The sequence below is a fragment of the Scomber japonicus genome, chromosome 19 (genome assembly GCF_027409825.1).
Source record: "Scomber japonicus isolate fScoJap1 chromosome 19, fScoJap1.pri, whole genome shotgun sequence".
In the NCBI taxonomy this organism is placed as follows: Eukaryota; Metazoa; Chordata; class Actinopteri; order Scombriformes; family Scombridae; genus Scomber; species Scomber japonicus.
Window position 1 is genome coordinate 15,203,119 of NC_070596.1, and position 283,596 is coordinate 15,486,714.

Here is a 283,596-nt window from a genome sequence, read left to right on the forward strand (position 1 = left end):
TGTTGTGCTCTAAGATGAACCATAAGTAATAGTAGGCAGTTTATTTCACAAAAATGTGTCACCTAAAAATCAGAGGATATTTTACTCACACATTAGTCACTTGTCACTGAAAGCTCATTTGGCCCACTGGATTATCAACCTGTCAAAACAAAGCTTCTTGAAAAGATTGTTAGGATGGGCGGTTTTAATGACATAGTGATGTGCTCATGTGTTTATTTCCAATCAGCCATGGCTGTATGAGGGATGTGTTAATTCTTTTTATCTTAAACTGCTTAATTTCCACCCACTCCACTAATGGTTTCATCACCGTAAATGGAGGGCAGGTGCAGTTCAGTCAGTGTTACTGTTACCATACATAACAGGTATGTTTCATTATGAGATGATAAAGGGAGTGAGATAGACTTACTAATGAAAAAACACAATCAGTATATATAGGTAAGGTTACTAATTATTACTAAGATATATATAGAGAGAAAAGTTGTAAATGAATAAATTGGATTACCCTGAGCCAGTCGAAACAGTAACAATGGTGGAATTGCACCAACAATTGTGTAAATAATTATACTGTGAGTGCTGCAACAAAACATAGTAGCATTAGTGTATTGCATAAACTTTGTAGGAGTGTATATTTTTGGGATGATGCATCGTTTGTGAAATCATTGTGTAATCCAAATTGTCTAAAATAACCTCACATGTCCTTCCCCTGCTGTCCTTTTGTTACTCAGGGGTGACTTAGTTAGATGAAAATTGTTTTGATACTATTTATGCCTCAAGGGAGGGGGGTGTGATCACTCATATATCTACTAGCCTGTGACTGAATTGCAATGAATGCTAGCAATTATATAAAGCAAAAAATATGCATGAGGAACAAGACAAATGTCAGTTGGGAATCATGAATCATTAAAATGTTTCAAACTTTAAAAGAAGTAAAGGAAAAGGACAATGGCTGACAGATCAAGCTGTATAGGTGCAGTGCATGTATAGGAAAGTAAATTTGAGTGAATAGGGGCTGGCATGGGTGAATGGGGGAGTCGGTATGACGCAGAAAGGACAAAATAATGACTGTGCACTATTTATAGGAACACAACCTACAGTATAGTGCCCTCTCAAATTTTGCTCCTGCTCCTTCTGTGTGTCTCTGCATTTGATTGAGATTAATTCTCTTCATGATTAAAAACAAACTAAATTAAACAACTTCTTATGATTACACATCAAGTAGATATATATATATTTTTTTTTAAGATAACACGTGGCTTTGACACTGAGCTTGTGCAACATTAATTAACATACATGTGTTTTCTGGCTAAGCTTACTATTTATGGGTGTTGTAAAGGTCATTGGTTGCTCTTTAATATTCATGGTGTGAATTCAGCTATAACAGATTCACTTGGAGAGAAAAAGAAAGTATTTCTGTCTGAATGTCTTAGTGTGTAATCTAATTTTTATAATCTATTTACCAAACTAAGTCTGTCTGAATGACAATCCTGCAGGTGCCAAAAACACAAGAACTGATAGGTAGATGAAGATCTTTCATTGTTGGTCACAGGAGCATGGAGGTTTGTGTGAAAATACACACAGCGTCTCCCCCTTGTGTTTAAATTCCAACTGGCCATTAGCAGCACTGGACAGACTGTATTTAAATCATATCAATGTACTCTCCTACTGTATAACATCCTGCTGTAAATCATATCATGTCTTACAAAAGTGTATGCATCATGGATTTGCAACATACAGCATATGTATATACATAAGTGAGTCATTGTGTCGTCTGTTTTAAAACATATTCTCCTGAGGATGCAGTTTACAGTAAACAAATGAAGCTCAAGATGATGTGTGGGGTTACTATGAATGAGAGGAACAAAAACAGTTGACTCTCATGTCACTGGACTCGCACGGCTTGTCAGCGGAGGGTCAGCACCACAGACAGTGACAGTAGACACCAGCTTTGCCAGATCACATTCAGCTACTCGGTCAGCGACTACCACATTTGGCCAGGAGTGGCATATTGAGGGCACTTAAAGTATGGGAAGTCAAGTTGAACGCCTACAAAAACAACTTGGAGAGGACAGTGGTTTGGATTTGGGTGGGAGGGGGGTATGTAATCTACAATTTTGTGGTGAAAAAGTGGTGTCCTGAAACACCGTTAGAAAGCATTGTTCAGTAACATTTTTGACAAACTGGACTTTTCAATGAAGATATAGTAGCACCTACACAAGATCATTATCAGATGATATTGCCTACAGCCTAGCCATGTGTGATTGTATGTAATTAGCTGATGGATTAAGCAGATTGGTGTTCTTCTTTTCTGGCAGACCACATATAATAATCTGACTGAAATGCAGAATATGAGTGTTGAGTGTTTGGGGGTTGTATTGTAGCTTCTGTCATCACCAGACCCAAACTGAATCTGAAAATCTGCAGCATATTTTTTTTGCTTGTAATGTGATAAATAATATTAATAAAAAATAAGAAAGATTGTTGTCAGTAAATAGAGCTCAGCCACATTGTTCTGGGAGTGAAACAACGTTTTTGCCCACTGATATCGAAACACATCTCTTCCTGTCTTTGTCCATATTTCTCTGTTAGCTACTGTACTATGACTCACAAATAATGACATGCGGTTGTATATGTCCAGTGTGGCCAGCTACTTACACAAAGTCACATTTGATTGGGTGAACTTTTGTGAATGCCCCAGAGCACATTGTGAGCGAACATCTGAAACTATTTTACAGGAAAAGATGTAATAATGTAAAAATACTTATTTTATGACATACTAGGCATATAATAAGAGAAAAATAAGCAATTAACACAGGGACACAGGATTAAAAGTGAGAAAAAGTCATTCTCATTTCCAGTTAATATCCAGTTTTACAAGTAGCATCTTTATTGGTGGAAAATCTGTGGAAAAAATGTAATCAGAATTCTGAGGGCTCAGATTCCATGTGGGCCTGGTCATCACTTAGTCTGATACACTGCTAATGATTCATCTCCAGCTGCAGTAAAAATGGGCTGGGTTTGTCAAATCATCTTTTCAGGCTTCTGTGTGCTGAAAGACTCCAACTGTCAGCATTTTACCTCTTTTTTTTAACAGCTTCACTATCATAATTTACTTTAATAATTGATTGCTATAAAAATCATTACAGTATTCTGATGACTGTGAGGTTCATAACTAGTCCTGCGGTAATATGTCGTATTTTTTTTACAGTGTTCTTATTGTAATCTACATTAACAGTTTCTTACTGTAAATGTAAAGTTGTATTCTTATTCATACTAATAAAAAAACATATAAATTGCAGACATGTAAATAACAATAATAGAATGTAAATGACAATGGGTCTTCAATCTTAATGGTCCAGTAATGAGATCCACTCAGTTTTCTTTTTAACCCTTAACTTCTAGCACTAAGCACTAAATCTGTTAATTATATTATCCTGAAATGCCTGCAAAACTGTGTCTGAGTCTTCAGCCTAAACAGCAACTGCTTTGCAAACTACTTTTAAAAAAATCACAAAGGAACAGATTACATGACATACAGTTTATAATGTCTTCAAATGTTTTAGGTATAAATGGCAGAAGGTTGGCATCCAGGCTTCCAGCATCACAGCTCACTGATTGAGAAAGAATCAACAATGAAAATCAGGGATAGAGGGAGAGAAAAGAGAAATGAAACAACTGATGGAAGAAAATAAATATTTTAAACAAGAAGGACATTTCCCTTCATGAAGTTACATAAAATTCTTCAGAAGAGCAATTATTCACTGTGAACTTGTTTTTCTACTTAGGCATTGGTCATTTCCCACTAGCTGCCCCTCTCAGGGCTAATCAAATAGAAAGTAGCATTTGACAAATTGCCAGGTTTGAGTAGAACTACAGCATCTTTGCAGCAACCTAGTTACACCATACAAGTACACTTAGGATAAGCTAAGTTAACAAATATATCCACTCTGTATTTTGGGGCTCAACAGCAGACATATCTTAATGATCTTGGCTATATATTTGAATTGTTATATGCTTTAACTAGTAGGCTATTATTAATTATGAACTGCATATGATATAAACAAGGTGTAGACATAGACCAAGCCGGTCTAATGTCAGCATTGCATGTGGCTCCTGTCCCTACATTACTGTGGTAGTGAAAATGAAAATAGATTTTATCATCAAATCTTACAGTACCCTACTGTTAATGTCCATTCTTGGTTTTAATTTCAAAAAGCAACATTTTTTAGCGTATTTAGAAAGAGCAGTACCTCACTGTTAGAATTTGGCTGCATTTTTTTACAACAATTAAGCATAAAACATGTTTTAAATAGTATTATATAGTGTTTCTTCTATCTTATACCTTCATTATAAGGTATAATTACTGTACTACACAACAGTTCAGAATAGGAATGTCAGATATTATTATATAGAATTAAAAATACACACAATTACAGTTCATGTCCAGTGCTGCATAATGAAAATGAAATTTGTGCGGTTAAAATCTATATCTGATCAATCTATTTAATGGGAGGAAACATATTCAGGCTCTATATTACATGCTCAACTTAAAGCTGTGAGGGGCCGTTAGTAGTGTGTGTTAGGGCGTTTCATTAGTGTCTGTGAGAGCGTTTCACTTGTATGTGTGTGTGTGAATTTCTGTATGTGAGTATTTTTGGTTTCATGTGTATGTGAAAGAAAAAGTATGTGTATGCAAATGTTATTCTGTTATTCTGAATGATGTCCCTAACGGCCTCTCATAATATAATATGATCTCTAGAGGTTTATTTTATGAGTTACAGGTTCATTTATTTATGTAAGATGACAACATTCAAATTATAAATATTTGTATAGGTAAATGTATACATACAGCTGCGAATGTGGCCTCTGTTTGCAGGACATCTGTATGGCCTCAGTTAAAAGACCCCTGTCTCCACTGTGTCACTGACACTGAGTTCACATCCAGCAAAATGGTACACTGGGGAGCAGGCTGTTTTTCTTTTACTGTGGGTAATATTAGTGAGAAATGTTGAAGTGGCAGGGAAAGGACAAGAGGAAAAGCTTGCTGCTCAAGTGAAACTGATGATGACAGTATTCGCGAAGTCAATCTGGTCAATTTCTAAGGAATTTACCAAATTCCTGGAAGTGGTGAAGCATTGATTAGACACTCTTTGAAATTACGCCAAAGTAGCAACTTTTGGGAATAACCGTGACGTCACATGCTATTTAACTGTTTTTTTCGGGGGGATCGGAGGTAGGGGTTCACTTTCATTTCAGGAGGAGGAAAGGCGCCAGCTGATCAACGAGAGGAGGGGTAAACGCAGGTTTAAGATTTTAGGCAATTGGCTGAGCGTGTGTGAGCGCACTGAGCGGCAGCAGCAGCAGCAGGAGCAGCAACAACAGGAGCTTCTTCAGCACAAAGTTTCATCCAAACAAAGTTCTAATGGCGAAATATAAGCCCTGGCTGATGTGCTGCTTTATCTTTTTGGGTTTAGTTTGCGCGGTTGCTCTTGTGTGTCTGTGCGTCGCCTCACTGGTGGACCGTGGATGTTCCAGCGACACCTTCAAGCGTGCGGCTGTGGCTGCAGACTCGCAACTTTGCTCCGATATTGGCAGGTAAGTCACTTTCTGATGGAAAAATAATAAGAAATGGGCCAAGGGAATGGGAACGTTTTTATTCATTAGAAGAAATCAGTGCTGGATTTGACCACGTTTAACTTAACCCTCCTCAAGTTCATTGAGTTACTCCTTTGCGTTAATGCGCGCGCACACACACACGCGCACTCTCTCTCTCTCTCTCTCTCTCTCTCTCTCTCCCCCCATCTCTTTTAGTCACACTTTTTCTTTATTCACTGTTTTGAATGTGTTTACACGGACTTCAGTAAGCTATCAGGCCATACCTCCCTGTCCTGTTGGAGATATAAATCTGAACTGAGCATGGGATAAGCAGTTTAAGAGATTTGATAGGCTCTGTTTAAAGAATGGAGATAATACCCGCAGTGGGCATACAGGCCACTGACCTCCTATTGATCCACTTTTAAACTCTTATATCAGGTTTGATTGTAACAGAAAACTAGGTTTCTTAACCCACTAACTGATGTTACTCTTTCTAATCGTGTGCCCTGCAGTTTTAAATTCAGTGGTGAGCGAAAATGTGGAGTCCATCAGTCTATCACAGTATACTTCACTGGAATGTGTCTCTTCCGGCTTTTGTGTGCCCTTGTCGCACCGTCCAAGATTTGTGTCGGCTTGATTACCCAGGTCACGGCAGACAATCAATGTCTATGTGATGAGAGGAACTTTAAAGTAAAGGTGTTGACCCTTCCTGCTATTGAGGAGTAAAGAGGTGAAATGTAACAGAACGCATTTGATGTGTCTGCACAGTGAGTAGTGATAACAGATTATTAAGGGTGAAGCACACTGACAGAAACAGGTTGTGCTTCAGTGGAGTGCAAACTCCAAAATCCAATGAGCATTTTCTAAAAAATATGAATTGGTTGCACAAATTCCTAAATCAAGGAGAACAAAATATGATAATTTCACTTGTTTAATGGACTCACGTCAAAATAGGAACATGCATAATGCCTTTTGGCTCGTCAGAGTATTTTTATGCTTTAATGTGAGCCAAATAAATTGATATAAATAATGAAATGTTAATATGTTTTCCTCTTTGACTTGGATTATTAAGGGAGTTAGGGTAATGTGCAAAATACTGTACAGTCTGCTCTTTAAAACCTGATTAACCAAGTTTGAAAGCAAATCCTACTAAACCCAACTACTATTATTCACTCAGTAGTCAGGATAGAAAACTACAGTATAATTTGTTTCTCACAATTACAACGTAAACCTCAATGAAAATACTTATATGCACAATTACAACATTACAACAAACACACATCATCAAAGCCACGTAGAAACTTATTTTTCTAATGTGGGAACAAAAAGGAATCGGCATCTACTGTTTCTGTTGTTGAACTGTCTTATTGTAAATCTTCCTTTGTCCATCAAAATCAGCTGTTTACTGTTTAACTGTTTTATGTCGGACTATGTTATTTGTTGGACACAATAGATACAAATGATATTATAAGATCAAGCTCATAGATAGAAAATGTGCTCTTATTATTTGATTTTGTCTCACTGTTGATGGTGTCCCATTCAGATAGTACAGAAAATAGCATCAACAGTTGCCTTTTTTGCTCTGTCAACAAAGTTTAATGAGTTCTTCAGTCTGATTATTGTTTTGTTATTTCCCGCCCCCCGTGAGACTTTTTCCTCCATTAAACCCTTCAGGCTATGAGGCACTGAATAGACTTGACCTTCAGAGTTCCAAAGCATTCCCGACAGTGCCTTTTCTTCTCTCCCAACATTTCCCTTTTCCTTGCCAGCCTTTCAGTGAAAAGACCTATTCACTTTCAGAGATGACTCAGATTTAGAGTTTGCTCTGTTGTGTAGAATAATGAAGTTGGACAGGCCCAATTAAAAACAAATAAGATGTATTTTATAAGGACGGCAGTTTACCTCCTGAGCCAAGTGTTTGAAAAAAAAAAGCTCCACTGTTGCCAGTCAGTTCCTGGTATGTTGCCTGAAATTAGTCTAGAACATTGGTGCAAGGTTTAAACTTGCCTTTTGGCATCGCTCTGATACTTCGACACCCTGAAAAACGGAACCCCATGGTCTCCAATTTCATACATCTGTTAAGCAATACAAGTGCGTGTCTGTGGGTTGCAGGTATGTGGTGAGTAGTCAGAACATTTGTGACTGACTACTTGTTCACACATTTCACATAAATCCAAATCCAATACAATTACTGTTTTCCAGGAATATGCTCAAGCAAGGGGGCTCAGCAGTAGATGGCGCCATTGCAGCTCTTCTGTGCACCTCTGTGGTCAATCCTCAGAGCATGGGAATTGGAGGAGGGTCCATAATCACTATCAGAAATATAACAGGTGGGTCTCCTGACTCATTTGTGCATCTCAAATTTAATTTCTTCTCGAACAATGTAATCATTCTAAATGCTGATGTCTTCCCAGGCAACGTGAAAGTCTACAACTTCAGAGAGACCGTCCCTCAGTCGTTCAAAAAGAACCTGTTAAAAGACTGTCCCACTGCAGTCCCACCACTCACAACAGGTAGGCAGAGTTGTCCATCAATTGAGCTTTAGTTGGTTATACAGATTTATACAGTACCCCTTATTTCCACTGTTAGCCATTGCAGTGTCAGTCTATTTATTTGAACCATGTTACAAAAGTTTAAAGATCCCTTCCAGACATGCATTGACACATAATTACCACATTAAAATCTTTAAATTACATATTCTCTCTGGTGTCAAACTCCACTTTAAATCATTCTACACAGTGACATTAACATCAAACATCCAACTGTAGGAACAAGAAGCAAAACACATTTTTGAGTGTAGGCGGACTTTAATGCTTGATTGTCTCGCCTCGCTTGTCTGTCACTTTGCATAAAAGCGTTTAGCAAATGAAAAATTGTAAATGTTGATGTTTATTTTATTCAGTGATCATTTTAGGTAATTTTTACCTCAATCCATTTGATTTATGTCGTGTCCACTTGAAGTATTTTTTCAAATTTGCTTTGGAAGAGAGAGATGTTTTTTGTCACCTTAATATATCTAACAAAAGTAAGAGGTAGATTTATGGGAGTTTTAATACATTTGGAATCATACTGTGCAAAGAATCACCAATCTAACTCAAAGCATGGTTTTGCTCTCCTGTTCCTGTTTTTATTTTACATTTAGGCCTAGTCCACCTGACAGTTTAGTAATTTCTTTGATGCAGCTGAAGTGTTTTCTTCCTGTGCATCATAGGCAGCCAGTGGATCGGCATTCCCGGAGAGCTGCGGGGCTACGAAGTGATTCACAAACGGTATGGCAAACTGCCCTGGGCCAAGCTGTTTGAGCCAACAATTACACTGGCCAGGGAGGGCTTTCCTCTGCCGCCATATCTGGAAACACTCCTGAAATATGGAATTGTAAAGAGACGTGTGGAAAATTCATCCCTCTGGTACAACGCTGCATTAATCATGATCATTTTCAGCAAGAATATCTTCTTTGTAGCCACACTAATCAGAAGTGTTTGAAGTCAGTGATGCACTAAAAGGGTTTGTAAGCATTGCTGGAACCTTTTCTCATCTGTGTCAGAAATCCTGGAGCTATAAAGCACAGCCTTGGTTTGTTAATTTCCCCTGTTTAACCAAATTCATGCTAGATTTATGTAACCCCAGGGTTTAACTCTCAGGATTGCATAATAGTTTAGCCCAGGTGTCACACTCACTTGAACACTTTTTGGATTAGTGCAAGTGATTACTTCATAGCACCAGGGTTCCCAGGATTCATAGTGTAACATTTTAGGAGCAGGGTTCACTTACCCAGAAATAAAAGCAGAGCTGGCTTTAAAAAGTGTTTGTTAAACGTTGCTTTTCCTAAATGCAAGATTTAAAAAGGGGTTAGTCAGGGGGGTAAGTGTGGTGTGAAAAAGCCTCAAAGTAAGCATTACACTGCTCCTGCAACAGTGTGCATACAGGTGCAGAAACAAATTCCTGCAGAGCTTCTGAAAACTATAAAATTAATATGTTTTCAGATGATCAGTGTGATATGTTTTGAATTGCATGAAATGAATGTTACTTTTGTCAACAGAGCAACTCACAAAGGTCACAGATTATCCTAATAATAATGTGAATTATCTCTCTTCACTGTATTCTGTTTATAGTTTCTGTGTTATAATAATAATAATAATAATAATAATAATATGTGTAATTTTTAAAATATATTTTTCTCCAGTAAAGTTTTCTGCAACAAGAATAAGACAGTTCTGGGAAAAAGTGATGTCCTGAAGATGCCTAAGCTTGCAGAAACAATGGAAACCATTGCAGAGCGAGGGGCAGATGCCTTCTATACTGGCCAGATAGGACATGACTTGATCGAAGACATAAAAGCTGCAGGTTGGTGCAGTATCAATATAGGCTGGGAAAGTTTGGAGTATAAATGCTTGAACTGTAAAAGAAAAGTTCAAAAGTATGGTTGAAGATGAACAGGCTTTTTATATTCTACATATTAGGCGGGACGATAACAATGGAGGATCTGAGGTCCTTCAAGGTGCGGGTGGAAGATGCGTGGACGGTTCCTCTGGGAAATATTACGATGCACATCCCTCCACCACCTGCTGGGGGAGCTCTACTTGCCTTCATTCTCAAGCTGATGAAAGGTGTCATGTACTGTGTGATGACTCTTCCACGAGCCTTGTAGCAAATTAATTATATCCTAGCATATTCATCCTGTTCTCTGAATTATGAGGAACCAAAAACTCTGTTCCGTAACATCAGTTTTTACACTGGTTGTTGTTCTTTTTTCCTCCAGGGCTCCCCTTGACTCCAAAGTCCCTGAATGTTGACCAGAAGATTCAGATGTACCATCATTACATAGAAGCAGCTAAATTTGCTAATGGGCAGCGGTCGAGCATTCGTGATCCTCTCTTTTATACCAAGAAGGTTGGGATCTGAGATTTCAAATGATTATTGGGAAACAATGAAACAAACAACATCATTATTTTCAAAAGTCAAGAAAATGTCTGTTTTTATCATGGGCGACATAACAATAAAATGCTAGTGAAGGGAGTTTTTATAAAAGATACAAACAAGACACAAACCTATAGAGAATATCACCCGACTCTGCACTTCCTCTCAGCTCTATGGAGCTAAATACTCACCTGCTGGATAGAAATACAACTACAAATAAATGCTAAAGTCTTCTCTATGTGTAAATAGGCAACTGCTTGCTAACATCACTGTATCAACTTTATAAGGTGATAATGTGTCAGTGCTGTGTATACAGCTTGTTTCGCTCACCCCAAGTGGCCAAAAACTTTATGCAGGTATAAGTTAGAAACAAAAGTTTAACACAACATTTTTGTTTCCTGTCTGAAAAAAAATCTTGGACAGAGAAAAATTAAAGAAAAAAGAAAGAAATGAAATCTGAGATAGTTCACACATAGGAAACCACAGGATGTCATATTCTTTTACAATTTGCCTCATCGTGATGTTCTTCTTTCAGATTGCAGATCATTTGATCGATCCCTCCTTCATTAATCGCACCAGGGAGATGATTTCAAATAGAACTCATGACAACACCTACTACAACGTCAAGCCGTCCTCTGATAACATTGGGACAACACATGTGTCTGTCCTGGATGAAGACGGTCTGGCTGTGTCTGCCACCAGCACCATAAACCAATTGTGAGCAAGAAGACTCTTCATACAGGAGATATGTGTTTCTGTTATTATATGAAAATATTCTGATATAATAGTTATCCTCTCTACGTTGTGCTTCAGATTTGGAGGAGCCATTTACTCTTCACGAACAGGCATCATCCTCAACAACGAGCTGACTGACTTTTGTGGGAGAGCAGACACAGTGAGGGCAGGTAAAGTCACAGACATGAACCCAGCCTTTCTACAGCAGCCAATTGAATTAAAGACATTACTTAATTCAGTCATTAAGGCTCTTTTAGCTCTGATATTGAGTGTAATTGTTGTTGCAGGTGAACAGCCTCCCTCCTCAATGACTCCAGTCATACTGGAGACAAAGTCTGGAGGAATTCTTGTGATTGGTGGATCGGGAGGAAGTATGATTACCTCAGCAGTGGCCTTGGTAACTCAGTTGAACTCTGCTTGCATACTTGTTTGTCAGCTATCTTATTTGTTCGCTTACATGATTCTCTTTTATTCCTGCAGTCTATCATAAATCACCTGTGGCTGGGCATGAATCTGAAAGATGCCATTGCTGCTCCTATAGTGTTTGTTGATTCCAAGAACAATGTAAATTTTGAATCCCATTTTGACAAGGTAAAGTACTCATGTTCTCTCATCTATATTTCCCATTAATTCACTAGACTGTGTTATTTATTTATGTTAATGGATTCTGATGGAGATTACCAAAACATAATCCTGCAAAATCAGATTTAATTGACTTGCAATCAGTTTTGAAATCTGAAGTGTTATTAATATGTGTGTGTGTATGTGTGTGTGTGTGTACCCTCAGAAAGTGAAAGATGGCCTCGAAGCTCTTGGACACAAAATTGGAGGCTGGACATTCTTCTTAAACGTAGTAAATGCTGTGGAAAAGGAGAATGGCTGCATTGTGGCTGCGTCAGACAAGAGGAAGATGGGAATGTCAGCTGGATACTGACCATGTGGAAAAATCACCTTCCTACTAAAATATACCTTTAAAAACTGAACTGACTGAACCTGTTGCCTTAAGGAAAATGACTGTGCCACAATTCTGACAATAAGATGTGAGTGGCCTGGTATTCAGGTTCTTTCTTGATGGAACTAACGAACAACAAGGGAACTGCACCCAGACTAAACAATAGTTTTGGTTTATCACAGTGTGGGGTATTACTTTGAAAGTTTTGGCCATCATTTTTTCTATTAGTTTTATAACATTGTACTTAAACAAGAAATTGCTGGGATCTGCAAACACAGCAACTAAAAAGAGGTCAGACAGCAGTTTGTGAAATAGTCACAAACTGCTTGCAGGAATACTTTCTATTGAAATACATTAGTTTGAAAGTCATGCTGAGTAACACACTTTTTTTTTGAAAATTCATGTCCATGGACACAAATCAATAGATTAAATTTTATGAGTATTGCAAAAACTGCCTTCAGGGTTGGGCTAGATGATCAAACAGGTTGTAAACAAGCCAACAGTTTCAGCTAACTCAGTTTATTTGAAGATAAAAACCAAACGTGAGCTGACTCAAGGCACAAGAAAACTATACATGCAGAACAATGTTAGTACAACAGTTTGGGTAACATTTTTAATGTACACCTTTGGGGGGCAGGGGATTTCCAAATACAATTGAAAAAAATTGGGGTTTTGTTTGAAACCTGTTTCTTTCTTGTCCTGTCAGACTTTTTTTGTATGATTATTTTGCTGCTTTCTCAGATCCCTGAAATTAAGTTTGTGAAATTATAATGCACATTTTCAACCTAGCCAGTCATCACATACTATGATGTAATTCCACTTGAATGATGCAGACTATAGTACTTTACTTTTACTGTTGAGATCTATTTTTGTGTACTGTAGGATTACACACTCCTTGACTTTTTATTTTCTCACTGAAGTAACGACTGTTTGCTGTTGATGAGCCATGTTTAAAGTGACCCTGACTGACGTGAGTTGAAGGCTGATTTAGTCTCCCGAAAACAGGGATCTTTTACTGTGACCTTACAGCTTTCTTACTGTGTGTGAAACCATCTCTGAGCATATTGTTACTTACACGTAGAGTCACAATGAACACATTATCTCAAAAAGCGTACGTGTATTTTTACACCAACAAAATGTTGTTTTGTATTTACTGTCTTAATATGTCAGAATGTTTTGTAAAATAATTATACTTTTTTACAACTAACTGTGAATATCTGTGTCATTGAAATAAAACATAAAGATGAAATCACTTAGTCCCACAAATGCCTCAATCAGAAGCCCTATACTTCTCAACCCAAACACCTTCAATACACTCTTCTCTGTTAACTTCACTTCTTTAAAAAATGTATTTCTTGTTGTTAGTACATTATGATCAGCAATAATCTGCTCCATGTCTTCCTGTTTGCCTTGTTTCAGAGCAGCACTTTTGCAATGGGGATGAAAGGAAGCAGCAATGAAACACATCTTAGCAGAGAGACTCATGAATTAGTAATGATTTCTTAAGTGGATTCTGCTCCGTTTTCCTTTGAGGCACTAGATGTGAGTTATGAGATCATGCTAATTTTACTCCTTGTGAAGCACCACTGCCTTTGTTGTATGACAAATGAGTTAATCGTGGTAAGTTGTGACTTTATGGCTTCAGAGTCATGATATTGCCTTCTTTGTATAAATAACAGCCATTTAAAGTAAGCCTCATTCACTATAGAAAATGTCCCAGAGGCAGTTAAATAATCCTTAGATGACTCTGACTTTCAGTGTTAGTACAATTCCAATCACAAAGTGCCTTGATGAAGTAAATGATCTCAACAGTACTTGCTTAATGTTAATACACATGCATTTTGAATTTGTGTGTCTTTATTTGTAACTATCATAATGCAAAATCCAAGGCCATTTAGACTTTGATACACACAGAGTTGAGGTATTTTTTCATAGCTTAAGGGTGAGTAAATTGGCCTGTCTGAGTTACATAACTCTCAACTAAAGTTCATTATAACTTTGTGGAACTGAGGTTGTGCCTAATTGGGCCTTAAAGGGAAATTCCAGTCTGAATTTGGTTCTTGTTCATTTTTCTATTCTCCTAGTCGCCTTAGAAACCCACCAGGTACCACAAATAGAGATATTTTAAACAGAGTTTGGCAAGGCTTCATAGCATCCTCGGGAGTTCCTAGATGTAGCCTATACAGGGGTGCATTAACATCACTGGAGGCCAATGGGGCTACAGAACTTTATGAGCCCCGCCCCCCACCCCACCCCGCACCCCGTGCTTCTCTTTATGAGCCCCCCATCCCTAAGTGGTTCACACACTATATTTTGCCTATAAAACTCAATACAAGGTCATCTTTGGCTCTGCGCCATTTATTTGTACCATTGTATGTAACATTAACTATGTGCATTTCATTTTTGCAAATGAGCCAACATATACTCACCCACACACACAATTACATCAGCACAATATTTCACTTAGGCTAGTAAATAAACTGTTCCATAGGCTATGCATGGGGGCACCATCCCCATCACTTTTATCACCAGATGTCACTGTAGTGCAGCGTCATATGAGTTATGGTCGAGTGTTCATTAGCCTATATAATTATTCTCAATTTTTAGAGGCCCCCCCATGGTGGAGGCCCTGGGGCTGTAGCCCAGGTTAGCCCGTTCATTAATGCACCCCTGAGCCTATACCATGTAATATTTACACACCCACACTTTTATTGTGTGTTTCTTATAACATCTGCTATTTCGAGCAAAAATGCTAATAAAGTCACTATAATTTTACATATTTAGACATTCAGGTAATTATGTAACTCATTTACATTCCAGCTGAGAAAACGAAGGCCCTGAATCCCAGCAGTGACAGTGAGCTGCAACAGCTGTAATATTGCCTGGGGTCATTATAGGTCATTGCACTTTGGGTTGTGGTAAAATTACTGTAAGTCATTATGTGCTGTAGGACTGGATGTCCTAGAAGTGTTTTAGCCCTTTATATCAACAAAGGTGTCTGTCATGTTTAAGGCATGATTGAAAATGTATGTTATTAGTTCTCACTGTTTTGGTTGATTTGTTCTGTGAATATTCCCTTAATTTGAGTTTATTCAGTGATATTATAATAATTACCGTAGCCATCAAAATATATCTTTAATAGACAACAATAACAGGAAAAAGCTTTACATTGCTAATGATTTACAAAAGTGCTTCATAAATAGGTAAGAATTGTTTCTTTTACACATTTACAGCTACTTCTGTGTCCATATTTCAGTTTTGGCTTTTGAAAGAGTCCTCTAAAATGTGTACATTTCTTAATTACATGAAATGATGAGGTGACATAAATACAGCAGCTATATTCAGAATTAATTTCAGAATTTGGCACTTTGTTTTCAAGGTCATAAAGAGCAATAGATCAGTGTTCTGTTATCTCAGTTACATGAACATTGTTTGAACATAATGAGAGAATAATTGGTGCACAAGACAGCTGACAGTCTTTTATTAAGTCCCTAATCTCCCAACTTGTACCACTGGTATCAAGGTTCGCACTGCTACAGCCTCTCTACATAATGAGAGGTGTGTGTATGACCTCAGTACCCTGCAGCGTACGCCCACTTGCGAGGATCTGACTGAGCATGGAGTCCGTCATCGTGACGAACGACCGCTTGTATCACAGCTCCTGTTGATGTGAGCTCCGTTATCTCGTGGTTCTTCAATGCTAAACCATCCAGGACGTTCTGTAAATAGGAAAACATTTGAAAACAAAGGAAAACGGAGTAGGTGACATGGTCTGAATGTAAAAATGAAACAACACATTTAGAACTATATTGATGAATGTGAATATAGAAATGTGATCAGGCTTCTTTGATAAGGCTGAGTTTATCAGGGCTGTTGTGTCATGTGTTTTGATAAAGGGTCATAATGCCCATTTTAAGAGTTCATGTTGAGTTGTAAAAGCCTGTAAACAGTGAGTAATAATTCAGGGGAAACACTGCTCGACACACAATCAGCAGGATTATAACATCATAAAGATACGATTGTAGAACTCATTAAAGAGGGGGAAAGGACACTGACACTTTGAATTGAAGAGAAACCAGTTGAGAATGTGAAAGAGCAATAAAATCTCTGATAACTTTAAATAGGAGAATAACAAGTACTAGACCTTAGATCTGGCTCATTGGAGATTATGTTTGTTGCTGAAGCTAAAAGAAAAAAGGAAGTGATGGTCCAGTTTTACACATCAGCTGTATTTAGTTTGGCAGTCTGACTACTGACTACTGCTAAAATAAATGCATTAAAGAAAATAAATAGTTTCACATTTTATATATTTAGTTTGTGGCTTTCTTTATAATTATTTGTTGTGGAGTATTTTAATGTGTGTGCTGTCTACAGTGTCCTACAGACTTAGATATTATAATACAAATTGAGTTACATTATTACTGCATTATTAACAACCTACAGCATGTAAAATATATAGAGTGTGTACACTTGAGTCATCAGGACCAAGAAGAGTTCAACCTTTTCTCAATTATTGTTAATTTTTTTAATTTAACTTACATATTTGAGCTATTTAAATGAATTCTTCAACATGTAGCCTAAAAAAGATCTGGTTTAAGCTTCTTCATAGATTTACGAAATTTTAAGATCTTTATTTTCTTTGATCTTTATTTCATTGGTCAGTCTCATTGAGCTTAAGATGCATTTTCCAAGAGAGACCCGATAACAAGAAATATTCAGAGGAGAAGAATATAATCAGCAGGCAGAAACACCACAACTACATAATAAACAAGGAAATTAAACAAGAATCACACGAAAAACATCAGATAATAAAACTCTAAAATCTCCAAGAGGATTGTAAGACTCAAGTTCGAGGGCAGTTTGCAGTTCATTTCATTTAAAGGGTTGTGAGGTAGTTTGGAAGATGCAACAGTAGAGCTTTATAAATTCCATTTTATACAAGAGGTCTAGTTTGATTATTTATTTCTGAGTCAAATGTTGACTCAGAAATCAACAATCTTTTAGTTTGAGATTAATACTGTTCTGCTATTACATAAAACTTCTATTTTTATTCAGGTCACAAATTAGACTATTAGTATACAGAATATTTTCTCCTTATTGATATACTGTATTGATCCCTGAAGGTAAATATAATGTTCCCGGTGCCAGTCATGACTGAGGTATAAGGGTCTGGGGTTTGCTGAGCTTTTGGTTGAAGAATTGTTTCCCTTCACACCACACCACCCTGCCATTAGTCACACTTATCTTTCACCATTAGTCACACATTTTTTTGCCGTTTGTGACACTCACTTTGTCAAAGTCAGGTTCTGCCACAGTGGCGTTAGGAACCAGCTGATTGTGGAGCCTTGGCTCTGATACAGCTTTCTTCAAATCATAGCCGAAGAACAGTTCGTTCAGAATCACCTACAGTATAAAGAGCAAAAATAAGTCACCCAAAGATCATTTAAACTGAGGCACGACTGATACTGCTGATACTGATATTAGGGATTAAAAATATTGTGATATGGATATATTATCAATGATCTTACATATACAGAATTTATACAAACACACACATTTTTTGCAGTGATCCTTCAAATGTGGTTATAAAACACTTGTGACAAAGTTATGTAATAGAGGCATGACATTTTACAGCTTAGCAATAAAACTTATTGCATAAAATCAGTGCACTGAAACAGTAAACTTTACTGAGAATAAATTATCAGTATATTCAAAATTAACTATATTTAAAAAAAGAACAAAAAAACAGATGTATGTATATATTAAACTACTTACTTACTTAAAGGATATCATTGGTGATTCTCTATATTTTTCTTACTGTCAACAAATCTCCTGTGCAAAAACCAAACCAACAATGAACTGATCCCAAAGCTGTGCAGTAGACCTCCATTGCCTACAGCTCCCAAAAACTATTAAAAACACATCAATGAGCCACAGTGTTACCCTTGGTGACAAAAGGTTTTGGCTCAGTAGTTTGTTTAGAAATGTCATGTTTTCAATCTCCTGAGAGTGGTTCTGTGCATGGCAGGTGCCAATGTGGCTCTGTAACAGAGCTTCACTACTTTGTTTTGCTACATCACAACCTCTTGACTTTGAACAAATGTTTTTAGAAAACTGTACAAATGTACAATAGGGCAAAGCTAAGAGGTTGTGTTAGTGCGACAAGCTAATAAGTAGGATCAATTTATTGTTGTTTTGGCTTTGCACATGAGATTTGTTGACAATAAGAAACATATAGAAAATCACTTGCCTTATCTTTTAGCTGTAGTACACTACACAAAGTACTCTAAATGGTTACAACAGATGTATCAACTTTAGACTGACATGAATGACTAGCTTGTAGCTTACCTGAGCTATGGAGGTAGTGATTTTTGTTCCCCCTGAACCTCCGACCACCATCTTAATGTTGTTGCTTTTGTCAAAGAGGAGGGCTGGACTCATCGAAGACATTGGCCGTTTCCCTTTTAACAGAATACAATGGTGATGTAAGTTTAAAACAGTCAAACTAAACACGTGTTTGTCCTTTCACAGTTCAATCCAAAGACATAATGTACAGTATCAAGAGGTACAGGCCAACCTCTGCCAGATCTGTTCTGCAGCCCACAGTTGAACAGCCAATCTATATTTAATGTCAGTTTTACTAGATTTGAGAACCCTTATGTGTGTTTCATGTGAGTTGGCTGTAATCTAACCAGGCCTGATGAAGTTGTTGGGTGAAGGAGGCACTCCAAAGCCATTTGTGATGAATGGGGAGCTGAAGTCATCCATCTCATTGTTGAGGAGGATCCCTGTTGATCTTGACATGACTTTGGAGCCAAAACTGCAGGAAAATAATATATGATAATAATAATATATAATAACCATCAAGATATCAAGGGAGTTACGGAGACAAGATCAATCAGCTTATACAGTATTATTAATATATATATCATGACTAATAAGGACATCATACAAGTGGTTAATGGTGCTGGTGGCTGCCACAGCGCTTCCATCCTCTGCTACCACAGAGAGGTGTGCAGTCCCATGGTTATCAGGCAGGTAAAACTCTGGCTCGTAGTAGTTCATGTGATGCGTGGTGTCATCTGTAATCTTTGCATGGAGGTCTTCGGCATATGTCATTGAAGTCATATTCTGAATTAACTTTTGGAGAGAAAGTGAAATATATATTATATTATAACTATTGACTCATATTCTGGTGTTTACTGGATGTAACTATGAAAGTGAATACATGTGTGATTGAAACTTGTTCTTAATTCAATGTGTGATTGTTTGAACCTGAGGAAGACTTTACATACAAGAGCAGCTGCTACTGGTTCTGGATAAAGGCTTTCATTGTTAATTGTGTTTTAAGCAGAGACCATGACCTTACATCTGTAATGTTGAGGTATGCTGGATCTCCAAGCAGGGTCCTTTTTGCATAAGCAAAGCGAAAAGCCTCCACAATGCGATGGTAGGTTAGGATCTTTTTGTCAGTGCTTGCCACACTATCCGAGGTGAAGTGGTACCCTGTAGAAAATACACACAATCAGTAACTCGATTTAGACCACAGCCTCGTTCATCTGTCTTCATTCAGACAGCTGCTCAGGTAAGGAAAGGAGACAGCTAAAATGGACTATTCCCGTGTTTGTATTTAGTCTGGAAGCTGTGCTGAGTAGACCATGGGTATTCGCCTGAACTGACAGCCATAGAGAGCAAATGGAGGAAGATTGAGGGAACTGGAGAGTTTTGGTTTGATGGGTTTCAGCTGTCGGACAGAGACAGGAGTCACGGAAAATCAGCAGGATGAAAGTTTTGGGCAGTCACTGAAACGTGTGCCTCCACCATTCGACTGTGTCCAATTAGAGGTAAATTGGTGAGATTAGCGTGAGTGTGTGAGGCAGGGGGCCACAGTGAGTGGGTGGCCAGTCAGAGGAAGGGAAGGTTGAGAGAGATTAATTACTTCAGGAGGAAGTTTCTCATCTAATCCTCGGACACAGACTCTGTCACTGCACTGAAAAGTAGGTGACGCAAAGAAACAGTGTCTTCAACATGGACAATTTCTGTAAAAAGTCTATGACCAGCCAACAAAACAGAATGTTATATTACACAGATTATGGTGCACACAGAATGATTGTTCAATGAAAATGATGATGGACCGAGGTAGCTTTGAGCCTCATAGGTGTGAGGACTCAGGCAGCAATTATCTTTGGATCGTAATTACTGCAAATTTTCAAAAAGCCTTTCTGTCACAGTTAGACTGCAGATTCAGTAGCATTTCAGTTAGATCATTCTCTAAATTAGAAGAAGTTAGATTTCAGCTTGCTATTGTTTTAGTAGCTATTGCTTTAGGTCATTGTGAGGCACCATCTGTGCTGTCAGTATCAACAATTCAAGTCCTCATATGCTGTAATGAAACACCAAAACAAGTTGTTTGTCAGTGTCTTTAAAAACAACCCATGTGTTCCTTATAAAAGTGAGTTATATTAGCTTTTTACGATCTGTCATGTATGGTTTAAGACGGTTCAACTTCAGGAAATGTGAGCAGTCACATCATCAGATTACTCAGTAAGGTTGTATGATAACTGAGTTGGTCATATGTTAATTATCGTTTTACATTATCTGTATAATATATTTAAAAACTTACTTTGGCTGATGTGAGGTGTTTTCAAGCACCTCTGTATCATTAAGTGCTAAGCTAAGAAAAAGCTTTCTTAATACTTTTATTAGAGGTTGAGGTGAATGCATGCAATTACAGTAACTAATATGACTACTGCCACGCCAACAGCTTCTGTGAGGTCACACTTCACAGCCATGCTTTGAGCTAAATGTTAATGTTTAATGAATGCTAACAGCTTAAGATGACAATTTTACCATGGTGATGTTTAGCAGGAGTCACTGTTACCATGTTCACCATCAGTGTTTAGCATATTATTATGACATTTTCTGATTGGCACTAAACAAAGTGTAGCTTAGACCCATTTCTTTAGCAGATATCTGGGTAGAGAATAAAGTATTGGGCAAATTCGAATTTTAGATTTTATGGTAAACACTGAATTAAAAGGCCATGGATCATCAACAATATTACTGTGGTTTATCATCCTGGAGGAACTGAATGCCAAATTTCAAGGCAATTTATCCAGTAATTGCTGAGACTTTTCACTCTGAAACACAAAGTTCAACCTGCTGGCAGAACTTAATGAAAAAGCTATCATTCTGTCCCGAAGTCATTATGAGACCAAATACCAAATTAAGAAGTAATCTACCAAGTAAATTGAGATTTTTCACTGAATAATTTAATATTTAGGCTTGCTGGTGGTGGTACTCAAAGGAACTTTAAAATCATTAAAATGCAACTTATGGGGATCATGAATGTTTGTTGTTGAGATATTTAATTTAAGGGAAAGATTATGGTCATGGTTAAAAGACGTCAACATGACAGGAAGTTAGATAATAACATCACGCTCTGTCTTCTGTCTTTGGTTCTGAAGGTGAACAGTCATTAAGATCATCAACAGTCATTATTCTCATGCTCACAAGAGGTCACTTGTCAGTGAAACACAACATTTGTAGGTCACCTAAGCTTTTGATTAATGACAGAGGCTGTCATCCACCAATGTGAACATGACTTGTGCATTGTGTAAAAAAAATCTATCTAATGATATTGGTTACAGTCATGTGATAAAGCATTACAAATGCATATCTGTGTTTGGTTCAAACTACTCTTTAAGTAGGTTACTCTTTAGGTAACTTTAGGCCAGCAAATATTTTAAGAGTGGATTTCCAGCGAAGTAGCTAAACATGCTCCTCACAGTGGAGTGCTTTCTTTGAGAATGACTGGCAAAGTGGTGGCAGCTCACATTAAAGCACATTCTCTCCCACTCAGGGTGTTTTTGGACAAAGCATCAAGGCTTACCATTCAAGATGTTTAATATCAGTGAGAGCACAGGGCCGCTAGCGGGGGCATTGAGAACAGCCATGGTGTACTCCCCCACATCCACCCTTAAAGGGTTCTCATCCAAGACAGGCATATAATCCTTCAGATCCTCCATTGTGATGATACCGCCTATGCAGGGATTGACAAACACTGTGAATGCACACTTGGACAGAATTGGAAATATAAATCCTCCTTAACATGGAAATTAGATGTGCAGAGAGAGGTGCATTTTAGAATATTTTATTTTATGTCTTGAAGTCTTTTTCTAGAAAATGACTTGTAGTTAATCTGTAGCTTTTCTTCCATTTACCTTTTAAAGGGTTTTTTAGGGAGTGTTCCTTCATCGAATCGAGGGTCTAAGGACAGCAGATGATGTATTGCTGTACTGACTGTAAAGCTCCCTGAGGCAAATTCGTGATTTGTGATATTGGTCTATGCAAATAAAATTGACCTGACTTGACTTTGTAGTGGTAATAATGATGAAAATTATAATGTCCTTTACACAGAATGTGCCTTCATAAATAGCTGTAAAATAAAATGTCTAGATTAAAAAGATGACTCAATTTTAAACTTTTCCTTTATAAATCACAAAATTGGAAACTTGCTATTGCCACTATTTATAGAAGGATTTAAAAAAATATATTTTTGCTGGGAGTCTGAAGTGAGCTCAGTTTAACAAAATCAGTGAAAATGTTATGATATTCAGACCTGGATCAAGAATGGGGCAAACAAAGAAAACTGCTTTTCTAGAGACACAATAATACGTGACTGCAGATTTCCCTAACTCAAATGAATGTAAAGTAACAGCTTAAGAATCAGGTTATAAGAGGACTGCCTATAGCTATGAACAAAATTAACAGTTACTTTAAAAATACTACCTGCTGCTTGAATATCTGTCACAAGATTCTGAGCTAGTTGTCCTTTGTAGAAAGCATCAGGACCCTCTTCAGCTATTGTCCTATAGGACACTGCAAGCTTAGGAAATGTAATGGTTTCATTTTCCTTTAGGATTTGACCAGTTTTCCCACAAAACACCTCACTGAAAGAGAGGGAAGGATCATTTAAGAGGTTAATGAACAAGGTTTCAAGTGACTTTCCAATAATCAGACACTGATTTTATACACCCTCAGGTCGATGCCTCTCACCACAGGGCTGTGTCCCCCTCGATGGTTCTCCTGTTTCTGGACAGAGCAGTGGCAAGTGCCCTGCCCAAAGGGAAACCTTTTTCCGCGAGATCAATGCTTGGCTGGAACAAGTCTTTCCAAGGCAGTTTGCCATGTCGGTCGTGTGCCATTTGGTAGCCTCGAATCTCCCCTGGTACAGCAATCGACAACCCTCCTATCAACCGTGGAAACCAAGGACACAGAATTATAATATTACCTCATAGGTATTCAGGTATTTTTTATGGTGCAGCCTGTTACAGCTTTTATACAATATATTGTAATCTCTAATCTATATTTTATGTGTTGCTGTCACAAGGTCATCTACTCTTTTTATAATGTATTCAACAGCATTGTTACCATGTGTGATAGCACGCAGTTAAACATTACCTCTCCGGGATAAATCTGTGTTGTTGCCAAACATGTTCTCTGTTGCATTGCGTGGAGCCATCTCCCTGGCATTAATGGACTCAACTTTCCCTGTGTTGATGTCACACACCAGTAAAAAGCATTTAGTATCCAGATGGTCAGGATGTTGTATGTAATTTATAAAGGAAAGTAGAAAAGTGAACATTTTGTGGTGGAGATGTATGCTATTGCAAAAGTGTACCGGTTTTTGCATCATAGATGTTGAAGAAAAGCCCCCCTCCAATGCCCATACTGTGAGCATTCATCAGCCCAACACACAGCAAAGCAGCTATGGAGGCATCTACTGCAGACCCTCCTTTCTTCAATATGTCTCTGGAGCAAAATTAATTTTAACACACACAGGAAAGGAAAGATTGGAGGATTAGCTTTTTATATTCGAGATCTTAAATCCTGTGTAGGTACAACCAGTAAAATATATTTAAGCAGGTTCACATGGATTTGCATTTATGCTCAAATTGTATTTGTTCATGCAGATAATGTTAATGAATTTGTGATTTTTGTTTTAAATGTTTGCATACATATAAGAGCCTGTTTACAGTATCTGCAGTTGTGGAAAGCAGCAACATGTCTGTCATGAAGGATAGATTCAATGTGTGAGCTCTCACCTGCCAATCTCAGAGCAAGGCCCAGCATCTGCGGCCACAGCTGCCCTCGAGTATACTCCCTCATTGGAGGACTGCCTTCTCCCCACACCAAAGAAGACGCCCACAAAAGTGGCAACACAGGCCACCAGCAGCACTGCCAGTGCCACAATTATTGTTTTCTTGACCATTCTTACGTCAGGACCAATAAATACTTTATATAATGTCTGAAAAAACATTTAAAAAACAACATTTTTATTTATATTTAAACCCTTTGTTTTAAATTGTTTCATATTTTTTTACTCTGCTTTCTTTTGTGTTTATTTAAGTAATTTTATGTGTTTGTTGTGTTCATGTGCTTTGTTGTTTTACAGGATAAAATTTGCTGTACAACCAATTTCTCCTTGTGACATATACAATACAGTCATAAATACTGGATAAGATAAGACATCCTTTACTATACTGCGGGGAAATTTGTCTTTAGCTCCAAGCCACTACATCGCACAACATACTGGCACATGCATTCATAGTACATAGTACCGCATACATACATCCACTCATGCATAAACATGTTTAAATCCACATGTTGTGTGTGAGACAGTAGAATAGTTTAGAATAATAAAAGGTAAGGACAATACTGAATGAAACCAGATATAATAAAACCAGACAATAAATAATCAAATCAAATTATTTTATTCCCCAAATAAAACCATAGCAAACCTGATAACAACTTACTGTATCATCAAAAAGTTGCACGTGTGTATTCTGTTACAGCATGTCCACATGTACTTTTAGTGGTCAACAGACAGATTAAGGAAACAGATGATCAAGGACATCAAAGTCTCTTTAACTCATGCACTCACTGTTCTACAGTATGCTGCGAAAGAGAGTAAATAAGGATAGTAGTGCAGCCACTGAGCCTTTATACCACTTGTCTTTTTGAAAATATACCTCATTTAAATTTGGGGAGTCTTTTTTGTGAAATTGTGAATATAAAGGGAAATATTTTGAAATAAATGCATATACAATACAACAGTGCTTATCACAATATATATAATCCTGTTATTTCATTTAAAACTCAATCACATCAAGATCACATTCATCCAAACACCACCCTTACTAACCAGCCTTCTAAGTATTTCCCAGTAATGTATTCACTCTTTTTTGGGGTTCTTCTAAACGAAATAATTGTTGAGAATTGATCATTTTAACTTGCTGCCAATAAGTCAAAATTATATATGGAGATCCCATGGACAACGATAATGTCCGAACATCCGTCCAGTCTTCAGTCTGCATCAAGTTTAAAATGTGTCTACATTTTATTTTATAAATGTCCTGGCCAGAATGGCTTTTTTAAAAACTTCATTAATCTATCATCAATTCACATACATCATCACACCTGTAGTTAAAACAGATATGTTGAAATATACATTTAAAATAATTTAGACTACAAAATAACAGAGAAGGATCTTGAAATTGTGCATTGTGCTAAATCATTGTTCTACAGTAAGTGAAGGCGTCTGAATCATACATGACACCACTGTGCAGTTTTGTACATGTGACTGTGCATCCTCCTGGCTGTGCTTTCTGTTGCTGATAAGTACTTTTATTTTTCTTTTAGGCCTGGAGTATTTTAGCTTAATGACATGTCCCATTTGCCCCAACCCCTAAAGCCCACTGTCATGCAGATTATTTGTTCTGGCAAGCAAATGAAAAACTGATTATGTAACAGGCATAAGAGTCACTGTTGAACATTACCTTTCATAAACCATGTATTATTTGCCTGCCTTCGCATCTCAAAGCACAAAGTTACTTCAACAGTTAAAAGTTAAGAGGACAATTTCGTAGGTAAAACAAGGTGGAAAAATTTGACTGTAGACCTGTGATTTAGATTCAATTTTCTCTAGACATTATACCTCCTTGATGATTGAGATAAAAGCTCCCAGACATGAAACACAATTTTCTGTCTTACCTTGATTTTTCTCGGGGCCCCTGCAACAGGCTGCTCGATGTGTGTGCTTGCGATGATCTGCAGCAGGTGATAGGTAATAGACTTACTGCTGTTCTCAATCTGTAACTATTACAACGTCATTAAACTTTAACCCACCCCACCATAAAGCACCAAGGGGGGTGGACAAAATACAGACAGCGACAGAGGAAACAACTTGAGACTATATTCAAGTTATCACTAATAATTGGTCATCTGTATTCAATCTTCAAATACCTTTCTAAAATACCACAGAACAAATTACATGACCCTAAAACTGAGAGGAAACAACAATCCACTGGATGAAAGGCTCTTTATGTACAGTGACAGTTAAACTTATCTGTGACAAAGATTAACTAGCAGTAACCTCGGTTTGTTGGTGGTTCATTTCAAATAGATGATATATGACTCTAGACATTAGTTAGGGCCCTTTTTCACAGCTTTAATGCAACTCAGCTCTAGCTTAAATTTTGTTTTTTGCATGACTGCTCACAATGCTTTTGATATTTAAGTTTTAAATAAAGAGCCTCCTCACCAGGAAAATGAAGGCTTTCGGGGCTGCAGGGAGAAGATCACATCTGCCATGAGGGGAGGAAAGAACACTAAGAACTAACTGCAGGGGAACAGTGTGAAGGGGTGCAGAGCTGGATGAGAAGGGTCCTCTAAATAAGCAACCAGGCCAATAGGTGGAGGATCAGGGACAGGACACAAGATTTTCTCAACTTTGACACAGGAACTCTGCAAGCCATTCATCCCAGGTAATGAAAACCCCACCTCCACCAATTAAAGCCCTCTTTGAATTTGGTTTGTAACTAAACCTCCCAGACTGCACCGCTCCTGCAAAACTCCTCCAATCAGATGGTTCATGGAGAAAAAAACAAAGTGCTTAAAAATAAAATTTGTTTAAGATCCAGATGGCCTGAGGGTGCTCAAGGAGGAGTGGTTCCTTTGCAATTAGAGAAAAAGCCCTGAAGACTTGTAGCTGACAAGCAGCCTTGAATTTGATTCTCAATCAGCTTATGTTTGGGTTATAGGTTATTCAGGTTAGCAGTGTTTCTTAAGGAATGAAGCAATGGTGCTGCAATGTCATTCTCTATAGTAGTACCTTTCCACCTCCAAAATAGGGTTTAAATGTGTATTTTCATGTCAATTTAGCTCTAAATATACAGAAAATACTAGTAAAACATCTAAGAAGCCTCCTTTTTAGTCATTTGGTCCCTGCATTTTAGCTACAGCTGTGACAACACCAACGGTTAATGTTTGTGTTTTCACAGCTGTAGCCCTTTAGCTGTGCTAAATATCTATAGTTACATATTTTTATTGAGGTTTTCATATTGACTTTAAACATCAACATTTCAACAAATGAAGTGAATACATTATCCTCCAATCTGGCAAAGCATAAATAAATTAATAAAAATAATTTATTTATTAATTAAATACATATATACACACACAAAAGAAGAAATAAATAAATAAATAAAGATAAATGAATAAATAAACAAGATCAGAGCAGTGCAGACATTACAGAGAGTTTCAGATTAATCACAATTAAAAATCATGAATTTCCAGAAACTGCCTGTAAGGATTCCACAAGTGAGCAAAGTAATTTTCTTTCTTTTTTACAATGTATGTTAGTCTCTCCAGGGCTAGACAGGCCATCTCTTCCTTTGTCCACATTCCATTTGTATCCTTCTGGCTTGTAAAAGTCCAAAGTCAACGAGCAGTGACTGCTGCTGAGTCACAACAAAATCCTCTGGTTATATAGAGTTTGGCTCGCAAGGGAACTTCCCTACCAATTATGAGACCATTACATTCTTTTACACTCTTCAAGAATCGTTATATCCTTGTACACTCCCATAAACAATAAATGAATGTACCTTTTACCTCTCTGCATTTCACATTAGGGAATATGTGATTTAACCTATTAGGTGTAAGATAAGTATGCATCAACCATTTATATTGTAATAACTTAAATTTTGTGTTAATAGACTGGGTCAGACATTTAAAACAAGCCATTTCCCAATCAGCCTCAAGAATATCCTCCTTTATGTCAATTCCCCATGCCTCCAACTTTTTGGAAGATGACTCTTTTGAGTAGGTTAACATTATGGTCATAGAACAATACGAATTGTCCTCTCCCATTCATGTGGGATAGAGTTAAATCTTCAGTCTTAGACTATGGAGGTAAAGACAACAATTGTTTATGCGTGGATAAAATAAAATGTTTCAACTGCAAGTATTTAAAGAAATGTTTTCTTGGAATATCATATTTCTCACATAGCTGATTATAGGACATCAAGTTGCCCTCTGCATATAAGTCTGAAATGTTCACCTTAGTTAAACCACATCCTAAATCCACCATCTTCTCTCCCAGGTAGAAAACAATTATTGCCCCATATAGGGGAAAACTGTGTGATAATGCTGGTGTGTCTCCAACATGCTGATGTGCAGAGTACCACACTGAGATGGAATTTTGAAAAAAGGGATTCTTTGTCTGCTTAATTAGCTTTTTGAAACCTGTTGAGTATAAGTAAAGCTTGAGAGGAATCCCTGGTTTTGACTTCTGCTGGAAGGGGAGCCTCTGAAAAATAATACAGTGCTAACCTTAAGTAATGTAATATAATTTTAAATTGGGCAGCTGAAGCCTTCCTCTGTCATATGGTAAATATAATAGCCTTAGTTGTAGTCTGCCCTTCTTATTGTTTCAGATTAATTGATTCATCAAATCAATAATGTTATGAAAAAAGGTGTCAAGTAAAGGAAGTGGAAGTGACTGAAAAAGATACAGATAAGATTTTGGTAAAACTAACATTTTAATTAGGTTTATGCGACCAATCATAGATATAGGCATTTGGGTCCATCGATTTAGCATCTCCCTCACTCTGTCCACAAAGGGGTCATAATTCAAAGAAACTATTTGTTTCACATTAGGACTAATTTTAATCCCTAAGTATGTAAAACCTTCTTTTGTAGTTGTGAGACATTTTGTTCAAAAACATTAGTGCCGATTTGGAATGGTTTATTTTATACCTTGATATATTTCCAATGATATGTTTCAATTAAATTCACTAATTGGGGAATACTATCTTTTAAGTTTGTTAGAAAAGGAATGACGTCATCCGCATACAAAGCTATGTGATGTTCATAGCCACTGATAGTTATTCCTTTGATGTCTTCATGGGTTCTTATGGCCATAGCCAAAGGCTCAATGGCCAACACAAATAGCAAAGGCGATAGTGGGCACCCTTGTCTGGTTGATCGTTGGAGAGTAAATTGTTTCGAAACATTATTATTGGTCAATATTTCAGCAGTTGGGCTTGTATACAAGAGCTTTATCCATCTCAGAATATTTGCACCAATTCCTATATCTATAGTTAGTTACATTGCTCCATTTCAAGCAATAACATATACATAGCCATGGGATGCAGGACAAATCATGGTTTTGTTATTATGGCTTATCCTTTCAGGATTATCATCTTCTAATCCACAAATATGAGACTAGATATGAGCAGGCTGACACAGCTGTAGTTTCCTACTGAGGCTCCACCTGGCCTCATAAACATTAACAACAGAACTCTGATTTAATACTTTAATTAAAACAACATGAACACAGAATACTATATAAGATACATCTTGAACTGAACATCTAGTTCTATGTGGTGGACCTGTGAAGTTCTGTGGATCTTTCCTTTTGAGGAGTTTTCTTTTAGTTATGTCTGAAACTGCTTCTGTTTCCTGTGATGTGCCCCAGGGTTCTGTCTTGGGTCTTATACTATTTGCTCTGATACGCTTACTTTAATTCATATTACTATCAAATTTGAATATATCTGTTATCACATGCAATGATATTCAGCAGTATTGTTCTTTGATATGTTTTGCACAATTGTCTGACTGCCATAAAGGACTGGATGGCTGACAACTTTTTACAACTGAATACAGATAAGACTGAGGTCCTTATCATTGCTTCAGATAGCATAGCCTCCAAGGTTACTTTTTGTATTGGGTCCCTTTCTTCAGCTGTACAGATTAATCTTAGAATTCTCTGTGTTAAATTTGATCAGACTATGCACTTTGATCAACATATCAAATAATTAACCTGTCTGTCTGCTGTATCTCAATCTGAGCAATAATTTATTATCCATGCTTTTATATCATCCCAGCTGGACAACTGCAGTTGTAGACCATCTAACGGTCCAGAATGCTAGTACAAGGCGGTTGGCCAGAACCAGCAGGACAACTGGAATCACATGCCATCTTATTGTATTTACATTGGCTTCCCATCAAGTTTACAATTCATTTAAGGTTCTTATTTTAACATATAGAGCCCTGCATGGCCAGGCACCTGTATACATCTCTGACCTGCTCCATCTTTATATCACTAATAGGTCACTTAGGTCTTCTGAGCAGAGCTTACTGGTTGTCCTTCATGGTCTACTGAAAACAAAAGGTGATCAGGCCTTTGAAGTGGTCTCTACTGACACCTTTAAAAAAAACTAAAGACCATTTATTCACAATGACCTTGCTCACCTTATAGAGTCTACTGTTTGTATTGTTTATGCTTATTTTTTATGTTTGTATGTTTGATTGTGTTGTATATTGTCTTTTTTGGTCTTATTTCTTAACAATTTCAGTCTTGTGAACCACTTTGTGACCTGCAAAGTGAAAGGTGCTGTATTAAATAAACTCTCACTTAATTATTTACTTTCTGCTCAACCAGTAGCTGCACTTTGCATTTTACTCATAATTTCTTTCTTAGAATAGAAGATATCCACAGTTGTTTGTATAATGTGAAAAAGCTTTAACATATGTATTGCAATGTTTACCTTTCTCTCCCTCTTGCTGTTATTCTTTGCCTTCTCTTCACTACTTTGGACATATAAAGAATGCATAGCACTGTCTAATAATATAGGATACATCCATTTATGTTTCAACAATCAACAAGCTACGCTGGTCTATAAATCAATTCCTATGAATGTGTGACTACTGTAAGTGAACCACAACTATTCTCATTCCAGACCTTCGATTAATTGAATTTAGATGTTCAATAAAGTCAGAAACCACAGAGTTACACTGTGCAGAATAGAGGGAGAATGAGCAACATGGGAGATAACATTAAAGATCATGAAATATTCCTTCTCCACCATGCTGTGCGTCTGCTTCTGGAGTGTGCTTCTGGCTGTCAACTCTGACATCTCCTGTACGAAAATATCCAAGACTTCAGTGTATCTGTCAGTAAGGGAAGGGAGAGACTGCAGGTTAGATGTATGATATACTCTATAGAGGTTCTTAAACTTCTCAGACATCCTCTTGTGCCTCTCTGTTTACTGGACTTGATCTGAAGCACTCTTATGAATAAGATCAGTTAAGGCTGTTCTTCTGTGCTAAGTAAGTGATCATATCCAGCCTCCCCATGAAGCATCTCACATCCCGTTCAGACAGGGGTCCAGTTTAACCAAATTTGCAACATGAGCTCATTTTCTCTCACGTTAATTTTGATACATGTTAAGAAGCACCATACTTGTGACCCATGCATGAGCATTTAGGAGAGCTGTAGCGGACTCACACATTTGTGAGTGACAATCATTTCTGAAAATGGACACTAGCACCTTGTGATCTGCATGTATGGAGTGCAAACCCCTCGGTGTTATGTGAGCAGTCATTGCAGTAATTCTAGCATTCTGGTAGGACAAGGCAAATACCAGGACTGGTATAATCCAAAAGAAAATACAGAAAATTGCTACAAACCTTTATGTGTGCAGTATGCTGTTTTTTTTCTGTAGACTCTGGTAATAAGGGAATCGGCTACCTGTTCAAATCCATTCTGGAGAAAAACAAGAACCTAAACAATCCAAGAGATCAGCTGCCCTGAGAATGAAGTGGACAATGAAATCCTGAAATCCAGACAGAAGCCATATAAGTCAACAAGCTTTAGTAGCAGCATGATGGGGCTGTACCAGGCCCTGTGGGACAACTCTATTGCTTTTCTGTCAATACTGCCTCTATAGCTTTGCATTTAAGCTGGGAACCCAAAGGTTCACTCCATGTTTTGAGTGGGTTGACACAATACATCACTGACAGTAAATGTGGTCCAGCCCTCTACTGACATTTCTATGCCTCAAAGAACTTTTCCCAATACCTTTTGGTGTCATGAATTAATGTACAAATCAAGCTTAGGCAGGTTATGTTATACAGATTATGGCGGGATATCTATTATTAGTATGTCAAAGGCAATCAATCAATCAATCAATCAATCAATCTAGAGTTCATAGGCATCAGGATAGTCGAGGGATTATATTGCTATGGAATTTAAATATATGAATTATCAAGACTGAGTGCTGAAATGCTGTATTTGAAAGTCAAATTAAAGTATATGCATACTACAACCACCTCTAAAGTAGACAATAACTTCAGAAATAGACGACTTTGTATATCTGAAACCCTGAAAAACCCTGAAAATGATGAAAAATGCCACAACTTACACCTCGACAATAAAGCAACACAGACAGGAATCATAGGAGACAAAAAAAGTTGAATATGTCAGCCAGGTGCATAACTCATACCAGCTCTGATTGAAGTCTTTATGCTGGTCATTAATTTTTATGGGAGTTACTCTTTAAAATCTACAGGTGCTGGGCTCCCTCCTGCAGCTGGCTAACTTTGCTGCCAGATTCGAGGACAACCAGATGAGCAAGTCTGTCACAGTTGATCTCCCCCTGTTGTTCTGTCTCTTTCTCTCTGCCTGCCTCCACTTTCTTATTCTCACTAGTTTCTGATTTCATCTTGACACAGTAATTTGATGCTGAAACAATGCATTTTTATCATACTGCTAATGCACCAAAGGATACTGAATAACAGTTTTAAGTAATACAACCCAGGTGACATGTAACATGAAGTTTAGCTGCTGTTTAAGTTGCTCTTTAAATATGACTTTACTTAAATAGAGAAAGCCTCTCTACTACTCATATGTGAAGGTCATGTTTTTCAGTATTTGACTGAAGCTTTCTATCGGCCCATCTTTCTCAGTGTGATCAATACTGTTCCTGATTTAATGGACTTCCAAAAGTACAACTCACACAGTCCACACACAGCTGATGGATGTTTTTAGGTTCAGACTATTTCACAATTTCAGCTGTGTTGTGTTTGTGTTTTGTTAGGCTACTCAACAGCCAGCGCCTACAGCTCCTAACCTGTAAATGTTGCTTAAACTCTCCAAATATCAGCACCAAAAAAAAGGTCACACACTCAAATTTTTCGTTGGACAGCCTTTAGTTTTAATTACGGCACACATTCACTGTGGCATTGTTTCAATAAGCTTCTGAAATGCTCCCTGAACCACTCTTCCACAATTTAAGCCTGATGAATCATTGTCATCTTGGGATATGCCCATGCATGCCCGTATTAAACATAGCCCTGAGTTCTACTGTTGTTTTTCTACGATTTGATTTCACCAAACGTTTCACCAAACTCAAACATTTGGTGAAATCAAATTGTAGAAAAACAACAGTAGAACTCAGGGCTTTGTTTAATAGTGAAAGTAAGAGCATTTCCACAAGCACAATGTGAAGGGAACTCAAGGGATTGGGACTGAACAACTGTGCAGCTAATCGGAAAAAAAGGCTTCAATTTGCTAGGGAGCATAAAGATTGGACTCTGGAGCAATGGAAGAAGGTCATGTGGTCTGATGAGTCCAGATTGACCCTGTTCCAGAGTGATGGGCGAATCAGGGTAAGAAGAGAGGCAGATGAAGTGATGCACCCATCATGCCTGGTGCCTACTGTACAAGCCTGTGGGGGCAGTGCTATGATCTGGGGTTGCTGCAGTTGGTCAGGTCTAGGTTTAGCAACATTATGCGCCCAAAGAATGAGGTCAGCTGACTACCTGAATATACTGAATGACCAGGTTATTCCATCAATGGATTTTTTCTTCCCTGATGGTACGGGCATATTCCAAGATAACAATGCCAGGATTCATCGGGCTCAAATAGTGAAAGAGTGGTTCAGGGAGCATGAGACTTCATTTTCACACATGGATTGGCCACCGCAGAGTCCAGACCTTCACCCCATTGAGAATCTTTGAGATGTGCTGGTGAAGGCTTTGTGCAGTGGTTCGACTCTCCCATCATCAATATAAGATCTTGGTGAAAAATGAATGCAATAAATCTTGTGACATTGCAGAAGCTTATAGAAACAATGCCACAGTGAATGCGTGCCGTAATCAAAGTTAAAAGCGGTCCAACGGAATATTAGTGTGTGACCTTTTTTTTGGTCAGGCAGTGTAATTTCCTGGCTGTTATTTCCCTGGGCATCAAATAAGCAGCAGGTGTTCACATCACCTGGTCACATCTAAGCAATAGCACAGTGATCCACCTTCATTGTAGGTCTATCAAATTGCAGATGTCTTTTTGTTTGTAAGATTTTGTTGGCATAGACGGCTTTATTTAGCAGTAGACCGACAGGAAAGGGGGGGAGGGAGGGCTGACATGCAGCAAAGGACCTCCGATCGGGATTCGAACCAGGGTCAGCTGCATGGCATGCCTCTAACCACTCAACCACCTGCGCGCTGCAGATGTCTTTTTAAATATGTGTATCTTTCTTTAGTCTCAGCAGGAATCAGCAGCAGCCACCAGTGTCCAGACCCTATGGAGGGGATCTACCTTGCTGCTGCTCAGAAGTCTTTCAATTCAAAATCTCCCTGTAAAGTCCAAGCACAAACGATTATTAACACTTAATCATCATTTGTACAATAAACAAAATTATTTTTACTTCATTCACTTGTCTCTCCTGATACATTCACTTTAAAAAAAATAATAATTTCACCAACATATACAGTACTTGGCCATACATACATTTAAAATGACATTGAATCGAAATAAGGAGGAAGTGAACCTTTCAGTCCACTTCTCCCAAAACATCTTTAAAATGTAATCCAAATCAATGCAACACCTCTGAAATAAGTAGGCTACTACCCTTGTAAAAAAAAGAAGATAAAAAGGCCATAACACTAATTTTCTCTTCTATTTTCTTTTAATATATATCTATCTATCTATCTATCTATCTATCTATCTGTCTATCTATCTACTGTATCTATCTAGTGCATTACCAGATTACTAGAGTCTGAAATCGTTACGTAAGACCTCAGAAATACACAGGATTACACAAGTCAGTTTTTCTCTGACTTTTCTCTGACTGACAGTGAAAACGTGTCAAATAAACAAACTGGGTGTTGTGATGTGGAGTCAAGCTAGAGAACTGAGCTGAAACCTGCTTCTACATGGGTCTCGGTCTGTGCGGAGAATAGCGATGTGATTGGCTGAAGAGCGCAAGAGCTGTGAGTAAAGCAAAGGATGCCCGAGTGCTCAGACAGTGAGTGCATGGACTCATGAAAGCAGGGTACGACGGCGAGAGATGGGCGCAAATATACACCAGTGATGCTTTTACTGTCCTGAGTATCCTCGAAACTTTTAAAGAGCATTTTATTGGTTGTAGATTTATTTCGGCACATCTGGCTGCAAGTTATGTGTGATGTTTTGGCTGCATGTTATAAAATCCCTCTTACCACGACCATCACCAATCTCACCGACACATCCTCACAGGAGTGATGGGTTCTAAGTTGACCAGGCAGAGAAGTCTTGATTTTGACAGTAAATTGTCCAAGAGAAGACGCCAGAGAAATGACATGCCCGCAGAGAGCGAGAGAAGTGGCAGCAGAGGCGGCGGGGACTTCTTGTTTACCTCCTTGATGCTCAAGTCCGACAAGCTTCCAGGGATGCTGCGCAAAAACAACCCCAGCCCCTATGTCAGGCGGGTGGCTTGGATCCGGGAAATCCAGAGGCTTCTCCGGGAGCAGAAGATGGAGCAAGCAGCTGAAGTGCTCAAACTGCTGAGAAAGGTAGGTAGGAAATGATTCAAGTGATTTTGGCAGTTTGTGCTTAATTCACACTTGAAACTTTACTGTTAGAGGACAACACATGATTTCAAATGATGATTTTCATTGTTTTGTTTGTATGAGCAAAAAGTTTTATTTCCAAGGCTGCTCAAAAGATAAGCCTATCTGTAGGACAAACAACACTACAGCATCACTCAATACAATACATCTGTCATGCAATGTGCAAAGTCATGCCTACTGCAATAAAAACAGAACATTCATTTAATGATTTAGCAATACTAGCGATCATAGTCACCATTGACTGTATCAGGTGTCAGTGTGTTAATCATTATGAGAAATAAGTTAAAGTCCTTTAATCATCTACTATAACTTCTCATGAATGTGGCCTGTGAACTCTTGCTTTAAAGGTCATGCCAAAGACGCAGGACTCTGTTGCCTTCTTTTATTATTCCTGAGGAGAAAAGTATAGAGCATAATGAGGTTGAATCAGACGAGATGCTGGTCTGAATCAACCACCTGTTTTGTCTGAAAGGGAACGGTCATGGAGCCAGGGAGTTCATGTTCTGAATATTCAATCAGCTCCAAACAGCACAGAACACTGAACGCATTATATGGCACATCATAGCTATTTAAAACATACCAAAAACCATTCAAAAAGAAGTCTTTGTAAACTTGGCAATTGAATGACTAGAGCTGCAACAATAAGTGAAGCAGCAAGTATTTTGATTATCAATCTATCGTTTCAGCCATTTGTCAAGTGGTGAGAGGATTTTCAGCTTTTCTCCGGGTCTTTGGGTGTTGGGCTGTTGGTCAAACAATTACAGAGACAATTAAGATTAAATTGAATGTAAACTCAACAAACTGGCCTATAGTCAGTTAGACTCTTGCTAACAAATCCTTCCCTGGTTAAGGGTACAAAAGGGTTAAAAGAAAATCTTGAAACCTAAATTAATATCAAGCTACAGCTATTCTCTTTTTCTGCCTGTGCAGGAGGTTTCAAATATTCGTACATAAAAAAGAATATTGAATATATTGAATTCTTAACTCAGTGCTCGAATATGGCATAGTTAAATAGCTCTAATCTCTCCTTTTTTGCACAGAATTGCATAAACATCTCTTTGTTGTCAGCTTCATAGCTCCAAACTATATGTATGGTTTATGTCTTATCTGTTATATATTCTTGTGTAACGCTTTCCACAGTTTTACTCTCACTTTCTGAAGATTTATCTTAACATAAAGAAAAAAATAAGTAGTTTTTAGAGCTCAGTTTGAGCTTGCAGCTGCCTTCTGGTTGCTGCACATTGATCAAAGGAGAACAGTGTGGAAGTTCAGACAAAAGCAGTTCTGATCAAGAGAGCCCCCCTGTCATGAAAACTCCCTGCCCATCTGTACCATGCTGTAGAATAAATTATACAGATGTGTTTGGATTAAAGCAGGCAACAGTACTGAAGAGAAGCTACAGTATGGGTGCCTGAAAAGTCAGGTATCCCTTCTACTCTGCACTAGAAACCGAGGATATAATAGATGAAGGATGAATTTAAACATATTTGTAAAGCTTCTTATTCATATTTGCATGAAGGTGCAGGGATGTGACTCATGCACAGCTTCCTATGAGTGAGTCTGTACAGATTTATTAAAGCAGTTCAGTCCTAGCCTATCAGAAGAGAAAAGATTTTGAAGTTCAACATATACGTTTGTTAGTCATGAGCACAGGCAGATTTCTCCATAGCTCTGCATTTAAACTGCTCACGAAGCACGAACACTCTCTCCAGTACTCACTGAGGTGAAGCCAGATTGCTGTTGTATGTTGTTGGGGCTGAAGCCAAGTGCCTGACTAATAATACTTTAAGATTGGTTAAAAAAAAAAAAAAAAAAACTGGCAGCAGGTCTCCTGTTGTTGTTCTCCAGCAGTAAAGCAGCTTTTCCTCTCAGGGAAGGATGAATTTGGAGATAATCACCTTGAGATGATTGATGCTGGAACATGTTTCTTTCACATAGAGGAAGTCATTACAAAGAGGAACCAATAACACCAGCCCCCTCTCTGTATCTCTATTGCAGATCTGCCTTATGGGCCATTAAGTTAATTAGTTTGGGATCTTCTAGATATTCATTAGTAAACAAAGAATCAGCTGATACTCATATCAATTATGCTCGACAGCATGCACACTGAGTAACCAATGTGCAGTGATGGAGAAGACACTGATTTAAAGCAATCTGTGTTGTGTATGAAGTCTAAGGCTAGCTGTCATAACACACATTTTATTTGTTCTTTTTATTCCATTTTAAATCCCTTCTTATCAGATTTCGGTGCCTTTTACACATGTTTTGTTAGATCTAGGGATGGGGTTTAAAAGCAAAGGATTTATTATTTAAAGGATTTTTTTTATTTAAATTTCGTAATGCTGTCTAAACAGTAAGCTACATGTATAAATGCATGCATCCTCATACTGTTGTCTTTTAAATTCTCATAAATGCGTCCATTATTGCCAAGTGGGCTGGAGACTATTAGCCACCATTGTCACATTTCATCTCTTTCATTTCACTCTTTCTCCACATTTTCTCTCTCCCTCTCTGTCTGCTATCAAAAAATGATATTAAAATGAAAACTAAAATTAAATAATATTAAATGCCTTACACAGACCCAAACTTAATACTCTTACTAGTTTTCTTGTGAGGATGTGTCGGTGTGAGAGTCACATCTGCCTGTAGTGTGATCTACTCATCCGATTCCTGGCAACAAAGGAAAAAGCAAATGTTTATTCAAATAAGACAAGCTTTTGGCGTGATCATTTGAAAATGTGAGAATATTTTATTTATTTTATTATTGTAGAAGGTCAAGTTCTTTGCTCTAGGTGCATGTGCCCTGTAGCTGCAGTATAATATTAGATAAATATTATGAAAATGAATGTACTGGAGTTAAGTGTCCATTTGTAAATCTCAAAAAACATGGGGGACTAACTTTGTGGGTGGTGAATTATATTTGAATCGAATAAGGATTTATTTAGATTGGAAAGTTGGAGGGGAGTACAACGTGCACAGAACATTTGCCTTTGAGATTACTTATGAGACTGTAGCAAGATTAACAGACGTGAGCAAAATACAGTTTTCAAGTACACAATACTCAGTGTAAGCTGAATTTATCCTACTTTACTTCTGCATGTGACATCCATGCAGTTCTGACTTTATACATCAGATTTTGGTGTGATTACATAAAGGGTCACACCATCATATCAAAGAACTGACTGTGCTTCAGTTCAACAAAGTAAACAAAACAGGAGTTGGAAGGTCAATCATCTAAAACTGTGACGGTTTCTTACACTGAAGCAGAGGGGTGTCTTAAGGACTGGATTTGTCTCACTCTGCAATATATTTAATTGGATTCTAATGAACTGCATGTGTGGGATGATGCTCTGTGATTGGGAGCTCATTGCTTTATTCAGACGTCTTGTGACGAGGCAGACGTTAGATTAGATATGCAGCTTTCACAAGGACGTTTATAGTCAGATCTGAAGGCACATGTGAAACAGAGAGATCCTGTCAAGAACAAATAGGAAAACATTTCATGCTTTTATGAATAATCAGTCAAATTAATCCACAGGATCAGATCTATCTATGTGTATTTTTAAATAATATGGTTAGTTTTAGCTGTGAATCCCCCACAAAGCTGCACAAAAACACATCTGATGCTGCAGCTGCACCACATGATTAATACACACCATCAATATCATGAAATAAGCTTCCAATTCCTCTGTGCTTCCATTTATGGACACATGTGGTACCCACAGTCTGCACTAAGTGAGGTTTATTGAAGGGAGAGCTGGTCCAGAGGAGAGACCAGCATCAGGGAATCCCACAGAGCTCCACTGTAATAAATCAACTCAAAAGCTGGAGGAGGAGAAAATGCTGATAGGAGTTTTCCTTTTTGCTTCCTCTGAGCCCCCAAGTGTTAGGGCTGTCAGAGCGTATAGAGCATGTTTTACACAGTTTCAGCCTCCAGCCTGCTACTTGAAAATCTTTTCAGCCTATATAGAGCTGACAGTATTTAGTAATCAGCTCCACAACTTGGAGTCGTGCAGTTTTAAAACAGTGTCACCACTGTAAATAAGAGGATGAGTGAAACATGTTTTTGTAGCAGCAGTTTTAATTCATTTCCTTTTTCTCTCAACCTTTTATTTTTTGATCATTTTCTTCCGTCTGAGCAGTTTTTTTGCCTTTCCTGCCTTCTCTTGATGCGTTTCTTGTGTGTGTATGTGTTCAGGATCTATCACATACTGGTGGGGCTATTTGATGTATCTGAAAACAATAGGTCTCAACACTGGCTGCTAATGACATGTCAGCACTGGAAGCATTACCTGAAGATAAAGCTTTTTTGTATTTACATTGTCACTGCAAATCAAAACAGCCTGAAGATGATACAAATGTCATTTGTCACTGGGGATTGAAAATAAAATGAAGTGGTGTTTGGTTTGTCCATTCTGAGCTACTTTTTAGTTCAATGAATCATTAGAATCAGTTCTTTAAAAAGATTTGATCAAAAGATGAATTCACTGAATTGTTCAGAGCTCCAACTGCACATTCCCACTCACTGAACTGAAACAAGGACCAACGTTTATAGGCACACACACACATAACTGCAGTGTGTCCCTGTAGCAGTCCTCTATTCAAGCAATGTGTGTGCGCAGTAACGTTAAATGAAAACCTAAGCATATAATACATATAATCAATCAATCTAGATAATGTAATATTTCTGTATTGCAGTCCAAGACCAATGTTGTTGAATAATTGAAACTAAATGTTAGCAACCTGAATTAGCTGTATATTTGCTATCTTGAGCCCATCCGATTCCTTCTGCAAACGAATGACTTCAATCACTCTGTGAGTGTATCTTTCTGAAGAAATCACATTTGCTCGCAGAGCTTAACTGAACTGACTGAGAAATAAATGGATTGTTTCAGAAAATGAATGATGAAGACTGAAGTCAGAAAACAAAAGTGCATTTTACTAGAATCAAAAACGTACTTTCTTCAGATGGTTTCAATGTTTTGTGATAATGATATAAAGACTCCTGGGGCAATATGAGAACAGAAACCTACGAATGTGATAAGAGCAATGAGACATTCTTCAGTAATATTTGAATAAATGAGGCACTTCGAGAAAAGCCCACCTTACTTTTATCTTACTGTACTTAAACTTTACCCTCACCTTCCCTCACATACACACACACACATATATCTACACAGACACCACTGGACACACCCCTAATCAACTGCATTGAGTGTCACATAGCTCCGATGACAAAACCTTATCAGCTCTCAGCATGAAAAGAGGGCAAGATGAAAGGAAATGATGAACAAAGCTCATGAACATTGACAATCTATTTTCATTTAACTATCTATGAGATATCACTGGAATATTAAATTAAGTGTGTCTCAGACATGGCTGCTTTAATCAAGTTCATATCTGAATTTCTGCACAACATGTTAGCTTTAGTAAGAGTCACTTTCTTCTCTCTTCTTCCTTCTCAGGACTTGGGTCTCCAGGGAACATCGCTCAATGACATTTTGTACAAGAATGCAGCTTTTCTCAACCTGGTGGACCCCATTTCACATGAGCTGCTTCTCAGTCTGGCCCGGGACCTGCAGTGTCCAAAAAGGGTAAGAAAACAGAACAATAATAATCATTGAATTCATTTAACAGGTGCATTCATTTAGGAATAATGAAAAAGCAGCTTTATTGAAAACACAACAGACTTCACATTAATTAAAAACACAAGGAGTAGAACAGAGGCAAGCTGGAGCATGTCCGCATTTATTAGCCATGACTAAGTGCATGTGTCATATTCGTTGTCATGCTGTTGTGGCAACAATAAACTGTCAGTTTGTTTTGAAGAAGCACAACAACAGAAGCTATATAGGTGCATGGAGAATTATATTTTAGGTGTTTTAGCCATTAGTAAAATACTACACACATCCTGGTGTCTCTAAAATGTGTTTACCTGGATCATTTTTACAGAAAGTTGTTTTATTTAGATAGGCCAAAGTCACAAGGGATATTGAACGTCCTTAAAAAATCTCTTTAATGGAAATAAAAAAGGAGAAGACAAACATGTAATAGATGCCATATATATAAAGTTGGCAGGAATTACAGTATGTACAATTATAAATTGGAAAAACTGAATGACAATATTTAGTAATACTAAAGCAAAATAAAGAATTAAAGCACACGTGGTGCATGAATCACAGTGGACACCAAGGTGTTGCAAAGAGCAGGCTGGACCTTGACAACCAATGCTACAACATGCAAGCAATCTTCACTGTGTTAGAAATATAGTAATGATGACGTTTAATTAATCATTGCGAAACTTCAATATATCCATTGTTACCATAGTAATAACTATAAATTGCATTGAGTGAAGATGTTGCAACTGATGTGACTTTGTTGGGTGGGTGATCATTTTAAGATAAGTACTTACATTTGAACAGGTCTTTATGGGAACTAGTAGACATTTTCAGCCACAGTTTACAGTGCATTGTGTGCATGCTGGGAAGTGTCTCTCACCATTCATTAACATGTGGAAAAGCTCCATTAGAAGGTCAATTTGGATGGTTAAATAATAATTAGCCCACAGTCCCATCTACAAAGGGGATGCCTGCCTTATCTTTATGGGTGTTAGAGAGGTTATAGGCAGGCACTGGCTCAGTGTCTTCCCTGCTGCTCATGTGCTCTTTCAGCCCAGCAGCAAACGGACAGCAGCTGTGCTCCAGGACCTGCAGGTGTGTGAGATTATCAACTTTCTTCCTATTGGAAAGCGTGGGCAGACCTTTACACCTCAGTGGTCATCATACTGAGGTGAAAAGGTCTTGTGGCGTCAGTTAACAGAAGCTCATGGATCGGTTTGACTTTGGCACTTAAAGTGAGGGTACCTTTAGGGCTTTGACAGGTGGCACTGGCAGGTGGCCAAATGGATCAAACTGGAGGACCTGGTGCTGCCAGAGTCCACTACTGTGAAGTCTGCAGTCTCCCAGGTTACAGACACCCCTCACTGTCTGTAAAGATGCAGTCCAAAAACAAAAGTGTCAGAACAACTCCAGCTATTATTAAAAATTATTAATGTTAAACAGTTAGATGTAATATGTTAATGCTTTTTTTATACTATAAAAGCCTTTTGTTTCAATAACATCTGTAAATTCAGCAATATAGCAAGCTGTCATTTCCAGTGATGCTGTACATGCTGGTTTTTCCATCATTAAGAGAAACTCGTCAGTTATAAATGTGGATTAAGCTCAGATTTATCTTCTTGTGACATGGCATATAAATCAGAGATATTAGAATTCAAATTGCATTTCAAACTCTTGTATGAAAGCAAAGACACTGAAGAAGCAGCTCAGTGGCTGTAAAACACAGACCCCAGCAGACATTACAGTTATCTGAAGTCTTATCTGTTTTAAGCAAAGAGGGGTAGCCTTAAGATAAATTCACTGTGGTCTAGTTTTTTACTTACCAGAGTCCAGATGATAATCATCTTCAAGAAACTCTAATCTTATCGCTGTTTGCTTTGGCGAGGAAAGCCCAGGAGGAAGAAAAGGAAAGTGAGGAGGTGGCAGCGATGTTCTCCTAACTGACTGGTGACCCGTGGCAGAGTACTGTGTCAGACGTGACGAGGATTTAGAGAGGCAGTGTGCTGATTTTAAGGCCTGGCAGCTGCTTCTGTAGCCAATAATTTCCACCACACTGAGATTTATTTAGATTATATATTCAGGGACATATTGAAGACAAGAAAGATCATCAGTTGTAAGCTAAGTGCATATTTTGAATCGGTTTCAGTTAGTTTAATATATGTTTAGATCCAGTTTACAGGCCTTTTATTATAGAGTTAACAGTGTTGCTTATTTAGTGACCTTGTTGATTCTTCCAGGCCACAGATTCACATTTCCTGAGAATACATTCACATTATGAATCAGTATGCACCGCTGTAACGCCGTGTTCAGTCATCCGAGAGACTGAAACAGCAGCACTGAATGTTTTGAAGTATGAGGCATGTTTGTTTGTCACCCAAGAAAAGAAGTGGCAGCGGGAATGGTTAATCGCCTTAAGGTAAATTGCCCGTCTTTTTTTTCTCTCTCGCCACATTGCCTCTTTCTTGTTTTCGTGTTGTACCATTAATTAGATTTACTCTGCTCAGCACAACTCATTCCATTTAAAGTCTTTGACGGAGGACGGGAGAGAGAAAAGAGAAGGCAAAGAGGAGGAGGAAAGGCGTTGAAGAAGAGGGAGGCAAAAGGGAAACAAAATGAATGTTTCGATGCAGAAAATGTTTGAAGGAGATGTATTCAAAGGACAAGAAAGAAACGTTTTGTGACCGTGGGAAGATCAATACAAATGTAATTTCATTTGTGCAGGAATAAAGAAACAGAGATCAGAGATTGTGACTTTTATGTGAAGATAACTCTTCATTATCATTATTATTATTATTATTATTATTATTATGGTTTTGCTCCCAATGATTCTTTAAATGCATGATGGTTTAGTTGCAATTATTCATGAACAGCTACTGTGGGTTTTTAATTTGTTGTATGATGAGGATTTTCTTGCTGTCCATTTTTACCCTTATTTATACAGGAAAGCCCTGATGACATTGACACAGTTACACATTCATACCTGGAGGCTGCACAGTACAACCACAGTCTGAGCCACTGAACTGGAGCAGCTGGGGCTTGGGCCTTGCTCAATGGCACCTCAGTGGTGATAATTAAGGAGGGGGAGCAATATATCTTAATTTTCAGCCACCCACCCATTTGTCCTTTGTCTGTGCTGCAGGAGATTGATTCCGTCAAGTCCACCAACAAGATCTGCCGCCAGCTCATCTACCACCTGACCCCTCACTCCAAGTGGACGAGACAGAGCGTACCCAGGAGGAAGTCTCAGGCCTGGTGAGTGCATCCTCTATGCTGCTGCCATCACTCTTGAGAGACCATCCCTGCCACACTGAATACATACTCGCCAGTCATCATAAACACCAGTAAAACTTGCAAATCTGCTTAGAGCCTCTTTGAAATACTGTATCTAACCTACAGGAAGTTTAAGAAAAACGCTGCTAACAGGTCCTTGGAAGATTTCTGCTTCTGTGTGCTGCTCATTTCATGTCAGGGTTACAGTATGTTACAGCATATTCTGTGACAGTAGCACACTGCAGAGACAAATACAACACAATAATAGTGTAACAAGAACCACATATGACACAGAAAACAAATTAAGCTGCACCCTCATCTGTGAACTAAAGGTGAAATAAATGTTACCCCTGAGGAAAATACATTTTAAAAAGTGAACATTTTAAAATGAATTTAAAAAAGCAGTGACAGTAATTGATTAACTGATGTATGGTGTGTTATAGCAGTGCTTCCCATTCAATGAATTTCTGTTTTTCTATGTGAAAAGCAAAATGAGTGTTTCTTAATACACACATTGACTATAGACCAATTGCGGAAAACTACTCAAGTACACTTTGAGGTATTTGTACTTTACTTAACTCCTTAGAGGGAAAAAATACAAATTTTACTGTACTACATTTATCTAACAACTGAGTCACCTTCTGAATATCTTTTTAATATCCGTCTTCGTACTGCTTATCCGGGGTCGGGTCGCGGGGGCAGCAGCCTAAGCAGGTAAGACCAGACTTCCCTCTCCCCAGCCACTTCGTCCAGCTCTTCCCGGGGGATCCCGAGGCGTTCCCAGGCCAGCCGAGAGACATAGTCTCTCCAGTAGGTGCCTAAGGGAGAGCCCAGCCACCCTACGGAGGAAGCTCATTTCGGCTTGTACCTGCGATCTTGTTCTTTTGGTCACTACCCAAAGCTCATGACCATAGGTGAGGGTAGGAACAAAGATCGACTGGTAAATCGAGAGCTTTGCCTTTCGGCTCAGCTCACCACGATGGATCTGTGCAGAGCCCGCAATGCTGCAGATGCTGCACCGATCCGCCTGTCAATCTCCCGCTCCATCCTTCTGTCACTCGTGAACAAGACCCCAAGGTACTTGAACTCTTCCACTTGGGGCAGAATCTCATCCCCGACCCCCAGAGTGTGCATTCCACGCTTTCCCGCCTGAGGACCATGGACTCGGATTTGGAGGTGCTGATTCTCATCCCGGCCACTTCACACTTGTCGAACCGATCCAGTGAGAGTTGGAGGTCACGGTCTGATGAAGCCAACAGGACCACATCATCTACAAAAAGCAGTGACCCAATCCTGAGGTCACCAAACCGGAACCCCTCAACGCCCTGGCTGCGCCTAGAAATCCCATCCATAAAGATTATGAACAGGATCGGTGACAAAGGGCAGCCCTGGCGGAGTCCAACCCTCAATGGAAACAAGTCTGACTTATTACCAGCTATGCGGACCGAGCTCTGACACCGGTCATACAGGGAACGGATGGCCCATATCAGGGGGTCCGATACCCCGTACTCCCGGAGAACCCCCCACAGGACTCCCCGAGGAACACGGTCGAATGCCTTCTCCAAGTCCACAAAACACATGTGGACTGGTTGGGCAAACTCCCATGCACCCTCAAGGATCCTGCAGAGGGTGTAGAGCTGGTCCACAGTTCCACGATTCGGACGAAAACCACATTGCTCCTCCTGAATCCGAGGTTCTACTATCCGATGGACCCTCCTCTGCAGTACCCCCGAATAGACCTTACTAGGGGGGCTGAGGAGTGCCAGGGTCCCCACCTTCGGCTGCTGCCCAGCTCGCGTCGCACCCGACCCCTTTGGCCCCTCCTATGGGTGGTGGGTCCACTGGAAGGGGGTCCCATGTCCCCTCTTTGGGCAGTTTTAATCATATAAAATACATGCCACTGTAAAAAACAAACAAACAAACACAAAAATATCCATTTGTGTAGAACTAAATGTGTCAGGTTTTAAAGCTACTCTTACCTTTCTTGCATTTCACACAGCACATTGAAAAAACTTGAACAGCAACGACCCCTCCTCCCTCCTATGTCCCACCCCCTTCTCCCTCCGTGAACACGCACTACAATATTAATCACCAAGACAATGCACATGCACACACACATAATAACGTGAGTGGACGGGTTGTTACAGCAGAAAGTTAAAACGCGATCCGGTAACTGTAATGTTACAACAAATACAGTCAAACTTAACGTTATCACATATGATGTTGTTAAAAGGACTGAAGGCGGAACCTAAGTTTGTTGTTGCCATGGTTCCCTCCCTGCCCGGTTATTGTGTTACACGCTATTTTCCCTAATGTGCGTCCTTAAATGATAAGTACATTATGTCAATTGATGTTTCACTGATTGTTTGTTTGCCTATAACCTGTTTATTGATTTATGTAAATCTGACGGCATTTATATAATTCAAACGGCAGTTATAGCACTCGTTAGCATTATGCTAGCGCATTTCTAGAACGTTTATAACGGTTTTCTGTTATTAGTGCCATAAATAGCAACAACTTATTTTATCACCATTAACACATTAATATATTACTTTGAGAGAAATTGTAATGTTTATTGATGTCAATTCTTATGTTTATTGAATGTTTATGATTTACACGATAGACTGAGAGTGGTTCTTTTTGAAATGCTGAAAACAACTTTCCCAGTGGTTACCATATCTGGCAAAGCAGTATCACTAACAGACTTGTCCGGTATAGTAGCACAGCCATATGTCAGGCCTTACCTCCTGTTGCCGGTTGTAACAGGCACCCTCCAGCCCTTGATCTGGCTGAGCTCAGGGTCGGCCACATCAATGCGCAGGGGCAGATTGGGCATCCATACACTCATCTCCAGCTGGGTGCTCAGGAAACCATAGGTAAAGTTGAGCATCACCCTGCTCTTCCCTCTTGTCTCCTTCCCATTGACATACACGTAATCACAGCGTTCTGATACCTGAACATGACCAAGGAGAAAAAACAATAGAGGGGTTAAGGTAAATGAGGGGCTCATGAGTGATATCCTGGGTTTGATGGCATCCCTTGCTTTCTGCCAGTCTGTCACTCTATATGTATCTTCATTTTGACCAAAAAATCAAATCGTGCACGTACCCCCGGCTAGGGGTACGTGCACGATTACGTAATGCGGAAGGGGAAAACAGGCAGGTCGGAGTTTTCACTAAATATTATGAGAATGGAATAATGTTTTGTTTCTGTACCTGGTGGATCCCTCTAACATTTTAGAGTGCCATTACCTTATTAATAGCATTTTAACCTAAACAAAAAAAGTGTAAAAATGTAACAAAGGTAAGGGTAGCTTTAATTTAGGGGCATCAAATCATCAAATCTACATTATCTAGGATGATCTGTCCATTTTCACACTTGCCTTTCACCATCAAAAACTGTTTCCCGCCCAATACTACTGTGTCAAGAACAGCCTCACACCAGCTTATACGCCACGCATGTGGCCTTGGGGCGGCTGTGGGCAGGCGGTAGAGCGGTCGTCCTCCAATTGGAAGATTGGTGGTTCGATTCCTGGCTCCTCCAGTCCACATGTCGATGTGTCCTTGGGCAAGACACTTAACCCCAAATTTCTCCCGTTGCTGTGCCAACGGTGTGTGAATGTGAATGAATGGTTAGATCCCTCTGATGAGCAGGTTGGCACCCTGCGTGGTAGCCCCTGCCATCAGTGTATGAATGTGTGTGAAAGGGTAATATGACATGTCATGTAAAGCGCTTTGAGTGGTCGCACAGACTAGAAAGGCGCTATATAAGTACAGTCCATTTGCATGCCAAGTGTGATTTGTTTCTAGAGGTTCAGCCAGGAGTGTTATTTCCTGTTCCCCCTGTATCCCACAACATTAGTGTATGCTGCCAAACTGTCTTTCAGAAAGGCCGAGGGAGACTACTCAAACAAGAATAAGAGACTAAGATATGATGCATGACTGAACAGTCTGAGCTAGATTTGTACTTGGATGAACTTCCACCAAGCTGCAGGCCATTGGAGGTCAGATAGCGAAAAGTAACTAAAGACAGTGATTGCAGCAACTATACAAACAAGTAAACAAATAAAAATTCTCTCCATCTCAAATTAAGTAACAGGTACATTGGTGAGGATGTTATGAAAAAAAAATCTCTAATGATGATCATGAGGCTCCCTCTCCCTGAGCAATTAACCCAGATTGAAAGATTTTTTGACAGCTTGAGTTAACTTCCCGCCCCTGTCTCTCAGTTGCAATGTTTCGAAATAACACTCAACAAAACAACAAGGCAGAGTCTCCCAGTGTGCTCATTAGCAAGCTCTGTCTCTCTCACAGCCTCTACTGCAACCTTCCAGACAGCAGCAGTTTACTGTGAGACTCAAACCTGAGTATTTCCTTCCTCTGAAAACGTGAAGCTCAGTTAAATGTGCAAAAATGAGAATGTATGGATCAAACAAAATATCAGGACACAGTTTACATCATCTGAAATGCTTTACTGGTATTGGTCTTTTCATTACAGCTCAATTTCTGGTTCTCTATCCACTTTTAGCCAAATTCCATCCCAAATATAGTGAAATGTTTTCCTGAATTCCCATCCACTACTTCTATGTACAGTAGATACTTGTAATTGGTCTCATCAGTTAGTGGTGCTCCTTCTCCAGTACAGTGCCATAATGACATAATCGAATGAGTGCTGGTCAAACCTCAAACGATGGAAAACTGAGTGAAGTAAAAAACATGATGGAAATACCATTTGTGATTGCTTTTTCTTCCGCCATTTTTTGTCTCTTTAGTTGGGTGAAGGCTTGGGCGATTTTTAAGTGACATTCTTCATATCATGACATGTATTTCCTTTTTACTTTGTCATGTTCTTTTTTTAACATCTTTTCTTTGTCAGTCAAGCATACAAGTTTGTTCACGATATTATTGCTTTTTTCCAATTTAAAGTCTTTCCACTCATGTTTTTTTATGTGAAAATTGAAAATGTACATAAAAACAAGTCAGTGGAAACACTCACTGCCTATCTCCTCCTCCCTCTCCTTTCTGCTCTCCTTTTTCTTTTTTTCCAAGTCCTCAATATCTCCTATTTCGTAAAACAAAATCCCCTTCTTTGCATTGATTTTTCTTCTCTTCTTTTCCTGTGGGATTTATTCCTCCCTTCTTGTGAGAGTCCATTTTGCTCAACAGTTGCCACACAGAGCGGTTCTGCAGTTTGAGCTGAGGCTCTGGGGAAACACTCTGTCAAACGGAGAGAAAAAGGGGGGCGGTGAAATCACTGCAAGGCTGCTGATTAGGGCTTGTGTATTTCCCTCTTTTCCTCTTGTTTCTTGCCTCAAATCAATCAAGTGTTTGATCTCTTCATATTTAGGAATGAAAACGCATTACATATAATGTAACCTATATTTCATTCTCATATTCTTTTTTTCTACATGAAGTGATATTGAAAAGTCTATTTGATAAACATAGAAATGTGCTGCTGCCTACCTCCCAGCCGTGCCTCAAATCGAATTGTTTTCATGAAATACATCTTTCTGAAATAACACATAAATCATAATTCAAGCTTATTACTCCAGATTTGCTTTTATAATACTGTAACTGCAAACTGGTTGTGTCACATGTAATATATTATCAAGGCAACTTATTTTTTCTCTCCAGCTGCATATGTGCCAGGTTTCTGGGAAGTACAGTATTGCTGATATCCCAGAGGAGCTTTTAATGTTATTGTAATTGGTATTGAATGTCAGACTAATGAAGCTCATTTTTTTATTATGCTAAAATTGCCCTTCCAGCACATTTTGAAGAGACTGGACTCCAATTGCAGAAGCTATTTCATTACTTGTCTTTTCTGCTATGCTATAATTGATGCAAGGCTCTTACAGCAACTATTACAGACAACTTCAATACATTTAAAGAAATTACTGTGGTTCGAGTTGAAGACTTAATTCTGTTTGTCTACTTTAGTATTGAGTGGTAAGCTTCATAGAATAGCTTTGCTATATTTAAGTGAGCACAGAAAACATTGTTCACATTTTAGTTTGAGTGCCTGTATTTAGTATTGCAGGCCATGCCAACTGATGGTAAGAATGAAATGAGTTGTGGTCATGGCAGCTGTTTGGGCAGGTGTCATCAGCTGTGGGTGAGCGTTGATAGTCTGCCTGAGTCCTGATATTTGGCCCAGACCTCACACTGCTCAGACTAAAATGCCTTTCCACCCACAGCTCATACTGCAAAGCCTGTGTAAAAGTCATTTCATCCCTTCTTTTTTATGTCCACATTAATCATAATAGTTATTGAATAAAGGACTATTGTAGTAGTAATTAACCAGCTTGTTGTTTTGGTATCCCGCCCACATATTTACCGGACAAAAAAGTAGCCTCCACATACATCTGTGAATCAGCGTTCATGACAAAACTATCTTCAGAAAATAATCAGAAGCCAAAGCTCTCACTGTTCTGAAATGCCTTTTGCTACATTGTAAAATGGTGAGGACTGCTGAAAAGAAGATAGGCTCACAAAGAATCTTATCAATATTTATTTTAACTCATAACAATGAGTCATAATAACAAACCTTCTCTCAATGTACACAGATTGTTCTAACATGGCCACAAAGCATGATTGGTTGTCCCTATAGCGGATACGAGATTCCAAACTGAATCAGTTTTAGATCACTTGCAGCCCCTACTGATCACTTAAGAGGAGTGAAGAGTCAGCAGCCAATGGTGCTTAGAAAAAAGTTTTTTCAAAATTGTGAATCACCACAACCAAGTGGTCCTGGAGCATACTGTTATGAATGTGCACAGAAATTATTACACAGATGGGTCCAATATGTAAGATTAGCTGCACACACACACAATAAAATACATGATCTCTTCCAGGTTTATGCCTGGCAGAGACAATAACGGCATCTGGTTAGCTTTAACAATTGAAATGTTTTACAGTTTTGCAACTATGAATGTTTACACAGAAGATAAAACACTCGACCAAACATTTTAACATAACAGCTCTAGATTTGCCTAGCTATGATTAAAACATATTTATATTTTATGATGTAAACAATAACAATTAAAGCTGTTACAAAACCAGAAATATTACAAAAATGAAGTTCTTATCTTAATTCATGAAGTTGCTGTTCACTTTTGTGTTCAACTTCTCTTCAGACTTTGACTCAAACAAAGTCACAACATGACAAAAGACAAGTCTGTGCTACATCTTTTCTATCCTTCAGCAGTGACAGCTCCACATTGACCCCTCCTCAGTGTGCTTCAAACATAATCAAACAGCAACTGAAACACATTTCTGATGTCGCAATTTTTATCTTTCCGAAACCAACAATCCAATAATCACGCCCACTTACTGATTGAGTTTGCAAATAGTTACATTTTTTAACTACTAAACACCACTTTTTGTACAACCACAATTGTACAATTCATCCAGTCTAGCCCCTTCCTATAATGGCAGGCTTTCATTTCGCCTTTGAATGAGCCAATGTGAAATGGACGTAAATATTTTTGCCTTAAGATGTGTTTTGACAAGAAGAGAGTCCTGATGTGCCACAGCTGCAGCCTTCTCTTGCACGTCTGCACTCAATAACATTATAATCTCCTGTCTCAACTCCCGAAATCCTCCCTTCTCCTTTTCCTACATCAAATCATCCTGTGCTACTTCAAATAGACCCATTGTGGGGTTGAGGATACCTCACATACCCAACATGTTATGATGGTCTCATCTTGAACCGGAGTATCTGCAGATTATTTCCATACCCAGCATGTTGTGATTCACTAAAGTTAGGCAGGATATGAGATAAAATAATCCCTTCACCACCATCTAGACTGCACACACCAGTGAGAGCTTTGGCTTCTGACTATTATCTGAAGAGAGTGTTGTCATGAACGCTGATTCACAGATATGTGTGGAGGTTACTTTTTTTGTCTGGTAATTATGTGGACGGGATGCCAAAACAACAAGCTGGTTAATTACTACTACAATAGCCCTTTTTTCAATAGCTGTTATGATTTATGTGGACATAAAAAAGAAGGGATGAAATGACTTTTGCACAGGCTTTGCAGTATGAGCTGTGGGTGGAAAGGCATTTTAGTCTGAGCAGTGTGAGGTCTGGGCCAAATATCAGGACTCAGGTATCCTCAACCCCACATGTACAAGACTTTTCCTATTTTACGCTCCAATCTGTGACCTGCATTATGAGTCTTCTCATTGCTTACAGATTCAGCTCTTATTGGATCATTCATTCCACTTCAATGAGATCAGTATCTCCTGTTTTTGTTTATAGGCTAAAAAACCAATATCTTCAACAGACACCTCAATTCATCCTCTCACCACTGAATCAAACCCTAGCAATCATTAAAAAGCCATGTAGGCCTCAGGGTCTATATCTGGCTGAGCTGTTTCGACATGTGATATAGCTCTGATGCTTATGACCACTTTTTCTACTGCATTTCTACGACTACAGTCCCAGACCAGCTTCCTCAACATCTTTTCACCAGCTAATCACCAGAGAAGTGCTCAGTGGGATTCTCCCTGCTCTGCTGAGGCTAATTTGCTCTAATCTTTAAAGAAATCCCTTCTACCTCCCTTCCTATGTGTTATTTTGAGCCCTTCTCCCTTACGTGATCCTTCAAGGGCCACAGCAATATTATCAAGGCACTACACCTCTCACACTCTTTTGCAGTCCTTACTATTGTATGTGTTGAAGGCCAAGGAATTGAAGCTTATTCTACGTCAAATTTATTCATGGTCATGTCTACTCTACACAAATGTAATTTAAAATCCATCTTGTCACTTGTTTTTATAACCTCCCATTCACAACAAAATGCCATTTAACCTCTCAAAATTGATGATTTCAAAACACATGCAGCCTTTTTTAGACTAAAGGAAGGGAGTCATCCTTTCCTCATCAATCAGTTTTAGTTTCAAACATATGTGATAATATGGGAGCGGAAGAAAGTGTTAAAGGTGCTTGGATATATATGATTCACAGTTAAAATAATAATCATAAAAGAAGAAATTAAACTAAACATTTAATAAATGAGATTCTTAAGGTTCTTGACACAAGAAACCAATAACACTTCAAACCTGGCAAAGTGACCGTGTGTTCACAGCATTCAAATATAGCACAAAATAATATGACCTAAGAGGCATTAAAGAGCTTAAAGGGCCCCTGAAAAGAAGAATGGTCATATCCTGTCTTGCATTAGGAGCCAAGCTGCAAAGACTCTGAATCCTTAATTTACCAGTGTCTTGCTGCCAAAAAGTGGAAAGCCTTGGTTCTGAAATAATAAGGCCAACGCAGAAGTAACTTAAACCTGCATTCATTCTAATGGCCAGCAGGGGGCTGCTACACTGGTTGTGAAAAGAAGTCCGACTGTATGGAAACTAAAAAACTAAAGTGACTTGATATTACCTCAGTAAACAAATTCTTAATGAGTTTATGGTCTCAATCGCTTTACTTTCAATACATCACATTTTTTATTTTGTAAATTATGATCCAGTGTAAAGTAAAATAGACAATAAAGCAGGGTATGTTGTAGGGGGTAGCTGTTTCGCTACCATGACAACATTGGTTACATACTTTAAGTAACGTAACCAGATTAGAATAGGAGTATGGGCATAGCTGTTGCTATTTTAGTGTATTGAATTTAAGTTTAATGAAAGTTAATTGTAACTTTCATGAACCTAAAAAGTCTTGTTCAGCGTTTGGTTGTATAAAAATACCCTCTAAGGAGTCAGCTATTTTTCCAGAAAGTATATTTTGTTTTAAGCATTTATTTGCTAGTCATACAATAACAATATTGCATTAGCAATATCACAGGTAACCACAGAATAATGCTAACTAAGCTAACACCTGATACTAGCATTAGAGTCAATTCCACTCTCTCATCCAAATATGGGAGTCCACAAACCAATGGGTGACTTGACCATGGCTATGTTCATTATTTTACAGTCCATGGCTGCCATATTCCCCCAGTGGCCATTTGTGGTACTTTACTGGAAAAAAAGGGGGGAAAATCCTCTATTTTCCCAATAGACCCATAGAGACATCTGCGAACTGCAAAAAAGATAAACGTTTGCTTTCTATATATATCCATCACATTACCTCCATGGGTAAGGCCTGACTGACTCTTACCTGACTGCTGCGACCTGCAAGGTGAGGGTCAGACAGACAAAGCTGCCAGTTTTTCAGCAGTCTTGCTAGCTTTTCTATTTGTACTATAGCATAATGTAAAATAATGAAGAAGCTGTCCTTGAAAATGTATCAAACTTTCTAAAGCAAAGAGAAAAATGCAAAGCTGTTAAACAATCAGCCACACTTTCTTTATGTTTCATTCTTTTATTCTTTTACCTCTATCCTGTTTCGACAAATTGTGATTTGAATGACCACAAAATATTAGTAAAAAAACTACGACGATGTTAGAAATATTTGTAGCACTCCAACCTCCCTCCAAATTATGTTGCATCAATGTCAATGAATGTTCAATGTCTTACAATTGTATCATCACAGACTTTTCCTCAGTTTCTCTGTCGCCTCATTAAAAAGCTTCCAGCATTTCTTTTCAAAATGTCAAGAGAAATATTATGACTCACAATCACAATGTTAACATGCTGATGTTTAGCAGGCATAGTGTTTTGCTGTTGAGAACCAGTAACATCAGACAAATTACATTTTTACCTGATTGTGACAACAGAAGAAAAGTCAGGGATCACAAAAGTTATTGTTTGCATTGATTATTATTATTATTATCATCATCATCATCATCATCATCATCATCATCATTATTGTCATCATTATTAATATTGTTATTATTTGGTAGTAGTACTGGTAGTGGTAGTATTAGTAGTATTATTAGTAGTACTGTAATCACAGGCTGTGTAGTTGTGCCATGATTAACTGACCTGGTGGGGTGTACAGTTAACAGTAACATACAGTACTTTGGCCAGTAAGGTCAAATGGCTTTAAAGTTTTTACTACTGGCTCAGTTCAGGATATTTCTTGCAGTTCAGTGGGTTCTTATCTTGAGGTGAAGCCCCCTAAATAATAAGCTGTCACCTATATTCGTATTACACCTGCTGTGCTCTGTGTCTGTAAAAATGAATTAATCCTTAATGCTTTACTGTACATTTGGCATCTGCACACTGAGCCATGTGTCATCTTCCCTCAACACGTGTGTGACCTATTTCCAGAGCCAAGTCACCCCCCCGAAGGTGTGCACTGGAAGGCCAAACAGCCTCTGACTCAGTATGCTGACCTCTGATTAGGTCGACTCCTAATGTGGGGAAACAATCTGTCAACACAGTAAAAAGAAAATGTGAAAAATATGAATCTGTTTTTAAATACACAAGTTAGCTTTCTCTGGTCTTATTTCCATTAAGAGATGGAGTACTCCACTTGACTGCATGCTGCTCTTAGTCTGTTCAATCTGCTTTTCTATTTGACCTCCACTTTTAATTGAGACTTAAAGCTCTAGCCACCCTCCTCATCAATGAATAATTGAGGGCTTCCCGTGGTACAGACTGAGATCCACGAGGATGAGGGGGAGGACGAAGAAATGCTCAGAAACTATTGCTACACTTTTCAGGGCATGGGGCTATAATGGAATAAATAGAATGATGTGTTGATTGGTAAACACGGAGTTGGAGGTGTTTTTAATTTAACAGGAATTTTAAATGTGTGGAACATTGCTTTAAAAAACAGCATTTCAAGACTCCCTTGTTTTGCATTCAGGGATTGACCCTCTCTTAACCTCTTATTGATTAGATTTTAAACGTAAATCTGTGATGAGGCTGCAGGTGATGCTCGAGAATAACAGAAACAAGGATCATTGTGCTTCCGATGGTCTGTTGGTCTCGCCCCTTTAAGGCTGATACAGATCGCTCCCCACGATCAAGCCCCTTGGTGTGTGTTTGGAGCCCTGCATTTTAATGCTGGTTTCATAACTGTGCCTTGACATAGTGTAGCAGGCACAGGCACACTCTGTGATATACAGTTATGTAATGCAAACTGTTTTCTGTGTGTTCTGTCGCAGTATTCTTTTCTCCTAAGCCTCCAGTTTGTCACATCAAATCAAATCATCTGTGAATTTATAGCTCACCCGTGGAGTACATTTTACATTTCATACGCTGTACAGTTGCATTATGGTACAGTCTGTACCAAGAGGTTTTATAATCATTGGCACAACAGCGTGAATATGCTGTCATCGGTAGTCATATCCACGTTGGCCTGCCTCTGTTATTTTTGGGGTAAACTGATGGTAGTGGTAAAGTAGCAGGAAAAAAATCTTCTAAGAGATTTTAAAAATAAATAAGGACATTTGTTTTTTCAGTGTCTGTCATATTTTCCTTCTTTTTTCTTTTTTTTTCTTGCATTGAGAACAAATGTTACTCCTGTTTTTGCTGGTTGACATATTTGCTGCATTCATGTCCAAAGAGCCCATGAGAGTTGTGTGATAGAGAAGCTAGCTAAGTAAGTTTTGCTACACTCGACAGACCCTTGAGACACTTTTCCGTCTGTCTCTGTGTTCATTAAAACACCACCTTCACACCTGTACAAAAGACAGATGGGGACTAATGGTGTTACATCTTCAAGGATTTGACATAGCTGTTTGTAAGTTGGTGCATTTTGGGATTTGGCTCATGTTCTGAATGATTTGTGCCTTTTGGGGAATATACTCACTATTTCTTCTAAAGGGCACGTGTGCTTCATATCACTGCTGTCAGCTCATTCCATGTTTACATCAACATTGCTACTTTTCTCTCAAACTTTGAATATAAAGTTTCTGAGAACCAAGTGACTGATCTGAGATGTCAAAACACTGCACAGCCTGGAGCAGCACCATTGATGACATACAATGGAGAAAGCCTTAATCAGCCCATCCGCTAAATGTTTCACTGGAATTTAATCCAAATCCAAATGAGCTTTGGGGCTATTTTTTCCTTCCCGTAAAATGTGCCATTATCCCCATGAAAGTGGAGGACACTGAATAGTATATGCAATCACCACTTTCATGTTTCCCAGTGCATTTTTGTCAGAACCGTAGTATCAGTCTGACAGTTGCATAGTCGAGGAAATGGCAGTGACTGTTATGGATTCTCATTAACCCCGTTCAAACTGTCCTTAGGCATGAGACAAACATGTTTGATTCTAAAACTGAGTTGAGTAAAACAAGCTGGCTCAGAAAATGTTCAGCACTTTCCCCCACAATCACAGGCCTGAAGGCACATTCAGATAAAACAGAAGCAGGTAAATAAAGGAGTATTTATTTATTTGATATCACTTTTCAATGATGAGTTTGTACTTTAGGCCCTCGCAGGTTCTCCCACTACTGAGCCAGCCTGCCGCACATGTATTATACAGATGCCTGGAAGCAAAACAGCTCAGATCGATGGGAGGAATAAACAAGTCAAGACCAAAGCGTTGATGAAGCAGACATTGATCTGACCGATCCCACGGGTCTTTCGAAACCTGCATCCACATCCAGTGTTTCTCAAGTGCTTTTATTTCATTCCCCTGAAATGAGTCAAGTGCCTCTGTGCATGCTCAGCGGAAAATACATTTGAATTTGTGTTACAGAGTTTATTCTGCCAGCTGAGACAGCACTGGATATTATTTCCAATATTTTATATTTTCTAAGAGAGACATATATGAGATCTATGTTTAGTTTGCCCACCAGGTCTTTGCAGTTTTCAACACAAGATTTGCAATCTGACCAGCAAGAACAATACTTAAGTTATATTTATGTACAATGTTGAAATATAAGTTTACTGTTTATATGATGACTGTACATAATTATGTTTGAGTTTTGGACTGCTGATGAGACTGTACTTTAGACTCAAGAAACAGAGAAAGAGATTTTACTTTTCTTTTTTTTATGCTACATAGACCACAAAATATTCATGAAAATTATTAACAGATGAATCAATAATCAAAGTTTGCTGCAGCCTTAGTGGTATCAATCCTCTCAGCTCAGCTATTCCTTTAGTTCGTGCTTAGGAAGAAAATATGTTAAATAGTTCATTTATTTATTTTAGCAAACCAGTCAGTCATATAAAACCCTTGTTTATTAAATGCTTCAATGAATGAGAAAAACAATGAACACTTGCCCTCTGTCTCTTGATATATTACTGATTCATGAGAGTAAATGAAGGAGAACATGTATTCTATGTGGGTGGAAAGATTACAAGTTTCTCCTGCCATTGCTTTTAACTCTCACCCCGTTGGCAGAATATTGAAGGGTTGCATGAATCTCCTTGTAAAAATGTCAGTTTTTTAATCAAGGAGAATGGACATGTAGGCTCGACCCTTCAGCCCCTTTTTAAAGTTTTACCCCTGTAGAACCTCCATATATTTCAAGTTCAAAGCAGAGGGAAGCTGCAGACTAATGCCAATGATGAGCACTTAACTTTTGTAACATCAGGGCAATTGAGACATTCGACTGAGTGGAGACTAACCTGACACCAGACATAAAGGAGAGCGATAGAAAATGGGTGAACAGAGAAATCAATGGCTGTGTCATGACCTTTAATGGAGAAGCTTTTATCGCATGTAGAAGCACATAAGGATAAAATGTAACAATACCTGATTGCATGTGGTAAATATTAGGGAGAAAGTTAACATATAATCAGAATTAAAGCTGCAAATTGTTTTTAAAATGCATTTCTGATCCTCTTTCCATGTTGTATTGATTTGTGTGCAGCAGTAGATGCTGGGCAACTGAGCCTGTCTGAGTAAATCTTTGTATCGACAATGGCAGCAGCGAGAAAGCTCAGTCTCTGTAGGTTTGTTATCCAGTGCGAACTATCTGATGCAGTTAAATACAGATTGAATCATTGATTTTTCAGCAGCGTATCGTTCAATACACATTTTCTAAAATGCGTCATTTAAAGTCACATTCTCGGGTTTTGTACTGTAAGCTCGGTCCCTCTGCCTGCGATCTATTTCATCATCACACACCCCAGATGTTTTATTTCCTACCTCTGGGGTTTACATAACAGTTGAGAGTAACAGTATGGAGCAGCAAGGACCTTTGTTCAGTGCATAAAAGTTAACAACATCCCCGAGGAAAGACAGGCTATGAAAAGCAATTAGACAGTCTGCCTGAACCCACATTTAAGCTTGACACATGAAAGTCAGCTCTTATTAGATTCCTCCGCTGTTGTATCAGTTGCTCCTGAGGATGTCGATAGATGGATTTCTTTAGTTGTTTGCTTTTCATTGAGTCCCTGTGCAGGAGACACTTTTGCAGTTTCACATCATGTTTATGCGGAAGGGACTTTCCTTTGAAGTTGTTTGTGTCTGAGCTGGTCCGAGAGGAAATGCACCACTACCTATGAGCATAGCAGTCACATCAGAGGGAGAAAGATGAGACATTTAGTTGTTTATGTTGTTATCATTCCATGATGATGGATTGTAGTATATACTGTGGCTTTAGAAATGTTAACTGTGGCCTCGGGCCCACAGCCAGACCAACAGCCTGTGGGTGGAACTGTAACCACGATTTGGAAGGAAGTCTGAAGTCATATTTATTGTGTCTCATTAAAGGCACATTAGAGCTACTATACATACTCTGCCTGACTTGGTTTCATAGACGAGATCTGCAGTGCATGCACAAGAAGTTCTTCCTACACAGACACAGGCTCACAGGTGAGAGAGGAGGGCTCCTGCAGAGGTAGGAAAACACAGCTATAAATAAGTTCAAGAGAACAAAAGTCGATGCTCATAATCAGTTTCATTACAGTGAAGTGCACAGCGATACCATAAACCACCTGAAGTCACAGGGGCGAGTGAGAATGCCAAGAAGACTTCACCTGGCATTTTAAGAAGCTACAGTCATAGTCAATCATGTTTGAGTGCTGAAACCATTAGATTTGTAGAATTGAAAGAAAATGAATCAACATCAGTTTATTAATTGATGATTGATTTAAGGAACAACGATCAAACATTTACTGGTTTCAGCCTCTAAGTATGAGAATTTACTGCTCATCATTGTAAAGCTAAAAGTTTTTGGTTTTGGATCAACCAAACAAGACCAGTCAAACAATTTGAAGAGGTCATGAACATTTTTACACAATTGTATGACATCTGAAGGACTAAACCTGTGATTCCCAGTCTTTTTGGCTTATTCTTCTTTAACACAAAGTTATGTCTGCTAGCTGCTCCTCGTTACAAGCTACAAGCCACATATATTTACAGTTGGTGGCCAATTCAGCTAAAGAGGGAATTAAGTTTAATTTGAATACTTTTGGAGCCTGAAGATGTAAAATCATTTTAATTTTACATAATATGATTTTAGAATTGTATTTTTACAGACTACTTTAATTATTTTCATATGTAAAATTATCCAGTAATTTTCAAGCCAAAAGCAAAAATAAGAATACGTTATTTGTTGGGGGTGGGGTGGGGGTGGGGGTGGGGGGTGGGAGGTTGTATTGTGATAACCCAATTATATGCTTTTGTCCACGTAATTGGTAGTGAAAATAATCTTCTGTTGCAGCCTTATAATGTGTAATAATTTGCTAAAGGGAGCACACACTGAACTGGCAGCATTTTTACAGCAAGGATGATCTCAATATTTTAATCTGTAAATAATGATCAGAGTCTCAGGTGGCCAGATAAGAATTTTAATCAACTTACAAAACCAGTGAGACATTCAAAAAGGAAAATGAAAGAGGGAATACATGCGCTTCAGCAAATCAAAATCCGAGCTTTGCGGTTGTACAACAAAAAAGACAAGGACCAAGAAACAGAAAGAACAAGAAACTGAGAAGTAGTGAACAAGAGTGAGGATATGAAGGAGAGATAAATGAATTATGGCCTACTTCTGGAATCAATAATCTTATGAATCACCCCAGTGTGCTACAGATCTTATTCTTTTCCTTAACCGAGCAGAGAGGGTGACAGATGTAAAGTGCATAGCCTGCCAATTTATGAGGCTTGTAGAACCTGATAATGCAATAATTTCCCAATAATATAATAAAAAAAAACTCAAAATCATAAAAATGTAGTAAAATCTGATAATGTAATAACTTCCTGATAATGTAATAAAGTGCATTTTCCAAAAATGTAATAATCTATGTATGGATTATGTAATAAATTATTACCCCAAATAACAGGTGGCCTGCTACTACAGCATTAACTAAAGTTATTATAATATTGGAAAATTATTACTTATTATTAGGTTCTGCAAAAATAAGGTAAACTCAATATTGTAATAAACTCCTGTTAATGCTATAATTTATTTCATCATTGGTACAGAGATTATTCCATTATTGGGAAATGCACTTTATTACATTATCAGAAAGTTATTACATTATCAGGCTTTATTACATTTTTTTATGAGTTATGAGTTTTTTTAAAATTACATTATTGGGAAATTATTACATTATCAGGTTCAAGGCTCCCAGAGCAGACTGGGGAGCAGAAAGATGCAGGGATAATCCTCACAGTGCCCGAGGAGGCAGAGAGACAAGCAAAATGCAAACAGGACGAAGACATGGAGAGGATAAACCTTAGGCCAGTTAAACACAACGTTTTCCTCTCGCTTTTTTAAACAAAGTCTCCCACGCTTCCACCTCATTGTCATTTGTTTGGCAGATTTCTTCCCTCCAAATGCCAGCAGAAACAAAAGGATGCACTGCGGCAGGCTCAGTCTTACACTCCAGTGCTATCCTGACATGCATGTGGCTGCTTTCTAGCTCGCCTACAGTATGCATATTTAACCACACTCCAGTATAGAGAGAACATTTTGTTTCAGATTGCCCAGCGCTGGCAGAGGCAGTGAGGGATACAATGATCCAAACTGACAGGTGTGATAGTTATAGTAGTACTTTTCTTTAAGGTGGATTCACGTCACACCTGTTGTCTGAAGCCATCCAGACTGAAATAGACAATCATTTGCCTTCCTCACTCTTGCTTCTTGCCCATTTTTGTCCCTCCGTTGTGTGTTTGTACATGTATCATCTATCCATACCTTGCCTGCTTTTCTGCACAATATCACAGAAGATATTTATCTAGTTCTGGCAAAACCTGAGGGGGAAGAGTTAAGTTTGAAGTGACCTGATTTGAAAAATCCAACGATAAAGATGCATGTCTCTACTGAATCCCAGTTTTCAAAATGACACAACCCTTTTCCCAGAGGTGAAACTATAAACGCAACCAAACAAGATGACATACTTGTTACTAATTGGACCAGACGTTGCCTTACTTACTCTGTTTTCCAATCATGAATTTATGTATTTGGTTTCTACTTGGAAATTTAGAGAGGTGGTTTAGAAATGGCTTTACCGCAATAAAGTGAGATCCGAATCTGAAAACAGCTGGTGCGTGTTGGTGGATGACATTCAGCCCAGGAGAGAGAATTTGTTGCTTGAGGTACTCGCACCGACACATTAGAATGCAAATTCTCTCTTTACATTATTGATTATTACACTCTCTACACTCCATTGGTGGCTGCTGTTTCTTTATTGCATACTCTGCAGTTCCTCTGTACTTGTGGGATAGTGTGACACCTCATTACAGAACCTTCAAAAACCACTGTATCAATAAAGGTGCAGTGTGTAGGTAGGGCTGGGCGATAAACCGAAAATTTATCGATACCGAAATTTACGACGATTACCGACGTCATTTTGCCCATGTCGGTATATTCGATTTTTAACCTCTTAACGCACGCTGTTCCGTCGACGGGACGGGACGGATGTTAGGAGGTAGCCATACGTTCTTCTGAATATTTTAAACACCAACCCTTAAACATATACTCATGCCGTACATCGTTGGAAAGCTTAGATTGTCCTGATTCATTCAAGACCACTCACGACTTTTATGGTTGCTCACAGCCGTAATAGTATTAGCGATTAGCTTGGCTAGCCACTCAGCTAAGTGACAAAAGCTATAATGCCTACATACCTTCAAAGTCTTCCCTTTATCCACAACGATCATCTTATGACTCAGGACTTTCTGTACAGCTCGCCAAGTATCCATTCTTGTGAAATATGAAATCCGTTTCCATAAAACCGGAATACTTTCCTCAATATGTCCATGTATTTAGTCCAACACGTAACGTAATAACACAAATAACAAGCCATACGGTCCGTTTACGTCATTTCCTGACCTGCGCGTCCATCTCAGAGTACACGTGACTAGATGTTTACGACCGTGAGCCTCTCCTGCTTCGACACCACACACAAGCCAATCGGTGTTTAGGATTAGGCAGTACATGTCTCCAAAGCCAATGAGGACATGTGACCGACGACAACGTGGGTTTGATTGACAGCTGTTCCAGCCAATGGAAGTATTCGGTGAAATGAAGTTGATAACCTTTTAGCCAATAGTCGGAGGTTTCCGACGGTGTACGACACCAAGCTATCAAGTTTGGCTGTCCATAAACAAACTCCAAGCTTAACCAGCGTGCGCCCGGTGCGTAAAAGAGTTGAACCATATCATTATGCACTCGGCATTTTGGTACACGGTTGGTTCTTCTTCGACTTGTCATATGACTTATAGCAAAATAAACAGATAGATAGATAGATAGATGGAGGACAGTTCAAACGTCGAAGCGGCAGCTGCAGCGCCGGCGGCGGAGGTACACCTGGTGGAGGAGGAGGATGAGCAGCAGCTTGTTCCCAAGAAAAACGCGTCTTCAATCATGTGGCAACATTTTGGTTTCAAAAGGAAAGATACTGCTCAGAAAGATGTAAAATGTAAGTTCTGCAAAAAGACTGTTGTCACCAGCCAGGGCAATACATCTAACCTTGGAGTGGAGCAATTATCATCTAGTGGCCCATCTAGTGGCCAAACTTTTTTTTAGCGTACGGGGTGGTGGTAGTCACCAGTAGTAGTTATCGTCCATTTATCGTTATCGAGGTGAACTGCTCAATATATCGTGATATTGATTTTAGGCCATATCGCCCAGCCCTATGTGTAGGATTTAGTGGTGAAAAACACAAACGGCCCTATCTAGAACCAGTGTATGGTTTGTACATTCAGGGCCACTGTAGAAACATGGCAGTGCAACATGTTGGGCTCCATCAAAGAGCACCATGGATGTATTATAATTTTTACATTATAATTTTTTTTCTCCTTTTCCAAACAGTCTGAAGACCACCCTGAAGAAGAAACTGTCTGGTGATGTGGTCAATCTGTCGGGCATCCCGCTGTCTGGCCGAGACGTTCACCGTGTGGCCTTTTACCTCCAGGGCAGTAGTGAGGGAGTGTCTGCTGTGGACCTGAGCTTCACCGAGCTGCAGGACGAGAGCCTGCAGCTGCTGCTGCCCTTCCTCAGCTGCCTGCCGAAATTGACCACACTTGCCATCAATGGCAACCGCCTGACAGTGGCCATCTTGAAAGACCTGACAGACGCAGTGAAAGATCCCAAGAAGTTCTCCAGCCTGGCCTGGATCGATCTCGGCAACAATGTTGATATCTTCACCGTGCCGCAGCCACTGCTTGTGGCACTGCGGCGCCGCTTTGGTTTACGCAGCAGCCTGCCCACTATATATGAGTACACTGAAGCACAGGCTTTTGGGGGATACAACCCAAATATGGAGACCTCCGTGGAGGAGCCCAGTCTGTATGAGGAGGGAGATGGAGAAGAGGATGATAGAGAGGAGGAGGAGGAGGACAGGCTAGAGCTTCAAGCCTGGGGCTTTGGGGAAGAAAATGTGTCAAAAAATGTGCCACTGCACTTCTGTGGGAGGTGATCGCCCCGAGCTGGCAGCCCCTTATACCCCTCTGTATCAGTGCTCACTTCGCCCCTCTAGTCTAGCCTACTGTGTTAGCAAGTGTCATTGTGGCAGAAGATGCATACAGTGAACCACACATTTCTGAAAATAATTTTAAAATGTTACTGTGTTGTGTGTTCCTCTGGATGCTCTGACTACAGAAACTCAACAATGTGCTGCAGACAGTTCTATGGTTGCACATACAGTAAGACTTTATTTATGAACTGATTTAAGCTCAATTTATCCAGGAGCACTCAACACACTTGCTGTTTTCCAGTGCTTCATTTTCTTGACGTTTTGTGCTTTCACATACTGGCCACTGGAGTAGTTGGTGGTTAAGTGCCTTGCACAAGCGCAAATCGATGGTAGCTGTTGGCAGTATGGGAGGGTCATTTCTAATTCACATTCCCCAAGCACATTTACACAGCTGGACCAGATATTTGCCCCATTTCTGTGAAAAGTTTGAGTGAGTCAAAGTTAATAGACATCCTACTTAAGAGGTGGATTGATTTAATTTCAACTGACTTTTTAGCTATGAGTTGTGATTTTACCCTCACAGTCAGAGCTCAGCTGCAGTGAGATTATGCTCACGTAAAATATGCTTCCACTTTTCCCTGACAGGATGCAGCATTCATTCAGTTATTATTTTAAAATAAATGGTTATGGTAGACAAATGAAGCGTTCTGAATTAATATTAATTCTAATAGCCAGCACTGATGCTTCAGTACATGTTGATACACTGATGATGCAGCTGTATGGAGAAATGCTTCAGCCTGGCACCCATATGCAGACATGCAGACAACGCACACAGCGCCTGGGCGTGAGCTACTGATGAACTGATTACTGCCTCTAACAGGCCTCGTTAGGCCGCTTCAGTCACAGATGGTGAGCAGAGGATCTATTTTTTCTCATCAAATAGGACTAGCCCTAGATAATTTTGTCCACTGGTGGTTCATGAATGATACTATTTATGAATCAGACCATAAGCAACATGGAAGATTACCTTTTTTTTTTTTTTTACAGAATCCACAATGAAATTATTATTGTTACAGTTTTTCTTCTCTTCTGTGGAGCTACAGGGAACACATACATCTTTGTTATTGCATGAATAAACTGCAGCATTTCTTTTTCACTATTGCTTTTTAAATGTGTAGTTCTCATCTTTTTGTATTGTTTTTATAAAAAAATGTCATGACTGTTCACTGCAGTGCAACCCCAGACACAGAGAGCATGTTTACATGTACATTACTGTCATATTTCAATGATTTTGGAGATATTTTATTGGGATTTGATTATAGATTGTCTCATGTGAAAACAAACTTTATCCTGCATACAGTTGTTCATGTGGTCTGTTATCTTGCCATGCTATTCTTCAGAAAAATATCTTTATTTCTGTTTACAAGGATATTAATGAACAGGATGCTTGTGTGTGTGTGTGTGTCTATGAGAGCATAATTAGAGTGTGTGTGCCTGTGTGCATGAATGTGTTGTGGACATGCAGAGTAAATTACTACCTTTGATCGTAGAAATTAAATGTTTACTCATTTGCACTTTAAGGGCGATTCAGTCCCTGAATACACAAGCTTTGTTTTTATGGACTGTTGCTGACATAAAAACAACTTACTGAGTCACCCTAAAATAAATGTTTTATCTTGATAGACAAATAAATCATCCACCTTTGTAAAAATCACTGTCCTTGATTAAAAAAAAAAATAATAATTTTAAATTGACTTAATTTTGATTTAAAGTCTTCATGACTCATGGAATCACGGCTTGCTTTTAAAGTAAAGGTGATGTTTGCCTGCTTTTGCTTCTATAATAAAAATGATTTGAATAAAATGTGCCTGTTGTGGACTTAATGTTTTTGTAATTAATCATTTTGCTCAAATACTGATAGTGTATTGCAGTGTAGTGCATCAGTGACATGGATAGTAAACAAAATGACATATGAGTGATTGAAAAAAACACTGTTCCCTTTGACTTGTAATTTATTATTTCAAACATTTATCAATGCACTGATTGAGTTTTGTAGACAGTTAAAGGGACATTATTTGTTTTTTTTAATATATAATATTATAAGAAATAAGATAGTAAGATATTCCATACATTTATTTATGTAAGTAAAACCAAAGAAAGGTTGGACTTCATATTTCATTTAAAGTTTCCAAATATGGTTTTGTTCTATATATAAGTGCTCTTCCATCACACAAAGTTAGTAATTTCCTGTCACACTTTAGGGATACATAGAGAAACTGTGATGGCTACGGGGTTTTGCAGCTGCCGGTTTCCATGTCAGCATTTAATATTGTGTACGGAATGGCTCCCTGTATGGACCAGTCAGAGGCAGAATAATATCAACATCCTGCTGACATGTGACACCACTGCTAGCAAGGCATTTTCTTGTTCATAGGGGGGAGAGCATGAGGCCATCCATCTTCGATCCCCATTTGTCCTTCTAAAATAAACAGAGGAGTGTCAGATAGCAGAGAATCCTGTTCTGGTTTGTAGCCGACACTGAAAGCACCCTGCAGGCACTTAGAGGTACATGAGTATCTCGTACAGCAGTGAGCAGCAACAAAACACAACAAAGTACTGTCATTAAAGAAAAGACAGCTTTGGGGTACTTTTGGAAACTTTATACTTTAAATTCACAACATATTAGAGGGAAATTTGTACTTTTTACATGTAACTGGTCAAGATTTATAACCTATAATATAACCCTCAGATTGTTTTAGCATGATAACATAATTCATCTAGGACAGTTCCTGAACATGGTGAAGATAATCTTTTACTCCAAGTGAATTGGTTTCAAAGCATTAAGCGCCCCAAAAAGTAAAGTTTAAACTAACAAACATTGAAAAACAACTCTCAGTCCCACCTGCATCAGCAACAACATTAAAATGCTAGTTACACGTTAGTCCATTTATAATTAAACACCAACCTTTGAAATGAGCCGAGTCTTTGAATATACAACTCGTATTTGTACTGTAGAATTTTGTCCTTGTGACATTGATGAAGAGTTTCATTGACCTCGGTTCATGTTTCACGCATAATATCTGCACAACAAAGTACAATCAACATTTTTCTATCAGAAATACCAAGCTTCATCATCTCAGCATGTCTTCACTGATTCTTCAATAAGATTACACTCCTTGTTTAGTAAAACAACAGTCCAGCCAAGTTATTATTCACTGACCTGGTTATTTGCAGCCACTGGATGTGTGTGGTAACAGGTCACAAGCTAGTACACACTGTGCTGCAGTGATGTGGGAGGTAGAGACAATGTTTTCTCTCATCTATGGCTTGACCCCGGTACAAACTCTGTCACAACATCTTCCCTTTGATGACAATAACTCAGTTTTTAGGAGCCTGCAAATCATAAATGTAAAGTACTGTACAGTATATATGCTGTCTTAGCATGCATGAAAGCTTGGAAATTAGCCATGAATCAAATTTTCTATCAAATTTTAAGCCAACAGGTTGTGATAATAACACATAATTGTACTACATAATTGCTCTACAAGCATGCTGTGAGTAAGTAAGCAAACTTTTTGATATGGCACAATTAGTGGCTGAGTACTTTACAACAAAAGACAGAAAATGAGACATTAAAAATGCAAATATGCAACACATACGACGACGTTCACAGTTTGAGTTCAAGGACACATGTTCTAAACAGATCACGTGCAAAGTATTACAAATTAACTTATTATAATACAGTACATTACAATATTCAATTTTGGTTTAAATCACAGTCACTTGAAAATATAACCAAAAAACAGTAGAAAATAATTTAAACACTAATTTAAAAGGTCAGTGACATAGATCTTTTTTGACTGTTTCTTAAAGATGCTCATTGAGCTCTGTGGATGTTTCAGGAATGCTGTACTGCAAGTTAATTACAAACAGCTGCATCTCCAATTTTCTGTTGACTTGGTTTTAGAAAGTCATATAAGCCAGCTTTGGTGGTTCTTGTTGAGCATGAAGACACATAAAGAAAACAATAGCATGCAATGTGAATTATACCCAGACTGTTGAAAGGCTTATATATCAATAATAACAAAACTTCTTCTTCTGAATCAATTCGAAGACACTGGAGTTTGGTTATTTGAGTGATATGCTCTCTTTTTTTAGTTTTGGTCAGGAGTCTGTCTGTAGATATTTGAACATGTTGTTACTCTTAGACTTTGGGGGAAATTCCAGTAAAAAAATGCACTAATTTGATCTGAAATTAAAATTGCTCAACTCTTCTGGAGACTCTTGTGTTCTTTTGGAAAGCATACATACTCCATCTAGTGGCTTTTGTCGGCTGCACAGAGCAAGATGTCAGCTTCAGGTGGGGCTTGTCAGCACAAGAAGCAACTGGATGTTTTTGCAAACTGAAATCATATCCTCCTTTCATTAACACTCACTTGAGAACTTTGGCCTTATAGCACAAGCACAAGAGATCAATCATATGAAATATTTTGAGGAATTGACTGTGTTGGCTGGCATCATTGGGAAACACCAAGCTGCATGTTTTTTTAACCTTTATAAAAATGAACAAGTGCAAATCACTAGTCAGCAAAGAAGATTGCTTCAGTATTTATAGTTTGAAAGGAAGTCTAACATATCAAATGTTAATGAGGGAGTAATGACAGAAAAGAAGAAAAGTTTTTCTTGTGCATGTGTTTGACATCTTGTGTGCCAGTGTGTTTGTATATGTGTGTGTATAGTCTACATGGGAGGGAACGAGGGGGCCCTCTGAGGTGATTGAAGGGGTTATTAGTCTCAGTGTGTTCCTTATTGCTCATGTTTCACAATCGTGAAGAAAAATGACTGTTGGATTCTCTCCCAGAGTTCTTAGAGGATGCTCAAGCTTGAAGCCATTAATACTCACAGAGTTTGAACTTGTCATCTGGTTTTTATCCAAAGTTAGTTTGGGAAGTCAAATGAACAGCCCCCAGAAACACGTGGGAGATCCAAAAACCTTCACCAGAAAAGGAGGTATTGTAAAAGCGAAATCGAAATCAAGCTTCCAGTAAATGTGTGATCTTTATTGTATCATAAATTGTATAATTAGAAGCAGAGTGAAGTAATGTCTGTTGTTGTGCAACTGTGTGAACATGGATGCAGCTATGAGAACAAAGCACCTACGTGGGCGACAGTGTGGGAAGAAAGGGGATATTGAAGCATGTGTTCACTCGGTGTGGAGCTGGTCACCTTGGGTTCTGCGAAATGACGATGGCCAATTTTTTTACTATTTCATCACATCATACAGTAAAAGATGAAAGTTGTGAGGATTTATCAAAGATACATTTCTCTTATTATAACTTCACTGAGGTGTTGGAACGTCACCGTGCAGAATGATGTATATGCAGAGTTTGACACTAGAAAGCAGTTTTCACATTCTTCTGCTGAGGAGGGAAAGTTTCTCACCTTAAATAAGTCCGTAAAACGTTTTACACATGTTTTACACATGTTTTACACATGCATTACAACATCTTAACTACTTTGGAAGCTAATTTGCTCAATGAGAATTTTTAACCAGGTAAGTGAACTTGTTTTTGTTGTTGTAGAAAAACTACATCAGTCACAAATTGATATTCCAAGTAAATACTTAAAACATATATATTAAACCAGAGCTGACCTGTAGTTGATGAAGAAAAATCAACAGATGTGGTTTCAATGCACAAAAAGCCTGTGAAGCATGACAGGAAAACGAAACTCAGCATAACAAAATGAAACAAACGGGATAGGAAAAAAAAGAAAGAACAATGATTGAAACAAACAAAACGCCCACTGACAAGACACCATTTACTGCACCTATCTCACATGGAAATATAGGATTCATGCCACTGATATATTTTCATCTTTACTTAATTGTGTGTCGTGTTCCCTTTTCATTTTGAAAATTAAAAAGATGAGATGTTTATATTTTTGCATTTGGCTTCACCCACTCACCTTTTTTTACTTTGTTCCTTGCTTGTCTCCTCCTCCTGTCTCTGTAGACCATATTTAAGTCTGATCATTACTAATTGAATAATACATTGTTTTATGTTTGCATATTTGCTTTAGCATATGTTGCTTTTCTTTCCGCTTGAGTTCTTGGTTATTATAAGAGCAGAAATCAACATTCGTAAGTCAGCTATTTGTTTTCATTCATTATACAACTGATCTTCTTGGTTGCTGTCAGATGTGAAACCAGGTCATCCCACACATATGTTTTCTTAGTCTTAAATTGAAAAAGTCTGGCCGTTCTCTACTGAGCACACTCACCATCAAGACTGTTGCACTTGCAGGACATTTGAGTAACAGCTGTTAACACTTTGAAACACCAAAAAAGGTCACTGTTGTTGCTTCTTGCTCATTCTGATGTTTAGGTTTTGATAGAAGTCAGAGGAAACACTTAATGAGTACTCACCGTGTGTGTGTGTGTGTGTGTGTGTGTGTGTCTGTGTGTGTCTGTGTGTGTGTAAGTCCCTAAAGATAGAGTATATTCTATCTTTAGTTCAGAGGGAGGGAGATTAGCCCACACTACTGGCATCTTCACAACCATACTACAAACAGCTGGAGAGAGCAATTTGATCAGATAAAGTCCAGTAATGATAAGTAGGCAACTATCAAGCATTAAAACTAGAATGTCTCTCTATAATGTCTGTGTTATAATATAATTATGTAAAAAGTTCATATAGATATTTGGTGTGTGACTTAAAAGGTCAGCCTTAAAACTTGATTAAATACATGGGTGCTCATGGCATACCTTTTTTTTAATAAAACAAAATCAGCAGCAAGAGAAACAGTGCTCTCTTTTCAGTGGTGCTACTTTCTACTGGAGAAATAGTTCTTGTGAAAACTGCTCACAGCGAGGTCTGCGGATTATCCAAAGAAATGGGGACACTTTTTCTGTGGGGGGAAAAAAAGATACTGCTGTTTTTTTATTTGATTTGATGCTGTAACCACAGGGGGAAAGAAGGAATTCTCAGATATGGACATGTAAAAATATGGACAAATAAAACCGAAGATACTTGCATGAAATCATACTGTACCACTAGAAGTCAGTGAGATCATATGTATGGTAAATGACTCACATCTGCGTTTTTCACATTAGAGAGAGTTAACACATTTCTATCCTCCAATACAACTTTGATGTTTGAACACAAATATACAGACCAAATCTGAAGCTATAAAGTGTGTCGCTGCTTGCCTGAAGGCCTCAACACATCTTTTAAATGTGGCTGCGTGAAATGAAATCAACATACTTGAGTCAATGTTTGATGTGATAGAAAAAGAGAGAGAGGAAGAGAGAAAATGTAAAGATGCTCAGGCAGCAGCATTTTGTTATATTTGCTTCATTACGATTCCTCAGACAGACTTAAAGGCTTTTTTGTCTGCTGCTGCAACAGCTGCATAACTTATAAGCCGGCTGCATTATATAGTAAGAACATCATGAGCAGCATGAACAGCTTTGCCCCCCTGGGGCTCTGTTATGTCTGACTGATGATAATAATGATGATGGTAGCGCTATCTGCTGCCCCCTGCGGGCTCACAGCAGGTACTGAAGATGTGATGGAAGAACCCCCCCTAATCTCCTTACTGCAGCCGGCAGACTTGCGTGCACATGTACACGCACAGGCACACACATTGACTTAGTATGGCGGTAAATAAGATTGTGGACGCATTTAGTAAGGGTACAAAACAGACGAAAATAACACTGCATGCGTTGGTGCAGAGGGGTTAAAAAGTTTCATTTCCTCTGATCGAAAAAAGAAACAATTCCTCAAGTTGATTTAAACAAACGGGCATTTTTAGCCATTGCAACTAAATCAATATAGCGGAATATTATGATATAAAGAAAAACTGTCTTAATCATAAAATCGACCAAATGATTCAGCGTTCACAATGTTGACTACCATCTGCACAATTATTGTCACACTGAACGGTGAGGGAAAAAACAGCTAATTCATTGGAAGAAACCGATGCTGTGAAGATAGCATGATGCGTCTGTCTGTCTGTCATGCGTCTTTACGCACGTTAATGAACGCCCACTCCGGTGATGTGCTGAGGCGGATTGGCTGCTAAAGATACCAGCTCCCGTGTGCGCCCTGTGGTTGGCTGCGGCTCTCTTGTACCATTACGTTATGCTTACTCCACACACATAGGCAGCTGGAGAGAGGGAAGACGTAATGGTTTGATTCCCTGTGCACTTGCAATGGTCGTCGTTCTGACATTACTCGGCAAATTCCTCAAACAGGAGGTGCAATGAAGGTACGTGAGTCCGTCTGCAATCCGCGTGCGATTTGGATGCAATTATGACGCCGATTTATTGTGATTTGCCCGCGATGCTGCACCTATATGCAGGGAATACCTCCATCCTAATGTCAATTAAATGTGTTTATGTAAAGTCAGATGTAATTGTATTAAGAGGCTTGCATTTTAAAGCAGCAATAGAACTTGTCATCCAGCTCTGTCATTATGGTTTTTATTTTTGAGACGAGCGTGCAATCTTGGAAATGCCATTCCTGCATCTCCAGTCGTCCTGATAAACATTAGGTACAGCGTGTAGTCTTTTTAATGAGCTCGCTTTGACCCCAGTGTGATAGTTCAGTGGACTAAAGCCGCTGCAGCGACGTCCATTCATCGTCAGGCTTTAATCCCCGCTAATGAGATAGAGACTGTGGCCAGTGAGTGAGTAAGAGAGCGCAGGGACGTTTGGGAGACGGGAGGGAAGAGAGAGGAGGATCGCCCCTCAGGTCCGAGCTGTGTTAGGTTTACCGGAGTCTCCTCTGTGTGTGTGTGTGTGTGTGTGTGCATGTGTGTGTGTGCATGTGTGTGTTTGCTGTAGCAGAGGCAGGCTGCAGCACAGGGAGGAAAGGATGCTGTCTGGACTGATCATGATGAAGATGATGGCGATGATGTCATTGGTGCTCTGGTGGCGGCAGGTTTGTGGTGACAGTCGTTGGTGAAAGATGAGGTGGAGGCAGGGCTGCCAGATGCAACCATCATCATCATCATCATCATCACCTCCATCATCATCATCAATGCTGTGCCTACATAGACAAACTGTTGGAGGACACAGATAACCTGCTGTCATATTCACCTGTTAATGCAGTGATTCTGTTGGTGATTGTATACGTCTTGTTTGAAGCTGCCTCCATGCATCACGTGACTTCATTTAAAGGTGAATGCCCTCATTTTGAAAACCGAAACCTCTCTTGTTGCTAGAGGTCAAAGTACATGTACTCAAAAACAAATTTGAAGTACTTGAGTATTTATTTAATGACACGTTTCTAGCCCACTATAGTAAAATACTATCATTTGCATGCCACTACAGAGGGTTCCCCAAGTGCCAGCTGCAAGCTAAATAGCTGGCTGCTCCTCTCTGGGTGGTTGGGTACTTTTATGTCTAAAAGTCACAAAACTTCTGGAGTGAATAGAGCAGAGAGCCTCACAAGATGTTAATCTGTATGAGACTTCTGGTCTTTGATTTTGTTCAAATTAGTAACTTTCACCAAATCCTCTTTTCAAATGTGCACTGCATGTTTTGGTGTAATGCTACTGTACTCTTCCATTTAGGTTTTAATGGGGCATTGGATATGTAAGAACAATAGATTCTGTTATTTTGTATTCTTACTTTTATAAACATTTTTGATCTTTTGATAACCGAATAGTCTTTTTATTTATGTCAATCATTTACTGGTTGTGTCACACATTATAGTGAACTGACATTTTATCACTATTTCACAGACAGATCAAGCTATGAAGGTTCCGTCAACAAAGGGTAGAAAAATGTCCCTTAGCTGGTTGCTACTCAAAACTTTGGGAAACCCCTTACACTGCATGACAAATAGAATATTCCTACCATTGCCATTACTGGTTGCTTTTAATTAAGAAGGTTTCCATGTAAAATCTACTAAGAGCTTATAAAGAGAATAAACATGCCTGCGGCCTTTAGAGTCACTATGTTTTTTATGTTACGGCTGTGATCTGCTCCTCACAACATAAAGTCGCCTCTCACACACACAAAGCAACAATAGTGTGACAGTGAAAGGACCCATTCTTGATAATGAATAATTCACTTTTTATACTTAAGTATATTAGATTTTCTGCCTCTTACTTCACCTTTGAGCACAGCGGTGCTCAGCTCTTAGTGGACAGTGCAGTTCATTTTCCTAAGGCACATGATGTCTCTGTGTCCCCTGAACAAAATGGACGTGATGTTTTATTGAGTAATCTGGTTTGAATAGAAAAGCAGCTTCTCTCCCCCTGTGGAACGACTGGTGTTAGCTGTATTGTGTACAGTCAGCAGCATACAGAACACATACATACAGTGCATGTTATCAGTTTCTAGCAAAGATAGATGTTTAACTTGCTGTATATTCCAAAATGCATGCTTGATTTGTATGAACCTTTCATTTTTTGTAACATTCAAAATCCTCTTACCATTTGATTTGCCCAGCAGGTTCTGTATGTTGTGGACGTAAATACTCAGTAATCTCTGCTGAAATTATAAGATAAAACATCGATGTAGCGCGTTGGATCATACTTTATTCTAAAAGAGGCTAAACTCACTTAGGGTTGACTTCTTAAGTAGATAAAGGAGCCTAAAGCTGTAAAGAGCAGCAGAATTGTGGTGGTGGTTGTAAAACAGTCCAGTCATGTTTTGATATTGCAGGACGATCTCTGTAGCAGTGAGTATCTGTTTGTATTGCTGCACCCAAAAATATTCTGCGGGATAAATCCTCGCCAAGTCCTCTGCCTTTAGAGCAAAGCGTGTAAATCTGCTATTTTACCAGAGACAAATCCTAACTTAGCTGGTAGCAGCTTGGGTTTTATGTGCATACATCTCCAGACTTCACTGGATTTGACATCAGCTTGAACCGACATCACCGTATCAGGTACATCTATTTGAGTAATGTGTGATTTTAAATGTAATATTACATTAATCATATTTAGACAAATGACGAAGGGCTGTGATAAATTAGTTTATTTTCTGTGACAGTATTACCCTCCAGTTGAAATAGTCAGCTGAAATCACTTTTCACAGTGTGAGTGACATTTCAACTTGATGCCAGAGAAAAATAGGAAAAGGATTGGAGACAGTGGGTGATGGAAAGATGTGCAGCGCATAGTTGTTTACCCTGAATGCAGTGATGTGTCTGGTATGCACTGTTTATGTGACCAAAAGTGACCAGATTTTGGGTTTTTTTTGGGGGGGGGGTTTGTTTTGTTCCTTTTTCTTGTGATCTTTCAGTTTTCAATCGTTTAAAATCTGAATTGAATCTTGACATGCTACTTGGTATCTGGTATTTGTTTAGAGACTCACATTTTTGGAAAAAATAGACTAGGCCTATGAAAGTCAAATGTTTCAGGTGTAAAAGTGTAGATGAATAAGACCCTGACAAACATGAACCTTCAGGTCACCTGATGTGTATCAGAGGAGGTTAAAATACTCCTTTCTTGGTGTCACACTTGTTTCAGTTCTAGTCAAACATGTCAGTCTCCACATGATCCATTTAGGCTCCATCTAGAGTCTGGTCCCCCATATGGCTATGCATGTCGAAGTCTATGCACAGTTTTTTGAGATTTGATCCTCAAAAGTTAATTTTAAGATGTCAGATCACCGTTTGTCCACATGAGGCCTGCACATTGCTGATTTGCCTCCCATGTGAGTTTATCTATTTAAATCTGTGCCACAGGTACTTTTGCTCCCTCTAAGTGGCTTAATGTTTGTTTGTGTACACACTGGGACTTCAGTGTTTGCTCATCATGTATGATGTTTAAGATTCAGCAGCAGTGTGACATATCTCAGTTCCTGGGTCCAGATCTGACACTGAAAGTGGTTAAAGGTGATTAGAATGACAAAAATACAAAACAAAAACACAGCAGTCCCGGAGGTGTAGCTTGAGTATGGTGAAAATAGAAGTGATACAACAGCAAAAAACCACAAAACAATACACTACATCTGATGTTGCACTTGTTTGTTTGGGACTCCCTGCCTGCAGAGCTCACAGTGTGCTAATTGAAGTGACAGAGGGAACTCGTGCTGTTGGCTCCAAGCCAGATAAGACTGATTTCATGGCAAGAATGTAGCAGCTTCTAATCCTTGAGAATGCAATAAATATTAATTTAAGTGACTTGACTCCCGTGCAGTATGAGGAAGGCTGCATCTAACCTGGGAGACTTTTTTAACCAGATGAACATCAGGTCAGGTTGATGCCTCAGGCGAATAATTCAAGTTGGTATGCGTAATGGTTTTATTGTGCAGATAAGGCTAGAGGAGTATACTCCTCATCATCATGATAAAGAGAACTGCTTGTGTTACAACTAGAAATAATAAAAACTGAAATTTACGAAATATTGTGGCTGACAGTTAATATTTAGGCCATTTAAGAAGCAAACATTTTAAACATTTAACACCCAGCTTCTAACATTTGTTGTTCTGTTTTATATCACTGTAAAAAGAAGTTGGGGTTTTTATGCATTTTGTGGCTCAAAGGGTTACAGATTATAAAATCGATAATAAAATTAATTGCTGCCTTACAAAATATGAACTGAAGCATCAGATGTTTCTAGTTTAGTGGGAGGTAGACCTGCAAGGGCAGACCTTTCTCTTTCTCGCCGTGACTCCACATATAGTGCCTTGTTCCTAAGATTACATAACGAATCCCTAAGCAGATGGGTGAGGTCAGATCACAGGGTGTTTGTGACAAGTCGGAGCAGAGCACAGCCTTAACAGGAGATGTGGCAGGACCCTGTGAATTCCATTGTTTTGTGCACAGAGCCAGGAAACACAGAGGGCTTACATTATGCTCATGTCAGCTATTGATTCTGCAGGCTGGAGAACAGAGGAAGAAGAACAGAAGACATATTCTCTACTCGCTGTCTTCCCCCTCCCTTCTCCCTCTCATCAGTATGCTCCAAGGAGCCGTGGCTCCCATCACGCCATCTTTGCTCCCTGTCTCTGGCCTCGTCTCGTGGTCACTGAACATATCCGACTGATTCTTTTTGTGTGGGCACTCGGTTGAACTTCACTGGCTGGTGCACTAACTTGAGCTAGTTTTATGTTTCCTCACCAGAAGCATCATAGCGTTCACCTCTTTCCTTTTTGACCCTGGAGATATATTTGTTGTGCGGTTGAGACTCCTCACACATTCTCTCCTCCTACATTGATCATTTGTTTGTCAAATATCCAAAATAATGCAGCAACTGAGAAATTTAACCCACAGCTCGGAGACCGTCATTAATAGGAGCTTTTAGAGTCTACTTCTGTCTAATCAGCTCTAACCTCAAAGACTCCTAAAGAGCACTCTCAATAATGTGCTGCCCAGTATCACTTGTCCCTCCTCTCTCTTTCCCATTCACTCTCTGTCTCATTTTCCTCTCAAAGGAGAATCTCCTTAAGCCCTTGTTGGCATAGTAAAGCATATGATAGGGTGGGAATCAATCATTTTTTTCTTGTCAACACAAAGAAGGAAAGGAAAAACCTGAATATGTACAAGAAATGGGAAAGTCATTGAATTGTTTAATAAGTGTGGAAATGATCAGAATCATATGCTGTGGTGTTCACAGTCACCCGATCTCAGTCCAGTTTAACATTTGTAGAAGATTTGTGGTAGACACATCAGTCACGTCTGCTCATGATAGTCATTTCTCAACTACTGGACATCTGTTCCAAGGTGCATTGAAGTTGTTCTTCAGTCAACACTAAAAACTTTTTTTTTTATTTGTCACCCATTTGTATATCCAAATGTTTCAAATGTATCATAGAAATGTTTGCATTAAACATGTCAGGAAAAGTTTGTAACACTATACGATTACATATAACACATATTGTAACTTGCTTTGTTAAGACGGCTCTGTGTGACTGTTATGATGGAATAACTTTAAAAGAAGAATGAATTCACCAAGGACACCAATGAATGTTTTTTAATCTCATTTAAGCTTATACTGTGCAGCAAAACGTGGTTCAAACCCACAGAGCTTTATTTTAACTTCTAGGGGATATCCCAAAGTTTCCAAAGGCACCATACATGTCAAACAAAATTTGCAACCCCCCCCCCCCCTCAAAAAAAAAGCACATTAGATGGATTTTTTCAGTCATAAAAAGTGTCCTGGGTCGTGGGCTTGAATATTTCACTCAGAGTAAACATCATATAGCTTTAATTAAGCATCACCACAAGACGATACAAAATATAGATGCTGTGAGACAGTGTGGGCTAGGATCATTTTTCAAACTTTAATACAATTTTAAAAAAAGAAAAAGAGAGGGGAAATGCGTGTCAAGGCGAGAACTGAAAAGTAATGTATAAAATGTCATAATGCTTGAATGTGTTTTGTGTTTCTGTCTGTGTGCTCTGTAGGCCGGGGCGTCCTCCATGTGGGCATCATGCTGTGGGTTGCTGAACGAGGTGATGGGCACGGGCACGGTGCGGACGCAGCAGCCGGGGTTTGGAGCAGGGGCGGGGCCCTTCCGCTTCGCCCCCAGCGCTGGGTACTCCACCTACCCCCCCACCAGCTCAGGGAGCGCTGGTCAGCTGTGCAAGGCCTGTGGATTGGCCTTCTCGGTCTTCAGACGCAAGGTAAACAAAAGTTGTTTCAGTGGAAGAAATGATAGCTTGTGGTATGCTGAGGTGGTGGCAGGAGGCAGATTTAAAAAAAAAAAAAAAAAAACGCTGATCACTTTCTAAAGCAAATTGTATGTTCCGACTAACAGCTTGGTTTCGCTTCATGTCAGCACTGTGTGAAGATCAACGTGCAGAGACTTGAAACTACCTTAAGTAATCCTTCACAGTCAACATTCAGTCAGCTTTGTCAGAATTATGTAATCGTTGCGTGCAGTGAGAGCAGGGACTCTTCCTTCATGATGCATTCGAGGGAATGCTGACATCCATAATTGCTGGGTCATGTCCAGAGCAGAGATAGTTTTGATGCAAAAACATATCACAAAAATATTCATTTGGTTCACAGGGAAATACAAGAAATATTTTTTCATTGTGAACCAAATTGGCATGATCTTTTTCAAGGTTTGCATATTATTTTTCTTCAAAGGCCAAATCAGTGAAAGGTGTAGTTTGTGAAAAAGATTTTTCAGCAGCCAGCCATTTCAGCAGCCAGCTCTAAACTGATTTCAGAGTGTTATTGATCTTCTTCATCTTTATATACAAGTTTTTATTCAAATCAGGTTGCCTGAGTGTATATGCAGTTTTACAGCATTGACCTGTTAACAATTAGACAGCCATTAATGGAATAGCTTGTGAGAGAGGAGATCGATACCACACTGTCATGTCTGTAGGGTAATGCACTAGTTACCTTAGCATAAAGGCTGGAAACAGAGGAGAGCAGCTTTTCTGGCTCGGTCTGAAGGCAACAAAATCCACCACACTATATGCAGCATAATGTAATTATATAAGCATTATGTTCGCTGTGATGGATAAACAGCATCTGAAGCAAATTTAAAGTCTCCACATCCTGATTTTCATGATGTCCTGAATGAAAACTAACGTCTGCTGAAGGGGTGTAACATACACCTAGAACCTTGTTGCTTTGTTTTGGAAAGTGGTCTACAGTATTGTAAATTTGACTCCACTGGTATGTTACAAAAAGAACTGGCATGGTCCTTTAAGACCACGTACCATGTTTATTCATTCTGGCATTTCCAGGGTCTCTGCACAGCTGAATGTGTCAGAGTGTAATGGCAGAATGTATCTGTCTGGCAGTGAAAAACTGATGAAAAGGCTGCACTATGGCTTCCTCTCTGCTAGCCTCTTCAGATAACTCTATCGTCATCCACAAAAGTTGCCTTTTTGACGATAGGTCAACTCCCTGGATGCATTTGTGTGTCAGCGTGATATTTTCATAGTATGAAAAAAGACACGACAGAGGATTAACAACAAATGATTGAGAGAAAGTGTGTTGTGGTGGAGATGCGCTTCTGGTTAACTATGCACAATTGATAAGAAAATGTTTACAACCGTGGCCAGCCTCCTTTCCTGCCCATTTGAAGTGTCAATCTACTTGGCTGCTCTCAGGAGACAGTGTTAAACCTATTAAATGTCAGACATCACCAGGAGCTATTGATTATTATTTCTCTTTTTTTAACTCTTTCCAAGAAAAGGACTGAGCACACAGGCCACAGCCACTGTTTCAGATATAACATTATATTGCTGGTTAGTTTATAAGGTTTCTGGTTTCAGTAAAAACGATGATACAATCCCTTGTTTGTTTGCACATACTTTGAGACCTTTGTTGTGAGAACACTCAGAGTTTTCAAGTGGGCACCCTCCTTCATCAGTATTATACACTACACCTCCAGAGGTGATGAGACCTGTCTGCCCAGACTCACCCCCCTTGACATCATCTTGTTCTTGATTTTTTTTTGTCTCTTCTCTTAATCCAGAGCCACTAGCTTGCCCTTTTCGCAGCACTGGAAAGGGCTTTGCTGGTCTCAGATTCTCATTTCCTTAAGCAGCCTGGTAGTTGACATGCCTTCAGAGTCTCTGCAACCAACTTCTACTGGGTGAACCTTAGCTTTCCAGCCACGTTGTTTAGTGTTGGCTTCCAGCTCAGCGTACTTAAGCCTCTTACATTCACAGGCCTCGCCCATAAATTCCTCTAAGGGCACTGTAAGCTCTGTGATATAGACAGTGCAAAGTGAAGTGGACCACAAGGTCCGGTCTGAAGTCGGATGTGGCAATGGGAAGCTGGGCTTCTCTTCCAGTCCCCAACTGGTGCTCCCAGTTGCCTAGTCTCTGGTTTTAAAGCACAGGAGTACAGGCCTTGGGTTGCTTCGCACCATCATTGAGAACATTTCTTGCAGATGAAGAATGGGATCACAGAGAAGGCATGTCATTGACGGTCACCAATCTGCTCTGAAGCCTAGCTGCAAGACACTTCAGTACCCACTTGTGCCACTAGGTGTAACAGCCTTGGGTAAGGCTTGTCTTGTAGCTGACCAGAATGTGCTTCAGATTTGCTGGAAAGTGACAGAGAGGGCATGTAGGATTTTGCTGTGCCATTGGCTGACATTCTTGGCAGATGGCAGGACATCATATGTGGCTCATAAACCTGGTTTGAAATGCCTCCATGTTCCACAACTCCTTCCAAAAGAATTTTCTCTTTTCAACTCCCTCCCACCTCAACTACTTCCCCTGCTTTGCTTGAGAAATGACCTTGACACAACTTGCTGCCTGCTCTTGCCAGCATAACTTCTTGTCCACAAGACCTCATTGCTGAGATGGAGTTACCGTGTACCAGGATGGTTTTTGTCTCTCCAAGGCCAAGGCCTCCTCTTCCTTGCTGCATGTGGCCAATGGTGTCCCTGTGCTTGAGGTCAAGTTCCTCCCTGTTTCCAGGGTGGGAACAGTTTGGCATCATCTCCAACCTTATTTTGGTGCGCTTCTACTGCTCTGAAACACTGGAGATGGGAAGTTCCAGGTTGCCTTTTCCATAAAACCGTATGTTGCTAAGGCACCTGGAGAGTTTAGCTGCTTTCAGGCAAATGAGCTGATCACCCTCTCCTGCTTGTCAACCTTTGAGATTGGGGCTTCCCAGACAGTCAATGGCCACATCAGCCAGGGTCAGAGACAGAATTGAAGACACCATAGCTTCAACCTGCCATGGAGCAAGGATTTGTTGATAATCTGAAGGCTGCTGGCGGTATCCTGCCTAAGCTGATTCACTTGGTCTGTGTCCTTGAAGGTTGCATCATATCAGCGCCTCAGGCTGAAATAAAATATTTTTGAAATCTTTGTCACAATATTCATATGTTTCTGGTCTATCTATTATTAAAGTGTCTAGTAATTGTTTTCATTATCAGTCAGTCTATCTATTATGTTATCAGCTTTATTGGCTGTTTACACATACCAGGAATTTGATTCTGGTTTCTAGTGGCTCTCTATGTGCTTACACACAACAATGTTCAGGAGATGCAGATGAACATACAACCAAAACCAGGACAACAAAGCTGAACAGGGCAAAGTAAACATAGACATATGACTATTATGTACAAGCAATAGGTGAATAAAATGGATATATACATATAGAAACAACAAATTGGCTTTATTTGCATTGTAAATTACTTTAAAAATTTGATGCCAAACAACTAGGCTACTTGATAAATAAACTAATTATTTCAGCATTAATATCAATATATGTCACTAAATGGCAAAAAATGCAAAATTTCATGCCAAACAATTAAACTGATGTTCAACCCCATCAATTATGTTCCATTATTGCATTATACTGTATCACACACATAAAACAAACTTCAGTAACTTATTTTGATAGTTCATTATGACAGTGTGCCATTATAATAATTCCTTTTAAACATAATAATCTAGTAAAATGACACTATATTACCATGCTACAATTATAGTGTTAGTTAATAAATGATAATATTGAACTATTTTCCAGTCCTGATCATCAATATGCTGCATGTAAAATGAAGTGCTGATGGATCATTCTGGTGCAAATTAAAATTCTGCTTCTACTGTCAGTACAAACAGCAGCTGCAATGACTTCCATCATTTGGGTCATTTTTCAAAGCTCAAAGCAGATAAATCCCTTTCAGTAGATGGTTAAGTTATTCATCAAAAGTGACATGGCGGGTAGCCAGTTTAATATGCTAACAGAAGTCTGACATCCGGGCCTATTTAGAAATGATGAAAAATACAGTTTATTAAATGATGATGTAGAAAATGGAATTACTCTGAGGAAAAGTTTGGTTGCTTCAGTCAGAAGAAAAAGACTAGCTGATCACATCATGTCTGTTTTTGTATCTTCTCTCCCCCAACAGCACATCTGCTGTGATTGTAAGAAGAGTTTCTGCGCCCTGTGCTCAGTACTTCAGGAGAACCTGCGCTGCTGTACAACCTGCCACCTGCTGCGCGGCACGGCCTTTCAGAGGCCTCAGCTCATGCAGCTCAGAGTGAAGGACCTGCGCCAGTACCTGCTGCTGCGCAACATCCCCACAGACACATGCAGGGAGAAAGAGGACCTCGTGGACCTGGTGCTCTGTCATCAGGGGACGAGGGAGACTCAGAGACCAGTGGTAGAGGAGGATGAAGAGGAAGAAGAAGAAGAAGAAGAGGACACACATGAGGAGGAGGAGGAAGAGGAGGAGGAGGAGGAGGAGGAAGAAGAGGAGGAGGATGGAGATGAAGGGGGAGACACAGACAGTCTTCACTCGCTTCCACCCTCGCATGCCACCTCACCCCCCTCTGCCACGCGCTCCACTTCTGAACAGTCGGTCCTCTCCGCCTCTCAGGGAGACGTCCTCAGCCCAAGTGACAGCTCAGGGACCACCAGCCAGGTTTGGCAGCTTGCACAAACAGCTGATGTTCAGTGTGTGTCTGCATGCTAAGCTAATACTGTGCAATATGCCGCTACACACATTCACTCATTCACTAATTTACATTCCCCGTACTTTCACATCTGTCCTCATTCTATCTAACATAATTCATTTCAAAGGTGAAATCGACTTATTTGTGTCAGCATGACTGTTTAAAGTCATGAGATTACTTTTTTCTTTCTACTCGCTGACAAACAAATACTCTCTTGTGCATTTTGTTTTAGATGTCAGTTTCATTCAGTGCATTTCATCTTTCGTTCTTTCTTTATTCTGTCTTCTACGATGGAGTTTTCTTTCTCATGGTGCTTTGTTCTGAATGAAGTGTTACTCAAGCAAATTTACTACATTTCAGTGTATGTTTTTTTTTTCTCTATTGACATTGAAAAGCTCAGCACTACATCGTCGGTCCATGTGACATCTGGAAACAGCTGGATTTGCTGTGTGTGTGTGCGCGCATGTGTGTGTGCCTACAGACCAGCCAGCAACGCAGCTTAAGCCCTTTGCCTTTTTTAGTTCTGTTACATAGGCTGAGTCTGTTATGTAACAGTCACACAGGTTGAGAACTCCCCACAGCATCACAGCTGCAGCCAAACAACAGAAACAACTACAACCCCCCCCTCTCATCTCTTATGGCTTTAATTCCTGGGGGGTTGATGTAAAATAGGTCATTAAGTATAAATGGTATTTTTTTAATAACCCATGGTATACATGTGATTGTACACTGCAAAAAAAAGATATATTGTTATCTAGAAACAGAGATATATTTGCAGTTTTGCTTTTTGCAAGATTGTAAGTAGATAAAATAACTAAATAATTCATTTTAATCCAAACAATATGTAGTATTTCTTTATTGAATTGCCACTTTTGTAGTGCATAACAACATAGTTTAATCCAAAAATATTTAAAAAAAAAAAAATTCTATTACCAGTCAAGGTGTGTGCAAATGATGTTATGGTGTAGATCCAGTTTGTTTTTGTCAGCAGAATTTCTCAAAAATGTGTTAATAGATTTTAATGATATTTGGTAGAACATCAGGCTATGCACCAATGACCAAGTCATTAGTTTTTGGTGTTAATACATTCATATGCATTTTCAGTATTTTCTCATTATTTGTCACAATGAGAGTCCGTCACATATAACCCATGATTGTCTATCATCATGTGTCTTCTCATGCAGATGAAACACTTCAGTGAATTTTTTATTATTAAATTAATAAAAAATTTCAGCTTTTGCAGCCTTGACAGAAATACATGCTCTTTGAGTGCTTTCTAGTACTTTCACATGTTTGAAATGAAACGGTTGAATGAAATCTAACTTTTCCACTCCGGAGAGGTTTGGCACTTTGTGCGTGTGTATGTGCGTGTGTGTGTGCGTGTCAGGGCTGCTGCTCATGTTTTTGTCTCCGAGGAGTCTAGTCAGAGCAAAAGCATGATGTCTGGGTGAGAGCAGGCATCTAGCACCACAACGCTGACAGATACATTATTAACACATCCTCTTTCAGGGAAGATGGTGTGTGAGGAAGTCTGATTGGAGTGGGTAGAAAGGTTGTAAGAGGCAGACTCAGACTAGTTGAATGAGTGAAATGGTTTATTCTGTCCAGTGTACCAAAAAAAACAAGTGTCTCAAAAAATAAATAATACGAGCAAATTTAGCTGGCTTAACTCAGGATAACTAAAGCTAAGGCATGAACACATGCATACAGCTACACTGTCATCCTCTGATTCCTACTAAACCAACATTTTTCCCCTTAAATAGACCCTCCAATCGACTAGGTATGGCGAGAAAGACAAGCTAATCTCCAATTCAAAAAATGCAGGACTTAATAAACGATAAATTAATTTAAAAATGATATACCTGTCTGTCTTGATTAAACCATAAATGCAGGTACAATGTTAAACACAAACAAAACCTAGGATGATATGTTAAAGCAATGCTACATATACTGGCTAAACAAACAAGTGACAAGTATGGAAAGAAAAATATTTTTAATTTAATGGGGAGTAATGGTTTTGTCTCACCTGCTTGGTCACACGTTGGTCTACTGGAATGTGCTGAAGCAGAGCGAGACAGAAACAGACAGCAGGAGAGAGAGAGAGAGAGAGAGAGGAGAGAGAGTTTTACTTTCATGGCACAGAACCAGAGACTCCAGCATGATATCACACAGTTATAGCATATTTCAGCCCTTCACAAGCTCTCTTTTGTCGTACAGATAAAAGAATAAAGAGATGATATCTTGTGTTCAAAGCACATTTAATGGCTGAGAATACAGAGCACTACACTCACACCAAACAGCCGCTGAACTGCTTTGTAGCTCCATTTATTCTCCTTTCATCCTGCATATTCCTGACCTCCACCTTCTAAGAGCATAATTACCTGTTGAGTTAGGAGCAGCTGCAAAATGAGCTGAGACAATGTTTAAACACCTTTTATTGTTTCATTAGATCCTAAGCAGCTGCCCACAAAATTTAAACTTTTAATATTACAATAATAATATTGATAGTTATATGGAGCTTGGAAGAAATTATTATTTGTAATCAGGCCACAGTACATCTTGGGATAGTGTTGAGGAATATAAATGAACAGATCTAAAAAGGACAGGATGTACTTTAATCAGCATTTATCTCAACACAAATTCAGTCATGCTGAATAGAAGATGATCATCCCGTGAATGAGACAGACAGATATGTTTTAATATCATTTCTTACTACCACATCTCCATTTTAAGAAGTTTAGTGTCAGTTCTTTTGACACTATGAATTAAATGTCCTATTATTACACATCATTTGACTTTGACACTGTTGCTGATGAGTTGTTTGTATCTTGTTTACACAGCAGTGGAGTGGTGGAGTGATGGAGTAAAATTCTGTAGTTAGAGTTAAAACTAACTTCAGTGTGTTGATTTCTCACACAGGAGCATGAGGATACTCCAACAGCTTCCCTCTTGAACCTGGAGCCTACTGAAAATATCATAGACGTACGACACTTGCTTTTTTTTTGCACATACACAGTACAGAGCAAGTTATTGTAGTGTAATGAGCTTTTCAGGATAAGCCAGTCGTGCCACTGATTTACCGACCGCAACTCCATTTCCTGTGTGGTTTGTAGGTCAGTCCGGCGACACAGAGGAGGATCCGGGCCTCGCTGTCTGATCTGGACAATGAAGAGGCGATAGAGAACCTCTCCGTCCGACAGCTGAAAGAGATTCTCGCAAAGAACTTTGTCAATTACTCTGGCTGCTGCGAGAAGTGGGAGCTGCTGGAGCGAGTGCATCGACTCTACAGAGAGAACGAGCAGAACAGGAAATCCAGTTAGCACTTTTAATTTTCTTTTTTTTTCATCTAAATTTTATATTTTAATGTTCTGCAAATGACAAATGCTTTTTTTGCTCTCCTTTTCTTACAGTGGAAAATGTGAGCATAACTGCAGGTAATTATTGTTGTTTATCTTATTTCTCAGGTTTCAAACATTACATAGACCTTTAATGCATGTCAAATATTAACACTTATAATTTAAATGCAAATGCAGTCAACTCCAACTAGGGATGCAAATGTTAAGCAATTTCTTTAACCAATAGTTCATCGCTTCACAATTAAAGTATTAATACCACTTAAATATTTCATTACAAGAAAATCCCTGCATTTAAAATCTTACTTAAAGTACAAAAGTAGAAAATGTGCCAGATTATCTGCAAAATGTGTACTTCTTCTTTAGTACATGATTGCTTACCTATAATGGGTTAATCAATGACATCCCTAGCCTCATCCTGTTATGTGATTTTAAAAAAAGTTTTAATTTTAACAATGTTTTACTTCACTGTTAATTACACTAATAGATTTTCTTTATCGCTGCCCATTCTTATCTATAAAGTGGTTGCATATCCTCCACTTCTCTGCAACAGTGGAGTTGGAGGTAAGACATTTATGTTAAAAAGCCATGGCACCATCTCCATCTCTCCATAAGCAGATATCACACATTGCACCCCTCTAAAGGCATGCCAGGGCCATTTTGTCCACTTGATCCTTTATATCATCCTGTATTTATCACATTATGGTATCTTGAGTCATTAAATCCTGCCTGATTCAGTGTCTCCACATTCTGTCACTTGTGTTTCTCGTCTAGTTTGCATCATCTTATTTTATTCCCAAAGGACCGCCTTTCATCCTTTCATTAATGCAGTCTCTAAGAGCTTTTACCTCTTGATGAACCATCATATTACTTCAGTGGCAGCATGTCTCCATCAGGTGTAATTACATTGTCAAATATCCTAGAGGCACTCTTGTTGATATTAAGGGCTTGAGGATCATATTAGCACAATTAAAAGCCGGGACAGCAGACAGGCTGCTGCTCTGTTGGCTTTTTCCCGACACACGTGATGTGAGCAGTGGGAACCAAATGTAGGCCAGTGAGTTAGCTCCAGATTTGTGATACTGTACATAGTTCGCTTTTTGTGATCTTTGGTTTATTCAGTAATTTTGACTTCAAGTAAAAGTAACAATGTATCGATAATGTTTAACCTAGTTGTGAATATTCACTCACTCACATTAGAGTTTTTGTGCTCCACAATTGTCAGTCATTGTTTTTAACAAAACAATTGAATGCTGTTAATATAACCCCAAGGTCCTTTAATAGTTGCTCTGGAGCTTTCAACCATATGATCATCAGATGAAGTTTTCACTTTTGTTAATTGTAAAATTTAAATTTTTAAAATTAAATTTTTTTTTGAGCACTTGTTGGCTTGAAAGCTAAGGTCTGATTGAGGTTCAGTTTAATGCTGTTACCACTGATTAATGGCGGATAGAAATGAATAATGTTATGAGTTACAGTTGCCTGGCAGTTTTGCTGCTTTATTTTTATGTGACAGCAAATGGCACATTACATATAAAGTAACTAGTGACTAATATGTTGTTTGGCTCCTTTAGCAGAATTAAACTGAGCATCTAATACAGCAAAGCAGTTCTGTAGGACTGATGTGGAATTTTTTCATGCTCAAATCTTGGACTTTATATGATAGGTCTGGTGATTTACTGTATTTTTCTTGTTGTTAACAAGCCAACAATTCGTCCTACTTACAAGTATTGTGTATTTATCCAAAGCCTCATATATCTTTTTCCTCTGTTGCCTTAAGATTACAGTCAGGAAAGCACAGCAAAATGTTTCCAAAGACATTTTCATTCTCAAGAGGTTTTTCTGTGTACAGACACACCACCTTGTTGTGCAACATATCTCAACCTGTTGTCTTTGTATTAGCCAAGAAGTTGTAATATATAGCACAACAAACTACTCTCTGGAGACTGAAAATGTGATTGCTGTTACTAAAAACTAGCCTGACTAATCTGCAGGGTGAAGGAACATGCAGCTGTGTAGCTCGCTGACCTGTTTCAAGTAGTTTTTGGACAACATAAAAGGCCTCCAGCACAGTGGGATATGATATATCAGGCTTTGGATACCCACACAATACTTTTAAGTAGGATCAATTAATTGTTAGGCTGTGCACACAGCATTTGTTGACAATAAGAAAAATATAGAAAATTGCCTAAATTGTTTATTATTTGTTTCATTCATTATAGTGTATGATGTGCTTATGTTCATTATTCTCAGGCTGCAGTAGCTTAAAGGTGCAATATACAACATTCAGCACCACTAGTATCGCAATATAGCACAAGCTTCTCAGACCAAAACAAACATGCATGTCATTTACTCAGTAAAGTTGGGGGATAGAAAGAAAGCGGCCCCTGAACAGACAGTTCACAAAATGGACACAGGAGGACATGGAGGGGTTCACAGGCACTAACATGCACAAGCCAGCCAGCCAGACCAGCTATCAAAACAAAGAACAAAGGATTACAAAACACACAGGGAGTGTGACTTCATTCTCTGTCTAGGACACCATTACCGTACTACATTTTTACATATCAAGTAGTTGTTTGCTGACATCTAGTGGGGCTGAATGTCATATATTGTACCTAAGTTAGGTGCTGTAAAACTGAACAGCTGACTCCATACACTTTGTTAATGAGCCTCCGGAGAACTATTGTAACTGAAAATAACTTTTTCCATCCACAGATGGTGTTAAAGCTCAGCTGGCTGCTGATGAAAACCTGTGTCGCATCTGCATGGACGCCATCATCGACTGTGTGCTCCTGGAGTGTGGTCACATGGTTACCTGCACCAAATGCGGGAAGAGGATGAGCGAGTGCCCCATCTGCAGGCAGTACGTAGTGCGGGCTGTACACGTCTTCAAGTCCTAAAACTCTGTGTGCGTGCGCATGGCCCAAGCCCTGAATTTATCACTGAGGATGAACTGCGGTGCATGACGTCTCCCAGGGTCTAATGCTGCAGCGGGCGTGAGCAACTTCCCGGTCTTTAAAACCAGACTGTTGCCTCTGGCCTACCACGGTTAACCCCCTCCCCTACCCACTCTAACTAACTTATGTTCCAGTCCCTCTTCCCCTGGTGGATCATCATCAGCTGCACCGGGACACTCACTCGTTCTCTCTTTGGTCTGTTAAACACACAGCAGAACCCCCTGCCATCACTTCCTACTCTCCTTTCTCTGTTGTGTTTCAGTTTAGAGGTCAGATTTTACTTGCAGGAGACGAGTAGAGGTGGTCCCACGGATACTTGAAGTGAATCGGGTTGTTATGTGAGGTGAAAAGAAGCAGAAAAATATCAGATCCCAGGGTTAGAGTCGATATGGTTTACACAGTCATGCCACATGACAACGTGTGATTTCCCTCAATGTTCTTTAGGATGTGCAATATCAGAAAAAAAAGAGACTTACTTGTGTTTTTAGAAAATGTCTAATATTCATTCATCCGAACACCACATGCACAGAGTCATCTCGTCTCACGCAGGAGGGTGTAAGGTGCCAAATGACATGCCTTCAGTCAATATTTGGTTAAGATTTCACAGCATATGCATCTCATAACCAGCAAGCTTGGTGTGATAGTTAGCTCTATTTTTCTCAAATGAACATTAGGAAATAAAGTGTGTACGTGTACGCCTTTTAACACTTAAAGGATGTGATTGTTTTGCCATTTGCTCATCTAAGATGAAGTGCACAGATGTGATTTCTGCTGTCTGCTGCTGAAGACGGTGACCTACTACTGGGTCACTCAACATGCTGCATTCACATGCCTCTTACATCTGTTGAGCATCATTTTCAACTTTTGAAGGTTTGACCAAAAAAAAAAAAAAATCCTAACTCTCTTGAGCTTTTTCTGGAGCTTTCACTCACATTTTACAGCAGTTCAGTTGTCATGGACATTATTCATCTGACATCACGTGGTCGTGTATGAACCTCTGTCTCTGTGGGGTCATATGCGAGGATGACCAAGAGATGTGGCTGAAAGCTCTGGAAAAAGCTAATACTGTAAGTGGACCTTGAGTTAAGACTACTTTTGTGTAGCTAAAATGTTTTCAAGACTTATTCCTCTTTGATTTCAAATAACGTCCACCAAGCAATACCATTTGTGTTGTCCGTTTATGTCAAATCTTAGGTAGGTAACAGGTGCTACTTCCTCTGTTCTGAGTTTCAAATCAACGTACCTTTCATCATGTCATCTAGGCGTCCTTCCAAAAGATCCATTACTCAGTGAGACATAGAGGAAGCCTGGTTTACTTTAACCTGTTATGCAAAGAAACACTTTCTTGTTTTCTTGTCATGAGATCCAGTTTACTCAGATGTCACTAAAATATCTGTGTACAATATGCCTGTGATATGTTTTTAAAAAAAAATAAGCTGATGTTACTGTAAGTGAATTGCATAGATAGCTTTTATTGTTGTTTACTGATAAGTTATTAAATGTATATTTTTCCATTTACTTGGGAGACAACCTAATTTAAAATTCTAAATCAAGAGGTTTAAAAGTGAACATTTTTCAGAATGTATTTCTGCTGGTTTTGGTCAGACGAGCTCCTCAATCCTCTGATCGTGTCACTCACTCACCATTAAAGATGCGTCATGGTCCTGCTTGTCGTCGTCTGCTTCAGATCCCGAACTGACAGACACCACGCACCGTAACAGACATTGTGACTCTGTAAGCCTGTTTGTCGATGCTGCTGTTTCTCAAAGATGTCATTCACGGGCAGCTACAGTATTATCAGAGTAGGAGGGTTTATCGTGAACACTCATAATCCTGGATCTTTATATTTTGGAATGTTGAACCTTTTTATTTTGGTAAACAAGAGAAAATGATTTATTATTAGATTCAATAAAATGCAGTACTACAAACCAGAAAGTAAAACCCTGCTCTTCCTTTTTAATCGATGATACATTGGATTAGATTTAGTTGTAGCAAACACAGCAATTCAGATGTGGTCGATTTTCATTGATAAATAATTCAAATCTTGTAACAATATTCCAGTGTGTAACTACAGTATAATCATGTTTCTTATTTATACAAAACTCTTTGCATAAAAAAGCCAAACTCACACACAGCTCAGTATTTAAAATGAATTTAATATCTCAAAGGCTGACTTAACTCTTGCTAGAGGCTTTACATGTACATTATGTACAGATAGAACATTTACAGTAATGTAGTAAAATATTTCATGGAGACATGGTCATTTAATAAAAAAAACAACAACAAATAAACAAAATGTAAACCCTCCACTGAATTGTATCAACAACAAACCTTTTAAAGATTTTAAAAGACTTTTTAAAAAGTTTCATTTTTAAAGATCAAGAAAAATGCAAACCTATGAAACCATTAAACTGTCCTGTCCTGAATGTTTTTCTAGGTAAGTACCAATAGCAACATTTGCAAATTCTGTATGACTTTAAAAGCGAGGATGAACTGGTGTTACAACAATACTTTGGAAAATGTTGGTGACTAATGCCATCGATTGTAATGTCCTTTATCTTCAAGAGTAAAAATCTAACTTTTAAGAAACTATTTTAAAGAAAACAACCAGTGCTAATAAATGTCTAGTTCGGTGGAATCTAAGAGTAAAGAATAGACAAAATCCAAGTTTCACTTAAAAAATTTCCACAAATCTTTCAGGAAAAGATGGGTTTTTGCTGATTCTTCAAATGGCCCATGCTAAATGATACTGGCTTGATAAGTTTTAAGTATTTGTTCAAAACATTAAAAATGAATAATATATAGTAATAGAATAATTCACTAGGATGTCAAAATTGTAATGACAATTTTCTCATTTCTGGGGTCACAAGAGTTTTAGAAAAGAGGGCCACAGGTGAAGAAATAGTTGAGAAATGGTTTGTTTCCTTCAGCCTCTTTGGAGAAACAGAACTTTCTAATCTGAAGAACTTTTAAAAATGATTTTCCTTGACTTTGTTGATTCTTTATCTCTTGCATGATTCTCTTTTTTTTCATCTTACATGTGGAGTTCAGCTAATGACAGGAGTAAACAAATGGCTATATTGTTTAACAGTTACTGAATCTATTGACTGGTGTAAACAGATTTTTTCGCTGCATGCAGAGCTACAACGCTTCCTTTCACAAAGCACAGATAATACTAAAGAGTGATGGAGACTGACAGACACCTTTGTATGCAGGTATTTCTTAATATAACCCAGTAACCACTGTAGAAGCTGTTAGTACGGAACAATTTAGTGTTGAAAAAATATGTTTTATACACTGTACACTGTATAGTGTATGTGTGAATACACTCATGTATTCATTTTAGCTCAATCAGTGCAAATAACTTGAGATATCTAATATCTCGCCCAAAGGGACATATAGCCACATTGTATGTAGTCTAAAGGAAAACAAAATGTACAGTACCTTTCTCCAATCAGAAACAGAGCACTGACACATAATAAACATAAAAACACCCACACAAACACAAGCTATCATCCTATAGTTTGGCAACAAATCATTAGACCTTTGCCTCTCGAGAATAAAGAGCTTAACGGTAATGCTGATTTATTATCAATTTCAATAGTATGATACTGTACACTGGTGCATTCAATACTGCACATAAATGTATGAAACACTTTCTGATACAAAAAATATTCCTCTATAATGCAATAAAGCTTGCATTGAAACAAAAAATAGTCTATGAACACCAAAAGATAATCATGGTACAATACATAAACAGTCAATATAAAGAAATAAATAACTTATAAACAGGTGCAAAGATTTCAGAAAAACAACAGCAACAACAAAAGACATTTTTGCAATATTGCCTTCACAGGACAACGTCCATTTTTACATTCTGGCTTAGCAGCGCAGCTTCCCTTACATCACGTTTTACAGAAACACACACTGCTCTCGTGTCTGTTCATTGGTCCGCAGATGTTTATGAAACACATGGCCGCTCTCCACAAGCATGCAGTAATCTGCTGCCTCCATGTGGACAGTAGTTTTACCACTCATGAATGTCACACAGTCTTCCCATGTTTTCTTCCTAGCTGATCTTCTGCAGTAGTTTCTCCTCTATCAGTTCAAACTGCACGCTGACTGACATTTCTGCGATGAACTGGTCACATCCCTCCTTGGTCACCTGTTTGCAGTAGCGCAGGTCAATGTGACATATGCTTCCACAGCGTTTGAAATAGGTCAGCGACTGATCTGTGACTCTGTTGCAAACTGCAGGGAGAAATTGGGTTAGATGAAGAACAGATGATGTGTAGCAGGTCACCTGTAGTGACAGGAGCTATGACACACATGGATTAATTAATTGGATTAAACCCTAAAGGATATTCTGGGATGTAAAATAGTGAGGCTGTAATTATGGTGAGCAGCATTTTTGGATAAACGTGCAGACTACCTCCCAGTTGTTTTCATAAAAGCGCTTTTGATTCACTGCTTTAAACATTTAATGATATTTCAGAAAAACATCAAACATTAGATCTGATTATTTCAGGCACTTGTGCACTTTGGAAAAAATGGCAAATCAATGTTCTTACTATTATACTTCTGATACAAAAGCAGGAAATATACATAATGATACAATTTTAACTACTACACACTTTTTCACATGTAGCAGTTAAGATTTATTTCCTTCCAGACAAATTTTGGTTTCAGGTTTCAAAACATTCATTACTAGAAACTGCTTTACCATGTAACAATGATATACATTTTATAAAAGGTGACTTCAACTGAAACCTGTCTGGAACGAAGGAAATCAATGGAAAAACTCATCACGTACTCTGAAGAACATCCTGCAGCAGTTATTTATGGTTATAGGGGTAAAATATGCACTAGTGTGATCCTTTTACTTGAGGCAAATATTTGATTAACTTCTACAGACCACTGATCTATACATTATTGGGGGTAAATAATTCACTGTGGACTGATGATAATTTATTAAATGTATATAATATATTTAGAAATCAGCTCTGAGAGGGAGCAAGTGGAATGCAGGAAGAAAAACAGCCTACCTGACAGGTTGATGTCAGTGAGGGAGTCTCTGGTAGTCGTCCCTGCAGCCGTCAGGATGTTGACGGACTGGTCAGTGACATGGTTGCAGTAGCTGAGGTCCAGCTTGGATAACAGCGGCATGTAGCGGATGATGAGCCGTAAAGATGTGTCAGTGATGTCCAAACCTGCCAGACGCAGGTCCTGCACGTTACGCAGCTTACTCCTGTTGTCTAACTGACCTGCACAGGACGTTCAGAGAGGGATGGAGGAGAAAGACGGATTTTAATGTATGTCATCAATCTAGTGAGTGAGTGTCTGACCATATCAATCAGCATGAAAAAAGCCAGATGTTTGAGATAAAATCATGGTAAAGGTAATATTTTATAGTTGGAGATAAGTAATGTGATAATCTATATTTCTTTACAGTCAACAATTCCCATGAAACGACTAAAACCAACAATTATTGATCCTACCAACCGTGTATGCATAGTAGAGCTGCAACTACTTATTTTCATAATTGGTTAATCCACCAGTTATTTTTTGGATGAATCATTTAGTAATTAAAATGTAAAGGAAAAATGGAAAACTACCCATAATTTCCAAGAGCCCAAGAGAACATCTGCAGATGTCTGGTTTAGTTTGAAAAAACACTCCAGGACCCAAAGATATTCAGTTCACAATAATATAAGAGAGAAAAGTGAAAATCCTGTAGACTTGAAAGTCTGAAACCAGAAGGTTATTTTCCTTTCAATTGACTAATCAATTAATTGACTTATCCTTGTAGGTCTGGTTTGTCACCAAAGCTTGTAACTTACCATGGACACAGCTACTGAAGGATATTTTTAGGAAATCTCACATACATCATCCTGCTGCTGAAAATACTCACTAGAGTTTAATATGTATTAATCCACAGCTAAAAATAGTCCTCGGCAAATACATTATTTACTCCACTCTGTGTAACGTTAGCAGAAAACTGCAGTGCCCAGCTGTTTCAGAAAATGAGTAAAGACATAAAAAATTATAAAAAAAACTTCTATTTGTGACCAAGTTTTAAATGTTTACATCTTCAGTAGGAATCAATGTGTTTGGAGCCAAATGTATTGGGAGATGGACAAACACATGGTTAGTTTTTGCCTTCATGGGATTAGCTGACAAGAAAAACACAGGATGTCACTGATGACTTGACAGCTCTGAGTCTATATCTTACCACTGTGAAACAATCCAGTGACTTTACACATGTTTAGTGTTGTATTGCAATATTTGACAATAATTCAGGTGAAGTATCACAGTGAACTGAAAGTAACAGGTTCATTGATTTCCTTTTACTCTGTGGTCACAGTCACTGATTTAACCAATGATGCTTCAGACTGTGTAGGCAGTGTAGCTAGATGACAGAGGGCTAGTACCTGGCCTGTTATCTGTAGGAGGCGACAGCAGGTCCCTCATCTGAGCATCTTTCAGTCCCTCAACCCACTGAACATCCAGAGTTCGCAAAAGAGGACAGCTGGAAGTGCAAAGAGCAGAGACCGCCACCCAGGAGCATCCCGACAACAGCAGCACACGCAGCCCTGCAGGGACAGTAGGAACATACAGAGCCTCAGATTTAGACCAAGTACAATACACAGATTCATTGTATTAATCTGCATATGTTATAAGTAGCATCATGACATGCTAAATTTATCTCGCATTCAGTCTCTGTTGAAGAAATATGCCCTATTTTTTTAAGTTTTTACGCCTCCAGAGTTTTACTTAGTCTGAGGTCACAAAATAAACCAACACAGATGCAGTTAAGTATTCTTATCTAATTAACCGAATGAAGCAGCCAAGATATTTATTACTAACAAAGAAAAGAATCTCAAGTAAACCATCTAAATTCAGGAGCCCCAGGGACACAATTATCCATCTGGGGGGAGCCATATGGGAGCATGTTACTGAAACACTTGGCTCACATTTAAAAAGTTTCATTGAGACAAGAACAAGAACTTTCTTTTTTAAACCACACATGCTACATACTTTTATTTATACATGAAACAACAATTTAACCTACTACAGTAGATGCAGTTTACTGTAAAAATGTGCATTAACTGATTTTTTTGGCCACTTGGGGGTAGAAAAAACTAATTACAAACAAAACACTGTTTATGTCCACTTGATGAATGTAAGTCCAATATTCATTCTGCTTTAGTTTTTGGTTTCTATCAACTCCAGAGGGAAACATCTGGTTATTTAGCTGCAAAATGGACTGTTAAGTTCTCCAGCTACTTCTCCGCTAATTGTGTCTGTTTGCCTTTTGGTGCCAAGTAGGTGATGTACAGTGGATTATTAAGAGCTGGCTTCTGCAGCCAAAAAAGACACTATGTGAGTCATGAGAGTGAACCAAAAAAGTGAAGTTGCAGGCCAGACAGCTAATTAATTAACTGAAATTAGCTCTAAAGCTCTGTAAAGCAAGGAAGCTGCAGTCGCTGATAAGTCTCTGTAGGTTTAGCAGTGACGCCTCTCACATTACACACTGTCATTGATACATTGTTCTTGTAAAAGTATAAATTATAGCTGCTTTAAAATGTAGATATTATAATATTAATATATTATCAGATCAATATTTCAATATATCAATATTTAGATTATATTATTAGATCAATTTTTCCATTTAAACATATGGTTAATGTTTAAAGGGAAATATTAAATTATTGCAAGCACTAATGGATACCCTTGTAAGGTCATGTGAAGGTGAGTCATTCTCTCCACATATCAAGTAAAATCTTTTCATAACCAAGAAACTGTTATTAGCCCTGAAGAAAAACCTCAGTTCATTCCCCTTTATTTTTATAATAGTTCATTCTTTCAACCAAAATGATCATTAGAATAACTATGATTTGTCTCAAAAGGCCACCAGACCCTCCCTTCATTTAACTTTGTGTCACTTTCTCTGCTCCTGTTCTGTGTGATACTTAAGTCACACAAAGCAATAACACTATCAACAAGACTACTCTCCCTTCCCACATAAAATGCAGCTTATTTATTACATTTTATTTAAAAACTCAGATTACAGTTAAATGAATGTACCTGGCAGCCTGTTGATGAGCCAGCTGAGTTGTTTCTTGGAGATGTTGGTCCAGCTGAGGTCCAGAGCTACTGGCTGTCTCCTGATGATGCCGCTCAGCATGAGAGGTGTGATTGACTTGCAGCGGTTCAGATTGATGTGCTTCCAAAGCCTCTTGTCGCAGCACCTGGTGAGACACACAGCAGACATTTTCAGTGGGGGGGGCGCTCTGCAATGAAGTGTACGGGATCATGTTTACAACTCTGCAGTACATCTCGTACTCACCATCTGTTCCATGTCCTGCAGACACGCATGCACACGCAAAGATCTCTGTGAGTCAGGTGACTGAAAACCGTCATCCATGTCTCTCGCCGCATCACGTGCGCTTCTCCGTCGTTCAATGGCAGTCTGTCAGGCGGGGGGCTGATGGGGGGGGGCCGGATCACGTGCCGCTCCATTTGGATACATTTCGGCGGCGACCGGCAGGGTAGCGGGCGGGGGCATATTGGTGTGATTTGTGTGTTTCTGTTCCAACCTAGAGGTGAGTAACCGCGTGGCGTCCCGTTGACCTCTCGTCCCCTGTGTCGCAGCCAGTCTCCCAGGTCACTGCTGCCGTTATTAAGAGGCCATTTAGGCTTTGAGTCATCTACTTCGTTCTCAGGTTCAGCTTTTACTGGCCTGTGGTTTTGATTGGCAAGGCTGTCCTCTGTTTTCAGCGGCCGTCTGTTATGATTGGTAACACCTTCCTCCATTTTAACGGCCCTCCGGCTCTGATTAGTGGTTGAGTCCTCTGTTTTTAGTGGTTTACGGTTCTGATTTGTCACACTGTCTTCATTCTTCAGTGGACGTCGGTTGTGATTGGCTGGGCTGTCTTCCGTCTTCACAGCGCTGTGGTTCTGGTTGTTCAGACACTCTTCTGTCTTGGGGATCTCCTGGTTGAACTCTTTGCTCAGCTCTTTGTTGGGGAGACGTCTGCGCTGATGGCGAGGCTTTAACTGAGCAGAACTCCTCTCCTGGGCGTCTCCAGACTCACTGCTCGGTCCGGCTCTGGGAGAGTTGGAGGAGGATTGGTCACTTTCTCTTGCTGCTGACGTTCTCAGAAGTGGACTTAACAGGACCTTGGATTTGTCCTCTGCACTACTGTCTCTCTCTTTTATCAGATCTTCTTCTTCCTCCTCATCTTCCTCTTGATCCTCATCATCATACTCCTTTTTCTCCTTTAAATGAATCCTGTCCAAGGAGAATCCGTCTTCTTCATGGTCGTCCTGGTCATCGTCTTCATCGCCGTGATCGTTCTCTGTTTTGATTTGTCGCAACAGCTTTGGAGTCAAGGGATCGTCAAGTTTTGAAAGTTTTTTCTAAGAAAGAAAAGAAGGAACATCAAATGTCATAAATATTGGTTTATCAGTGTGACTAGCAGTGTGATACTCTAGTTGGTTATTACCTTTTACCTTTAATTCCATTTAACTGTATCATGGATTGAAGAAATTATGATATGTTTTAATGTAATACTGTATGTGATTCTGATTAAAGGTATATCAACTAGATATAAACAGATTGGTCTAATAAATCCTGACTTGACCTTGTCTGCATATCAAGCAAATGCACCAAGGTTAAGAAACTCTTTCAATTCTCTGTTCTCAGATCTGCCTTTGTAATATTCACATATTAAATGTAACTTCTTAAACCTTTCGAAACTCAGTGCACACACACAGTACACTGACTGTTTGCTGTGTAAAAAATCAAAGTGTCCATAAAATAAATTACACTACAGCAACAGAAATGATGGGTGACAGCCAGCCAGTGTGACTTCAACAATAATAGCTTTTTGAGACATGCCCCCATTTTCTGCTGTTAGAGATCTGCTTTCTGCTACTGCATATAACCAGTATGATTGATAAGATTACAACAGAAGAGGATCTTACCTTCTTTTTCACAATGACAGGTTCATCATTGGTATCAAAAAGTTTCCTCTTTTTTCTCAGTGGGTTGTCCTCAAGTCTTGGCCGGGGCGAACCATCCAGAGACAGCAACGGGGGACGTTTCTTTGGAGGCTCTTCATCTTTCCTCTTGGAGATTTCTTCTCTTTCTGCCTTCCTCTTCACAGCAGTAGTGGTAGTCAATGCAGTAACAGTTGCCGTAGCCACCATGGGAACGTCAGGCTCATCCTTTGCATCCCGGTTTAACCGCGGTTCTTTCAGTAGCGAACCAGGTAGGTTTGATGCGTACTTGAACCCTGGCCCTCTTTTTTGCTTTGAGGCCAAAAGGTTAGAAAACAAAGAGAACAACTTTATTTCTCTGGTTCTGACATACTGAGATAAAGTTAACTATTAAAACTTGTTTTATAAATCAGACACACACAGAATAAAGTCTATACAGATGCTTACTTTCCCTGTTTTCCCAGCATGGTTACACTTTGGACATTCCCAGCAGTTTGGTAACTCATCATTGACGACTCCACTTGAATCTTTTACCTGAACAAAAGGCATTAATGGAAGAAAACAATCATTCTGAGAATATAAGCTTATGGTGTTAGATTTTTAAAAAAAAACTAATATTGAGTAATTTACCTTAAGACAGTTAGGATGAACAATCTCATTACAGATGGAGCACTCCATGAGCATGAGGTTAAACTTTTCCTCCTCATCCTCCACTGTGTCCTCTTTCCCAGCCTCTCCACAGACAAGACACACTGCGGTGTGGGGCAGGACCGGCTGGAGAAAAAACACACCAGGGTTAAAGATAAGGCTGTTGTTCACAAACTAGCCCAGACTGGTTGTAATGCTGGCAATGCTGCCATGTAGCAAGTAAGCTATTTGCAATGTTTTATGTATACTACCCGCAAACTCAACAGTACGTGAACACTATTGTTGTTAAAATGTGTTTCAGTGCCATGGCTTGCTACAGCCTACAGACATGACTCCACTCAGAGATCAGAAACCTCAAACTCTTTGAAATAACAGAAAGCCTTGTTCATGGTCTGCACCCAAAATGTATATCAACATTTTATTTTATTTGCATTTATTTGTATTTATTCTGAATCAAATACGAAATGAAGGTGACAACTTCCAACTTGTGTGTTTTGGTGATTGTCAGCTAGCAAACATTTATGTGGAACAGCAGACTGTGATGAAGTGGTACTTGCTTCTGAATACTGCTCTGACGCAATATTAGGTTCTGTGTGCGTCAAAAGCAAACTTTCTCTCACTATCTTTGTCTTTAGTGGTCAATAATTCAAACTCCTGTTCTCACTGTGTCTCCATGGTACACAAACATCATCTTCAAACGTTGTCTCTCTACACATCTCTGTCCATGGTGCTGAAACATTCATAGTCTGACTGTGTTTGAAATCACTTTCATTCATTAACAAGTCCCTGTATAATAGAAACTCAGTAGTTTATTCTATAGAGAGCAATAAACCACACTTTAGTGCATATTCAACAACACCACCAAGTAGACACATGTGTCCCACGCCTGACAAATGTCAACACCCACACTAGATGCACAATTTTACAAATACTGTCTTGGAGCTAAGCTAATGTCACCACTTCCAGTCTTCTGTGTAACATCAGTCCAGCTGCTGGCATTAATGCACCTATAAGCTGGATTTGGATAAACAACAATCAGCTGACATTAAGAAGTTTAATCATAAAGTCTGAATACTTATATGTCCAAACACTACAAAATTATGCCAGAACATCCACAGATAGTTAGTACTTAGTATTTAAAATCTATTTTTCTTGATGAAACTGAAACAATAATAATATTGACATTGTAAAAACATCTATATTTGGATTAAAATATAAATATTTAAAAATATCCATTATCCATATCACATTATGTCTCTTTTATGTATAAGAGACCTACTTCTAGATATTTCAATTTGAAAAGCTTTATTTATGTGTATGAGTCCTCTAAGCTGTTTAGTTTTCATTCTTTTACCAAGAATTTCAAGCATGCTTTTATAAACATCGAGGCTTTTGGTCTAAACAGGCACTTGGGCACTGTGGCAGTAACCTAAAAAAGCATCACACAAGTAGGTACTTTACTACCTCCAAATACTGCACGTGGGTGCTGGGAACGACTCCAGGTCTTTGTCTGACCCTGTATGACTACTTCTACTGTCCCTAACAGCACTGCTGCTACTACTTCTACTACTTCTTATCATAGCACTACTAAAATACAGCCAAGATACACTCCTTAGCAACCACTCAGTATTACCATAGCAACCACGTAGAGCACCCTAACTGATTATTCAAATTTAAGGATGACCACAACCATTAATGCAATAATTTATAACATGTGTATTTAACAATAAAAATCACTGAAAAACATTATGATCGAGGAACTTACTGCAATACACTGCCTCATGATGCAGGACTGCTTCATACGTCCCGGACCACCGAACTTCTTCATGTCTTTGCAAAAGTGGCACTCTCCACACTCCGTGCGCAGGCATGCTTCACACTTCCGACAGCGTGTCCTTCTCCTCCTGGCACCAGATGTTCCCCGACTCGCTGACAGCTTGACTGCTGATGCAGGAGATGCTGCCATCTTAGGTTTCGGCCGGTTGGGAGGCCGAGGCTAAAAGGATGAAGAGGATACAGGGTCAGATCCCCTAAAATGATAAACCAACAAATATTTGACAAATGGGCATCTTAAGGTTGGATAAATTAGTGTGGTGGTATGAAAGAACATGTTTTGGGGTTTTTAATATCAAGCATTGTTATGCTGCTACATACTGAAACTGCTACTTAAATACAGTCAAGTGATTGACTATTCATTTCATAAAACCGTGAGGTAAATTTGCAGTATATCAAAGGCAGCAAGCTTGCATCATTGGCTTTTAGATCTAGGATTAAATAAAAGGCAGACTATCTAATGTTCTGAATTACATTACATTTCATTTAATAATAGCGCTATGACCCGATAATAAACCCTCAAAATCATGTTATATAAAAAGAGACTGGAGTCAATGCTATGTTGGATGTAGGCTGTCTGATCTCTTCTTTGCTCTCTCTGACTCTGGTTAAATTACACCAAACACAGACACAAGCAAAAAAGGGAAAGAGCATCTGCATGCATACAGTGTACGCAGACACATATACAGTAATAAATATCCACAACACAAATCTGATCAAAACATGCTGCGTATAAACACAGATTATTCATGACTGTTGAAGCACAGGATCCAGGAGAAAACAAACACATCAAGAAAGTCTCTGGAGGCGTCTTCCAAATTTAGCACTTCACTTGCTTGCATGTTTCTACTTCAAAGAGAAACTGCACTTATGGCTACATTTCACACATGGATCACTAGGACCCATTATTCTGTGTTAGGGGGCGCGCAGTCTGATTTACAATAGTACACATTAAATGTGCTCTATTTAATAGAACTGGGTAATGGAGATGAGATGCCTTTGATCTCCATCATTATTGTTCTTGTGTTATGCATTCTGCTCTTTCTCAGGCTCAGATCCCAACCACAACATTGTATTTTATTTTTTTTACATTAAAACCACATGTCGAAATACAGCCAAGCTATGCCATGTGAGATAAATACGCAAGATGTTATAAACAAAAACAAGAAATGCAAGAGACTGTAGCTCTTGGAACACGAAGATCAGATTTCTTTAGTTGCATCGGCAGTGCAGATTTTCCTGGTGTCAGCATAGCAACAGCCACATCCCGTTTCCTAACAGAACAGTCTATGACACACAGACTTGTAACCAATAAGAACTGTAATGAGACTCCAACTGAAAAATAAAGCAGGCTCAATCTTAGGCATATTACAATAATTTATTCTAACAATAGACATGAAATAGATGGCATAGGCTGTCAGATATGTGGTTACCAGACAGGATTAGAGTGAGATATTGAGGGGTTGTGTGTGGGGGGGGGGGGAGGTGCAAGCTGCACTGGACTGTTCTGGGGGTATTCGTGAGGGATTACAGACAGCAGGTCTGTTCTAGAAAAGGGACTAAATATCGCAGCAGAAAGAAACACACTATTTAGCTGGAGAACCTTGCTGCTCAGCTTTTCCAAGTCCTGCAAGTACCGGACAACAGATCATAGTTAAGATCAATCAAGTAGCTTGACACTGTAGTGTACAGTGTCTTTATTAGTATGTGATTGCACCTGTACCTTGAACAACAGGTTTAGGAGGCAAAAGAAATAAACAAAAAGGTTTCAGATAGCTGTCAATATTGTCCCTTAAATCCCCTCTAAACCCCTCCCCCCCTCCGGGTCATCTCTAAAGCAGATATCCCACTGATGCTCAGAATTAAATGATAGGAGAAATTGACAACACTACCAAATAAGTCTCAAACAGCAATATCTAAGTCATGTCACAGGTTGCAGCTTAGCCTTTAGAGCTATGTGTATCTACAGCTGGAGTATATGGACACACTCTTTCCAACGCACAGAATATACATCTGTCAGTTCAAGTGACCAACCAGTAATGTCTTGGCACTTCAGAGCTCATTCAGCTGAGACAGATTGTGAGAAGCAGACTCTTGTGTTCATTGACAGTCTAGGAGACCTTTGAGCTACTGTGGAGCACAATGGAAATCAATGACTGTGGATATACTTAGCATCACCTTAAACACACACTGAAGAGAGAGCAGAGATTGAGCACAGATTGCAGAAAGGCAAAAGAAATTCAAAATCTAATTGGCACAGCAGCAATGCCCAAAGTTAACACGGTCTACTCAGACATAAATAGAGCACAATATAATTTATACATACAAAAAAACGCACATATACGATACTGCTTCACTCTGTCAAGGAACATGTGGGCAGACAATTAACTCTGCAAAAAAAAAAAAAAAAATTGGGTTCACAAGTTCCTGGAGGGATTAGTATGTTAAGCTGTACAGGTGGCATATGTAGTAATGCTGATGCTGCATTAGGAAAAACAAAAAATTGATTGCTCTAATACTCAGTTTGTAGTGTTTAGCCTAGAGTTTACATATGATGGTGTGTTTTGAAACCCAGAAGTTGTTCAGGACTGTGCACTGAAAAAACTGCAACAGCTCACTTACAAGATCTGTTACTCCTCTACGAGTGTAGAGAACAATTAATTAGTTAATTGACAATATCTCTAGATTGGCACTATTGTACATGCAGGACTGGTAAGTATATATAAAAAGGAATGTTTGGCTTTTACAATACATGACCTAAAATCTTTATAGTTACTCCTCAGCCTGATACAGATATCAAGCATGTACTGCAATATGCTACACATTAGCCTTGAGATTGGCATATTTCATCAATGCTCACATGGTTTAACTGTGACACGAGGAACAGGTGTGTTTACATGACTGTAAAAAAGCAGATTTCAAAATGCCTCATGGTGTTTGTCAAAAGAATAATTTGGAGTAATTCATCTAAATGCTCCCACAGAATCAATGTAAGGCAGTGTGGTTCAGAGTTAAGTAGAAGAGCAATGTTAATCAACAAAACGCATTTCTTGCTGTGTAAGCAAGTGTACATCTCATCTTGGACCAACCTGACTACACTGAACGATATTAAAATGAACATAATCATTATGACTGCTTTCTCATTAACACATACTGCACATTTTTTGTTACCGTCACACAAATATTAATACATGCATCCGATATTTTACAATCAAACGTTGAAGGATTTATCTTCTGTATCTATGTGAATTCCCATTCCTCTGCTTCTCTCCTTTAAAGCAACCAATAGCAACCCTGAGGCTCTGAGCTATATAAACACAGCCTTCTCCTTCTGCTGGATATACCTGATCAAAACACACAAGCATGCACACACACACACACACACACACACACACATACACACAAAAAGCATTTTTTTCTGGCAAAAAACAAAGGGCATAAAAATGCAAAAAGCAAGCACAGAGATAAAACTGAATCTATGCATTTGTCTTCAGGTAGATCCATTTCCTCGCTGCTCTGTGATGCTGCACACTGCTGTCTGGTACAAGCATTCCTCTGGTGGCCTCACTATGCTTGCCTGCAGGGGTTTGGTGTGCTAACCTGCTCAGAGTCTGAGTCGTAGTCCTCATCATCAGCGCTCAGCGACATGGCCATGGCTGGTTTTCACACACCGTCCAGCTCACAGAAAACTGACATGGCTGCAGTCTCCTCCTCCTCCTCCTTCTACTCCTGCTACTGCTGTCTGGCCTACAGCCCTCCCTCCTGCTCCAAAGCTCCACAATACCACAAGTAGATGTAGGAAACAGAGACAAGCCTGTCTCATTAATATGGATCGACCCCCCCTGAAAAAGAGGAGGGGTGCTGCGCAGCACAAGGCCAATTGGAGGCCGCTGTGCATCAGAATATGCACTGGGGGTGTCAGCATTCCTCCAATGAGGAAAGAAAATGCAGAGACAGTGTGATTATATTCATGAGGAGTATCATTGGGAGAGGTGAGTAGGCCCCACACAGCCAATAGAGCCAGATGGCATCTCATTACAAAAGGCAAACACAAAGAGGCCGCACGACCAGCAGCTGGCCTTTGGAGGGATGGGTGGGGGTGATCCAGAGGGTCCATTAAACCATAAGAAATCACTTCCATACATTCATATACAACACACCCCATCCTCTCTCCTCCTGTTAAGACTCCTCTGCCTGTTAACACGGTTCAGGCATGTGTTAGGACAATTACTTATTATAGGAAAACTAAAGCATGTACAATATGTCATTTCCGTTTTACTCACTGTAGCGAATCTCCTCTTTTTTAGTATTTTATTATTTTTTTCACACTTCACTTTTGTATTATTGTTTTATTTTCCTTTTCTGTGTTTTTACATTTTTATCCTACCTCTTATGTTTCCACATAGAGCATTCATGAGTTATAATACTGTTTCTTCAGTTCCTGTTTTCCCCCCTATTTTTAGCACATATTGTTTCACTACCATTACATTTATTTCACATTTTGAAACTGGTCTTTTTTTAGACTGTAATCCACAAAACCATTAGTAGCATACAGTTGTCTACTATGTTAGTGGACAACTGTGGTTAGTTTTACATATAATGTCAATCTGATGGTTTTCGCTCACGTCTCTCTTGGTAGAAAATGTGGCATCACTCCTTTTCCATTCTGATTTAAGTCTGTATCTAGTCTGTAACTGTATTAGCTTTTAAAGTGAGGCTGTTTAAGACTGTCAATGACACACAGAAACTGTTCTGTAAATTCAACATATATAGTGGTTGAATTTTTCATTATATTATAAAAAAGTAGTTCAAGTAAGTAAATGGCAGAAATGGAAGTATGTTTTAATTGGTGTATAATGCCATGAAAATAAGAATTGTTGTGTTCCGTTACCTTAGAATATCTATATAGAGAGTGGGTCATCTTCCACGGAGGCCACCATGTTGCACTGCTATATTTCTACAGTAGCCCAGAACAGACAAACCAAACACTGGCTCTAGAGTGGGCATTTTGGGCTTTTCCGAGAGTTCTGCAGCCACCTTAGGTTCTGCTACATGCTTGGGAGGAAAGGGTGAGGGGTATTCATTTGGTTGCAATCTGCAACCTCACCACTAGATGCTACTAATTCTTACACACTGGTCCTTTAAGTTACAATTAAGCAAATAAGCACATCTACTGCTTTTTGGACAGAGTTGGAGCAAAATAACTAAGAAAGAAAAAGTATTTCTTTGTGATGTAAAAAAAAAACAGATCAATGGAAATTAAATTGGGTACCGACCTTGCTCCTGTAGCACTGATAACAGTATCCTACTGAAGTAGTACTAGTCGGCTACTAATTCTAAACTAATTAAATTAAATTCTTTATTGATGTTAAAACAAGGCTTTTCTCTGAATGAACACAGAAGCAAGATCGTATTTGCAGCTGAATTTCATTTAAAAAGATATGAAACAAAAACATGTGGGCTGATTTTGAGCTGTCACTAGTAACTAGAATCATCAGTGGGCTGAGGCTTCATTGTCACCACTCACTTCATGCTACTCTGTTTAACAGGTAACTGCACTCTTGTACTGAACTCAACAGTACAAAAGCCATTTCCTTAATATACCATCCATCCATTAAAATAAAAACACTTTATAGTTTAGTTGCTAGTACAAATTGGAAACATGTTCTTGCCAAAGGTGAATAGGATCAAAAGTCACTTGTGCTCACTTCAAACTGAAATCTCCAAATAAATATATTTTTTGGTGCAAAAACATTTGGAATGTGTTACACTGAAGCTGAAATATTCTTACCTTTGTAGTTTTCTTAGGCCAAGATACCACAGGGACTCCAGTGATCGCCAGTTTGGGGTCGTCATCAGCATGTTCTTTTAAAACAGCCTAGACCGCCACAGAGAGCAAACAACAAAGTAGAACTGTGTCATGTCTGTTGAGTCATATTTTTTAATTAATGCGTGTGTAACTGAAACAAACTTTTTCTTTTTTCATCCTGCTGTTTCTTACCTTCATGTCATCCAGCAGGGCTTGTGGGTTCTCTATCCCCTCTGGGACACATTTCTTATTTTCAGGGAGTGACTCTAGCTTCTCCACCAGTATCCTGAGTCCGTTTAGCTCAAACTCTGTCAGGTGAGTCCATTTATTCGGGGACTCTGAAGCTGGGGAGTCAGAGGGGGTTTTGGGGAAATCTAGAGAGGTGGAGCCAGGATTACAGCTGTCCTCAGAGTCAACAGATAAAACAGCTTTAAGGTTTTGGCCCTTCACATTGTCAGGAGAGCAGGGGCCTTCCTGAGCAACTCTCTCTGATTTATCACCCTGGTCATCCCTGACCTGAGTCTCACACGAGTCCTCATTTATGTCCTGGCTCCTTGAGTCAGAGGAGGGGCTTTCCGTATTTGCCTTTGTCTCATAGTCTGAAAGGACACATAAAGAAAAAAACTGCTGCATCAATGGATTCAACACATCTCTTCACATTGTATTTTTCTTTGAATTGGTAGAGCGATCAAGCGTGGCACTGAAACAGCATGTATTACATGTTTGATTGAAACACAGCAGGTAATCTGTAAAGACCCCTCCTGTGCATGCCCAATACTAATGAGCAAGAAGATTAAAAACATACTTTAAGAGCATCTGGGGTGATATTCTTAAATCCTTAGCTAAACATGTGCAAGCTAGACTTAAAAAAGGCCCTGAAATCTATTTTCAAAACTGACTTCTTGCTCTTGGTAATGAGGTCCTATATGAATGCACAAATTTCCGACAAAGTTAGAAAAGTCTTGGTATTTGTAATTATGTATTTTTACATTTTAATGTTTTATGTTCTTGTGTTTAAAATAAAGCTAATGTTCGCAAACAATCTGATCACCCTAGCCTTAGAAATAAGGGTGTATATGTGTGTGGCTGCAGAGCCTTTTAAGATCCAGCAGGACAAATGGAGATCAGAAATATTATTCATTATTAACATCTCATAAGACATTTAGTAACTTGAGAGAGCTAATTACAGCTGCAGAAAGAGATTTTAACAGTATCGATGGACATGCTAGAAAACAGCGTATTTTTACTCACCCATCACTACTGGCTCTTTACGGAGCTCCTGAGAAAGGTAGGTCCGTTTGGTCAGGCAGTGCACATATCTTTCCACAACGTACCAGCCAATCTCATAGTAGAAAGGGAAACGGAACTTGGAATGGACCTGAAAACGGGGACATAACTACCATCAGTGCAACCTTAAAAAACACCTCGGTCTCAGTATACTGACATGTACTCAGGTAATCTGGTTATTGTTGGCTTTTCATTGTAACCTAAGTTCTTGAATGTCAGGTAATCAAAGGTTATGGTGATCAGAGTGATACTCAAAGGGGGAAAAAAACTCAATCCAGAAATCTTCCTTTAAAAACATGAGTAAAACAGTTAACTTGTAACACAAAGTGGATCACACTGATATTTTTTTTTCTTGCAATGTATTACCACAGGAAACCTATCAAATCCAAAGTCTACACATAAACTGATATGAAGAATGATGTTTTTCCATTACAAAAATATATTTTACAATATATTATTATGCACATAGAAAAGTTAACCTTTTTTAAACATATATTAAGAGCAAGTGCAACATGTATCATAAATATGTATTGCTTTTTAAATCAAGTCTGTTTGGGCCCCCACATATCTTCCTGACTTTTACATCCATATTTGTTGTCATTTTGTCACTCCAAATTATTTTGCCCTTTGAGCCTTTTCCCTTATTTTTCTTCCAATCTCAACCAAACTGACTCCTACCCCAGCACATCTCTCATTCTCCTGTCTCTTACAGTTAAACACTTCACCATTCTCCTAGTTCTCAGAGACATTCATTTATCCCAGGTAGACTTTCCTGGCTTGTATTGCAGGTCAGAGTTCAGCTACACATGGAACAGCGAAGATTCCTACCTTAGTCCTATTCTCTATTTCGTGGATGGTAAGCTGCATAGGAATGTTAAAACTGTGCAGAATGTTGCCTCCAAACACCAATGTGTCCTCAGGAGTGTACACAGCATGGATCCACCCTTAATTATAAAAAAACAAGAACAAGACATGTAAAGATATACATGACAAATGGATCCATGCAAACACACAGCTGAATACACTGTATATGATCGGTAGAAGCAAAGCATTGCAGTTCATTGAAGTGGCAGCTAATCTATTCCTGCTGGTTATTTTAAAACAACCATGCCAACACACCAGATGGGATGAAGAAGGTGTATCCTTGCTTAAGCTCCACTCTCTGGCATCCATCAGCTCGGTCTCCAAGGAAAATATCACTCTGCTTTCCTGACAGGACCCAGTCCTCAAACAGGGCAAGGTTATGAGGGGTTGGAGGCACAAGCCAGAACACCTGTGGAGTAGAGGTCATCTGAAGGTGAAATATCAACTCTGAAACTATTAGAAATGTTGAGGTTTATGAGAGATACTGCCAGACTAAAGAAGAGATGTCTTCATTTCTCAATGAAAAGAATACTGATGAATGATGGGTTATGACACAGAATACTAGATACTTACTTTCTGTCCTTTGAATACGTGATACCAAACTGAAGTGCCCCCAAAATCAATGTGGAAGTCTGTGTAGCAGCCCTTCACACTCATCAAACAATACCTATAAAGGAAAAGGATATAACAGTTTTTTTTAATCCCACTGTACACAAATTCGATAGTAAGGATCACACATCCATGAAAATATCTAAAAAGGAAAAACAGCTAAACCAATTATAAAGCAGCAGTAATCTTGGTTGTTTACTCTAAATAAATGCTACCCATAGAAAACACCACTAGAAATCACTCACAAAGGCAAAACAGCATAGCAAATTGTTCACAATAGAACATTGCTCCTCTGATGCTTAACTGCAGAATGATTAGCACTCCAAGGGGCATTAATGATACAGTAATTTAGCTAGACAGGAAGAAGATAAGGAGAGGAAGCAGTGCTTATTTATTTAAGTGTAAAGAGGGAAAAAAACATTTACAGGGAAATCTTTCAACAGGATTATTTGGAGTATCCCTCTGAGAGATGATTTAACAGTTGCTGGAAACAAATGGAGAGCTAGTTAGCCAGTCTGAACACATTAATAACTTACCCGCAGATGTCTAGATCAGTCAGTTATGAATCTGAATAAGGTCACATTATATCAGATAGTTTTGCTCATCCTGCTAACAATCTTTACACCTCTTTCTCCTACATCAATATGATTTATGGCTGACAAAGTCCAACATTCTCTTTGCTTCTGGCTCTCCACCAACTTCTGAAAAACATATCTGTCCACTTTGCTCAACAGTTTGTCGCTCACTTTGTTGGGTGCTAGGCAAGTGATATACAGTCAGTTTTTGAAGAATTCCCTCTAAAAAAAGAAAAAACTAACTTGCTGCTGAAAACAATGTTGATGAGAGTAGTAAGAAAAAATCAATACAGTGAAGTTGTGAGCCAGAAAACAGGGCTGTGAAAATATATGAATAGATCAAAATCATGTCCAATATTTTGCATCTCTATGACACATTAATTACACGCCAATAGAGGCTGCAATACAGCATGGAGTTTTATTTCAGGCAATATTGTGACAGGTAGCAATTTACAGGAAAGCCTTCAAAGACCAACCTGCATATGGAAATATTGCAATAGTAAAGATGTTTGAAAGATGCTTTGGGAGAAAAAAGACAGAAAAGCATTGGATTTAGTGAAAAATTGATCTTCCATTCATTACAACCGACTACACCTACATCTACCACCAACACCTACTGAAACTCTTTACACATTATCCAATTAAATAAGAATAGAATGATAAATGATATGTCAGCAGAAAGACAGAGGGAGTAGAGAGATGGGGTTTAGTAAAAGGAAAATGCACAATTGGTTTTGACTTTTAGCTATGTACTAATGCTGACAGCTGATTGGCTGAGAGGTGTCTGTGCAGTCAGACCACAGCTGTTCTAAAACCATCCTCCACCATGAAACCGTGCTGCCTAGCAACAATCAAGAGCACTTACAGAAGGTGGATGACACCGACAGTATGCAGCACTCTACAGTGATTGAGCGATAGCTGAGACATTCAGATGGGAGGAGGAATTGTATTTACTGCCAAGGAAGCAGGAATTATCTAGTATTTCATCTTTTTTTCCCCTCACAGACTGGCATACAGATCTAAAGAGAATTTCATCAAAACAGAAACACAATGCAGTTAAGTCATACCTTTGCACTTTGGGGTACTTCATCTCAGAGATCACGTTGGTGGCTTCTGTTTGGCTTTGTTTGAGAGCAGTAGGCCACATGTTGTCCACCCAGTCGACTTGATCCACCTGTGGGTGTGATCAAAATTGCACTTTTAACCATCAGTCACATTGTTGTTAGTCTTACTGTCTTTTGATATGGCAGCAGATTAGTGACCTTCGTGAAACCTTTCATAACCTTTCATACAGAGAGTGTTGTGTTATGTTACCACTGTAGGTCGCTTGATGAGGTTCTCCAGCTTAGTGTGGCTGAACTCCAGGCTGATGACATTGAAGAGTTTGTCCCGCTCTTCCTCTGGTGTCTCATAATAACGCACAAACTGAGCCATGCTCATTTCAGAGCCTTTCTGAGTGCTCACGTCCATAACATCCACAGACCGACGACTGCCTGCAAGCAAACAACCAGGACACAAGTTGAAATTCAGAGAGCTGTCATTAATGCCATATTTTTCTAAGTTTGTCTAAAACAACCCAACATGTTGTTAGATTTATACAAAGAAATGTTTTATTGCTGTCAATTGACAGATTTCATCATGAACCGCATGTCATTTACCATCTTCTCCACTAGATGGAGCAATTATGCTCCAATCATGTTTTGACTTCATGGCTTTCAAGCTCGACACTATAATGAACATGCAAATAATTGGAAATTGTCTGATAATAACTTTTTGTATTATAATAATCAGTTAAATGCAAGACAATAGGTGGAAGCATGTAGTTTTTTAAAGGAGTACATAGCACAACCACAATATGAGATGGCACACACACACCTACTATAATAATCCATCACACATACGGAAAGGTTAGTAATACATACAGATAGTGACAGGCATACATTATACAGATTGATTGAAATGTGTGTGTTCACTAATTAAATAATAGCATAAAAACAGAAATGATGAAACAATAAACCAAAAACAATAATACCATTCTAGAAAGATATGTAATCTAAACATACTGTGACTACAAACTTTGTTTCCTTGTAAATTGATGTCCATCAGCATGGTTTTGCCCATTTATGAAAGATTTGGTGCTTACAATTTCTTCTACTGGGTTTAATATTTGACAAATATCAGCAGATTTTTCTGACAGATAAATTTAGGAATAGTGCTTTCTTAACATTTTTTGGTCAAAACTAGACATTGTCCCTGCATCAGCACACAAACAGTCAGTCACTTTCTTTCCATAAACTGTGCTGTGATCAGAAATACGACCGTAGATTAGACATCTCTTTTTCCTAGATGCACATATGCTTTAGTTATGTTCTCCTTCAGGACAAGTTTAACCACACTAACTGCAGGATTAGTAAACATTTATGCATTTGTTAGTGTGTGCCTGTGTGTGTGCCTGTGTGTGTACATGTGTGTGATCCTACTTACCAACTAAGCCTTTAATTTCACTGACTGTAAATTCAGGATCAGGCATTCTATGTAAATACAAGAGAGGGAAAGATGTCAATCAGTTAATCTGTTAAAAAAATAATAATGTACGACAAATTCAAGTGCAGAGCGGGCTCAATCAACACCATTTGCACTGTCAAAGATAATTCAACTATGTGTAAACCGGTGAATTCACAGACATAACTTCTCACCTGATCCCCAGTCCATCTTTCTCTTTAAAAATAAGTGGGTTCTTTAAAGCCTCTCGTTGCACATATTCATAAGTGAAGTCTGCAAGACAGTGAGAGTGTTTTAGCCAAGAGCTAAAAAAACATTTATGATTGTAACGGCATGCATCTTGCAAAATATAAAAAATAATCTAATAAATTAATCAAAAGGTCAATACTGTTTTACCTTTACCCTCCATCAGGTGGACAAAGTTTGCACTGTAGCTGCCACTGACAAGCTTTTCCTCCACACTGAAACCTCTGATGTTTGCAATTTCTTCAACATCTGACAAATCCTCGTTTTCGTCGTACATCCTCCGGCAGATGGAGCGCTGTCATTGAAAGCAAGATGATTCACATGACACAATATAAACACGCAGTGCAAAAAGCAGTCTTTTTTCTGTATGTCACAAAGGCCTCTCTCTTTCTCCAGCCTAAGTGACTGATGTCAAATTGATTTAACGCTATAATCTTATTCTTATACTTTGAAACTGGAGCAAGTGGTCACATTCAGGCTTTTTTTTTTTTTTTTGATAGTACGTTACTATAGTTGCTTTTTTTTCTTAAATGTGACGTCAAATATAGTAAACATTAAACAGCACAGGTCCCAAGAGAGGGGCTCTTGGTACGTTATTGTCTAAGATTAACTTGAACATAAATGTGTGTAAATGATGCAAGATTTGAGGATAGATGCTGATGTCTGTTGTAAGTATTGCAGGCTGGCTCAACTATTTCAAAATCCACGAGAAGTTGTGAAATCTAAGGTTGCAATATCTATCGTTTTCTCTCAAAGGCTCCAAGTTTATGAGCATAAGTGAGCTGACAAACATCACAGCGTTTGCTGCTGCGAGCGTTAGCTTAGCTAACTAATTAGCTGGCTTCATAAGCTAACGTTAACACGGCAGATGGTCAGTTACACACCAGCCTGCGTCCAGATTCAGCACACGTTTCCGCGGCCTGAGCCATCGTCTCTTATGGATGTTTTCCAGCCACTCAGTTTCGGGAAAGCATCTTCGTGCGCTGCAAAAGGTAAAGAAACACTTAGCACGCTTTTCAGGTTCAAAACAAGGGAACCATGTTTTGTGTATTACGTCATCGCGAGGAACCAAAACATTGTTGGACGACGTCACGGCCTGTCAGCTCCTGCTTTTTAATGATTTTACTCATTAATCACCACAGAAAGAGAGCATCGTTAGGTTTGTGGAGGAAAACAAAACGATATGCACGTTTTAGCAGTGTTATCCAATAGTTCAGTGTACTGTGTGGAGGAAATACAAGTGATAAATGAGCCAATATCGTAAAAAGCAAGATTGCTTTTAATGCACTTTCATTCATTCTTTTACAATTACACGTTATATATGCTGGACGTGACGTGCGTGACATTGACTAACTTAACACACAGAGCATCGTACTTACATCACCTATACAGAAGGCCTTTATTGTTTATTTTAATACACTATATTCAACTAATAATTGCATATTAGGTCAGGCTCAAACCAGTACACAGTGCCAACTAATCACTTGCAGAAACTCAAGAAATACATTGAAGTACAAGTGCCATCAGACTGTAAAACACCACAGTTTCCAGTACCTCCCACTCCCACTAAAAAAGACTGATGTTATCCTTCCTATGTAAATCCCAGGAACGTTACACGCATTATATATGAGGAACGTCTGCATATTGCACATATATTGCAGATTTATTTATATAGAGATTGTTGTATATAACATTTTATCACTTTCATCATCTTATCTTATTTTGGTCTTGCCCGCATACAGAACTGTGGAGTTTTCACTGATCATATCTACTCTCCCTTCACAACACTTAGGGAAAATATGTTGTTTGGATTCACTGACTATGACAAGAATCTCTGCTTGCACTTCTATTTGATTAATTTGCTTAGCCGACTACTTTGACTGCATTTTAGATATTTACAATCCGTTCGAGTTGCCGATAACAACAAATAATACAATATCAATGTAAAAATTGGGATATGAAAATAAGTCAATTTCATGAGAAAATTAAAATTAGTTGAAAATAAAATAATTCTAATAATCAAAAATAAAAAGTCTTATAGTAAAGTAAAATAAACAAAGTAACTAAGGGATGTATTATTATAATAATATCAATAATAATAATTATTATTATTATCATCATTATCATTGTCATTATTATTTATCCATCTTTATTGAAACAAGTAGCCCATACAACAAGTTTACACCATCATGTGTACAACTTAAGTCTACAATCACAAACAAGCCAGGTTGTAATAAAAAAAATTATTTTGTCTTTGTACATTCAGATTTTAAAGAAACGTGTCTCTTAATATGTAAGATAAGATACAATATTCCTTTATTAGTCCCACGATGGGGAAATGTACATTATTGCAGCAGCAAAGTGGACAGTAAAATCAAAAGTGTCAAAAAATGAACAAAGAACAATAAATAATAAGTAAATTCAAAAGCAATAAAAACAACTGTAGTAAAAAATATATGAAAATAATAGTAATAACAACATTATGTACAAGTGTAATATTGTTGAGTGATAGTATACTTGAGTTTGATACTGTTGTACAGATTTAAAATGAAAATATACATATAGCCTATATACACATACAAATATATATCACAGTTGAACTGAAGTAGCCTAGTAGTATACCCATAGACTGTATGAGTATACCCGAAATACTATTATTGACCATTAAGAATCTGCCTGTCTGAATATAAAATTTGGTCAAAATAGTAAGCAAATCAAATTAAGCAAAACTGCGAGCAGAGTTTCCTGATATAGTCAGTGAATAGAAACACTACATTTTTCCACAGTACTGAACACTGTAGGCTTTAGACGTCGCCCATGCATTCATCCATGACGCAACTCCGTGCAGCTCAGTCAGTGAGCGGATGTTGCTCTCACAGCGCACTGACTTGTGGGTAGGGTAAGGTGCAGACAGTACAGCTGAGACACGCCGGAGACTGCTGGAGAAAAAAAAAATAGCTTCCGCTGTTCCGTCAGCTGGCGAGGTTGAATGTTTCAGTGAAGTGTACTCTGTTAGCATGTTGACTGTGACTTGTTTCTGTCGCGTAGAGTAACGAGGAAACAACGTCAGCGCTGCTAGTCCGGTCCTTTTGAAAAAGCTCGACATGAGTCTGAACGAGCACTCACTGCAAGCTCTCTCCTGGAGGAAGCTCTACCTGAGCCGAGCTAAACTCAAGGCTTCCAGCCGGACATCAGCTCTGCTCTCTGGATTTGCTATGGTAACACTGTCCCAAAAGTCGTATTACTCCTCTGTAGATGAATCAGTCACGTTACTCAGTCTTGACACGTGTATAAAAGCTGTTTCCTTTCCTCGTTTACAGGTAGCCATGGTAGAAGTGCAGCTGGACAACAGCTATCCTTATCCACCTGCTCTCCTTATCGCCTTCAGTGCCTGTACCACTGTGCTCGTGGCCGTCCACCTGTTCGCTCTAATGGTTAGTACCTGCATCCTGCCCAACATAGAGGCTGTCAGCAACGTCCACAACCTCAACTCTGTGAAGGAGTCACCGCATGAGCGAATGCACCGGCACATTGAACTGGCGTGGGCTTTTTCTACTGTTATTGGTACTTTACTCTTCCTAGCTGAGGTGGTTCTACTCTGCTGGGTCAAATTTTTGCCTGTGAAGCCCAACAAGTCCAGCAATAACACAGTTTCATCGGGTGTGGCTGCTGCTATTACCTCCACCTCTATTATGGTGCCCTTTGGATTAGTGTTCATAGTCTTTGCTGTGCATTTCTATCGCTCCTTGGTCAGCCACAAAACTGACAGACAGTTTCAGGAGCTGGAGGAGTTATCTAATCTCACCAGACTACAGAACGAGCTGGACAACAGAGGGGAATCTTCCATCTTGCAGTCTCCAAGCTCGCATTTCCCATAGACAACTACGGTAGATGCATATTGCTGTTGGTACTCTAACACTTTGGGACTTCTTCAAGCCAGATCAGCAACATTATTGGCCTCTGATTTTTTTTTTTTTTTTTTTTTTTTACAGGAATGAAGATTTCTCGGCTCTTTATTGTGAGTTTTACCTCTGTCAAAAGAGTTGTTTTTATAGACATGTTATTTGATCAACTGTGAACTCACCAATCTGCCGTAATGCATGTAACTTGAAATTAGGAAGTCTTAACTGTGGTAATTGCTTGATTGGTCTCTTAAATCATTGCAGAGACACATGAACAATAACCTGGAATCCTGTCTGTTGCCTGCTGCATTTATTTACACATTTGTCAGTGAACACTGCATTTGTTAGTGTATTTCTCTATTGTGTTTTGTGAACCACAAGTATTTAACTCATTCTTCTGTATTCACTGTGCAGATGATTTATCGTAATCTTCAACATTTGTATTTCTACTCCCTGCTGTGTATGTTGACCGAGACGACAGCTGACAAAACAACAGTATTATCAGATTATATTTGCTGACATCTGTAGCACAGACTGTGTTATTAAATAAAAGTTTTCTTTTTTTTTACTAAGTGGCATTCAAAGTGTCAGAGTTTTGAGAATAATTTGGATTACCGTAGTCTGATTCAGATAAAACTAAATCCTTTTAAAGATGGAAGTTCAAGAGTGTATTTATTTGTGAGATCATCCTCCTTATGCTGGCTAACCAACTGACCAACCTGTCTGAAAATCTTTTTAAAATTTCTGACTCATTTTGAGTACTGCACATGAATCACATTTTAGGCATATGTTAGGCATCGGTTTTCATCTGCTCCATGTTGTAAAGGCAGAGGTTCATCATTAGAGGTTGGGGTGGATCTTTCAGGTTAGTTGTGGGAGCTGATATTTTTCTGAATCATTAGATGATTTTTTTAAACCATGAACAAAACACAGCATCAGAGTTTTCTTATTGAATAGTGACATCTGGCTTGTGTATCAGTTAACTGTTGAAGGTTTACACAGTGGTATTTTCCAAATGCACCATATAGAAAATACAGTGAAGGGTCATATTTGACTTACTTGTCCCTAAAAGTAAAATAAATGACTATCATTTGATTATTCCATGTTTACTACTCTTGAATCGACCATATTGACAAGTTCAATACATTTTTGTAGTTTGTTTATATTAGTTATAAGTAGTGAATAGAGTAATTAGGTATATCATTATTTTTCTTCATGTATGTATTTTAGGGACCCAAGAACTCTTCTATTATGTGATGAAAGAGTTAGCAACAAACTTTAATCATCATAAGTAATATGCAGGCCCACACAGAATTCCGATGATCTATTCATTTGATATATTGATAGTTTTGTTAAATTAAATATTTTGACACACACTGACATGCTGACTACCATTATGCCATTTTGTATTCATTTTTTATTTTTTATTGAGTGTGTGGTGGGGTGGAAACATGTTGGTGATCCTCTCATAGTTGCTCATCAAAATTGATCAAGGTATGTCGTTTGGGCTTCCCTTAAAACCATCTGCATATCCACCAGTTGTATCTTAAGGGGAAAAAAAGAGATGTGTTTATGGTGGCAGAGGGATGCGGGAATCTAGCAACTTATTTAGATGTGTGGTTGTAAAAGTAGATAGAGTCAAAATGTTGTACCTTTGGAATGGGATACTTTGTTGGTGTTGGAGCTTCATCCCTCCCAAAATCCAACAGGGTCCCACATTTTGCTACTCCATCCACCCAAAAGCCTTCATAAAGCTGGCCTTTGTCAGGATAGTAGAACTTTCCATCGCCGTTCTTCTTGCCATCATTCCAGCTGCCTTCATACCAGCTTCCATTTGCTTAGACACAAAGTCGAATTTTAAAATCCACCATCTTGCCCCACTAAACTGTGATGTGCTTTAGATGAAAATGTAAAGCAACAGGCTCTTACCTAATCGAATGATGCCCTGTCCATGATTCTTATCCTTCAGCCACTCTCCTTCGTAGATATCTTCATTCTCATAGTACATTCTTCCCCATCCACTTCGAAGACCCTCACTCCACTCACCTTCATAAACTGCTGAGTTATTGTAGAAGTACATCCCATACCCCTAAAGAGATTTTAAAAGAACACAAAACATTTCACAGATTGCATACATGTACGTGAGTGTGAGTGTGTGTGTGTGTGTGTGTGTGTGTGTGTGTGTGTGTGTGGCAGTGTATCAAATACATACATGCTTCTTTCCATTTTGCCATCCACCACAGTACTTCCTTGCATACTCTTTTGTTTCCGGGACTAGTACACTGTAGGTGCCATATCCATCACGTTTTCCAAATTTCCAATCTCCGTCATAAATGGCACCAGACTTCTTCCACACCTGAGTTCCCTTCCCTTGAAAACCAATAAGCATAGTCAATAAACATGTAATGATTCATAAACAGTCATTCACAAATCAGTAGTCTTTGGTAGCTGCTACACAGTATCTCACCATGCTTCTGGTTGTCCTGCCACTCTCCAGTGTATTCATTCCCAGTGACTGAGAAAATTGTGTGGCGCAGTCCACATTTCTGTGCCTTAATATCCAACAATGTTGAGAATGATGGATGATTTTGATTTGCATTAATGTATGGCATGGCTGAGGGGGGAGCTTGGTGAAAACCCTGAAATATGAATAAGATACAAAACTTATCCGATAAAATTCCTTGCACACGTGATCCACACTGACAGTATAACACTTGGCTATATTAATAAAAGACACTGTCATTTTTCACTTTGTAACTAATTAAGTTATTAATATGGGCATTTTTGCCTTTATTAACATTAGACTGTAATGTTGAAAGATATCTGCTTGATTTGACTAATTTGGATGGCTTTTTTTTTCCACATGAAGACTGTGGATTTTGTCCCAGTCTCAATGGCCTTAATGAAGGGACATTCAAATGGCCAGAAGAACACAAAAAAAGATTATAGCAAAAAATAAATAAATCAATGAAAAGAAAAATAAATTTGGGCACCTGACTACTGTTTTAAGACAGACTTGAAAATTGTAACAATGCACTTCAGTAAATATAAAATATCCCAATTGAGACAAAAACATGCCACCTCTTTATTTACTTTCATTGGAATTATTTTGGAACTATTTTGTTGATTTTATAACGATGCTGATGAAAAGCACTGCAAATACAATAGCATCAGCAGACTACTGCATACACAATTAACTCACACTGGTCAAAGTTGAATGCGCTTAAAGATACTAAAAAGGTAATCTAGCTAAAGTTAACGTTACTACAGCGGCTAGCTACACTGTAACTCAACACAAATTAGGATGCCAAACATTCATTCAGCAAAGTAAAGTAGTACTTGTACCTTTGATAGCGATGTGTCCAAGCGGATGACTTACTTAAACTCAATCCGCTTGCAAACTCAGGCCATACGGTTACACAGTAAATTAGGGAAACATGTCAGACGGTGAGCAGTGTATTATCGCTAACTGCCGTCCGCATCCCGGGGAGAACAGTGCATTCTCTGTATCCTAGCAACCGAAGTGCACTGCATACTGTCGGTGCAGTGTGTGTAAAACGTAAGACCCTATTCCCTATATTCAGTCATTTGGAAAGTGTGAGTTAAATGTGTCTTGCAGACTCAGCTAATGTCCAAACTCTTTAAAGCAAATTTTCTGCACATTTCTATTTCTGTCTAAGTTCGTTTTTAAGTTAGTCGGGCCTCAAGGGAAGGCAGGTGTTTTGTTGCAGTCCGTTCTCCATATGTGTTAACCTGCACCTAACCCTCCTAAACTAAACCACATGTCCTCAACTCACAAGACACAAACCCAACCAGTTTTCTCTGTAACCGCCTAACCAAGTCCTAACCCCGACCGCTGAGGTAGGGCTGAGGGGGGAAACATAATTTGAAAGCAGAGTAGGGGAACATTATTCAAGGGGTAACCGAGTACGACGCAACACCACCAGACAAATGTTGTACTATGTGCGCATGCTCCGTGCAGCCCAATTGAAAAGGAGCGGACAGTCAGCCTGTGTGAGGAGAGTCAGAGAAGCCGTCCCCTTCGCTGCATCACCTACTTGAACCACGATGTCTAAACCGAAGTTTCAGACGGAGTGGGAGGAAATTGACGATGAATATCAACAATTACAGGTGACAGAAAACATTAAAAATGAGTACGTGTTTGGTGGTAGACTACTGGCTGTGAGAAGCGTACCGTGGATGCTACTGACAGCAGGGATGTTAGTTTGTCAGGCTCTTTTCCTTATTCGCCATTCATTCAGCATTGAGCTTCTCTCTAACTGTACGGTTGTAGTTAGCAATGTATTATATCAGGAGTGGAATATACTTCACTGGACCTTTATCACCTTTATCACCTTTTACTTCACGGTAACACTCGCTTGTTTCAGCCGCTAATGTCTGCCTGTCTTGCTGCTAGTAACGTCGTGAGTTATGCAGCTAATGAGCAGCTAACATCACAGTAGCTAACCACACAGTACAATATTGAGCGATTGAATCATGTTAAATTATTGCTACCAAAGTCACTTATACATAGTAGATGTAACTTCACGTGTTTTCTGCTGTTTGCCCGAATAAATTATTTCGTAGTTAGTAAATACATCATCAGGTTACTGAGCTAGCTCACTTTAGCTAGCTGGCTAACATGAAACAATAGTCTATAATGGCAAATAAGAGACACTTCGAGGTGTCAAAGGGAAACATGTGGTCTGCGGTGTTGTATACATGACCGTTCCTCTTCTCGTGCTACCACCAGATGACTGAGACTGCGATGCTCTCAGATATGTTCAATCTAGAGGTGCTCCGCAGGGAAATGATGATGAAGGTGACTGTCAGCTGTCCTGTGATTTTCTTAAATGAAGCGTGCATGTTCTGCTAAAACAACAAGAAATACTACAAGTTGACACATATAAGCAGTCTCCTATTCATAGTTGCATCCACAACAGATTTTATTTACACTTATTGAATCTACATCTTTGGTCATTTAAGGTTCAAGTCCAAACTCTGGGGTTCATGAGTTTGAAAAGATGTGCTGTTTAGGACTGCAACAAAGGATTATTTGTATTATTGGTTCATCTGACAATACTGTTTTTGATTAATCAACTACTCCTTTTCTTTATGAGATGTCAGAATAGTGTGCTTAATGTTAATAATGAGAAAATCATGTGTTAAAATTGCTTGTTCTGTGAAATCAACATTCTGAAACCCAAATATTTTCAGTTTACTGTCACATTATACAAAATATGCAACACTTCCAGACAAACAATAAGACAAGCAGTCCTGTTTACACAGTTTACTGACCTGCAGTAAACCTTTTGAGTGACACATCAGTTTAAAAACAACACCAGGCAGTGATGAAACTTGTGTGCGAATTGTTATTTGACATGTATACAGTAACCACAATGACTGGTGTGATTAGTTTGCTTGTATGTCAACGGATAGTATATGTTATAGTAGATAATTTATTGAGTTCACAGTCTCCATCAAACATTTCCTCATGTCTAGTTTTGTACACGAGCCAGCAGTTTTTATTTTGTCCTCTAGGATTTGCAGTGAACCGGATCAAATACAGTTATTACTTCCAAGGATGCGTACTTTAAACTGCCCTACTCCAAACTCGGTTTCAAGCAGGCCTACGATAGAGCGAGGTGACAAGAACACAGCTGACTAAACACTTTCTGTTCAGACCCCGTCTCCCATTTTTATTACGAAAGAAACTTTGACCTTTTCTTGACCATGGATCCTTGACAGACTCACACTACATGATCCCATTCAGACCTCCCTGAATTCTACATGTGTATAATAATGAAATTAGGAAGTAATCTCAAGGGCTCTCAGGTTTATCTCTGCTGACTGTGTATCCTCACCTCCACAGGCTCAGTCATGTCTTTATAAACCAGTGCTGATGGAAAAAGAGGGAACAGTGTGGTTTGGTCTACCAGCATAAATGCATGTAAACTGGAGTATTTATCTCACCACATTATACGGTGTTGCAGGCTGTTTGTGTTCAGACAGAAGAGTCACACAAGGTCTAACAGTATGAAGCGTTACCGAGTCACACAAGGTCTAACAGTATGAAGCGTTACCGAGTCACACAAGGTCTAACAGTATGAAGCGTTTCCGTGTTCACTAAATAGAGATTCTATTTGTCTGAAGATGTTATGTGTTGTCCGCTGAGATTATTTAAAACTATGGCAAAGATGAGGGTGAGATTAGGGTTTTAAAAAAGTGTTTTTCAGTTCCTTTTTTTCTGTCCTCATTGCAATCACCTATCAGTAGTACTTAATAACTTTTTTTTATACATATGTGACTGTGTTTCTCTTAAAAGACCATTGCACATCTTTTTATGCTCACTTTGTGTATTGCTTTGATCACCAGGAAACTCACAAAATATACAGACAAAAACTTGAGGAGCTCACCAACCTCCAAACAACATGCAGCAATGCTATCAGTAAACAGAGAAAATGTCTAAAAGACTTGAGATACAGTATGAAAAAGTAAGTATTCTCTGACCAGCACACTACATTTCTCTTTGTCACTCTTAACACATATCACATAAATAGAAGATACTGTATCTTAAGCTCATGAAAAGCTAAGATCTTCCTCCTTCTCTTGTTTCCACTCATAAACACTGTGTTTTGTCACAGGTGTGCACAAACATGTGATGAAAAGCAACTTGAACAAATAAAAGACATCCAAACACAAATCAAAGAGAAAGAAAATGTGTTCTTTGATATGGAAGCGTATTTGCCAAAGAGAAACGGGTCAGTACTTTTCCTTGTCAACTGTTTTTTCTCTCTCACATTTGTTTCTTTACTTTAATATACATGATTTTTTTTTTTTGTTTGTTTTCAGGCTGTACCTGAATTTGGTCCTGGGCAATGTAAACGTTACGCTTCTCAGCAACCAGGCAAAGTATGTGAGCTTTTTTTGGGCCGTAAAACAGCCTGAACAGGTTTAGACTCAGTTTAGACTCTGGTTGTTTCTCAGTTTCTCATCTTCTTTTTGTCTGTTTATTCACACAGATTTGCCTACAAAGACGAGTATGAGAAGTTCAAGCTTTATATGACAATAATCCTGATGTTTGGAGCCATAACCTGCCTCTTCTTTCTCAACTGTCGGTGAGATAACTTTTTTCCCCTCAAGCATTATTTTTGTTAATGTTGTCACTTAATTAAAATCTGACTTTTATTCATTTATTTTTTCTTTAGTGTCACTGACGAAATCTTCAACTTTTTGCTGGTGTGGTACTATTGCACATTGACGATAAGGGAAAGCATCCTCATGAGCAATGGCTCCAGGTGTGTTGTCATCAATAAGAGGCTCAGCAGTCAGTTGAAAAGCTGTTCATTTATTTTATTGAACACACTGAAGATGCCATTTTAACTTTCTTTTTCATGTGTTTTGTGTACACATCTCTTCCTGTGCTCTTCTTATGCTCCTCAGGATTAAAGGATGGTGGGTTTCTCACCATTATGTGTCCACCTTCCTGTCAGGTGTGATGCTTACCTGGTGAGTTTTCATCTTTAGTTCAATTGTGACGCATCATGTCAGCAAGTTGGCAACAGCTAAGGCAATGATGGCCACAGTGTGTGTATATATATATGTATATATATATATATATATATATATATATATATATATGTATATGTATATATATATATATATATATATATATATATATATATATATATATATATATATATATATATATATATATATATATATATATATATATATATATATATATATATATATATATATAAAGTAATATCTTCTTTCTTTCTGTCTTTTCACAGGCCTGAGGGGCCCATGTATCAGATGTTCAGAAGCCAGTTCCTCGCTTTCTCCATCTATCAGAGTAAGTGAATCTGCTTACTAGTTTAAAATCTAAATAGAGCAAAGAGAATAAATGTACTCTGAATTTATAGGATATGTTCAGATATTGTGTCTTAGTCCTAGTCAGGTGCCTAAATGAACACTGAGATAGGCTTTTTATGCTTAGAAGACCCCCTCCAAAAACACACTTACAATGTTACTGATGGCGACAAAATCCGCAGTCCTCGTTTTGAGCAAAAATGTACTTAAAAGATTATCTAAAGCTAATATGAGGCTCCAGCTGTCTGAGTTAGGCAAATAAAGTTTATATCTTCCATACTCTCTGTATCTCAGTGGACAGTGTTTTCCTGTTCAGCTGCAGTTGAAGGATCATAACAAAAACATGGACTTTGGCTCTAAAGGGACTGTAATTTCTTTTTAAAAAGATACAACAATTTTTAAAAGGCAACATTAGCTGAGCCCTGGTCATTTCATGCAACACTAAATGCAACGAGGAGACATTATGCATATATGGGTTCCCAATCCGACCATTTTTTGTGTATTATTTTATCATTATTAAGGCAAAAGAACTCAATTTATGTCCATAGACTTTATAATGAATAGGCTATATGCTTAATATTAGTTTGCATCCATCATGCTGCGTGGACTTCATTACATCTGCTGCACCACTGCTACCACAATTATGAAATGCTAAGTTTCTACAGTCTGTGACTGTGACCCTCATAAAAATAATACTTTACAAATCTGCATTATATAACTAACGAAACTCGTTAAAGTAAGTCATTTGGCACTTCTAAGTCATTAAACTAAGTCTTACTTTTACTGGCGTAAAGAGTTGAATCAATATGTCTGCTTTTACTAGTATTTTTTTTACACAAGTATCTGTAGTACTGAATACTACTCAGGCATGACTCAGAAGAACAAGCTTGCACTTTTTAATCACAGTGTGTTGTGTTAGTTGATCGGCTGTGTTGTGTTTTACCGGCGCACAGCATGCGAACACACACCTGTGCATGTTTTAATGAGAGTGAACTGTCAATATGTTTTTGCGCAACATATGTGTCGGAGGCAACCGTGCTTGAGTACACTTGGGTTTGAGGTAATGTCAGTGAGGGACAGGGGAGGGGGGACATTTGTGCTTCAGCATGGTACGGAACAACTGGCTCTAATGTGAGTGCGCCCTAAGACAGACTTAAACCTAAATTACCAAAATTCAAACAAGTAAATATGTTAGCATTGGAATGCCAAGGCTCAGCCAATTATAAATAAATACAGAAAAGAGGACAGCATTGTTTAAAAATAAGTAGAATGATAATAGTATGCAATAAATCTCCCCCAAGAAGAAAAAAAGAACATCACATGATCAGCTCAACAGGTCACCTGCTGTACTCTGTTGCCGTCACACCATGGTGTGATAGCACACCAAGGCCAGAGGAGGTCAAGGGCAGGATCACCCCCAACACCAAGTTGGTTATGTAACAGCAAAATGTCCTTGTGAATCATCTTATGTCAGTAAAACCAACAAACTAGTAACTCTGCCCCAATGTGTAGTTTCTAGATACTGATTTAAAGAAGAGCGTAAACACAGGAGAGGTGACACAGTCGTCCTCATATTACAGCTGACGATAAATGGACTCTAAACTAAATACATAAAGTTCAGCTGTAGCATAATTATATTGTAGTTGCTTCACCAACAGCTTTCTAATAATAGTTGCATTTATAATAAAACAGTCCCTCTGTGAAGGTGTCTCATTAGAATAGAGAAGAAACAGTCATTACTTAGTATATCACATGTTGGCTGATTATGATGGCCTGTGTACCAGTGTTTGGGGTGATAAGTCAAGTATTTATACAGACAGATATTTGTTTTATGGGGGAAAAATCACCTGCCAAGTGCTTAAACAGAAACAGTACAGCTCTTCTTGTTTTTCAGGACAGAATGACCCCATTTCAGTCACTTTACAGACTGCTTCCGACTTTTAGTTTTTATTCCATTGGTGCTCAACTGATGCCATCCCCTGAAAATTGCATTTTTATCCTTATTACTGAATACATAAAATAAATCCAGGTTATAAATGATGATATTTTTTCCCCTCTGCAGAACTGAGACTTGAGTTTGGTCCTCCAGACTTCATTAATCTATTCAACATCTTACAATTTTGACTTTGCTGTAATCTTTAATTTTTTGCTGTGCAGGCTTTGTTCAGTTCCTCCAGTATTACTACCAGAGCGGCTGCTTGTACAGGCTGCGAGCTCTGGGCGAGAGAAATCAACTGGACCTCACAGTGGGTAAGTTGTAAGCTATTTTTGGTTGTAGTCATTTCAATCGTTTGAACTCTGCAGCCATCTGCAACACCATGTCTGAAAAAAAATAGGGTAAAGGTGAGAGATGGAGACAGCTGTTAACATCAGTGTGCTGCAGAGTAGACGTCAGAGAAACTTGAGTAAGGCCGCAGGGGATTTTTCCTAAAAGCATCTTTTAAATGTCAGATTCCTGTAACAACACAGTGATCATTTGTGTGGTATACTAAGTCATATTGTCCTGAGGTCTGTTACATTTCCTTTTGTGTCTCTCCAGAGGGATTTCAGTCCTGGATGTGGAGAGGACTCACATTTCTTTTGCCATTCCTGTTTTTTGGCCATGTAAGATGTACTTTTCTGCTTATTTATTAAACTACAGCTTTTATCATAGCTGTTACAGATTTAGTCAGTGATCTTTTGAAATTGCAAGGTGTTTTCAAATTTGAAGCACGTTGCACAAGATTGTGTAAGCTCATGGGGGATTGCCACAACACATTTTTCACCAGCATTTGTTTACAAAGTGCATGAGAGGATTTTTCTTTTTTTTTGGAATATACAATTGAAATAAATGCAGCATTTTTGAGGGAGACTGCTTCTTCAGTTCAGGGGAAAGATGTTCTTGTACAACCAGAATGATCATGCCTCCTCTTGCTTTACAGTTTTGGCAGCTGTACAATTCGGTGACCCTGTTTCGCTTGGCAGGACATGAGGACTGTAAGGAGTGGCAGGTAGGGGTTGAATTTGGCAGATCATCGCCTAAATGTCAGAAACATGTTGAAGCAGAGTATAAATGGCTTGGTTAAAAAAGGACAGGCTTCTGTTTTTTTCTTTTTTTTAAAAAAAATCATTATGCATGTAGTCAAAATATGTGTTGGGACCGTTTGTATTGAGGCTCATGTGTCCTGTATTGATATCTGGTGCAGTGTTTGAATCTAACATTGTATTGCAACGTTTCCAAATACAAATACAGTTACAATAATGCATGTCATAACTGGCCTTGAAATAAAACTTCCCTTTTTTCTTTCAGGTGTTTATGCTGGCGCTGACATTTCTCGTCTTATTCCTGGGAAATTTCCTCACCACGGTAAAAGTCGTCCACCAGAAAGTTCAGAAAAACCAGGAAAAGGTGCAAAAAAATGACTGAGAATAAACTCAGAGACATTCCAGATTCTTCAAATGGGCCAGTAATTTTTGAAGCAACACACACAATCGCTTGACAGACTGACCGCAGTACGATCAGGTCGGGAGAAGACAACGCTGAAAACACCCCCCCCCCCCCCCCCCCCCTCTCTCTCTCTCTCAGGCTTTGACGACCACAGCAGCGTCCAGCCAAAGCATTCAGCCAACAGGCTTTTGCTTTCTAAAGACTCGTAGTCGTTGTTCGCTGCACAGTCAGTCCGGACGCGTAGTGATGTTCGCCTGGTAGATGAACAGTTTGTTGCTTCATCCTGTACATATAAAGTGAGTGGAGAGAATGTGTTTTATTTGTGTCTGTGCGTTAATCTGTCAGAGAGGCTTTGTTCAAATCATATGCAACTAAACAAGAACAGAACATAGTTTTCCTTTGAAGACCGAAGTCTGTCATGTACATACTTCATACTTCTGTGAAGTAGTAATGATCAAACTGTCTCTGGCTAAAAAAACAAAATTGGACATGTTCAATTCTGCACTGCGCTTCATTGCTTGAGATTTTTTTTACATGTGGTACACTGCTCCCTGTTGTGCTTTTTCACTGCTAACCACTATTTTTTACTAGAAAATGACAAATGTAGGTCAGAACTTTAAAAAACTAAACTTAAACCTGATACTTGACTGCCCAAAATAACCTTCATTTTGAGGAAAAAAAACCTTCTTTTGGTATGTGTTTTTTTTTTTTTTTCTCAGTCTGGAGTGTGTGGCAGTTCAGCTTCAGTTTTCTCGAAAGCGTTGCGACTTCAGAGAACTGCAACACTGTTTCTCCCTTCAGGCTACATTTTAAAAAAGCCATAACTTTTTTTTGTATAATCGAATGCATACACTTGGTTCTCTGGCTAAGTCACAGAAGCACGCACAAACTTGAACGGTCTCTACAAAAGAAACCTGTTGTTCCCATTGAGAGGAGTGTCCATATGAGCTCCTTCTTTGTAGTTACACATCTATGTTCACATTAACTTAATGCTTACCAACTGTAATATATATATTTAAATCTTATTGGTGTAGGAAGAGCTTCAAGCTTGAACGTCTTTTTCACAAAACCCTCAGGTTAGAGGTTAAGAGTTCATATTGAGTTTAACACTTGAAGTCCAGACACACAGTTTGGATTTGTCTTCAACACGCTGGTTGTTCCCATGTTCTTATGTGGTGTTACACAAATGTCTTATGATGCTGCTATTGGCACTCGTACTGTATGACTATGATACAGAATGATGATTCAAAATGTGATGGGTTTTTGTTTTTTTAATTGCAGTTGAAAAAACTAAATTAAACTTAATTTGTATGAATTAATTTACAGGCAAATGTGGCACTTCTGCTCTAGTTCACGCTAGTTTGTGTTAGGAGCATGTTCAAAAACTTTTTTTCTTTTGGGGGGGGGGGGGGGGGGTGGCAAGGGTTCAGATGGGTTCAAACAAGTTGATCTGATCATGTCTTTGATGTCTTCTTCTTCCCTTCAGCCTATCACAGCAAAAAAATGCCCTACTTCTTTTATTTGGGGAATCCAAAGACAATAGCACTGCATTTATGTCATTTTTCCACAATGCAGTCATTCTCCTGAAGGGAATCACAGTATTTATGTATCATGTTTATTGAGGGAAATGAGATACAGACCAAACTGTTACATGTGATTGAGAGCTGCCAGAATGCACAAAACAACTTGATGTCCTCATTTATATCATGTAGTTGATGTTTAAACAGTGTTTTCATCTTTTATTTCAGGATTGTAACTGGTGCCTGAATAGGATCAGTAACGAGACTGACAATTTCTCAATCTGTATACGTTGTTGTAAAAGAAAAATATTAATAATGAAACCCCTAATTAAAAACTGTAGCTCTTTCTGTGTTTCTTGTGCACTGAGATGAAAGTTATTTGTTGTGAGGAATCCAGCATACACACAAATGTTTTAACACTAGTGGGCGCTGTTGGCAAAGATTTAAAAAAAGCTACTTCAAGTTGACACAGCTTCTAAACCAGCTCTAGTCCTGTGTTTTGTTTTTACTGGGAACAAGTTAACCATGAGGCGTTATCTTTTGTTAGTGCTAAAGCTACAGTACCATTAAAAAGTTGAATTTTAACTGACTTCTGTGAATTTGGTTGTAAAACTGATAGAAAATGAGGCACTTCACTTATCACTTTTCAATAAAACATTTTTTTATTAAACAGTGTAAAAGATCTGGACTTGAAATACTACAAATAAAGTAAAAATACATTCCCAGAGGGTCTCTGAACAAATATACAGTGTCGCTGAGAGTCATTTTGACTGTAACTGATGCATTGAGGCATTTGAAAAAGAAAATCCTCACACTGAAACTTCTTGCAAAATTGTCTTTCCTGTATTGCGTCATCATTGTCATTTGGTTGTGACATAAAAGGAGTAGACACATTAAGTGGGGCCAAAACTTACAGGGACAGATGACTTCCTGAACCAGCGGTCATGCAGCTATTTCCACATCATTGGGCACTGAATGTCTTTAGTCTCTGAATGTGAAACTGAGGAGTATGCAGGAGAGCGGGTCATCAAAGCCTCTGTCCTTTTTTTTTTATCCTCACAAAACAACACATTTCTTCCTCCTCCTATGGTTCCTCTGTTTTCTATTGAATGCCAACACTCTTTTGGTGGCTTCTCTGAAAATGTCTTCCACATTTTCCTGATATTTTGCTGAACATTCAAGGTAGAGCTCTGCATTCATCTCCTGCCGGGTCTCTTCACCCTGCATCCCAAACATAACCAATTATTACAAAATTAGACTGTGACAGCTTTAAAAAATGGCATGTGGACTGCTTGACTTTCAGGGAGGATGGATTTTATATTTACATTTTCATATATCTGATCACAGTGAAACCATAAATGTGGTTGTTAGTTCTGGTAAGGGTGCTTCCTCTTGCACATAGCACTTCACACCCTGTTATCTTAAGCCAAAGGCGTCTTTCATAGGACTGTAAATGCATACTGAGGCAATCTATGTCTTGTCTTACTTGTGTGTAAGTGATGGGAGATAGATTCATGGCCTTCAGCTTCCTTGCACACTCTTTATCCTTCCTGCGATCGGTCTTGCAGCCAATCAGGATGACAGGAATGTCCCGACAGAAGTGCTTCACCTCTGGGAACCACTGGGTGAAAAGGAAAATAAAAGAAATGTTAATCATTAACTAGAGTCTCACAAGCTGGTTTAACATACTTTTCAGCATTCTTTGATAGCACTTCACTGTTTGTAAGCAGCATGCATGCACAGGGCCAATGTTCACATGCATGAGTTAATCATAGCTAAAAGATTGCAGCCAACACCAACAAACTCCACTCTAACAATCATTTACAAACTAAATTTGAACAGCAAACTTGACGCTCCAGTTGGACAGTGACATTCTTGTTTCTTGTGCTTACATGCATGATTTGGTGTGTCGTTAATGCACTTGCAATTATGATGCAATTACCTTTATCAGGACATTGTCAAAGCTGGTGGGGTTGGTGACATCAAAGCAGACTAAAATCAGATTGGCCTCTTGGTAGGAAAGTGGCCGTAGTCTGTCATAGTCATCCTGTCCTAAAAGAGAAAATATGGGTGAGTTGATAAATGTAGACTTCTAAACACACTTTATGTGGGCAGCAGGACTAAATTCTAGTTTGGATGGCACAGCCTGAACATAAAGATACGATGTATGTGTTCGACCACATCCTGGCTTCAGTTTCCTTTTTCCGCTGATGTAAGGCACACTGCTGCAATTATACAGAAGATAAGTTGCAAATACAGACTAACTTGTGTTTTCCTGGCAATGAAATGACTTCACAGAAGAACTCCATATATTATGCCTGACAGAAATACAGTATTTTGAAGTTGAACTGGGGAATTATTTATATTATTTAGAAGCTGGTGCCAAATTGATACCTCGGCTTTGCTACAAATACAAAAAATGGTTCATGTCTGATAACCATATCGCATAAAATTGAGAAAATGTAAACAAAATCATGAATTAAAATCAATATTGACGCTAGTGTTGAAGTTATCTCATGTATTAGTCTGGTTTAAATATTGGATGATAACCCTAACCCTAACCCAAACCCAAAAGATAAATATTGTGACTCAAAGTATAACACAATAATACATTTGTCTTTGAAGTTGACTGCATAATAGTTTATTAGTTATTGTGAAAAGAGTTTGTCAGTTCCTGAAAAATGACTTTACTTATGTGATGACGTGAATCGACCTTTACCACTTCCTCTGTCACTGTCAGAACAATAAGATAAAAACTGAACACACAGTGCCAACATGTCTGAACTTTACTACCTTAAAATACATAAAAAAATAATACAAATAATTCAGCCTCTGGCGATTACATCATCATTGAACTCTGACTCTGTATATACTGTTTAGCTGCATATTCCACCATCCATCAAGCACAGTGTGTCGTCACTGAACTCAGCATGCTCCACACCCTGATGTCTGTCCACATAATGTAAAGTATCACTGTAGAGCCTTAAAAATGTATGACTAATGTTCAACACAGAGGTGGTTTTTGATAGTCTTACCAGCTGTGTCGTACAGGTTGAGCTGTATCTCTTTTCCTCCAACAGAGATTGTGGTGACATATTTTTCAAACACTGATGGGGCATATTTCTGTTATAAGACACACAAGAGAAAGATGTCCACTTTATGATTCAGCCATATATGTATATCCTCTGTCATATATCACATTGCTGCCTTATATAGTTACACGGTTTTAGCACTGAACTCTATTACAATAGGAAATTCAGCTCACTCTTTTTTTAAACTAAGTTCAAATTTCAATATTAAAATAGTTTTTCACAGTGTAGATTAGAGAAACAAGCCTGTAGTATTAAATCTATACACAGCATCAAGAGTTCAAGAGGTCCATTGTAGTTCTTCTTACCTCTGGAAAATCCCCTTTTGCATAAACCATCAGAAGAGATGTTTTCCCGCAGCCTCCATCTCCCACAATCACAATTTTAAGTTCTTCTATCTTTTTAGTGGCAGTACTATTAGCAGTCTTGGTACCGTTTTGTGTCATCTCGCCTCCAAAACAATAAAACAGGTGCCAGACAAGACGGAGCTGAAATCACTCCCTCCACAGTTGAGTGAAATACATAGCAAAACCTGATTAACCTATATTTGGAAAGGCCCAGATCTTCACAGGCAGTGTTAAGAATGAGGAACAGACGAACCTCATGTTTTACCAGGTAGCTCGCTCTGTTCACCACATCCTTCCTGCTACACTATGAAGCTGTTTCCAATTGACCCCCTACGCTCCTCTGCTGTCCTATTAGCAGTTTGCTCACTTAAAGCAACTCTCGGTACGAGCAGTGCTGCAGCTGAATTGCACATGTGGAGTAGTTGAGTGTGGCTGCTCCTACTTCCTCTATGTGCTTGATTATTTGGTTTTCTGGGTGGGTACTTCATTTGACGTACTGCCTCCACCTAACTAAGAATGAATATCAGATAATGCTTCAAGTGTACGCCAATAAGTCAGCAGCAGTGCAATTATCAGTACAGTTAGATCTTTAGTCTATTGTCTGTTAGGTGAGGAATGTGTGCCCTGAAGATGACAGTGGATGGCTGACTGAATGTGCAACTAACCTCTTATCTCTATTTGAGGTTTGAAACTGTTTTTCTCAGGAACATTTAGGCTACTGGTGAAACCTATATTGGTTAAAGGTCAGCTCCTCTTCTTCTTAAGCACAAATGATAACATGGCCTGTAATAAACTGCACGTCACCCAGATCCATAAGGTGTGCCTTATTAATCATTTTATTTGTACTGTCCAACCTTTTTATTGTTAGTGGTGGATGTTTGAGTCATTATAGAATCAAAATTATGATGGTACCTCATTGAATATACAGTATGGCAAATATGTGACATTCATAATCCCCAAAAGCAAACACTTTACTCATTGTGAAACAGAAATACAGATATTTTATTTGACTGAGTGCATGATTGTACAAAATGTAAAACAATCTCAGGCTTTAAAAGCGTTTAAGGAGCCATGAGACCAATTTATACGCTGTGTCTAATTATACAATAATGCAATGAGAGGAAAACACACAAAGGATGTTTGTCAGATGAGATACAAATAAAGAGGTATTTTCCTTTTCATGTGAATCCTCAGGGGCAGTTACAGGCGAGATGTCAGTCACTCTTCTCTATTCAGTCTGTATGGCTGAACACGGTAGTGACATCACAGATTGGGCGTCAGGATAAACTATTCTCTCTCGTCCCAGGGTGCAACGTACGGACATCTTACCCAGCAACAAACTAACTCAGTGAGCAACGAGGCACAGTATGTAACCTAATGTGGATTATACATGGATTTAAATGGGAGGCAGTGAGGGAGTGAGGTGGACAAGATGCTCTTATGTGATGAGGAATTACTTATCAGTATTGGAATTAAATGAGGTTTCCCCTCAACGTTGTGTCTGTTCTATTGTTGGGTGAATGTCTGTGAGCCAGATGTGATGTTTTCTAGTAGGGATCAAAGGCAACTGTAGATTTTGTCCTTTTGCCTTTGAGTTACTACTGGGTATTATGACCTGGATGACTTTCAGTCACGACATTATATGCAATAGAATGAAAGCTGTACGTTGGATTTGTTTTGGCCACGTCGATGGTTTTTAATAATTACAGGGAGTCAAAGCCGGTGTCAGTAGATCATAGATAATGATGAGAGTGTATTATCAAAATATACAACAAAAAATGTGTGATTACTCTTAATTCAGTTTCTGATCTGGACCATTTTTTTCTTTCTTAAAAGAAAAACTGAAACTGGGTCAAATTTAAAGATCTACCGAAAGGGTTAAATATCAGTGGTTACTGGTGGGAAAAGATATATTTAGTGGGTAGGAGTGCTGAAATTTTGAGCAAGCTGTCCCTTTAAGAGAATAAGCTGACAATGCCCTTTACTTTGTCTATTTTAAGAAACCACTTGTAATCTTTTAAGTATTTTACCTGAGTACACCAACATTTACATGAACCTACAGCCGTGAGTCAACCTGACAGCAGAACTGTGTTTAAGCTACCTAATTGACATTAAATATGGGCCTAAAATCATTTAACCTTTTTTTTTAAATGTAGTATAAGTCCTTAAAAAATACAACAATCTGCTTTAGTTTCCACAACAACAAAACATAAAAATGTGTGTATAGTCTATTTATTTAAACATCTCAGAAACACAGACAGGAGATAATGTTCCCAAGTGAAATACACTAAAAAAAACAGCAGTTAGTGAACACTAGACATGCAAATATTTTTTAAAAGGCAATGTCTTAAATATAACAGATGAGAATTAAAAGAAATTCTTAAATAGGCGACTGTACCCAGAAATAATAATTTAAAAAAAAACCCAAAGTCGATGATGCCTGAATTGGTTCAGTCAACAGTCAGCATACAAAGAAAGACGGAAAAGAAAGAAAGAGCATATTGCAGTTTGTCTGGCTGCTGTTATCCTGACACCACATAATTATCCTTACACCGTGTCCCATATGCCTCAACAATACGCTGTGGTGAAGCACAAACTATGAAAATGCCTGTAATCGATAATAATACAAAAGAAAGAGTGCTTGTTTGACTTACAGGGTGAAGCCTAACATATGTAGCCTATAAAGGATATCAGAGTGTCCTGTAGGTGTACAAAATATCCATACGTGTACAGCCCATTTTCATTAACTCATAAACAAAGAACAATTGTCAAAAAAATATCTGTTTCGCCGTGCAGAGAGACAGCTGTCCTGTGGAAGAGAGGCCAGTCCTCTGTGTGGAATATTCCAGTCTGTCAGCGCGCAAAGCTGAATGGCGCAACCCACCGGGGAGACTTCTTTTTTTTTTTTTTAAACAAAGGCCTATAAATAACCTCATAGGCGGATTTGAACGCAAGCCCACCTAACTAATGTCAAATTTGCACCTTTGTTACACACATAAAACCTTCTTCACAATGTTGTCGCCATTGCACGAGGGGTAGGGGGTCTGGAAAGCAATTGGCTTTGGAGAGGAGACTGGTGTCTACAGCCTCGTGACCTGTAAATGGATGAATGCGCGCACTTGGCAGCCGGAGCTAGGAGTGAATAACAAGAAACGCAGGCCTCTCACACACCGACTTCGATTTTTGTGTCCTCACACGCAATATGTACACGCTCACACACCCCCAAAAAAGAAGAAGAGTGCGTAATAAGCACTAGGCCTATTTCGTGGCGCGCATTGAGACGCCTTTTACGCACGCGAATAAAGACTTCCCCTTCTCTATTTTCATCTCCTTTACGAAGTAAAGAAGGGATCGCAGCTTGTTTGTTTGTATTATCTGGTCTACAGCACTTGAAATTCTCTATGGTGATCCGCCAGCCTTTGTCTGGAGCTGGAGAGAGAGCGCGCAGAAGCCCGAAGCACCCCCTGTGTTATTTTTCACCCAGATACAAAACAACAGGGTTGCTGCAGAGGATTCCTGATGACCTTATATGGCAGTGTGGGGGTGCTGCAACACGCTCCAGCTCTGATGGCAACCGTCCAGAGCTCTCGGATTACTGCCGTTTCCAGGGCGAGTCAGCCCAGGCAGCAACCAACGCCACCTTAATGTTTCTTTCCTGTAAACGCACTGTTCTTCTTTCTTTCACTTCTTGCAAAACATGAACCCTTTTCAGTAAAATCACCCTGTGTCGCTGGGTGTAAACATGTCCTGATGAAAATATCGAGAAATGCTCTCGGAAAAATGACTCTCCCCCTCGAGTGCGCGAACCTCACCCAGTTATGGCGCAGCAGCATTTTACAGCACAGTGCTCTCCTTTGTCTGTAAAGAAGCCATTTTGAGACAGGGAACAGCAGAGAAACCATTGAACAAGTTTAGCCTGCACACCATTAAAAACGTATTTTTGGACAAAGGGAAGCAGTGAAAAATACAAGATTTCTCCCCATATGATTCTTTTAAGACTTGGATTACATGTTTGAATACTACCTGTAAGTTTACAATTAAAAAATATAAGTTGGTTGTTTTGTTTTTTTTGTTTTTTTTTTTACAGAAGTCAATATATATTTTTTGCTGATAACGTATTTATCACAATGAATTACTGTTCATGTCGTCTGTCCTCTGTGAGAGAATACTTACATATACACATAGAAACTAGCAAATTTAGTGAAATATCTCAAAATCCATTACCTTTCCATACAACTTTTTCCTTGTGGTTTAATATGAAGTGGCTTAGTTAGAAAATGTCGAAATGGAAGAGGGTAACACTTGACTGCAATCCTGTCTTCAAGGAGAGAGAGAGAGAGAGAGAGGAGAGATGGTTTTGCATATTGCCCACACAGATGATGCTTGAAGATGCATATTCGCTGGCTGAGAGGCAATGCCTAGCACTGATCAAAAAAAAAAGTTTTCAAAAAGAGCTTTATCTTTCGTGCTAATGGATTCCTTCCTTTTCAGGAGACGCTTTCCCAACCCCTTATTAATGCCATTATTAGAGGATCCGAAGATGGAGCTGAAAACATTCCTCCTGCCCCTGCGTTTAGGCCTGTTAACTGCATTTCACCAAAGTGCTGAGGTAAATATTTTCACCATGAGAGTTTTCCCTCCATCTGTTTCCTCATAGCTTTGACAGTCTAATTTTTCAGCCGTTGTAGAAGCTGTAAAAAAGAAAAGGAAAAAAAGGAAAAAAAAGACTACATGGCAGGACTTGTTTAGAAATTTAAATATGCCCTTGAAGCAAGGTCAAGCTGTGCGTTTAGGCTTACTCTTTGAGCGGTTCTTAAATGGCAAATAGACAGCACAGACCAATCGTGCCTGTAGCTGTCTCCACACTTGGTACACAAGCCATCAGGTGTAAGCGTTGCTGTTGTGAGAGGAAGTGTATAAAGTCATTAATCAAAGCCAATGGGGTTATCAATCAACAGTCAAATAGCAAACAGCACAATGAAACTATTTAGCAAAAGGCCATTAGTTACCCATGGCCTGCTTTCTGTCATTTGAGGAGAAGTGGTACATAACCTGGACTGTATAGGCTGTTTTTTCATATGTAAGCATGCCAAGTGAACATTTTGTACAAAGTTGGAAACTACAAAAGACACAACTTTCTATTACATTAAATTGATGATAGCAATACATTAATTCACAGAAAACTTTTAATAACAGTAACTGCATGCCTCATTTTACATTACTTAATAACCAAAATTGTTAAATGATTATAAAAGATTTGGACTTACTCATTGCTACTCATACAAGGCCATAAGTGCAACCTGCCATTACACATTTTACTTCAAACTGTGTTGTTTCCCTAATTCAACACCTCCAAAACCATACAGCTGTTTATTCACAACATTTTGGTTTTCTTTTCTTATAAATACTATTATATTGGGTGTGCCATGACCTAGTTAAGACAAAGATGGATTCCAGGCAGATGGAAAAAAGGCTCAAAATGTCACAGGGTATTACATCCAGTACATTCTCTTCCTTCTTCTCAATCCTTTAAAAGGAGGAATCATAGATTTATCATAGTCCGTGAGAGATGAGGAAATCAAGTGTAAGATCCCTTTTGGAACAAAGGAATAGGCCATTGAGTCCTGTTTCAGGAAAATGGCTGCCGAGAGCGCTCAGCCCCCTCTCTCTGCTCTCTGTTGAAGGACTCCTGAGCCGTGCCTCTAATAGCAGACGGCTCCTCTGCTGCTGCGCTCTGATTGGCCCGCCGCGCTGCCGCTGTTAACCAGCCAAATGCCCGAGCACTGCAAAAACACCAGGCAATGTCAAACAAAACACACTAAATCATTTAAAAATTATTACATTAAAAAAAAAAAGATTTAAGATGCCGTCGTTTAAAAAAATCCGATTTTGTTTAATAGTCGTAAAGAGGAGGAGTAGCTCGTCGGCTGGGCACTAGTTTGTTGCTATGGATTAACGTTAGATCAACTGACAGAAAGAGAATAGAATCAAACGTATGCTAACGTTTAAACGGTTACTGTTAACGTTAGCCTGGCTGTTTGAATCCACACACGAACCGACCCAACTGCGTATTGAAATCATATTTCTATCAGCTATTTCACATAAGTAGTCAACAACAACAACAACACTAATGTTAGCTCTACGACAGGCAGCGGAGTCCCCCATTTGTTTCTTTCCAAATGTGAGCCGACATGTTTGAATGTGTGAGCGAGCCGCAAACAAACTGCCACCAAATCAGGTTTTATTAGCCTTTTAGTAGCCCTTAAGAAGATATGTGTCTGTCTAATGTTTGCCATTTGGGTAAATGCAATCGGCAGATTCCACACACAAAAAATGATTTAGAGGATTTAGTAACACAAACTGTTACCCAAGCCTTTTTAAAAAATAATAATCTGATGTGTGTACCCTAACATTGCTTTCCAAGTCGTTTAAAAATGTTTAGATTTAATTTAAGGCAGCAGTGGTTAAATTACCAGCAGAGAAAGAAATAAGTTTGAATCGAAAGTGCGGCTAGCATCGGAGGTGGGCAAGCCTAGCGGTGTATTGTGGGAGAGACAGGAGCTACAGACCAGAGGCACACAATATGTGTTGGCTCTCGCCGAAAAGGAGGCAGTATTCTTCAAGCTAAATCATGTAATGTAAGCGGCGAAAGGAAAGCGATTCCGTCTTTTGGTCAATTAAAGGAAAAAAAAACACTCGATCGGATGAACCATGTCCAAGCCAGGCGAGAGGAACAGATTGAACGAAGACCATGGCAGAAAGCAGAGTTCAAGTAAGCTTGTTCTTTTTTTCCTCCTTTTTCTCCAGCTCTCCTAAATGCCTGTTTTCCGTAAGTGGGATATACGCTAGATCCCGTTTTTCGCTCTCGCTTGGGTTACCCCCGCCACCACCACCTCCAGACTCACGCATCTGTACCGTTTGGCTGTGTTTAAAGTGTCGGGGAGGCTGGTAACGGGACCGTGTTGAAGCGTTGCCTCACGTTAGCTCCTCTCTCCTTGTCGCTGCCTGTCGTTTCAGGTTTGGCGAACGGCATGGACAGTCATCCCGGCTGCGGCTCGGCGGAGAAGCGGAGTCACCACTGGAGAAGTTACAAGTTGATCATCGACCCGGCGCTGAGGAAGGGGTCGCACAAACTGTACCGATATGACGGACAGACTTTCAGCATGCCAGTAAGTGCACCGCCTTTAACGAGCGGTGAGTACGGCTACAATAGTAACTGAGTAGCCGACCTCCATGATAGGTTACAATGTGGCTCTGTTGCAGTGGCCCGGCCGCGGTCATGTTCCAGCATCATGCCCGGTCAGCGTACCGGAGGTGTTCCCTCTAATCAAACACCGCGTCCGGTTACTTTTGCAACAAGTTATTGCAGTGTGAAGTTGTGAATGGGATAACAGCATTGTGTCCCCCTCCCTACCTTCTTCTCCTACAGAACCCCGGGATACCACCGGTGGACATGCTCCGAGACCCGAGGATCGGCCGTCTCTGGACTAAATACAAAGAGACGGACCTACCGGTGCCAAAATTTAAGGTATCCACTTTGACAGAGAGTATGGTGCCAGCTTTTTCCTTGTGGAAAAGAGGGGCTGTCAATAGTTGCAGACACACCCCCTCGCTCATCTTCGGGAAGTCGAGGAAAAAGCATAGTTGTCAACGTGCTGTCAAAGGAACTAATGCATGCTCTACATTTGGACTTTTAATTGTTTTCATAACAAGAACCACTGAATTTGCATGCTTAGTCTAACTACTTCGGCACCGTTGCTCTTCATTTAGCTGTCATAGCTCGACCCCCCCACACGCTGCAACATTAACTCGAAAGCACTTCCAACATTAACCCCCCCTCTCATCCTTCTCTCAGATCGATGAGTGTTACATCGGCCCCGTTCCTCCAAAGGAGGTGACATTCGCCAGGCTGAACGACAACATCAGGGAAGGATTTCTTACCGACATGTGCAAAAAATTTGGAGAAATCGAGGAGGTGGAAATCCTTTACAATCCCAAAAATAAGAAGCACCTGGGAATTGCCAAGGTTGTTTTTGAGACCGTGAAAGCCGCCAAAGTGGCCGTGCAGTCGCTCCACAACACGTCTGTTATGGGAAACATCATCCACGTGGAGCTGGACCCGAAAGGTAAACAGTGATTCAGCCTTACGAGTAAAAGACGTGTAACCTACATTTATGCACGATCAGACTTTACTCTCTGATGAGGTCGTACTCAAAGGGAAATGTTGCTTTGTTTTGAATTATTAGGGGGGCAGCAGTCACGTGTTTAAATTTACGTGCGTTGCCTGGTAACGTGGGATAATTGAATTTCATTGAGTGTACAAGTGCTATGCTCCCACAAGCCCAGAGCTGAGGGTGCTGTGTACTCCCACTGCGCCTAATTTCAACCAAGTAAACAAACACAAACCAATTTGTCACAGTCCCCTCTCCGTTTAGATTTGTTTCTTTTGAGTCACTTTTATAAGATATTGAAAATTCAAAAAGTCATTTTTTCAGTCAGTAACACTGTCAGGCTTGAAAGTCTCTGCTGTTATTTGTGACTGATACAAACAAGCAACTTTAATTCTTTTTAGGATCATGTAAAATGGTTTTTACCTGCAGTCTTTGAAATAAATGATTACTAATTCTAATAATTATTGATATTTTTAATGACAGTATGTACAGTTTTTACTGGCTGCACAAATGCTGCTATTTTGAATTATTCCCATAATTTAATTTTGTTGTTTATTTTTATGTTGTTGATTAATTATTTTGTATCTTTTAGAAGTTCAGTTATTGAAGTGTTTTGTGCAGCATATAGTAAATTATATTTCATGTTTTTGTAATCGTAAGGAGGATGTAAAGTTTTAGAAGGATATTGTAACATTAACAATATTTATTACACAACGTAATTGAATTTTACAGTTTACATTTTATACATTTGAAGGCACAAGCCTATTAGTTCATATTGCTTTTACTGCTTTTACTTTACTTTAAAAAGGAAATTGCAAATGTTGCTCTTCTTGAAACATTCAGCTACCTTTTTGTATAGTCACTGTTAAGTCGTGCTAGATTAGTTTTAATAATTCCCTGCTGGCACCCAGCCAGCTTTATAAACTTGGCATGACACCCGCTTGTGTTTACTGTTCCTCAGGTGAGAATCGCCTTCGATACTTCCAGCTCCTGATGAATGGCAGCTACACTCCACGGACCCTGCCCGTTGGTGGAGAGGAAGCCAGAGAAGTTTCTCCTCGTAGCCTGGCAGAAGCCTTACTGGTAAAAACTGCACTAGCATCATGCAAAAGAACAAGAAACAAAGTTGTTTTTTTTTGTTTGTGGTTTATTTAAAATCACTCCATGAGCTGTGGGAGTTAAGTGCAGTGTCTACTGGTTTTTGCAACACCAGTTAGGAGGAACAGTTGCATACTGTTGCGTAGCTGTGCTGAAGTGTAGTGTTACTTTGTAGAAAACTTAGTCAATCTAAGCTGACATCCTTATCTTTAATCCATTTTATCAGTGCAGCAGGTGGTGGAGTAGAGCAGAGGAAAGAATGTTATCCAGCCCCTTGCCCGGTGAAGTGAAATCTCAAAGCCACTGAAACATGCACTTTGGCCTTGTAGCATGAGCCCCCCCCCCCCCCTCAGGCCTTATGCCTAGATACTCTTATCCACTAGTTTTGCTTTTTACCCCAGTGATCCTCTCAGATATGCACTGTGCAATGTAACCTTTGTGAAGTGTCAGGAAAATGTCAGGAGTATTAGATTTTTTAACTTGGATGTTAGAGATTTTATTTGTCTGAGAATTGGTCCTTACTTGATCCTCTTTGTCTCCTCTAAGGCCTGCGAGCCCATCCGCAGGTTGTCGGAGAGCAGCGTGTCTGCTGTTGGAGGGACATTGCCGCCCAGCAGCTCCACCACTCCACTGTCCCTGGAGACGGGCTACTCCAGCCTAAGGCAGGACACACCCCAGTCCCAGGGAACCCCTCATACCCCACGCCAGACTAGTACTCCCTTCTCTCAAGACTCCAACTACTCCAGTCGGCAGTCCACACCTTTGTACCAGTCCAGCCGGGCAGAGAGCTCCGGAGGTTACAAATCCCGGAGACACGAGAGTAAGTTCCAGGACGCGTACAATCGCAGACCGGAGAGGCCTCAGTACCGCAGCAACATGTATCGAAGTACAACATCTGAGCAAGCTCCTTTCAAACAGCACCAACTCACCCCACCTGAGCCTCCACCCTCCACTCCTTCCTTCACCTACACAGCACCTCCCCCTGCTACGCCGAACTTCAAGTCTGCCTTCTCCCCCTACCAGGCTCCTTTGCCCCCCGCTTTCCCCCCGTCAGAGCCAGCTTTCCATCACCCAGCCCAAAGGGAGGGTGAATACCTCCGACCGCCGCAGCCGCCTCTGGCAGCTGCCACAGACTTTTTGCCCGTCAAGGAGCGACCAGAAACGCCCCCGATCCCGGAGCCCCCACCAGAGCCCTTGCCCCATCCAAGCACCCCTCCTCCTCAAACACCAGAGCACTGCCCCTCACCTGGCTCCCCTACACTAGATCCAGAGCGCAATAGCCTGGATTCCCGCATTGAGATGCTCCTCAAGGAGAAAAGGACAAAACTGCCATTCCTGGCGGAGCGTGACTCGGACACTGAGGTACGAATGGAGGGGAGTCCCATCTCCTCCTCGTCCTCCCAGCTATCCCCAATTCCCCCTTTCACGTCTGGCTCCCAAGGCGGCCAGCAAAATTCCCGTCCCTCTAGCACAGGCTTGGAAGATATCAGTCCAACCCCACTGCCAGACTCGGAAGATGAAGAGCCCATTCCCGGAACTGCCTCCCTGATCAAGAGAATCAGGTCTCCGAACCACGAGAAGATGGGAAACACTGACCTCAAAGACGGACATTATCGAGGCCACACTCCTACTGATAAAATGGAGACGGTAAGACAATTAATTTTCAGATATATTCAGGAGAACTTTCACAGTTTGTAAAATATACCTACTTATTTACATGAAAAATAATACTCTGCTAAGTTTGTCACATTTCACAATCCCCTAATGTGCCAAATGTAGCTAAAATTAGATTAATTAGATATGAATAGTCGTTACTGGTTTTATAGTAACACAAGTGCTGATGTTTACTCACAGATGTGAATGACAGTTGCTCAGAGGACACAGGAAATGAGGTCTAGTTTCAGTGCAAGGTGGCAGTAGTAAGCTTTCCCTTTTGTTTCATTCTTTGTCTTCTACCTTGTAAAGGAAATTCCGGTTTCACAGAAAACTGTATGAAGGCACCACAAAAAAAGGTGTTTGCTCTGTCAGTTAACAGGTGTTGTTTTGGCACAGAGAACAAAAATAATCTTAAAGCGTTATAAGTTTGTTATTTCAGTTGTAATAAGCAGGGTTTGTCTAAGATTCACGTTTTTTTAAAAGAGTGAATTTTTTTTAGCACAACAGGCTGTAAGTATGAGCATAAAACACGTAACACAAGTCATGCATAAAAAGGTTTAGAGGTATAACTTGCAGCCTCACAAATACCTTCACATGCACATGAAGCTGATCACCTTGTGTGAAGCCACAGCTGGCCCCATTATGTTGTAGTTCTATAAATTTGTGCTCTGAAAGGAGAAATAAGAGTCGTTGTGCTGTTGGGGAATTGAACCATTCTTGTTTCCTCTTTCTAAAACTCACCACACGCGCAGAGAGGAAAACGCAGTTTGGCTGTGGGCCCCATTCAACACAACACTTCCTGGTTTTGCTGAGCCTGACAGTCAGGATTGGCTGCAGCGTCCCGTGTCTCACATTTCAAGTTATCACAAAGCAAACAGTGCAAACAGGTCATTTGGGTAACGACGCCACTCCCATGCTGAGTTTACTCTGTTTAGTTTCATATCTGCAGCAGTCGTAACAGGGATCCTTTTCTAATAAGAAACAACAGGGAAGAGAATCCAATACTGTTATGTTTAATACATGTCCTTCGTATTATCTGCTTTGGTTTTAAGAATAAGTTGATGCCTGAACAAACATGCTGAAGATATGGGTCAGCTGTGTTTGACTGTGCTAGTGTGTGTAAAATAAACTTTGAACTCAGAGCGGCACTTAAATGCTTTGCTGCTCTTATTTGGAATGATTAACAAGTTGCGCTTTTTGGTGCCAATGTAAATGTGCCTCTTAACAGAGTTTAACAAATACTGTCAAGTACTGAAGATCCACAGTGTCATTGGCTCAGTGTTTGATCAGATATTTCAAGATCAGAAATAAAAAATCTGCATTTTTAAAAACTATTCAACCACCTTTCAACATTTGAGAACTTATTTTGTTAATTCATATCCCTACTTTTGTTAATTAATTTAAAGCTAAATAGGCTCGTTTGACAAGACAGTCCTAAAGACACCCTCTTGACATGTCAAATGACATAAAGATACTCTGCTTTGACTTATAATTATTACTATTATTACAGAGAAACTTTCCCCTCAGGCAGGTAAGTATGAAACTCTGCAGGTGCAGCACATCATCATCATCATCATTATTTTTGAGTAAAGGGAGACTTTAACTCAAGGTCCACTTGCTTGCTTTTTCCTGTGCTTTCTGTATGTCAAGGTGGTTATAAAGTGGATGGAGTTTGCTCAGTTGTCATGGAGATAAAAGGGGATATGATTGCATGTGTGTAAACGCTGGAAAAATGGATGATCACCTCCACAGACCTGACAGGTTATCTCTTTCCTCACAGGGTCATCAGTCGTCAGGAGAAGACATGGAAATCTCCGACGACGAGATGCCGGGGACTCCGATCACCAGTGGGGAGTGTGGCAAAGGCATTGTTGTAAACTCTGCGGTGTCCCCGATGCAGACCATTCCCATGCCTCCCCCCGGCTTCCCCCCTCTCCCGCACCAGGCCGGCTACGCCATCACACATCACCACCTGGCTCACTCTGCCGTCCCAGGGCATCCCGCTCACCTGACTCATGGAGTGCCTCACCACATGCTGCAACACATCGGCCCCTACCCTCATGGCATGATGCCACTGGTGCAAATGGAGCTGATGAACTGCTTGAGGTGGGAACAGTGGAGCACGGCTCCCATGTCCTTTCAGATGCAGCAGCAGATGCTGAGTCGCATGGCTCAGACTAGAGGGCCCTACCCTTACCCGCATTTTGTGGATAGTGCTGCATCTGGGCCATTTGCGGGACCCTATGCACATCTATCTCTCAGTGCTACACCTGCTGCTGGTGCAGGGGCGCCCGGGCAACAGTGGCCACATCCCAGTGTGCCCAAGTTCAACCCTACTGTTCCTCCACCTGGATATGAGACTAAAAAGGAGGACCCCCACAAGGCTACTGTTGACGGAGTGCTGCTGGTCATTGTCAAAGAGCTGAAGGCCATCATGAAGAGGGACCTCAACCGGAAAATGGTGGAGGTGGTGGCTTTTAGAGCCTTTGATGACTGGTGGGATAAAAAGGAACGCTCCGCAAAGGTAAGTCTGTCGTTTCACCTTCCAAGATGCTAACATAGTTTTATTTTAAGAGGCTAAGAGGGTAAAATGATGTTCTGACTCATAACTGTGCATCCTGCTGAGTAAAAGGGCAAATGGCCAAATAAGGTCCAAATTTCTAAAATAATTGTGCATAATAGAAGCCATGAATTGCAGTGACATTAATAACATTTCATTAAGTCCATATTGCAGCACAAATTTTTTATCATAAACGTTCCTTCAGAGGCTGATAACACGGTGCTTGCTGCAGATGTGGTTTTAAAAAAACAATTAAAATCCGCTTCTTGATGTTTCTCTGTGGTCCAAATTACTTCCACAATTTTTATAATATCATCAATACTCATCTGACAGTAGTTTGAATATGACGTATGATTGATGATGAATTATTTTAGTCATTAATCAGGAACAATGCTAAATATTTAATGGTTTCTGCTTTGCAAATGTGAGGATTTGATACTTTCCTCTTTTTTAAATCAAATTTATAATTAATAAAATTTATAATTGATTGTTTTGGTTGCTTTGTTGATCGGACAAAAGCAATTTGAAGACTTCCTGAACTGTGAGAAAAAATGATCATCTAAGTGATTGTGAAAATGATCATTAGTTCATTAATGTTCATCTGTAGCAACACATGTTTTATAAGAATGACTCTGCAGACTGAATGTAGCCACAATAAAATCTTAATGTGTGACTTTCTTCTGTATGGTTCACTATAATCACTGCCTGGAATTAAAAATCTTCTCTTTTTCGCCAGGCATCTTTGACTCCAGTGAAAGGTGCAGAGGGGAAGGAAGAGGAGAGACCCAAACCCAAAGAGACGATGGGTTCAAGTCTGTTGGAGAACTGGAACAAGGGCGAGGGACTGGGCTATGAGGGAATGGGTCTGGGGATCAGTTTGAGAGGAGCCATCCGATTGCCCTCCTTCAAGGTAAGCCTTCAAGTTAGTCTTTTCATCAACACAGATAAGTCTCTTTACTTTCGACCACGTGCGCTGCCTGTTGGTATTCAATGGTTGCGTGTTGTGTTCAGGTGAAGAGGAAGGACCCACCTGAGACTGCAGCCATAGGTGACAACAAACGAGCCCGCCCCTCCACTCCAGTGGATGACGAGCTGGAGGATGAAGGTACAGCAGACCAAAATACTTAACATGTGTAATCCCCCCTCAATTCCTCCAGGTCGCTGATTTATTTTTGTTGTTATTTCTTGTCAGACCGGGATCGAGACCCAGCTGAGCTCCCCTTGGACGAGTCCAAAATGGACGGCGACAGCGCATCAGCAAAGCGGAGACACTCTCGGCCACTTGAGCTGGACAGCGAAGGAGAGGAGGAGGTGGACACGTCGGGCAAGGAGGAGTCGCTGTCCGACAGAGAGGAACCTGATGAAACGGCAGCTGCAGACAGGCTGTCGACAGGAAAAGTACGCTGTCTCAAAAATGATTCCTGACTGTTTATCTGCTGGAGCACGGAACCATTTATTCACATTTCCGCTGGTTTTGTAATATTCTCTTAGAGTGACGACGAGGAGGGTGATGATGAAGATGAGGGAGACTCATCCAGTGAGAGTGCGTCGTCAGATTCATCTGATGAAGGTACAAAACATCTGACAGCAATAGTTTTCAAACTTGAGTCTTTTTTTCTATAATTCATCATTTCTTTTCCTTTTTTTTCTTGCAGAAGGTGAGAGCTCCGATTCCTCCAAGGCCAGCTCTGACTCCTCGGCAGAAAGCGAATCCTCCGACGAGTACGAGTTAAGCTCAGAAGAGGAAGAGGATGAGGACGAGGAGGTGGCGGTAGTAGACGTAGAGGATGAAGTCAAAGTTCCCAAGACTTCCTCGTCCTCTTCGTCCTCCTCATCTTCATCTTCTGAAGAAGAGGAGCGGGAGGCAGATACCAAGCCACCGAGCTCTCCTGTAGGCTCAGTTCCAGAGGATAGGGAGGACCACAGGAGCAGAGAGGACCTGAGCAGCAAGCCCAAACGCAGACCTCCTAGCCCTGAAGAAGAGATGATGGAGGACCTGAAACCACCATCATCTAAAGGCATCCCAGGTGAGTGTAATTCTCTAATTCTGCAGTGTTCAGGTGAAACATGAATCATCAGTATTAAGCATTTTGAGATACTGACGTCAAAGGTTAAATTAAATGATTGTGTTTTTGTCTTTTAAGTCATAGAGCGAGACATCAGAGTGGATGGCAACATTCCTGTAGTGAAGTCCGAACCTGTGGAGCATGTAGCGAACCTTCGGCCACCCACTCCAACGGGTGCCCTGCCTGACAGTGACCAGGAGATGACAACCAAAGGTAAAGCTGAGCTTGAGGAAGTACCCTGCACCCCCGCCCAATTAGCCTCATCCCAAGTAGATTCAAACACACCTGTCCCCAAATCCGCCTCTGCATCGTTAATGCACCTCCCTCTCCCGCCTCACCTGGCACTAGAAGGTCGCTCCCTCCTCCATCCACCCCCCGGTCCTCTACCGGACCTCCCTCAGCGGCCACGACTCCCCACAGATGAGGATATCCCTCGAACGCCAGGCAGGGACCTGTTGGAGCGCGCCCGGAGTCTGGGCAAGTCCCAGAGCACGGACACAATGCCCATCACACCCGGCAGCGATGCCCCATTGACGGGCAGCAGTCTGTTGCTTAGCTCCCCTCACATCCCCGGTAGTCCATTTTCCTACCCTGCACAATCTCCTGTCCTTAGTGCTGGAGTCCCTCGTACTCCAGGTAGAGACTTAACATTCACCCCTGTCTTCCCCGACCCCACAGCACTGCCTCTCCACAGGAAAATATCCTCTGAGAGCCTGGACGACAGACCACTCTTTAAGGAGCCACCCATCAGCGCCTTGCCTAACCAGGCCCTGTCCGCCGGCACAGAGCATTCAGCCAGCGTCCCTGAAGATCTGCCTGCTGGCCTCAATGTGGACATCCCTGTGCCATCTGATACTGCCCCATCAAAGAGGAAACCTGGACGACCCAAAGGCAAAAAGATACCAGCTGTCTCAGCAGGTGATGAGTCTTTAGACCTGCCATCTGAACCCTCCGCTCTGCCTGATGACGCACATCTGAGAGTACTAACCATTAAGAAGTCCCCGGACCACCCAAGCCTTGACTTCCGGGAAAGAGAGCCTCAGACTGTCCTGCCCACCTCAGATGGCTTCCTGTCCTATGAGGACGAGGCACCTGTGCCAGTGAAACCTGCTCGGAGGGCGCGGCGAGGCTGGGAGGAGCTGCTGCTGGACAGCCTGTCCCCAGTCACCACGCCTCACCGGCCCTACTTCACCCCACGCTCCGAGTTCGAGGAAATGACCATCCTGTACGATATCTGGGACGAAGGCATAGATGATGAGGACATCCGGCTTCTGCAGATCACTTATGACAAGATGCTCCAGCAGGATAACGGCAACGACTGGCTCAATGACACACTCTGGGTCAACCATCCTCATATCCTTTACTACTTAACATCTACTGATTTACAGGAAATGTCATATATCACCTTTTAAAAACAAAGTTACAAAATTCTCCACACATCTGAAAAGCACAAAACATTACTGTAGTACCGTTAAAAAGATAATATCTGATTTATTTTCTTTAAGAGTTGTTTTGTTCTATGTATCAAATAGTAGTGCCATCTGGTGGTGAAAATGAGGAACTGTTTGTTGAGTGTTTTGGGATCCCAGCTGTGTTCCAAAGCCCTTTTTAGTGTCTTCCTTGACTCCCACTGCACCTACCAACAACCCCAGAATAAAGAAAAAGAGGAGAGACGACGGCATGAGGGATCACATGACCGGTTGTGCCAGAAGTGAGGGCTACTACAAGATCGACAAAAAGGACAAGATCAAATACCTTCAAAGCACACGGCTGCAGTCGGAGGAGCCGCCGGTCGACACACAGGTGAGATAAACTGTGATGCCTGAATTCAGATGTGAAAATGTACACATGTAAAAATATCAGGTTTTTTTTTCTTTAAAGAATTAAATGTAAATCTAACTCTGCCTCCTCTCTGAAGGGTATGAGTATTCCTGCACAAGTCCACGCCTCTACCAGAGCTGGCTCGGAGCGGCGGTCGGAGCAGAGGCGTCTGCTGTCCTCTTTCGCATGTGACAGTGACCTGCTGAAATTCAACCAGCTCAAGGTGAACAAAATCAAACACAACTTTGTTCCACTTGGGAGTTTGATTCACCCGTAGTCAATGCACATTTTGTCATCCTAAATGTCATCAGCTTCTCAGAAGTGACATTTTTCTCCTTTTTTCTGTCTCAGTTCCGTAAGAAGAAGATCAGGTTCTGTAAGTCGCACATCCACGACTGGGGACTGTTCGCACAGGAGCCCATTGCTGCTGATGAAATGGTCATTGAGTATGTGGGGCAGAACATCAGACAGGTGAGAGATAGTTGATCAGTACAATTGAAGTGGATTTTCTGTGTGTATGTAAATATTAGTGCTTTTCAAGTTGTGCCCAGTCGTTTTTCTGCCACTTAAGTGACTTTAATCAGCAAAAATATGAATATATGCAAATTTTAGGAAATAATTATTTTCATTACTTAATCATAATTTAATTGCTTTAATTTGCCAAGTATTTTCTCAATTATTTTATTAGTCTATAAAATGGTGAAAACTGACAATCCCAGAGACCAAGAAGCAACCTAAAATGTTTTATCTTAAACAGTAGCCCACAACTTAAAGAGGAGACTCAAGAAACCAGAGAAGGTTCATATTTAAGAAGCTGGAACCAGGACCTTGTTTTCCTTAAAAAATGTTTTTTACCTGCAGCCATGAGGTTGCAAGTAAAAATTTGGTTATTTGGTTGTCAAAATGGTTGGTGGATTTTCTGCCAACCAATTAATTGACTAATTGTTGCAGCTGTAGCACATTTGTCTTTTCAGGATAATGGCAACAGAAACGACTATTATAATTCTACACACTTTTAGGAGCATAATCTATTAGATAAAGCAACAAGCGTGATTTTTAGAGCGTTCACATTTTTAAAAAGTGACTATTTTCCATTTCCAGGTGATTGCCGACATGCGGGAGAAGCGCTACGAAGAGGAGGGGATCGGCAGCAGCTACATGTTCCGTGTTGACCACGACACCATCATAGACGCTACCAAGTGTGGCAACTTCGCCCGTTTCATCAACCACAGCTGCAATGTAAGACAACAGTCATATCTGCATTAGTATTTCCCGGTTTTGAGCATGATCCTAGTTTTGATTATATTCACATGGAACAGGCTTCAGCTTTCTGGTCACCTGCCTGCAGCTGTGTATTGATGCTTCAACATCTCAACCACTGTTAGATGATTGAGAAGTCTGGAAAAGATGTGTCAGTTTGTGTCAGACAGTGTCAAACAGTGTCCTGGTTTCTATGGGAGTACTCCAGGAGGTATATCTGGGTTTCTGAAACCAGGATAAGCTGTTAACATGCGCAGAACATCCAGGATGCTGCTCACTCCCCCAGTCACACATTCGCTCACACACCCGTGGCAACAAGCTAACACGCAGGGGGTACGCAAAACTATCAGTAGCTATTTGGGGATCAGTATCTTGCCTAAAGGCCACTTTCAACATGTGGACAGGAGGAGTCAGGGATTGAATCACCGACCTTTTGATTAATGGACATCACCTCCTGAGCCACAGCCGCCTTGGCGTGCACGTAAACGCACTTGTTTCCAAACATGTTCTAAATGTTTCAATTTTTTCTTTTTTCTTTCAGCCCAACTGTTATGCGAAAGTCATCACAGTGGAGTCTCAGAAGAAGATCGTGATCTACTCAAGGCAGCCAATCAACGTCAACGAAGAGATCACGTACGACTACAAGTTCCCGATAGAGGACGAGAAGATCCCCTGTTTGTGTGGGGCGGAGAACTGTAGGGGAACGCTCAATTAACGTCAGTGTCCAGTCAAAGTCAGAAAAAGACTCCTCCGGGGGATAAAAAGCCCCCAAAAGCCCTAAACTTTATTCAAGTTCCCCAGATACGCACATGTTGAGACTCCCCTGATGAGGAGGAAGGTGTTATTTGGGAGCGAGGAGAAGAAGAGTTCAGCTACCTTTGTACTTTACTCTTCTCATATTTAACTCTAGATTGTTTACGATTTATGGTGCTCTTGAAATGAAAAAAAAAAAAAGCATAGTTTTTTATGTCTGCCAGTGACCCAGAATTTACAAAACACTTGACTCGCTGGTGCAGCGTTACCTCCCCTCCTCTTCCTGTCGGACAGTATTTCAGCATGGTTCCTCCCAACACCCCGGTCCTGGTTTGTACAGTTTTTTCCTCTCCTGTTTATCTCATAAGCTTTATGTAAACCACACGTGGTACAAAAGATAAAACACAACACAGACTCACATGTTCAGCTGCTTACTAACACTGTTGAGACGCACAAACTCACCAGGAAAAAGGCCTCTCTGTGGGAGACTTTTTCCATCCAGCAGACGGGGAGGACGGTGGAGCGTCGCGGCCCAGCCTTGGACCGAAAAACCCTGCTTTCTTGCGCCTACCTCCTCCTGCACCTTGGACGTTAAACTGATTAAGGAAAATAATCTAGCAACAACAGAAAAATGGTTAATGGTTAAGTCCTGCCACAAAATCTGGAATATTTGGAAAATCACACCTGCCAATAACGGATCATGCTGCTTCCTATTAGTTTATGCAAAAGTTCAAGATGAAATTTGTATTATTAATGATATTCCAGTGTATTCCAGTTTTGTTTAGGTGGTTCTCTTTTTCTCAAAGACACTATATTTGCGTGTTTTTGTGTGTGTGTGTGTGAATGTGCTTGTCAGGCTCAGTGTATGTGAATATGAATGCACTGCCCCCCCCCCAAATCAACCCCTGTCTACATCCACCAAGGCAGCATTTGAAAAACACTCAACAAACTACGTCTTCAGCTCCGGAAGAAACGATTTCTTCTCGTTTTTAAGTGCCATATGAATGTGTAACTGTCTTTTGTTTAACCCGAGCAGACAGGCGACAGATGTAGAAGTCTGTTTTCATGCACGCTCAAAGAATCGCTGCCTGTTTTTTGTTTTTCCACCTTCACAATGATGTTTCGGCTTCGTCTCTGTGAGCTCGTTAGATGTTTGGTTTCCCCTTCAGCTGCAACACTCTCTAATCTACCAGTGTTTAATGTTTCCTGCGAGTGGTTCCACAATCCAGGAGGCGTCTTCGTTGTAGTTGTCGAAGGTTTTTCTTTCTTTCAAACTCATTAAGATAAAACAAATTATTTGTGAATGCACTCGAGGCTTGCACTTCTGCTTTACGCCCTCTCTTAGCCAATCAGCCCCCCCCTCCCCTCCTCTCAGCCTCAAGACCAAGTCAGTCATTGCTTTTCATTCATTTGAATTGATTGTGGAGATTTTTTTTTTCACTAGTGATGTTTATATTGTATATGATTACTTGTACAGAAGATCTAAAGCTTTTTTATTGTCACAGGGGTAACACTTTTAAGATGCATCTTTCTCTCTCTCTTTTTTTTTAACAAAAAGACTGAGTATTTAATAATATTTTCAGGGATCTGTAAAAGGAATCTGAGGGTTTAAAAGGCTGTTTATTTAAAGAAAAAAGGTCCACTGTGTACAGGAAAAAGTCTCCACCTCCCTTTTTGAAAGATTGTTTCTTGTAGAAACGTCTTCATTTTCTGCCTGTTTGCTTTGTAATCCTACAATGTGTAAATACTGTAACTGTGAATACTATATATATATAAATATATATATATATAGATATTTTGTTTTGTTCCCCGGGGATTTGCTACATGAACACAGCTCAGGGGTCTATGTAACATATGAGGCGAGCGACGAGCTGGGTAGCAGGAAATTCAGCTTGTGTCAAGCTTTGTTTTTTTGTTTTGGTTTTTTTTTTATTTTTCTGATGTAAATTCTATGAAAAGTTGTTTGCGGTGTGGAGAAAAAAACAAAAAGGTGCAGAATCGGCATTTGAAGAGGACTGAACAATCAGCCTGTTTCTCATGTCTATTTATTACACAACAAATGTATGAAAAAGGAAAAAATGGAAATAAAGCAGTTTTGCATACATCCATAAAAGGTGGTTGTTTTTAACGAAGAATGAAACAAAGAAGATGAATGATGTTTTGATTGATAGTCTGAGATAAAGCCACACAGTCCTACTGATGCTGAATTTTCATGAATGAAAACAGCAGGCGGCAGCTGATGAAACAATGACTCCGTGTCCAGCAGGTCATGTGATTCATTCTCTGATAAACACACAAACCAGCACACACACACACACACACACATATATCAGACCATGGTCACTATTGGGGACATTACACAGACTTACATTCATTTCCTGGAGACCGACCCAAACCTTAACCATAAACACTGACCCAAAAATCAGCTTTTGTCCTCATTTGGACAATCCATCTTTAATGAACTGGTCTTGAGTTTGAGATTTGTCCCTGAAAGTAGCCTATGACAGACCACACACACACACACACACACACTGTCAGGATGTTTCACACCACAGATAAGTGACTGTGTAGCAGAGTTTATTTCAAATAACAAATAGTTCCATTTAAGATCATTTGTTCACACTTATGAAGATTTATTAATTTAGCACTTTTCAAGACAAAAGTTACACAGTACTAAAAGCATCTAACAAGCGTATAGTTACAACAAGATTTCTATTTATAAATCAGAATATCAGTCTGACTCTTCTCCCAAGTCAGCATGAACAAATGACAACCCCTAAATAGAAATCTAAACTCTCTCCCTGTTGGAGTGACTGGACTGATTTCAGATTTGTCCACATATTCAGCTTTCATTTTGTTATTGATGTTTCATTCTCTCTTAAGGTTTGTCTACCTCCTGAAAATCCTCAGGGCTACAAGTAAAAAAAAGTTACCAAATTCTGGCAAGAAAATGGTGAAAATACCGGATGAGACATATGTAAATTTAAAGTTTGATGAAAACTAAAAGTTAAAAACCAAAGATGTTAGTCGTTAAGATTGGAGAGTGGCAGGATGTATCTGAGTGGGAAAAAGAAAGAGAAAGAAAGAGCTAGTGACACCAGTGAGTAAAGAGTGTTTATTTTGGCACCTGGATCCTGAACATTTAACACAGCATACCATTTAAACATTTTCAGCAATTTCAAACTTTTTTCATATCACAAAATCCTTTTAATCCTTTTTTTTTCAGGTTAAATGATTTTATTGGGTGAAAATTTGTGATTTTAATGTTTTTACTTTCAAGTTTAAAGTCAAATCAAGTCTTTAGAGAGTCAAATATCAGATAAATCAACTCTCAGGTCATTTTTGTGACTTAAGTCTGTCTCAAGTTTGCAGTTCTGCTGGTTTGACTCGTCATTTCCTCGGCTGGTTGAAGCTCTGACTCGTTTATCAGTGAGTTCAGCTGCTGTTGTGTTTGGTTGCAGTGAAAATCTGCAGCCTGACGTCACCTCGCCCAACCCCGAGCTCACATTCACATAGTCTAGAGAGTGAGAGAAAAGGCTTACAGTGTGTGTGTGTGTGTGTGTGTGTGTGTGTGTGTGTGTGTGTGTGTGTGTGTGTGTGTGTGTGTGCCGACCACGAGGCCGTGACAGGAGGAGGATGGTGTGACAACAAGCAAAGAGGATGGGCTAGGAGAGCATGGAAGCTGTTTTTTTTAACACTTGTCTCCATCTGCTGAATGATATCAAACACACACACACCTCCACACCACCTCCACCCTGAGCCATCTGATTGGTCCAACTGTGCCCTCTTGTTGTTTTGTTTGTTGTCTTTCCAACTCCTTTGACAACCACAGACCTCAATGATATTTTCAGGGTGTTATGTCTTTCTTTTAATCATACATATTATACTGCAGGAACAATGCCAGGGTGACCAGGGGATCAGCAAGAGGTGACTACTCAGCTAAATTTAGGAAAACTGCTTTTGGACAATCTGCATTTTCAGTCAGAGCACCAGATAAGTGGAAATCAATCCCTAAAAATAATCATGTGACTCACTGATCTAAACCTTTCTATGGAACCAGCTGGAGAGTATGTAACATATGTTTTGTTTGATGTTGGTTTTATATGTGATGTACTGTTTTTAAATTAGGCTAATTGCATTGTTTTTAATTGTTTGTATTGTACTGTTTTTCATAGCTTCCTGCTCAGGGACCACAGATGTAAATGAGCTATATAGTTAAGTCTGGCCCAGCAGTTGTGTCGTGCATGGTCTCTGTTTAATAAACTAATAAACTACATTTAAAAAAACCCACACATAACAAAATGAGACCAATAAACAGTTGAACTATTATGTATTACCAACTAACAAGAGTTTCTCATACATCAGTGCTATGTCATTTCAACATCATTTCCATAATGTGTCAACTTAGGTTTAACATATTTAAGAGGGCATGCTGGAGGTAAGAAAAAAACAATAATCCACCATTATCCACTGGTTGAATGTGTATCTAGATGAGATGTAGTGTGTCCACTGTCCAATTTCTGAAGAGTTGTGGCTGCTTGTTCAACTGAGACCAGATCAAGATATTCCCCAAGCCAGTTCTCCAAACTGAAACAGTGGTTGAGTGCTGTCCTCTTCACTGAGAGACATATATCAACATGTCATATTCTAGATATTCCTCAAATATATTGTTTTTTATATCTGAACATTGACACTTTTTATTTACCTTAGAAAGACAGACTTTGTGTCTTTGGGGCCCACTCACCCTTATAAGTTATTTATGTCAGAGAACTCCACCTCTTACTACATTTTAAACACCCTGCAAATGTATTATAATTATGTTGAAAGGAATCAGCTTTACAATCATATCAGCCAAATGGAGAGATACAATCTATATATTTGATTATACCTTTAATGATCCAGTTTATTGATTGATAGATGGCATTTTGTATGTGTAACTGTTCACATTGGATAGAGTTAGTTTTAAAGCCAAGGACTGACTGTAACCTAGTTCATTGAAGCAATTGGGAGGTTTCGGCTGGAAAAAGCCACAACATAGCCACACTAGAGAAGAAAATACGTTTAGTGAAAAGAATGTCAGATCTGATAAAAAATTTAGCATGAAGTAAACAGTTGTGTAAAATACAGAACACCAGTGTGCAGTGATCACAAACAGAAACAGTTGAAAATACAAGTGTTCCTAAATAGTTTTCTTTTAAGATATGGTAGAAATGACAAATGTTCAATAATTCCTGCATACGTGAAATACGTAATATATGGACTCTTAGAAGATCAGCAGTATATGTGTGAGGATTCCACCATTCATATCTAAAACTACCTTAATAGAGATTTGCTTTTAACTAAAGTCAGAAAGGTTTGTACTTGATTGCTTCATAAGGATTTTGCATGCAGTTTCTAAAGTTTTGAAATATTGTATTGAAAGATTCACTACAACATACATTTATGTCTGTGACTTATCCGTACTTTGATTTTGAAGCAGTATTTTCACTGAGTTTCACTGCTGGTGCGCATCAGCATCTATTCAACACCTGCTGACTTGTGATTTTAATATTTCATGCCGCTGACACACCTCAACCGCAAAATAATGTTCAACTCACTGGAGCTTTTTTGCATGATTGCCACGGCCTCACAGAACTGGACATAATGCAAATAGGGAAAGCAAATGTCTCTCAGTACCTCAAAAACAACAACAGCAGACATGACATGGAATAAAACATGCTCATTTATTGTTTGAATACAGAAAATGTTATAATACATTCAGTAAAAGAAGAAATATGAAACTGTGAACTTGAACAGTGACATTAAAGTGTCTGGTTCATATTTGATATTCAATATTTCAGGTATTTTTTGTTGTTGTTGTTTTTTTGCAGTCATTTGCATGCTTGAAGTCCTTTTCTGCATGCTGCTGGTTTACACTAATGCTCAGGGGGGGTCTGGGCAAATATGCAAATTTAATTGACACACAGACGCTGATGCACAGCCACACACACCGAATATTTTGCATGCTGGGTGCAGGAGAGCTGGCTCATTAGCAGAATAATACCTCCACTTCATTTTAGGTCTACCCTTAATGGGCTCTTTGTCCCTTGATATGCCTTTTTGACTTGCCACAGCAGGAGAAGCACAGGTGTAATTAATAACCTTAACGATGGCTCTTTTCCATTTGAGTTCATCAGCAGGTCATGTCAGTGAGCCCGCATGCCAAATGAAAAAGGTAACGCTTATAAACATTATTATGACACCTGTGGTTTTCCTGTAATGACATGTCAAGTATCAGCCGCGGAGGGACTATTATAGGAATACCTTGCTACAGTATACCAGGCGTTGTAGTTTGTTTGGGGTTATAAATAACTTTCTTCTTCTTCTATTGAAATCCCAGCTGACATTCTCAATTAAAAAATTAACAACAATAGAAAGAAATGAATTATCCAGTGATACTCAGACTATTTTGGTCTGTCAGCCAGTCCACCACTTTGGTCCAGACTGAAAAATCTCAGTTAGATGGTCTGACATGAAATTTTCTAAAGATGTTGATGGTCCCCAGAGGATGAACCCTACTGACTTTGGTGATCCCCGCATTTCTCCATTAGTACCACGATAACCTTGACTTTTTTGGTCTTTTATGAAATATCTCAACGACTTTTTTCAGAATTTTTCTAAAACTTTGCTTCATGACTATGCAAGATTCATGACATTTCCAGCTGTACTGGGTATTTAGGAAATATTAGCAGGCTGCATGCATTTTAATATTTGTGGAACAACCTCTGACATCTCAGCTAGCTAACTAACACTAAATGAAAAGATGGTGTATGGTGATGGTGCATTAAACATTTTCAAGAGCAAGCTATAAATTCAACAGGTTATAAATGCATATAAAACACATTTCAATGCAAGTCTTCAATTCACCTTATTAAATTTGTTAGTAGGCTAAATACACAAATGGAGTTAAATAGATCCTGTAGACAGCAGGACACACTCATAAAACATTTAGTAACAATTCAACACATTACAGTACTTTTCTTCACAGTTTGTTTTTTAATATTCATTCTTTGCTGGAGCATTTCTACTGATGTGAGAACTACACGGTACCTCAGGTTCAAATAAGACTCTTGACTAATTCCTAGATGTTGCTTTGAGGATAAACTGAGTGTCAAAAACATGAATTGATCTTTGTTTTTAGTGTTTCAACAAGGCGCTACTGTCCAGAGATAAAGCCTGCCAACAAAATGATTTGAAGCAGATGTACTGTCACAGCTGACCTGAGGGGACAACTCGCCATCCCTCTGAGAAGTTTGGCCTCTTTGGATCCAGAGACAACACGACTGAAGGTGGGGTGGATGTGTCTGAAGTTGTTCTGCAGAGGTGTGACCTGCTCTGCGTCCTCCTCTGTGGAGAAGATCTGTGAGGTGAACTGAGCCAGCTGAGGAGGAAACAGAAACGTCATTCACAGCACTCAGGTGGACCAGATGATTTGAAATGACTTGAGAGACCTACCTGAGACCATGAGATATAGACGGGGACTTCATACAGGGTCCAAACAACCACCGGAGAACAAGGAGGAGTGGTGAGGCTCCCGTAATAACGATAATACTGACTCATGTTGTGCTTCGGCAGAAGGCTCATCAGGGGAAATGGTTTCACTTTAGCAGTTTGGCCTTGGGGAAGGACACACAGCCGTAATTAGAACAGGCACAAACAACAGGAAAGAAGCAGAAAGGACTGAATTTTTGTCTTTCTTCCAACCTTTGTAAGCAACAGAGGACAGTTTTTGTGATATGTGTCCAAATTGCACATTGTCTGCATAAACAACCTGCAAAAAAACCCAACACAATCAGGATGTTTTTGAGGGAAAATAACAATAAATGCTATAAAATAAAAAGCAGGTTTGAAATTCAACTAACATCAATGAAGAATCCAAGAACAGCAAGGCCAGTTGGATCATCCAAGGCCGCTGACATATTCGGGTGGATGGACTTCATGTTGACAACATGCATCTGGCAATTAAATAAAAAAAGACTTTTAAAGACATTAAAGAATAGCTGCACTGCATCAGTTGGTTTGTGACAGTGTAAAGCTGTCTACTGACCATACTGTACCTCCATTGGGTATCTGCGTCTGTCCATCGTGTGCTCTGAGCCATTAGTAGCCGGGCCCCCCCAGTGGAAGTGCAGCTGGATTGTGTGGTACACATCTGGGAGGCCTCCACCACTCACTGACATGCCGTTGCCAACCTGCAGCACGACTGCGAGCATAAACATGAGATCACCAGCTCAAACAGACAATAACACACACACATACATGTCTGTGACAGCATCTGCAGTATATTCACCAGAGTGTCCGTCATTCCTTAGCGTCCAGTGGCCTGTTTGGATCACGTCAAAGCCCTCCAGATGTAAAGACCCCAGAGACTCATTTCTGGTTATCTGGTGGTCCAGATTGATAGGGGAGTGGTGCTCTTCAAGTAAGGGGTGACATGACGGGAACGTGTCTCCCCAAGCATAAGGATCTGAGGGTGTTAGGGTGTCAAATTATTGGAATTGTACAATTTTAGTGCAATTTTCAGTTTTTCAACAACTGTTTTCAAGGTCAAGAGTGGGCAAACTCCATCTGCCCAGGAAAAATCATGTGATCTGACAGAAAGCTCCAGAACAGCTACTAAATGTACTTTTTTGTTAGTATTAGAAAGATACTGTTCTGCCAGTTAAAAGTAGATTACTTTGTTCCTCACTTCTTTCTGGTCTTTACTTATTTTCTAATGAAATACTCAAAGGTTAATCCTCTTGGGGCCTTTAACAGATATTCAAATGTTACAATCAGAGGACTTTAGAGTAAAAAAAATCATGTATTGGATAATATAAACACTTTCAGTCTGTAATGAGGAATCACAGACACTGCTTCATTTTAAGGTTGTACCTGCCAAACACATCCCCACAGTTACATTTAGATATAATTTAAATGATCAATGATAGAAACAGATAACTTCTTCAAATTGTATAAAATCACTACAACCTTTTCAGATGAATAATGTCTTCAGTTGACCAGTAAGATCATCTAAATTATTTACACACGAGGTAACACACAGTTTTACTATTGACTAAGATATTATAGTCTATGAGTTGCAGTTATTTAACATCAAAATGTGTTACTTACCACAGTGTGGTTCATTATAACAGTAATCATCTGGAACATAAAAATAGCAAAATGTTGATGAGCATAAATTCTCTGTCCTATTATCTTAATGACACATACACAATGTATTTAGTCTGTATGGTCCTCACCTGAATCAACGTACGAAACAACGATCACCAGGAGAACAGCAGCCAAAATCATGATGGGATACCGCAGCATGACGACTCCAGACAGGTGTCAGTATCTGAGGTAGAGGCGAGCAGCAGTGCGACGGAGGTGAAAGCCGAGTTTTATTTATTCTCCCAGTCTGATCAGTGAACCGTGTCATTACCAGTCTAGTGGTCTTTTTCTGATCAACAGGCTCATTGATGCAGGGACAGCTTCACTTCACCCCCCCTCCCTCCTGCCAGCAGAGATGCCCAATGACTAGTAACAAGACCCATTCATCCCTTCACCATGGGAAAGGATGTGTGGCACACTGAATGAGAAGGTAACATTTATTTATGTTTAAAAATACTGAATTGTTTTTTTTTAAAAAGATAAGGTGGAAACATAAAGAACTCCTTCCATCACTCCATGTGAAAGCATTTTATGTACATTTATTGTACAACACCATAAAAAGAAAGAGGTGATATTCAGATTTCCTTTCAGTAAAGTGAGTAATTGACATTTTAAGCTTTTATATAAATGACTTGAAAACCTTCTTTCCAAAATGTGAAAAATTAAGAAACTGTCCACAAATTTAAGATATAAAAGCTCAGATTCATATTATGACATGACCATAATTCATCTTTAAGTAGTGTTACGTTTTCCCACTTGCTCATAAATCCAATCATGATGAACAGCTCAGCGTTAAGTGTTACGTCTCTCCCATCCAGGAATAGATTATGTGATTCTGTCACTACTTGGCCCGTGTGAACAAAGCCTCTTTTCTTCAGCGACAATGCTCTCCAGCAGGGTATCACTATCTCTGCTCCGGCTGCTGCCTTGATGAGTCACAGCAAGGTGCGCTATATCCACTTTCTTTAAATTATCTGAATCTTTTGATTGCTGCTGTGGGTTGGATTTAATCAAGATGACCTCCACCTCACTGTTAGAGGGGGAAGGGGGGATTTCCCCCGAATCACACCGTAATCCACTTTGGCATTTAGTCGCTGCAGGCGGAGGAATTTCCTAAACAAGTCACACAGAGCAGCTGAATGTCGTGATTGATGAAGCTCAATGTAAAGTTCAGTCTGTGCTCACACTGACGCAGGAGTCGTCCTTCATGGTGCAATTTATTTGGCATTTGATTAGATGTACATCTAACTCAGAAAAACACAAGCCACCAAACCCTGCCCTGCAAATTTAAAGGCTATGAAATAAAAGACAATGAAAATGTAGCATCTGTTGTTTTTATACATAAAACATTTCAAATCCAGTAAAATTAGTCATCACACCGTCATAGTCTAGCACAGAAACTACAGTGGAAATGCAGCTGTTTGGGTTGTGGGCAGGTTTTTCAATGCATACAGAGATATTAAACAATATGCAAAAAGTCTTTGAACCTACTGTACAGGACTGAACGTTTTGGCTAAAAATGTCTCCATTAAAAAAACAAAAAAAAAACTGAACAAAACAAAACAAAAAGGAAAAATCTCCCAGCATGCCAAAAGATAAAAACATGCACTGCAGGTCCAAAAAGCAAAGTTGAGAAATAAAACCAAACAAACTTGATGAAAAAGAAAAAGAAAAAGAAAATCCAAACCAGTACACCATCTTCTATACACACATGCACACGTTACTCTTTTCAACAGTTTATGAGAACATGAGTTTGTTTGCTGGATAATCCGGTGGATTGTCAAAAGCCAAAAAAACTCAAGAAAAATGGGGGGGGGAATAAGCTTGAGAAAGTATTAATAATAATGTTTTATACACACAATACATTCAAACATGAGATACGCAGATGCTCACACGCACAGTTGCTGTTTTTCTGGAGGCAGATGAAAAGCAGGCTGAATGCTGGTGGTTGCGGGTCACTCTGACTCCGACCTGAGGGTCTCAGGCCCGTCGATCTGACTCCTTCATTCTTGTAAAATTCATCCTTGAGTGGATCAAACGATTGTCGTCATAACAGGGGGAGGGGGGAGGGGGGGCTAACTCATTCCTAATATACAGTTTATACTTTTTCTTTTATTATAATTTTTTTTTTTTTAACTGCGATCCCATTGAGAAACTATAACAGTTCAGACCCGTCAACACCAAAACAGAAACAGACTCACAGCTACAGTCAGTGACGTCACCTTCATCAGTAGCTGAAAACATCATCATAACTGAGATCACATACAAACATGTCAGCTGTTGAGGGGCAGCATCCAAATGTGACACCTGACAAATGATTTTCCCAAAAAATGTAAAAAGAAAAAAACAAACTTGATTTAATAAAACAGATGAGTGTGCAAAACATTGAGCAAATACATAGCTGATAATAAAGTAACAATGGGACCATCTGCATGATTCAGTGACTTCATGATTGGAAATGTTATTTTAAACAAATTGACTTTTTTTTTTTTTTTTTTAATTCAATGGCAGGATATTGTCTCTAATCTTAACACACATACACTCGAAAAGCTTCATCACTTTTCTGGCTGATCAACGGGGAGTTTAGACTGTTTCTGTCTCATGATAAAACAATCAAGATTACAGCCCGCGGTCATAAATTATCAAAAGAACACAATACCAAACTCAGATTTATCAGTACCACAACATTCGTTGATCCATAATGCCTTGTGCCAGCATTACCTTATAAAAACCCTTATAGGAGGAAACTAACCGTACCTTTTTGCAATGTTAAACTACAAAACACCTTTTTCTGCAAATGTGCGCTATAAACCTGGAAGACAGTTTCATGTATCAGACTAATAAGAAAATGAGGGGACAGCAGGTTTTTTATGAAAGAAGAGACTGATGAGAATGTTATTGTAGCCTGGAGACGGAAAGACAGATTCAAATTAATCTGTTTGAGCGACGGCATGATGCAAACAAAAAAAAACAAAAAAAAAAATGCACAAGGAGCACAAGCTGGCTTCATTGTCCGTCTGTCATTCTTTGCTTTGTGCTGGACACACACAAGTATAACAAATCTGACTGGCACAGACCTGAGGGGGTATTTACATCAGGGCTTCTCGACCAATCAGGCCGGCTCTGAGATGTTTGGAAAGCTTTGTTCAGTCGATGCGTTAAAGTAAAAGTGCAGCCATCTCTTAATGTAGTGTTTGTCTCCTCTGTACAGAAACAGTCCTCTCTGCTCCTTTTTGATGCCACTGTCTGACTGCAGAGCCTTCTCAGAGTGCACCTTAAAGAAGCGGGCGGCTCCACCTCCTGATATGCCTGTACAAACTTTAACTCTCCTCTCTGCAGTCAGCATTTTTGATAAACGACAGATCAGTCCGCTGCGTCCTCTCCCGGCGCAGTGGGTGGAGCAGGACAAACTCGTGACCTTCCTCAACCAGCAGGGAATGTCCTGCTGTCCGTCCACAGTCCTATACCATGGTGCTGAGGGAGGAGGCGCAGTCTGCGGGCATGGGAGCGGGGGTGTGGCCATCTGTCGGAGTGTCGGGCCCCACCAGGAGGGTGCTGCTATCTATGGAGTCCTCCCTCTCCTGAGAGGACGGCGCCAAGTTTGGCAAGGGAACAGAGGTGTTGGAAATATCGGCCTGGAGCCCGTCTACCATGACGTTCATCTGGCTTGGCACCATGGGAACCCCGCTATGACCTGCAGGTAGCGACAAAGAGAGGGAATAAAGACTCTTTTCTGTTCATAACAAGATAGATGAATGACTAAGGAAAGGCTCTGCACCTACCAAGATCCACGTAGAGGAGGCTGTCTGGGTTGATGGAGGCTTCGTATGGGGGAGGGGGGTCATCGGGGTGCTGGATGTCGGGGTATTTGTAGGCTGCGTATGGTGGAGGAGGCTCTTGAAAATGGAAAGCGCCGCCCTCTCCATCATCAGACAAATGCAGGGGAGTGAGGCCAGTGCCAAAGGCATCCGGGCCATAGTCAAAGCCTGGTACTCGTCTTCCAAGGTTAAAGTGGTGCACTGAATAAAAAACAAAAAAACAAAAACAGAGACAGGATGATGTGAAATGACTGCTAGACAACACTGGGAACGCACAAAAGCATCAGCCTTCATTTACAGCATAAATTTACTTTGCAAGAAAAAGGAGAGGCTGTTATGTGACTCAGACTTTATGGAAATGGCTAAATGTTTCCATCAATAGCTGCTGAGAGTCTGAACTGTTTAATAAGCAATGACTCAAACTTTGTCTATCACAGAATCTGAAAATAACAAAATAAAGTCAATTGTGCTGTAGTTACAATGTTTAACTGACACTAAGTATGACAGGAAGACCTTTTTAAATAACTCAAGTATTATGATTTAGAAGGGTGTGTAAGAGAGGCTTAATGCTTACAGTTTCCACCAATCAGTGTTTCGATGCGTTCTCGCCTCCGCTGACGGAGTCTGTGCACCATGAAGAGCAGCAGAGAGAGGATGAGGAAGGATGAGATGCAGCTGACGATCAGTCTCATCCCACTGGCCATGGAATCAAACAGACTGTTTCCATCTGAATAAAGAAAGAGACAAAAATTACAAAATGGCAATATTACTTTTGTTTAAAATAATAAAGTTGTTCATCTCTTGAACACAGTGTGAAATATCCCAAAGCAACAGCTGACAGAAAGTCTAAACCTGCAGTAAATCACAGACTGTGGAAGTGAGAGGAGCTCCACCTTGTGGAACTGTGAGCACTGATATCACTTTAAAATGACAATGTGAGGCTCCAGGAATCAAGGTTAAAGGTGTTTAAGCATCCACAACCACAAACTGCTGACAGAATGTTCTTCTGCACAGGAAATTACTTTGATTAGATGAAACACTTGAGAAGAAACACTGCTCTGGTCCTTGGGGTGCCTCAGTACCTGGATCCAGGCAGGTGAACTTGCAGCACTCTTTGGGATCTTTGCGGAAGTGCTGGCATCCCTGCGGCCTCTCACACAGCGCAGCCACGCACATCTCAGGCTCGCCGTCATGACACGTGCAGCTCAGACAGGGGTCGTCCCCCTTAGGAGTGAAGTAGTAGCCCTCATTAACCACGTTGTCTTTTATATCCACACACGTTTGTCCTGTTGGGGAAATATAACATTAGGACAAAAGGTCTAAACATATGACAGGAGCTAAATAAAACTCTGATGAAATGAGCACATACTCCTCTTGCAGAGAAAGGGGAACTTCTTGTAGCAGTTCTCAGCGTGCCAGCTGTGCAGACCTCGTTCATTCATGCTTTTGATCTGAAACCGCTGAAGCTGGGCGCAGAAGACATTGTCCTGTGTGGGTGACGCCTCCCCAAAACTAGTTAGACCCTCAGGTGGGAGAAACACCTGCATCGACCCTGCTCAGGAAAAAAATAACAACACAAATATTTGAAGCATTACAACACTCAAGTTACAGATCAGTAGTTTCCATTTTTTTAAAAGAGCAAATAAATCTTTAATACCTTTATATGCTACCTCCCAGCGACCCTCCACAGAGTGGTTCTGATTGGTGATCACATACTGGTAGCCCACCCAAAACCTTAAAGAAAAGAAAATAGCAATAATGTTTTCATGTACAAAGTAAAATAGTTCATACAACAATCCACAGAAAATACTGAGCACTTTCAACTGCAGCTACTGGCCACTAGATGGCATGCAACAAAGCACAGCATCATCACTGACACCACCTCTGCTGGAACAGGCTGATAACACCTGACTGCAAAGTTTATATCATAAAAAAGGTCACTGGGGGAAACATGGGGTTTGTTAGGAAGAGAATCAGACAGTAAACTTAAAAGGTTTTATCCCCTAGACACTGAGTTTATCTTCTGTGACTGAATTAAAAGCCTGATGGTGATTTCAAGCATGCATTTACAGCCAGTTAAAGGAGTTCACCACACTAATGTATTAATCTATAAATGTCTGTAGAAAAATCACAAACTTCTTATTACACAAGAAGAACATCCAAACAAGAAGTTGCACCATAGGTACCGACAATTTCTAACATTTTTCAAAATAAAATACACTTAAGTTAAAACTCACTTGCACTGGTCTCTGCGTTCACAGACTTTGTCGTCAAAGTCCACCTCGATCTTCAGTATGAACTGCAGCTCCTCGTTGGTAACGAACGTAGCCAGTGAACCGTTTACTTTCTGACAGGTGTCCACAGCCTGCCAGTAGTTTTCATTCCTCAGGTAAACTTTGTAGCAGCTCGCCGTCTTCTCGTAGTGATGCCACCCGCTGGGGCATTTCTCTGAGGATGGGGGGAAAAAAAGACACTTGAGCATTGTGGTTGATAAAAGCCGGAAACGTAATCAAGATGCAGACTCAACAACCGTATGATCAACTTCAGTTAAGTGCTTACTGTTGAAGCGTACAGGCTGAGCCACACCGATGACATCTTCCACCTGGTCGTATCCGTTCCCGAAACGAAACCTCTCTTCTTTTATAGCTGCAAAACAAATAACTCAAGGTCAATCGGGGTGGACTGTTTTTCCCATCCTTCTATTTTTGTATTCATTATAATAAAATTCTGCTGAACTGTGAATCATCTTTGGAGTGGACATATTGGTTTATATTGTGTAACCTGTTAAAAGCCTGTGATGTAACGAGGCGCTGTCAGGTTTTGAGTCCACAGACACAAAGTATTAGCCAGCAAGAATGAACCGCTTCTCATTTGTTTGATAGTCCGACATACACATAGATAAACTGTGTAAGCTGCTTCTGACACTTTTTTATTTGTTATCTGTGTGTGCAGGTATTTGACAAAAACCATAGAAGTCAAAATATCCATTGATAGCTCTTAAATAATTTCATCCTTCACTTCATTATTCACTTCATGTGCTTCAACATTTCTTCCTGTGCTGCATACATCACTTAAGATGCCAATTTAGCAACATGACATTTGTGTGATGGCAACAATCTATGTCTCAAAAACAAGATAGAGGAAACTAATGCAGATTTGAAGAGGATAAAAGCAGAGCCAAATTCAAACAGTGCAGATTGTGTCTGTTTGTTGATTCATTTTCTACAGCGATTCAGCTTTTGGTTTTTGCTACCCTTTTTTTTCTTCCTTCTCCTCCCTCAAGCATAATATGTCATTTGCCTATTTAAACCTGTTTTTCCCTTATTTGTACCACCTTATTCAGTCTGATTGAGCCAATAAAGCTTCACTGAATTGAACTGAGGGGAAAACTTCAGCGTTGTCTGCATTCAACACAATCTTGAATCTTTCTGTAAGGAGGCTGAGATGTGGCTGACGTCAGGATCAGTCTCCTGTGAATATACCACACTCAATGCTTTAGTGAGTCGTCTGTTTTATGCAACATTGGGAGGACGGGAGGGGAGCCTGCTAAAAATAACAAAAAAAAAAAAAAAAGAGAGAGATCCATCACTGTGCCACTTTTTGATGTAAAATTTATGAAATTGGTGAAATACCAACAGCTAGATTTGTTTTAAATGTACTTTTCTTAATTTAGAAGTGCTGTTTTTTTTTTTGTAGCACTAAAAATTAAAACAAGAAGGACGTCTGCTTATCAAAAGAGGAAACAAGAGCAAACATTAGATTTGTCTTTTTCATACAGGCTGATTTTCACTATTACTCATGTGCTGAACATGTAATTATTTAGAGGAACTATTGTATCCTAAAAAACTAAAATAATTATAGTGCTGCACTTGACTCATTTTTTACAGAAACTGTATGTGCTGACAGAAGAGGCACAGAGCAGACTGACAGGTTACAAAAACAACAATGGGGCTTTTCTCTGCTGCACTGTTTGAATTATTAAGGAAGCGAGAGCAGCTCCGCAAATTCAGACATTAAACTCAACTGAAAATATAACTGGTGACATTTTGGAAATCTAAAAACTAATAGCTACAATTTCTTTATGATAAATATTTCTATCTTACTTTTGTTTGTTACTCTTTCCTACATATTTAGACTGTAATACTAATGCATGTTGTATTAATGTACAATAACAGAGACTGCTTGCTATGCTTATATACACCCTGCAGCGTGTTTTTTAGTGTATTTTGTAATGCAGTTTCCTCTCTTCAGTTTTCTGCATTATGAGCTTGAATAGTTTCATCTGCTGTTTGTCTTGCTGGAATTTGTGTGAAGGATTTCTTCTCCGTGCCATGTTATTCAACAAAGAGCTAACTAACAAACAAGTTGATTGATTTGGGTGCGTGCTGTTGATTTAGTCGACAATAAGACCTCACTGAGGCAAAGTCGAGCAATGTTTGAGGTTTTCATGCATTTAACCGTGAAAGCACAACAACTGCACATTAGAAACAGGCTTAAACATAATGTTTGTTCCTCCTGATCACACTGAATAGACTCAATGTGCATTTGTGTTAAGTAGCTATTTCATTGCTGAATAAACAGTGTTCAGTTCTGTTGTTTCTGTCTTAAACAATTCCTGCTTTTCTCAAGAACGAACAATGTAAAAAAAAAAAACTGTTGTTGGCAGGGCTGCAGGGTAACTCCATGCATGCACAGCTATTGCTGTATGGAGGTCACATGCTGTGCTCAATCCTTTCAATAATTCCCATTATGCCATCAGAAATCTGAGGATAAGGTCTCTCTTGGATTTAAGAGGAAAACAATAGGATTTCGGTCAAAAGGCTTTGTGCTGAAACGTCGATGCGGTGTTGAAGAGATCAACAAACAGTAAACAAAAACACAGACACATGTGCAGCCACTCAGAATTAAACCCGGCCTCCCTCCGCCATCTGACGCTGTCAGTCCAGAGCTGCTGGTCTTGCATTCTGATTCACTGTTGGCTGCAGACTTAAAACCTCGACTGAGCTGCTAAGTAAAAGCAGACCAGCTGGATTGAACTGCGTCTGGGGGTCCTCTTGTGTCCCCACTGTTTCCCACGCTATGAGTGTTTCTGGGTCATCTACCAATTCAGTCAGGGACACATTTGTGATCTACATACATCACTTAACATCTGAGTATTTCTTGATTAGATCTCAGTGTCTTTAAAGTATTATCTCTGTGCTTTCACAACTGTGTGTCCAGAGCTGTGACCCCTCCGTCCAAGTGTGAAAAGGTGTCCAGTGTTGCTATTCTTTCCAGAAATCAATGGCGTTCTGGGTGTTAGGTAACAGCGTGGCTGTAAAAGGGCTTAAGTGAATATACTCACGGGGACAGTCCATCTCGTCGCTCTTGTCCTCACATGCTGTCCAGCCGTCACACTGCCAGGACATTGGGATACACTGCATCTTCCCACTGCGGCAGGCAAACTGCCCAGGGCTGCAGCGCTGCTCTGAAATACGACAAGAGAGTTTGTGTGGTCATACCTGCACGTGACTGAACCCGTTTCTATACAAGAGAAAAACCTTTAAAGCCAAGAGTCTGAGGAGGACTGAATGAGGCCATGTGAGATTTTACGGCGGCTAATAAAACGAGAGATCTTAGATGGTGATGAGGTGAAAATTAAGGGCAGGGAATAGATAAACGGATTTTTAATGTTCCTCCTGAGAGCCAAAGAAAAAAAAAGAGCAGAACTAAATGAACTCGACCAGCAGCGAGTGGACACTAAAGTGTAACATAATAGACATTTCCTGTCTGCCTTTTTAGCTCATTCCCAAATTCAATGCTCAGAGACGACAACGAAGGGAAAAGAGATAATTGGTCGGACTTAGAAAAGGGATCCTGGCAAAGAGGAAAATCTGCAGCAGCTGATAACTAAATATGTTCAGTTTAGTTCCAATGAAGTTACAAATCCAACAAAACATCATTTTTCTGTTCGATCGATCATGTCGTTTTATTTAAAAATGACACCAGTGAAAATAAGCCTGCAGGAAAGTGGTGGACCTACAGCAGACACACACTTACACACACTCTCTACAGGCCCCCCCTTTTTGTCCGCTTTATCCTCCGGCAACACCGTTTGTGCTAAGTGGGTCTCCACGCCATGTGTGATTAACATAAAAAGACGCCTTTGCATCAGAGCTGCCAGCGTCGAGCCTCCCTCATGTGATGAATGAGCAAGTCTACTGAGAGGCTCAAACTGGACCCGGCAACATTATTGATCACGAGGGGAGGGGGCAGGGGGGGGGGGGGGCAGAGAAAGTTCAACTGTCATTATCTTGTTTTGAAATAAGTCGATAGATAAACTTCATTAGCTGCTATAAAATGATTTAGAGTAATGAGGGAGGGCTCTGTTTCTAACTACTTTTTAATGTGAGACATTAAGATAATAAAATAATCACAAGTCTTTTCAAATTAAAAAGGAGCCGTCTATAAAAAGACCAGACAGCTACACTCAAACACATTCAGCTTGCTTACCTGACAATAATCTTGCCAGAGCTAGCCGCGGACCTGAAACAAATAGAAACAATAGAGTGAACTATCCTGTATGTCAATGTGCTGCCAATTTCTGGTTGTTGTTGTTGCACTTGAGCCAAAAAAGGACAATATTCATCCTGTTGCGTGTGAGGGAGGCTGTTATTTCTGCTGTCAACACTTCTCTGGTGTTGGTCAGTGATTTTCTCCAGCTGCTCATGCAGGACTGGCTTTATTAAACCAGCTGTTCTGGACTAGTCACTACAGGTGGTTTTTTGTTTACTTACGATGAAGCTAGACCACCCACTCACCTGACAAATAAGGCGACACTAATTTACTTAGGAAAACCTCCGAGCTATTTCAAGGCTGTCACTGTTGTTTCATCTGTGTACCAACAGCTTCCGTACATGTACTCAAACACACACAGAGAGCCACGTCAAACCTACTCTGGGCTTTAATACACTGATCAAATAAAACAGGTCTTTAAGATGTGTGGTTACAAATGTACTGATAAATTCAGATGTCCCGTAAAAGATCAGACTTGATTAAGACTTTCCAATCATTACATTATATTATAATCACACTGCAGAGTGCAGCCTCACCAATAGTGTGTTTTTTTAAAAGGAAATAACCATTTTCCAACAGTTTTTCACTGGACTTAAATTTAGTAACGTTGGAGGATGGAGAAAAGTTAACAAACCTAGTTTCTATCAGGTCTGAGAGTTTCCAGTTCAAAACGTTAACATGGTGATTTCTGAGGGCTTTAACCATTATCCCACTGGTCCCAGTTTAAACCCATGTGAGGTTGCGACAGCCAGCTAAAGCTACATTAAGCTGTGTTCTTATTAACTAGAAATGAGGTGAAAAAAAAAACAAATATTCACCATCTATGTTGAAAAAAGTAAACATTTTAAAAGGTGGACATTAATGCATATCGCCTTCGCCAATGACATCACCTTGTCTTAGTTAGCACTAAGTGGATTGAGACGCATTACAGGCCCGTCCGAGTCTCCAGAGACTGAACGCATTACCGCTGATCTCATCAAACCTGAATATGTGTCAAAGTGATGGATAACATTAGAGACCTCACATCCCAAAAACATTAGAGAGGGGTTGTGATGTTAATAATTGATCTAATAACTGTTTGTGAATGGATGAGACTCAAAGATGCTTGCAGCTCTTAAAGATGACAGGTTTTTTTAAGATCTCTGACGGATAATAATGTGAGAATATAATATCAGTAATAATTAACTCACACTCTCACACTGGTTACTAATTATCTGCACACATCAACACTTTATTTAGATGAGCTTTAAACACTTTCACCTGAGCCTTTTCTTTGCCTGTACGTCTGCCAGCTGATGAAACAAACCCTTGTGGCTCTCGTTGAGTTAAATCTTATTTCTTTCAGGGCTAAATATATATATTGCCTGATTTATGTCTGATTTATGCCTTCTGACGCACCTGAGCTCTGTTTGAGTAAACTCCTGCTGCCTGCAGACATCAATAATTATGCTTTCTGTGCCGCTGAAACATCCATGAGTACAATTTATTCAGATACCTGTGGCGTAGCGCTCTGGGTTATCAGCACAGCTACCAAGATTAAAAACAGCCTCTATCTAAAGCTGCAACGGCTTCATGATGAAGTGCACTTCCTCTGCCATTATCTGAGCTGCCTGGTGATCGGAGTGTCTGAATGAGCTCTGATCAACAGCTGATTGAAAGCTCGTCTTTAGCTGCTTGTTTGGCAGGGATGTCACATACTTAATAAAGGTTAATGTGTGGATTTTTGTTTAGAGGCAAGACAGAAGAAGAATAAGAGGGAAAGGAGGGAGACGGCTAATGGCTTATAATTAACTACAAGAAGTCCAGTGTGAGATATAAAGCAAAGGCCTGTTAGTACTTCTTAGATTGAGGCTAAAAACCAAAACAAGCCTTTAGAGTCAGGGGCCTGCGACTGCTGGAGTATATCAGAGAAACTAGCTTTACTTTTTCTTTTAAATCTCTCTTAAAAATGCACTTTTTCTCCCTCTTTAATTGGTTATTCATGTGTTTTAGTGATTCATACATCAATTTTCATTACTAAAATTACAATTCTACTTTATTTATTGTCATTTATCTGGTATTTACTCTTGTTTTATGTGTTTGTAAAGCACTTCGTCGCTTGTTTCTGAAGAAGTGCAGTATGAATAAAGTTTCTTATGGGTTTGTGTGATCTCTCTGTGAAGGCCAGGGGCGAGCGGGATAACAAAATCGAGGCTATTTCTTTCACAAGCTTTGAATTTTGTGTCTACAAATGAGTGAGTGCTGGCTACCCTTAGAAAAGTCAGCCTCTGCCTCTCTTACGTAACGGACAGGAAAATACAATAAAGAATAAGAGACTGCCCGAACACACTCTCTCTCTCTCTCTCTCTCACACACACACACACACAGCCACTGATGATTCATATCAACAAAGTATCTGTTAAAAGCAGTGAGTGGGTACAGGCATTCATTTCTTTTTTTCCCCCATCTTTATATCTCACATTTAAAAATCCATTTATTTTCTCAGCACTGAGCAGATAAAAAGCACTTACAAGTCAAACTGAACTGTTTCCCACAAGCGTTAACAGTTTTATTTCTTTGTTGGAGCGGACGTGAGTCAATATTTAATATGTTTTAATAGAGATATGATTCATTTTAATCATCTGAAGTATTAAAGAGACGATAGGGATGATCTTTACTGACGTACAGCATAACATAATCCGTCTTGGAGGGACGTCAGGTACGAGGCTCATATTCTCATCCTGTCTGAACTCTCTCTGGCCTGTGGCACCCGTCGGTCTCCGTTTCGCCCTGACATTTCCGCTTCCTTTCACAAGCTCCCCCCCCCCCCGCTGCTCGACAATACGGGACGGCAGCTCGGACAAGATGTTTCAAACCGTTTCAGGTGCTGGCGTAAAAAGCGGTACGCTCGAGCCAGAAATGTGTAGAAGGTCTTGGCTGTCCCGCAAGCTCTCTGTAGCAGGAAATAACTCTTGTGTGTTCCTCTGCTCTTTGCTAATGTAGGCCCGATAAAACACAGCTCATTAAATACTTAACCTGGCAGAATAACGTTCATTTTCCAATATTTAGTGTTTTCTGTTTTATTGCAAAGTGAAATATTTATTTAACACTTTAATTTTTTTGGTGGATGATTTAAACTCTTTTTAATAACCTATTTAAAGATGATAGTTAAGCAGTATGTATGACTCGATGTCTCTTCATGAAAGAACATACAGTATGAGGAATAAAACAAGGATAATTAGATGAAAACTCATTAAAAGAAATGACAGAGGAGCAATAATTCAGCCTGATATTTGAGGAAGGCTTATGATGAATTTACAAGCTGTGTAATCTTCTCTAATGTGGTGCTGTTAGCTTAATTACCAAAATAAAAGATATTTTTCTGATGTTTACTTCAGTAGTTTTTAAATAAAAGTAAATACATGTAATAATTAAAGAGTGTATTTCCAGTCTGCTTCATCTAGGTCACTGCAATTTGGGTCAACTGCTACTGGGGTGTCGTCTGTGGGGTATCAGGTGAGAAAAAACTAATCTGACTGGTGTTGACGGATGATGCCGGCCAAATGTTAAACTGACTGTTCCATGCACCGTTAAGATCACGGCCTTTCGAGAGACCAGGTTAGCAGTGTTGAGCCTCTTTACACTTATTCTGAATCTGGACTGAAGTAGTCTGGACTAATCCAGGCTTTGCAATTGGCCTACAAGTGGTCTGTATGAGACCTAAGAGCTGCCTCCAGCTTCTATATGGTTGTTGTGTTTAAGTGAGAACATCCTGACAGGAAGTATTTATGTCTGAACTTCTGGCCCTGAATTTAGTAGCAGCTGAGATGGTGATGGACAATTTATTTCTGATCACATCGTATCCATTAGTGGGTTTAAACACTAAAATCCACCACAGACCAAACACTGTGCTTACAACTGAGTCGCCTTGTTATGTGTAGATGGTCATATCCATTCCTGTTATTGCATTTCTGACTTACTGCTGCAATACAAGGTAGTGTTATGTGTAACATGCATGCATGAGAAACTAGCTGAGTCACATATTTTGTTTTAAAGTGTCGTTAGCCTAACATGCATACACATTTTTCTACCTCAATGTTGCCTGGCCCACATGTTAAAATGCAGAAGTCTTTGAGTTTGGAAATCAGATAAGTCAAATAAAAAAGTTTAATTTTGATCAAAATCAAATACTGATTAGTGATTTGGAGGTCTGAAGCAACAGCTGCAAGATTTATGCACTTCTGCTAATCAGATTGTGTAAGACACTGTGTGACATGAAACTTTTTTAACTGAATTATGTTACAGCAAACTGGATTATTCTTCAGCTTAATGTCCAAGTCATGCAGGCATCAAGCTTCAGGCCCTGCACTTGATGTGCACCAGCATGCCCTACAAAAGCACATCTTTTATACAAGAAAAAAACTGCGACCTCAGCATAAAGGCCACAGTATCACCCAAACAACTGGCATTGGTTTCAAAACAAGTGAAGCTCAGGAAACAATTTGTATTTGTAAAAAGTATTAGGAAAAAGGATGAAATATGGATGGATTTTTTAATTTCACTCATATAAACAAAAAGGTGTTTGCTCAAGAACAGCCCAGCAAATAATTCATTGCATTCACCTTTGAAAAGATGCATAATGACAGTTGATTACACTCTATAATTGAGTGAAATGAACCACAGAGAGTCTCTTAATACAAACTCAATATCTGCCCGAGAGCTAACCCTGCAACACAACGTAACAATGACAAGCGTGCTGTGTTTTTGTTGTGTAATATGTTTTCAGAGCAGGCCGTCGCTGCTCTGGATTGAGCCAAACTATTTCTGTTGTTATCCTATATAAGTTGAATTTATACATTTCTCCATTCACATCCAACTTTGAGGATCACAAGACAGAGCCTTAAGGAAAAACCATGTGATGCATCTGTATTCCTGCAGATTAACTGCATCCAGGGATTCAAAGTCAGAATATGTGCTTTTTAAAGACAAATATATGTTTAAAATCTCAAGTAGACTAGACACAATATTGTACTGGAAGTGGACAGATTTTGCAGGAAGGGATAATGTTGTTTTACTCTTACATCGTGTACTATCATCTGTCTTATATGTTCTGCAGCTGTGACAAAATATCAACCTGGGATGCTTTCTTCCCCATTTCGACATATTGACTCATAAGTCACGTAAATGTGTTTCAAGGCATTTTCATGAGTGTTATGACAACTGTATGGCTGTGTAATGCCGTGTTTTGCCAACCCCTGCCTTACATGTTTTATATGTCCCTCTGCTCCAACACACCTGATCCAAATGAATGCCTCCTTAGATCAGGTTTCTGCAGAGCCTGTTAAACAGCTGATCATTTGAATCAGATGTATTTAAAAAGAAGGAAACATCGAAAAAGAAAACTTGCAGGAGAAGGGTTGCACCAGGACCAGAATTGGGGGATAAAAAAAAGGAGACACTGGTGTAATGTAATAATCTGTTATGTTTAAGTGTGCAGCTTAAGGATGAGTCAATGAGAAGCAGGGTGTTTTGATGCAGGAGCATGAATCTCTGACATGCATTTCAAATCAGAGCTTCACAGCTAAACGGAGACCAAGCAAAATGATGTAGTGAAGAATAAACAGTTTATACACACGTAGAGGACTGCAGGCACCCGCCCTTTATTATAGGAGTCGAGATATAGCTTTATGATAGTTTCCCAAAACAGCTGTAACAGTTAGTTAATGTCAAAACTACTTCTAAAAAAAAAGAAAGAGAGGAGACGGTCTTTATATGGGGGAAAAAACAAATAGCGCTGACTGTGTTTTTCCAGAAAATGCTAAGGCTAAGTAAAGTAAAAATGGGCAGCACTCGTTAGGTGTTTGTCGCTTATTATTTATCGAGTGAAGCTTTAAGTTTAAGGAAAAATTATTTTCTACCACAGTGCCGAGAGCAAGCGGACAAACCACGCCGTCCAGCAGCAGCGGAGCAGCGGTGGAAAACCCCACCGGAGCCCCTGGTTCCTCTTGCTAGGCCTCCTCTCTCCTGATATGCCTATAGCAACGCAGCTGTAATCCCCCTTTCTCCCACTTTCAAACAGGGGATGTGTGCAAAGGAAAGAAGAAAAAAAAACACAACAAAAACACACACAGAAAAAAAAAAACTTGGGATTTATTTACCTGTCCGTGGCGGGTCCGTTAATGTGAGGACGAAGAGAAGAGAGAAGAGGACGAAACTGCTGCTGTCAGCCTTTGGCAACATTTATCCTCCATTCATAGTAACTCCTCTATCCAGAAATGTAAAAGATATAACAGAGAGACGGATCTGCGCCGCCGTCGACCTCTCCGGGTTTATAACGTTGAGCAGTGGACTCGATTTACGCCCATTTTTATGCTCTCAAAGCGGATATTAACGTGGGAAAATAAAGTCCGACACGCATAGTCTTAACACACGGTGACAGTACAATCTGGACGGGCAGCTATCGGCGGCCAGCTGGCTCCTCCGGTACCGTCCTCTGCTGCTCCTGCTGCTGCTGCTGCTCGGTGCGAAGCGGCTCGGATCCAAGATGGCTGCGTCGTCCCATCACAACAATCCCAATCATGCAACGCACAGGCTATCAACCGGAGGAGCTGCCTGGGCGGAGTTGAGCCGATTATACTCAGCGTGACACACGATAACCAAACGTCTCTGTGTGTGTGTGTGTGTGTGTCCCTTTAGATTTGACAAATCAAGGCCAAAATATAATAGCTGCTCGAGCGCAGTCCATCACAGCATCATGAGAGGGGCTGTTTTCTACTCACCCGCACACACAGGAGGACTTGGATTAAAGTGTGATTGCACTGCTAATTAAAAAAAGCTAATGACATGTGACAACATCACTTAACCTAAGGTCACTAATGGACACAGCTCCACATCACCAGGCTCTCCAATTAAGCAGATATGTATTCTAAAATCTCCTCCTTAAGTTTTTTATTTTACTCAAAACACTCAGTGAAATAAGATTTTCTTTTTCTTTCAGATCCTTTGTGACAAACCCTAAATCTGTCATGTCATTTTCTATTTTATGGCCCTTCTTCCCATCATTTGACCTTGTGAGATAGCCCGTGGGTCAAACTTCATGACTACAATGACCAAAAAAGGTTGAATGCCTGTCTCTGTCTTTGAGGAAGTATCACAGCCCACTATTGTGATCATAATAGAAGACATCTAATGTCTTAACATCTGCTCTCAGGCTTTCGTGTGCACATGATTTGTGTGTGTGTGTGAAGAACCACAATCATACTGTCACAAGTCACAAGACACAATTCAAACAGCTCAAAATGAAACAGAAGTTGTACCAACTCTCCTAAAAATCCACAGATGCTGCTGTGTCCTTTTATCCACGAGCATCCATACTAATCCATGCCATCTATCAATAATCTCACAGTATCAGTCATCTATAACCAGTTATGAAACTCGTGTTGAGAATCAAAACCCGCTGACACTTTCAGGTTTGCCTTAAAACAATACTCATACGCCCATAGGCACACTGAAGAAGTCATGATCATTGTAATCATTCCTGCTGTGAATATAGGCTGTGAAATGATCCCCTCCTGATGTGACTCAAATATAAAACATGGGGGACAATACTGACAATCCTTATTCTGTGCATAAACGCAGTCTTAAATTCAGCTGTAGCCAAAATGAGACTAAAGCAGTCTCAACAAGTCCTTCTAGTACAAATTTCTATTTTATTCCTCCAATGTAGCTCACCAAGAAAATGCTGTCTCTGTGGAAACATAAAGGGAATTTCTTATTAAAAAAACCTGTACTGCTAGAAGATACCCACTAGGCTCAGACAGCTGAAGCCTCACATTAGCTTCAGCTGGAGTTTAAAATGCATTTTGGCACAATGTTACACTAGTAATGAATTGTTTTGTGGCCACTATGGACATACGGAAAGAATAATAGCGACCACTAACGCTTTTAAAGTACACACAGGCGTGCAAGCATTGTTTTAAAGTAGATAAAGATGTATCATGAACATTAAACGGAAATCAATTTGCGTGTTTGTCTAAGTAAGTGTACACAGCTGATTTAAAATGTATGACTCAACTCCTGGATGCCATCTTTTATGAAAACACTTCCAGATGAATTATGACTCCCCTGAGAGGGTAAAGTTGTAAATCAAGCATCAGCAGTTTGCTCATCTTCAACACAGCTTCAACTTTGTGTCCTCTAATGTTCAGAAAAACAAGACTGAAGCCCTGCTGAAGTATTCCTGATTGTAGTTTAAACCCAGAACCGTATGACTAGGTCTGTACTTTTGAAGCAAACTTTAAAATAAATAAATAAATAAGGAATAAGGTTGTTATTCACAGTTCTGTTGGACCACCAGTAGGAGACAGAACTGTTGATATATGGCAAGATATTCTCTTGCAGACCATTTTACACCTAAAAAGGTCCAAATTCATTATAGATGTTTTAAAGGTGGACCAGTTGTATGTTCCTGGGTCCAGTTCTGCCTATTTCACTTTAAATTTTAAACTTGATGGATAAATGGCAAAAAGAAACATAGAAAAACATTAATCATGAGCTTTCTAACTGAAGCCCAGAGCCCCCCCCCCCCTCCCCTCCCCCAAAAAAACATTTTCAACACAAAACAGTGAGATTAGAGGAAACTATTTCAAGGTAGCAAAACGTCACATTGAGTCATTTCTATTATACAGAGACAAAACACTGACATATGACGTCTCTTATTAGCTGGGTGTTGAAGCCCCAACAGCTGGATTACAATTACAAAATAAAAATACAGTCGAGTATGTGCTGCTGGGTATGAGGCAGGGGTAATTAAAGTTCATAAGAGTGGTAACGGTTGAACAAGAAACAATAAAAACTTGATTCTGAAAACTTAAAATTAAATTAAATAGAATCTGCTCAAGATGAATTTCACAGTGAACTACATAAATCCATCTCTGCAAAAAATATAACAAATAAAATCCTTACAAATTCTTAAATCCAATGTATGTTCCTCTATCCAGTTATCCAGCCGAAAGATGTGCTTTGAAAACTTAGTATTGAAAGTCATAATTGAGTTCTCCACATTATAAGAAGTGTGTTTTTGTACAATCCCAGTAGAGAAAAGGGTCCCTTTTAGAAAAAGTCAGAGGCTTTCCGCCTCTTTGGAAGCTGCAGCAGATTGTCTGTGAGTGAAGTGAGGTCCTGAGTGCTCGGCGTCTTGGCTTTGTTTGGCGTTGGTGTTCCTGAGGGAGTGGATGGGCCACCGAAGGGAGACTTGCAACCAAGGACTGTGTGTGAGGGCGATGGGGTGTAACTTGCTCTTAGGGCTTTGTCCGTGTACTTGCTGGATGTGCGATTTACAAGCCTCTGCAGGGCGGGGGTGAGGGCTGGACTCAGACCTTTAGGCGTTAGACTGCAATACAAAGGTTGATGTAGTCAGTTAATGACTTCACTAAAAAAACAGCGTGGTAACTTTCTTAATAGTGGAGACAGTCAAATGTCATTACCTTGCAAGGTTCTCTGTGACCTTTCGCAATGCCTCCTGCTTCTTCATACGGTTTTTAGCAGCAGCCTCGTTGGCCATCTTTATACCCAACCGCTCTCGTCTTCCTGGCTCTGGAATCTTTGAGAAAAAACATTGTTTAAGACTCGACATTTTACAACTTATAACTTCAACGTAATGGTTTACAAATCATTACAGCTAATGAAACTTCATTACCTTAAACGATGGACCATGGTTCCTCTCAACATATGGGGTGTCTGATCCATCCAGACGAAACGGGGTGCTCTCGATCTCACCCCAAGTCATCAGAGGTGACTCAGCTACACCTGAGAGGACACAAAAAACAGACTTCAAAACTCTATTCTCCTACTTGCATCATTAACCCATGTAGTTTTGTTTGTCTCAGCTCTGTTACAATGTTGAAAAGGATTTTCAGACTTGCTTACCAGGAGCAGGGGAAGGTGATCTTTCAAAGCCATATCCATTCACTGTTGGAGAATCATGTGGGATGAGCTCTTTCCCGTCTGGGCCAACTTTCCCCTGTTTGAACTGTCCAGAAAACATGATCGATCAGCCACATGATTCAGAGATTAATGTAAATTACACAAAGTAGCTTTCCCTGATGCTACATCATGCATTTTGTGACTATATATTATATTCTTCTAATTTACCTGTGCATTGAGAGCTGCAGCCTGTTGAATCTGGCTCTTGTTGAGAGCTTTGCTGAATGGGTCGACAGTGAAGCGCGTGTTCTTATGAACTACCTCCCTTGGCTTCTTGAAAAGAGCATCGTCATCTTTAACACCTAATTTAAACAAAGAGAAATTCAATTCCACCCTTCACAGAACAGAACTTTATTTAACTTCATGATGTGTTTTTTAAGCCGCCTTGAATCAATCCAAGTTTGGTCCTCTTACCCTCTGGATAATACATCAAGGCATTCTTCGCTTTGTACTCCCATGTTTCCAGTCCAGCTTTGGTACATTCAAGAGCTGCCTTCTCTATTGATGGTAAGGCAAGTTTCTCCTCATGGCGCTGGAAAATAGTATTGAGTGTTTATAAATGTTATCCAAGTGTAGACTAGGTGTGTGCCATCATTTTAATAAACATCTAAATGACAATAAACAAATGCTTTCACCAATACAAATACTGATAATGTCCCAATACTGACTTGGTTGGACTTGGTATCAGTGACAATGATCAGACATGTGGTTTTCTGTGCAGGACCAAACTACAAACTACTACTACTACAAACTTTTAATAGCCACCTTTCAAGGCTACTGGTGGTAATTGTTTGATACTCAAAAGTAGATTTTGTTCACTTTTTTTTTACACTTGGATATGTGAGCTTCTGAGTACCAACCTGTTTGAATTCAGCCTCAGCCTCATATAACCAGGCATGCTTGAGTTTCTCCTTGTCTTTTGCCAGATCCATTATCTGTTCAAATGATGCATTATCCTCGCTGGTATTTTTAGCGAGGAAGCGATCGAGACAGGGCAGCTCTTTCTCTTCCTTCTCATCATCCTTGATCTCTAAAATACAACATCAATAGAAATCAGGTTAAATTTGTATCTCCACTTTTTAGCGTAGAACTGCCAAACATGTTCATTCATAAGACAGAGGAGAGAAGGAGGAGAAAAATGTACAGAATGTGACATGATTTAGGTCGGTTTTAAAGTTGGACACAGGTCTGTGGGTTCATATGAGTACACAGATAAACATCTAATCATAATATCCCCAACATATCAATACTAAGAAAATGAGATACTTACCACCATCTATAACTTTGGTGCCACGAGTGGAGGAGGGGGATCCTGCATGACCCACTGGTGTTTCAAAACTAGCTGGTGTCACATCTTACACACAAAGAGGGTGGAGAAAAAACCCAGATGTAAAGCATGTTTATGGGACCCAGAAGAAATGGCTAACAGATACATTCTATACCTCACATAATATATCATCACTAGCTAATATAATCAATCAATTCTTACGTTGAGCAGCAAAACAAACACAATGTTCTTTCCTTCTAGTAATGTATAACAACATGAAAATACAGTATATAATTCAATGTATTACTCACAGGGTGCAGATGATCGTGGTGTAGACTTTGTCAGAGATGATCCATATTGGATGGATATCTCTCTCATTCTCCCAAGGTCTCCATTTTCCTCCGCATCAATATAGTCCATCTGTGCCTGCAGTTTAGTCACATCTGGGAAGAAGTCCCTCTGGATGATCTTCTCTAAACTCTGATGGACAATAACACAATGGACATTCTTTTTTTTTTCCACTCTCAGTCTGATATACTTCATAGCTTGCTAGAGCCAAAAGCAAATCAAGGTAGGCCAGAAACTAACTATTATTATTCCTCTTGATCTCAATCTGTAGATGATCTGTAAATGACACTCACAATTTCTCACAGCCCAAGAGAGGACGTGTACACATTGTTTGTATTTAATCCAATAATTGCTTATCAAGATTGTTTATTTGATTCAGTTTCAGCTTTACAGTGTCATGTGATAGAGCAGGATATTTTTGGACCCAGTATTACGATATCATTACCCTGATGAAATTCCCCAAGAATATTAAATCAAAATATTGCAATTGCCCAAATCCTGGAACATATCAACCTAATCTTATATCTTGATACGACTCCTACACTGATGTACACTGATGAACACCGGGCACTTAAATGGTACCTAATGCAATCTAATTCACTCAAATACAGCAGCTCTGCTTTAAATTCTACATTTATGAAGTTTACACATTTTCAGTTTTAGTTAACATTGTCAAAAAGGTGATAAGTCTGCTTTATGTTTATTATTAAGGTCATAGTGGGAGATAGTGGTTATTAGGGTGCATTATATTGACTAGTGTTCCTAATATTTTGCCCCCCTCATGTATGTTAATGGAGTGGGCAAAATATTAGGAACACCAGTCAATATAATGCACCTTAATACATCACCACCACCAACTATGTCCTTAATAAGAAAGCAGAATTACCACCTAACTGACAATGTCAACAAAACCTGAAAATGTATAAACTTCATAAGTGAAGAATTTAAAGCAGAGCTGTTGTATTGGATTGAATTAGATTGCACAGATGTACCTAATAAAGAGGCCAGTGAGTGTATATACCACCTTAATTTGTTCCTTAAAAGAGGTAGATGAGGGCGATGAAGAGTTGTTTAGTTAATTATTCCCCGATTAACAACAAAACAAGCTCAAAATCAAAAGCAATACTTGTACACTGAATAGTGAACCTGTTAAATTGTTTCTTAATCTAGTGTTAGCAAACGCAGCACTGACTGTTGTGATGCCTGATAGCTAGCCCGTCCCCGCTTATTTCCGTACCATACACATCATTTAGCTACCTCAATGTACTGCTCTTCATCGAGGACCTTTCTCGTCTGCTTCTCCTTTTCGTCCTCGGGCTGCTGTCGGAGAGCCACAGTCGTGACCGATGCGGGGACGAGGGTCCCGGACAGTGCTTTCCTCACGCTGGCGCTGCCCTCCATTGTGGACCAAGTTAGCCTCCTCGGCTAATAGCTAACCTTCTACGATAAAACAACCCCCGAATGGAAAAAGTAGGTGGGTTCTGTATTTAACAAATGTCGCTTAAATGTCCAATCTTATCGTCGAAAAATACACCTTTAAAACAGTGTGAAGTCACCTACTGTAACCCTTCAGCTAACTTTTAGCCACCCCAGAACAGCAACACACAAACAACGTCGCGATTACGTACTATGGTTACGTACAGTCTGAATAGGTACGTCACAGGAAAAAAAAAAAAAAAGGTACGTCACAGGAATTTAACTATTGCTTTGCTTTTGCTTTGCTTTATTTCGAACATGTATGAGTAACACAAAAAAAGTAATCTGAGAAACAAACAAACAAACAAAACCAATGAGAATAGTCAAAACAAGACAATAGTCAAAACAACAATAATAATGTGAACACATGTCCGAAAAGGAGTAGGATGAAGCATATGCCTCCACTATTCAATTAACAATCTGTCTTCTCATACATATTTACATATTTACAAAAACATAGAAAATAAAAAATAACAGAAAATAAAAATATATTTCCAGTATAAAAGAAAAAATGTAATGTTTTTTTTTTCAACAGTATAGTTTCCATGTGTTTTCTAGGATGTGAAAGAACTATGATTTTACTGCCCACATCTTCTGTTATTTTTCTATTTATGTAGTTTAGTTTAGTTTAGTTTAGTTATTATTACTTTGTCTTTATTGCATTATTATGCCTAATTGTTTCTGTTGTTGTATTATTGTCACACATGTTGTAAGTGACACTTTCTATAAATAAAGCAAGGCGAGGGGGGGTACATATATCCCATTATTTGTATATATATAAATTTCATTATAACCTTTTTTAAAACATTGTGTTGTATGATCAAAGGGTCAGTTTATATTTGTTGAATACCTTTCAGTGCTTAATTGGTCTGATCCACTCATATGACTAAAGAACACAGTACTGTGCTATGCCATGTAAAACATATCTGATTATATTTTTGAGCCTCTAAGGGTTCCTGACCCCCACACTGATACTGTTCTAACATGATATGAAGACTTTTGAGATAAACGTTGAAAGTTGGTGAAAGCCTTTTCACCAACTTTCAGAGTTTTGAATTGGTATGACACTTCAATTTGTGCAGTTTGTGTTCATCTGGCATAAAAAATGAAGTCCCTCCATCTCTGAAAAGAACTTTATTTGTTCTCAAGGACGCTTTTTTTCACAACAAGTGCAAACTAGATGCATTTACAGACTCATAATTTAACCTTCAGAATTAGCATAATAAAATTCAGCCTGTCTCCTATTATTCACTCAACAATCAAATAATTTGACTGACAAAAGTCCCATGTTTGTTTTCTGAATGAAAAAAGTTTTTTGCTGGCTACAATATTTCATAATAATAGCAAGCAAATGTTCTTGTATTTATTTAACTCACACACACACACACACACACACACACACACACACACACACACACACACACACACACACACACACACACACACACACAGTCACTTTTGGGGACATTACATAGACTTCCTGGAGACTTTCTCTAACCTTAACCTTAACTTTACCAATGTCCCAAAAATCAGCTTTTTCCCAACTAGAGAAATAGCTTTTGTCCTCAATTGGACAGTCCATCCCCAATGAAGTCTGAAATTTGTCCCCAAATGTATCCTTTGACAGATCACACATTACACACACACTTCTGGACACAAAGCTGTGGTCCATATGTACATTACAGTATACAGTCCATATATACAGTTCTAAATTTAGTTTTCTGTGTGTCCCACAGTAAATGTAAGTCGTTTCTGGCGCCTCCACTTTGCTCTTCGGTTTTTAAACCAAACCTTAACAATAAAAAAAAAGATAATGTTATTTTTTTATTGTTTCAGTGATATACTATACTTGTATTATTTGACCGTTATATATTCACATACACATAAACAAGTAGAACAACACTGGACATCATTATCAAACATTATCAACAAAGGCATATAATTAAAACATAATAAATTGAAATCATGTGATCAACTTGCACACATCTTTAGTAATATGGAGAGATTAGAATTTATTTACCCATCTATCACAGTACTATTATTTGTTGAGAAGCTGAATGTGGCTCGGCACCCTTACCTCTACTCTTTCTTCTCTTAAGTGAGTCCGTTGTGCTAGTTTTTCCCTTGTGTTCACATCTGGATACTGGTTCTGCAGGAACAACTCCTCCAGTGCATCCAGCTGCTCCTCAGTGAAAATAGTGCGGTGACGTCTGGTCCGCCTCTGCATCTGACCGGAAGACTGCTCTTCTCTGTGAGCCTCTCCCAGCCTGCATGGGTCCGAGAACAACGCCGTGGGCCATCCATACTGACAGGCTGCAGGCAGGAGATCTGAGTGGAAGTTAAAATAATGTAAAATGAGTCAAAAAGAGTTTTAAAACTGACTCTTCTAGGTTTTGGTCTTACCTTCATGCATGAAATCAGTCTGGAATATGTCTCCACAGTGGGAGCAGTAGCAGCAGCACAGGCAGGTGTGATGAACAGTCTCTGTTTGGCCTCCAGCAGGACTCACTGCCTTGTCTTTTAGTCCAACACCACTTGTTCCACATGACTGTATGTCCTCATTACTATTAGGGTATTTTCTCAGAATGTTTTCAATAGTGAAAGGAAACTTTTGTCTCTCCACCCTCATCAGTCCATCCATCTCCAAAGAAACTCTAGTATAACAGCGTCTTGGATACTGACACACAGCTCTTTTTTGATAGTTCAGGCTCTGCTGCTCTTCTCCCTCTCCCCTCTCTACAACAGTGTGTCAGACCCTTATAGTGAAATTGGGAGGCAAAAAAATAGTAAAACTATAATCCCCCCTATGGACCAGACACATAAAACGGTTGAAACTTAATTCCTAGCTAATCTGGGCAGTTTTGTGAAGAGGTTAGGGAGGACGGCAGATTCAGTTAATCTTACCTCATTCCTTTCTCAGAAAGAAATCAGATTTCACTGCATAAAATGAGAAGTGGAGAGCTCCTAAGATCCTTATTGTTGAGGTTTTAGAGAAAAGGGGATTGCTTCGTATTAGAAACCTGGATTTAAAGATGAACTTTTTTTTTGGTGTGGCCAGAGACTTGTGTATGCTGAGCTTGAGGACTGGCTGTTGAATTTATTTCATAATGTAGTTTTATCATCAAATGATCATGAAATTAATGGATATGTTCAGTAAATGGCACACGTTGGTTGTTCTAATAGCAAGAATGCACGCAAATGACATGTTTATTAGCCAATTGCAGATCAAATGAGGCAATCATCTTATGTGTGGTGACAGTAATAGATTTGTATGTGTTACTCAATACAAATACACTCAAATAATTCAGAGGTCTCTGCATGTAGTTTATATTCACGATCATGCATCATGTGTCTTATCTGTGTGGTGCAGTCTCTTCAGTCTGACTTCTCTGACAATGTGCACAGCTGAGGTAAAGCTATTACAGGTTAAATTCATCCCCCCAACAAATCCTGTGATTTCATACAAGGCAATACACCTTTTTTCCCCCACAGAGAATTAATGGATTTCCACAATCTGTCTTAAGCTCCTCTTATAAGGGCTTTTGAAAACAGATAACAATAAACACCATCCCATCCTTTTCACTTGGGTTTAATAGCAGCCAGATTGTTGATGTATAGTTTGTGGAGCATGTGAGATCATTATCTGCAGTTATTGTGGTTCTCAATAGAGGGAATTGTACCACATCCACATTGGTTCAAACAGTTCAAAATTCATTACTGGGGATTAGAATGATAAAGGCTCATTTTGTTGTTGTAAGAGCAATATTTGGTACAAGAAGGGAAGTGAAGAAAGCCACCACTGCCTCCTGGCTGATACAGTTGTTCTGGATGTAGAAGCAGTTTGAACTGCTGTTCTCAATGTTAAGTGATATTCACCTGAAAATGTTAGTAAACTTTACTATTTGTGATGCATCAGGAATGATTATATTCTGCATGATTTTAAAAAGGCCTTCAATCTGAAGTGACATGTAATGGGAAATGGACAATACTGAGCCTGAGAAAGTATTTTGATTTATTTTGTCCTCTTTTACTCTCCAGATACAAAGTTAATGCTACACTGGTCTAGATATAGAAACCAAAAAATAAGCAAATCCATGCTCGGTCGAGACTGAAAAAGAAACTGTAATTGCTTCTCTGCTTCATTGTGGTGTGATGCTGTAGACAGCAGCAGTAATTTCTGCAAAATATTGCATGGTTAACATGCAGAATTATGGTTGTTCTGCTGTCGCTAGTGTGTGAGATTCTTTTCATTGTGATTATCAGTGACTTATGTGCTCTTTAAGTTATGTGTTGGGATCCAACATATCAAATACCAGGTCAGGAGGAAAACATTTAAAACATGACTAATAAAGGATACATGAGTACAGTTCAGACAGGAGACACATACACACCTACACTGACTGTTGATGAATGACCCGTATGGCATCAGACTGTTCACATATGAAAAAGCTCAGTGTCTCTGCTTACTCTTGGACCAAGGCCTAAGACCTCCTGGGGAATCGGAGATCGCAGCTGTGTGACCAGGAAATGCAGAGGATCAACCTCCCTCTCTGTGTTTACTCCAAGCTTGCTTGTGAGCTTGTGCAGGGAAACACATTAACTGCTGAAAGCTCAGAAAAAAATTCTGATAGTGATACCCTGGGGACTTGAGAGGAATCAAGAAAACCACCCTGTTGCAGAAACCGCATATCGAATAGCTCTGTAAAAACAGATGTGATGGTTTTTTTCTCTCTCCCCTGAGATCTGAAAATGAACTCAAGGATCTGGTGACTATTATATTTGGCTCCATAATGTTTAATTATTTATGTATGTTGATGCTGTTGCAATTAAAATTAAGACACTGACAAGAGAATAATAAACATATATCCTACATATACAGTAAGTTGTGTTGCATTTTGTTTACCACACGTACACATATCGGTCATTCTTTGAACTCTTGTAGTTTGCTTAAATCTTTAAATACTTTCAAACCCAACTAAGACTATTGAGGCCCCCAAAGAGTGAATTTTCCTTCTTGGATTGTTTCATTCGGAGGGTTTATAAAGAAAAAAAAATATTATATGACATTATTAGATTATTAATACTGAAGCACCAGTGTGTAAGAAGGTTACTGTTGTAGCTGTTGCAGGTGGAGCTAGTAGGGTTGGGCCCCTCCAAAGGGTTGCCAGATTGACTTGAAGGGTCGTGAGATGATTAATAGGAGAGGAAAGAAGAAAAAATAAAGTTCTGATACACACATCCATTTTCAGCTTCTGGTCACTTTCTCTAATCTTTGATTTTTGGTGAAACATTGGATCATTTGAACATTTATTGAAATTAAACTACAAAAATCACTATTTGTTGGAGCAACTCATAGTAGACATCTGAAATGTGACTCTGATTACACATCGCTTTATGTCAAATGTCAAAAGTCAAAAAGGTTGGAAATCACTGGTTTACCTTTAACAATGTGTTGAAGATTAAACATATAGGCTATTATCCATTGTGTCAAATCTTCATCTGAAAAGTAATTAAAGCTGTCAAATCAGTGTAGTGGAGTAAATGTACAATATTTTCCTCTGAAATGTAGGCTAGTGGAGTGGAAGTATAAAGTTGTATCAAATGGAATGGAAGTACCTAAACATTGTTGCCACACAAATGTACCTAGTTACTTCCCACCAATGGGACCCCTCCTCTCCAAGTTGGGAACCATTGAAAAGCCTCCAACAGTGTGATTTGCTGCCCTTAAAAGCTGAAGTGAGACCTTTAAACCCTGAAATGTAATAACAGATTATGGGAGCTTATTTTCTTTATTATCCTCACAATGGAGCAGAGCATTAATAAAGGCTACAAAGGCAGAGTGGCTCGTGCGCCCCCCTGCGACCAAAGACTATAATGACAGCGCGCGGCAGGCAGCTCGCGATAACTCTGGGCGGAAAAGGCGGGAGAAGACTCTGCCGCTTCCGCGTGAGCGCAGCACAGATCCAACACCGGAGCAAAATGGACGAGAAGTTAATATTAACTGTATTTAATCACCCAGAGCTATACAATGTCACTCTTCCCAATTACCGCTGCACGGAAAGTCGGGCACATGCCTGGAGAAACATCAGTCTGGTGTTGGGTCTCCCCTGTGAGTATTTTTTTTGTTTTTATTTAACTTTACTGACACATATTATTTGCTCAGACGTTGTCGGAATGGGTGACTAAACAGCCAGAGACGACTAAACGTTAGTTGAATATAAGATAATAGAGGTGTTTCACGTGTCTAGAGCTGATTATGTGTCACTTTTGTATCTTTTTATCCGCTCAGCCCGTTGGTGTGGATGCAGCGGCTGATACCGCACCGTGCTGGCGGTAGCAGCCGCGGCCCGCACGCTGTAGGCCGGGCAGAGGAGAGGAGAGGAGAGGAGAGGAGGCAACATGCTCAGTGCAGCGGAGTCACTGCTGCTGTGTCGTATGTCCGTCGTCTCGCTCGTTAACACACCGTAACGACATTTCCCGGTGGCCTGATGGTCTTTGTGGCCTGACGTGTCGTGAACCGTCAACTTCACCAGCAACAATATAGTGAGCAAGAATGAGTTGCAGGATGCCCGGACCAATCAAATCCACGTATGTAGTGATGACGGGCAACAGTAGGATTTCAGTACCAAAAAACAAAACATAAGAACGCTGTCTGTGGCTCTGCTGTATGGAGGGCTCAGCTCCGCCCCCACTGACAGAGAGGAGAGGAGCAGCTAATGTTCACCCTCTGCTATAGTTTGCTGTCACTTCGCATTGTTGCTCTCTGCTCTCAGGAAGGCCAATATTCAATGCGGGAATACTACTACTTTATTCCGCCTCGCTGTTCTGTATGAAAGATCTGGACACTGAATGGGGACAGATGACTGGACAATATTGTTCAAATTCATATCATGTTAAATTTACAAATAGTAGGCTATAAACAAACCAGCACATTTCAAAGACTAGAAGAAACAGATGTTCTCGATGTATGTTTCATATAATATTTTTCTGTTGAATCACCTCTGATGAAAAATGACCACACAATAGAATCAATGAAATGCACCTTTTCTCATGTGCAGCTTTTATAAATGTCCACTTTGCAGACTGCTCCATTGTTGTTATTTACTCATTAAACAGTCCTTTCAATTGTTAACAGACTGCAGAATTTTGATTTCTTGCTTTATAAACTCTGATATTTTACTTTTTCAGCTGAGGAGTGCAAAAGAAAATGGAAGAACCTGAGAGACAGGTATCTGAAAGAAGTCCGAATTGAGATCAAAAGTAAGAAACAAGGAGAGGTCTTGCAGAGCAGATGGAAATACAGACAACTGATGAACTTTATTGCACCCTTCACTGGGTCCAGAAGCGGAGTGGCAGACATCTGCGGTAACAATGACGATGACCACGACAACCCTGACAATGAATCTGGCTGTGTGGAGGGAGAAACCACGTCATCCGAGACAGTTAAGACGCCGCAGTCCACAATGAAGGCACCATCGAGTCCAGCAGACCTCAAGCCCCAGGTAGCGTTTGTGTCACAGCTTCCTTCAGTGTCTCAGGACTCACAGATGACCCAGCTCACTGTTCTGGCAAACATGCCGTCAGGTCCACAAGTGCCCCCTGTCAGCAAAACTGGACGGAAACGTCGTCTGATGCAAGAGTCACTTTCACCGTCTTCGTCCCAACGTACACCATCCCCTACTAAATGGCTGGTCAAAGACAATGGCTCCTCTTTTCCCAACAGGCCTCGGGACGAAGACGAACTGTTTCTGCTGAGCTTCGTGCCCGCTCTTAAGCGACTCGCTCCGCAGAAAAGATGTGAGACAAAAATAAAAATCCAGCAGATTATGTATGAAGCAGAGTTCAACATTGCACAGCCAGAGAAACCGTCGGATTCAGAAACGCGGGACTAGGCCAAACTGACTTTAAAAAAGAAATTACTTAATTGTATTTTCTGAAAAAACTCTTGCACAAAATGAACAAATTAATTTTTTTACAGCGCAAACTGATTGAGTTTGAGGTACATCCTTTTTCATGTGAAATCATTAACAATAGAGAATAATAAAATGTAATTTTTGAACATATTTCACTAATGGGAAAATGGATTGTTTTGGTGTTTTGATTTGCATAGACTGGTAAGGCCCTGATAAAAAAAAAACACTTATGAAGAAAAAGACAGACTATGATTAACGTCTTTATTTACATAAACTTTACCGCCAATAGTGAATTCACATTTAGAAAAGTGGTTTTATGCTCAACCAACAAATCTAATTCTGTAACATTTTACACTATTTTACATTTAATTACAGTACCATACAGAAAACTGAGCAAAAATAAAAACCATTTGGAGAAGAACACTGTTAGATAAATTAATCTTTCAGCTATCTGCATGCGTCTTTTCAATATCATCTAAAGAAAAAAAAAAAAAAGAGACAATGTCTGACATGGTTTTGATTCCACAAAGCATGTGTATAATTTTGGTACATTTTTCCGATGAGATGTGTGAATTGTAAGATCCAGCAGAGGTTGAGTTCAGGGACTCTTTAATACAACGGAGCCATCATTAATATGATTAGTAACACCTGTGCTTTTTTCTCCTATAAAAAATTGAATGTCTGCTGTGAAAAAACTGTTAAGTTGGGCAAGGGTACAACGTTTCAGCACAACATAAAAGTAAGGTTGAGAATTTAATGGACAAAGTATCAAAACTGTTGGGCCAATGTACATATAACAGTTTAAAGTTACATATACAGTCATAAAATAATAGTAGTATATTAAAAGCTATCCCAGAATGTGTCAGGTCAACTCTCCACATAAAGCCGATGGTGAATGTAGATCAGAGTGGACATGTGTATGAAAAAGTAAAGTAAATGAGCAGTGATTTGTCTTTTGGTACAGTAGTACTAACAATACTATGCTCAAAAGAAAGTAATTAACGTAAAATGAAAGAGCACCGAGAATCACCTTTTCTGCATGTAGGGTAAGCTTGTATCAGGTTTGAAGCCGTCATATGGAAGAATTTATGTGTGCTGCTCAGTAAGCACATCACATAACCATGTTCATGAGTCCAAACATAAGGTGACCAAACTTGGTTCACCTTTAAAAGATGCTATTGTTAGATTCGCATGGATATCTTTATTTTTAGATTAACCAACTCGTTCAAAGCTCACTATGAAACGTAACGTATTGAGGCAAAATTATTGCAGGTGTGATTTGTGACAATGTGCCATCATGTCTCTGTCAAACCTTTTGGGTTTACTTGAGATGTTGTCTCTCCATGCAGCTACGCAATCAGGAGCCAAAACATAATCACCAGAGCGACGAATAGGAAGAGCCGAGACAGGAACTGTTCATCCATGTGCTGCGGTGTCCCGGGGGCCGCTGTTTGGGGGAAATAGTTTGACAGTGGTTATTTAATATGTTACTGATAAAAGACACAGTGGTCATGGTGAAGTAAGTAAAGCACAAATACCTGGAGGAGGTCTTCCATCATTGATGTTAAAGGCTGTGGCAAATATACCAAATGGAAAGGCACCGATTCCAAATGACATCTGAAAACCCCCATCTCCAAAGCCAAATCCTTGAAAGCCCTGAAAAATATGTGAAAATGTTTGAATTCTGTCAATGTCTTCTACACAATATCTGAGGTGCAGTTTAACATAAAATGTGATATGACGCAATAGTATGTGCAATTTGTGGTCATTCTCAAGAGAGGCTGCACCTCAAAGCTTAGCATCTAATAGATCCCAGAGGGAAGTGTCCTTCTGTTAATGAATAAAGCACTGGTTTGCACTAAAGCACCATCATCATCATCCGATGTAATGGTTTCATCATGAATGGATAATATTACTCAACAGCTGACACTGCACTGAGAGACTACATACAGTTACAGTCATGCTTGGAATCAAGAAAACCTAAAAAGGTATTATTTTTATTTATTTATTTTTGGTTATGCAGATAGCAAAGTAGTATAAATGTGGAAGGATGAATGAAACGAGTGACAAAACAAATAACCTGCAATTTAAAATCTGCAATAAAGTAATAAAAAAAAAGCTAAAAGGTACTGATTTATATTGCAAAAATAATGAAATCATGTGTTAAGTATAGTTGTGCATACAGTAGTACTTACACCACGGTTTTCTGGCTCAGGCCTCTGTCCTTGTGGTCGAGGGGGTGTTCTTTCTCTAAAAAAGGAACACACCACGTTGTTTCAGAACTGATTTGCATGATTTGAATATTCATAACATTTTATAACAATGCTAATTTTAGGTACTCCACCAGTAGTGTTAAATGTTGCATCATAAAATGTGAATGGAACATATTCACCACTGGATTATCATGGGGAGGATTGTGATGACCTAATACAAGAAATTTAGAGTCAGTCTGACCCGTTATACTAAACAAAGGCTCCCACCTGGGGTCCTGTTGACCTGTGCTTCCCCGTCCATATAAGGGAATAACTTTGTCTCTGCTGATGCCAGCTTTACACACTGGACACACTTGTCTGTTGGGTCTGGTCTCCAACCACTGCATAAACACAAAGAGATATTAAAGACCTGACTGTCTGCTTCAGTTAAAAACCATCACTCACAACACATGCAGTCATTTGTATTTAAAAATTGGAGAAAACAAAGAAAAGGTCAGCTAACCTGATGCAAGCAAGGCCAGCTGATCACAGGGAGGTGAGATGAGAGGTGGCATGTTGGAAAGGACAGAGTTTTGATTAGCAACACATTACATCCAATGTCCATCTGGTTATGCAACAAATACACAAATATTTTAAATTAAATTAAATAAATAAAAAAAACGAAATGCATCCTTGTGATCGGTGTCTTCAGAAAATAAGTAACTAACTTGGCATCACTGATACAGTATGAGACCCCCACCCAACCTGTCCTGAATAAACAGAGGTTGGCTAAGAGTTATTAGTTTGTGAACGTTGCTGTACACCCACTGGCAACTTCATTAAGTACATCTGTGTCTTATCTAATACAAAAACAGTTCTGCCATAAATTCAACATTTATTAAGCTTTGTTGGCATTGTTAGTAATGTGATAAATCTACTTCATATTTATTTCTGAGGTCGTAGAGGGAGGTGGTGGTGGTGGTGGTGGTGGTGGTGTACTGGGGAGCAGAGCTGTTTCATTGGATTAAGTTATTAAAAGGTTATGCTTTTCCATGTTCTTTTAAACCAGCAACATTACTCATTCCCATATTCAAGTATTATCATAGAAAGTTGGGAAACATAAATTCATATTAATTAACACTGTTTTTCATTGTGGAGACATCCTTGTATGCATATTTGCATCACAAGAATAATTATGTGACATAACCAATATATTTTGACCCATGTGATACAAAATTAGACAGGATTACTGTTAAGAGTTATAATCACAACTGGCCAGATATCAGCAGAGTCTAGAAGGTTACTTTGGAAATGTAATGGGTTACAGATGACTAGTTACCCTATTTAAAATGCAATTATTAATGTTACTGTTTCATATACTTAATCAAAGTTATGTAACTTATTACATTTGATTACTTTTCTAAATTTCAGCTGTCAAGGTAAGTTAAGACCAGCAACATCAAGACCATCAAGTTTTTCATGGATACTGACATGATTTATAAGGGAGATCATTTCTTATAAAGCAAGATTTGAAAATGTATTCATTAGGCTAGTTCATTTAGATTTTGGAATATAAAATAAAGATATTTTATGAAAAAGGTCAAAAGTCTGGCATGGGTTTAATTTGTACTGTGACTCCGAATAAGCCTAGTTCATGATTTATTTACAAAATATGAAAAAAGGTCTGACTTCAGTAACCTTCTTTGTAATTATCAACACTTTCATCAGTAACTATGATTTATTTACACATCGTTACTATAGTTACACGTATTTCATAATTAAATTAAACACCATTACATGTAGCTAAGTTACTCCCCAACACTGGTTATCAGCACATCCAACGATGGTTGTTGTTGTTTTTAGACCAGTAGGATGAATGCCAACAGACTGGTGTTTACCCAGTTCACCTAAAGATTGCTGTCTTACTGGTGACGATGGTCACAGACAGTAGCTCTTACCAGAAGAGGTGTCCACACAGGCTGATCACTGCGTCCTTAGCGGTGTCCAGACATATATTACACTCAAAGGTGCTGTCCTGGTTGCCGCTGTCGGCCGCAGTTGAGCTACTGGATCCGGGACTTGTGTTTTCAGTGGCCGCTGTGGAGCCAGAGGCCGGAGGTGGGGCCGCGGTGGCCATTAAAAAAAACACAGATCCACTCAAAAAAAACAAGGTACAGGTGGCGAAATCACATCAAATCCATTTAGGAAGAGTGTCGTTTTGGCGTTGCTACTGTTAGCAACCGAGGAAGAGTGAGCAAAACCCGATACGGATAAAAGAGAGTACAAAGCGACATACGGTAACACAAAGTATCTTTAAGGGTGTAAATGTTGTCCCAACCGAAAAGCCTAACTTGTGGTGTGAAGTTGTGGAGATAGCTTACAGCTGGTTGCATCACACTTCCGCAGCAGTGCTAACCGGAAGTACATCCAGAGGGGAATAAAGGGGCGGGACTACTGGTGTTGATAGGCGTGTGATTCCCTGCGTTCAGCCAATCAGGTTCCAGAATTAAGAAACTCCATCAATCATGTAGCTTTATTTCTTCAGATGTTAATATATTAATGAGATGTTTTTGATTACTTGGGGTCAGTATTTTAAAAAATCTTATAAAGCTGATTTCGTGATAGTGTTTGTAGATACTGTTTTATAACAGAATTTTAGTGTCCTTATTTATTTTTAGACATTACATATGTTTTTTATGCTGCAATCAACCCTTTTAACTATGGGCTTTATACTCTCACTCCTCTTATTATTACCTGTTTGTTGCTTTATTACTTTTATGCTTATATTGAGCTGCTGGAAAGTGACTGTATATCTATCTATCTATCTATCTATCTATCTATCTATCTATCTATCTATCTATCTATCTATCTATCTATCTATCTATCTATCTATCTATCTATCTATCTATCTATCTACTTCCTGCAGACACTTACTTCTTTATCTAGTGTTTAATAAGTCCAAAACTTTTCTTTCTTTCTTCCACCAACTCCTAGGATGATTTCTGACTTTTTTATTCTAAAGGATGTGTTCACAATTTGTCAAGTCTATCTTAAAACAGAAGTAAAGTTACCAAGTGAACAATTAAATAACGATTCCTTACCATAACCATTCCTCATGTTTATGTTAGCCATTAGAAAACCCCTTCTTAATGTAAATGATGGAGGTCAAAATCCACAGTCCTCCTTCTGTGCAAAAATGTTTATCTGAATATAATATAATATAATATTTATAATATTTTATAATATTATAATATTTTTTTTCAGAAAGAAGTTACAACAGTAAAATTAATTCTTACATTTTGTTGACTTCCCCTTTTTTTAGGCAGCATAAATCCTTCACTTCAATTGTGTTTTACTTCACAGTAAATAAAATCAAATTGTAATGTATTGTAAACGATTAACTCAATGAATTTCAAACAACTTTATTTGTGCCACAGGGGGCAAATTCAGATTTGCAAACATAATAACACACAAACAACAAATTCATTTATATAAAAAACAATGTAAAAATACAACATGTATGTATAATTTTTCTTCTGAAGAAGATTAAATGCATCCATAAACATCCTACCATACATATCAAAGGTCAAACTTGCATTGACATACGATTTTGCCAAAATCATTTAACTCTATAATAACATTTTTTGTACAGTGAAGTTCTCCCTATCATTCATAACAAAGATTTTAAGTTTAATTAGGCAATTTCCATCACCTTTGATCGTGAGTGAGTGAAACCACCTGTACGCAAATCTTCTGCCATTGCCTCCTCTATCCTTGATGAGAAAGACCGTTTTAGAGTGTGCTTAAAGTCATTACCAATGAACACGTACAGAAGTGGGGACATGAAACTGTTTGCTGCAGCCAGAGTTGCCCCTACTTTCAGCCCAGTGTTAAGTACTTCCACTGTGTTGTTCTCCAAATCTAACTCAGACAGAACAAAGGTGTGGTAGGGGACCCAGCAGCAGAAAAATGACACTATGAGCGCTGCTATGACTTTGTACGGCTTTGTTGATTTCATGGTCAAACTTTTCAACTTCACACAAAGCACCAAGCAGCTGAATACAATAATCAAGATAGGAAACAGGAACCCACAGATAAATCTAGTCAGCACAACTGCCTTGTGTCTTGAATGGCTCATGTAACCCGTGTAGCACTGAGTGACAGAGCCGTGGACTTTGGTTTGTCTGACGATGAGTGAGGGCAATGTCATGAAGCCAGAAAGGACCCACATGAGGATGACAGCTCCAAATGCTTTTGTCACTGTCCGGTGGTTTTGTGACCAAACAGGAAATGAAACCATTATACAGCGGTCAGTGCTGATTAAGACCAACAAAAACACACTGCTGTACATGTTCAGAAACAGGGCAGAGGACGTAAGCTTGCAAAAAACCAGTCCGAAAGGCCAATGTGAGGTGATCGTGTAGTATACTTCCAGGGGCAGAATGGCACAGAACATCAGGTCTGAAATGGCCAGACTGATGTACCAGGTGTTGACAACCGTTCTTTTCATTTTCCATCCGCAGATCCAGATCACTAATGCATTTCCTCCAAGGCCCATAACACATATAATGATATTGGCTGTCACCAGAAAGACGGTCAAAGAAGTCTGAGAACTGCTGGAATGTATTCCATCTATGGTGATGTTATTCTCAGTTTCATTGTTGGGAGTGTAATCGTCATATTCAATATAATCCACACTCATTCTGGATACTTTTCCTAAAATATGAGGCACAATTTATTTTTTAGGCTAATAAATATATACATTTATAGATGATTATACCAGTTCACAATTTAAGACAGAAAATTTGAGTTTTAATATATCATATAAAACAAGTACTCACCTTATGTCTCAAAGCGTTAAGCAGGAATAACAAAAAAGTTCCTTTTGACCAAGTCACTTGCTACTAAACGCAAGTTCTCACTTCTGTTTCCTGGGCAGTGTCACAAATGACGAAATCCATATGAATATACCACCCTATAAGCTGTGTGTTGCAATCTCACATCGGAGATCCTCTTTACAAAGAATGGAAAAAACACCAAATCACATCTGTGGCTTAAGACCATTTTACCAGGAATTCAGTGTTCATTCAATAGTTTTCTTCAGAGCAGGTCTGTATTAAAATATAAAATCTCAAAAACAAACATAATACACTCATAAGTACACAGAACATCAACTGTTTTCATTTTAATGTAACAATTCTGGTAGCCTTTCAATTATGCTCCTTTCTGTAAAAAACAGACCGGAATTACTTGCAGTAGTGACGGTTAAAAGTGTGAAAACATAACTGTTAGTGTCATATTTCTGAGAACCAGTACATCATGTTGAAAATGAGACTTCATCACCATCCTATAACAAGCTGAAACTAAGTCCAGTAAGACTTTCAATCATCCACATGAGGGAATATGTAAAGGTATTCAGGTTTTCAGGATCCCCAATGCAGAAATCCTACTTTTGCTGGATTAGGTGACATATAACATACACACCAAAACAGTCTTATTCCACTCATATGAAGCAAATGTACTTTTAAATTCACATTTCCTCTAACAATGTTGATGACAGTGAGAATTTTAAGTTCCCTCAAAATCATATGATAGTTTTGAGAATTGCTGAGTAAATTATTTTCAGCCAAAGAATCATAACACAGGAACTTACCAACAAGTCTGTTTGATTCAAGGAAATATCCTTATATATCCTTATATGACTGGTTGTTCTGTAAGACTTATTAGAGAGAGAAATATTCATATTCTCTCCTTCAGTGAAGCAGATACAACTATTTTGTTGTTAAAAAGTCTCTTAAAGTTACAGTAGCTTAACATTTAGAGGGATCAAATGAACTTGAAGTTAGATCGAAAAGAAACAAACTTATTGGGGTATTATTAGGGACCGAGCCAAAAGGCAAGGACCCTATTGTTTTTCATATGTATTATTATCATTATATTATTAAGTTACAGACCTGTAAAATGAATTGCCAAATTTTACATACAAACGTACAGTAACATCAGTTTTAAAAATATGAATTAGCTGCACCTCAACCAACTACAACATTAAAGGGTAGCTTACATGTTAATGTATCAATAATATTTCATATATCGCTTTGAAAGGGAGCATTTCGCATATGTACTCTTACTTTTCAAAATAATGTACCCTGTAATGCCTTTCTACAATTACTTAAGTGTGGTTTTGAATTAATGCCTTTTACCAATATGCAAACTGCTACTGCAACCCCCTTCCTACAGGAAGTGATTTTACCACACCCTCAGACCTGCCAGCAGCAGTGTTCTATGTTAGTAATACTGTTGATTTTCACTAGTAATGAAAAGTGTGGTACAAATTAAATGTGCTATTATTATTCATTATTAATAAATATAAAAGTGTTCTTTGTACCAAACTGTCCCAGATTATGTGCCTTTCCTAATGTGGGACAGTTCACACTAAAACCTGGGAGTCTCACTGGGAGGATGAAAAGCCAGCACTGAAAGGTCTAAATCACCTTAATTCATACGATAAAAACTTCTCTAGTCAACACCACAGTGCATGCCCATGTTTGGTCATTTCAGTAACTAGGGTTTCCAGTTTTAAAAATAACTAAACATCAAGTAGGCCTATTGCAAGACTAAGACCACTGATTAAGTGTTGGTATTGCACTTATAATGTGCTGAAATCATATTTCACCAATTTAAAAAGGTATGTGATTGTGCCACTTTAGTAAAACCCTGCTGCTGTTTAAATCACATTTTCTAAAGTGAGACAATGAAAAATTGATTGAAATAAAACAAAAATACGAAACACGTTCTGCAAATTTAATGCATGAATCATACAGTCTATGGCATGAATATATCATCATCACAAACAACTGGCAACATTGCATCATTTGTGACGGATTTATAACCTTAAACTAAATAACTGAGAATGGATTTTTAAAAGTAATCTCACAGGATTTTAAGTAATCTTAGTATTGTCTATCTAGGATAAGCGTTTTGACAAATGGATGGATGTTATCTATCTATGGTAACAATGTCCTATATTTCAGAGAATAGAAAAAGTTGTTTGTCTCTGAAATGCATAATGTAGTGTAAAATGGAAAGACTCGAGTAAACATACCACTGTTTATAATCAGGAATAATAACAGTTTAAATGTTTATTATGGATTATATAGATTACTATATATTATATAAAAAAATATGTTTACCCAAAACTGGGTTAAGTAATTTTCTGCACATGCGCAGATGTGCTTGTTTTAGCCCCTCCCTCAGACCCGGTCTCCGCCGGTCTGCTCCATAGACTGCTCTGAGTCTGCTCTCCTCTTTCAAACTGCGTCATTCCTACACTGTCTGTGAACATGGCGGGTACAGTGGCAAACAAGTGTCTCAGTCCTCTTGCTTTCCTAACCAGGAGGCTCTCTGCTCCGGAGTTCATCACCCAGTGCTGCTACCACAAGAAGGTAAAATATGTAGTCTGTTTTTAACTCACTAAAGAAGAGTCATGTTAAAGAGCTGCAAGGCATCAGCTGTTGTTTGTGTAATGTTTACAAATGTTAGCATGCGGTCAGCCTCAGAGCATCATGACAAGGAAACAGTGGTCAGACAAGTGGAAGTAGTTAGTTTAAATCGATAGAAAGCAGTCTTAGCTTTATAGATGGTTGACTTAACAAATTAGTGCTTTTATTGCTGTCATGTGGGTTAAATATTACATAAATAACGAGAGAGTGGCAATAGGATAAATAACTAACTTATGAAACCCCAGTTTGTGAACTAATTAACATTATTTGTTTGAAGACAAAAATAACGTCACTAATCTGATTCCCAGCTGGTCACTGCGACAGCTTTAATACACGAATCGCATCCGATTAATAAGCTTTAGGGGTTGTGAAGAGGCGCAGTGTGCTAGAAATCTATAATTGCGTTGTAAAATACATGTTGGAAGAGTGCTACAGTATCTTCTTATTAATGATGCTCAATATTGAAATTAGCTGACACTGAAGCCATTTCCAGACTGAGTTCTATTGTGTGATGTTACAGTCTGATGCAACATGGAGGCAAACAAAGATGCATTAAGTGTCTTTATGAATGGTAACAGAGGTGATGTGTGTGACCCTGGGTGTTTCAATGACTTCAAACTGATGAACATACATTTTTATTGAAAGGCTTTTGACTGTAAAATCCTGTGAGTATTATTGGTGAGCGTGGCTTTAGAGCTGACATCCCATCTGGCAAAAAAACAAACAAAACAGTTAAAATGTATCCATCATTTGATATACAACAGTCCCTAAAAAAGATGTAACATCATAAAATATCTTCAGTATCCTATTAAATACAAGAGAATTGGTTAAATAGCTGGCAGATCATTAAAATGTGGTTATTCAATTTTGAGAACAAAAAACACAAACAAACTAGTAAATTGTGTAATTTGTTAGTCCTTTTTTTTTTTAGGATATTTTCTCAATACAAGCACAGCCATGTTCATGTTGTGTTGTATAGTCACTGTGACTCAGCAGAAACTAGGGGAAGATGGCAGGATGCAGGAGCAGCTATAGTCGACAATGAAATCCGTTCCTAATCTGTTTACTAAAATGTCTGTTACGTAATGGTGAAAACTCTCCGTTGTATAAGAGTGATGCGCAAGATGACTGGACATTATTCTTCTCACTGAAAGATTTTAAAAAGCATCCCATGTTGCTACCTACTGCTATCTGGTTTCCTCATACATATTTCAGTATTATAGAATATATTGAACAATGCATTTTTTCCCCCTAACACAATGGTTCCCTTCTCTGCTGTCTGAAGGTGGTGGACCACTATGAGAACCCAAGAAATGTGGGTGTGCTGGACAAAAGCTCCAAGAATGTTGGGACCGGCTTGGTTGGTGCTCCAGCCTGTGGAGATGTGATGAAGCTTCAGGTATGTTTGTGACTTCTCATGGATTGATTAAAGCCTTTGAATACAGGAATTTTAATAATTCATATTAAGAGTCCTCAGAAGTACCACACACCGCTCATATGATAACACTCTTGTTTTACCAACTAGACGGCGCTAAGTTGTTAACGATTTAGTTTAGCAGTGCTATTGAGAATTTCCTCTATTTTTTAAGGGAAAACACAGCATGCAATTTAGCGTGAAAGCGTAAAATTCATAATGTTCAAATCTACTTAATGAAAATTAACCTGTCGCTTGTTGTAGTTGTTAAAAATACAAATATTATCATCATCTTGTAAAATGATGAAATAGTTATTTTCTCCTAAATCTAAAAACTTTGAAAAACCTTTCACAGATTGAGGTGGATGATGAGGGGAAGATTGTGGATGCCAGGTTCAAAACCTTTGGATGCGGTTCTGCCATCGCCTCCAGTTCTCTGGCCACTGAGTGGGTGAAGGGCAAATCTGTGAGTAAACATGTTACCTTCTTATTTCTTTGCCTCTTGGAGTGTGTTATTTATTGCTTTTCATATTTATTCTGCTTTATTCTCTCTGGTTGTGTCTTATCACTGACTGCAAAGGTTTCGTGGTTATTGGAGCTATGTGCTTTTCTTTTCAGGTGGATGAAGCTCTGATGATAAAGAACACTGACATTGCTAAAGAGCTCAGTCTTCCACCAGTTAAGCTTCACTGCTCCAGTAAGTTTATTCAGTTACATTTTTAACATTTTTTTGAAATGACTCCACACATGCATGTGTATTTAACCTCTGACTGTTTATCCTCAGTGCTTGCAGAGGATGCCATCAAGGCTGCCCTGGCTGACTATCGCGGCAAGCAACAGGAAGACCAGCAGGAGGCAGTCAGGGCCCAGATTTAAGCAGAGCACTGTTGCTGGATGTCTCTGTCTGCTTCCTGCTGTAAAGAAGTGAAGTAACAGTGATCTACCATCACCCCATAACGTTCCTGCCGTATTAATGTGGCACACCTAATATGTTGATGACTCTGTCATCAACCCTCTGCAGCAGTGTTACATCAGGCTTCTGTGGTAGTCAGTGGTCTTCTACCCTCTATACTGTATCTTTAGCCTGTCACGTAAACGCACAATGTAAGCACTTAAGTACCCTGTCTGCACCTTGAAGCACTGACATTTTGATATGCAATGATGCAAACGTGGTTTGTATCAATGAAAGAGTTTTGAGTGTCATTTAATTTCTAGAAATGCTTCCTTGAAAGTCTGCAATAAAAACTATCTTGAATTATATATGTCTCAAGTGTTATTTATTATTATTATTTTGTTATAAATGTAATTAATTACACCTTTTTAATGTCAAAATGTCTATAATCGAGGTCTGCTGACAGGTTATGTGAATTCTAGTGTGCTTAATCTAATCCAGAACTTACTTTAGGCAATCATTTTGTACAATTAACCTTCAAATACTAGTTTGTAAAACTTACAAAAGTACAAAACACAAAATATTTGGGACTACATCACACGCATTTACAGAAGTAGATTATCTGCAAGAATGTTCAGGGAATTGGACAAACATGCATTAAGCAACATTTCAGAGATACTCGACTCAAAATTCACACAATGAAATAACTTTTTTTCAACCAGATGTTAAAAATGTTATTTCATTAGACATATTTATGAATGATATATCCAGTCAAAGCAGAGCAACTTTTTTGTTTTTCTCTCTCGAAATCTGTAGAAATCTTTGAGATGGTGTACAGGACAAACTGCTGGTTGTGGCTTCAAATAGTTAGAAAATATAGTCAGATCCTGGTGTTCAGAATGGTTAGAATGCAGTTTTCTCTCCGGCGATCAGCTGGAGCGTTGCAGAGTCATTGTGAATATGCAGAGAAGGGGGCCGGGGACTCTTGCCGATTAAGGGCTCCTGTGGATCATCATCCTCTGGACAAGGCTGCTCTGGAGAATTCAGCTCAGGGGTGCCTGCTGCTGCTGCTGCTGCTGCTTCACTGTCAGAAAGCTGATGAGACGGCTCATTTTCCTCAGGGAGACTTGGTAGCTCCTTGCCCAGGATGCTACCATCTGTTTTAGAGCTGTCTTCAGGACTGTTGGCTGTTACTTTCTGACTGGAGTCACCTCCCTCTGCAGCATCGACATATTTATTTGGAGTGCGGAGGCTCTTGGTTGCCTTCATGATGTCTCTCTGTAGCTGTTTGTGAGAGTCCACTGGTTCACTTTCCTGTTCAGGAGCTGCCTTTTCTGGCACCTCATTAAAGAGTTTAGCACCTCCGGTTTTGTCCCTGTGGTCCACATACATTTTCGAGGGGAAGGAGGAAGGGTAGTAAGCATTGACTTTGCGCCTGCGGCTCATGAAAGTGGCACCACAGATGATGAGGAAGACAATAAGGAAGAAAGTGCTTGCAACAAGGATGAGGAGCATGTTCCCCTCTAAAAAGTTCACAACCTGACTGAGAAAGTTGTCATCCATATGCGTGGGGCCAACAGGTGTGGTTTGGTAGTCAGATGAAAGGTCGTTGGTAGGAACAGAGGAATTGAAATTATTGAACTCTTCCTCATCAGTACTTCCCTCCAGTGAACTGTAAATAGGTAGAGGTGTGGCCAAAGAGCAGCTGATGCAGAACACTGCAGACAGACCTATCAGATGAAAGGCCATTGGGAGCTTCATTTCCCCTCTGATTCTGCAAATAACAGAAGACATCAGTAACAGAAATATACCCAGTTTGTGCATTAGCATTTCAACATGAGTCATAGATCTAAGATTCTGATATTCTGAAAAATGAACACTGACCTTTTAATAACCAAGATGGTCGTTTAACAATACTTACTGCTGTTCTGAAGGTTTTTCCAGATTTCTTAAAGACTTTTCTGTCCATTTGAATGTAAAAATATTCTGTCCTCTGCCCAATCAAAAAGATTTTAACCCATTTCTCAAGTTGTGCTACCATTTCCTAAAAGTGTGTACACATTTTTGAGTGGAACTGTATGTCTATGCTAAATGTGTGCAATCTAAAACAAAATAAAAATGTTTTGTTATTATATATATTTGTCTATATATATACATAATTCTTTTGTAAACAAGCATGGAGATATGTCATATCTGGCAACATGGATAGACAGTATAGTCACAACTAAGGAAACAGATTATCTTTTCTATTGTGCAGCAGAGAAACTTTTTTTTTCATCCATGTGCACAGAAGAGCCTTTGAGGTTTCTTGAAATGCAGAACAAGAATAAGTGGTGGTGACTAGAGAGCCACGAATCATGCGTTAGACTGAGGTCTGACTGTCACCCAGACAAATAGAATACCAAACCACTACAAAATGGAACTACTCAACATGCATGTTATACAGCACAAGCCTATCCTACCCTAATAAAGCCTAAACGTTCTGCATAGCTAGATACCACAAATGATACGTGGGGAAACATGTTTTTTTTTTTTCACAATGGGTGAACTAACCCTTTAAACACTGTTATACTTTGCTTTAGTTCGGCTTTTGAATCACAACAAACTCACTGCTCAGTCTGTTTATCTACTGGCTCACACATACTTTTATCCTTATTCTGCTCCATCTGTGTGCAAGCTGGGCCGCATGAAACTCTCACTCAACGCTCGCATCTGGAGACAGGGGTGGAGGCTTTTTTTTCAGAATAAATCACCCGCTTAGTCCAGACCAAATAGACACTGCCACACATGCTGGTGCAATCAGACACTTGAACACATAAGGCAGTCATAAGCACACTCACGCACACACATGGAAAAAATCTTCACTAAGCAGATTAAAAGAAAGTTTGAAATTTAAAATATTTGTTGAAATGAAAACAGAACAATGACCTATATTTAGTCAGTGGTGTAGTCCTCTAAAAGCCAAAATATTGTCCTTAGATATGTTTGAGACTTGATGCTGCTCTGAAGGCATCATGATGCATTCACATCACCCTGTCATGTATGCTAATACTGCTTCAGTGTGCAAAATTCATCTTGCAAAAACAAACAAAGAAACTGTATGAAATGTCAAAACATTTAACTCACCATCCACTGTAGCAGAGTCTTCTGTGTTGGCGCCGCCTCTGATGAAAGTTGAATGATACCAGCTTGTAAAAGTGAACTGAGAGACACAGAGAGAGAGAGCACAGTGGTGAGTTCTCCGTGAACCACACCACTTCTCCACTAGTTTCAAATTTCAGGCTGGAGGTTTGTCTGGATACTGTGAAAAGATGTTGTTAACCATGAGGACAAATCCCTCCTTCCTCCTTCTTCATCTCAACTTCTCTCCTCCCCCCTGACTTTCCCCAAGAGTGTCTGAGCTCTCTGGCCTCCACACAGATTGTTCTTGTTAGGTAGGAGTTTATAATGTGCTGTGGGGGCAGGGACCTCTCCTCCATGCTCTTGTGCGGTAAACTGAATGTGTATGATCAGGATGACAGAATATTTAATAGGTACTAAGATGTAGACAGACAAGAATTTACTTTGAAGACCATTTATGCATCTTTATGTTCTCATCTAAAATATTCTGCAGAAGGAGCCTCTCTCACTGACAGCCTGGCCCTCCCTGTTACCACTTAGTCCTCTGACATTCATTACTTTTTGCTGGACTGTTGGGGTAAAAAGAGTCAGCTAATGCAGGAAGAGGTTAATGTTTCCTGTGTGGACAAAACACCCGTAACAGCCAGGAGAAACTGGGGGGGATGGAGTTCGGGCACATGCTGAAAACTGTTATAAAAAATGCAGTGTTATTTTCTCCAGAGGAAAGCAATTAAACTCACACAGTGCGTGTGACCACATTAGGGAGTGAGTGTGACTGTGTACATGTGTGAATGCATTTTTTGGCAGGTCCACCATGTTAGTGATCAGTCAAGACAAGTCTAGCTTTATATGGTCATCAGGAGCATGAGATGAGGTCCTGCATCCTTCAGGTTTACATTTGTCTCAGCTCTGTGGATAGTCAAGCTGTCTGTTGCAAATGCTAGCTCAAGATGAAAAAAAGAAGAAGAAGAAGGAGAAAAAAAAAGCATGGCTGCATGGCCTTAATGAGCATTCATGGCTCTGTTTTCTTTTCACTGGAAGGGAAGTGAATATGAAATCCAGTCCGGGGTAGAAGAAAAGCTTTTTTATAAAGCCTTTCATAAATAAGGGAACTGGCTTAGTCTACACAGTGGTTTTATTATCTGTACACAGTATGTCATTTAAACACACGTAAGGACACACAACAACAACAACAAAAAATCCACCTTTAACATAGAAGACTGCAACTATACTTAACTGGTTTTTAGTACAGCAACATTTCTAGCATAAGGTCTAGCTCTCTTTACTCAAAACAGTAATCCATTCTACTTTACAAGTCTGTAAATTCATTATAAGTTTTCTTTATCATTTCATAAAACCTTCCAGTAAGAACTGTGTAGGGAAAATTGCCTTGGTTTCTAGAGGAAAAAAGCCTCAATTTAAACCCACAGAAAAAGTGATTATTGGAAACATTACTCTCCATATGTGCTGGATTTTTCATGTTTAGCTGATCTACTGCACACTGACTAAAGGTTAATCAGATTTAATTAGACACTGTCTGTATTTTGCCTATTAAAGTTCTTTCTAGGAACCTTTCAAGCTAATTCTAGAGAGGTGATAAGACTTTACAGCATTAACAGAATTTTAAATAAGACCATCAGTTAAAGAACTGCTATACAGAAACTGCATATTTACACAATAGAGTCACAGAAAGGTAGCAATCAATCAAAACACTACGTTCATACAATGGAGGCTCACAGCTTCCAGAACAGTTCTCATAAACTGAATAGTGTCACTGAAGAACAGTAATCCCTTGACAAAACAAGCCTTCCTGTCTCCTGTTGCTAAGTGAAATACCAACAGGACTCAGCAGAGGATAAAACAACTCTTTGATCACTCTCCTCCTCATACCAACTGAAAGTCTATAGTAGAAGGCAAGTTCAAAATGATGTAAAAAGTCTTAACTCTTGCCAAAAATACATAATTGATATTGCTGACGTCACTCAATGTTCATGATATATAAAACAGCAACTGTTTTGTTTCTGGTGTGTTTGTGGTTTTTAGGTCTCTTCCTCCACAGCATTAGGGTGTGCACTGAAGCCAAACCACCGACATCAAAAGGGAAGCATGTGTTGATGGAAACAGAAACTGTTTTCACATCACTGGCATCTGACAGATCGGTCAATCAATCTGAAGTCTTATAAACACTTGTATGTGGTCATAATAATCAGTGGCGATTCTAGACCAAAATTACCAGGGGGGCCAGAGAGGGGCCAACATGTTTTGAGGGGGGGCCCGCCCCATGTACCTTATATTCTTCGACCTACTTTTGCCAAATATCGGCCTTTTTCTAAACCCAGTGTTGCCTAAAATACCTGCAAAAACACCTGCTTCAGCATCTGAAGCACATACAAAGCATGTAATTAATTGAATTAAAAGCTGAAAACCTCATCTTGCATTAGAACATATTCATTCAGCTCTAACATACCAACTTTCTTCATTAAAAAAAAATGTTGAATTTCATGAGTCTAAAGCTACATCATGCAGCTCCTGGTGCTAGGGTCAATGATGAACTACACAGTATTTTGCATCAATGGTTTAATCAACTTACCTATTTCGTATTAATCTAAATTAAAACACAATGAGCTGCATGTCTTGTTTGAAATGAGCTATACCAATTATAGTTATTATGGAAAAATATAATGGCAAGAAATTCATCTTTTATACATCTTTTTTATTGTACATTTAAACATTAAACATTACAGATCTTTTTCAATATCCCATACTAGATTCATCATTAATCCAATCATTAATCAGGAACAAGAAAGTAGGACAAAACACATACAAATCACATTATGACAATATGATAAAACTCTAATAAGGACCAAAAAGGGGAAAATAGAAAATAAAAAGAAATCCCATAATGATCTACAACAGTGGTTCTCAACCTTTTTTGAACAATGCCTGCTTGACCTCATCCTCAACTGTATCCCTCTCAACTGTATCCTTCTCAACACCCCCTGGGGGGCTGTACCGCCCCTGTTGAGAAACACTACTCTACAACAACAAGATTCTTCGATTGTGACACCTTGCGAAACGGTCCACAAAAGCATTAAGGTCCAAAGCCTTAGACCTTGCTGATTCTATACTGAGAACCCCCAAGGTTGCTTAGACGGTCCCCACACATGGTAGAGCGGAGGTGGCCGGCGTTGTAGTCCAACTCCAACACACACTTCCTGTGTGTGTTGCGCTTGGAATCATCCGTCAATACACGTAACGTTGCAAACTCGTCCCGCTCTTCGCGCCAGCGGTTAGAAATTATTTTTTATATCATTGGCTGCTCGGCACAGGGGCCATAGGGGGGCCCTGGCCCACCCTGGCCCCTGTCTAAAATCGCCCATGATAATAATAATAACAATTCCATCTAAATATAACGATCATTATCTGGAAGGAAGCTGCTGAGAGTGACGTCATCGCCTCCGTCATCATCGTAATCTCTGCCGTTGGGGAACACCCGGACTCCGTTAGCAATTGGGTTGCGTTCCCTTGTGTAGTTGTTAGTCCTATCAGGCAGCAGGGTCGAGATGCACATCATCTCAGTCTCATAATGAGGTTTCCTGACCTTATACTTCCTTGCTGAGAGCTTGACGCAGAGGACAATGGTAGAAACCATGAAGATGGTGGCCAACAGAGCCAGGGAGGCGATGGTGATGAGGCAGATATTCACCACTCTACGGCTAGAGCAGGGTTTGACCTCAGTGATGGGTGGGCACTTTGAGACTTCATGAGCTGCTGTTGTAGTTGCAGGAGTTGATTTGGTTGTTGGAATCGGCAACTTTTTTGGCACTCGAGGGATCAAGACTCCTACAAGACTGGTGGAGACAGCGGTGGAGTTAGCAGGATCTGTTGAGATTGAGGGGGTGGGAGGCTCAGCGGTGGAGTTAGCAGGATCTGTTGAGATTGAGGGGATGGGAGACTCAGCGGTGGAGTTAGCAGGATCTGTTGAGATTGAGTGGGTGGGAGACTCAGCAGTGGATTTAGCAGGGTCTGTTGAGATTGAGGGGGTGGGAGACTCGGTGGTGGAGCTTGGCTTTGCTGTGTCAGGAACGTGTGATGTGGAAATCAGGCTTCTTGTGGCAGAAACAGGCTGTGACACAGAGGAGAGCTCAGTGCTGACAGCAGATATCTCACTTATTCTGGTAGGAGAAGCAGTACTGTTGGGGGTAAGTACTTCGGATGCCTCAGAGGATGTGTTTGTTGTCGTTGCAGTTGTACTAAGTTTTGAGGGGCTGCTGAAGTTCCGGGCAGCTTGAGTAGAATCATCAGAAGAGTTGGTGGAATATGACTTTGTTGTAACATGAAGCTCATTGATGTATGTCGACATCGACGAGGACATGGCCACTGTCACTGAAGATATTTCAGACACTGTTACAGGAGCTGTTGAAGGAGCTGCTGCAGAAACATTCATGCCAGTAGAAGTGGTTTGTGATTGCGGCAGGTTTGTAAGTTTTGCTGAGGGCTTTATCGACCACCAAAACTTTCTGAGCCATCCTTGATTGTGAGAAGGCTGTTCTTTACTGGTCACAGCTGGAGCATCTGTGGAACTACCAGGCACTTGTGGACCTGAGTTGCTTATAGTTGCTGCCAAACCAACTGTTGAGCTGTCACTGATGTTACTGAGTGCCTCTTTAGTTTCCACTGTGGCTGACACAGTGGTCTCTGCAGCAACACTAACTTCTGCAGCACTGCGTGTCAGATCCTGGGTTGCAGGCTGCGTCTCTGTTTCACTGTGATGTACATGCACAGTGCTCAGCTGCTTGGTTGTCTTGTTGGGTTCAACAGTTGAGCTAATGCTGCTGGTTTCTGGGATAGAAGCACTTTTGGACTCCATAAAGAACAAAATAGATATTCCCCATAGCAGTGGCAGATACCTCTTTGTGTTGAGGGATATCATTGTTGAATAACAGATCTGAAATGACAGAAAAGATTTAAGTGTACTTAAGGAAACATTCAAAGAGTTGTAGATGAAATGTAGATGTAGTATGAAAAGACACAGCTAACAAATCGGTCATGTGGCCTTATGATGAAACAGTCATGCGTCTTTCACCACACCCCTTGCTACATTTAACAAGAACTAGAAGTACTCTGTTTCTGAGCAAATTTGAAACTTTTTTTAACCAGTCAACACCAGCAGAACCCACACTGAACATGTTCTAAACTGAAGTAAGTGATTCAAAAGAAGATGTTCTGTAACTTAAAGTTAAGGCTACAACTGTGATTTAAGGTAGGAGGTAAACAATGTAGATCAATGCATTTCCCTTGGTAAAAATTAGCATTATAGAGCATAGCATTTTTCAAAAAAGTTAATTTCATCCAAAACACAATTGCAATTTAAAACAGTAGATCCCAAAAGCAGAAACCAGTATAAAACATTTTAAAAGTGTCCTCTACTCTTACCATGCTGCTGGAGAAGCAAAGGGATGGATGTCAGAAATAAAAGTTTATTTCAACTCATTTCAGTCTCTTGGGAGGTGATCATCCTTCGAGTACTGACATGCTGACTGTGGCACTGCTTAACAAAAGAAACAGGAAATGTTCACACTCTGTCTTTCTCTTTTTTTTAAACCAACAGTACAAACCATATTCAGATAAGTCAGATACAGATACTTCCTAACACACAGCTTTAGCATGCATTACAGAGGAAGTCAAATTCATTTGGAACTTCTTTTTTTAAATCGCTACCATATTCATTATTCAGATTCAAGCATTTTAAGATCATATATATATATATATATATATATATATATATATATATACCTTTTCATTGGCAGAAAAATGTCTTACCTTGTTGATGGAAGCTCAGGTGATAGGAGTGTGTTTGCTAGTCCTGACTAAAAGCTTATGCAACGTACCAGGAAGTGCTCAGTTCTGTAAAAAAAGATTTTTCTAGCATGTCTGTGTCTGATCACACATCAGCCTAAGATTCAAAGCTGCTGTATATGTCATGTGGGGAAAAAAGCAGTGACTCAGAAGCTTCAAGGCACTGACAACAGATTGCAGTGACCGAACACCAGCTTCAGTAAACAGTACTGTAACAATCAGAATACAAAGGTTTTTACTACATTTATACTGTGAGAGAAAATAGAAATGTTCCTCTAGTCTAGTGTGGAAATCATAACTCAGTCATTTCCTGTGTTGGTGAGTCATACTGAGATATGCTTATGAATTTTTTTTTAAAAAGGTGAGACATTAAGATGAAGTTCCCCAGCTTCTATTTGTTGTCAGTCCTCTGCAAGTTGCCATGATGAGAGAAACACGTGGTACACAGAGCCAAGACTGTCTTTAGACATACAGAAAAATATATACTTTTTTTCAATATTCATACAAAACATACTTTAAAAATGACTTTTTCACAGGAATATACAAAGTTTTACTGCTCTAATGCATCTATATTTACTGATTTAAGTTTCAATCTGTTGATGCAATGACTTTTAATTAAAGTATTTCTTATAATTGTCAGACTTGTAAGAATTAGATGCATATTGATTAAACAAGGCTGTAGCTTGAGGTCACAGAGGTCATGTCTTCTGGGGACACAGTTTTATCATTTAAAAGCATGTTTGTTGGACTAGCCATTAAAGTCCAGATGAAATTATATTTTGAGAGAGTCTAACTTCTGTATTGTGAGATATTTCAGAGTTAAACAAGATAGACAGGCAAGAAATAACTAAACGTTGGAGATTGAATGAGGGTGGATGTAATGATATTATTGGTTGAAATTGGTTGGTTAAAGACGTAAGCAGTCATAAGTAGTGTTACAGGGAGAAAACTTGATTTATTTTGAGATAAGAATACAAAGACAATTGTTTTTTGTGGCATATATTGTTAAATAGGCGCACATTATAACTGGGGATGTGATCAAAAAGGGTTAAAATGCATTTTTCATTTCCTTTTGACTTCAAGTTTGGCCAAGAAAAAAACATGAATGGAAAATACAATAAAAACTTCTCTTGGTTACTACAGTAGCTCGTTGTCTATCATGTTGCTGATCTTGTTCTTTTTTTTTTTAATCATGAAAAACATACATTTTAATCCTGAGCTACAGTGCATTTGTGAATAAAATAAAATAAAATGAGGCCTACTGTTTGTAAGACTGAGAAGAACTATAATGAAAAACTGTCTGGATAGCAGGGAAGCGTTCAGTAACGTCATAGATGCTCCACCTGCATGTAACACCAACACCAACATGTGGACAAAGTGCTGTCTAAAGAGATTCTGGGACATGAAGGACATCAATAATGTAAGTGAATGAGACTGGTTGAGGTGAAGTTCATATGCTGAAAAAATTAATTCTGTTTAGAGCGCCATGATATAAAACAGCTGTGAATGTGAGGAGGGAATTCCATTTAAAGTAAAATAAACAGCCAAAATAACTCTTGATAACCTCACACCAAACTACAATAAATATTTATCACAGTGGAGGAGCCAAGATTATCTGATCAACATTTAAATGACCACATGGGTACAACTGAGGCGCCATCATCAGGCAAGAAAAGTAACAGTTCATTAAGGTTTGTTACAGGCTGTTGTGGAGGCTGGGACTGAGGAGCTGAAACAATTAGTTGATTGACTGATACAACAAAGACAACTATTTGATTATTGCTTATGTTAAGTCAATGTAAAAGCCAAATTTCACTCAGTTTCTCACTCAGCTATTTGAAGACATTAGCTTCACCTCTAAAAAACTGTTTTTTTTAAATAGACCAAGTAATTCATCAAGGCAATAGTTGAGATTAATCAATTATAAAACATATTACTATTATTTTTTTGTATTTTATACATCAATTATATATTTTGTGTAAATTAAGTATTATATATCCTCCAATGCAACTATTATGGAGTAAATTTTGTATGTTTTACAACAGCTCAAATATACAGTATTATTCCAGCAGAAAGTTTTTAACCTGCCTGAAAAGTTCATCTTGGTTTTTCTTCACTGTGTAACTTTGGTAAGATTTCAAATCTGATGTCAGAAGTGAATTGGAAATATAATGCTCCAACTGACACAATGAACACTGCACTTGACTCATAGATGGATAGAAGTAGAAAAAAAAAGACGAGAGGAAAAATAGAGGATTTCATGTGTAAAATCTTTATTATGTGCACAGAACTGTTTGTCAGGGGTTCAGTGAAACACAAGCTGGGGTGAGTGGTCCCTTCCCAACACCAAATATGCACTGGAGAGGGTAGTTTTGACCCTTGACAGTGACAAGAGGCACCACTACATTTGCACAACATTTACACCAAAGATGCAACCCCCCCCCCTCCCTCCCCTCCCCTTCCCCATAAAACTCAATGTTTAATTTCAAGCCCAGAAGAACAGGAATAAAACATTTTCGAAGGAATTCTTCCACATTCATAAATTTGATGGTTATCGATGATCAAACTGGTGGGAGAACAAGAGTTCAACGGCTATCATTTAAAAAAATCCAGCTTGACTAAATTATTCTACCAGGTTGTGACTGGAATGTACAACAGGAGAGAAAATAAATGTAAAAGCAGTGCATAAAAACCGCACACGACTCATATTTGGCAACACAAAAAAGAAAAATGGAAATACTGATGCTACATACAGTTTTTGAGTAGTAAGTACAAACTTCACATGAGAATGTTTTACCACAATTTGAAACAAACAAACAAAAAAAAAAGTTAAGACTTCTCCTTCAACAAAAATGTCTTTTCTTCAAAACGGGTACATGAGCTGCAAGAGTTTTTCCTTTTCTGTGTGTGTGTGTGTGTGTGTGTGTATGAGTGTGTGTGTGTGTCAGGGCGACGCGTGAAACAGGAGGCTGGATGAGGAAAAATAAAGTTAATCTTGGAATGTAAGCTTGGTCTCATCGCAGGGGGACGACGCCAAGCTGAACGAAGCCGAATCTTAAGAATTTGGCCGTGGCTGACCCCGTCTGTTTCGACTCTCTCCAAAACAAATGAACGGTCCTGGGAAGGGGCCGCGTCTTACATGGCGACCTTGGCAACCTGCTCTTCCAGTCTGGCGATTCGACGGTCTTGAAGGATGACACGGTCCCTGAGTGACTTGAACTCTCGGAGTACCTCTTCCAGTTTGTCTTCCATTTTCTGTTCATAAATGAAAAGAGAGTTATGACCAATTTACAGCTATTTGTTTCACAGCTATTAAAGCTAAATGTGCTGTTATGTGTTAATCCTGACAAAATGTGCAGAGATGTTACAGCAGTCAACATTTTTTTCCTGGCTGTACCAAAACCAGACTGGATTGTGACTCAAATACCAAACTATCTGCTGATTCATAACTTTTCAAAATTGTTCCAACCATAATAATTACTGTGAATTGGGAAAGTCCAAATGTCAGCAAAAAAACATGTGCAAGCCTGAACTACAGTGCAGAGAGCACACAATAATCCTAATCCTACTTTATATAAAGAGTCTAGTTATGTTGTAGAGTAAAAAGAATAATCTGTAAACAAAAATAAAAAGGGAAATATGTCCTAACACTCACTACTGAGGACTGTGGAGAAGCATGCTTCTGGATAATTGGGATTTTCTCTGCTGCTTTTGTGGCTGGCTTGCTCTCCAGGACGTTTGTTTTGACCACTTTCAGATCCCGGTTCTTCGTGGAGACATAGCCATCTTTGAGCGAGATCAGGATGGGGCCTCCATTTTTCCCGGCGAACCACTCCTCTGCCTCCAGGGCGGGATCAGGGCCGGCTGTGTCTGGATACAGGTCGTCCTGGAACAGGTCCGACTGGGTGGGTGGAGAGGACGCAGGAAATGTCATTAGAGAAAGGTCTTTACAGTAGCAATGCAACAGCAGCACTTTTATTATTACTAGATATCAAACAGACTCACCTTACGTGGCACTGTCATGATGATTGGCTCACATTTTCTCTCATGTAATTTATAAAACCTACAGAGAGGAGGCAGGGTTCATTATTTAGCTATTTTTAAAAGTAATGACATTATTTTTCAGAGAAATTCAGTAATATATTTGCTCCACGATCCACAGGAACACATACAACATGGTCGAAAATAAAAAAACAACACTTTTTTGGTCTTTTATACCTTGCGATTTCACATTTGTTGACATCCAGCCCCCTCTTGGGCATGTATCCCATGCCCCTCTGAGGCTCCTTAGTGGAAAAGGTGTTGAGGTAGTGAACAAACGGCGCCTCGTCGGTGATCTCAAAGTACCGAATGCTGCTGTCACCCTGAGGACACAACATCAATGCTTAAAGTGAGCCTGTGAATCTATATGTGTATCACTGATTCTTTGGAAATGGAAAACAAAACAGGAATGTATTTATTTATAAGCCTCAGTCACCTTTCCACACAAGTAGACTATATTGGTGTCAGGGTCATAGAAGGGCAGCAGAACTCCATTACTAGAGTCCATCTCTTGGACACATATTGGCTCATCCATGTTTTCCTGGTGAGAGAAAATTCAACATTTAAAGTGATATAGACATATTATTATTTATTAACTGTGATTTCAGGCCAATAATTGCTGACTGCCTGTATTAGTTGCTCCTGTGCTTACATGACTAACAAACAGGAACAAATCACATTCTGCAAATATGTAACAATGACTCCTCACAGGTTTTGTGTTACTCTTTGTGTTGAATGCCCCCTAGTGGAGTTGAGTTGTTATAGACTCAAGTGGCACAGAGCAAAAAAAACAAAAAGCAAAAGAGCATGTCTTACATAGAGGAAGACCTGGTGAAGACATTCTGACTTACATCATGGACAGGAAAATGTTCAAAACAAGGTGCTATAAAAGTTCAACATTACTTTGGTGTGTCTGTGATGTATCAGTGTGTTACGGATTGAATGATATTCACTACAATGACGTACAGTTTTCCACAGGGCTAGCTGGCGCTCGCTCATGCGGCTGAATCCAGTGGTGAAAATGTTTCCGTCTGCTAGAAAGATTGCTCTCATTGGCCGAGCTCCCTCGTGGGCTTTGTCCTTCTCCTAAAAGCAGAAACATACTTGTGAAATTGGGCAGCAGTGTTTGCAGGCTCTGTGGGTGATTCGGGGAAAGATTATTCCGCATGTCAAGCATCCTAGCCCCAAAGCCCCTTGGCGTTTTCACTTACCGCCACAACCTTTTTTTTACGGGGGTCGATGACGCGGACCTTCTTGTCCTTGCAAGCGGTGCAGAGTAGGCTGCCATTGCGGCTCCAGCTGATACTAAAGATAACATCGGGGTGCATGTCCTCCAGGTTGATCATGGCCTCTCCTGTGCCCACATTCCAGATGATGATCTGGTTGTCGCACCCTAAAATGGACACATACAACACAGGCTGAGCACACGCACACCTCTACGTCCAAGTTTATTTTAAGCACTTTATATCACACAAAGCAACGCAACAGAAGGCAAACTGTGAGATAATTGGTCAGATTTGGAGCTCAGCTGTGCACAGTGGACAAATGGCAGACTAATTACCTAAACAGACTTCATTATTATACTCTGAGGGCACGAGAGCGCATCAGAGACTTCAGTCCAATACCTGCACTGAGGAGAACGTTACGAGCGGTCGGATGCCAAGACACAATGCCGACCCTCTTAGAGTGGCCCTCTAGCACGACCACAGGCTCTGAAAGGGGATTCTCCAGCCCGTTCTCAGGAATTTGCCAAACCTAAATCATAGAGAAAAAAAAAAAGTTAGATAAGAAACACTGATCATTACAGTACTAATACTAAATAGTAGACTACAGAAATACAGCAGATTGAGGCTGTGTGTTCATAATCCATAAAACAAATCAATGACTGACTCACCTAGAAAACTGGTCAAAACTATATACCCATACCTACACTTACTGAAAGACATCATTAACAGCCTTAATAAGCATTGGATATATATCTTGAATTCAACACACATTCAACATGTAACTTGAGAGTCAAAAAGGTACCACAACTAAATTATGTTGCTCAGATACAGGTGTATAAGGACACTGGCAGTCTAGTGCAGATCTCTCAGTCAAGTAAAAAAAAGCAATAATAATATTAAATGAAAAATAATTAACAGATAATAAAATAATGTGTGTCTGTTTTTACTCTTACAGTTATTTGGTCCATTCGCACATTCACCCTCACCTTTCAAGTTTGTCAACAATTTCATTTCAAGTAAATCATTTCTTTGACTTATTTTGGATCACGCTACAAAAATGTTCGATAATAGTTATTTATACACACGAAAACTGAAAAGTATCAATATCAGCAGACACAACACAGTCATTAGTCATCAAAAAATGAATTGAAAATGCTACAGTAAAAACCTAAAAAGCACCAGGACATTTTTTAATTCATTCATTACAGCACATCATGTCCAAGATGCCAAATCAACAGATGTAGAGTATAAATGTAAATCATTAAATAAGTACTTCATAAAAAAGGAAAAGCTGTGATCCTTTAGCGATCAAGCGCGTCCTTACCATGACCGTGCAGTCCTCTGAGCCACTAGCGATGACATGGTCATTATGAGGACACCAGTCGATGTCCAGCACTGGGCCCGTGTGACCACATACTGTAGGGTAGACCTTGTCTATACGGCCGGTCTACGGGACAGAAGACAACTTTGTCACAAAAGGGCGAAAGAGAGTGAGAGCTGAAGCAGAGCAATAAAGTTCTGTTAGGCGATATCTGCTGGAGAGATATGAAAATGACTGACGGAAAGCTAATTTAACTATTCTGTCTCCTGTCAGGGTTTATTTTTAATAAGTTCTTTGTGTGACTCCAAGAACATTTTTCACTCTTCTATTACCGTCATCATCAAACCTCAAACGACTGACTTCATGCCACATTTAGTTATTTAATTGCTTTACTGGCTAAAATGAAGTCAACTGATCTGTTTTTAAAGATGACACACTTAGCACATTGTGAAAATAGCAAAAAAGAGAACTTTAAATGCAAACAATGACTTTCCAGCAGTTTTGGCAGCTTGTCTTAAGGCAGAACATTATACAGTGAGTGAATATCAATTAATTAACCCACTGCCCTAAAATAATGGCACAGCACCCATCCCCTCTGTGAGTATCATGTTCAATGAGGCATACATCACATGCCTTTATTACCAGGCAGATAGAAACATTGATTATCTATGTTGTTTTTTTACTATAGATGAGATGCCTCAGGGAAGAACAGCAGGACAGGGTCACAGTAGCAGCTCGCTGAAGGTCTGGTGACTAAGAACAAGCCTGTAGAATTGATTGGCCATAAGCTCTGGATGCTATTACAGTATATGATGATGATACAGTCTCAAGTTACAACCTTTTCACGTCTGGGTATCGGTTACACACTCTGTCTCCCACTTTTGGATCCAAAAATATGGCACTAGAATTACAAACAAGGCTGGGTGATACGGATAAAATCAAATATCACAATATTGTTGATACAATGTGATGATATTGATATTGCAACAGTATTTTAGGGATGTCTATTTGTGCTTTCACAAAATATTTATACAATGGAGGTTTTTGATAAATAATCAACAGTGATGTGAATATAATGACTAGGTACCATGTCTAGTAGGTAAAGAGCAGTCTGGTAAGTTTAGAAAATGACATCCCTTTACTGTAAAGCAGCCTTTAAAAGCAGCAAGAGACAACACTTATGCCATATCACCATATTACCACATCCAAAATATATTTTGATATGAGACGATATCGAGTCTTGTATCACAACATCGATATGATATTGATTTACTATCTAGCCCTAAGATGTTATAATCACACAAAATGTATATACTTAGGGGCTGTAATGACAATGTGTTCAATTTGAAACACTTGCAAGCATTAGTATCATCAGACAGGTCAAGAGGGCAACTGCCAGTGAAAGGGTAATGAGTGCTGGTTGTATGCAGATGTGTACCTATAACCATTTTCAGCCCAAGACCAGACTTAGTAGATCAACCCATGCTTGAGTACTAATGCGAGTCCTTTCTTAACTTCATGTGGCTGATTCATCAAGCAAGTGCCAATGACATTTTATTCTGACCTTTAATAACCCATTCCTATAGAAATACTAACATAGATCTCACAGGTCTTCTGTAACGGGGCCTTCAAAAGATCTTTTTCACCTCTTGACCGAGACAAGAAGGAGATGACGGAGCATGGATCGCTCACCTTTTGTAGAGGAAGGACAAGAAAGGCTCCGCCCCCACTGGCCTCGATGATGATGGCAACAAACTTGGGATTGACGGCACAGAAGGAGCTGTCCCATGTGACCCTGGAGACGCGGATATCATCGTAGCACTGGTCGTTCCTCAGGGCCTGACCAAAGACGTGACGGAACTTGCTCTGTCGCACAACTCGTCGCAACATATCTGCAGAGAGATAAGAGGGAGGTAAATCAGAGCTCATAAGTGTTTTCAATAAGTATCCAAATGTAAGAAATGTTAGTAAAATCAAATGAAATCTATAAGTACTGCTGTTTCAAAAGGCAACTTGGCCACTTTCAGCTTATAAAATCTAAAATAAGAATCCTTCTTTCATCACTGTGCATGCTGAGGAAACCATGGGGTACATTTGGATTACTGCCAGCTCAGTCTGTCTGATCTGAGATTATATTTATTAACTGTGACTGAGTTTGTTCCTGTGCATGAAAAGGAAATAAAGCAGCTCTACCTACTTCTACTGGCAAACATCTGAGGTAAACTCTACAAGCAACAGATTTTCCTCCAGCTGTGTTTACCTCCTTATTTCTGAGACATTTTTCAGGCTGTTGTCACGCCAAGTTCTGCTCGAGTTGTCAACCGCTAGGTGTCAAATATCAAAATCATTTGACATTTTTTACTTCACACATGACAAGAGAAATGGATCATTAAGCATACACAATTACAAAAAGTACAATGAATGAAAATCAGTCTGGTTGGATATCTGATTACATTATCCAAAAGGAAAGATACAAATATTGCAAAACATGAATTCAAAACTGTGGGAATAATTGGGAAAATAGAAGTTTTCAACTATATGGAATAAATAGTAAATATGGGTTTAGTGAAATGTGTCCTTCCCTCTTTTAATGTATGATTTAAGCCAAGAAATCTATACTGTGACACAACATTAAATATCACCTTCCTGAACAAGCTCTGTAGATTCTCAGTTTTGATGATGTGTTTTAGGTATAAAAAGGTATATTTGAACTACGCCTGCAACTAATAATCATTTTCAGTATCAATTCATCTGTCAGTTATCTCCTCGATTCATTGATTTAGTCTAAAATCAATAGGTTTAGTCTAAAAGATGTCAGAACATGATGAAAAGTGTCTATCACTATTTCTCAAAGGGCAACTTCAAATGTCTTGTTTTGTCCAGACCAACATCCCACATCCTAAAGATATTCAGTTCACTCTCATAAGACCAAAGAAATCTGAATTATTCAGTTTTAAGAGTCTAAAAGCAGAAAAGTGTATTAGAGCTTTTTTGTTTGTAAGCAAAATAGTTGCTGATTCATTTTCTGTTGATGGATTAATGGATTAATCATTTCAGCTGTAATGTGCCTCTAAATAGCCTGATATGGACACAGATGCAGTTCACTCTTTTTAAGGTTGATATTGCAAATATTTGGTCTTACCTCTATCATACCATCTAACAAACTGGGTTTTGTTTTTTTTGAACTCAGTGGCACTGTGGCTCATTAGACACTCTACTCAGAACTTTTTAAACTAATTAAAATGTACAACAGATAAAATATGCTTCACCAATTCAAGTGTTTTAAAAAATCCAATTAAAACCAGACAACATACTTTTAATTTTACTACATCCATTTCTTACAGTGTCATTTAAACTGGAGAGCACTTTCAAATGACTGCAGCTAGATGTTTTAGTGGTCATTAATATTAACATAACACATTATATTTTCGGGTTTACTGACACGGATGCAGCAAAAAGGAGCATTGTCTCTCAGTACACCTTTAAACATGTTCCCGTTTCTTCTTTATTTCTCATTTCTGCTTTCAGCTTTAAGAGAAATCGTTCATCAAGCAAAGACAGAGTCCACTGTTGGCATCCTGACAGATCTGGAGATGGTTAGATCTGATCTGCAGCCAAAACATGGCGGACAAAACACAGTGGAATTTCTCCAGAAAGTTGATTTGTCTCATCATTGTCTGCTGTAAATCCTGAAAACTCAGCTTTAGATTCCTTAGGCGGGTTTTTTTCATCGTTTAAGTGAAAATACTTTGCTGTGTAATTATCTGGAAAATATAGTGTCTCAGGGCAGTGATTAGTCTGCCAATCTAAAGAAACATGAACAGTTTATTCAAGCTGCAGGATTTTTCTCCAGTGATCCACAAGCCTGTCATCACACCAGACCACCTGCTTCTTCACATTCAGTCAGAGATTTTCAAAATGGAAAAGATGAATCACTGCCTCTCGGATAAAAAAACAACAACTTTGAATTTCTCTCAAATCTGATCATATTCATGCATACGGAACAATTTTAATATAGTTTGGGAGATAACTCACTGAACTACATTTGCATCACCATCATATTAAGGGTGGGCATTGTATTGATACTGTGATATAAGACTAGATTATGTCTTAGATTTTGGATATCATGATAGGGCATAAGTGTTGTCTTTTCTTTAATGTCCTATTACAGGTATATAGTCAAAAATGTCTTTATATGTCTTATTGTCCATATGTTCCTTGCTGGACATCATATTTTATATCTATTCATGCAACCATATTTTTAGAATTTGACATTTTTATACTTTTCAATCTGTATTTGAATTTCCGGATTGGTTTTTGGTGTTTATGAGGACATACTATACTATTGTTCAGCAGTTATTTGACCTGATGAATTCACATCTCAGGCCTGTGTGTGTGTACAGGCTGATTTACTGACATGTCCCTCTCTCTCTCTGGTTCTCTTTATACATCTTTATGATTATTACAAGAAGCTTAATGGCCATAACATAACTCAGAGCACATTTCTGCCCAACTTCAACCTGAGCAGACGTCTAATCAGCTAAAGTGAAAACACATGTGTGGGGTATGCAAGGGTTTTAAATTAATTAAAGGAAAAATGTAGACAATAACGAGTATTTAGAAAACTATAGAGGCTTTTCATTCCAAATCATAATACAACAGTAAACACTTCAATGTGGATACATGCTTTAAAATATATATATTTTTTTTAATTCTAGATTAGTTTTGGATTTTGAGTCTTTAAATTTTCAATTTATTGGTCCACATTTTATTTCTATTTTTTAAACTTAGATTTATTTTATGATAGTTTATTTAGTTAACTGAACATGTCTTTCTCAACTTGGGAAACAAATCTGCTTTTCCTTTAAGAAAAGAGTGCTGCCCTCTCTCTCTCTCTCTCACACACACACACACACACACACACACAGGTTTACAACCTATAGTAGCCTAATACTCCTGAGATCAGAGAAAGATGTGTCCCCTTTCCACACAGCAACATGCCAGTACAAGGGCCTTTTCCCCACCTCATCTATAACCATTATTTTCATCCGAGACTGAGATATAAGAACTGGTCAGTTTAAAGACGGATTGCTGCACACAGCCCTTTTTATGAATCAAATACTCTCCTTACATATGCCTGATTCACAGCACACAGTCCCACAGAGCTGTAGACACTGATCATGCTGCAGCAGGGCTGCGTAATGCCTGACCAGCACAGGACTACGCTTTACAGCCAACCAGAACAGTGTGTTCCCTCAGCCAATATTAGCACTTCATTCAAGAGCAGCAGCCCTAGCTCAAAAATGCATCTGACACGATGAGCTGCTTCATCTGCTGCAGGCTTTAGTTGATGCTATACATTATAACACGCTTCTCTTTGCCCTAAACCATATCACCATTAAACACATATGTGTGCATCATGATGGAGGCTTGGCTGCTAGCAGCTAGATCCAGTGCCAGGCCTTGTTACAGCAGACTATGATATCAGTGTAAGCTGAAAGTGAATTTGATGGACTTATTTAATATAAAGACGCTGCCCTGCAGGAGTCTGACCTCGCTGTCTGTGATTTCATTGACTGTCTGGACAATACACGGGGGTGCAAAACACCAAAGATGCAATCATTATCACTTTATTTATTTAATCTATCATATTGCCGGTATTTAACCTTTTTATATTTTTAAATAAGACTGATGATACCAGCTGGTGTTATTCTTTGGAGGTGGAAACAGCTGCACTATGCTAACAATGGCTAGCTGATGTCTCCTCCTCCCCTTTGAAACAAGCAGCTGCAAACTAATGAGAGCAAAATAGTGAGACTCGGTTGTCGTTTTTAAAACTACCTCGCCATTCATTTCAAACAGAATCGTTAACGTTGTATGAAAGCTTTAAAGATAACTTTACTAACGTAACATTACAGAAACAGGAGGGGTCCAGGATGCAGATTTGTATTTTGGTGAGTAACGTTACGCCCCAGATGTGACCATCACTGAAAAACGCCACAAAGCCTGCAGGCGATTAATATCGTTTAAGGCTCGTAAATCACGAGGTGGGGCAATTAAATTGAGTATAACGGTGAAGATGATGGTGGGGATAATTGTAGCTAGTGTTCCGCCGCACTGCCCGGAGGCTGGTGCCTGACCTCAGCAGCGTCTGACACGGACACAGCAGCGAGCAGGAGGCGGCTACCCGAGTGGGCTGTTTCTGAGCCCTTTTCTGTAAAATACCACACAAGTAGCCACAAGTCGCCTGTGTTATATCCACACAGGGATGATCACACAGTTTTAAATGTGTTATATTTTTATGAACTAGCCTGTCCGCATGTTTTTTCCAGTGCAGCTAGCATAGCGAGCTATCCTAGCTGCTAACGCGCTAGCTGTGGTGGACCGCCGCCAGCTGACGCAAGTGCAGATATTTCCACCCAAGGTTTTTTAGGCTGCTCCCATTCTCAAACCCATCCAACGGATGCTGCACAGCCCCGACCGACCGACAAACCACACGCAAAATGCATCATGCAAATAGACTTTTCAGGCTTTCTTACCTCCTAAATCTATGCAAGATTTTCTTTAGCACGGGGGGCAATCAATCACAACACATGAATCTGGTAGTTTAGGCGCGCCCTTATCCTGCAGGACGTTGCTCTAGTATCCCTTGTCTCCACACACACACACACCCGCAAAAAAAAAAAAAAAAAAAAAAAGCTCAGCCGCTGTTACCCCTCCAAATACTTCGACTATGTGGCCCGGAGGCAGCGTTTTAGATGTAGTGGTATTTCAGGATGCCAGATGACAAATAGTGCATCTTCTGTCCGCTCCTCACCTGCGCAAGACTAGCAATCGCCTATTCTCATCGTTATTAAATTCAATAGGGGGTACGTTGACGACCCGGCTACGGCACATGCGCAAACGAAAAGTCAGATTTCATTTCCCAAGGCTGTGAATGGGGATGGGGGGGCTACTGACTGACTGGGGATCTTGCTGTGTGTGCTCGTGTGTTTTTTTAAATGCACCCCAGTCCATTTATTATGTGTATTTCTGCTGTGTGCATTTCATAGCCTGTAACATCTGTTTTTTTTTCTTTTTAAATCAGGGTACCTCCCTTCCCCCCTCTGTCCCATCCCACCCCACCCTGCCTTGTCCTGTCCTGACACAATAAAGAAACCTCACAGACTATACATAACTATTTTGTCTCAAACCAAAACCAAAAACAGTGGTAATCTTATGTGTGGCTGGTAACATTTGAACTCTCACTATCCATTTGGCTGGTGGACAAAAAAGTTAATTTTGCACCCTGCATTTTTGCACATCTCGGGGGCTCGCATTTAAATTGTAAATTGATGCCCAAAATGAGCTGGCATGTCAACAGATCCATCTCCACAACATCTGAGAAGGTGTGTGATACAGTTGAGAGCTCTGGAAAAAGGCTAGTGAATGGATTTTGAGTTGAGATTGTTTTGTCAAACTATTATGTAAGACTCCAACTTTCTTGCTCTTTTTTAAGACATCTATTTTTGTGTAATTTTCTAATCTAATCTAAGTCTGATGGAGCACTTTCCTTAGATGCATAAGTATGATTATCTAGTTAGTTTAAATCATGAGTCAGTGAATGGGAGATGAGAGAAAAGTGTATTTATTTTATTTGTTTACTTATTATTTATTTATTTATTTACCTGCTTATTTCTGTAAAGACAAGTAGTTTGGAGCCTATCCCATTATGAATCTGCAGACCGTGGGGGAACACTTTGGACTGTTCCCAAGTATGCTACAAGGATTATTAAGATAGACAAACATTCATATTCACATTTACACCTCGGAGTAATTTGGAGTCTCCAGTTCACCCTGAGCTAGATGTGTTTGGACTGTGGAAAACATCTGAAGTCAAGACACCCTGAGGAGGACATCTGAACTGCACACAGACCAGGGCTAAAATCTTTGTAAAAGGATTAACTGGTTGATTAGTTGACAAAAATGAAAGGCTACTAAATCACAGTTCAGCTGCCAACCAGATAGGAGAAGCAAGACTATTGCTAAAATGAGGCTTAAAAGTGTAGATGTTGTATATTACCTTACTTGACTGTCAGAGCTGTTGTTTTTCATTGTGTGAACACGTCAGCTGATTTTAAAGTACAGGTTTTAAGAAATGATTTGCAAAAACAGAACTAACCAATAATAACAACACTAATGAGTATGATGATTCTGATCACGATAGAGACAAATGTTTCTGCCACAAGAATATCTTAAAATATTATTTTGCATAAATAATAATAATATAATAATAATGATAATTTAATAATTCATTTCCGTATTCATATATTTTGTTTTTTTCATGAAGGAATAAGGGTTAGATTTTAAGAATTTTTAAGTGAGCTTTTTTGTGGAAAAAAATGGATAACACACAAATTATTGTTCCAGAGATTTGTATGTATCTTAAAACATGTCTTAAACATTTACGTCAGATTAGTTTTGTAATGGGTTTTACACTCCAATGGAAACAATGTTTGAGTAAAGATTAAACATGAACAGTTTCATTAAAAAAAAATTCTCACAGTATATGGTATGCTGCTTGAAAAGTATCTTGTCTTCCTAAGATAATGTGCTGTTTTATGAGTGAGTGCTTTGACAAACTTTTGGGTCATAAAAAGAAGACAAACTGATGTGTCCAAGCATTGATAAGTCAAAGAACATACCTTTCTTTGGAGGCTGAACTTCTTGTGTTCGCTCTTTGGATTTCTTTGGGACATCAAAAGTGTTCTTTATCTGGGATACTTTCACACTTGGACTCTGATCTGCCACCCGAACCTGAGCTTTGGGCCCTTCAGGTTTAACCCGGCTCTGATGTCTCTGCATTTGGTTTGTTTCCCTGATGATTTCAGACACAGGCTTGTAGGAATCCACCTCACAGACATCCCCTCCATCTCTATTGCTCCTATGATCAATTACTGCTTTACGGTTACCATGGTAGTCGTTGCTGACCTGTGAGCTGACTCGTAAGTGCTCAGGGTACATTTCTCTTTGGCTTGAAGAATCCGGTTTTGGTCTTTGGATGTCATTGTGTGACGTTACTTCGGGTATGTGAAGTGTCTCTGCAGAGGAAAAAGAATTTGGGGGCTTTTTAACAACAGGCGGAGGTGAGCTTTTATACCTGGATCGTCTCTCCATGAATACTCTTCTCTGCAACATGTCCATGTCTTTTGGCTCTTCATCTGGATATTGTTTTGCAATACGTACACAATAGTCAAAGTCAACCATATCTCCATACTTATTGTCCATGTGGCCGAGTGAAAGATTTTCCCAAGGGCCGAGGTCAACTGACAGTCGACGTATGTTGGGTGGAGCGGTGTAAGTGCCCCTTTCGTTCCACAGCAAGCACATGTCCTGATTATTCGAAGGGTTGCATGGAGGGTCTTGGTTAAAATGAAAAGTGTGTCTCCTCTTGACTTTCTCCTCAGAACGCAGACGATCTTTGCCTCTTCTTTGCACATCAGTAGACATTAATTGTGCAGTTTTGAGCTTTATAAATGGATTTTTAGGTTTTTTGGGGACAGGTGGAGGTGGACCCTTGACTTTAGGCCTTTCTTTTGGAATAGGTTCCTCTGTGGGAACATTCTCTGGCACCATCTGTGGATTGACCGGACATGTACTGAGTTGTGTTTCTACTGATGTGTCTCTTTTAGGTAACTTCTGAGTTGAAGGTGGAGGTGTGACGACAGCCGAGGAGCAACCCAGCTCACTCTGTTTTTTTAAGTTTGCGACCTGCAGCTGTCCATCAGAGCCTTCATTTCCTGGCAAAGGAATCAATTCGCATTGTTCCAATGAAAATGAGGACTTGTCTTGTAGTTGTGGGACTTCAGAGGTAGGCGTCCGAGCCCTCGGAGGGTGAGAGTCGGCTGCTCTGCAGAGTGCTTGGCTGCCCTCCTTCATTGTACCCAAATTGAGAGAACTGGCTTTAGCCCTCTTAGACACAGCGCCAGCGAAACTTCTCAGATGGGACTGATCCACTCCAACTTGGGTTTTTTGTGCAACAAACCCGGAATTGGGGTTTTTCATATCTTGACTTTTAGATTCATCCACCTTTTGCAAGTGTGGTTCCCAATTTGACTGCATCTCTCTTTCCTCACATGGCTCCTGCTGTATAATTAACTGGTCTGCTTCATTAAACATGCTCTTCGAATCATCACTGCCCTTTCTCATTCTTCTCACCACACCGCTGCTGTTCTGTGTTGACAAGTGAGAAACTTGCTCCTTGCTGTGGTCATTCATGTGTTGCTCCCTCTCTGCTTTTCCTCTCCCAGTTGTCTCAGCGTGGGCAGCTTCAACATGACTGACTCCTTTTAGCCGGCACCTGCTGCCTGTCACTTCAGGCAAATGTTGACCCATTTCCTTCTCAAAACAGGCTCCGGGTGAACTCCCAGCATGTGCTTCCACACTGTCAGTCGTGACTAAAAGTGTGTCTGGTTTTCTTCTGCTTTTTTTCTCATAACCCCTTTCTTGTAGGATATTCCTGGAAGGTGGAGGAAGGTTATCGTCCTCATAGGTAGCAGAAGTGTCTTTCTCAACTCTTCTTTGAATAGATTGTGGATTCTCTGTATTTATCCTGTTGCCAAAAGTAACAGTATTTTCCTCATCAGATGACATCCAAGTCTCATCCTTCTCAAGCACCACAAAGTCATCCTCATTAGATGGATCGCATGAGGCTGTTAGACTTCTAATTTGAGTGTCAGGATCTGACCTTTTACAACCAGTTGCTGATTTCTTTCCATTTCCATTATCCTCCATAGCTGTAGTCCCAGTATAGGCCACAGCCTTTTTCTCAGTGCCTCGCTTTTTGTTTATGGGGAGCTTTGAGGTTTGTCTGATCTCTTTTGGGTTCAGGACAGTTTTTGACTCCTCTGCATTTCGAGTGAGACTCCGACGCCCCCTGTCTCCACCCACCCACTCTGCCCTGGTGTTTAGAGAGTGCTCCTGCTGACCTAGAGGCCTGATTGGCTGCCCAGTTTGGGGGTCTGTACGTGCAGAAGTGACTGTGTGCCCCGTAGCCAGGCGGGAAGAGACACTGATCCCACTAGTCCCACCAATACTCTGAGGGGTCACAAAATTGCCATCGTCCTGATCTCTGCCCTCATCTTGTTCCGTCATCGCTGACTGTTGTGTCTCTCCAGTTTGCTCAGACCAATCTGAATTATCGAGTGACTCTTCATCCTTTTCAGATAGCTTCTCCAGTTTCTGGCCCATGGTCGTTGTTCTGTCTCACCATTAGGGAAAGAAAAATACTAATGTCAAGACACAGCAGCAGTTTTATAAGCAGGTCACAAATGTGTAATGAGGAGATGGCTTGCCTCCACATCCCAATGACATGATATCATTCTACAGGCCTTGCTGTCTATCCTCAACCATCCTGGACCTTCTATCTCTATTTTTGTATATTCTTCTCTAACGCTCACACTTGCCCTCCCTTGGCCTCTCTATCTATCTCTCCCTATTCTGTAGGGAAGGAATGCTGTGGTGGCTAAAATTAAAGTTGGTCTGACTGCTGCCAGTGAGTCAGGAGGCCAAAAAGGAAACAAGACAAGTGAGATAAGAGGTCAGCCGCCAAGTGCCAAGGTCAAATAAAACACAAATTTGATCTATTAAATGCTGCTAAATTCATGAACACTAAATCATTTTAAATCATTTTGATGCTCTCTGGAAGTATAAGTCTTGAATTACATCAGATCTTGTTTTTGAATGACATGCAAGTTTAATAGCTCATTTCTGTAAACATGTCCCTTCAGAGCCAGCACAGTGTGAGACATCATGCACTGTCAATTACTAGTTTGGAGACAAGGCATGTTTGTCCTGTGTGTGTGTGTGCCTCCCTTAAACTATCTGAATGTTTATGATTGTTTTGGTTACAGGGTCTACAGAAAGGTCACCTGGAATACGTGATTCAAGTCACAAGTTCCTTGACTTCCGAACCGAATTGTTTGTCTGAGGCTCGATGAGAACAGAGTTTAACCACAGACATGATGGATGGTGGACGAGAGATTATTGCAGAGGGGAAAAAAGCTCAACAGGTATTAAAGTGGCATGTGGAATCTGAGTATTTATAGGTTACAAACAAACAAGTAAATGTGCACAAGTATTGTTACATCAGGTAGGTTTCACAGACTTAAGTTAAGATGAATCTAGATGGATCGAGTGAAATGCTGAGCTGTCATATGAACATTTTCCCTTTTGATTTTGTCAGCTGAAAGATGAGTGAGGAAAGAAAGGTGCCTGAACCTCTTCACCCTGCATCTGCAATCATGCGCTCTGCTGCTTAAGCTATTTCAAGCCTGAGAGGCGTTGAGTGACACTTCATTTCCTTTCGAGCCTATTTAACCAACGTGCTTGTCCATGGCACGTAAATGAAACTATTCCCCTCAAATCTTGGCTTCTGTTTTTGTCTGTAAATTATCTTGTTCTCTACATCATACTTTCACATGACTAGAATTTGAAGAAAAGTTGGCTCAGAGCTGAGTTTTTGATCAGCTGGATGTCCTTCTGCTGAATATTATGTCTTTTACACTTTAGCTGGTTCCTGGCTGACATTGTTTAAGTACAGCTCTGGTTTTTCTGGTGTGACATGGCTCACAACAATCCAACAACTTGACAGATGCATGCGCTTGAAGCTTTAGTGTATCTGAAGTGTTATTTTGGGACGTATGTGTTATAATGGCAGCTGTGGGAGGCATCTGTGACATTGGCTTGTGAAACCCCCTCCTTCATTCAGTCTATCTATCTCTATCTCTCTTTCCATTTCCAATTCATGTGTCTCTCATGTGTCCAACAGTAAGCACACAGATTATAAAAGACTTGTGACTTAGAGTACACAAACTATTACCCCGGTCTTAGGATAGGCTTTGTTCTTGCCAATAGAATAATCTGCCAGCTCTTTAGCACAATTTATGAGTGTATGTAGTGTAGCTCAAATTCAAATAGCCTGTACAACAGTTTGATGTTCGGATGCATAATCTAGTTAGATAGTAAAATTTTCATAGCTTTCTAAGGCAGGACTAAGAGTCATAAAATAGATACATGTGCTGCTACTTTATGGTGGCTTGGTGGATTTATGTAATATACCAGCAAAAATTGTCACTTGAATAATAATAAGAAATATATAATACATTTTTATTAACCACATGAGAGTACAGTATAACATCATACATTAGATATGGCACTTTCTGACATCTTAAATAAAGTTTGCACTTTGATTAAGGTTGAAAATCTTAACTTTTACTTGATCTTTAATATTTAAAATCTCCTACTGGCCCGTTGTTACAGTACTGTAGGGTACAGTGGCTATTCTTATAGATGCTTCCCTATAAAGAATTTAACTGTCTGCACAGCACAGTTAAAATGGGGTAAAGACATTTAGGGACCGCGAGATACTAGATTAGAGTAAGTAGGTACTTACTGCGGTTGATGTTTCAAACTGATGCTCTGCCTGCCCTTCGTCCTGCAGGACTTTGGTCCTTTTGGGAGATCTTCTCCTTCAGCTGTTACGTGCCCCGTGATGTCAGAATGACTTCATTTGACTAACTCAATAAAAGCGCTCTCTGCTCTGTTCATTTAACTAAAAGAGCGTGTCAAAGCCTGAGGCATTTAATCGAAGATGTAAATTGCAGTTTTCTGACTATATTAATTTACTCTATTTTTCTAACACAGTGATTATGTAACTTATGTACTTATGTAACTTAAGTTATGAATGAAAAGTTGAATTCATAAGGAATAAAAGGCACACTTTCATACGACTTAGAAATAACTATCCAAAGAAGCAGTATTTTATTTGGTAATAAAATGTATTCTCTCCAACACTGAAATTGTAAAAATCTTTTTTAAGATTAACTTTTTCAGTTATTTTTTCAGTTTTAAGATTCTACAGAACAATATTGTCCAACATGCACAACAATCAGCTGAACTGAGAGAGTATGCAGAGGAAATGGTTTATTTCCATGACAAACATTACATCATTTTAACAAAATGTAAAAAAAGTGCATCACACATGAACATTGGCAATGTACAGTACAGTACACAAAAGTTAACAAAAAACAAATAACGTAACAAAATCTTACTCCCAGGTAGGTTTTTTATGTTCTACATTTTTCACTCATTCAGTCCAAACATCCCAAGCTCACATGCTTTCGGGGCAGACTTGTGCTCTATAAATACACTCTATAAATGCCTGGATCCCCCTTTAACTTACAATATGTCTTAATGTCCCTCCTCACAAACCTCCTCAACATCTGGCTCTTAAGTAGGATTGTCAGTGTGACGCCTGCTGCCTGGGAATAATGCAATAAAAATATTAGTCATTGCCATTTTAATGGAGCCAGAATATGTTTGCTTAAATTAGAGATGGCCCAAAGTCATTTTTTTGCAGTGGTACAAACACGAGAACTTAATTAGGAGTACTTCTCAATACACAGTAGCATTATCCGTGCTTTTCTTAATATTGACCACATCTGCAAGCTAATGTACTCAATAGCAAATTGTAGAGAAAAATATATACAGACTGGTAAATTTCAAAAACTTAAAATCGATCCTATCTAATGTTTTAATGTAAATGATAGTTCTCATTCCAGCAAGTTAGGTTCTTCAGCCAGCTATTGAACCAATACAGTGTACCACAAGTTTCAACAATATCAAACAAATACAATATTAATATAGGCTATTAATAAATGGAAGTCCATCAGTTATGTGTGTGTTGGGAGGAAGGAGGAGGCCGCTGTGCAGGAGCTTATGTGTGTTTGCATACATTATATTATGTGCCAAGTTATACATTGCAAGGAGCATGGTTATTATTGGGAGTGAGGGTAAGTAATGTACAAAAAAGCCAGACCATCAACACACACACACACACAGAAACTTTGCAAAGCCGTGATGCTTTATGATAGGGCTAAGGCCAGGGTTAAGGCACTTAAATACTAAAACAAATTCAAAACATGAAGCAAACAAGCAAACGTATTGCTGTGGTCTGGGAACACAAGAATTTAGTGCGTATAACCTCACATGAATGTCAAGCACCCTGACCAGGCCCACCTGTTGAGAGTGTTAACACACTGAGTACTACTGGCTTAAATTAGAATCAGATTCATAATATATTAAAAGAGTAGATCGACACTTTGGGAAGACACTCATTCACTCTTTTGCTGATACCAATCTCATGTCTGTCTATATGGTAAATATGAAGGTAGACCTTGTGGCGGTTGGCTAATCTGAGAATAAAGATTGGAAAAACAGCTAACCCTGTTTTGTCCAAAGGTAAAAATAATCCACCTAATAGCATCAATGCTCACATTTAGAAGTGTAAAAGCGACTGGCTGCCATTAAGATATAATAGATTGATTTAATGACATTCACAGGTGCTTCTTGGTGGATTTTGTTACCCTCTGACAGAGCCAGGCTAGCTGTTTCCAGTCTTTAATCTAAGCTAAGATAACTGGCTCTGGGCTGTAGCTACATAATGAACGGAGAAACACTCAGAGCTTTTCATCTGACTCTCTGCAACAGAGTGAATAAGCTGAATTCCAAAACATTTGAACCATTCCTTTAATCTTTTTTTCAAAGCCTTAGGCAACTTTTCCAATTCGTAACATTTCTTAATTATTATAATTGTAATATTTAACAACAAAATTATGGCAACTGTATCTGTTTTCAGTTTCAAACGGGTGTCTACCACTTGCTGTCAACAACTTGCTGAATGTGCCTTAAGTTACATTATGCATACATGGCCACATGAGGGAAAGAACAGGTTAAAGGCAAAACCAAATTATTTAAATCTAACTAGTGGAGAAAGCCTGCAGCTCCCTGAGATCCAGTCAAGGGAGGAGAGGGAACACAGGATGCATTGTTTGTCTACTGATCTAATTTATGAAAAAACAAAATATACAAAAAATATACAATAACCTCATGGTTTGAGATGCTTAAATAATTTGCATTCATTCCTTGCACAGTTCTTCTGAAGCACTCAGTTCTTTAAACACAGTAATAACACTTTATGTGCTGCTCTTGCATACAAACAGGCATCACTCAGTACCTTTCTAGCACACCCAGCGTGCCAAAAACCGGAAGAACACAACATCGACCAAACAGAAAAACTTGCCTGTGGCACAGCAACTTTGGATTGGTGGCACAATTTTTTCTTTTTTCTTTTTTTTTTTTTACAAAACTGCTTAAAAACATGCCTGAAGCTGTTTGAACATGTACAAAATAATTCCAAATAACTAATAAAGAAAATAACCTGAAGAAACAGATTATAGTGGTAGAATAGTTGAGATGTTAAAACCTGTGAGTGTTGGCTCGGCTTTGCAGTTTTCTCATTTTGTTCTCTATTTAAAATAAAGGAAATCTAGTGTTTTTAAATTATAATTGGAGTTGTTTCTTTCTAAATTCACACTATAAATGGAAGTATTTCATTTCTCAATGTATACTCACAGCTTTACACTGCAAACAAATAAACTACCTCTTTGAAGCAGATTGAATATTTTAAATTTTAATATATAATTTTCTACTTTGAGTTCACTTCAATTTTAGATAGATCTGAACTGTGTGAATGGATGCTAGAGTTGTGCTTAAGTGCTAAATCTATACATGATTAGTGTGCCTTTGCAAATATTTTGTGGGTATAGAGAAAGGTAGTCTTAGGTTTTACAACTTAAAATGTAGCTGGATAGGTTACCCAGATCTAGATTGAGTAAGAAAGTGATAAAAACAAAAAGAATATATCAAAGAAAACTTCTTTGCCATCTTACATCATTGAAGTGATGAACTGGACCTAATGTCATGATATGGCTTTGATTACATCAGAAATGATCTGACCATTGGTGAAAAATAACATAGCATTTAAAGGTTATGAATGTTCCTTGATTTCTTCCATTTCATATAATGTCTTCAAATAAATGAAAAGTATTTATTCTTTTTTAAGGGAAAAGAAGGGCGGGGTTCAATTAGATCAAATATCATCCATTTGATGGGTGATTAAGCCACAAGTACTTTTCAGTTGCTCAAGAACTCTGAAAATGAGAGATGAATTCAATGTTTTCTGTCTCAGCACATTGAAGATATGTTTTGTAATACTGCAAAGTCATGCGTGAGCTAAACTGAGCACTTTAAGGACTTAATTACATTAACTTTAATGGAAAAGATCAGGGTGAACCAACCGCTGAGCAGAGACAACAGAACAGTCTTTGACCAAAACAGTCCTAGATGCTTGTGGTCCGAGGTACGACGCTTTACAAAGAGGCATAAGAAGGCTCACATTTGCTCACATCCGTTTAAAAAAAACAAAAAAAAACTGCTATGCTTCACATGAAATGCCCTTTCAATGCAGAAGCAGCTGCGACAGGGAACATGTACGTGAGGGTTCAGTTGTCAGTGGTAACATGAGGATATAGTGAATAAACTCCAACAGGCTCAACTGCAGACATTCATTGAGCTCCTTCATGGTTACTGTTGATGAGTTGGATTGAGAAATGTACAGTACACTGACAGAAGCATGTTCGGGTATTTTTCTTTTCATCAACATCAAAGTGCCAGCTAGAGCTCGCTCAAGAGTCAGAAAGAAATTACCAAGTTGGCAGATGTTCACAACAACCAGATCTTAAAAACCACCACTGTCCTGTTTTGGATATAAGCCAAACCTGCCTGTTGAGGGTAAAATAGCAGCTTAATGCTAACTTTTACTGGGTTGTTTGGAGGTTTGATAATCCTGCATGTGTTGTGGGGCAGGCAGGCTTAAAGAGACCAGTTCAGGGACAAGTGGAGGACACCAGAAAGTCTTCAGTCCTTACCTAACCAGAAGCATTTAAGCCTGTAGCGTATGGTGAAAACAATCAGCCTCATCTGGATCTTAATGCCAGCAGACAATGACAGAACGCTCTCTGTAAATGCAGAAAGGGCTACTGCAGCTTGTGACAGTGGCGCTACGAGGCCAGGACATGACAGTACAGGTCAGAGCAGAGCTTTTTGTTTCTGGTATGACACCACAGTGCCAGTCATCTAAAGGCCCACAGCCATCATGGTGGTTGAGGCAGTCCATTCTCCATCTCATCCATGCTTGGGCCATTCTATTAAGGCAGGGGTCCCACTGGGAGCTGGCCCTCCATGGCTAAGCTTGGAAGCTTCTCAAGCTGCTCCGACCTCTGTCGCATCAGTTCTAGACCAAACTCTATCCCCAGTCCTGGCATTTGCAGTTGGGCCAGGGCCTGCTGCTGAAGCTCCACTGTACCACTACCTTCCCTTGATGTCTCTTCTTCCACATCATCCACCTGTGGTTCGTCCATGTCCTCCGTCTCCACTGAGTTGCGGTCATGAGGGGTGTCCTCACAGCTCATGGGCGAGATCTGTTTTTGTTGGTTGGCTAGTGGGACATCTGGGGTGCAGGTCGCACAGCGGTAGAGATGACTACTGGGGTGGACCAAGTTAGGTTGGACAACTGTGGGCGCTGGCAGAGACTGTAGAATTGGAGTGGAAGTAAAAATGGTCCCCGGCGGATCTATGCATATGGAGGGGACAGTGCAGTGACGGGAGGGGTTAAGGCGGTGAGAACGGCCTCCTGCTGGACGGTCACAACGCCGCCCTTGTGGTAGACGCAGGCAGTCTTTACAGGATTGATAGGAGGGCTTCACTTTTAAAGGGTTTCCTGTGCTAGCACTGTCCTAAATGGAGGAAAATTGAATGCAGTATAAGGTCAGTGGCAAACAGAGTATTTACAAAGCTGAGCTAATAATATTACCAACAATTCTGATGAAAAAGCAATTGTAAAATGTGTAGCTAAATACAAAACATGACTTTACCACATTTAAAGAACTATATTTTCTCAACTCACGTCAAAAGCCGCAGGGCAGCTACGCTTGGCAGCTAGGCGGTTGCTGTTGTTTGTGTTGAGATTGGCTAAGCCTAACCGGCTTTCTTCTCGCCTCTCAGCCTCCTCCCCTGCCTTCTTCCCATCTGAATTTCCGGGTGACTGAGCCAAGGCCGCCATCTCAGCCTCCTCTTTCTTGGCCTCTTCCTCATCCTCTTCCTCCAAAGTGCTGATCTCGAGCCTCAGTCTCATATCCTCCAAGGGGTCAAGGCGTCCACATGTCTGTGCAGCTGTACCCTCACCAGGTAAGGCTAAGTGGGCCATGGGGAAGCCCTCATCCTCCAATAGGGCGTCTCTCTCCACATCTTCAATCTCAATGAAAACTCTCTCCATACCCAGCAGAGGGGGTCCCCGCACTGGGGTGGAGGGCTCACTGTCTAGTGCAGAGTCTGATAAACGTCTGAAGTAGTAATTGTAGTTAAGAGAGTCAAGAGGTTCCATCTCTAGACCCATACCCCTGCAGGGAGACGCCCCACAACCTCCCCAGGCTTCATCCTCTCTGAGCACTGGTGTTCCCTCCCCACCTGCACTGTGGCCAGAGGCTTGCAAATCATCTGAGCCCTCCTCATCGGTTTCAGGCCTCCATAGCTTGTTGTGGCGCTGTTTACTGTGAAGCCAAAGTATATGGTTGTTTACTTGTGGAGACTGAGAAGCTTCAAAAAGTTCTAGTACAATGTTTAACTGAATGTATAGCAGCATGTATGTAATGGCTTCTAGCTTCATAAAAAACAGCTTTTTAAATCAAGAAACAGTCCCCATGATGTAAAAAGCCCATGGCTGAATTTCAGGAAAAAAACAGACAGGCACCTCAGCAAAGTGCAAACTTGAGCAAAACTATAAACTTGCTTACCTGGCATCCAATATCCCCTCATATTCTGCCAGTTGTTTCATGAAACCAGCATTTGGCTGAGCTATACTCCGTTTCTGCTTGACAAAGTTGTATGCTTTCTCCAGAGACCAGCCATACTCCTTCATTGCATAGGCAATAACTGTAGAGGCAGACCGGCTCACACCCATCTTACAGTGCACCAGGCACTTGGAATTGTTCTTCCTATTAATACAGAAAAGAAAAAAATTCAGTTCGATGGAACATTTTGATGGTAGTTAGGGCAGTGTGTGCATGTAGTAACAGTAAGGTATTGTGTTACATTCAAGAAATAAGATATGTTTATTTGTGGATGTGCTGATTTTCAGCTGCGAGTACACCATATTTAACATATCTTAACCTCAACTCCCATATTTATTTTCACAAATCTCTTTTTTTAACTTCAGCTTAACATGCTCAGACAGTTGCATAGCAACCAGAGTGACTGCACCAGTTTGGTTTTCCCACTCTCTTAACTCACAACTGGGTCTTGCATTTGGACAGAAGAGAAATGTGTCCTGTGTGATCACAGCTCTTGTACTTGGGGAGATGCTTGATGGAAGCCAGTCAAACTGTGATGACTTTAAGAACTCTGGATAATAGTCTACTGTCAATTTACAATGTATATAATGTATTTATTCATTCATTCTTTTTTCCCAAAAATCATATAGCATACTGCCCCAACCCATTATCATTATCATTTATGTGTGGGGTCTCACTTGGCTTTGACTATAAAGTTGTAGGTGTCGTTCCAATGGGCCAGCAGGTCGGTAGCATCCTCATCGTACACACGAACGTTGTGATAAGAGAACATCCCTGGGAAGAAGTTGTCAATTTCTCTGGTGACATTCAAGATGTAACCCACTCTGCAGAAGACAAAAACAAACAATAAACAAACAAAAACAGTTTTTTTTTGCTTAAAAGTTTAACTGTTACTCATTAAACATGTAGAAATGTATTTGTCTGGAGAATCAGACTTAATGTCTATACACACTGCTGCACTCATTAAATTACTGACTGAAAGAGAGAAACATAGAGAGAGACAGGCTTAATATAGTATGACTTAATATAGTTTATGACTTGCCTGTCAAGAGTTAAGATGTAAGATTAGAATATTGCTTAATTAAATGTATAGTGTTATCAATACAGTGTGCAGCTCCATTTCTGTTTCCTAAAATGACCTCAGTCAACAATCACATGGGAACTAAAACTTTTTGCTAAAATGTTTTGGCTAATATTGTATACATCTCACTTTTCAACTCAAGCATATTGTGCATTTTCCTTTCTGAACTGAAGAGTTGTAATGTCAAGACTTCAGTGTGGATTCATTTTTCATGTGGATTTTGAAGATCAGGACACATAGTTCTACAAGTTTTTAAAATACAGTTTTTATGTGTAATTTTGTAATATGAAGGAAACTTATTGTGTAGAAAACTCAACAGATTTAAGTTTTGTTCCATCTTGGATTAACAGACTATCAAATGAGAGTCGAAATATATTTGTACATCAAGGAGTAAATGATTTATTGAAATACATCTAGAGTTGAATGACTTGAATTTATATACTCCTACATAAGAATAATACATGTAGAATTTAATCAGAGAAAAGGTATTATGTTATTGTTAAGCTATCAGCTCACCCGCAGTCTCGTAGTTCTTCCAGGTTGGAAGCGTTCCACTCGGAGCCCTACAAATGCAAAAACACTTTACTTTAAAACTTTATCAAAATAATTGTTTTTACTGTTAAGGTTGAAGACTGACCTTTCAGTAAAGTAAAAATAAACTGCAGTGTGACAGTATTTAGACATTAGCACAGAAGAAAAGTGAAGAAAACATTTAAAAAGCGATATAAAATCACCTCCAAGTAGCATAAAGAAATATGGGCACCCAAAAGTGTTTCTCACCAGGTACACATGGTCAAAGATGGATGTAGCCTTGTCCATCTGACCCAAGATCAGAAGCATCTCATTATCTATAAACTCCTTGTACTCTGTGAGGTTGCAGCTCATGTGCTGCTCCAGCTTATTACGGATCTGAGAACGAGAATAAAACATAAAACAACTGTCTTCTCACTACACTGGGTCTAGACTGAAGAACATTTCACAGCCCACAGTGCATTCCTCACAATAAATAATTAAATTATACTTATATACTTGTACTGTTTGAATTTTTGTCTTTATGTTCTAAATTGTATCTATGTAAAATGTCAAGTGTGTGTGTGTAAAAAACTATGTGCACAACTCTATTACCTACACTGGACTGAAGACATTTATGTAATACATTTTGCCAAAATGAGGTTTGTCATGCAGTATAGGAAGAAAGATATCAAACAAAATGGGATAACAGGAATGTATATTTAATGACTGTAACATCATATTTTCATCCTCTTAAATGTCTCTTTTTCTAAAAATGTTCATGTACAGTATTATAGAAAGATCTAGATTAATTTTTGAGGTGCTGATTTGGCACGTACCTCCTTTGAGGTGATGTTCTCCAGGTCTTGAAATGTCATGATGTTGCGTAGTTTGGTTTTAATGAGACACTCTGTTCTCTCTCGTTCTGTTGGCCTGTGCAGAATGAGTCAATACATCATTTCTGCCGTCTGAATGAAAATTAGCATAACAGTGTTCATGTTTCTACAGCTGAAAACAAAAGACAATAACAAAGGGACAACAGAGTCAAAAGCACTAAAATCTATCCTAAGGTCACACCAGGTATGCTAGAACTCAGCAGCAATTGTGACTTAATTATCCCCAAGTACTTTAAAACTGTGTCCGTCTCTGAAGAAAACTGAAGAAGCAGCCGCCTGTAAGTTCTCACCGGTCCACAAACATCGTGGGTGAATCAGGCCGGGTGGTCTCCAGGTCGGTCATAGCATTCCACTCATTGATGCAGCTTTGCTCCGAGTTGATGCAGCTCTCATAGAAGGCCATCCATGTAAGAGCGATGCCCCCTGGAAAGTAGTTGAACCGACGCGACGCCTCGCATGCCTTGTGGAGGACCTGCAAGGCAGACCTGCAGGACACAGAGAGAAGACTTGAACCTAAACAGTCACTATTTACAGGATGGATGTGTTGTGACAGGAAGAGAGCTAACAATGAATCTGCTCTCAGGTTATGCTGTGTTTTGCTGGTAATGCTGATAACTGACCAGCAGATGGCAGTATGTGGTGACAGTGGCTCAAAACAGTCCTAAGGGAAGTAGGACATAGTAGATGTAGTATGGCAGATGGGTTAGACTGAACAGGTTAAGTTTGAGGGTAATGACACTTTTTTCTGTACTTTCAGTGACAATCTGTGTTATAGCCTACTTCACTTAAAGGTCTGGGTGTCTAGGATAAATATCATCCACACAAATGCAGAGAAGGATGGATAGTCAAAAACAAATTTATAAGTTGTAATTTACATACATTTCAGCTAGACGCAACCCTCTTATTTACATATGCCAACGGGGATGACAGAAATAGTTATTCCAAATAATAATATGGCATCTCATTGTGCTCTGGGAGTATTTTTATATGAGTATAGTTAGAATGAAATATAAACCAATTGGTAGGCATTGTGTAGATATATTTGTTAGAGAAAATAATTTATGTTATGTTATTATGTTACTGTTTATTCCAATTTACCTTGACAGCAAACAGTAGGACATTAAGAAAAATCTGACAATTCAAATTAACTTGAACAAGATGCCTCTATAAATGCTCTTAAAAACGGAATGTTTTGATCTATCCAATGTAAGTGTCTAAGTGAACTGATCCAGTGTGGACACTGTATTTCCCACCTTTCTTATACAAGTATACACACTATAAACAAACAACAATAACTGCACATAAACAACAACAAATTACTCACCACATGGCCTGCACAGACACAGGCTTGAAGACATGTGACCGCCCTGCTGTGTTCACACTGAAGCCTCTGGTGAAGGAGAGGAGGAGGAGAGGGACGATTAGTTTGGTTGGAGAGGAAGAGTGACCAAGGGATGTAAACACAGACTGGACTGGGGCTCGTTTGTGGGACTATTCAGGGAGCCGATGTGTGGAACATTCCTCCAGCTTACAGAGACAATGTTAACAGGTCAGCAAGAACGGTTCTCACACAGAAAATGTGTGTAATTAACTCCTCTGCCACCAGGAGTCAGTAAATCAAAAGCAAGTGAATAACCAAAACACATGTCTGACATGTAAGATGCAGCTGCAGACCCAGGGTTGAAAATCTGAAATGAATAAGTCACATTCAAAGCAGCATGTTTCATATATGGCCAACTCAATCTTATTGCCTTCAAGGACAAACTGTGACTTACCCATCTCCATCTAAATGTATGTTGGTATCACTCCACAGTGGTAGCACCATCCCAATAGAGCAAATTTTACTGAGGGTCAGAAAGATTGAAGAATAACATTTTAACAAATCTAATGATCAGATCAAATGTGCTTAATGTAAGGTGGCAGACAGGTAATTACCTGTCCTTATCTGTAAAGTCCATTCCCAGGACAATGTTTTCCTCTGTGTCCTGGTGGCCGTTGGTGTAGATAACAACCATGTAGCGCACCCTCTCCGACCATCCGCTCTCTAACCGTACAGCCTGTGGAGCACAGTGTTAATGCTGAGTGTTATGTCACATCACCCTGAAATTATAGAAACACTGAGGACTTGCTCCTGTTGTTGGAGATCAAACACACTGACTTACAATAAAATACTTAAATATCAATAAAAGAATCAACACTTGTGGTATCAAATACTGAAGATGGATGTTAGTTATACCAACCAGCTTAATGCGATCTTCAGACCGGAGAACCTTAAACATGACCTGCAGGTGTTGAGGTAAATCACCTGGAAGTCAAACAGGAAGGAAACTCAATGAGTATACTACAATTAACAAGTGTAGCATCATTAAATTCTGTGTTTTTCTGACATGTAAGACTAATTAACAAACCATGCACATTTACAGTGTTTTTTCCTCCTTTTCTGTTTACATGTTTTATGTCTATCTGATCTGTTTTCATGACTCAATGCGTTTTTAATGACTTGTTGAAATGAAGGGGAGGACTTTGTATAAGATTTTACTATACAATATTTGAGGTCATTATCACAGTCTGGAAATCCTTACGGACATTGAGTTAACAAAAATCCTGACACACAGTGACCTAAATATTTCAGTCTTTAGCTAAACTGCCTATACAGTAACAAGCTGCATACTGTACTATTACTAAGATAAGAGGCTTTTCTATGGAGAAAAAACACAAAGTTTAGCATTCAACTTCTTCTGATGTATATTTTTATTATTTATTTTCACAGTGGAAAGTAAAATGTACACAGATGTATCTCAATACAAATCTAAATCCTTCAACCTGCCAGCTGCGCTACACTACAGCGAGACAAAATATTTGTCACAGCCTCTTGTGTTGTTGCAGAAAGGTAAAGCAGCTGCATTAAGAAAGCTGTGGGTATTCAGAATAATTGACGTAAGACAACTGGTTAAATCTACAATCAACAACAAAAAAGGAGAAGCCATTCTTGGATCTGACAATAATGTACAGTATGTGATATAAATGAAGACTTGATGCACAGGTAGGCAATACACAAAAAAGGGAATAAATTAAGTGCCAGCCTCAATTACACACATTCACAGCCACTATCTGATGACCTTATTGACCTACATGCGTACTCAATAAGTACACAGTTTGTCATAGGTAATATAAGGAAACAAGCAGATGGCCTCTTTGTATTCTTAAAACCAAAGATACAAAAAATGACACAGTACAAGCTGTGCCAGTGGTATCGTAAGTGGGCTTGGTGGTCGCCTCTCCCCCCTCCCCATCTGAACACAACTCATGCTAATGAGCTAGCTGCTTTTTCAGTCACAAAAACGTATTTAAGTTGCATGACTTTTATTATATGAGACTAGCGTTAGCATTAGCGCCTAGATAGTTAGCATAACAACCAGCCACCATGATAGAAAAGGGGTAAAACTAAAGTTCATGACAACAAAATAATAAACAAAACTTGCAAATGATACAAGTATAGAGCTGCACGGATACTATTCAGGTTTATTTTCATATATTAAATGAAGGTTGTCCTAACAGAGAGAAGGGATAGTTATCTGAGCTGTTTGAGGACAGCTCTCAAACAAAGTTAATTTTTTTCTGATTTGTCTGTCTGAAAAATGTCACTGTAGTGTCAGAATGTTTGGATAATATGTAGCTTCTGAAAAATAGGTCCAATACATACTTTGGTGACCGTGGGGCAAAAGAATCAGTCATAATCTGTGATCATGTTTATTTCTACCATTGGATTAAATAGATTCAGGACCCACTACTCTCCTACAGTAAAGGCACAGATACAGGGAGTGACCATGTTGAGCAGGGGCAAAGCCAGGGAATCCTGAAGCCCTGAATGTTTCCTCAAAAGCCCTGAAGCTTTAAAAAAGAAAAATCTAGTTGAAGTCACTTCAATTTGTCAACAATTGTGATTAAGAGTGATACTTTCTCAAGACATGTTACTGAACAAAATTTAGTTAAAAATTAATGTAATATTTTTTGTTATTTATTTTTATGTGCATTCTTCTTGGAAATAGTTAATAGGGACTACAATAAATCACTACTACTAGTAGTAATGTTTGCAGTAGTCAAAAAATGCAGTAAAATTTAATTCTGTGCACATGAACCATCAAAAATAAAAAGACCCTCAACTCCATATCTGCACCTTTTTTAAATTGTAAACTAAAGAGCATACAGTATAAGATGAAAAGGATGAAGTCTGAACAGGTCACATGACAAAGAGAACACTGCAGGCATCATCAAGTTCTGAATTCTTCAAGTCCCTTCATGACAAAATACAGAGTTCTAAAAGTTCAGACTTTGGTCAGTTACTGCATGAAATCCAACAGAGAGACATCTCAGAAGGAACAGAGCACCAACAATCGAAAACTAGTTACAATTTTATAACAACCCTCAACTCTATTCCACATGGACAACTGGAGGAACAAGGTCAGATTTTTTAAGCAGGAGACACTTTCATGAAAAACTTTCTTTGGTGGCACACACCTATTTAGCCCATGTTTTATTTTATTTCTTCATCTCATCTCAAAAACTTCAACAAATACAAAAGTTAATCATTTTCTGGAGAGGGGGTGAATTTCTAAAATAATGGAGGACTTTCAACACATAAAATAACGGTTTTGAGTGAGCTTTGGGTTTTACAGACTGTAAAGCATAATTTCAAGTGATGATTACACTCAATGTTTTGAGAATTTTAAATGAGACAAATAATGGCCTAAATGAGAGAATGTAAAAAAGTATTTGTAAGGTACTGACACTAACAGCAGAACTCAGACATGATAAATAGGAAAAATAACTGCACACTTGGCTCCATTTTAGTTCTTTTAATCACCAATGGTTCAACAAAGTTTTCTTCTATTTAATTAAAAGAACTAAAAATAGAGCCGGTTGTGCAGTAGTTCTTCCTATTTAACCTGGCTAAATGAGATACTGTCCTGGAAATTCATATTTATGAAAATGTTTTAACTCTTTGAATGTCTTTTAATATTTTAATAATCACAATGTGTTGTTATGAAAACCCTTATTCAGCCAGTACTCCTACTTATTCAATTGTGAATATGTATGAAGAAGGAAGACTATCTGTATGTATCCAAAGTATTTTACCCAAATACTGCATGTATGTGTCTTTCAGTCTCGTAGACAAGCGCAGCCTGAAAATGCTGCTAGCAAATATGGTCCAAGACAGGACACCCTTGCTGAAGGAGCGCAGGAACACCTGCCTACTCCTGGCAGAGTCCAGCAAGACCTGCGACAAGCCCTTCAGCACTCAAAAGCTGAAAATAATCGGTTGCTTTCAGAAAATGCCTCTCTGAGAAAGTTTATAGCTGACATGGAGCTCAGATGGGGGCAGGAAAAGAGAAAGATGCTGATTGAAAATGAGGAGCTGCTTTCTGACAATGCTACTCTAGGAGAATTTATAGAAGACAAAAAGTTAAGATGGGAGGAGGAAAAGAAGAGAATGCTGACTGAAAATCAGCACCAGCTTTTGAAAAGCAACGCTCTGAGAAGGCAGTTAGCTGACATGGACCAGGAAAAGAAGAGAATGCTGACTGAAAATCAGCACCTGCTTTTAAAAAACAATGCTATGAGAATGCAGGTAGCTGAGGTGGAACAAGAAAAGAAGAGGCTGCTGGAAGAAAAAGACTCTTTGGCCTCCACATTGCTCATGAGGGAAAACAACATGAACAGCCTTGAGATGATGCTTGAGTCCACCAGAGCCAGTCAAACACAAGCCGAGAATGAGAGCAGCCAGGTAGCAGAAAAAATGAAAGCTCAACAGGAGGAAACCCACTCCTTAAAAGAAAGCCTCCGCATCCAGAAGACGCAGACAGAGAGTATGGCAGAAGACTGGAGGGCAGAGCGTGACCATGTCAGTAAGATGGAGGAGGAAGCTGCAGAGCAGCAGAAGAATATGGAGAAAAGGGTGACCCAGATCACCCTTGAAAGGGACGATCTAGTCACCACAGTGAGGGAAAAAGAGATTGCTCTTGCTGAAAGCTTGGCTAAGATCAGCCAGCAAAAGATCAATATGCAACTAAATGAACAAGAGTGGCACAAAAAATACATTGATCTGAAAAATCTTCTCTCTCTGGAGCAGTCTGAAAAGAAGGCGAACCATGAGAAAATAAAGGCACTGCAGGCTGCAACAAAGAAATTGAAAGAGTTGCGCCACAAGGAAAGAGAAATGGAGCAGGAGATGAAGCTCCACATCCCGAAAAATGCTCAGCTTCAGGTACGCCACACATGCATTAGCTGATCATTTTGATTTAAAGTATAAGTTGTTGGATCATAACAGTTTGTCTCTTTATAGGAGCACAACTTGAACACAGAGAGCGAGAGCGAGCGCCAGATGAAAACTCAAAAAAAGAAAGCCAAAAATAAAACAGAAAAGAGAGAGCTGAAGGAGAAACTGAAGAGAGAAAAGAAAGAGAAGAGGAGAGAGGAGTAACATCCTTTCTTTTTTTCTTTCATTCTATCCTCATCCCACTTAACTCCTTACCCTGTTCCTTTACCCCCTTATCTCTTTACCCTCCTCGCTCTCTACCCTCTCTCTTTTTCGGTTTGTTTTTCTGTGTTGACATAAATAAACCTGGCATCACAACGTTCCCAGATATTTATCTTGTTTAACTTTCTGTAAACTGAAGATGACCCTTCACATTCACCTGAACACAATGTGAAGTAATCATTGAACCTGGAGGCTTCACTGCAGCTTTACCGCATATAGCAGAGTATATCGCCCTCTACTGATAAAGGTTTTGTACTGCACCAAATTAGATACATCATTCATTGAAGAAATATGTGCTCTGATCTTCCATGATTCGAGTTTTTATTCATTTTTAAAATTAATTGAGACTAACTGTTGTGACATATGAACCCAAATGATAAAAACTCCAACTCTAGACAACAAGAAGATTTTGAACATCTTGCTTTGATTTTTATGTAGGATGCACAAAAGGTAGATTTTAAGATGAAGGTTGTACAAATATCTGCTCAGTTATCTTATGGCTCTACATAATGTGAGTTTTTAATTCTTTGGGAATTCACTGTGGTGAAGGTATTAGCACTGTTCTGCTTGTGCCTGTGTTCTCTCTGGGCTCTCTGGCTTCCTCCCACAGACCAAACATCTGCAAGTTAGATTAATTGGTGACTCTAAATTGCTCGTAGGTGGGAATGTGAATGGTTGTATGTCTCTATAATGACCTGTCCAGTGTGTAACCCACCCTCTGTCCAACGTAAACTGAGACTGGCTCCAGCTCTAGACCCTCTAGAGGATAAACGATTACGAAAATGAATGAATTAAATTTGTTGGACTGAAAATAACAAAAGCTGTCACTGACTGAGAGCTGGATGATGTCAGCAAAATAATAGATTGGAGGTTGAAAAAAAAAGAGTGATCAAAGTCCAAAATCCAAAACTGCAGGTTCTTCTATGTTTCACTGATCTTAAATAATCATGATTCAAGACCAATATAAGTTTTTTTGAGAAACTTCCAGAGCTTTCAGTGCCCATACTGTACACCTCTAGCTATTTTTATAGGCTAAATACATTTATAAGTGAGTGTGATGTTATTATTTCATTTCACATATGCTGCTAAATGACAGATACTGTTTCTTTGAAAAAGCTTTAAGCAAACTGCCTGAGACTTAACCTTGTTGAAATTATTTGTTAGCATCCACAATCTGTTCAGCTGTGGGTCATTTCAGGTCAGACACAGCTGGGTACATTTTCCTAACTTAGTTTAGAACACACACAGAAAAACCCACACAGAGAAAAGCCTCCTCAGCCAACACAATTTTCCTTTTGTCTAGAACTCATTTATGCAGAGGAGATGGGAGAACAAGAAACAAAGCTTCTCTTGTGTGTGCTTGATCCTACCTGCGTGTTTGTGGTGGGTTGGGGTCTTTGGTCCCTCAGCATTGCCACCCTGCTGGAGGAAGAGGGCGGCTCCTTTGACCATGAAGAAGCTCTCACTGAGGCTGAGAAATGCAAGTGGAAAATATATTTAGGAGTCTTAACAAGAGTAGATTTTGGTAAATAATTCATATCTGCAACTGGATTTCACAGACACAGATGTAGTTTGACAAGTTGTCTTCAGATTCCTTTACTAACCAGCTGAAAACACATGATAATGTTTAGACTCCATTACTCCAAAGTGAAACTACACAAATTCCCTCCTTTTCCACCTCAGTTTATTTTGTTCATATTATCGTTCATATATTTTTCACTTACTGACTAAATGTCAAGAGGATGCTTGTATAAACACATCATCTGACTTAATCAAAGGGATGTATCACATCCTTTTTTATGGAAACAAATACATTTGCACATGTTCGAGCCTGAATCAGATCTGAACTACACAAGTGGACAATGTGTGGTGCAACCTTACAACAACAACGGCCATTTGTTGGTAACTTTGCAAATGAAGCTTCTGATTTTTACATACATTCACTTCATGTTTTGGCACTTTGACCATGTTTAATATACACATGACATAAGACTATAAAAATAACAAAAAAGCATATACACATATGTCCCGTTTAAACTGAGCAAAAACTAAACCATTATTAAATTAGCATGTGCAGACTGATAACCTACCAAACTACAGTTGGAATCACGCTTTAAATCTTGCAGTGTATTCAAGACTTCCGATGCACAAAGTTGGAGCACAGGCAACATGAAATGGCTGTAGTCAGGATACTGTACGTACAATGAATAGCCAGGTGTAGGCTGCATACAGTCTTCACTGGTTCAATGAGCAGTACAGGAAGCTCAGCAGTGATTGAAAGTCGGTAGAGTCCTAATCCAGCAGGTTTTACAGCCCTATGTTTTTATAGCATGATGAACAGACTCCATTTTATTGGGTTTGATGACCTTCGGCCAATTCATACGTTACACCCTGACTATCCATACCATTCCTCTCCTGTCCAACCTGTACTGGATGTTACACTCCTGGGTCATGACTTGGTTATTATGAAGGCAACAGTAAGCAGGAGGAGAGCTTTAGTGTCTTTTCTTACACAGAACAGAGAGCAGCTTTGTTTAACAACAGTCTCATTCCCTGCTCAACCAACACACCACAAAGCCTGGTATGACTGAGTGGGACCATAACAAGGCCTTTTGTTTCAGCTCTTTCTGTACATGGTATCATTGTGTCTTAAATGTTTGTAAAAGAAGATGATTTTGAGACTAAATCAACCACAAGGCTTAATGAAACTGGAATGAATAACTTTCTTTACACAATGTTATGCTACACTTTGGTAGCGGGGAAATGTTCAAAATAAGAACCACAAAATCTTGACAAACCTCAATCTGTCTATTTTTCTTATGGTACATAAAATACTAAAATAAAAAATAGAAACTTAAAGCATGACAGATAAAGCTGAAATCTAAATTTTTCATAGGAGACCACCCTCAGCTTTAAAGCCTTAAAATGTACTTGACTGCATATATGTTCTACAAAATCACCTCCTGTCCTAAAAAAATGTGTCACTCTTATCATTTCTTCTCTGCGATGACACTAGAAGCCTTTTTTCATATTAATCCTTTGAAGGGGAAACATTTCATCTTAAATCTAATTTTAACATGTGTAACTATGAGCATAATATGTGACATTACAAATGAGGTAGAAACATGAAGCTTCCAGTGCACATATACTGAGAATTAACCTTACAGTGAAGTAGGAAACATCCTGTATCCAGCATTTAAACTTAAAACTTTTAAAATATTTCCATTATCATATATTCTGAATTTTTACATAAGGTAAACATGTAATTCCAAGAATTTCGAACTAGATAATTCAATTTTAAGTTTAACCACCAATTCCAGACATCCTGCCACTAAATGTTGAGTCACTCTAATAACGTAATAGAGTTTAATTTTAGTACTGCTGTGAACTTACATGCGACAAATCTCCCTCTGAGTCAGAGAAGCTTCCTCTATAAAGTGAGGCAGCACGGTGAAGATGGCTTTATGTGACGATTTCACCACCAGATGCATCCTGCTGGTTGTTAGTGGGCTGTCTACAGTTTAGTCTCCTCTTAAAACATCCCTCCATCCATCTTCTTCACCTGCATATTCTTGTCTGTGGTCACAGGAGACTGCAGCCTTCCCTTGTAGCATATTTCGCTCTAACTTTATTCCTCCTGGTATTGGTCTGGTATGTCCTTCCTCTCTTCCTCCCACAGCTTTCTTTCCATCTTGCTCCCAAAATCTCCTTGTCAGTGTCGCACTGCTCCCTATCTCCTCCTCGCAGAGGCTGCTTCACCAATCAGCTCTCCCTATGCAACACCCGGCCACAATAATATCATTCATGCGAGGGCTGCGAAGCTTGGCGTAGTTCTCAAAGTTTGACATGCAGAATCCTAAATTAAGACTCTACACTGATGAATCACTGAGCTTCAGAGAAACATGTCAGTCATTGAGTAACTCCAGACAAAGCATGACATGACTGTTTCAACTATGAATGACCCCCCCACACACAGACACACACACACACAGTGAGTACAAAGACAGAGTCTGTGCCAGAGTTTTGCTGACACAAATCATGACTTCTGTGACGTCGGGTTGATAAAAGGAATGCTTTGTAACCGAGCAGCAACAACAATTTTTGTACTCTATTATGTAACTGAACAGAGCAGATATTTTTAAACCTGTCAGGTTAAATCAGGTGTAACTTCAGAAAGTTTTTCTACTTGACAACAGTGAGAACCTGAGGACCAATATAGAAAAAGATCATGTGGACTCTTTGAGAGCCAGATTCGCTGACTTCACTGAATCTTCTGACTGAGAATGAGACAAGCAGCTCATCACCTGCCAAATAGTTTTTCATAATCAAGGCAGTATGGTTCTTTGAATTCTATACAACTCTGGAACACTGTGAATAAAGCAAATGTGTGAACAGAATGACAACATTGAAATAGTCATCTTTTTCTCTATATTGCTATAATCCATAATAGAATCAATTGTGCAGCAAGCATTTGGCAAAAACACAACCAAATAAGAAGTATCAACAGTGGCACATGAGATGGAAATATAATCAAGAAGTAAAGGAATTTCAAAAATAGTTTTCCCAATATTCACTCTTCTTGTGCATCCAGTGTATCATTATTCTGTGTAACAGTATCCAAAACGTGTAAACAAAGATTTAACAAATTAAATAAAAGCCAGCGTGATGTGTAAAAAAACAGACATTATAGTAGTCTCCTTGTTGCGTCTAGAGACTAGTTTAATCCTGTCCTCAACATTAATAGTAGTTACTACAAGGTCACAGAGTTCAGAGCTCCTCCTGATCAAGAGAATAGGAGTAAGAAATACAATGCATCTCTATTTCTTTGGTTTGACCTCTATGTATCTAAAGAACTTTAAATACATGACTTCTAAAAACAGAATGATCTTACCTCTGACTATTTTTCCGGTCATCGTCACTTCCAAAATCCTGAAAGACACACAAAAAAAAGCAGGTGCTATAAAGACGTACGGTATAATGTATAATTGCAGTTTAAATTGTGGACAAACTGAGGAGATGTTTTGATATTCACCTCTTGTACTTAAAGCCACCATCTTTATGAATGTAATATTTTTAGTTTTTTTTTTTTAAATCACAGGCCCATACTGGATTACTGAACAGAAGCTACTGCACTGTGCACAGTGAAGCGTTGTCTGAGTCATAGCGGCTGACATTCATCATTAACAGGATACATTATTGCTGTGTAATACATTTTCTAAAGGGACCTTGGTTTACGTTGTGTTTAATCTATAAGACATGAGATGTTAACAGTAGTGCAAATGGATGTTGAGGACCATGCATGTGGATCATTAAAGTACTCCAGCACCATCTGCCGGTACTTCCTTGTCACTGTTGTGATCTCATCTGCTTTGATTGTCCCATGGAGCTGACACTTAAATAGTTAGAGCCACCTTCAAATAGCACAAAGTTCTGCAAAAGTACATCCAAACAGCACACACACACACACACACACACACACACATACATCCATTTTTCCTTCATGCTGGCTGCAGAAATTGAAGGAAAAATGTCACTGCTTATTTTGGTGCCTCAGTTCAGTCAGCCTACTTAAAAGGCACATAATCTACCTTCATAAATCTAGAAACTGGAGCACTCACCCTGATGTTATAATTTCACTGGGATGTAAAATGTGGCACTGCTCCATATGTGACTGCTGACTTTATTTTCTGCTGTTGGGATTTAAATTCTGCATCTCAGGCTTAAACTCCACCAAGTCAATGTTACCTCATATTGTTTATGGAGCTGAACCTGATTGCAATAACGTGACTGAAGTTTGCTGAAGATTTTTTCCCACTAGGATGTAAAATATTGGACTAATCTACAGACAATACTGAGAGTGTAGATTTTTCTATTGAGGTGTTGCCTACAAATGGGGTTTAGACACTTCTCTTCTAACCATCTGTGACAACTCAGCATCACGCATGTTTTCTCACACATGTTTTCTCTTAGATTTTCCTGAAACTTCATAAACACATGACTGAGCCGTCCTGGGGCTCACACTGAACACAACTCTAAGAATAATTGTTGGCATTCCCCTTTAAAGACTCCTCCCCAGCATTGAGGCTGCATTACTGCAAATAACAGCCCAATAACAAGGAGGGAGAGAAACCTGAGTGCAACGCAGTAAATGTTTGTGCAGCAGCAAAATGGGCACTTTGTTCTGACAGCTAAACCCAGCAGCCCCCCATAGCCCCCCCCCCCCCCCCCCCCCTTGCAGGATTTTGTTTACAAATCCGCTGCCACAGTAGCCACAAACAAGTCTCAGCTGGTAACAAAGCAGCAATATGTCAAGTTTGTGATACACACAGCAATGATGGTTAACCCCTTCTGCAAAGATATTTAACTCCACCCGGTCTGTATTGATACGGGCTCCTGCAGGAGCAATCTCGGCGTTTCCTCATACCGCCTGCACAAAGACCGAGCCCCGACTTTTCTGCTTACCTCCCCCGCACTGCTGTTGGTCGTGCTGGCCGAGGATGCTGCACTAGGGGTGGGAGAGCGCTGCAGAGTCACCAGGGCCATGGTCGGTGGGCTGCAGCCGTGGAGGGCAATAGAGGAGAGGAGAAGGAAGGGGAGGTGGGGGGTGGGGGGGCTGTGTGGGAAGATGCGCCGCTGAGATAGTCTCTGTCACCGGGGAGAATATGCCTAGTCAGACTCTCATCCAACAGCACCTGACTCCTGAGCCCAGGCGCTGCTCCCTTTCGGTCCGGCTCCGTGCGTCCTCTGCGGTTACCGGAGTCCTCATGAGCGGGAAGTCATGAGAGATTCCCTCCGTTTGTACCGAGCCAGTAGACCCCGCGTTTTCATTGCTGGTGCGCAGACAGACAAACAAAACACGGTGCGGGCTGCAAGCGGGGCAGAAATGACATGCAGCTTTGCCGGATGCCTGTGATTGGCTGGCCTAGTTTGCGTGTGCGCTGTCATTGGGCCAATGTTGTCAAGGTGACTGGCCAGACTAGGTACTCCCAAATACAAATGTTGATGAAATAATATTCTGCTCATGTTATGAAACGCAGCGAGGTTGACATAATGTAGCACCGTAACAGTTGAGCCACAATTCGTCTCTCATTGTGCAAATCCTGCAAAAATGAACAGAATCTAAAGCAGATTCAATTACTTTAATTGGCAAAAGGCACGTGGCTCCACAAATAAATATACAGGAGGTAATTTCATATCAAAATTCTATATAATAAATGTTCAAGTAGACTATTTTAAATACAAGGCTTAAACTGTATCACTCTAAGCAGAGCATACAGTTTATCATTATTTTTCAAAATGTCCCCCTGCTGCTTACTCTGGCCTACATGGACAAGAGGAGTAAACAAAACAAAACAGACAGACACCAGTCCAGGCACATGTGTGCTTCAGTTCTCTTTAGTCCTGGGCAGTAGGCCTAGCCTTAATTATCACCCTGCCTATAATGAGATTGTCCCCTGCCGTTCTTCACCCATCATCCACCAGATGATTCAGTCCATCATTTAACAGAAGACTGTGGCGTCTGCAGCAGCCTGAGAGGTGACAAGATATTCTGTCTTTACATTTTTTCCATCGTTCCTGGTCGCTGGTCTACAGCTGGCGATAGGGACCTGTTGGATTATTTAACTGACTGGATGTGTTGGTCTGATTTCCATCATCCTGGTCAAGATTGGTCTCCTGCAGATTCCTGCCTGATGTCTCTATGGGCAGCATCAAGGATGCAACACCTGCTAGAAGACTGCAGCCACAGTACAGTGACAGGGTCAAGTACCCTGATGTCCTGAGCATCACCTAGAAGCAAAACACAAGAACTGAGGAGCCAGGCAGAGCCAACATACACCTGCACAGTACAACAAACAAAAGAAGTCTGACATCAGACAGGTGCTAGAAATCTAATCCTGCAATACAGGATGAACCCCTCCCCCCAATAATCACAGCTAAAATCAGGAATTTGTCTTTACCACCATCTTTATCTTATATTTTGCAGGGTGTCATAGTGCACTCTAAAGTGAGACTGTAAGGCAGCAGGGAGTCTAGCTACATTTCAAACTGAAGCTGAATTTATAAGCAGCTAGGAATTCATGTGTAACTTAAATGTGACCTGATAAGAGGGTGTTTAAGAACTAAACTTTTCATGTTTATTGAAAACTATTTTTTTCTGATTTGCACAAAATCTGTATAGTGAATATTTCTGGTCACAGCCTGTGGTAGGATTTAAAGAATCTGAAAAACTGTCTCAACACATGTCATATCTAAACTGGCCTTAAACAGAGAAATCAAACCTGGAGATACAAAATGAATCATTTTTGCAAAGTACAAACAGAGATGGTCACGGCATACAGTACCTGTGCCACAAAGGGAGTTATCAAGGAACCCAGCCTTGCCATTGCACTTGAAGTCCCCATTCCTAAGGCTCTGGTTTCTGTAGGAAACACCTATAAGAGCATTTGACCAAATCAAGTTATCCAGCAAATACATTTAATGGGAATGTGGTCAGGTTTGTAGACCCACCTCTGGTGTGTAAACAAAAGCAACTTGAAATCCTCCAGAGATGAAGGCCCTGGCAATGAAAATGAAGATTGCAAGAGCAATCCTATGAACAAAGAGAGAGACACAGAGTTAGGGATCAGCCTTAATGTTTTAATGTATTACACACACACACACACACACACACACACACACACAGAGAGACTTACCTCCCAGTACAAGCATATAAGGGCAGAATGCACAAAGAAAACATGAAGAAACAAACTGCCATGCTCTTCTTCCTGCCAATACGGTCAACTACCAGAATAATTAAAAGACCTGAAACAAAGACAAGCAGTAAACATACCATTTGAAAAGCTGTAGTTAAACGTTTTGTAGACAAAAAAGAATGCAGCATGGTGACATAAGTGAGCTCTGTTGAGATGGATGAATGATGAAGAAATATGGAGGCACCTGTTGTGTTTGGGCTTACACAGTTTTTGGCAACATCTTCATTTTTCTTAACCTTAAAGTTTTAATTACACATAGCTTTGAGAAAAATGCAATTGGGGAGCATTTCACCTGGGAATTCAGCCAAGGTCGTCCATAAAAGATCTTTGTAGTCAGCTGATGTCAAATATTTGCATTCCACACTACAATTTGGTTCAATCTTGGCCCCTTGTGTCGCTATAAGAAGGAAAGGAGGACCGTTTTAGTTTGCTCACACTTAAGACATATTATGATAGAGTTGATGCATGTAGACCAGATGTTACTTACTACCACATGAATCTCCACTTTGGAACAGCTCAGTTGTCAACAGGACTATTCCATAATAGGAGAAGGCATTTGCAAACCTTTTGAGAAAAACAACAATACAGTGTGAATACAGAAAATAAGTCAAATAGCTAAATATGTCTTTAACCATGTATGGGGTTGAGGGAAAAATCAGCTTTGGGCCCTAAAAGGTAAAAAAGGTAATGAAGGTTCATATCAAGTTTTTTTTACATTGTGATCAAGTGCCACATACTCCCAAACATAATCCAGCTATGAATAAATAATAACCTGGTCAAAATACCTGATAAAGGAGTGTTTACCTAAGATGAAAAATAAAAAGGGGAAGTAGAAAAACATACAGTGTGTAGAATGTTGTGGCATCTAGAGGAACAGACTTGGCAGAAATGGAATATAATATTCATAAGTATGTTTCAATTAGTGTATGATTCCCTGAAAATAAAAATCATATCTAAATAGGGAGTGCGTCCCTTTCCATGGAGGCTGCTGTATTGCATCATAGCCCAAAAAACATGGACAAATCAAATACCGGTTCTAAGGGTCTTGTCATGTCATAGTCACTCTAGGTTCTCCTACATGCTTGGAAATGTAGGGTGAGGGGAGATGTATTAATTTGTTGGCATTCTGCAACCTCTAAGCTACATGCCACTAAATCATACACACTGGTCAAGCTAACCATATAAACCACAGGAGAAGAGTAGTGCTCCGATACTGAGGTATGAAAAGGTCTTTGAGCTGTCCACGTTCACTCTGTGAAATAAAAAAAAGACAAAAATACTTATTTGTTAGTTGGACATGCACAACTCATTTTTCTGAACAAACACAAGGAACTCCCATATGTTTCACCTCACCTGTTTAAAGACAGTCACCTTCCCTGGAGGTAGGGTCTTGCCATTCTCTTTGGCGATGCGTGTTAAAGTTGCCATGGCATTTTCTCTTTTTCCCATTAGCACATCAAAACGAGGACTTTCAGGCAGCCACTATTCAACACAAAATCTTCAGATGAGAGTTTGACTCTGGCTGGTTTTATTTTAGGCATCTGATTTCATCACCAACATACTTACAAAGCAGCAGCAAACAAAGATTGCCATTGGTAATGCTGACAGGCCGAGCAGCCACCGCCAGCCGAGAGTGGGCATAACCAACAGGGCCAGCAGGACCTCAAACACAGCACCGATTGCCCAAAATGCCTGATGCACATAAACACATCAGCCAGGTGGGAAACAATGAGCAGATTATTTAATAGATCATGTTTTCACAGTTAAAATCATGCTTTTATGACAAAATAGCCACAGTACCGAAATCAGCATAATGCAGGTGCCTCTTGACTTCACTGGAAGGAATTCTGAGTACATTGTCACCCTAAAAAGAAACCAAATGTTTGTAAGTAATAATGTCTAGGCTATTAAAAGGTGTGGTTCATGGTGTGCGTTTTCCCACATGATTAATTCTATTGATTTTACCTATTTGTTTAAAATTAAAAAAAAACTTTTGTGGTTGCAGATGGATCAGCACAAAGTTTGAATAATTGCTTAAACTCACGACTGAGGAGCTCCTCCAATGCCAAACCCTACAAGGCCCCGCAGGAACAAGAGCCAAGCATACACTGGAGCAAAGGCACTCATCAGGCCATAATACAGGGTCCAGCACATACAAATTGTCAGCCCCTGTTAACCACAGAGAAAAAAATGAGGCAATGTACAAAAATCACCCAGTCATGTACCATGTAAAAAGCTCAGATGTGAGACTCACTACTTTTCGGCCATACTTGTCAGATATCTTCCCCCATAGAGGTGAACTGATCCCTGTTCCAACAAACACAATCTGAGGTTCAAAAAACAAAAAACAAAAAAGAGTTGCTGAGTTAAGCAAGCAAACATTTTCACAAATCATAAAATCAACAAGGTATAGAAGACCTGTAAGGGACCATTACCGCTGTGATGAGAGCCACCATATAGCTCGGCAGTTTCCACTCGCAGTGCAGCTGGGGGCCCAAGATGCTGAGAATCATCATCTCCATGGCATCTGCTATCTGCACTCAGAAGTAAAGCACAGCATGAGAGATACAGTAGGCTACAGTATCTAAAAACAATAGTATCAAAACAAGATTGCACGCGTTGTAAGCTGTCTTACCCATGACAGTCCAGTGAGAAGAGAGATTTTCCACTGGAACTTTCCAAAGCCAACAGCCTCCAACGCTTCATCAAGAGTGAAGGTTTCTGTCAAGGGACAAGTCAGTCACTGCAAGTTCACTGCCGCTTCAACACAAATTCATGCTGAATCGCTCAAATATTAAGCATAACTTAATGGCATTACTATTTCAAATACATCCAAAAAAAAGAAATGCAAAATAGTGATGTTCAAATAATAATAATAATGATAATAGTTCACTTTATTTATGGAGCACTTTTCAATATCCAAATTACACAATAAAACTAATCATATTCATTTTTAAAAGAGAACAAATCAAAATAATTTTATGAGCAAAAAATAATTCAATGTAGGTAAAAGGCGAGAATAGACAAAGCATATTTAGAAAATAAAAGCAATTCAAGAAATCAGTAAAAACTCTCAGATAAAAGGGAAGGGATGGGATATATTCTTTTTTTTTTCTTTAAAGTTGTGGCACTCCCTATTTCATTGTACAGGCAACTGAACAATGACAAAAAGGCTCTCTTATCTTATTTAAACAAAATGACTGAGTCAGCCAACCTGCTCTCCTCAGGCAGATTCCTCAAGAGCCTTGAGGCTCTGATTGCAAATGCTCTATCGCCTCAATTTTTCAGCCAGGAGTCTGAACAGACAAAAAATCATCGGACTGAGGATAATACTTTAGCTAGGAGCTTATTGGGGTTAATCAGGTGGAGGTGTTGTCAACAGGCTTCAGATAAGCACAGAAACTCTTAGAAGAACTATTATTATTATTATTTATGATATCAGCATACCTGCAATTGGTGTACATCTCTTTGATGATGTGTTTTCTTCACAAACATAGAATACTAAAGAAAGATCAAAATCTCGATAAACTACAATTAATAGTGTTCCACAAACCTTCAGTTTTATTTGATGCAGACTCTCTGCCCGCTGAGTTGACTCTTTCTGCGGCTATAGTGCAGATCTCATTGTCTGTGCCCTGAACCTCATCACTTTGACCCACAAAGTTTACCTCACCCCTAAATGTCAGCACACCAAAGGGAGAAATTCAGGCATTATTAAGGATTACAGGTTGAATTTCATGTAAAAAGAAGCACATTTGACCATATGTGGATATACCTAGCACCATGGCAACACCCTTGTGTAGCATAATACACAGCAGAACAGATTTATCTCAGGTTATGTCTTCTTTTTAGTATGATTTACCTCAGTTCAGGATCTCTCCACCGTTTGTAAGTGATCCGGGAAGGTGTACTCCAACTGTCCATTTTAGTGTGTGAAGGACCTGTGGCTTTAGGCACACAATATGCAGGTGTTGCTGTCAAACCTGCTTGTTGAGTCACCTCAGGTTTCACTGGGATGTCCAATCAAAAACCATTGCCTTGATGTAATTAAGGGGAGGAGTTAAACCAGGAAACAGAAGCACTGTGTCAAGAATGAATGGATAGGAGTTTCATTGGTTAATCTCTGGTTTAAACAAGGTCAGACCTATTCATTTCAACACCCCCTCCAGATGAAGATTCATACATAGGAATGATAAGATTAAAACAGTGAAGCAAAACAAGCACTAAGTAATTGTAAAAAATATTGTCAATAATTAAAGTACAAACTAAAAATAAATGCAACAGAGTTAAAGCTGACAGTAATAATCCCACTTCATCCCCTTAATCAAGGATTTCAGCTTCTTATCCAGTGATCCTGAAAATACATGCGCAACAGTAGAATTAGTTTTGTAAAAACAAAAAGTAAAGCAAACAGAAAGAGGGTGTGTATGCTGGTGTCCTTAAAACCTACCTGTGACCAGAGAAGGATCCTATATCAGTGTAGAAAAAGTTCATTGTGAAGGGGCAGTCAATAGGCACATTTTTACCAGCTCTGTTTTTCAGTAGATGTGTGAGTGATGGTGTTGCAGCAGGTGTGACATCTCTCAATCTATCTGCGTCAAACATTATGAAATAAAACAAACATTACCTTATACTAAATGAGTGAGTGAGTGAGTTGATGAAATAAGTGTTATAGCCTGTGGCTAACAGCAGGTTGTGCTCTCATGCTGCTGATGTTGTTGGTGTGGGACAACGGCCAGTAACTTGTTGTTGTTGTTGCTGTTCCCAGTCAATAGTTTTCTGACAAAAGAATATTTTTTACAATTGAACCGTCTATATTTTGTTTTCCTCTTTAAGGCCACTGATCACTTTCTGTCTTTTAAGCCACATTTAATAACAACCTGGCTGACTTGTGCCAACTTATTCTACTTGAAAACTGATAGTAACCCCAGAGCAAAAATAAATAAATAAATAAATAAATAGTTCTCACTTGACAATTCCAAATACTTCAAGTTTGACCTGAGAGCGATTACTATGGTCTTCACTTTTTTGAGGGGGGGTATTCAAAAAAGAACTTATCAAGTATAGGTTTCATGGCCTCCCACAACTGGACTCTAAAGATGGAAATCCTTGCACACAATAAACCCACATCACTTTTTTTTGGATAGGTAACTTTCTTAAATAAAGAAATGGAAGAAAGAAAGTAGATAGGAAGTTTATTGACCAGGGTGGCAAGGGTAGTTGTGTTTTGTTAACTACTTAACACACGGCCCTGTTTTTTATGCTGTTAGCCTAAACGACATGCCCAAGTTGTGAGCAGCACAGATCCCACATAGTTTGAGACTCAGAGATGTGTCTGGTATCATTGGAAAGGAAACACTCTCAGGATTCTTGTAAAAGTGTCTGTGTGATTCTGTGACTTACTGACAAAGAGTGGCAGAGGTTAGAATAATGGGGTTGTTTACTCGCCCATAGGTTTGCCTTTACAATGACATGTGTACAGACTTTCAGGGACCTCTCAGCAGGATATAGACACAATGAGGCCAGAGCCACAGGTCTTGGCTTCATGCAGTCCAAATTTGGAGTCAAAAGACCAAAAGATGAATTTTTCAGAATTATTTTTCAACAGGTATGTCCATGCGTTTTCCTCAGGTCCTTTTTGGAGACTCCAAATGGACACTTGGTTACCAAAGCTGTATAACCGCAATCAAACACCTATAACTTCACATCCCCTTTGCCTACAATCAAAATCTTGATCTCTAATGAAAGCTGACGCCATATTATTATTATTATTAATATTATTATTATTATTATTATTATTACATATAACCATATTTTTTTGTTTGGCCATATCTATCTATCTATCTATCTGTTTATTTTGGTATAAGTCATATGTTAAGTCGAAGAAGAACCAACCGTGTACCAAAATGCCGAGTGCGTAATGATATATGAGGCCTGTACTACGAAGCTGGATTTTCTCTTATCGAGATAACTTCAGGGTTAACCCTGGGTTTTCCGTACTACGAAGCTGGTTCACTTCTTACCGGGGTAAATCACCATGGTAACTTATGCTGAACGGCTAACCTGCTCCGGAGCAGGTTATGTTCTGGATAAGAGATCAATGAGTACAAAAGCACCACCTCCTGACCAATCAGCTCTCTTAGAAAATGACCTGCCCATTCTTAAAAGATCCTGGCTGTCAACATTGGTGCGGATCGTGAGAGGAGCGCTTAGAAAGAGTTTTTAGGGATAGATGCAATTTTTTAATTCGCCAAAATATATATTTAAAAAATAATCATTGAGGCACATGAGGGATATTATTCTGTAGGTTTGACATCCTGAGATCAAAGTGTCAGGGAGCATAATAACTGTATTTATTTATTGTAATTGTAAAAAATTGACGAAAATATATATTTGTAAAATAAGCCTTAAGACACATGAGGGATATTATTCTGTATGTTATACAGTTGGTTTGAAATCATTCACTCAAGTGGTTGAAGCGCATTATAGGTTTGTGTTTTGAATGTTGAATATTAAACTAACTTAATGTCTCTTATGAGAGGAAGCAGAAGGGGCTGGCTCAATTTGCGGCAGCGGCATCTTCCGCGGCATTTCTTGCGGCACCCAGAGATGCCGCATAAAGTGCCGCTGGCTGCCGCCGGCAGCGGCATCTTCCGCGGCATTTCTTGCGGCACCCAGAGATGCCGCAGAAAGTGCCGCTGGCTGCCGCCGGCAGCGGCACTTTCCGCGGCATTTCTTGCGGCACCCAGAGATGCCGCAGCTAGATGTCGCTAGTAGGCACTTTCCGTGGCATTTTTTGCGGCATTTTCTGCGGCATTTCTTGCGGCACCCACAGATGCCGCGGCTAGATGTCGCTAGTAGGCACTTCAAATTACTTGAGTGGAAATAGCAGACGCTTTAAATTATACAACTAAAATCAAGGCACACATTTGACTAAATTGATTATGACTTACCTATGTTTCTCCAGTCGTCAATGTCTCTTTAGGGATTTGAAATACAGGACTGACAGTCGTACGCTGATGTGACAAATGAGTGGGCAGTCGTCAAAATGATTTGACACGCTCTCGGGTTGCCAGGTGTGACAGGTAACTCTCCAAAGTAGGTTATGATATTTAAAAATGCGGTTTTATACACAATTTTCCATAATTAAAAAAAAAAATCTCTCATAAAAATTAAGTATAGGCTATTTTAGTAGGCCTTGCCTCTTATTATGTCACATATCTCCAACACTATAACAAAAATACACAAATCCGTTTATCAGTATTATAGACCAATTGCCTAAAAAGCTGATGTTAAAAATGTGACGCAGTCTCATTGTGTCATAAAGTGTCACAAATCTTATTGTAAGTATTGCCTTAGCACACGTCCATTTTAGTTATAGTGGATAAAGAAAGATGAGGACAGGGAAACCCAAACATGGCAACCATTCTATATGTATTCTTTAGGCTACGTTTAACATGTGTGGCATCAAAACATAATTATTTTCTAACGTTGACATGTCTGTAAATTGCCATCTAAAGCCTAAAACCATGCCACAGTCATGAAATCATTTTTAATGAAGTCTGATAGTCTAGTCTGCGGTTATTTATTATAACCCAAAGGAAATTTTATGTAGGCATATGTGGCATAACATGGTAATAGCACTTAACAACATGAATCCTGAGAAAAAACAAAGTTTTATGCAATAAAATCATCCGAGGATAAATATACAATATGAGAGGGCAACAACATTAGCAAAATGCTGTTTGATATGCATACAAACATTTCCAAAAAATACAGTTATAAAATCGCTCAATAATTGGATTTTAGAAATAGTCTATGTAGATTAGTATATGATTATGGTATATGTAGTATAGTATAGTATAGTATAGTATAGTATAGTATAGTATAGTATAGTATAGTATAGTATAGTATAGTATAGTATAGTATAGTAGAATTCAGTACAGTAGAGTAGTGTCGTGGTTAGAGCGCATGCCGCATGCGCAGCTTACACAACTGACGCAGCTGACCCCTGGTTCGAATCCCGACCGGTGCGGTCATTTACTGCATGTCACTCCCCCATCTCTCTCCCATATGTCCTGTCTACCAACTGTTTAATAAAGGCGTCTGTGCCACAAAAAATGTAAAAAGAAAAATTATACCTGTAGTCCCACTCTAATTCAAACTTGAAAATTGTTAACATTAAACCTATCCTCCCAAACAGTGTCATCAGGCAACTATGGCATTGTAACCCACCGAATAAAACAAATAAAACTTTGTGATATTCATATAATAAAGGACAAAATAAGTTGCATAGTATTTATTTTATTTTTAAGTAAACAAAAAGAAAAAAATCAGGACAGCAATTTAAAAAAAAAAATAAGTAGGCTAGCTAACTTAATAATAATACAGTACTCTAATACTAGTAGTAGGCTAGTATTATTATTAAAATGAACTTGGAAAACATACATACATACATACATACATACATACATACATACATACATACATACATACAAACAAACAAACAAACAAACAAACAAAAAACAGTCCAGAAAGCTAAAACATACAAAAAAGGAACACAGACACAAAAAGAAACTAACGCAAAATCACCCACACAACAAGAAATGCCGCAGAAAATGCCGCAAAAAATGCCACGGAAAGTGCCTACAAGCGACATCTAGCTGCGGCATCTCTGGGTGCCGCAAGAAATGCCGCGGAAGATGCCGCTGCCGCAAATTGAGCCTGCCCTCTCTCAGAGGAAGGGCACTGAGGAAGCGATCTGCCCCAAACGTCTGTGCTGTAATAAAGTGACATTGTGTGATCAGAGTGCTGTCCGTTTATATTGTCTGATATATTAATATTGTATGATCTCGTGAATTTACACATTAACAGAGTCGGCAATGTTCTGCCAGCATTCCTTCCTGGTTTTTGCTGCATCAGTGTTGCTTTTGGCCTGGATGATGTGATTGAATTCTTCATATTTATGAAGAATAATTGTCTGCTCCTCCATGGTAAAGTAGTCTGCGCTGCAGGGTTTCTGCATGTTTGTGATTGGTCAGACGCTGCAAACACCTCCCCTTTATGTGAACGCGCAGTGATCCAGATTGGAAAACCCTGGGTTGATTTACCGAGTTGATAACCAGCTTCGTAGTACCGTTTATCCTAGACTGCGAATATCTGGATAAGTCAATCCAGGTAACCGAGAGAGATCCTGGATAGGTTAATCCAGCTTCGTAGTACAGGCCTATGGTTCGTTCAACCATAGGGTTCAACTCTACGCTACGTTTGGAGTTTGTTTATGGACAGCCAAACTAATAGTTTAGTGTCATACACCGTTGGAAACCTCTGACTATTGGCTAAAAGGTTATCAACTTCCTTTCACCGAATATTTCCATAGGCTGGAACAGCAGTCAATCAAAGCCATGTCGTCATTGTTGTCGGTCACATGTCCTCATTGGCTTTGGAGACATGTACTGCCTAATCCTAAACACCGATTGGCTTGTGTGTGGTGTCGTCAGAAGCAGGAGAGGCTCACGGTCGTAAACATCTAGTCACGTGTACTCTGAGATGGACGCGCAGGTCAGGAAATGACGTAAACGGACCGTATATGGTTTGTTATTTGTGTTATTACGTTACGTGTTGGACTAAATACATGGACATATTGAGGAAAATATTTCGGTTTTATGGAAACGGATTTCATATTTCACAAGAATGGATATTTGGCGAGCTGTACAGAAAGTGCTGAGTCATAAGATGATCGTTGTGGATAAAGGGAAGACTTTGAAGGTATGTAGGCATTATAGCTTTTCTTACTTAGCTCAGGGGCTAGCCGAGCTAATCGCTAATACTATTACGGCTGTGAGCAACCATATAAGTCGTGAGTGGTCTTGAATGAATCAGGACAATCTAAGCTTTCCAACGATGTACGGCATGAATATATATGTTTAAGGGTTGGTGTTTAAAACATCCAGAAGAACGTGTGGCTACCTCCTAACATCCGTCCCGTTCCGTAGACGGAACAGCGTGCGTTAAGTGGTTAAAGTGTGTCTTTTCTGAAATGTTGTGTTTTGTGGATTGTTGTGTTTGTCAGGACCACTGTAGAAATGAGCTAGTGTCTATGAAACACATTCATACACCTAACAATGGCATGCTTTAGAAAATGGAGTAAGGAATACAGCAATAAATGCATTTATACATATCAAAGGCATTGGTACAATGCCCAAGATTGCATGTTGCATTGCCTTTTCAAAACTCATTATCAGCAATGTAATGTCCAGCTGTTAACTGAATATATCACATAAAATAATCACAAAACAACTAAAAAAAACTCAAACAGTTAAATGACAGAGTTGAAGCTGAGTATTTACTGCTACAGTAAGAATATCTTCTCAAATTAAGGAACTGTCTGTGACTCTTGTGTCTTTCAGTTGTCTGCCCTCCTGCCAGTGAATAAGGCCAACCTGAAAATAAAAGGTGTAGAAAAGTAGGACACTGTAAGGGACATGCTGAGGCTGCTGCATTATGGGGCGGTCATAAATACAAGTAGGATATATAGCGCATCCCTCCGTCCCCACTTCGTCTGGTCACATCAGCTGCTTAGCCAGACTCACAGAGAACCTCACAAAGAACTACAACATGGACTCAAAGGTAAGTGTTGCAGTCTACATGCTTAATGCCAAAATATTGTAGTCCTATAAATTGAATTGCTTGTTGAAATCACAGAAACAGCTGCCCTGTGATGCTGTTCTTAAACTATTGTGTGATTTGTTCACTAAATGCACCACTTCTGAAATGAATAGCCTTGCAGTTTGTTGTGGCCCTCAGAGTCCTGCCCCGGCGACAGCAATCTGTTTGCTCACATGAATAAAGGATCGGCTGAAAGTTTAGTTGTTTGGGACTAATTGAGTGTGTTAATATTTATTTGGACAAGTAGTGGGTCAAGGACACGCCACGATCCAACCTGTCTTTCAGTCGTTAGAAACAAGACTGCCATAGACCATATCATTTAAATTATGTTATCAGTGGTTGAGATTTTGAGATGTGTGTGTGCCTGTGTGTGTGTGTGTGTGTGTGTGTGTGTGTGTGTGTGTGCCATGTCGTAGTGTTGATGGTTTGATGATTAAAATGTTATGCACAACTCAAGTACATTATCATTGTGATCCCTCAGTGCAGAGAGCTGAGTCCATGTATGAAATGAATGCAGTTCAGAGTGAAACCACTATTTAGTGTTATCATTAGGACTCTATATAAACTCACTAGTCATCAAGGATTGACCAAATTGTGTCTGTTGTGGAGAAAGTACTCCAAACTGACAGTTTATGCTCAGATGCTGAATTTTCTTGACTTTCTATACATTTTACAAATTTCATGCAATTTAAAATATTTCATCATACTTATATCACACCTTTATTATATTATACTGCATTTAATTTAGGCACAGTTATTTCATGGACCATTGTGTGAATATTCACATTAAACATTAATGCATTTTTGACAAAAGGAAATCCTTGTTTTATGTAGAAAGTGCGTTCATGCTCATAATAGAAATCGAAAATAGCTTTTTTTTGTATTGGTTCCCTTGTTATCAGAGCTATTTATGGTTTGTTTGTTTGGACTTAGGAAATGTGAGACTTGGCATCCAGTTTTAGATTTCTAGATAATACATATCTGATATTAAAGCAAAACTGACTCACAGACTGTGCCTCACAGAAATCATAAGGTTTACATGCAGAAGACGCCACTGCATTGTACCGTTTTTAAACAATGTTGTGAACCAAAGTTGAATTGTGTAAAAGTTGGGAAGAAGAACTTGCATCACCTGAGGAAGACAGTTTGTGTTAGAAAAGTTTTCCAAGTACAATAAAAGCTGAATTGGGTACAAAATAGCAGTGTGCAGGTGACCCAACATCTGCAAATAAGTTATGGATTTCAGCGTTCCTTCTGATAATTGTACATGTAAAACACATGTAAATTATTATTATTATGTTGTATTTTCGTCAGAGCTCAAATTATTCTCAGCATGAACAGTAGTCATTAGTAAAGGAACTTGGTTTTTGATGGATGCACTGTAGATCAGTAAGTAAGTATATCTCTCTCTCTCTCTCTCTCTCTCTCTCTCTCTCTCACACACACACTCTCACTCTCCCTCTCACTCTCTCTCTCTCTCTCACTCTCTCTCTCTCTCTCTCTCTCTCTCTCTCTCTCTCTCTCTCTCTCTCTCTCTCTCTCTCTCTCTCTCTCTCTCTCTCTCTCTCTCTCTCTCTCTCTCTCTCTCTCTCTCTCTCTCTCTCTCTCTCTCTCTCTCTCTCTCTGTGTGTGTGTGTGTGTGGCTTATTCTAAGAGCAGTGGTCTTCTTTAAAGATTGAGTGGATCCTGAAGCTTCATCAATGTTTGCATAATGGATTACTTTATGTTAATGATGGTTTTTCTAACATACTTCTCTCACCGTGTGTTTTGGCCAGCCTTCAGGCAGTAATGTAAGATGTCTCTGTTGATGCTTACAGGAAGGACAATGTTAAATTTTAAACAGTGAGAGGGCAACTTTACGCCACCCGCAGGCCTGTCACAACTGACTAACAAGAAAAAGATGAGCTTTAAGGTGAAATGTAATTTTCATAAAACAGTATATACTGAGTAAAATTTAAAATTTTTTAAAAAATTACAAAATTAATTCATGTTTTATTTGAAAGCTACTCTGCGTTGCTGATATCAATTACATGAGTATATTTGGTTTGAATTTATAATTTTGACCATAATATTTAAATGTAAAGAATATTTAGTAGATTAATCCCAAATGGGTTGGATCATTCTTGCTAGCAAATAGTAATTAGTTTGAAACGCATCAGCCTAATCAAAGATCAGTAATTGAATACCTGTGCTGTAATTTTGTTGGGAGGAGGGTGAAGATGGGTCTCTGGGAGGATAGAGTTTCTACATCCTTGTATTACACACACACACCCACACACACACACACACACACATACACACACACACGCACACATGCACACTGACTCACTTCCTTAAACACATGGTATGGCTGTTCAACACTCAGGTGTAGCGATGAATGAATGTTTGCTGCCTGGGCTCCATGAATGTTTAACCAGCCCGGTGCCTCCAGAGCCACATAGCTTATTACTGCCTCATCACCTACAATGCAGGGACACCAGCAGGAAGCAGCAGTGCCACCTTCATCCTCCTCCTCCTCTTCAGCCTCTCTGTCCAAGGCTATACAGGGCCTGCTCCAAGCCAGTATATGAGTCAGAAGCCGATGCAAACCTGAACAGCAGAGGAAGAAGTGGTGAGAGTAGACCATTGGTGAGATATCTTTGCTGACCTACAGAGGCTCCACTATGGAAGAACATCTCAACTACTAAAACTCAGGCTATGTCTGTCTGAGTTATAAACAGGTCTGTAGGTCAAAATAATTTGGATTTATCAGGTTCATCACGCAAGACCAAGATCCAACCATGACGCACATGGCTCTGGAGTTAAAGGAGGTAATTACATGAACATTTCTTGTGCATCATGGCTACAGTTTCATGGTGTCATTGTATTTTAAACTGCTTTTTGTAAAATAAAATAAAAATCCTGTGATTGTAGCATCTTTCAAATATTCTGATGGCAAAAATGTATTTGACTGTAAAAAAAAAAAAAAAAAAAATGTGGGTGAAAATTTGAATTTTGCTTTCATCAGATCACACTGTGTAACCACCACTGAGCACCGAAGGGTGCCAAAGTCAGACATGTCAAATTTGAATATGTTCAGTAGTTTCTTCAAAGTTACGCTAATCAACATTGAATTAAATCACAATCTGTAATGTGAAAGGTTTGGTCATAGTGGTTGTCTGACTGCAGTACCAGATAAGTGCTAAATGTTTGCCATTCAGTGTGGAATAGATAGTGTACAGTGGCTTTTAGAACATTTTCTATTGAAAGCTGCCTGCTGTGGCTGAAAATGACACTATGAGAACAATGAAAGTGAACCAAAACAGTGAAGTTGCAGCCGGACAGTTAGACAATGAGCTGAAATTTGGTATAAGCCCCACAAAGCCATGAGGAGCTGCATAGTCAGGTGATGATTCTCCGTAGGTTCATTACATGTTTTTCATTAAAAAAATATTGACTGTAGTCACTCTAAGTTAAGGCTAACTTATTTTTACTGGGGATGCAATACATTTTAGGCCATTAGCCAATCAGGATAGCCAACTAGTATCATGGTATGCTTGTGTGAAACAGTAGCAACAAAGGAGGTACTGTACTCTACTGGTGTGATGGAGGTCTGTGATGGTCAGGTTTCTCTAGACACCTGGAGCCCCCTTAATGTGTGTTGCCCTGGGTAATGTATGGTGTCAGTCAATGGCCCATGAGGAGTGCTATCTCTTTCAGGAGCCTAACTGCCACTTTGTGCCTGCGTAACAGGATCCGGCACCATACTGGATAGACAGGGACAATGGAGCGCCCTCTCAGGTGATGGTCTCTGGGTCAGATAGACTTTCCTCTTCCGCTGCAGCCTGACATCAAAATTTGATGTTTGCTGTAATTGTTCATTTTGGACTTTTGTGTGTTACTTTGTAAGTGTGACAGTGTTTTATTTATGGGGATAAAGGTTCTTATTATTGCTATGAAATCTTAAAGGCTGGCTGCACTTGTCAAGGTAACATTAAATGAAAATGCTGTGAAGAAAAGTCACCTCTTACCTTGTGTCCATCCCATTACAGAATAGTATTGTTTTGCATCTGTCAGGTGTTTAGCCGAGGTCACATTTCCTTTGAATGGCAGAAAATCTCTGCCCAGCGCTCAGTGCCCGGCCAATAGCCTGCTCACAAAGATGCCCACAGGGTGCCAACAAGAGGCATATTTTTTTTGGCATGGCCTCCAGGCATGAAGCCTTATAGTGATATTCTGTTAAAGTGGGTGTGATTGTGATTTAGTTGTTGAGTGTTAAGCATAATTTGATCAGCAATTTCTTGTTTTTCTCCCTGGATTATACAAAAATAGCTTTCCCTAAGGTGTTTTACTTATTTATATTTAATCTGTAATCTGTAAATAAATAAAAATGTGTGTGTGTGTGTGTGTGTGTGTGTGTGTGTGTGTGTGTGTGTGTGTGTGTGTGTGTGTGTGTGTGTGTGTGTGTGTGTGTGTGTGTGTGTGTGTGTGTGTGTAAAAAACTACTCTATTTCCCTTTTGGAAAATCCATAAGGAGGACAACTGAATTTCTAAACTTTTCCTTCCTGTGATTTTGATTTTAAATTAAAGTTTAAAATAATTATTCTGAAAAAAGGGGGGAAAATGATGTGAAGTGTAGACACCATAACGCAAGGATATTGTACGTATAGTATGTGCTCAGGAAACATCTAACTTATCTCCACAAACACAAAAAACAACTCACACACACACATTCACAAATACATTTTTAGAATGAGATTTGCTTCCTTCGTTGTACATTCACTACATTATTAATGGTTTCCTATTGAAGGAAGTAGAGACTGCAATCTATCAGTGTTTCCTGTCATACCACTGTCCTTTCCCCTCAATAAAACCAGATGTTTAGTTGAGAAAAGGGTACTGAGGCACACACACACGCCAGGGACCTTCAGGGTAGGTCATTTTCTTTTACACTTTTTCCTGCAAAACTTTGTTGAACAATTTTAATGATCATATGTGCTTTTTAGGATGTGATTTATTGTGACATTTTGCTGTAAATTTCTCCTGTGTCAGTAGAGCAACAGCTTGTTTTACTGGAGAATGATCTGTGAGTGTCAGTTACTTCAACTTGGTGGCCACTCAACTTGGCAGTAACGAGAGCCATACTACTGAAGCATAATGTTGGGTGGCCCTTTCATAGCATTGTAATTTAAGTGCAATGAGTTTTCCGATTAATTTCCTTGGCACATCTTCTGTTGTATATTTTTAAATAGCGGAACATATCCTGTGTTTATGAATAATGAACGTGATTACTTCTGGATTATTTACCTCAGTTAATTTTATGTTTGTGTCACTGACTGTTGAAGCCTGTTGTGAATTGCTATTTAAAAAGAGTGCAGGTGGAGTATTTGGAGTTTTCTCTGTCCTTGCCACAAACATGATGGATGGCTCTTTAGAGAACACAGAAGCAGATTAGATAGTGCCGGATGAATTTATATTTGTCATGAACATAAAGGATGTAGCCAAGGCCACCAACAGATATAGGGAAAACAGGCAGGAAATGAGTTGCCTTCTGGGAAATATATATTCTAGTATATGTTTGTAGGTGTTCATGGGTGGTGACAAACTCAACAAAAAAAGATAACTTTTGAGGAAAACAGGATATAAATGGAAGGCCTGGTCTTGACAGAGGGGAGAACTGGGCCAAAAATAACAAAAATGTCAGAAAGAGTAATTAATTTGCACCATCAAGGTCTTGTAAAATTCATAATGAAATTTTTTCATGGTACATAATTTTGTTTTGATGCCTTGTTTCCTTAACATGTTACTTATGTTTTCCTGCTTGGGCACAGAGCCTGGATGAGCGGTGTAACCGGATCCTGAGGAACATGGAGGCCTCCCTGACAGCCCGGGATCGCGTGGGCATCCAGGATTTTGTTCTCCTGGACGCCTACACAAGTGAGAGTGCCTTCCTGGACAACCTGCGGAAACGCTTCCATGAGAATCTAATTTACGTGAGTCTTTCCTGTGTCTGGTGTCATTCTGGATAACCAGACACGCTCTTTCTCTCACTCTAATTAAGCTTTGTGCCCCCAACCTTCAACCCAATAAGGTCCTAATGCTGTGTTCCCTTCTGCTGAATCTGGCACCTTGTGTTGCTGAAACAGCAGCTCCTGTTCTTTTCGTTTGCAGAGTGAGCACTCTAAAGGTCATCGCTGTCTGTGAGGTCATGACAAGTGATTAACCAAACTTATTGCTTTTGATAAGAAGGACAAGATTACTTATCAGTGGAGTGATACACACCACACTGCAGGAAGCCTTATTTTAAATACCATGTAATGTTGAAGAAAATACATGATTTATGAAACAACAGGCCGGAAAACACATGGGCAAGAGGTGATGACCATGCCTTGCTTTTCTTGTCTTTCTCTGCAGACCTACATAGGGACACTCCTGGTGTCAGTCAACCCTTATAAAGAGTTGGACATCTACAGCAAGAAGCAAATGGATACCTACATGGGTGTAAACTTCTTTGAACTGCCACCTCATATGTAAGTTGAAAAAAAAAGTGTACTATGGTTGGGCAATAGGTAGTTTTGAGAAATGTTGCTTATACAAGAGTATATGTTGAATGCAACAATATGTTCAGGACAGAAATCTAGATGTGAGATGCCAAAAGTCAAAGTCTGAATTTTAAAAGCAGACTGAATTTGACCCAACGTTATACTTCCAGTTATGCACTGGCAGACAATGTTTTCCGCACCATGCTGTCTGAGTTCAACAACCACTTCATCCTAATCTCGGGGGAGAGTGGGGCCGGCAAGACAGAGGCCTCCAAGAAAATCCTGCAATTCTATGCTGTCAGCTGTCCAAGTACCAAACTCCTCAACAACATCAGAGACAGATTGCTTCTCTCCAATCCAGTGCTTGAGGTCAGCGTCATAAAAATGGATCTGTGTATTGTTTTAGCCCATTGTTAAATTTAATTTATTTTATATCCTCCAGGCTTTCGGAAATGCCAAAACCCTGAAGAATGACAACTCAAGCCGCTTTGGGAAATACATGGACATCCAGTTCGACCACCAGGTGGACTGAAATAACCTAATTTTTTACAAATGTGCACAACAATGTCAATATGAAGTTGGGTTATTGATTAACTTTCTCCCTCAGGGCGGTGCAGTTGGTGGTCATATCCTCAGTTACTTACTGGAGAAGTCACGTGTGGTCCACCAGAACCATGGAGAGAGAAACTTCCACATCTTCTACCAGCTGGTTGAGGGCGGAGAGGAAGATCTACTCCGCTGGCTTGGCCTGGAGAGAAACTGCCAACACTACCGTTACCTGGTGCAGGTCGGTGAAAAAAAACGTTATTTTATCTGGTGCAACAAAAACCAGAAAATCAGTAATTGATTTTATTCTTTGTCTCCTCCAGGGCGATTGTGCCAAAGTGAGCTCCATCAATGATAAAAGTGATTGGAAGATGGTGCGGAAAGCCCTCTCTGTCATTGAATTCAGTGAGAGTGATATTGAGGTGAGGTGTGCAAATTAAAATGTAACAAAACCTTTACCTTTTCATATTTTACTGGTAATTCATTGACTGTTTCTCTCCTGATGTAATACAGCACCTGTTTGGAATTATTGCCAGCGTGCTCCACTTGGGAAATGTCAAGTTTAACGCAGATGCTCGAGGATACGCAACTCTCAACAACAACCAGGAGATGCACTGGGTGTCAAAGGTTAGAACTAAAGAACATTGTTCGTCTATCTTCATGCAACTTCCTGATGGAGACCATGGAGAGAGAGCTGGTGTTACATGTCCAGTTTTGCCTTGCAGTTGCTGGGGATTCCTGCTCAGGTGCTACAACAGGGCTTAACCCACAGGAAGATTGAGGCCAAAACCGAGGAGGTGACTTGGTGGCTTTTATTCAATTCATGTAATAAAATATGTTATTTGTTATGCTGATTTTAAAAAATATCTGCCTTTTTCTGATGTTAAAGGTGTTAAGTCCCTTCTCTGTGGACCACGCTGTATACGCCAGGGATGCTCTTGCCAAAGCCATCTATGGCCGCACTTTCAACTGGCTGGTGAACAAGATCAATGAATCATTAGCTAACAAGGTGAGTAAACAATATAGATGTACCTGGAAAAATAATAATGTACTCTCTTTTTAATCATGCCCATCCAAACCTGTCTCATCAATGTCATAGAAAAGTGGAAAAAGGTTTGGTATCTAGAGTTTAGTAAACTTGAAGTAGCAATTTGAGTGGTTGTGAGTGTGAAAAATCTAATTCCTGAAACAGCACATCCAGCTTTGGACTGATTTTCTTTCTATAATGTAATTTTGATCTTGAATTTCTTCAGAGAGGCCTGCCAACACAAGATTACTTCATATCTAGTCACACATAGCACACAATCCATGTATATTTAAAAACCTGAATGTAAGATGTCTGTGTAAATTATATGTAGGATTCCTCCAGGAAGACAATAATTGGTCTACTAGACATCTATGGGTTCGAAGTTTTCAGCGTGAACAGGTGAGAACTTGTATAGATGAGCTGATTCTTCAATGGTGAAATGAAGTGTGAAATGAATAATCCAGCACTGGAAACAACTGTGATTTATTTTAGCTTCGAGCAGTTTTGCATCAACTACTGCAACGAGAAGCTGCAGCAGCTTTTCATCCAGCTGACCCTGAAGTCAGAGCAGGAGGAGTATGAGATGGAAGGGATTGAAGTAATAAGCACTTTTATTACTCACTACTGCCTGACATTTTGGTCTCAAAATCCTATAAATGCGATATAAGAATGTAATAATTCACCTTTTTTTTCATACACAGTGGGAACCAGTGCCATTTTTCAACAACAAGATAATCTGTGACCTTGTGGAGGAGAAACACAGAGGAATCATACCGTTATTGGTAAAGACGTGATTGAGTTATGGGTCTTCAAAAAGACAAACAATAATAAATACAATGCTGAGTTACTCATGCTTGTCCTCTTCTAGGACGAGGAATGTTTACGCCCCGGAGAGGCCACAGATCTCACCTTCTTGGAAAAGATGGAGGAAAAGATTGGCGGTCATCCTCATTTTGTCACGTAAGTTCTTCACTTCTGCTTTACAAAAAATATATTTTACATGCACACAGTGAAGGAATATGACCCAGCAGCAAGACCTGCAAGATTTTCTCATATAACAGACACTAACCTTCACATATGCCACCCCCCGCAGACATAAACTTGCAGATCAGAAAACGAGGAAAACACTGGATAGAGGAGACTTCCGCCTGTTACACTACGCTGGCGAGGTTACATACTGTGTAGTTGGTGAGACATAATTCAATAATGAAATATTGCTGCTTTTATACTCATTAAAAGATAATGGAACTTGAAATACCTCCGCATTTATAGTGTAAGCTATATAATGTGTGGCTGTTTAAATTAAGTTACTCTTTTTTCAAAACTTTCAGGATTCTTGGACAAAAACAATGATCTCCTGTATCGAAATGGAAAAGAGGTAATTTCAATTAATTTAGATTAAATGGCGATTCCTTGAAAAAAATACAGATACATTGAAAATTGTATTATTGTTTTTTTATACATTGTCAGTTGCTGAAATGGATGCATTTCTCTTTTTAAGGTCATGCGACAGTCCAAAAATGCTATTATCAAACACTGTTTTCCTTCTACTGAACCAGACAGCAAGAGGAGACCTGAAACTGTAAGAATTTTTTCAAATGATGATGCCCAATAACTCACTGATGTTATTATTTACAGAAATACAAAGCACAAACAGTTGGTACTCATATTCCTGCAATTTTCAGGTGGTGACTCAGTTCAAGAGCAGTCTGGTGGGCTTGACAGAGATCTTAATGTCAAAAGAGCCTTGGTATGTCCGTTGCATTAAACCAAATGAAGCCAAACAGCCAGGTGAGGCCTTGTATCCTACATCCTCCACTTCTGTAAATATATTAGAGCTTCAGCCAAGCTTTGTAGAATAATATATACTATACAGCCTGTACTCAGCGAGCACATGTAGAACAGAAGCACTACTGTGTTTCCTGCAGGACGATTTGATGACGTGTTGGTGAGACATCAGGTGAAGTACCTGGGTCTGATGGAACACCTGAGGGTCAGGCGTGCTGGGTTTGCTTACCGCCGCAAATATGAGATCTTCCTCCAGAGGTAGAAAATCAAACATCCCAATGCACAAAAACATTTCTTGCAGAAGATATTTTGCATGTTGTCAGTTTTGCCTGGGACACTTTGCTATGTTTGATTGTGTGGTCTTCTTAATGTGCTCAGGTACAAGCCTCTGTGTCCAGACACCTGGCCCAACTGGAAAGGTACTGCTGCAGAAGGTGTGCGGTGCCTGATCAAACACTTGGGCTACAAACCTGATGAGTACAAGATGGGCAGGTAGGTAGATATAAATGGATCATGCCATACAGTATAGGTGCTAGTTCACCTGGAATAGATTCTAATACCATTGTCTTGTTTGTTTCTTTCCCTCAAGGACAAAGATTTTCATCCGCCACCCCAGAACTCTGTTTGCAACAGAGGATGCTTTTCAGGTCTGCAAACATAAGCTAGGTGAGGCATGGCTCTGTAAATTCAGTTGGAACATTGGAAAAACATAATATAACTCTTCACAATTCACTAGTTCACTATCATTGATCATTGTTGCAGCAACAAGGATTCAGGCCAAGTACAAAGGTTACAGGGTGAAAGGAGACTTCATTAAACAGCGAGAGGCAGGTTGGTGTTAAAATGCACGCAGATTTGTTTATAGGCATAAAGCTTTCTCTTGATTACATGTTGGTGAATTTAACATATTGCTTTTTGTTACCTTGCATTATCTAACAGCCACTAAGATTGAGAACTGCTGGAGAGGTCTGTTGGCTAGAAAAGAGAGAGAAAAGAGGGCATGGGCTGTCAAAGTCATCAAGAAGTAAGTTTAAGAGATGAGAGGAGATGACAATGAGTTTGATGGTTTAGTGGAAACGATGGCTGTAAGAGACTGAACTTACCTGTTGATTGTTGTTGATCTGTTCTAGGTTCATTAAAGGTTTCATCACCAGAAATCAGCCAGCCTGCACTGACAACCGTGAGTACCTGGCGTATGTGAGGCACAACTACCTCACTCGGCTGAGGGAAAACCTTCCCAAAACAGTCCTAGAGAAGGACTCTTGGCTAACCCCTCCACCTATAATGAAAGAAGTGTGTGACACTTTATTTTCTCACAAACTTTTCCTACATGTTTATTGGGCAAATGTTTGGTAATGTCTGTACTCTCTAAAAATATAAAATCAAACAGCTCATGTAAAACCTTTTGTAGGCCTCCCAGCTTCTGAAGAAGCTCTACATTCGCCACATTGTACAGAAGTACGTTAGAGGAATCACTCCACAAAGGAAAGCACAGGTAAAATCCACTGTCTTTCATACAGAAAGTTACAAACATTAGTATAGGAATTACAATGCATTCACTCACAATACATCAAAATCATTTAAATGAATTTGGGAGGTAGTTTGTGGGCAATGTTTCAGTTTCCTTCAGGAAGAAGTTTATCTTCTCTCATCCTACTCTCTGTTTTCATAATGTCTCTGTTTCCAGCTTCTGTTAAAAGAACAGACCAGCTCCATGTTCAAAGGAAAAAAAGAAAACTACCCATTCAGTGTGTGCAGACCATTCCTGGACACAAGGATAGGCAAGCCTCCAGGATTATGATCTTGTTACGAAGTTTTTATGAAGAAAATTACATTATCATATTAATATATCATATATCTGTTTTTTCTGTTAAGGTGTGGAAGACATAAGCATCAAAGTACTTCAGATGATTCGGCACGAGCACATCAAGGTAAACTAACACTGGACCTTCCTTTGTCCTTTTTTATCCACTCTGAACTTGTGTGTCTCCCTCCCACAGTACAGTGTGCCAGTGGTGAAGTACGACAG

The 283,596-nt window shown here is 39.4% G+C and overlaps 24 protein-coding genes across 30 annotated transcripts in view; 9 read left to right on the plus strand and 15 right to left on the minus strand.

Annotated features, from left to right (window-relative positions):
- Positions 1-5,335: 5,335 nt before the first annotated feature.
- On the plus strand, positions 5,336-13,438 carry ggt5b (gamma-glutamyltransferase 5b). Of its 2 annotated transcripts, XM_053339964.1 has the most exons (12): positions 5,336-5,592; positions 7,795-7,922; positions 8,007-8,105; positions 8,804-8,999; positions 9,776-9,936; positions 10,053-10,199; positions 10,352-10,482; positions 11,045-11,226; positions 11,323-11,414; positions 11,532-11,641; positions 11,725-11,835; positions 12,032-13,438. In XM_053339964.1, exons 1-12 carry the CDS (start codon positions 5,420-5,422, stop codon positions 12,176-12,178), a joined length of 1,677 nt encoding a protein of 558 aa, XP_053195939.1. In that variant the 5' UTR covers positions 5,336-5,419; the 3' UTR covers positions 12,179-13,438. The 2 variants fall into 2 exon arrangements, with proteins under 2 accessions (XP_053195939.1, XP_053195938.1); XM_053339963.1 differs by having other exon boundaries at positions 11,323-11,641.
- A 2,093-nt stretch (positions 13,439-15,531) lies between these two features.
- Positions 15,532-24,470, minus strand: ggt1b (gamma-glutamyltransferase 1b). Its single transcript, XM_053340106.1, has 12 exons — positions 24,304-24,470; positions 23,880-24,010; positions 23,660-23,749; positions 23,255-23,447; positions 22,988-23,148; positions 22,089-22,238; positions 19,566-19,702; positions 19,149-19,336; positions 18,889-19,016; positions 18,545-18,657; positions 17,486-17,599; positions 15,532-15,915 (listed from the first exon to the last, which is right to left on the minus strand). Exons 1-12 carry the CDS (start codon positions 24,468-24,470, stop codon positions 15,769-15,771), a joined length of 1,719 nt encoding a protein of 572 aa, XP_053196081.1. The 3' UTR covers positions 15,532-15,768.
- An 11,378-nt stretch (positions 24,471-35,848) lies between these two features.
- On the plus strand, positions 35,849-65,780 carry lrrc75bb (leucine rich repeat containing 75Bb). The gene is made up of 4 exons (XM_053340234.1): positions 35,849-36,154; positions 41,677-41,805; positions 44,969-45,081; positions 65,174-65,780. Exons 1-4 carry the CDS (start codon positions 35,864-35,866, stop codon positions 65,778-65,780), a joined length of 1,140 nt encoding a protein of 379 aa, XP_053196209.1. The 5' UTR covers positions 35,849-35,863.
- Positions 65,781-77,934: 12,154 nt separating this feature from the next.
- Positions 77,935-91,379, plus strand: rnf34b (ring finger protein 34b). The gene is made up of 8 exons (XM_053340256.1): positions 77,935-77,943; positions 80,144-80,362; positions 84,577-85,092; positions 88,043-88,105; positions 88,237-88,438; positions 88,534-88,557; positions 88,999-89,040; positions 91,195-91,379. The coding sequence occupies exons 1-8, from the start codon at positions 77,935-77,937 to the stop codon at positions 91,377-91,379; spliced, it is 1,260 nt and encodes a 419-aa protein (XP_053196231.1).
- Positions 91,380-93,580: 2,201 nt separating this feature from the next.
- Positions 93,581-116,849, minus strand: LOC128380065 (lysine-specific demethylase 2B). Of its 3 annotated transcripts, none has more exons than XM_053339755.1 (21): positions 116,699-116,849; positions 115,965-116,109; positions 115,763-115,841; positions 115,551-115,597; positions 114,381-114,559; positions 114,134-114,240; positions 112,456-112,549; positions 112,138-112,291; positions 111,847-111,962; positions 110,983-111,109; positions 109,924-110,330; positions 109,714-109,800; positions 103,855-104,085; positions 102,072-102,215; positions 101,889-101,975; positions 101,427-101,753; positions 99,787-100,859; positions 99,525-99,688; positions 97,868-98,029; positions 96,482-96,700; positions 93,581-95,687 (listed from the first exon to the last, which is right to left on the minus strand). In XM_053339755.1, exons 1-21 carry the CDS (start codon positions 116,741-116,743, stop codon positions 95,506-95,508), a joined length of 4,176 nt encoding a protein of 1,391 aa, XP_053195730.1. In that variant the 5' UTR covers positions 116,744-116,849; the 3' UTR covers positions 93,581-95,505. The 3 variants fall into 3 exon arrangements, with proteins under 3 accessions (XP_053195730.1, XP_053195729.1, XP_053195731.1); XM_053339754.1 differs by having other exon boundaries at positions 101,427-101,761; positions 101,888-101,975; XM_053339756.1 differs by lacking the exons at positions 115,551-115,597; positions 115,965-116,109; positions 116,699-116,849 and having other exon boundaries at positions 101,427-101,761; positions 101,888-101,975; positions 115,763-115,818.
- Positions 116,850-118,853: 2,004 nt separating this feature from the next.
- On the plus strand, positions 118,854-120,329 carry orai1b (ORAI calcium release-activated calcium modulator 1b). 2 transcript variants are annotated; one of them, XM_053339758.1, is made up of 4 exons: positions 118,854-119,032; positions 119,135-119,701; positions 119,807-119,832; positions 119,981-120,329. In XM_053339758.1, exons 1-2 carry the CDS (start codon positions 118,919-118,921, stop codon positions 119,690-119,692), a joined length of 672 nt encoding a protein of 223 aa, XP_053195733.1. In that variant the 5' UTR covers positions 118,854-118,918; the 3' UTR covers positions 119,693-119,701; positions 119,807-119,832; positions 119,981-120,329. The 2 variants fall into 2 exon arrangements, with proteins under 2 accessions (XP_053195733.1, XP_053195732.1); XM_053339757.1 differs by having other exon boundaries at positions 119,135-120,329.
- An 866-nt stretch (positions 120,330-121,195) lies between these two features.
- On the minus strand, positions 121,196-122,328 carry morn3 (MORN repeat containing 3). Its single transcript, XM_053339472.1, has 5 exons — positions 122,184-122,328; positions 121,929-122,086; positions 121,646-121,805; positions 121,369-121,553; positions 121,196-121,261 (listed from the first exon to the last, which is right to left on the minus strand). The coding sequence occupies exons 1-5, from the start codon at positions 122,326-122,328 to the stop codon at positions 121,196-121,198; spliced, it is 714 nt and encodes a 237-aa protein (XP_053195447.1).
- A 1,416-nt stretch (positions 122,329-123,744) lies between these two features.
- On the plus strand, positions 123,745-132,882 carry tmem120b (transmembrane protein 120B). Its single transcript, XM_053340347.1, has 12 exons — positions 123,745-123,847; positions 126,092-126,210; positions 126,361-126,477; positions 126,569-126,628; positions 126,739-126,834; positions 126,925-127,014; positions 127,160-127,225; positions 127,513-127,574; positions 129,749-129,841; positions 130,131-130,195; positions 130,513-130,581; positions 130,881-132,882. The coding sequence occupies exons 1-12, from the start codon at positions 123,785-123,787 to the stop codon at positions 130,995-130,997; spliced, it is 1,017 nt and encodes a 338-aa protein (XP_053196322.1). The 5' UTR covers positions 123,745-123,784; the 3' UTR covers positions 130,998-132,882.
- A 318-nt stretch (positions 132,883-133,200) lies between these two features.
- Positions 133,201-136,576, minus strand: rhof (ras homolog family member F). The gene is made up of 5 exons (XM_053339654.1): positions 135,936-136,576; positions 135,574-135,661; positions 134,481-134,590; positions 134,025-134,159; positions 133,201-133,759 (listed from the first exon to the last, which is right to left on the minus strand). The coding sequence occupies exons 1-5, from the start codon at positions 136,071-136,073 to the stop codon at positions 133,595-133,597; spliced, it is 636 nt and encodes a 211-aa protein (XP_053195629.1). The 5' UTR covers positions 136,074-136,576; the 3' UTR covers positions 133,201-133,594.
- Positions 136,577-141,985: 5,409 nt separating this feature from the next.
- Positions 141,986-157,472, plus strand: setd1ba (SET domain containing 1B, histone lysine methyltransferase a). The gene is made up of 18 exons (XM_053339791.1): positions 141,986-142,746; positions 142,992-143,143; positions 143,404-143,502; positions 143,830-144,100; positions 145,107-145,228; positions 145,790-146,890; positions 148,680-149,423; positions 150,196-150,369; positions 150,471-150,564; positions 150,652-150,857; positions 150,951-151,029; positions 151,115-151,486; positions 151,604-152,878; positions 153,162-153,328; positions 153,444-153,569; positions 153,698-153,817; positions 154,448-154,585; positions 155,148-157,472. The coding sequence occupies exons 1-18, from the start codon at positions 142,686-142,688 to the stop codon at positions 155,319-155,321; spliced, it is 5,475 nt and encodes a 1,824-aa protein (XP_053195766.1). The 5' UTR covers positions 141,986-142,685; the 3' UTR covers positions 155,322-157,472.
- Positions 157,473-162,554: 5,082 nt separating this feature from the next.
- On the minus strand, positions 162,555-164,931 carry car15 (carbonic anhydrase 15). Its single transcript, XM_053339473.1, is given in 10 exon segments — positions 162,555-162,779; positions 162,854-163,014; positions 163,103-163,169; positions 163,261-163,353; positions 163,456-163,601; positions 163,689-163,865; positions 164,510-164,539; positions 164,638-164,720; positions 164,820-164,877; positions 164,880-164,931. Coding segments are annotated over 10 exon segments (1,092 nt in total).
- An 846-nt stretch (positions 164,932-165,777) lies between these two features.
- On the minus strand, positions 165,778-181,447 carry dgcr2 (DiGeorge syndrome critical region gene 2). 3 transcript variants are annotated; one of them, XM_053340303.1, is made up of 11 exons: positions 181,059-181,447; positions 174,859-174,891; positions 173,711-173,833; positions 170,926-171,012; positions 170,604-170,814; positions 170,024-170,100; positions 169,736-169,918; positions 169,449-169,652; positions 168,941-169,093; positions 168,331-168,567; positions 165,778-168,242 (listed from the first exon to the last, which is right to left on the minus strand). In XM_053340303.1, exons 1-11 carry the CDS (start codon positions 181,138-181,140, stop codon positions 168,010-168,012), a joined length of 1,623 nt encoding a protein of 540 aa, XP_053196278.1. In that variant the 5' UTR covers positions 181,141-181,447; the 3' UTR covers positions 165,778-168,009. The 3 variants fall into 3 exon arrangements, with proteins under 3 accessions (XP_053196278.1, XP_053196277.1, XP_053196276.1); XM_053340302.1 differs by lacking the exon at positions 174,859-174,891; XM_053340301.1 differs by lacking the exon at positions 174,859-174,891 and having other exon boundaries at positions 169,389-169,652.
- A 2,147-nt stretch (positions 181,448-183,594) lies between these two features.
- ess2 (ess-2 splicing factor homolog) lies at positions 183,595-188,078 on the minus strand. The gene is made up of 10 exons (XM_053340147.1): positions 187,757-188,078; positions 186,463-186,631; positions 186,155-186,238; positions 185,745-185,914; positions 185,299-185,416; positions 185,053-185,186; positions 184,828-184,930; positions 184,598-184,707; positions 184,386-184,501; positions 183,595-184,291 (listed from the first exon to the last, which is right to left on the minus strand). Exons 1-10 carry the CDS (start codon positions 187,898-187,900, stop codon positions 184,012-184,014), a joined length of 1,428 nt encoding a protein of 475 aa, XP_053196122.1. The 5' UTR covers positions 187,901-188,078; the 3' UTR covers positions 183,595-184,011.
- A 1,610-nt stretch (positions 188,079-189,688) lies between these two features.
- LOC128379832 (homeobox protein goosecoid-2) lies at positions 189,689-190,796 on the minus strand. The gene is given in 5 exon segments (XM_053339474.1): positions 189,689-189,766; positions 190,053-190,288; positions 190,379-190,632; positions 190,634-190,758; positions 190,761-190,796. Coding segments are annotated over 5 exon segments (729 nt in total).
- A 3,053-nt stretch (positions 190,797-193,849) lies between these two features.
- LOC128379833 (uncharacterized) lies at positions 193,850-195,968 on the plus strand. The gene is made up of 2 exons (XM_053339475.1): positions 193,850-194,084; positions 195,164-195,968. Exons 1-2 carry the CDS (start codon positions 193,850-193,852, stop codon positions 195,865-195,867), a joined length of 939 nt encoding a protein of 312 aa, XP_053195450.1. The 3' UTR covers positions 195,868-195,968.
- A 167-nt stretch (positions 195,969-196,135) lies between these two features.
- rnf185 (ring finger protein 185) lies at positions 196,136-200,478 on the minus strand. Its single transcript, XM_053340416.1, has 6 exons — positions 200,039-200,478; positions 198,604-198,622; positions 198,369-198,481; positions 198,084-198,138; positions 197,427-197,544; positions 196,136-197,335 (listed from the first exon to the last, which is right to left on the minus strand). The coding sequence occupies exons 1-6, from the start codon at positions 200,215-200,217 to the stop codon at positions 197,238-197,240; spliced, it is 582 nt and encodes a 193-aa protein (XP_053196391.1). The 5' UTR covers positions 200,218-200,478; the 3' UTR covers positions 196,136-197,237.
- A 1,280-nt stretch (positions 200,479-201,758) lies between these two features.
- Positions 201,759-203,002, minus strand: LOC128380439 (chemerin-like receptor 1). Its single transcript, XM_053340253.1, has 2 exons — positions 202,922-203,002; positions 201,759-202,796 (listed from the first exon to the last, which is right to left on the minus strand). Exon 2 carries the CDS (start codon positions 202,780-202,782, stop codon positions 201,775-201,777), a length of 1,008 nt encoding a protein of 335 aa, XP_053196228.1. The 5' UTR covers positions 202,783-202,796; positions 202,922-203,002; the 3' UTR covers positions 201,759-201,774.
- A 2,399-nt stretch (positions 203,003-205,401) lies between these two features.
- On the plus strand, positions 205,402-208,245 carry LOC128380218 (iron-sulfur cluster assembly scaffold protein IscU-like). Its single transcript, XM_053339944.1, has 5 exons — positions 205,402-205,522; positions 206,865-206,978; positions 207,349-207,459; positions 207,612-207,690; positions 207,778-208,245. The coding sequence occupies exons 1-5, from the start codon at positions 205,421-205,423 to the stop codon at positions 207,867-207,869; spliced, it is 498 nt and encodes a 165-aa protein (XP_053195919.1). The 5' UTR covers positions 205,402-205,420; the 3' UTR covers positions 207,870-208,245.
- A 499-nt stretch (positions 208,246-208,744) lies between these two features.
- tmem119b (transmembrane protein 119b) lies at positions 208,745-209,646 on the minus strand. The gene is made up of 2 exons (XM_053340390.1): positions 209,013-209,646; positions 208,745-208,964 (listed from the first exon to the last, which is right to left on the minus strand). The coding sequence occupies exons 1-2, from the start codon at positions 209,644-209,646 to the stop codon at positions 208,789-208,791; spliced, it is 810 nt and encodes a 269-aa protein (XP_053196365.1). The 3' UTR covers positions 208,745-208,788.
- Positions 209,647-214,323: 4,677 nt separating this feature from the next.
- selplg (selectin P ligand) lies at positions 214,324-215,493 on the minus strand. The gene has a single exon (XM_053339476.1). The coding sequence runs from the start codon at positions 215,450-215,452 to the stop codon at positions 214,409-214,411; it is 1,044 nt and encodes a 347-aa protein (XP_053195451.1). The 5' UTR covers positions 215,453-215,493; the 3' UTR covers positions 214,324-214,408.
- A 4,204-nt stretch (positions 215,494-219,697) lies between these two features.
- LOC128379991 (coronin-1C-A-like) lies at positions 219,698-225,766 on the minus strand. Its single transcript, XM_053339634.1, has 11 exons — positions 225,713-225,766; positions 225,145-225,344; positions 223,456-223,578; positions 222,531-222,660; positions 222,117-222,298; positions 221,872-221,991; positions 221,342-221,446; positions 221,083-221,228; positions 220,870-220,927; positions 220,520-220,765; positions 219,698-220,119 (listed from the first exon to the last, which is right to left on the minus strand). The coding sequence occupies exons 2-11, from the start codon at positions 225,340-225,342 to the stop codon at positions 220,000-220,002; spliced, it is 1,428 nt and encodes a 475-aa protein (XP_053195609.1). The 5' UTR covers positions 225,343-225,344; positions 225,713-225,766; the 3' UTR covers positions 219,698-219,999.
- Positions 225,767-241,538: 15,772 nt separating this feature from the next.
- Positions 241,539-258,807, minus strand: ssh1b (slingshot protein phosphatase 1b). Its single transcript, XM_053340176.1, has 15 exons — positions 258,727-258,807; positions 257,156-257,193; positions 253,635-253,735; positions 247,967-248,031; positions 247,662-247,783; positions 247,502-247,570; positions 247,051-247,116; positions 246,017-246,211; positions 245,670-245,763; positions 245,101-245,229; positions 244,837-244,883; positions 243,917-244,063; positions 243,183-243,383; positions 242,297-242,939; positions 241,539-242,126 (listed from the first exon to the last, which is right to left on the minus strand). The coding sequence occupies exons 1-15, from the start codon at positions 258,805-258,807 to the stop codon at positions 241,539-241,541; spliced, it is 2,586 nt and encodes an 861-aa protein (XP_053196151.1).
- Positions 258,808-259,851: 1,044 nt separating this feature from the next.
- svopb (SV2 related protein b) lies at positions 259,852-264,941 on the minus strand. The gene is made up of 16 exons (XM_053339477.1): positions 264,880-264,941; positions 264,571-264,692; positions 263,653-263,738; positions 263,453-263,551; positions 263,272-263,343; positions 263,062-263,186; positions 262,818-262,881; positions 262,584-262,709; positions 262,371-262,499; positions 262,196-262,269; positions 261,505-261,581; positions 261,310-261,414; positions 260,958-261,066; positions 260,773-260,854; positions 260,607-260,696; positions 259,852-260,052 (listed from the first exon to the last, which is right to left on the minus strand). Exons 1-16 carry the CDS (start codon positions 264,939-264,941, stop codon positions 259,852-259,854), a joined length of 1,623 nt encoding a protein of 540 aa, XP_053195452.1.
- An 11,632-nt stretch (positions 264,942-276,573) lies between these two features.
- The window catches only part of myo1hb (myosin IHb), an 8,309-nt gene continuing 1,286 nt past the window's right edge, over positions 276,574-283,596 (plus strand). Inside the window, exons 1-28 of the mRNA XM_053340680.1 lie at positions 276,574-276,596; positions 277,496-277,657; positions 278,079-278,194; positions 278,377-278,575; positions 278,649-278,729; positions 278,814-278,993; positions 279,076-279,174; positions 279,266-279,379; positions 279,478-279,549; positions 279,642-279,761; positions 280,111-280,178; positions 280,272-280,377; positions 280,481-280,561; positions 280,648-280,739; positions 280,873-280,967; positions 281,111-281,157; positions 281,281-281,361; positions 281,465-281,570; positions 281,708-281,825; positions 281,946-282,059; positions 282,157-282,233; positions 282,330-282,398; positions 282,507-282,591; positions 282,698-282,860; positions 282,979-283,062; positions 283,255-283,348; positions 283,443-283,498; positions 283,568-283,596. The exon at positions 283,568-283,596 is cut by the window's right edge and continues 107 nt beyond it. Coding sequence (XP_053196655.1) covers positions 277,532-277,657; positions 278,079-278,194; positions 278,377-278,575; positions 278,649-278,729; positions 278,814-278,993; positions 279,076-279,174; positions 279,266-279,379; positions 279,478-279,549; positions 279,642-279,761; positions 280,111-280,178; positions 280,272-280,377; positions 280,481-280,561; positions 280,648-280,739; positions 280,873-280,967; positions 281,111-281,157; positions 281,281-281,361; positions 281,465-281,570; positions 281,708-281,825; positions 281,946-282,059; positions 282,157-282,233; positions 282,330-282,398; positions 282,507-282,591; positions 282,698-282,860; positions 282,979-283,062; positions 283,255-283,348; positions 283,443-283,498; positions 283,568-283,596 — 2,672 coding nt within the window. The 5' untranslated portion in view covers positions 276,574-276,596; positions 277,496-277,531. The remainder of the gene's footprint in view (positions 276,597-277,495; positions 277,658-278,078; positions 278,195-278,376; positions 278,576-278,648; positions 278,730-278,813; positions 278,994-279,075; positions 279,175-279,265; positions 279,380-279,477; positions 279,550-279,641; positions 279,762-280,110; positions 280,179-280,271; positions 280,378-280,480; positions 280,562-280,647; positions 280,740-280,872; positions 280,968-281,110; positions 281,158-281,280; positions 281,362-281,464; positions 281,571-281,707; positions 281,826-281,945; positions 282,060-282,156; positions 282,234-282,329; positions 282,399-282,506; positions 282,592-282,697; positions 282,861-282,978; positions 283,063-283,254; positions 283,349-283,442; positions 283,499-283,567) is intronic.

Excerpts from the sequence above, each read along its gene's own strand:
- ggt5b (XM_053339963.1), top strand. The coding sequence starts at position 5,420 with ATGGCGAAATATAAGCCCTGGCTGATGTGCTGCTTTATCTTTTTGGGT. Across the intron at positions 9,937-10,052 it reads CGAAGACATAAAAGCTGCAG|GCGGGACGATAACAATGGAG; the intron begins GTTGGTGCAGTA and ends TCTACATATTAG. Across the intron at positions 11,227-11,322 it reads ACCAGCACCATAAACCAATT|ATTTGGAGGAGCCATTTACT; the intron begins GTGAGCAAGAAG and ends GTTGTGCTTCAG.
- ggt1b (XM_053340106.1), bottom strand. The coding sequence starts at position 24,470 with ATGGTCAAGAAAACAATAATTGTGGCACTGGCAGTGCTGCTGGTGGCC. Across the intron at positions 24,011-24,303 it reads CCTTGCTCTGAGATTGGCAG|AGACATATTGAAGAAAGGAG; the intron begins GTGAGAGCTCAC and ends ATTTTGCTCCAG. Across the intron at positions 17,600-18,544 it reads TCACTACCTCCATAGCTCAG|GTGATTCTGAACGAACTGTT; the intron begins GTAAGCTACAAG and ends TTTATACTGTAG.
- lrrc75bb (XM_053340234.1), top strand. The coding sequence starts at position 35,864 with ATGGGTTCTAAGTTGACCAGGCAGAGAAGTCTTGATTTTGACAGTAAA. Across the intron at positions 41,806-44,968 it reads ACCTGCAGTGTCCAAAAAGG|GAGATTGATTCCGTCAAGTC; the intron begins GTAAGAAAACAG and ends TCTGTGCTGCAG. Across the intron at positions 45,082-65,173 it reads AGGAGGAAGTCTCAGGCCTG|TCTGAAGACCACCCTGAAGA; the intron begins GTGAGTGCATCC and ends TTTTCCAAACAG.
- rnf34b (XM_053340256.1), top strand. Across the intron at positions 80,363-84,576 it reads TCTCGGTCTTCAGACGCAAG|CACATCTGCTGTGATTGTAA; the intron begins GTAAACAAAAGT and ends CTCCCCCAACAG. Across the intron at positions 85,093-88,042 it reads GCTCAGGGACCACCAGCCAG|GAGCATGAGGATACTCCAAC; the intron begins GTTTGGCAGCTT and ends TTTCTCACACAG.
- LOC128380065 (XM_053339754.1), bottom strand. The coding sequence starts at position 116,743 with ATGGCTCAGGCCGCGGAAACGTGTGCTGAATCTGGACGCAGGCTG. Across the intron at positions 115,842-115,964 it reads CCACCTGATGGAGGGTAAAG|ACTTCACTTATGAATATGTG; the intron begins GTAAAACAGTAT and ends ACTGTCTTGCAG. Across the intron at positions 112,292-112,455 it reads ACGTATTCAAAGGACAGAAA|GTGTTCTGGCTTGTGCCTCC; the intron begins GTAAGTATCTAG and ends TCTACTCCACAG.
- orai1b (XM_053339757.1), top strand. The coding sequence starts at position 118,919 with ATGAGTCTGAACGAGCACTCACTGCAAGCTCTCTCCTGGAGGAAGCTC. Across the intron at positions 119,033-119,134 it reads TGCTCTCTGGATTTGCTATG|GTAGCCATGGTAGAAGTGCA; the intron begins GTAACACTGTCC and ends CCTCGTTTACAG.
- morn3 (XM_053339472.1), bottom strand. The coding sequence starts at position 122,328 with ATGCCATACATTAATGCAAATCAAAATCATCCATCATTCTCAACATTG. Across the intron at positions 121,806-121,928 it reads GGCAAAATGGAAAGAAGCAT|GGGTATGGGATGTACTTCTA; the intron begins GTATGTATTTGA and ends AAATCTCTTTAG. Across the intron at positions 121,262-121,368 it reads CAAAGTATCCCATTCCAAAG|ATACAACTGGTGGATATGCA; the intron begins GTACAACATTTT and ends TTTCCCCTTAAG.
- tmem120b (XM_053340347.1), top strand. The coding sequence starts at position 123,785 with ATGTCTAAACCGAAGTTTCAGACGGAGTGGGAGGAAATTGACGATGAA. Across the intron at positions 127,015-127,159 it reads CTCATGAGCAATGGCTCCAG|GATTAAAGGATGGTGGGTTT; the intron begins GTGTGTTGTCAT and ends TATGCTCCTCAG. Across the intron at positions 130,196-130,512 it reads CATTCCTGTTTTTTGGCCAT|TTTTGGCAGCTGTACAATTC; the intron begins GTAAGATGTACT and ends CTTGCTTTACAG.
- rhof (XM_053339654.1), bottom strand. The coding sequence starts at position 136,073 with ATGACACAAAACGGTACCAAGACTGCTAATAGTACTGCCACTAAAAAG. Across the intron at positions 134,591-135,573 it reads CAACCTGTACGACACAGCTG|GACAGGATGACTATGACAGA; the intron begins GTAAGACTATCA and ends TTTCTCTTTTAG. Across the intron at positions 134,160-134,480 it reads TTGACAATGTCCTGATAAAG|TGGTTCCCAGAGGTGAAGCA; the intron begins GTAATTGCATCA and ends CTTTTCACCCAG.
- setd1ba (XM_053339791.1), top strand. The coding sequence starts at position 142,686 with ATGTCCAAGCCAGGCGAGAGGAACAGATTGAACGAAGACCATGGCAGA. Across the intron at positions 150,370-150,470 it reads TCCGATTGCCCTCCTTCAAG|GTGAAGAGGAAGGACCCACC; the intron begins GTAAGCCTTCAA and ends TGTTGTGTTCAG. Across the intron at positions 153,570-153,697 it reads TGAAATTCAACCAGCTCAAG|TTCCGTAAGAAGAAGATCAG; the intron begins GTGAACAAAATC and ends TTTCTGTCTCAG.
- dgcr2 (XM_053340301.1), bottom strand. The coding sequence starts at position 181,140 with ATGTTGCCAAAGGCTGACAGCAGCAGTTTCGTCCTCTTCTCTCTTCTC. Across the intron at positions 173,834-181,058 it reads AACGGACCCGCCACGGACAG|AGCAGCGCTGCAGCCCTGGG; the intron begins GTAAATAAATCC and ends GTCGTATTTCAG. Across the intron at positions 169,653-169,735 it reads CCCCTTTCTCTGCAAGAGGA|GACAAACGTGTGTGGATATA; the intron begins GTATGTGCTCAT and ends TTTCCCCAACAG.
- ess2 (XM_053340147.1), bottom strand. The coding sequence starts at position 187,900 with ATGGAGGGCAGCGCCAGCGTGAGGAAAGCACTGTCCGGGACCCTCGTC. Across the intron at positions 184,931-185,052 it reads CTGCAGCTCTCAATGCACAG|TTCAAACAGGGGAAAGTTGG; the intron begins GTAAATTAGAAG and ends TTTTCTGGACAG. Across the intron at positions 184,708-184,827 it reads ATCACCTTCCCCTGCTCCTG|GTGTAGCTGAGTCACCTCTG; the intron begins GTAAGCAAGTCT and ends GTGTCCTCTCAG.
- LOC128379833 (XM_053339475.1), top strand. The coding sequence starts at position 193,850 with ATGACAGCGCGCGGCAGGCAGCTCGCGATAACTCTGGGCGGAAAAGGC. Across the intron at positions 194,085-195,163 it reads TCTGGTGTTGGGTCTCCCCT|CTGAGGAGTGCAAAAGAAAA; the intron begins GTGAGTATTTTT and ends TTACTTTTTCAG.
- rnf185 (XM_053340416.1), bottom strand. The coding sequence starts at position 200,217 with ATGGCCACCGCGGCCCCACCTCCGGCCTCTGGCTCCACAGCGGCCACT. Across the intron at positions 198,139-198,368 it reads ACAGGTCAACAGGACCCCAG|AGAAAGAACACCCCCTCGAC; the intron begins GTGGGAGCCTTT and ends TTCCTTTTTTAG. Across the intron at positions 197,545-198,083 it reads CTGAGCCAGAAAACCGTGGT|GGCTTTCAAGGATTTGGCTT; the intron begins GTAAGTACTACT and ends CATATTTTTCAG.
- LOC128380439 (XM_053340253.1), bottom strand. The coding sequence starts at position 202,782 with ATGAGTGTGGATTATATTGAATATGACGATTACACTCCCAACAATGAA.
- LOC128380218 (XM_053339944.1), top strand. The coding sequence starts at position 205,421 with ATGGCGGGTACAGTGGCAAACAAGTGTCTCAGTCCTCTTGCTTTCCTA. Across the intron at positions 206,979-207,348 it reads GAGATGTGATGAAGCTTCAG|ATTGAGGTGGATGATGAGGG; the intron begins GTATGTTTGTGA and ends AACCTTTCACAG. Across the intron at positions 207,460-207,611 it reads AGTGGGTGAAGGGCAAATCT|GTGGATGAAGCTCTGATGAT; the intron begins GTGAGTAAACAT and ends TTTTCTTTTCAG.
- tmem119b (XM_053340390.1), bottom strand. The coding sequence starts at position 209,646 with ATGAAGCTCCCAATGGCCTTTCATCTGATAGGTCTGTCTGCAGTGTTC. Across the intron at positions 208,965-209,012 it reads CCTGGGCAAGGAGCTACCAA|CAGCAGCAGCAGCAGCAGCA; the intron begins GTCTCCCTGAGG and ends CTGACAGTGAAG.
- selplg (XM_053339476.1), bottom strand. The coding sequence starts at position 215,452 with ATGAATGTTTCTGCAGCAGCTCCTTCAACAGCTCCTGTAACAGTGTCT.
- LOC128379991 (XM_053339634.1), bottom strand. The coding sequence starts at position 225,342 with ATGTTGCGACGAGTTGTGCGACAGAGCAAGTTCCGTCACGTCTTTGGT. Across the intron at positions 222,661-223,455 it reads CAGAGGACTGCACGGTCATG|GTTTGGCAAATTCCTGAGAA; the intron begins GTAAGGACGCGC and ends TCTATGATTTAG. Across the intron at positions 220,766-220,869 it reads TCATGACAGTGCCACGTAAG|TCGGACCTGTTCCAGGACGA; the intron begins GTGAGTCTGTTT and ends CCACCCACCCAG.
- ssh1b (XM_053340176.1), bottom strand. The coding sequence starts at position 258,807 with ATGGCCCTGGTGACTCTGCAGCGCTCTCCCACCCCTAGTGCAGCATCC. Across the intron at positions 246,212-247,050 it reads GTGTCTGTGCAGGCCATGTG|GTCTGCCTTGCAGGTCCTCC; the intron begins GTGAGTAATTTG and ends TGTGTCCTGCAG. Across the intron at positions 242,127-242,296 it reads GCTGCCCTGCGGCTTTTGAC|GACAGTGCTAGCACAGGAAA; the intron begins GTGAGTTGAGAA and ends TCCTCCATTTAG.
- svopb (XM_053339477.1), bottom strand. The coding sequence starts at position 264,941 with ATGGACAGTTGGAGTACACCTTCCCGGATCACTTACAAACGGTGGAGA. Across the intron at positions 263,187-263,271 it reads ACAAGTATGGCCGAAAAGTA|GGGCTGACAATTTGTATGTG; the intron begins GTGAGTCTCACA and ends TGTGGTTAACAG. Across the intron at positions 261,067-261,309 it reads GACCTTGGCTGAATTCCCAG|GTCTTTTAATTATTCTGGTA; the intron begins GTGAAATGCTCC and ends TCTTTGTTTCAG.